General features: G+C 38.9%; 1 protein-coding gene and 1 pseudogene across 1 annotated transcript; both read right to left on the bottom strand.

The window, feature by feature from the left end:
• Positions 1-139,260: 139,260 nt before the first annotated feature.
• Positions 139,261-285,954, bottom strand: DMXL2 (Dmx like 2). Its single transcript, XM_061180318.1, has 44 exons — positions 285,809-285,954; positions 253,467-253,592; positions 250,603-250,674; positions 246,553-246,631; positions 245,594-245,729; positions 244,885-244,951; positions 230,247-230,425; positions 228,331-228,514; positions 225,471-225,645; positions 223,573-223,812; positions 222,753-223,024; positions 221,416-222,112; positions 220,958-221,079; positions 208,927-209,016; positions 206,443-206,560; positions 201,754-201,873; positions 198,281-198,508; positions 194,724-196,400; positions 191,615-191,725; positions 188,026-188,195; positions 182,785-182,882; positions 182,180-182,345; positions 180,585-180,849; positions 167,616-168,694; positions 167,016-167,207; positions 164,945-165,021; positions 162,900-163,030; positions 160,810-161,058; positions 157,711-157,889; positions 153,857-153,987; positions 153,279-153,364; positions 152,647-152,848; positions 151,665-151,782; positions 148,318-148,380; positions 146,787-146,873; positions 146,581-146,702; positions 145,298-145,436; positions 144,575-144,635; positions 144,314-144,441; positions 143,682-143,759; positions 142,790-142,881; positions 142,032-142,084; positions 140,447-140,664; positions 139,261-139,707 (listed from the first exon to the last, which is right to left on the bottom strand). The coding sequence occupies exons 1-44, from the start codon at positions 285,893-285,895 to the stop codon at positions 139,498-139,500; spliced, it is 9,174 nt and encodes a 3,057-aa protein (XP_061036301.1). The 5' UTR covers positions 285,896-285,954; the 3' UTR covers positions 139,261-139,497.
• LOC133085186 (HUWE1-associated protein modifying stress responses 1-like) lies at positions 213,212-213,755 on the bottom strand (annotated as a pseudogene).
• Positions 285,955-288,358: the final 2,404 nt, after the last annotated feature.

Genomic DNA, 288,358 nt, shown 5'->3' with positions numbered 1-288,358 from the left:
AAGTGGTACTAGGAAAACTGGTCAGCTCCATGGAAAAGAATAAAATTAGATTATTTTAGCACACCATATATAAAATAAATGCAAAACTGAATAAACACCTAAATGTAGGACCAGAAACCATAAAACCCCTAGAGGAAAATATACAACATTCTTCAACATAAATGATAGCAACAGTTTTAGGTTCAGTCTACTAAGGCAAATGAAACAAAAGCAAAAATAAACAAATGGGACTTCACTAAACTTAAAAGATTTTGCACAGCAAAGGAAACCAAAGACAAAATGAAAAGACAACCTGCTGAAGGAGAGACAATATTTGCACATGATAAGAGGTTAACACCAAAAAGATGACTAAGCAAGGGTTCATATCTAAACTACAGAAACAGCACATACAACTCAATATCAAAAAAACACCCAAAATCTTTTTTTTAAAAAAATGAGAAAACCTAAATAGACATTTTTCCAAGGAAAAAGTACAGATAGACAGCCAGAACTCACAAAGATGCTAAACATAGCTAATCGGCAGTAAAATGCAAATCAAAACTATGAGATATATCACCTCAGTCTTGTCAGAATGGCTGTCATCAAAAAGATCACAAATGACAAAGGTTAGTGAGGATGTGGAGAAAGGGAAACTCTTGTACACTCTTGATGTGAATGTGAATTAGTGCGGCTACTGTGGAAAGCAGAATGGAGGTTCCACAAAAAACTAAAAATAGAACTACCATAATATCCAGCAGTTTCACTCTTGGGTATATCAGAAGAAAACAAAAACACTATTTCAAAAAACTAACTGCACCCCAATGTTCATAACAGTGTTATTTGCCATAGCCAAGATATAGAGTCAAACTAAGTGTTCATCAATAGCTTAGCGGATAAACAAGATTTTTTTATGATGACTTCAGCAAAAAATGAAATTTTGCCATTTGCAAGAACATGGATGGACTTGGAGGGTATTATGCTTAGTAAAATAAGCCGCAGAGAAAACAAGCATGGTATGTTATGAGAAAACAAGCATGGTATGTTATCACTTACAAGTGGCATCTGAAAAATTGAATACAACAACAACAACAAAAAAACAGACTCACAGATTAAAAAACAGACTAGTGGTTACCAGCAGGGAGAGATAGGGTGGAGGAGCAAAATAGTAGTAGGAGATTTTGAGGTATAATCCACTATGTATAAAATCAATAATCTACAGTGGTGTACTGTATAGCATGGGGAATATAGCCACTCTTTTATAATAACTATAAATGGAGAAGAACCTAAACATTTATGAATCACTGTTGTACCTCTGAAACTAATATAATAATGTAAATTAACTATAGATCAATAAAATATAAAGTAAGAAACAATAAAGGGGAGACACAGATTATTAGATTGAAATCAATTAAATAAACACAAGTTTTGGAAATCAAGGAATTAAAACACAACATATAAGACACAACATTGGCATTTAAAGTGTACAATCTATTCATTTAAAAGAAATCATTTAAGTGGTAAAAAATGGTACCCATTCTCACAATTTTGGACATCTAGGATAAATTATTATCTACAAAAATATGTTACAAATATTCACTCAAAAAGAAAGAGAAAATTTGGATAAACCCATTTTAGTATACAAATTTAATATCAAAGTCTCTATGTAAAATTGATTTGAATAAGTTCTGTTAGCCACTGCTAGTTTCTTAGTGATGTAAAATCTTTTAAAGCATAAAAATCAGCCTTTCTACATTATTCCATTAGACATACATGGAAGTTAAAAGAAATGAGAAGAGAGAACAATCAACCAGGAAGGTGAATTTACTGAGAAACAGTCATTCTTTCTCCCTCCTCCTTTTCTTTTCCTCCTTTTCCAGGTCTCTTTCGGTTCCAATCAAGAGAAGTCTTGAGAGTTCTGAGAATATTTCTTTGAGGGCTTCAGATCACCATACCTACATCCTCTGACACAACTACACACATGGGAACAAAAATAAACATCTGCTATCTACTCATGTAGGAGGGATTCATGCAAAATTAACTCCTACATGGAGACCAACAGGTGAGCTTTCTACCTGTTCTTTATAATGTCCTTCCATTATAGTAAATCCCACACATTATGAGGCAGAAGTGGTTACGTGAGCTTTTCCTTGAAGTCAAAAATCTTGCATTCATTTCAAGCACCTGGTGATCATAGGGTACAGTCAGGGAAGGTGCCATCCCCCCTGGGGGTGGGGGGTGGCGGTGAATGGGCTCCCACACCCATGCACCGCCTGATGTACAGATTCTGGAGAAACGAAGGGCGATCACACCGCAGTCAGCCTGTCAGGCTGTCGGGCCACTGGGCAACCCGACCAGCCTGGAAGTGTCCCATCAGTTGCTGAAAGCAAAACTCTGTCCCCCCTGTGACGTCAGGCAATTTGGGCCAGAGAGTCAGAGGGTAATCAAATCAGAGAGTCAGAGGATAATCAGAGGTAATCAACTCCTCCTCTCTGCTCACCTCCTTGGGGTTACAGCAACCCCATCTCCAAACCCAAATCTGACCCTGGAGTGCCAAACTGGGAGTGGCAGGTGGGCTCTGCCGGTGCTTCAGCGCCCTCTGGAGGTTGTCTGCTCTAATGGCAACTCTCAGCCCTTCCTCCTCCTCCTTCCCTAGTCCTGGGGGCTGCCTTGGCCTCCTGCAGCTGCTGGCCTGATTTCATTCTTCTTTTTTCTCCAATTACAATGAAGTGTCTTACAGAGGTTTGGAATCTCTTGAAGAAGGAATATCTTTTAGTCAATACACCTTAACTGTGAGAAGTTGGTATCAAGAATGAACCTGAAATACTGTATTTTTCTCCTGATGATTCCAAGGAGATACAGGTCAAGTTTTCTAAAGCATAAGAAGAACCAAGGTAAATATGATATTCTGAGCCAGAGATGAAAAAGCAGTTTCTAGCACCCCTTCCTCATGTCATTTAACTGGGATTTAAATCAATCAACTGCCACTGGTTTTTAAATCACATGACCCAACTTTAAATCAATCAGCTGCTTCCCTGTAACTCACGTGACTTGGCTTTGAAGAGTAAGAAATGCAGAGGTATAAAAAGGATGTTCTGAACAACAAATGGAAAAACAACATTTTAGAAAGTTTTTTTCTTTTCGAATGGACCATTCATTGCCTACAGAATAAAGGATTCTCTTGTGGATTTCTTGAACTGTAAACACATACAATGTCTCCGTTGGCTTGATTGACTTAGATTTTGGGGTTTTTTTGTTGTTGTTGTTAACATATTTCTTGGAGTATAATTACTTTACCTTGTTGTGTTAGCTTCTGCTGTATAACAAAGTGAATCAACTATTCATATACATATATTCCCATATCCTCTCCCTCTTGTGTCTCCCTCTCACCTTCCCTAACCCACCCCTCTAGGTGGTCACAAAGCACTGAGCTGATCTCCCTGTGCTATATGCAGCTGCTTCCCACTAGCTATCTATTTCACCTTTGGTAGTGTATATATGTCCATGCCACTCTCTCACTTCATCCAAGCTTACCCTTCCCCTTCCCTGTGTCCTCAAGTCCATTCTCTACATCTACGTCTTTATTCCTCTTTAGTGACTCCTGCTAGGGATGGATACTTCCTTTTATGCTCAGGGAAATCCCCTAGTTTGAATATGATTTGAGTTTGATCCTGTGAAACCATCAGAACTTCCCACCAGAGATAAATGAGGAGATTCTGGCCTTTATTAGTATGCACGATGAACACGGGTGTCCTGGCTGTACTTGCCAACCCTCCTATTTTACCCACCTATTTTTATCCACCTTCCTCCCTGTGAGTACCTTTGACCAACCCTGAGCTCAGACTCCTGACCTATTCCAGTGACTTTGTCAGTCTTTCTTTAAAAATGGACAGGTAATAAAATGAATTGAACCTAGAAGCAGCAGCTCAGTAAGGGAAATAAAATCATCAGAAGTTATCTAATCACAGCCACAGCCATCCAGGGCTCTGTCTTATCTGCTGGGTCATAAGAATGGGACCTTCCTAAACTTGAAGGGCATCCAATCAAATAAGTAAAGGTGTTGCTCACCTCTGGCTCTTGGAGGGATTGCTAGGCAGTCTACCCAGTGTATACTAACTGCAAAACACTGTCATGGTTTTGAAACACCTATGATCCAGGAAAGCTTTTTGGGGTGCATGGGGAAGGTTTCTTTTTGACATCAAGCAAAAAATAAATCACCAAGCTCTTTGAGCACAGGGGTTCTTAAGAGGGAAGTAGAAGGAAGGAATTGGCAGAAAAGATGATCTCCAATGAAGTGAAGGACATTTTTCCAAAAGAGTAGAATTTAGTCTCAGTTTAAGGAGAACACTTTTAAATAGCTGCGACAGCTCCAAACTGCAGTTTAGGGAATGAGTGCTTCAAAAGAACAGTGCTTTAAAAGTCCTGGCAAGGCAGCAAGAGGATAAAGAGTTGGTTTTGCATAGTTTTGAACACAGGAGTAAAGAAGCAGAGGCATTTCTGACTAAAAGGCCCTGAGATCCTATGGCATCAATAGGTCAGTTGCAGGGGCAGGGGGTGTGGGGGGCGATATTTCTCTCTCAACATCTCCCAGGGCAGCCATCCCTCCCCACCCCACCCCCCACTCCCTTCACCCTTCCTCCCTCCACTGTTGGGTCCCCGGGGACAGCACTTCTTAAGCTGGAGTGCTCAGGCACCATCTCTGCAGTCTGGATTCTTCCTGGAGCCTGGCAAGTTCTGGGACAGGAAGGCAGGTCTGCAAGCCCGCTGCGGTGCAGTCGGACCTGGAGGCCTGGAGAGGAACTGGAGCCCTGAAGCCCACCCACGTCCGTGAAGCCGAGGGAGGAACACATCCTCCTCACAGTACTTCTCAGGGGTCAGTGTGCTCCCCACCCGACGGTGATCCATACTCACTTGAGGCAGCAAACACTGCCTCTAACTGGCCCACTCGATTCCGCCTTAAGGGTCCTCGCACATGTGTGATAGCGCAGGCCCCGGATCTCTTTAGTCAGCTGAGGCCAGTGCTGCCGGGATCCCTCCAGTCCCATCCCCCAGCCCCTCCCTCTGGGACTGTATCTAATAGAAGAAAGAGCACAGAGGAATTGGCTGAATCAAGGGACCTGGAAGCCTGGGTATGAGTTTGAAGACCGAGAACCTAAGGCGCAATTACATATTATTGGAAACTCTTGTGGGGTGTGTGGGGAGAGGTTAGGAGGCTGAGAGGCTGAGTCGACCTGGTGAGTCCAGCCCCAGGACACCACACAGCCCCGCCCCCTTTCCCTGCCATCAGACAAGGGTGCCGCAACTCCAGCTGGGACTCTGCACTTCCCCCTCCCTGATTCTCCAGAAGAGCAGGTGGCCCCCCTCTGAGGGCAGGGGCAAGACAAGGGACCAAGTCCCCCTGCACTAAGGCGCTACTGGAAGCTCTTCCTGAACAGCAATGCTGGCTTGGAGCGAACCCGTGCACCGCCAAAGCTGGTCTCATCCTGCAGCTGAGGGACGCAGGCTTTAAGTCAGCTGCCTTGGCTTTAAATCAATCAGTCCCCCCCAAGTCAGGTGACCCGACTTTAAATCACTGTGTGCCCCTCAAGCCTGCAACTTCAAAAGTTGGGAACTTCACTTTGATCCCAGCACCTCACACAGCTGAATGCACACTGTAGTCACCCCCAACCCTGGCTTAGAGGCAGGATATAAGGTAAGGGGATGGGCGTGCACACATGGTGATGAGGGTGTACTTCATGTACCAGAAGGTTCCGGGTACTCTGGGTACAGCAAGCAGTGCACGATACAGCAGCTCCCTGGCAAAGCTGGTGATGCACAGGGGGAGCAGGCACACCCAGGCATGCAGAGGCTCCAGGGCGGGAGCTGGGACACAGCCAGCCGGGAGGGTGTGAAAGCGGAGGATCTGAGCCTTCTTGAGAAAGGCAGACACAGAGGATGGATGAGAAACAAAGACCAGATGAAACATGGATTTGAAAAACACACCCTGCTCTTGAAATTGGGGTGTGGGGCACCCCGGATTTGAGTCTTCTTACTCCCCAGTAGCTAGTGCTTTGGCATTTGCCCAATTACTTATAAAATGTGACTGATAATATCTAACCCATAGAATACAGCCTTTGGAGTGGTTTGCGTGTTTATGTTTCTATAGGGGAATAAACTTTTCTACAAGAAAAATGTCTATTTTCTGAAATAAATTAAAACCCCTTTTTAAAAAGTACTATATCGGACTTCCCTGGTGGCGCAGTGGTTAAGAATCTGCCTGCCAAGGCAGAGGACATGGGCTCGAGTCCTGGTCAGGGAAGATCCCAAATGCCGCGGAGCAGCTAAGCCCATGCGCCACAACTACTGAGCCTGGAGGCCACAACTACTGAAGCCCGCGCGCCTAAAGCCGGTGCTCCACAACAAGCACAACAAGAGAATCCACCGCAATGAGAAGCCGCAACAAAGAGTAACCCCCGCTCACTGCAAGTAGAGAAAGCCCACACGCAGCAACGAAGACCCAACGCAGCCAAAAATAATTAAATTAATTATTTTTTTAAAAAAAACTACTATATCCTTCTTTACATCTTCTCTGGGAAGAACAGAGAGAAGGAGTGGGAGAGTGAGAAAGACCAATACTTAGTGCACATCCCTGATGCAGGTGCTCTGCTGGCTCAGATAGTTTTATCCCCACTTTACAAAGGAGGAAGTAAGCTCAGAGAGGTTTAGTAATTTTCCCAAAGCCAAACAGCTATTGAGTGGCAGAACCAGGATCTGAACCAAGTCTGTTACCTTCAAAGCCTAAGCCCTCATCACAACAAAACTCAATTAATATTGACATTTATCGAATTACATTGCAACCTGGGGAGTTCTTGGCACAGTCCTGAATAAGAGTGAGAAAGAAAGAAATAGCATTGTTCATCCAGTCAACCAAAATTTTTGAAGCAGCTGCTAGATGCCTGGCCCTGTTTGGAGTTCAGCAGTGATCAAGACAGGAAGAGTCCTGCTTTCATGAACCATGTAGTGGGGAGGAGAGACAGGTGCAACTTGGGTGAGGGATTTCACCTTGCTGGGCCTCTGTTTTCTCATCTGGAAAATGGGATGGGTGTTCCTCATTTTCTGGGATTGTCCAGCCCTCACATTCTCTGATTCCATAAGAAACATTTGTTTTCCTGTTTCTTTAAAATTCAATCAGGCCATGAGCTGTGATGAATGTCGTTAGCTGCTCCCCAAATCACTCTATTTCCACCCATTTCCTGTGATCAGGTCTTTCCCCCAACATGACTCACAATCAATCAAATCACAGAAGCTAAGGGGCACCCAGCAGAAGAATTCCAACCCTGGCTTCTCAGGAGCTCTGCGGTCTACCTGGCCAGGTAAACTTCACTCACCTGGCACAAGGTGGCCATCCCTGGTTTCACATCAACATGATCTCAGGCACAAACCTCCTTGTTTTTCCATTTTGTCTTTAAGTTACTTGCTGAAACAACTGCACAAATATGACGAAGATATAAAATCAGGCATCCTCTGCCCTCAGTGCCTACTAATAAATGATTTTCTGCCACTTTAATGATAAAGATACAACATTTCAGCATTCCGCTGCCCTTATTATTTTTCATTTTGTTGATATTTCTACTGAATACACCTTTCAATATTTTAACAATGGAACATGTATTTAGGTTGTTCCACACACAGCCTTTGGTGGTAAGGGTTTTGTTGTTATATTTCTATTATGTTTCCTTTAAAAATCATTATCCTGTTTAAATGGATTATGTCAATTTTATAGGCATTTATCATGATAAATCTCATATCATGATATGATATTGATGAAATTAATACATAGAGGGCAGTAGTACAAATTGATTGGAATTGAGCGCCTCCATTAGCACAGTTAAATATAAATATTATATATATATATATGCCAAATTACATGCTGAGTGAGAGTCTCCTACTCTTTTTCACTCTCTGCCCCTCAAGCCTGTGAGAAATGGAATATTTCTTGCCATATCAGTAAAAAAAGGATGTCACAGTCATCAGCACTTGCAGACCTCCAACGTGAGCCGGTGGGCCCTGAGGAACTCAAGATATGCAAATACAGAATGCTGGCCCCAGAGAGCTGAGGTGCATATCAAAGGAATGATTTCAGTGAGCCCAGACTCTTGCATCTTCCCATACAAAGAAAAACGCTACATTCCTCATCTTGGGAGAGCTGGTTTTCCTTAGTTAACAATCATTTCTGATGTTCCCCATTACCTGCGCCATTACCCTCCCCTGTCCCCTCCCCCCCGTACTTTAGCTCAGGGAGGAAGGAGCGCAGAGAGAATCAGCTGAACAAGGGGGCTGTGAGCCTGGGGATGCGTTTTCAGCCGCTTTCCCCGCAGTCAGGAGGAGGGGCGCTGACGCTCCAACCGGACCCTGCGCCTCCCTTTCCCCGTTTCCCCTCAGGACGCTCAGGCCGACCCACTCCCCACGCCCACCAGGCCCCGCGAGCCAGGCCGAGGGCAGGGGCGAGAGGAGGGACTGAAGTTCCCCGGGACCAGAACGCTGGGGGCCGCTCTTTCTGAACAGCAGCGGTGGGTGGCAGCGAACCCCTGCCCCTCAGAAGCTGGTCTTGCACTGACGCCCGGGCACCGGACCAGGAGGAGGGTCGGCACCCACTTAGCCAGCCCGCGGTCCCCAGGACTGTCACGGCTTCGGCCGCCGGGGCCCCTCCAGAGCTGGCCGCCTCAGTGAGGACGCCCTCCCCTCGGGCTCCGGGGCACTTCAGTGACGGCGGAGGGAAGGACCCCAAGCTGGGCGTTCCAGCTCTGCGGAAACGCGGGCTCCGTTCTGGGCGAGGAGGTGGGACCGCTCTGCCCCGAGGCCTTCTGGGAGGGAGGGCGGCGCCGGGGGAGGAGCCGCCTGGAGCCGCCAGGAGCCCTTCCGGGGGTCCTGGAGGGGCGGCCTGGCCTGGGGGCCCCGCCCACTGTGGCCGCAGCCCAGGCCTTTTCCCTGGAATCCTACACAAAAAAGAAGGATACACAGTCTATAGTAAATATTCACAAATGATTGTGGCTGCTATGCTTACTATTCTAATAAAGGTGTAAAATCCATAAAACACTTTAAGTTCAAAGTTAAATATGAATTTTTACCTTTCTAATTATCTCTCTGCTATTCCCAACTGTGGTTAATGAATCAGAGATTGTGGCATCACTAGTTAAAAATGAGCTTGAGAAAAAAATAGAACTCAGGCCCACCAGACCTACTGAATCACGATCTGCACTTTTACAATCTCCCCAGTGTACTTGTGTACCCATGAATAGTTGAAAGGTACATTTCTACCTCGACATGTCTTTTCTGTCTGAGAAATACACACATTTTATCCAGTTTGATGTAAATAAAACACTCAAAAATGCATATGCCTGTGTTGAAACCATCATTTTATCATTTCTTTTCCAGATAAGCATAGTCTCTACACTGGTTTTGTGGATCACATGCCATACTCTTTTCTTGTAGTTAGAAATAAGGTAGAGAAAGTTACTTTGTAAATATATATATATATATATATATATATTAGTGGATAATTGAAGACAGTCTTCTAAATTAAAACCAGTTCTCTTAACTTGCTGTTTTCTTCTTGGGTCACATTATGAACTCTTCCTGTGACCACATGGCATGTGTACTTTTGATTTCAGGGACTGCTGACATTCCAGGATGTGGCCATAGATTTCTCTCAAGAGGAGTGAGAATGCCTGGACCAAGATCAATGGGAATTGTACAGGGATGTGATGTTAGAGAAGTATAGGAACCTGCTCTCCTTGGGTGAGGATACCTTCCTTCCAGAATTCCTTATCCAACCACAGGGTTTAGAGTCCTTCATTTGTAGAATGTCTCCTGGAATCTTCTGCTTCCTACAATAGGGTTTCAGATTGCAACGTTTCAGGAAAGATTGGGAGTTTGTGGGTATAATTTATCTTATTCTTTTAAAATTGCAGCCTCCCTTTTAATATACTTTGTAACTGCTTGGGATGTGTCTATATGAACTGTGTACTATATGCTTCTGTTATAGTCCTTACAATATTTTATTGTCTTATTTTCTGTAACAATTTTCCATGGATTCTTTGGGCTTAAGGTATATTAAAAGGGAGACTGCGATTCTGGGACTTCCCTGGTGATGCAGTGGTTAGGAATTCACCTGCCAATGCAGGGGACAGGGGTTCGATCCCTGGTCCGGGAAGATCCCATGTGCCATGGAGCAACTAAGCCAGTGGGCCACAACTACTGAGCCTGCGCACCACAACTACTGAAGCCGGTGCACCTTGAGCCCGTGCGCCATTTATTTGTTGGAGAATAAAACCGCCTCTGAGTGATTAAAATTTAGACCAGCTAGTCAAAATGCTTTATCACCTGTTCTTCTAAAACACTGATCAACGGAACAAGTTTTACTAGGGATAACAGTGTGATTGTATTCTGGAGTTCATATGGGCAATATGGTTTATGACTTTGATGCTGGATCACGACATTTCAATGGTATAACTGCTATGAATTGTCTGTTTGTTCAACGATTAAAGTCTCACGTGATCTGAGTTCAGACTGGAGTCATCCTGGTTGGTTTCTGTCTATTGCAGATTTCTCCCAGTATGAAAGGACAAGAGCAATATGGCTTACTTTACAAAATGTCTTCAAACTAAATGATGATATAATCTACATTCAATTAATTTATACATACCCTACTGTAGAACAGGGTTTGTTACGGTGGCAGAGCCCGGTAATTAAGTAAGACTGAAACCTTTATCTGTGGTGGTTCAAGTTCTCTTCCTAAGAATATGTTTATAATCAACATTCTTTCACAAAGTACCCAATTTAATTCACCATAACATTCCTCATATTAACTAAATGGAGAATCCTAGGCTATATACAAATCCAGAAAGGGCCAAAAATCATCAGCCCCCATGGATTATTACAACCCATTGCTGAGGCATTCAAATTACTTATTAAAGAACCACCATGTCCATCAACATCATCAATTTATATATTATTGCCTCAATGCTAGCCTTAACCGTGGCTCTCACAACATGAATTCCTCTTCCCATATCTTATCCACTAATTAATATAAATGTAGGCATACTGTTTATATTAGCCATATCAAGCCTAGCCATTTATTCCATCCTCTGATCTGGATGAGCTTCAGATTCAAAATACTTACTCACTGGAGCTCTACGGACAGTAGCACAGACAATCTCATATGAAGTCTTGTTAGCAGTTATTCTATTCTCAGTCCTACTGATAAATGGATCATTTACACTTTCAACAGTATTTATTACACAAGAACACCTATGACTAATTTTCTCCTGACCCCTACCCAGAATTTGATTATCTCCGCAGTAGCAGAAATCCAATGAACCCCACTTGATTTAACAGAAGTAGAATCAAAACCTGTATATGTCTTCAATGTAGAAAATGTAGCAGGCCCATTCACCCCGTCCTTCCTAGAGAATATGTCAATTTCCTTATAATAAACATTTCCACAACATTCTATTTTTAGGAGCATTCGACAATCCCTAGGTGCCAGAATTATATACAGCCCAAGTCATCATTAAAACACATATAACAATCTCCTTTCTATGAATTCGAGCATCCTACCCACAATTTTGATATGATCAACGTATACATCTCTCATAAAAATTTTTTTACTACTAACATTAGCCCTATGTATATGAGAGTTTTCACTACCTGTCATCATACCAGGCAACCCACCACAAACTTAAGAAATACGTCTGACAAAAGAGTTACTTTGATAGAGTAAATGATAGAGGTTTAAATGCTCTTATTCCTGGAATTGAACTTATTCCTAAGAATTTTACATTCTGCATGCTACCACATTACACCACATGCTATATAGTAAGGCTCTCTAAGAAAGCTTCAAGGCCCATACCCCCAAAATATTGTTGTATATCCTTCCTGTGCTAATAAACTGTCATTGTTTTTACTATCATTCTACTGACCATTATCTCAGGAAATAAAATTTTAGTAAGAAGCTCACACTGGTTAATGGTATCCCCATTATCCATTCTAATAAAAAATATGAATGCATAAGCTATAGAAGCATCCAACCAATATTTTGTAAAACAATCCACCACATCAATACTACTTATATGGCTATTATAATTAATCTAATATACTCTGGTCAAAGAACACAATGAATTACAAAAATCTTTAATCCAGCAGCATCCACTATCATGACAATCTTCCTTGTCACAAAAGTAGGATTTTCCCCATTGCACTTCTGAGTGCCCAAAGTAACTCAAGACATTCCATGAACAGCAGGCCTGACGCTATCAACATGACAAAATTGCACCCCTATCAGTTTTATACCACATGTCACCATCCATCAACCTACACATGCTGTTAATCATAGTGATATTATAAATCATAGTTGGACGCTGAGGCAGACTTCGCCATACTCACCTGGAAAAAATTACAGCCTCCTCATCAATTGCCCATATAGGATGAATAACAGCTATTATCATGTATATTCCAAGTATAACAATCCTAAACATACTAATTTATATCATAACAACACTATCTTCTTCTTATTTATACCCAGATCATGTACTACAAGAGTATCATTATCACACACATGAGATAAAACACGATCCTTATCCTCACCATTATGGTGTCATTAGGAGGTCGCCCACCATTATCAGGGTTTTTACCCAAATGAATAATTATCCAAAAGGTAACAAAAATGACAACATCATTCTACCAACACTAATGGCCATCATAGCAGTCCTCAGCATATATTTCTACTTGCAGCTGACATACTCCACATCACTAACTATATTCCCTTCATTAAACAACACAAAAATACAACAATTTGAACATACAGAACAATAACCTTCCTATCATGGCTAATCATAATAGCCACACGATTACTACCCCAAACACCCATCCTATCAGTGCTGGATTAGGAATTTAGGTTAGTTTAGACCAAGAGCTTTCAAAACCCTAAACAAGTACAATTTACTTAATTTCTAAAAATAAGGACTGCAGGACTTTATCCTACATCAACTGAATGCAAAGCAAACATTGTAATTAAGCCAAATCCTTACAAGATTGATGAGTTTTAACCCCAGGAAATTTTAGTTAACAGGCAAATCATCTAGTCAACTGGCTTCAATCTACTTCTCCTGCCTTTGAGAAAGAAAAAAGAAGAAAAAAAAAAGGCAGAAAAATCACCGGCAGAATTGAAGCTGCTTCTCTCAAGTTACAATTCAATTTGTTGATTCACCACAGGGTTTGCCAGAAAGAGGGCTCAATCTCTGTCTTTAGATTTAGAGTCTAATGCTAACTCAGTCATTTTACCTCTGTTCATACACTGCTGATTATTTTAAACAAATCACAAAGATATCGGCATTTTATCTTTACTATTTGGTGCTTGAGCTGGAGTAGCAGGCAGCGCCTTAAGTATATTAATCCTCGCTGAGCTATGCTAACCTGGAGCGCTACTTGGAGATGCCCAAATCTGTAAGGTAGTCATAACAGTCCCTGCACTTGTAATAATTTTCTTTATAGTTGTACCCATTATGATTGCAGGCTTTGAAAACTGACTTGGGCCACTAATAACTCGGATACCAGAAGTAGCATTTCCCCAAATAAATCATATAAACTTTTGACTACTTCCCCCATCATTCTTACTCCTACTCATATCACCAATAGTAGAAGCTGGTTCTGGTACAAGTGGAACCGTATATTCAGCTCTAGCCTGCAATCTGGCCCATGAAGGAGCCTCTGTCGACCTAACCATTTTCTGCTTACATTTAGCAGGTGTCTCTTCAATTCTCGGTGCTATTACTTTTATTACTATAGTCTTTAATACAAAACATCAGTCATATCCCAATACCAAACACCAGTATTTGTTTAATCTTTCCCAACTATAGCCGTATTACTATCATTACCACTCTCAGTCTGAGCAGCCAGAATTGCCATACTGTTAAGAGACAGAAATCTAAACACTACTTTCTTTGACCCTGCAGGAGGAGACCGAATCCTATACCAACACCTATTTTGACTCTTTGGTCACCCTGAAGTCTGTATTCATGGCCTACCAGGGTTTGTTATAATCTCACATATCATTACATACTATTTAGGACAAAAAGTGCCTTTCAGCTATTTGGGAATAGTATGAGTCATGTCTACTGGCTTTTTAGGATTTCTCTTGTGGGCCCATCATATGTTTACCATAGGGATAGCTGTCGACTCAGGAGCATACTTTGCATCAGCTACCATAATTACCTCTGTCCCTACAGGAGTAAAAGTATCTAGCGGATTAGCAACTCTTTTTTAATTTTTTTTTTTCTTGGCTGCATTGGGTCTTTGTTGCTGCACGCGGGCTTTCTCTAGTTCCGGTGAGCTGTGGCTACTCTTCGTTGCGGTGCACGGCCTTTTCATTGCAGTGGCTTCTCTTGTTGCAGAGCACAGGCTCTAGGCGCGTGGGCTTCAGTAGTTGTGGCTTGCAGGCTCTAGAGAGCAGGCTCAGTAGTTGTGGCGCACGGGCTTTGTTGCTCCACGGCATGTGGGATCTTCCCAGACGAGGGCTCGAACCCGTGTCCCCTGCATTGGCAGGCGAATTCTTAACCACTGCGTCACCAAGGAAGTCCCTGATTAGCAACTCTTCAGGGAGGTAATATTATATGACCTCCCACTATATTATGAATTTTAGGCTTATTTTTCTTTTTACAGTAGGTGGTTTGACAGGAATCATCTTAGCCAACTCATCCCCGGACGTTGTCCTCCAGGATACATACTATGTAGTAGCACACTTCCATGACCTAATGTCCATGGGAGCAGTCTTCACTATTATAGGAGGCTTCCTACACTGATTCCCACTATTCTCAGGTTATACAGTTAACTCAGCATGAGCAATAATTCACTTCACAAGTATATTTGTAGTAGTAAATATGACTTCCTGCAGCACTTTCTTGGCCTCTCAGGGATGTCACTACATTGCTCTGAGTACCCTGATGCACACACAACATGAAATATTTTGTCTTTAGGCTCATTCATCTCAGTAGCAGCAGTAATGCTAATAACCTTCATACTTTGAAAAGCTTTTGCGTCCAAACGAGAAATCTCAGCAGTGGAAGCTGCTACTCCTAACCTAGAATGGTTACACGGATGCCCTCCACCGTATCCTATGTTTGAAGATCCTATGTAAATGTAAAATAAGGAAGGACTCAAGTCCTTTTCAACCAGTTTCAAGCCAACACCATATCAATTATGTCTTTCTCAATAAATGTGATAAAAGTAAAAAGTGATGTCACTTTGTCAAAGTTAAGTCATAGGCTAAAATCCTGTATATCACTAAGGCATATCAATTTCATCTAGGCTCTCAAGATGCAACATCGCCGATTATGGAAGAACTTTTACATTTTCATAATCACACATTAATAGTTATTTTTAGAATAAGTTCTCTAGTCCTCTATATCATTTCACTAATATTGACAACTAAACTAACTCATATACGTACAATAGATGCACAGGTAGAGAAAATTTGAATAATTTACCAGCCATTATTGTAATCTTAATTGCCCTATCATCATTGTGAATCCTTTACATGATACATGAAATCAATAACTCTTCCTAAACCATAAAAACTATGGGTCAGTAATGATACTGAAACTACAAATACACAGATTATGAAGATTTAAATGTTGACTCCTCTGTAATCCCCACATCAGAGCTAAAACCAGGAGAATAATGACTAATAGAAGTCAACAACCGAGTAGTATAGAGATAGTCATTGAATATTAGTTTCATCTGAAAAGGTTTTACACTCCTGAGCTGTTCCTTCTTAGGCCTAAAAAGAGCTGCTATCCCAGGACGCCTAAATTAAAGAATCTTAATACTGACAGGACCAGGCCTATGTTGTAGACAATGATCAGTAGAGGTCATTTTCCTGAGTTCAAAGACAGGACAGAGGGATATGGCTGAAACATGGGGTGAATCTGGAGCCCATGGGGATGCACTCTCCAAGCTCCAGGATAGGAATGGGGCCTCTAGGGTCCCAGGTCACCCACCACGCCCTCCCGAGCAGGATCTGGGCAACATTCCCTGTCAGTGATGAGGCAGCCCTAGCACTTGTCACGCCCCGATGTTGTGTCCTATGTGGGCCCCATGCTCTTGGGACCACACCCCACACTCTGCAGGTCCATGCTACAGGGTCCTTCATGCCTCAGGAATAGAGCCCACACAGCAAGCAGTTCCCTCCCCAACCAGCAGGAGGAGGGGAGGAGAGCAGGGGCACCAGGGGAGTCTCACTCAGACAACAACACCCCAGGGGTGCCAGCGGGGACAGTGATGATGCAGATGAGGCACAGACCAAGAGATGGGACCAGAGGACCCAAAAGGCAGCTGGTCAGGTCCTGGCTCATCTGCACCCCGGACACCTTTGTCCCTCATACAGCCCCTTCCTCATACACCCTCTCCTTAAATGCAGATTCTTCAGATGCAAACAGGCAGAGATTCAGACTGAAAGTCAGCTCTTCCAAAATGACCCGTCAGCAAACACTGCAGGATTCCACTCCATTGGGGGCCCTGGAGTCGACAACTCAGGGACCGATGTGGACATCGGTGCCAGGGGCAGTGGGAAGGGAAGGGGAGTGAGACTTTCATGGTTGTGGAATTTTGGTTTTGCAAGATGAAAAGTTCTAGGGATGGTGGTGATGGCTCCACGAGAAAGTGAATATATCTGATGCCTCAGAAACGTGCACTTAAAATGGTGATGATGGTAAAGGGTATGTGATGTGTGTTTTATTTCACTTAAAATAAATTCTTAAAATAATGTCTTGTTAATTGAGATTCCATTTCGACTCCCCTTCATCACAAATGTCGGAGGCCCAAACGCAGTCCCCCACCTTAGGGGACATCATAGTACCCTCACATGACACATGGGAGACCATTCTTAGGGGGGGTAGTCTGTGCTCACCTGACCTCTGTCCAGGGGGACCCAGGAAGTGGTGACCCCCATAGATTAGATATATGATATGCTATGATATTAATATGATACCACCAAGGGTTGTCACTCACCAGAACACAGAGCAGCAACCCACTCAAACATGCCTGACCTCATATGAATGTGACAAGATTAAGAGTAGAAAACGAACCACAGGATAATCAGGGCAACACTCTTCATTCAGATGTTGGAAATCTCAAAAGGGACAAGAAACTCTACAGGCAAAGAGCAGATATGGGGTCTCCCCGTACCTGTGATCCCGACCCATGCAGATGTGGTGAGACCCACACAGTCCCCATACCCTATACCTGGGGTCGCACATCCACACTCACCACAGTGACCCCACCTCCCCAGACCCTCCCACACCTGGGTCACATGTCCACAGTCCCAGGGTGACCCCACCTCCCCAGACCCCCCCACCTGGTGTCACACGTGCACAGTCTCCAGGGTGACCCCACCTCCCCAGACCCCCCCAACTGGGGTCACACGTGCACAGTCTCCAGGGTGACCCCACCTCCCCAGACCCCCCACACCTGGGATCACACGTGCACAGTCTCCAGGGTGACCCCACCTCCCCAGACACCCCACACCTGGGGTCACAGGTCCACACTCACCAGGTGACCCCACCTCCCCAGACACCCCACACCTGGGGCCACAGGTCCACACTCACCAGGTGACCCCACCTCCCCAGACCCTGCACCTGGGGTCACACGTCCCCTTGGTCAGGACACCATGGCTCTGCTGGTTGGTCCCCTAATGTGGAAACAAGCTGGGTCCCTGGGACCTCCTGGGATGCCAAAATAAGTGTAAGGTTGCTCTCCTCCCCCCACACTTGTCCCAGAGAAGTTCTCCTCTTCTCACTTTGGTTCTGTGTGATTTTGACTGTTTTTAAAGCTTTCATGCTAGAGTTGAACACACTACCTTGGTTCTGGCAGGCTCAGTCCTTTCTTGTCTCACTTACATGTTGAGAAAACTCACAGGACAGCAGGGCTGAAAGCCGAGGGGCAGCTCTGGACTCTGCTGGGTAGGGACGGTAGACTGGAAGGAGAGCTCAGCAGCAGCCTCACCTGTTACCCATCGGCCTTTTGCCCAATCTGCGTGCCCAGCAATCAATTCACCAGGTAAACCTGCCACCCTACTCACCATGCACTTGCTGGTAAATTGGAATTATTGCCAGGTAGCCCTCCTGAGGATTCTCCATGAGCCCCAGGGTAGGTGAACCTTGCAGGGATTAAGACTAAGGCCCCGACCATAGCACTGACCCTTGGGAGGACCAGGTAACCACACTCAGAAGAGAGGCTGTTACGTAGACAAGCCCAACTCAGCTCCAGACCCCAGACATCTAAGCACTGACATTCAGATGCAGGCACGGAGCTTCCCAGTACTGAGGCCAGGCCGGGTCTCTACCCAGGTCCCCATGGTCCTAGCGTACACAGAACATGGTCAGGTCTAAATCTTCTTATTATAGACAACACATGGTCAGCTCTAAACATAATCAGTAGACAGGACATGCAGAGGTCTAAATCTACCGTGTAGACAGAACTTGATCATGTTTAAACTAGCTTAGGGCTGATCTCATAGGAGGTACAGATCACACACATGGGTCTCTCATCTTTGGACACCCACATCAGGAAACTGAACAAAATCTTTGTCATTAAACATTTCAACAGGCAAAACAGAAATGTTCCCAATTTCTCTGGCCACCTGATGGTCAGGATCCACGGGTGAGCCACGAACTTCTTAGAGTGCAGCCCAGTCTGCTGCCAGAACAGACAAGAACTGGCCTGATTCCAGCCTCCCAGGCTTCTAGAAGGAGGCGGCCACCTTGGAAGCCCAGGCAGGAGAGTCCTGCATGGTCCGGGCCGGGAGATCTGGTCTGTCCATTCCGCTGGCCGATTCCGGTCGGGGCGCTCAGTGCCTCTGAGAGCCCTGCACTCAGGTCCTGCTTCCCTGCAGCGTGTGCGTGTGCGTGTGCGTGTGTGTGTGTGTGTGTGTGTGTAGAGGGGGCGGTGGCTGACGGCTCCCATGGCTCCCGTCCCGGGCACCGTGCTGTCTTCGAGGGGAGGCACGGGGAGAGGTAGGGACACAGAAGCCGTTGGAGAGGAGAACCTACCGCGGAACTCCTTGCACACTGGCTCGCCCCACCAGGGGATCCGCCTGTCCATCGTGGGCCCCATGCCACCCCCTATGCCCCCGCGCCCGAGGACAGGGTGCCCGCTCTTTCAAAAGCACAGGGTCTCACATGAAGGAGACCCAGTGGGGACTGTCACCCTCCCCCCCAACTCCTGATGCTGAGTTAGGGGAGAATGAACCCCCTTGACTGGGCGATGGGACCCTGTGAGGAAAGAGGTGGCTGGCCTATCCAAGTCGGGGCCTGGCTGAGAGATGGGAACACAGGAGCCACGTTCAGGGCCTGGAGGCCAGGCCAACAGGAGAGGCACCCCCAGCCTTGGCTGGGCTCTCCAACTGTGACATTGTAGCTTTAGGGGACCCGGGGCAGGTGACTAAATGTAATGGGGGTCTAAATTGGACCCTGAATGGGGCTTAAAGAAGGTGTGAAGGATGTTACTGAGACAGTGACAGTCATTGGAAGACAGACTCTGTGCCAGGACATCCTGCTCCATCCATTTAAATCCCTGAGATCAGTGACCTTTACGTGGCTATGCAGGATTGTTAGAGCAGGTGCGTGCGGACATATCTGGGGCACAATTCAGTCTGCAGCCAACTTGCAAGTAGTTCCAGCAAACACACAGTGTGCGCACAGGCAGGCACAGCACACACACAAACACATGCATGTGCACAGCACAAATATATTCACACACTAGCATATGAGCACACATGCACGCATATGCCCATGGACACACTAACGTGTGCAAGTGCACATACCTATGCACATTCACAGCATATGTATGCAAACAGGCACATGCACAAGCATAGCACACACACAGGGAATAAAGTGAATCCGTAAAGTATTAATTCCTGAACACAAGTGAAGCTGACATGTATTTTTCCCTTTTCTTAGCTTTGATGTTTTTCACAATAAAAAGTTTAAGAAAAAAGTTAATGGCAAATGACTTTTGATTCATAGGACTTTCTGACGTTATTCCACAAACATTAGGACATGAGAAATGAATGTAGATATTATATGTGTCCACTAATGGATGAATGGAGAAGCAAAACATGGTCCATCAATAAAAGGGAATGTTATTCAGCCCAAAAAGGAAAGCAATTCTGACACAGGCTGCAGCAGGGATGAACCTTGAGGGCATTATGCTCAGTGATGTAAGCTAGACACAAAAAAACAAACAGTGCTTGATCCACTCATACAAGGCCCCTAGAGCAGTTGGAAACATAGAGACAGAAAGTAGGATGTTGAGTGCCAGGGGCTGAGGGAGGGACAATGGGGAGTGAATGTTTAATGGGGACTGTTTCAATTTTGCAAGATGAAAAAGTTCTGGAGGACGATGGCGGTCAGGGTTGCACAACAGTGCGAATTACTTCATGACCCTGAAATGTGCACTTAAACATGGTTAAGATAGTAAATTTTAAGTTATGTGTATTTGACCACAATTTTTAAACTTTTTAAAAAACAACAGGAAATAGTCCATGAATACATCAAGATGCACAACTTCACTAATAACCCAGGGATTAAAGCCATAAGAAAAAAACTGTGCATACACCTAGCAGAATGGCAGACATGAAAGACATAGTATCAAATATCAGCAGGATGTGGAGCAATGGAAAGCCTGGTACGCAGCGGGGGGATGCAACCACTTCTGAAACAATCGGGCCTCAGATAGCGAAGTCCGTGCACACAGACCCACAGTGCTCCTCCCAGCTGAACACAAACCCACCAGCACTGCACCGGGACACACGGACATGGATTCCGCAGCCACAGGAGCCAAACCTGAAAGAACCTGAAGGCCATCACAAGCGGATGCAGAAATGAACCATGCACGCGCCTATGAAGGAATATTCCACAGCAATGGAGTACATTTTGTTTAAAGGTAGTAAAACTATAAAAATTATTCTTTTAAAAAACTATATTCACAAGATGAAAGAATCTCATGGACACAATGCTGAGCCATCAAGAGCAATAAAGCAGCCTGCATGGTACACCCACTTACTGACTTTGGAACTAGGCAAAGCTGGGCTGCGTTATTTAGGGATGCGTGCCTGGGCGTAAACTATGAGGACAAGTCACTGACACAAAATCAGGAGAACAACTACCTCACGGTGGGGAGGACGCTGTGACGAGGGAAGGGCACTCCTGGGTGTCCACTCATCACATTCTGTTTCTTGATCTTTATGATTATTCCTTACATGTATATAACCTAACCCTTAATATGTACTTACAGCTTATCATTTTGTTTATTAAAAAGGGGATCTCCCCAACAAAGTAGAAGGAGACCTGCTCCTCCCAGGGAAGAAGAGGAATAGTTTCTACCAGTGAAATCTCAATACCATGGCTGCTTCAACCATCAAGCCTGACAGCAACTCTCGTGAGAGGGGCACCGGGGCCACAACACTCAGAAGGAGGCTCTGGGACCTCAGTTCTTGGTCACTGCCTCTGAGGAGCCCACGGCACCTGGTCAAAGTTCTCAGTCATTCTGTTCATGACCCTTTTGCCTTGGTTGCTCCGGCACAGCTCGGCCAGCACCATCGCTGGGAGAGAAAGAAGAAACGTGCAGAAGAGGGAACCGGGCTTCAAGCTGACCCACCTCCTTCTACGGAGATGATGCCACAGTCCCTAAGAGAGGACAGCAAGGCCAAAGAATCCAGCCTCTGCCTGAGGCCTAGCCACACTAGCACCCCACGCTTCTGATGCCACAGGGAGAATTTCGCAAGGTGCCCTCAGACCACCTGGTTGGACACAATGGGGCTTTCAGACACGCAGGTCCTATCCGACCCCACACCTCTGCTGTCAGATTCTGGAGGTGGGCCTGGAAGCCTCCAGTTTTTCAATTTTGGTAATAGCTTTATTGAGATTGAATTTCTATACCACACAGTTAACCCATTTTAAGTATTAAGCTCAGTGGTGTTTTGCATATTCACAGAGTTGTGCAGCCACCAGCACAATGCATTTGACAACATTTCTATCATCTCCCCCAAACCCCACTCTTTAGAGGTCACCCCTCATTTCCCTCAGCCCCGGAATCCCCAATCCACTTTCTGTCTCTGTGGGCTTGCCTGTTCTGGATGTCTCATGTAAGTGGAATCCACTAATTCTCTTTTTGTGTCTGACTTCTCTCACTGAGCATCATGTTTTCGAGGTTCATCCATATCATAGCCTGCGTCAGTGCTTCACTCCTTTTCCATGGCTGAGTAACCCTTACCCTCTCTGCTTTTAACTCTAATTAATTGTGTCTCCCTGCCTGCACCACACAGGGCTGATGAGGATTTCACCTTCCGTCATTCTTGGGGTGTAAGCTGAACTTTTAACCAACACCAAGGGGTCCTGTGCAGAGGGTGAAAGCCCAGCCCCACATGGTGCACAGTTGCCCTGCGTGACCAGAGCCCAGGAGGAAGGGTGAGATTGGGCTGCCTGTTTACAGGACCAGCACCGTACGGTCTCATGTGAAACCAGCTCTCTTGTCAGCGTCTCGTGAGAGCTGTTCCCCACCGTGTCAAGCGGGCAAGACAGACTGGTCAGGGACCACGGTGCTGCCTTCAGTTCAGGCCCACTCATACTAACTGTCTATTTGGAAAGTGCTGAGGCTCCAGGGGAGGGTCCTTCCTGCTTCTTCCAGCTTCTTGGGGCTCCAGGCATCCCTGGGCTTATGGCTGCATGCCTCCCATCTCTGCCTTCATCTTCATGTGACTACCCCTCTGTGTCTGTGTCTCCGCTCATCTTATAAAGACTCAGTTACACAGGATTGGGACCACCCTAAGGCCCTTGTCTTACCTACTTACATGACCAGACCCTACTTCCAAATGAGGTCATGTCCTATGGCCCTGAGGTCAGGACATGGATGTCTCTTTCCCTGGGGGTACACAATCCCCCTTCACTCTGAGACAACAGATAATGTTGCCCAGAAAACAAGCAAGCCCCTTACCTAAGCCAGCCCATCGAAGAGGTCTGACCCTGCCTGGTTTCTTGAAAACTGACTGGGCAGGAGAGTGTGGCTCATGACCCGAGTGTGAAGGACACCAGGAAGCACCCGTGTGAGGCTCCCCTTCGCAGCTGCAGCACTGGACCAGCTGATGAGGTCCAGCAGGGCAACCCCGAGCTCCTTATAGGACTCGACCCACGTGGACTGGGGGAGACAGGCAGCAGTGAGTGCGTGTACGATGAAGTGAATGTGACGGGCCTGCAGTGAGCAGGTGAGCACATCTGTGTGTGTGACATCAAGCACAGGTAATGTGTCAGCAGTGAGCGCACATGTCTGAGAGATCAGGTGCGGTACACACACACGTGATCAGGTTCACGTGGCATCTTAGCGGGCAGGGCACCACAGGGCTGCAGTGCTGCCACGGGCTCGAGCCACCGACCCTGTCTGGTGTGGAGCATCCCTCTCCCACCACGTGCCCCAGCAGCTCCCACGTCCGCAACTGCGCAGTGGCTGCACCTGCGCAGAGTACTTCCCCTGGGCAAATACTTCTTGAAGAGGGTCACCTCCGTGGTGACGGCGACCTTCCTCTTCTGCTGCTTCAGCGGGGGCGCCCCCACCAGTGGCGGCTTGCACCAAGGCATCCGGCCGCAGAGGGCTGGTCCCTGCACCTGAGACCAAAGAGAAGGACTTGGGGGGCTGCGCTTTCTCCCACCAGGAGCCCCATTTCCAGGCGGGGCCAGCGCGGCCATGTCAGACACACAGGGCCGGACATTCTGGTTCATCTTCCCCAACACGGTGGGTGAAAATAGAGCCATGTGGGTCCTCAGACCACGTAGGACAAGGCGCGTGTCGAGGACCATCTCACCACTGTCGATTGGCCCGTTCAGTTTGCACTCCTGTGAAATGCTCTTCATGACCGGCTTTTCTCTACGTGAAAGCTGAAAAGAACTGCTTGTATTTAAAAAGTGACACATTTGTGTGAATTTGACGAGGGGTACGTGCAACCAAGCACACAGCTTGGTAGGAGGTTACTGCTATTCAGGGGGGACAGATACCTTAATGGTTTTAGTGCTTTTCTAAATGTGGGAAGAGGCAAGAATCCAGGTTCATAAAAATTTTCTCCTGAAAATATCAAACTCTCTGAGGGTCAGTTCTGCCAGTTTTCCCAAAGTACACAGTGCCTCATCCTGATCTCTGCCCTGAATTCCTTTCAGTGTGTCCTCTAAGTCCGTGATTGTGGTGGTTGATGACTTAATTCTTGTACAACTGAATGGTGGGCAACATTCTTTATGTTACAATCCCCCCTCTTTTGGTCTTAATTTTGACCAAGGTTTAGGAGGCGTTTCATGACCAATTTATCCCACGGCGCCTGGAATACTCATTCCCAGTTCAGGCGAGGATTTCCTTGATAGGCCACTCAATGTGCTGTTACTGGACTAGGCCCTGTTAACAGTAGCCCAAAGCCTCTGGGTCGCCTGTCGTACTAGTCTGTCATGGTCCAGGAAATGGTTCCCTCTTGTAGCGTTTTCCCATATCTAGAGTTATACTATTAAAATCACTGATCTTATAGAACTATGTATTTCACAATTGTTTTAGACACTGTCCTGTGCCTGCCCGCCCTTCCTGGGAAGGACCTGCTTGTGATTTTCTGAGCTGAGAATCTGACTCTGTTCTACTTTACACACAAGTTATTTCTGTATGGCTTTAAGATAGGCTGAATTTTGCAGGAATAGAACAATGATGTGATTCTATGAAAGCTTGTTCTCACAGTTATTCAGAACTTTACCAAGAATTCTCTGACATTTTGGAAAATCAAATCTCCTAGTAAAGTGGCTCAGAGTTTCTGAATTGCCAGTTAATGCACCAGGATTGTTGTCACCACAGTAATTCGAATTATATACAACAATGCCTATTTGTCCTCATTTAAAAACATTAAATATAAAGTTTGAAGTGAGTTGAATGTTACCTGCCTTTTCTTAAATCTAAATTGAAGAAAAATTTAAGCAAACATCTGATTACTTAGTGTAGTTGAAGCCAAGCATTCACCTATTAAATGATGTATTATTTCATTAAAATGTATTTATCTTTAATTCTCCTCTCTATTGTAACTATAGCTGCATACACACATATACATAATTATACTTAAATTGTATGTGTAGAGATTATCTCATCTCTGCCTCTGATTTCAGAAAGTGAGGGGAGCTTTACAAAGTACTTGGTATAAAAGGGGTGAGGGTCTGATGGGCTGACAGAACACCCATGACATAGCATTTCATTCCCTCTAAGGTACTAGAATCCAAAAGACAGACAATAAAAAGGAGAGAAATTGGAAACTTCAAACAGCGCTAGTGGGAATGTGAAATGGTGCCACCATTTTGGAAGACAGTCTGGCTTTCCTCGAAATGTCAAACATGGAGTCACTACAAGACCCAGCAATTCCACTCCTACATATAAACCCAAGAGAAAGGAAAACACACGTCCACACAAACACTTGTACATGCATGTTCATAGCAGCATGATTCACAACAGCCAAAATGTGGAAACCACCCAAATGACCATCAACAGGTAAACAGAGAACAGATACACACAATGTGCTCCATCCAAACAATAGAATATTACTCAGCCATGAAAAGGAGTGAAGCACTGACACTCACTACAGTGTTGACAATCCTCGAGAACACAATGCTCAGTGAGAGAAGCCAGACACAGAAGGACACTGTCTTAGTCTGCTTGGGCTGCCATAGCGAACTACCAGGCTGGGGGCTTCAACAACAGAAATGTATCTCCTACAGTTCTGGAAGACAGAAGTCTGAGATCATTGTGCCACTATGGTCAGGTTCTGGTGAGGCTCTCTTCTTGGTTGTATGTGGCATCTTCTCCCTGTGTCCTCACACGGAGAAGATGTGAGGGAGCTCTCTGAGGTCTCTTTTATAAGGACATTAATCCCCTAATAGGGGCTCCACCCTCATGACCTAATCACTTCCCAAAGGCACCACCTCCTAATAGCATCACCTTGGGGGTAAGGATTTCAACATGTGAATTTTGGAGGTACACAAACATTCAGCCAAGAACAACCACAAACTGACTCCATTTATATCAAATGTTCAGAACAGGCAAATCCACAGAGACAGGATGTGGGTTAGTGGGCTAAGGAGGGGGAGGGGGTCTCCTTTTTGGGGGATGAGAATGTTTTAGAACTGGATGGAGGTGGTGCTGGCATATGTGAATGTGAATATGATAAATACCACTGAGTTGTTCAATTTAATGGTAAATGGTGAATTTTATGTTGCATATATTTTAGTCACAACTAAAAAAAAATTATTCGACACATCAACAACTTGACATCTCAAGGAATTTCCATTTCTGCCAAGAGACCCTGTCTGCTTGCCCAGGTGATGCCTGGGACCCCGGGTGACCTCGTGGGGGACGTGGAGTGTAAATGAGGGCATGAACAACCCCTCACAGGGATGATCCAGAGGCAGACCCAGGGCTCGTCCCCAGTAGCACAGGACAGAATCCATTTGGATTTATCATCGCACTGTGAACAGCCCCATGGGGCCGGTGGCCGTGTACCGTCTGACTGCAGCCCTGGACACTGGGGCCGTGGCCCGATCTCCCTCGCCCCAAGGCTGGAACCTTCCAGGTGAAGCAAACGGCGCTGCAGTCAGTCCTCGGGAGCTGCTGGAACACGGGCACAGCCACAGAGTAAGGCCAGAGCACTCCCAGCTACCTGAAAACCCGCATATTAGAAACATGATTTTTCCGTAACGCACGGGGGGACCTGAAAGTGTGTTTTCTCAGGTAAACTGATAACACTGCCCCCTCCATGTGTGGACGCCGCCCTTACGGCAGCAGAATTGAACACTTACCCCTCCCCCACCAGAATTGACCTCCAAGGCCTCCTGGGGGTCCTCCCCAAACCCCGAGGATGTGTCCTGCATGAGGCTCCTGACACAATATACTCCCACTCAGGCCGGCCTGCAGAGGTCACGCAGAGGTCGGACCCCAAAGCAGCAGGACGGGACCCTGGACACAGACATGTCCACCCTGCACAGATTGGGTCCCTACGAACAAGTGTCATGTCACTTCTTAGGGCCACGTCACTGTCCCACTCGAGGTGCAAGTCCGCCCCACTGCCCGGCCCGCGTCCCTTTCTCTGGGGCACCTGCGGGACTCAAGCCCGCACCTTCCCCAGCCCTGCCTCCCCGCCATGTAAGGCTGTCAGCATAACTGATGCCATCCTGGGCTCGTCCTTCCGCTGACCCTACCCAGGACTATACTGTGTGGTCAATCACTTCTCTTCCCTCAAGGCGTTTCTAGTTAATAGAGGCTGTTTAATAATTATCAGGACCAGGTGGCCTCTATGCTTTGTTAGTCTCCAAACAAGGAAGACCTTCTCTGATGTGTTCCCGGCGCCCATGAGACCAGTTACCCATTCATGAACCTTGACTTAGGAATGTACATCCTGTTTCCAAGCACCGCCCCCCCCATGTTAACCATAAATTGTCCCAGTGACCCCTTGGCCATGCAGAGCGCGGCTGCACATGGTTCCGATCGTTGTCCACCACATCCCAATCCCACTCTGTGAGTAAATTACCCAATAATAAACTGATCCATTAATTACCTGGATCTGCCTGCCTCGGTTTTCAGTCTCACGATGCCCTGTCAGTTCGGTGGGCACTTCTCGTTCCCTCCATCCTCTAACACCTCACCTACTACTGTGGGTTCAATAGTGTCTCCCCCCAAATTTATATCCATTCTGACCCCAGAATCAGGCCTTATTTCTGAAACAAGGTGTCTGCAGATGTGGTTAAGATGAGGTCATGCTGCATTAGGGAGAGCCCTAAATCCAACAGCTGGTGTCCTTATAAGAAGAGGGAAATCTGGACACAGACACAGAGGAGAAGCCACGTGATGATAGAGGCAGAGGTGGGGGTGATGCAGCCCCAAGTCCAGGGACGCCAAGGATTTCTGGAAACCAGAGAAGCCGGGAGAGGCCAGGGCAGATTCCCTGAAGTTCCAGCAGGAACCAACTGCATCTTCATTTTGTATTTCCAGCGTCCAGAGCTGCGAGAGAGAAATCTCTGCTGTTGTGACTCCCCCGGCTTGTGGCATGTTGTCACGGTCGCCCCAGGATCCCCACACCTGCCAGATGATGAGACACGAGGCATCGGAGGAAAGAGCTCCTCGGTATCTGGACGAGCGTCTCTACACACACGTCTGGGTGCTGAAGATGGAGGACACGCAGCCGCCTCCCCACCTGAGCTGTGCCTCGGGCTGCCTTGCTGTCCCGCTCACTCCTGTCGTATGTCCAGTGGGTGACCAGCCTCTGTTGATGCAGGCGCCCCATCGCTGTCCTGCGACCTCCCCACACACATCCCACCCACAGGCCGTGCTCCGGCCCTGACCGCTCAGCAGCCTCAGCTTGGCTGCAATGACAGGTCAGGGGACCCGCTGGCCCCTCCCAGCCCAGGGGCAGTGCCCGAAGCAGGAGGCCCTGGGCAGCCGCCCTCCGTCCCTGACCAGGTGAGGCCTGGAGCAGGCACCTCGAGCTCCTCAGGGCCCTGGATGCAGTCCCACGTGCCACCAACCCCACACACTCCCCGGCAGGCTGGAGGCTCTGTGTCCCCAGGCACAAGGCACTTCTCGAAGGCGGCCCTGGGATGTGTCTTCAAACCGCTCCACATTTGGCCCAACCTGGCAGGGAGCCCGCGGCCAGCCGCCTTCGTAGGAGCAGACAGAGGGCATCCCTGAGGCCACCGTGCATCTGCCCCTAAGTGACCCCGCACGTAGCAGACCAGGCCGCCCGCCTCTGACCGCCGCGTCCCCCCGCCAGCTCCGCCCCGGCCCTCTAGAGACTCCTCACTCCCCGGAGGGCAGGGCTGACCGCCCCTCGGCCTCCCTCTCACCTCTGCCTGTCCGTCCATCCTCCCTGAGTCAGGACACCACTACCTCCATGAGGCTCCTGGATTCCGGCCTGGGGGACCCACACGCCCCCAAGAGCTGTGTCGACCACGAGGACTGTCACCTCAAGAGGCCCCGGAAGACGGACTCCCCGGGACCTCAGAATGGGACTTTGTGTGCAGATGGGCCACCGCAGAGCCGCCCGGGGTGAGACGAGGTCACTGACCTGTGTGCGGGGGTCCTCATGGGGGACATTTGGACCCAGACACACGGGAGAGAAGGCGATGTGACGGCAGAGACAGAGACGGGGCTGGGAGTGGCCTGGGACCGACTGACCCCAGAACCCGCGGAGGAGCGGGACCCCAGCACCTTGACCTTGGGCTCCAGGCCTGAGAGTAAGTGTCCCCTGTTCCCCCACCCCCCCGGTGTTCTGTGACCGGGCGGCAGGAATCCCACACCCGGCCTGCGGGGCGTGGTGCTGTGCTTGCTGACACCCAGGACCGTCACCGGCCGCCTCCACTCTGGGCATGACGTCCACTCCTCCTCGGGGAGGGATCCAGGGCCCAGGACCCCCGTCCCACACATCCCTGTCACGGCGACCTCCCCCCCTCACCCAGCCACCCCTGGGGCATCTCAGGCCCCAGAAAGGAGCCGCAGTGGCATGGTGACCTCGGCGAGTGGCCACAGGCCACCGCACCCATCCCCAGACCTGAGTGTGGCCATCTGAGAAGGGACCCACCAGACCCCCGACCCAGGACCCCCGTTTCACAGGGCAGGTCCTCTTGCCGAGTCTCTGGAGGGGGCTGTCGAGCAGGGTTGACTGAGGCCTGTGAACATGTGGGCCGGAGAGATCCTCCCCAGGAGCCCAGGCACAGTGAGCCCAGGACTTGTCCATCCCTCCCCTGCTGTACCCCACGGAGCGAGGATAAAGCCCCAGTGACCCCCAAGAAGAGACATGACACCCAGAGGACTAGACCATCCACAGACCGGGGACTGAGTGTCCACTTCATTTCCCCGGAGAGAACAATGTCTTCTCTGGGACCGGCAGACTGGCCCATGTGCCCACAAACACCCAGCTTCAGTGAACCAGCCAGACAGAAAACCCCTTCCAGGGTGTCCTGTGTTAATAGACCCAGCCTTCGGCGGAGGGAGGCCGGCCCGAGGGAGGATGGACGTGCTGCAACAACGGACACTCACTGGTCCTCGACACGCGCCTTGTCCTACGTGGTCTGAGGACCCACATGGCTCTATTTTCACCCACCGTGTTGGGGAAGATGAACCAGAATGTCCGGCCCTGTGTGTCTGACATGGCCGCGCTGGCCCCGCCTGGAAATGGGGCTCCTGGTGGGAGAAAGCGCAGCCCCCCAAGTCCTTCTCTTTGGTCTCAGGTGCAGGGACCAGCCCTCTGCGGCCGGATGCCTTGGTGCAAGCCGCCACTGGTGGGGGCGCCCCCGCTGAAGCAGCAGAAGAGGAAGGTCGCCGTCACCACGGAGGTGACCCTCTTCAAGAAGTATTTGCCCAGGGGAAGTACTCTGCGCAGGTGCAGCCACTGCGCAGTTGCGGACGTGGGAGCTGCTGGGGCACGTGGTGGGAGAGGGATGCTCCACACCAGACAGGGTCGGTGGCTCGAGCCCGTGGCAGCACTGCAGCCCTGTGGTGCCCTGCCCGCTAAGATGCCACGTGAACCTGATCACGTGTGTGTGTACCGCACCTGATCTCTCAGACATGTGCGCTCACTGCTGACACATTACCTGTGCTTGATGTCACACACACAGATGTGCTCACCTGCTCACTGCAGGCCCGTCACATTCACTTCATCGTACACGCACTCACTGCTGCCTGTCTCCCCCAGTCCACGTGGGTCGAGTCCTATAAGGAGCTCGGGGTTGCCCTGCTGGACCTCATCAGCTGGTCCAGTGCTGCAGCTGCGAAGGGGAGCCTCACACGGGTGCTTCCTGGTGTCCTTCACACTCGGGTCATGAGCCACACTCTCCTGCCCAGTCAGTTTTCAAGAAACCAGGCAGGGTCAGACCTCTTCGATGGGCTGGCTTAGGTAAGGGGCTTGCTTGTTTTCTGGGCAACATTATCTGTTGTCTCAGAGTGAAGGGGGATTGTGTACCCCCAGGGAAAGAGACATCCATGTCCTGACCTCAGGGCCATAGGACATGACCTCATTTGGAAGTAGGGTCTGGTCATGTAAGTAGGTAAGACAAGGGCCTTAGGGTGGTCCCAATCCTGTGTAACTGAGTCTTTATAAGATGAGCGGAGACACAGACACAGAGGGGTAGTCACATGAAGATGAAGGCAGAGATGGGAGGCATGCAGCCATAAGCCCAGGGATGCCTGGAGCCCCAAGAAGCTGGAAGAAGCAGGAAGGACCCTCCCCTGGAGCCTCAGCACTTTCCAAATAGACAGTTAGTATGAGTGGGCCTGAACTGAAGGCAGCACCGTGGTCCCTGACCAGTCTGTCTTGCCCGCTTGACACGGTGGGGAACAGCTCTCACGAGACGCTGACAAGAGAGCTGGTTTCACATGAGACCGTACGGTGCTGGTCCTGTAAACAGGCAGCCCAATCTCACCCTTCCTCCTGGGCTCTGGTCACGCAGGGCAACTGTGCACCATGTGGGGCTGGGCTTTCACCCTCTGCACAGGACCCCTTGGTGTTGGTTAAAAGTTCAGCTTACACCCCAAGAATGACGGAAGGTGAAATCCTCATCAGCCCTGTGTGGTGCAGGCAGGGAGACACAATTAATTAGAGTTAAAAGCAGAGAGGGTAAGGGTTACTCAGCCATGGAAAAGGAGTGAAGCACTGACGCAGGCTATGATATGGATGAACCTCGAAAACATGATGCTCAGTGAGAGAAGTCAGACACAAAAAGAGAATTAGTGGATTCCACTTACATGAGACATCCAGAACAGGCAAGCCCACAGAGACAGAAAGTGGATTGGGGATTCCGGGGCTGAGGGAAATGAGGGGTGACCTCTAAAGAGTGGGGTTTGGGGGAGATGATAGAAATGTTGTCAAATGCATTGTGCTGGTGGCTGCACAACTCTGTGAATATGCAAAACACCACTGAGCTTAATACTTAAAATGGGTTAACTGTGTGGTATAGAAATTCAATCTCAATAAAGCTATTACCAAAATTGAAAAACTGGAGGCTTCCAGGCCCACCTCCAGAATCTGACAGCAGAGGTGTGGGGTCGGATAGGACCTGCGTGTCTGAAAGCCCCATTGTGTCCAACCAGGTGGTCTGAGGGCACCTTGCGAAATTCTCCCTGTGGCATCAGAAGCGTGGGGTGCTAGTGTGGCTAGGCCTCAGGCAGAGGCTGGATTCTTTGGCCTTGCTGTCCTCTCTTAGGGACTGTGGCATCATCTCCGTAGAAGGAGGTGGGTCAGCTTGAAGCCCGGTTCCCTCTTCTGCACGTTTCTTCTTTCTCTCCCAGCGATGGTGCTGGCCGAGCTGTGCCGGAGCAACCAAGGCAAAAGGGTCATGAACAGAATGACTGAGAACTTTGACCAGGTGCCGTGGGCTCCTCAGAGGCAGTGACCAAGAACTGAGGTCCCAGAGCCTCCTTCTGAGTGTTGTGGCCCCGGTGCCCCTCTCACGAGAGTTGCTGTCAGGCTTGATGGTTGAAGCAGCCATGGTATTGAGATTTCACTGGTAGAAACTATTCCTCTTCTTCCCTGGGAGGAGCAGGTCTCCTTCTACTTTGTTGGGGAGATCCCCTTTTTAATAAACAAAATGATAAGCTGTAAGTACATATTAAGGGTTAGGTTATATACATGTAAGGAATAATCATAAAGATCAAGAAACAGAATGTGATGAGTGGACACCCAGGAGTGCCCTTCCCTCGTCACAGCGTCCTCCCCACCGTGAGGTAGTTGTTCTCCTGATTTTGTGTCAGTGACTTGTCCTCATAGTTTACGCCCAGGCACGCATCCCTAAATAACGCAGCCCAGCTTTGCCTAGTTCCAAAGTCAGTAAGTGGGTGTACCATGCAGGCTGCTTTATTGCTCTTGATGGCTCAGCATTGTGTCCATGAGATTCTTTCATCTTGTGAATATAGTTTTTTAAAAGAATAATTTTTATAGTTTTACTACCTTTAAACAAAATGTACTCCATTGCTGTGGAATATTCCTTCATAGGCGCGTGCATGGTTCATTTCTGCATCCGCTTGTGATGGCCTTCAGGTTCTTTCAGGTTTGGCTCCTGTGGCTGCGGAATCCATGTCCGTGTGTCCCGGTGCAGTGCTGGTGGGTTTGTGTTCAGCTGGGAGGAGCACTGTGGGTCTGTGTGCACGGACTTCGCTATCTGAGGCCCGATTGTTTCAGAAGTGGTTGCATCCCCCCGCTGCGTACCAGGCTTTCCATTGCTCCACATCCTGCTGATATTTGATACTATGTCTTTCATGTCTGCCATTCTGCTAGGTGTATGCACAGTTTTTTTCTTATGGCTTTAATCCCTGGGTTATTAGTGAAGTTGTGCATCTTGATGTATTCATGGACTATTTCCTGTTGTTTTTTAAAAAGTTTAAAAATTGTGGTCAAATACACATAACTTAAAATTTACTATCTTAACCATGTTTAAGTGCACATTTCAGGGTCATGAAGTAATTCGCACTGTTGTGCAACCCTGACCGCCATCGTCCTCCAGAACTTTTTCATCTTGCAAAATTGAAACAGTCCCCATTAAACATTCACTCCCCATTGTCCCTCCCTCAGCCCCTGGCACTCAACATCCTACTTTCTGTCTCTATGTTTCCAACTGCTCTAGGGGCCTTGTATGAGTGGATCAAGCACTGTTTGTTTTTTTGTGTCTAGCTTACATCACTGAGCATAATGCCCTCAAGGTTCATCCCTGCTGCAGCCTGTGTCAGAATTGCTTTCCTTTTTGGGCTGAATAACATTCCCTTTTATTGATGGACCATGTTTTGCTTCTCCATTCATCCATTAGTGGACACATATAATATCTACATTCATTTCTCATGTCCTAATGTTTGTGGAATAACGTCAGAAAGTCCTATGAATCAAAAGTCATTTGCCATTAACTTTTTTCTTAAACTTTTTATTGTGAAAAACATCAAAGCTAAGAAAAGGGAAAAATACATGTCAGCTTCACTTGTGTTCAGGAATTAATACTTTACGGATTCACTTTATTCCCTGTGTGTGTGCTATGCTTGTGCATGTGCCTGTTTGCATACATATGCTGTGAATGTGCATAGGTATGTGCACTTGCACACGTTAGTGTGTCCATGGGCATATGCGTGCATGTGTGCTCATATGCTAGTGTGTGAATATATTTGTGCTGTGCACATGCATGTGTTTGTGTGTGTGCTGTGCCTGCCTGTGCGCACACTGTGTGTTTGCTGGAACTACTTGCAAGTTGGCTGCAGACTGAATTGTGCCCCAGATATGTCCGCACGCACCTGCTCTAACAATCCTGCATAGCCACGTAAAGGTCACTGATCTCAGGGATTTAAATGGATGGAGCAGGATGTCCTGGCACAGAGTCTGTCTTCCAATGACTGTCACTGTCTCAGTAACATCCTTCACACCTTCTTTAAGCCCCATTCAGGGTCCAATTTAGACCCCCATTACATTTAGTCACCTGCCCCGGGTCCCCTAAAGCTACAATGTCACAGTTGGAGAGCCCAGCCAAGGCTGGGGGTGCCTCTCCTGTTGGCCTGGCCTCCAGGCCCTGAACGTGGCTCCTGTGTTCCCATCTCTCAGCCAGGCCCCGACTTGGATAGGCCAGCCACCTCTTTCCTCACAGGGTCCCATCGCCCAGTCAAGGGGGTTCATTCTCCCCTAACTCAGCATCAGGAGTTGGGGGGGAGGGTGACAGTCCCCACTGGGTCTCCTTCATGTGAGACCCTGTGCTTTTGAAAGAGCGGGCACCCTGTCCTCGGGCGCGGGGGCATAGGGGGTGGCATGGGGCCCACGATGGACAGGCGGATCCCCTGGTGGGGCGAGCCAGTGTGCAAGGAGTTCCGCGGTAGGTTCTCCTCTCCAACGGCTTCTGTGTCCCTACCTCTCCCCGTGCCTCCCCTCGAAGACAGCACGGTGCCCGGGACGGGAGCCATGGGAGCCGTCAGCCACCGCCCCCTCTACACACACACACACACACACACACGCACACGCACACGCACACGCTGCAGGGAAGCAGGACCTGAGTGCAGGGCTCTCAGAGGCACTGAGCGCCCCGACCGGAATCGGCCAGCGGAATGGACAGACCAGATCTCCCGGCCCGGACCATGCAGGACTCTCCTGCCTGGGCTTCCAAGGTGGCCGCCTCCTTCTAGAAGCCTGGGAGGCTGGAATCAGGCCAGTTCTTGTCTGTTCTGGCAGCAGACTGGGCTGCACTCTAAGAAGTTCGTGGCTCACCCGTGGATCCTGACCATCAGGTGGCCAGAGAAATTGGGAACATTTCTGTTTTGCCTGTTGAAATGTTTAATGACAAAGATTTTGTTCAGTTTCCTGATGTGGGTGTCCAAAGATGAGAGACCCATGTGTGTGATCTGTACCTCCTATGAGATCAGCCCTAAGCTAGTTTAAACATGATCAAGTTCTGTCTACACGGTAGATTTAGACCTCTGCATGTCCTGTCTACTGATTATGTTTAGAGCTGACCATGTGTTGTCTATAATAAGAAGATTTAGACCTGACCATGTTCTGTGTACGCTAGGACCATGGGGACCTGGGTAGAGACCCGGCCTGGCCTCAGTACTGGGAAGCTCCGTGCCTGCATCTGAATGTCAGTGCTTAGATGTCTGGGGTCTGGAGCTGAGTTGGGCTTGTCTACGTAACAGCCTCTCTTCTGAGTGTGGTTACCTGGTCCTCCCAAGGGTCAGTGCTATGGTCGGGGCCTTAGTCTTAATCCCTGCAAGGTTCACCTACCCTGGGGCTCATGGAGAATCCTCAGGAGGGCTACCTGGCAATAATTCCAATTTACCAGCAAGTGCATGGTGAGTAGGGTGGCAGGTTTACCTGGTGAATTGATTGCTGGGCACGCAGATTGGGCAAAAGGCCGATGGGTAACAGGTGAGGCTGCTGCTGAGCTCTCCTTCCAGTCTACCGTCCCTACCCAGCAGAGTCCAGAGCTGCCCCTCGGCTTTCAGCCCTGCTGTCCTGTGAGTTTTCTCAACATGTAAGTGAGACAAGAAAGGACTGAGCCTGCCAGAACCAAGGTAGTGTGTTCAACTCTAGCATGAAAGCTTTAAAAACAGTCAAAATCACACAGAACCAAAGTGAGAAGAGGAGAACTTCTCTGGGACAAGTGTGGGGGGAGGAGAGCAACCTTACACTTATTTTGGCATCCCAGGAGGTCCCAGGGACCCAGCTTGTTTCCACATTAGGGGACCAACCAGCAGAGCCATGGTGTCCTGACCAAGGGGACGTGTGACCCCAGGTGCAGGGTCTGGGGAGGTGGGGTCACCTGGTGAGTGTGGACCTGTGGCCCCAGGTGTGGGGTGTCTGGGGAGGTGGGGTCACCTGGTGAGTGTGGACCTGTGACCCCAGGTGTGGGGTGTCTGGGGAGGTGGGGTCACCCTGGAGACTGTGCACGTGTGATCCCAGGTGTGGGGGGTCTGGGGAGGTGGGGTCACCCTGGAGACTGTGCACGTGTGACCCCAGTTGGGGGGGTCTGGGGAGGTGGGGTCACCCTGGAGACTGTGCACGTGTGACACCAGGTGGGGGGGTCTGGGGAGGTGGGGTCACCCTGGGACTGTGGACATGTGACCCAGGTGTGGGAGGGTCTGGGGAGGTGGGGTCACTGTGGTGAGTGTGGATGTGCGACCCCAGGTATAGGGTATGGGGACTGTGTGGGTCTCACCACATCTGCATGGGTCGGGATCACAGGTACGGGGAGACCCCATATCTGCTCTTTGCCTGTAGAGTTTCTTGTCCCTTTTGAGATTTCCAACATCTGAATGAAGAGTGTTGCCCTGATTATCCTGTGGTTCGTTTTCTACTCTTAATCTTGTCACATTCATATGAGGTCAGGCATGTTTGAGTGGGTTGCTGCTCTGTGTTCTGGTGAGTGACAACCCTTGGTGGTATCATATTAATATCATAGCATATCATATATCTAATCTATGGGGGTCACCACTTCCTGGGTCCCCCTGGACAGAGGTCAGGTGAGCACAGACTACCCCCCCTAAGAATGGTCTCCCATGTGTCATGTGAGGGTACTATGATGTCCCCTAAGGTGGGGGACTGCGTTTGGGCCTCCGACATTTGTGATGAAGGGGAGTCGAAATGGAATCTCAATTAACAAGACATTATTTTAAGAATTTATTTTAAGTGAAATAAAACACACATCACATACCCTTTACCATCATCACCATTTTAAGTGCACGTTTCTGAGGCATCAGATATATTCACTTTCTCGTGGAGCCATCACCACCATCCCTAGAACTTTTCATCTTGCAAAACCAAAATTCCACAACCATGAAAGTCTCACTCCCCTTCCCTTCCCACTGCCCCTGGCACCGATGTCCACATCGGTCCCTGAGTTGTCGACTCCAGGGCCCCCAATGGAGTGGAATCCTGCAGTGTTTGCTGACGGGTCATTTTGGAAGAGCTGACTTTCAGTCTGAATCTCTGCCTGTTTGCATCTGAAGAATCTGCATTTAAGGAGAGGGTGTATGAGGAAGGGGCTGTATGAGGGACAAAGGTGTCCGGGGTGCAGATGAGCCAGGACCTGACCAGCTGCCTTTTGGGTCCTCTGGTCCCATCTCTTGGTCTGTGCCTCATCTGCATCATCACTGTCCCCGCTGGCACCCCTGGGGTGTTGTTGTCTGAGTGAGACTCCCCTGGTGCCCCTGCTCTCCTCCCCTCCTCCTGCTGGTTGGGGAGGGAACTGCTTGCTGTGTGGGCTCTATTCCTGAGGCATGAAGGACCCTGTAGCATGGACCTGCAGAGTGTGGGGTGTGGTCCCAAGAGCATGGGGCCCACATAGGACACAACATCGGGGCGTGACAAGTGCTAGGGCTGCCTCATCACTGACAGGGAATGTTGCCCAGATCCTGCTCGGGAGGGCGTGGTGGGTGACCTGGGACCCTAGAGGCCCCATTCCTATCCTGGAGCTTGGAGAGTGCATCCCCATGGGCTCCAGATTCACCCCATGTTTCAGCCATATCCCTCTGTCCTGTCTTTGAACTCAGGAAAATGACCTCTACTGATCATTGTCTACAACATAGGCCTGGTCCTGTCAGTATTAAGATTCTTTAATTTAGGCGTCCTGGGATAGCAGCTCTTTTTAGGCCTAAGAAGGAACAGCTCAGGAGTGTAAAACCTTTTCAGATGAAACTAATATTCAATGACTATCTCTATACTACTCGGTTGTTGACTTCTATTAGTCATTATTCTCCTGGTTTTAGCTCTGATGTGGGGATTACAGAGGAGTCAACATTTAAATCTTCATAATCTGTGTATTTGTAGTTTCAGTATCATTACTGACCCATAGTTTTTATGGTTTAGGAAGAGTTATTGATTTCATGTATCATGTAAAGGATTCACAATGATGATAGGGCAATTAAGATTACAATAATGGCTGGTAAATTATTCAAATTTTCTCTACCTGTGCATCTATTGTACGTATATGAGTTAGTTTAGTTGTCAATATTAGTGAAATGATATAGAGGACTAGAGAACTTATTCTAAAAATAACTATTAATGTGTGATTATGAAAATGTAAAAGTTCTTCCATAATCGGCGATGTTGCATCTTGAGAGCCTAGATGAAATTGATATGCCTTAGTGATATACAGGATTTTAGCCTATGACTTAACTTTGACAAAGTGACATCACTTTTTACTTTTATCACATTTATTGAGAAAGACATAATTGATATGGTGTTGGCTTGAAACTGGTTGAAAAGGACTTGAGTCCTTCCTTATTTTACATTTACATAGGATCTTCAAACATAGGATACGGTGGAGGGCATCCGTGTAACCATTCTAGGTTAGGAGTAGCAGCTTCCACTGCTGAGATTTCTCGTTTGGACGCAAAAGCTTTTCAAAGTATGAAGGTTATTAGCATTACTGCTGCTACTGAGATGAATGAGCCTAAAGACAAAATATTTCATGTTGTGTGTGCATCAGGGTACTCAGAGCAATGTAGTGACATCCCTGAGAGGCCAAGAAAGTGCTGCAGGAAGTCATATTTACTACTACAAATATACTTGTGAAGTGAATTATTGCTCATGCTGAGTTAACTGTATAACCTGAGAATAGTGGGAATCAGTGTAGGAAGCCTCCTATAATAGTGAAGACTGCTCCCATGGACATTAGGTCATGGAAGTGTGCTACTACATAGTATGTATCCTGGAGGACAACGTCCGGGGATGAGTTGGCTAAGATGATTCCTGTCAAACCACCTACTGTAAAAAGAAAAATAAGCCTAAAATTCATAATATAGTGGGAGGTCATATAATATTACCTCCCTGAAGAGTTGCTAATCAGGGACTTCCTTGGTGACGCAGTGGTTAAGAATTCGCCTGCCAATGCAGGGGACACGGGTTCGAGCCCTCGTCTGGGAAGATCCCACATGCCGTGGAGCAACAAAGCCCGTGCGCCACAACTACTGAGCCTGCTCTCTAGAGCCTGCAAGCCACAACTACTGAAGCCCACGCGCCTAGAGCCTGTGCTCTGCAACAAGAGAAGCCACTGCAATGAAAAGGCCGTGCACCGCAACGAAGAGTAGCCACAGCTCACCGGAACTAGAGAAAGCCCGCGTGCAGCAACAAAGACCCAATGCAGCCAAGAAAAAAAAAAATTAAAAAAGAGTTGCTAATCCGCTAGATACTTTTACTCCTGTAGGGACAGAGGTAATTATGGTAGCTGATGCAAAGTATGCTCCTGAGTCGACAGCTATCCCTATGGTAAACATATGATGGGCCCACAAGAGAAATCCTAAAAAGCCAGTAGACATGACTCATACTAGTCCCAAATAGCTGAAAGGCACTTTTTGTCCTAAATAGTATGTAATGATATGTGAGATTATAACAAACCCTGGTAGGCCATGAATACAGACTTCAGGGTGACCAAAGAGTCAAAATAGGTGTTGGTATAGGATTCGGTCTCCTCCTGCAGGGTCAAAGAAAGTAGTGTTTAGATTTCTGTCTCTTAACAGTATGGCAATTCTGGCTGCTCAGACTGAGAGTGGTAATGATAGTAATACGGCTATAGTTGGGAAAGATTAAACAAATACTGGTGTTTGGTATTGGGATATGACTGATGTTTTGTATTAAAGACTATAGTAATAAAAGTAATAGCACCGAGAATTGAAGAGACACCTGCTAAATGTAAGCAGAAAATGGTTAGGTCGACAGAGGCTCCTTCATGGGCCAGATTGCAGGCTAGAGCTGAATATACGGTTCCACTTGTACCAGAACCAGCTTCTACTATTGGTGATATGAGTAGGAGTAAGAATGATGGGGGAAGTAGTCAAAAGTTTATATGATTTATTTGGGGAAATGCTACTTCTGGTATCCGAGTTATTAGTGGCCCAAGTCAGTTTTCAAAGCCTGCAATCATAATGGGTACAACTATAAAGAAAATTATTACAAGTGCAGGGACTGTTATGACTACCTTACAGATTTGGGCATCTCCAAGTAGCGCTCCAGGTTAGCATAGCTCAGCGAGGATTAATATACTTAAGGCGCTGCCTGCTACTCCAGCTCAAGCACCAAATAGTAAAGATAAAATGCCGATATCTTTGTGATTTGTTTAAAATAATCAGCAGTGTATGAACAGAGGTAAAATGACTGAGTTAGCATTAGACTCTAAATCTAAAGACAGAGATTGAGCCCTCTTTCTGGCAAACCCTGTGGTGAATCAACAAATTGAATTGTAACTTGAGAGAAGCAGCTTCAATTCTGCCGGTGATTTTTCTGCCTTTTTTTTTTCTTCTTTTTTCTTTCTCAAAGGCAGGAGAAGTAGATTGAAGCCAGTTGACTAGATGATTTGCCTGTTAACTAAAATTTCCTGGGGTTAAAACTCATCAATCTCGTAAGGATTTGGCTTAATTACAATGTTTGCTTTGCATTCAGTTGATGTAGGATAAAGTCCTGCAGTCCTTATTTTTAGAAATTAAGTAAATTGTACTTGTTTAGGGTTTTGAAAGCTCTTGGTCTAAACTAACCTAAATTCCTAATCCAGCACTGATAGGATGGGTGTTTGGGGTAGTAATCGTGTGGCTATTATGATTAGCCATGATAGGAAGGTTATTGTTCTGTATGTTCAAATTGTTGTATTTTTGTGTTGTTTAATGAAGGGAATATAGTTAGTGATGTGGAGTATGTCAGCTGCAAGTAGAAATATATGCTGAGGACTGCTATGATGGCCATTAGTGTTGGTAGAATGATGTTGTCATTTTTGTTACCTTTTGGATAATTATTCATTTGGGTAAAAACCCTGATAATGGTGGGCGACCTCCTAATGACACCATAATGGTGAGGATAAGGATCGTGTTTTATCTCATGTGTGTGATAATGATACTCTTGTAGTACATGATCTGGGTATAAATAAGAAGAAGATAGTGTTGTTATGATATAAATTAGTATGTTTAGGATTGTTATACTTGGAATATACATGATAATAGCTGTTATTCATCCTATATGGGCAATTGATGAGGAGGCTGTAATTTTTTCCAGGTGAGTATGGCGAAGTCTGCCTCAGCGTCCAACTATGATTTATAATATCACTATGATTAACAGCATGTGTAGGTTGATGGATGGTGACATGTGGTATAAAACTGATAGGGGTGCAATTTTGTCATGTTGATAGCGTCAGGCCTGCTGTTCATGGAATGCCTTGAGTTACTTTGGGCACTCAGAAGTGCAATGGGGAAAATCCTACTTTTGTGACAAGGAAGATTGTCATGATAGTGGATGCTGCTGGATTAAAGATTTTTGTAATTCATTGTGTTCTTTGACCAGAGTATATTAGATTAATTATAATAGCCATATAAGTAGTATTGATGTGGTGGATTGTTTTACAAAATATTGGTTGGATGCTTCTATAGCTTATGCATTCATATTTTTTATTAGAATGGATAATGGGGATACCATTAACCAGTGTGAGCTTCTTACTAAAATTTTATTTCCTGAGATAATGGTCAGTAGAATGATAGTAAAAACAATGACAGTTTATTAGCACAGGAAGGATATACAACAATATTTTGGGGGTATGGGCCTTGAAGCTTTCTTAGAGAGCCTTACTATATAGCATGTGGTGTAATGTGGTAGCATGCAGAATGTAAAATTCTTAGGAATAAGTTCAATTCCAGGAATAAGAGCATTTAAACCTCTATCATTTACTCTATCAAAGTAACTCTTTTGTCAGACGTATTTCTTAAGTTTGTGGTGGGTTGCCTGGTATGATGACAGGTAGTGAAAACTCTCATATACATAGGGCTAATGTTAGTAGTAAAAAAATTTTTATGAGAGATGTATACATTGATCATATCAAAATTGTGGGTAGGATGCTCGAATTCATAGAAAGGAGACTGTTATATGTGTTTTAATGATGACTTGGGCTGTATATAATTCTGGCACGTAGGGATTGTCGAATGCTCCTAAAAATAGAATGTTGTGGAAATGTTTATTATAAGGAAATTGACATATTCTCTAGGAAGGACGGGGTGAATGGGCCTGCTACATTTTCTACATTGAAGACATATACAGGTTTTGATTCTACTTCTGTTAAATCAAGTGGGGTTCATTGGATTTCTGCTACTGCGGAGATAATCAAATTCTGGGTAGGGGTCAGGAGAAAATTAGTCATAGGTGTTCTTGTGTAATAAATACTGTTGAAAGTGTAAATGATCCATTTATCAGTAGGACTGAGAATAGAATAACTGCTAACAAGACTTCATATGAGATTGTCTGTGCTACTGTCCGTAGAGCTCCAGTGAGTAAGTATTTTGAATCTGAAGCTCATCCAGATCAGAGGATGGAATAAATGGCTAGGCTTGATATGGCTAATATAAACAGTATGCCTACATTTATATTAATTAGTGGATAAGATATGGGAAGAGGAATTCATGTTGTGAGAGCCACGGTTAAGGCTAGCATTGAGGCAATAATATATAAATTGATGATGTTGATGGACATGGTGGTTCTTTAATAAGTAATTTGAATGCCTCAGCAATGGGTTGTAATAATCCATGGGGGCTGATGATATTTGGCCCTTTCTGGATTTGTATATAGCCTAGGATTCTCCATTTAGTTAATATGAGGAATGCTATGGTGAATTAAATTGGGTAATTTGTGAAAGAATGTTGATTATAAACATATTGTTAGGAAGAGGACTTGAACCAGTGCAGATAAAGGTTTCAGTTTTACATAATTACCGGGCTCTGCCGCCGTAACAAACCCTGTTCTACAGTAGGGTATGTATAAATTAATTGAATGTAGATTATATCATCATTTAGTTTGAAGACATTTTGTAAAGTAAGCCGTATTTCTCTTGTCCTTTCCTACTGGGAGAAATCTATAATAGACAGAAACCAACCAGGATGACCCAGTCTGAATTCAGATCACGTGGGAGTTTAATCGTTGAACAAACAGACCATTAATAGCAGTTATACCATTGAAATGTCCTGATCCAGCATGAAGGTCATAAACCGTATTGTCATTATGAACTCTAGAATACGATTACACTGTTATGCCTAGTCTAACTTGTTCCGTTGATCAGTGTTTTAGAACAACAGGTGATAAAGCATTTTGACTAGCTGATCTAAATTTTAATCATTCAGAGGTGGTTTTATTCTCCAAAAAATAAATGGCGCATGGGCTCAAGGCACACTGGCTTCAGTAGTTGTGGCATGTAGGCTCAGTAGTTGCGGCCCACTGGTTTAGTTGCTCCGTGGCAGGTGGGATCTTCCTGGACCAGGGATCGAACCCGTGTCCCCTGCATTGGCAGGCGAATTCTTAACCACTGCGTCACCAGGGAAGTCCCAGAATCACAGTCTCCCTTTTAATATACCTTAAGCCCAAAGAATCCATGGAAAATTGTTACAGAAAATAAGACAAAAAAATATTGTAAGGACTATAACAGAAGCATATAGTACACAGTTCATATAGACACATCCCAAGCAGTTACAAAGTATATTAAAAGGGAGGCTGCAATTTTAAAAGAATAAGATAAATTATACCCACAAACTCCCAATCTTTTCTGAAACGTTGCAATCTGAAACCCTATTGTAGGAAGCAGAAGATTCCAGGAGACATTCTCCAAATGAAGGACTCTAAACCCTGTGGTTGGATAAGGAATTCTGGAAGGAAGGTATCCTCACCCAAGGAGAGCAGGTTCCTATACTTCTCTAACATCACATCCCTGTACAATTCCCATTGATCTTGGTCCAGGAATTCTCACTCCTCTTGAGAGAAATCAATGGCCACATCCTGGAATGTCAGCAGTCCCTGAAATTAAAAGTACACAGGCCATGTGGCCAAAGGAAGAGTTCATAATGTCACCCAAGAAGAAAACAGCAAGTTAAGAGAATTGGTTTTAATTTAGAAGACTGTCTTCAATTATCCACTATATATATATATATATATATATATATACACACATATATATATGTATATATATGTATATTTACAAAGTAACATTCTCTACCTTATTTCTAACTACAAGAAAAGAGTATGGCATGTGATTCACAAAACCTGTATAGAGACTATACTTATCTGGAAAAGAAATTACAAAATGATGGTTTCAACACAGGCATATGCATTTTTGAGTGTTTTATTTATGTCAAACTGGATAAAATGTGTGTATTTCTCAGACAGAAAAGACATTTCGAGGTAGAAATGTACCTTTCAACTACTCATGGGTACACAAGCACACTGGGGAGATTGCAAAAGTGCAGATTGTGATTCAGTAGGTCTGGTGGGCCTGAATTCCATTTTTTTAACAAGCTCATTTTTAACTAGTGATGCCACAGTCTCCGATTCATTAACCACAATTGTGAATAGCAGAGAGATAATAAGGAAAGGTAGAAATTCATATTTAACTTTGAACTTAAAGTGTTTTATGTATTTTACACGTTTAATAGAATAGTAAGCACAGCAGCAACAATCATTTTTGAATATTTACTATAGACTGTGTATCTTTCAAACTTTTTTGTGTAGGATTACAGAAAAAAGGCCTGGGCTGCGATCACAGTGGGCGGGGCCCCCAGTCGTGGCCACCCCTCCAGGACCCCCGACGGGGCCCTGCGCTCCTGGCGGCTCCCTCCCCCGGCGCCCCCCTCCCTCCCGGAAGGCCTCGGGGCAGAGCGGTCCCACCCCCTGCGCCAAGAACGGAGCCCGCGTTTCCGCAGAGCTGAAACTCCCGGCTCGGGGTCTCTTCCCTCCGCCGTCACGGAACTGCCCCGGAGCCCGAGGGGAGGGCGGCCTCACTGAGGCTGCCGGCTCTGGAGGGGCCCCAGCAGCCGAAGCCGCGACAGTCCTTGGGACCGCGGGCCGGGTAGGTGGGCGCAGACCCTCCACCTGGTCCAGTGCCTGGGTGGCAGAGCAAGACCAGCTTCTGAGGGGCAGGGGTTCGCTGCCACCCGCCGCTGCTGTTTAGAAAGAGCTGCCTCCAGCATCTGGTCCCGGGGAACTTTGGTCCCTCCTCTCGCCCCTGCCCTCGGCCGGGCTCGCTGGGCCTGGTGGGGGTGGGGAGGGGGTTGGCCTGAGCGTCCTGAGGGGAAACGGGGAAAGGGAGGCTCAGGGTCCGGCTGGAGCATCAGCGCCTCTCCTCTTGACTGCGGGAAAGCGGCTTAAAACTCATCCCTAGGCTCGCAGGCCCCTTATTCAGGCAAGTCCCTCTGAGCCCTTTCCTCCATGAGCTGAAGTACCAGGGGGGAGGGGACAGGGGAGGGGAATGGCGCAGGTAAGGGGGAACATCAAAAGTTGATTGTTAACTAAGGAAAACCGGATATGCCAAGTTAAGGAACTTAGCGCTTTTCTAAGTATGGGAAGATGCAAGAGTCTGGGCTCACTGAAATCATTCCTTTGATATGCACATCAGCTCTCTGGGGCCAGTATTCTGTATTTGCATATCCTGAGTTTCCTCAGGGCCCACCAGCTCACATTGGAGGTCTGCAAGTGCTGATGACTGTGACATCCTTTGTTTACTGATATGGCAAGAAATATTCCATTTCTCACAGGCTTGAGGGGCAGACAGTGAAAAAGAGTCGGAGAATCTCACTCAGCATTTACTTTGGTTTACATATAGATAATATTTATACTTAACTGTGCTAATAGAGGTTCTCAAGTCCAATCAACTTGTACTACTGCCCTCTATGTATTAATCTCATCAATATCATAAGATAAATGCCTATAGAATTGACTTAATCCATTTAAATAGGATAATGATTTTTAAAAGAAACATAATAGAAATATAACAACAAAACCTTTACCACTAAAGACTGGGTCTGGAACAACCTAAATAATGTTCCATTGTTAAAATATTGAAAGATGTATTCAATAGAAATATCAACAAAAATGACAAATAATAAGGGCAGCAGAATGTTGAAATGTTCTATCTTTATCATTAAAGTGGCAGAAAATCATTTATTAGTAGGCACTGGGGGCAGAAGATGCCTGATTTTATATCTTTGTGGTATTTGTGCAGTTGTTTCAACAAGTAACTTAAGACAAAATGGAAAAGCAAGGAGGTTTGTGCCTGAGATCATGTTGATGTCAAACCAGGGATACCCACCTTGTGCCAGGTGAGTTAAGTTTACCTGGCCAGGTAGACCGCAGAGCTCCTGAGAAGCCAGGGTTGGAATTTTTCTGCTGGGTGCCCCTTAGGTTCTGTGACTTGATTGATTGTGAGTCATGTTTCGGGAAAGACCTGATCACAGGAAAAGGGTGGGAATAGAGTGATTTGGGGAGCAGCTAACAACATTCATCACAGCTCATGGCCTGATTGAATTTTAAAGAAACAGGAAAACAAATGCTTCTTATGGAATCAGAGAATGTGAGGGCTGGACAATCCCAGAAAATGAGGAACACCCATCCCATTTTCCAGATGAGAAAACAGAGGCCCAGCAAGGTGAAATCCCTCACCCAAGTTGCACCCGTCTCTCCTCCCCACTACATGGTTCATGAAAGCAGGACTCTTCCTGTCTTGATCACTGCTGAACCCCAAAAAGGGCCAGGCATCTAGCAGCTGCTCCAAAAATTTTCGTTGACTGTAGGAACAATGCTATTTCTTTCTTTCTCACTCTTATTCAGGATTGTGCCAAGAACTCCCCAGGTTGCAATGTAATTCGATAAATGTCAATATTAATTGAGTTTTGTTGTGATGAGGACTTAGGCTTTGAAGGTAACAGACTTGGTTCAGATCTTGGTTCTGCCACTCAATAGCTGTTTGGCTTTGGGAAAATTACTAAACCTCTCTGAGCATATTTCCTCCTTTGTAAAGTGGGGATAAAACTATCTGAGCCAGCAGAGCACCTGCATCAGAGATGTGCACTAAATATTGGTCTTTCTCACTCTCCCACGCCATCTCTCTGTTCTTCCCAGAGAAGTTGTACAGAAGTATATAGTAGTTTTTCAAAAAAAAATGTATTTATTTATTTTTGGCTGCGTTGGGTCTTCGTTGCTACACACGGGCTTTCTCTAGTTGCGGCGAGCGGGGGCTACTCTTTGTTGCGGTGCGCGGGCTTCTCTTGCTGCTCTTGTTGTGGAGCACCGGCTCTAGGTGCGCGGGCTTCAGTAGGTGGCATGCAGGCTCAGTAGTTGTGGCGCATGGGCTTAGCTGCTCCGCGGCATGTGGGATCTTCCCGGACCAGGGCTCGAACCCATGTCCCCTGCCTTGGCAGGCAGATTCTTAACCACTGCGCCACCAGGGAAGTCCGATATAGCACTTTTTAAAAAGGGGTTTTAATTTATTTCACATAGTATACATTTTCTTGTAGAAAAGATTATGCCACTATAGAAACATAAACACGCAAAACCACTACAAATGCAGTATTCTATGGGTTAGATATTATCAGTCACATTTTATAAGTAATTGGACAAATGCCAAAGCACTAGGTACTGGGGAGTAAGAAGACTCAAATCTGGGGTGCCCCCCACCCCAATTTCAAGAACAGGGTGTGTTTTCCAAATCCATTTTTCATGTGGTCTTTGTTTCTCATCTATCCTCTGTGTCTGCCTTTCTCAAGAAGGCTCAGATCCTCCGCTTTCACACCCTCCCAGCTGGCTGTGCCCCAGCTCCCGCCCTGGAGCCTCTGCATGCCTGGGTGTGCCTGCTCCCCGTGTGCATCACCAGCTTTGCCAGGGAGCTGCTGTATCGTGCACTGCTTGCTGTACCCCAGAGTACCTAGACCCTTCTGGTACATGAAGTACACCCTCATCACCATGTGTGCACGCCCATCCCCTTACCTTATATCCTGCCTCTAAGCCAGGGTTGGGGGTGACTACAGTGTGCATTCAGCTATGTTAGGTGCTGGGATCAAAGTGAAGTTCCCAACTTTTGAAGTTGCAGGCTTGAGGGGCACACAGTGATTTAAAGTCGGGTCACCAGACTTAAAGCGGGGACTGATTGATTTAAAGCCAAGGCAGCTGACTTAAAGCCTGCGTCCCTCAGCTGCAGGACGAGACCAGCTTTGGCGGTGCACGGGTTCGCTCCAAGCCAGCACTGCTGTTCAGGAAGAGCTTCCAGTAGCGCCTTAGTGCAGGGGGACTTGGTCCCTTGTCTTGCCCCTGCCCTCAGAGGGGGGCCACCTGCTCTTCTGGAGGAGAATCAAGGAAGGGGAAGTGCAGAGTCCCCACTGGAGTTGCAGCAACCCTTGTCTGATGGCAGAGAAGGGGACTGGGCTGTGTGGTGCCCTGGGGCTGGACTCACCAGGTCGACTCAGCCTCTCAGCCTCCTAACCTCCCCCCATACACCCTACAAGAGTTTCCAATAATATGTAATTGCGCCTTAGGTTCTCGGTCTTCAAACTCATACCCAGGCTCCCAGGTCCCTTGATTCAGCCAATTCCTCTGTGCTCTTTCTTCTATTAGATACAGTCCCAGAGGGAGGGGCTGGGGATGGGACTGGAGGGATCCCAGCAGCACTGGCCTCAGCTGACTAAAGAGATCCGGGGCCTGCGCTATCACACATGTGCGAGGACCCTTAAGGCGGAATCGAGTGGGCCAGTTAGAGGCAGTGCTTGCTGCCTCAAGTGTGTATGGATCACCGTCGGGTGGGGAGCACACTGACCCCTGAGAAGTACTGTGAGGAGGATGTGTTCCTCCCTCGGCTTCAAGGACGTGGGTGGGCTTCAGAGCTCCAGTTCTCCTCCAGCCCTCCAGGTCTGAATGCACCCCAGCGGCCTTGCAGACCTGCCTTCCTGGCCCAGAACTTGCCAGCCTCCAGAATCCAGACTGCATAGATGGTGCCTGAGCGCTCCAGCTTAAGAAGTGCTGTCCCCGGGGACCCAACAGTGGAGGGACGAAGGATGAAGGGAGTAGGGGGGTGGGGTAGGGAGCAGTGGCTGCCCTGGGAGACTTTGAGAGAAATATATCCCCACACCCACCCCCAGCCCCTGCAACTGACCCACTGGTGCCATAGGATCTCAGTGCCTTTTAGTCAGAAATGCCTCTGCTTCTTTACTCCTGTGTTCAAAACTATGCAAAACCAACTCTTCATCCTCTTGCTGCCTTGCCAGGACTTTTAAAGCACTGTTCTTTTGAAGCACTCGTTCCCTAAACTGCAGTTTGGAGCTGTCGCAGCTATTTAAAAGTGTTCTCCTTAAACTGAGACTAAATCCTATTCTTTTGGGAAAACGGCCTTCACTTCATTGGAGATCGTCTTTTCTGCCCATTCCTTCCTTCTACTTCCCTCTTAAGAACCCCTGTGCTCAAAGAGCTTGGTGATTTATTTTTTGCTTGATGTCAAAAAGAAACCTTCCCCATGCACCCTAAAAAGCTTTCCTGGATCATAGTTGTTTCACAACCATGACAGTGTTTTGCAGTTAGTATACACTGGGTAGACTGCCTAGCAATCCCTCCAAGAGCCAGAGGTGAGCAACACCTTTACTTATTTGATTGGATGCCCTTCAAGTTTAGGAAGGTCCCATTCTTATGACCCAGCAGATAAGACAGAGCCCTGGATGGCTGTGGCTGTGATTAGATAACTTCTGATGATTTTATTTCCCTTACTGAGCTGCTGCTTCTAGGTTCAATTCATTTTATTACCTGTCCATTTTTAAAGAAAGACTGACAGAGTCACTGGAATAGGTCAGGAGTCTGAGCTCAGGGTTGGTCAAAGGTACTCACAGGGAGGAAGGTGGATAAAAATAGGTGGGTAAAATAGGAGGGTTGGCAAGTACAGCCAGGACACCCGTGTTCATCGTGCATACTAATAAAGGCCAGAATCTCCTCATTTATCTCTGGTGGGAAGTTCTGATGGTTTCACAGGATCAAACTCAAATCATATTCAAACTAGGGGATTTCCCTGAGCATAAAAGGAAGTATCCATCCCTAGCAGGAGTCGCTGCAGAGGAATAAAGACGCAGATGTAGAGTACGGACTTGAGGACACAGGGAGGGGGAAGGGTAAGCTGGGATGAAGTGAGAGAGTGGCATGGACATATATACACTACCAAAGGTGAAATAGATCGCTATTGGGAAGCAGCTGCATATAGCACAGGGAGATCAGCTCAGTGCTTTGTGACCAGCTAGAGGGGTGGGTTAGGGAAGGTGGGATGGAGACACAAGAGGGAGAGGATATGGGAATATATGTATACGAATAGTTGATTCACTTTGTTATACAGCAGAAGCTAACACAACAAGGTAAAGTAATTATACTCCAAGAAATATGTTAACAAGAACAACAAAAAAAACCCCAAAATCTAAGTCAATCAAGCCAATGGAGACATTGTATGTGTTTACAGTTCAAGAAATCCACAAGCGAATCCTTTATTCTGTAGGCAATGAATGGTCCATTCGAAAAGAAAAAAACTTTCTAAAATGTTGTTTTTCCATTTATTGTTCAGAACATCCTTTTTATACCTCTGCATTTCTTACTATACAAAGCCAAGTCACGTGAGTTACAGGGAAGCAGCTGATTGATTTAAAGTTGGGTCATGTGATTTAAAAACCAGTGGCAGTTGATTGATTTAAATCCCGGTCATATGACATGAGAAGGGGGTGCTAAAAACTGCTTTTTCATCTCTGGCTCAGAATATCATATTTACCTTGGTTTTTCTTATGATTTAGAAAACTTGAGCTGTCTCTCCTTGGAATCATCAGGAGAAAAATACAGTATTTCAGGTTCATTCTTGAAACCAACTTCTCACGGTTAAGGTGTATTGGCTAAAAGATCTTCCTTCTTCAAGAGATTCCAAACCTCTGTAAGACACTTCATTGTAATTGGAGAAAAAAGAAGAATGAATTCAGGCCAGCAGCTGCAGGAGGCCAAGGCAGCCCCCAGGATTAGGGAAGGAGGAGGAGGAAGGGCTGAGAGTTACCATTAGAGCAGACAACCTCCAGAGGGCGCTGAAGCACCGGCAGAGCCCACCTGCCACTCCCAGTTTGGCACTCCAGGGTCAGATTTGGGTTTGGAGATGGGGTTGCTGTAACCCCAAGGAGGTGAGCAGAGAGGAGGAGTTGATTACCGGTCTCCTCTGACTCTCTGGCCCAAATTGCCTGGCTTCACAGGGGGGGCAGAGTTTTGCTTTCAGCAACTGATGGGGCACTTCCAGGCTGGTCGGGTTGCCCAGTGGCCCGACAGCCTGACAGGCTGACTGTGGTGTGACCGCCCTTTGTTTCTCCAGAATCTCTATATCAGGAGGTGCATGGTTGCGGGAGCCCATTCACCGCCACCCGCCCCAAGGGGGATCGCACCCTCCCTGGCTGTACCCTATGATCACCAGGTACTTGAAATGACTGCAAGTTTTTTGACTCCAAGGAAAAGCCCACATAACCGCTTCTGCCTCATAATGTGTGGGATTTACTATAATGGAAGGACATATAAAGAACAGGTAGAAAGCTCACCTGTTGATCTCCATGTAGGAGTTAATTTTGCATGAATCCCTCCTACATGAGTAGATAGCAGATGTTTATTTTTGTTCCCATGTGTGTAGTTTTGTCAGAGGATGTAGGTATGGTGATCTGAAGCCCTCAAAGAAATATTCTCAGAACTCTCAAGACTTCTCTTGATTGGAACCGAAAGAGACCTGGAAAAGGAGGAAAAGAAAAGGAGGAGGGAGAAAGAATGACTGTTTCTCAGTAAATTCACCTTCCTGGTTGATTGTTCTGTCTTCTCATTTCTTTTAACTTCTATGTATGTGTAATGGAATAATGTAGAAAGGCTGATTTTTATGCTTTAAAAGATTTTACATCACAAAGAAACTAGAAGTGGCTAACAGAACTTATTCAAATCAATTTTACATAGAGACTTTGATATTAAATTTGTGTACTAAAATTGGTTAATCCAAATTTTCTCTTTCTTTTTGAGTGAATATTTGTAACATATTTTTGTAGATAATAATTTATCCTAGATATACAAAATTGTGAGAATGGGTACCATTTTTTACCACTTAAATGATTTCTTTTAAATGAATAGATTGTACACTTTAAATGCCAATGTTATGTCTTACATGTTGTTTTTTAATCCTTGATTTCCAAAACTTGTGTTTATTTAATTGATTTCTATCTAATAATCTGTCTCCCCTTTATTGTTTCTTACTTTATATTTTATAGATCTATAGTTAATTTACATTATTATATCAGTTTCAAAGGTACAACATAGTGATTCATAAATGTTTAAGTTCTTCTCCATTTATAGTTATTATAAAAGAGTGGCTATATTCCCCATGCTATACAGTACATCATTGTAGATTATTGATTTTATACATAGTGGGTTATACCTCAAAATCTCCCACAACTATTTTGTTCCTCCACCCTATCTCTCCCTGCTGGTAACCACTAGTCGGTTCTTTAATCTGTGAGTCTGTTTTTTTGTTGTTGTTGTATTCAATTTTTTAGATGCCACGTAAGTGATAACATACCATGCTTGTTTTCTCTGTGGCTTATTTTACTAAGCATAATACCCTCCAAGTCCATCCATGTTCTTGCAAATGACAAAATTTCATTTTTTGTTGAAGTCATCATAAAAAAATCTTTTTTATCCACTAACCTATTGATGAATACTTAGTTTGCCTCTGTATCTTGGCTATGGCAAATAACACTGTTATGAACATTGGTGTGTAGTTATTTTTTTGAAATAGTGTTTTTGTTTTCTTCTAATATATACCCAAGAGTGAAACTGCTGGATATTATGGTAGTTCTATTTTTAGTTTTTTGTGGAACCTCCATTCTGCTTTCCACAGTAGCTGCACTACTTCACATTCACATCAAGAGTGTACAAGAGTTTCCCTTTCTCCACATCCTCACTAACCTTTGTTATTTGTGATCTTTTTGATGACAGCCATTCTGACAAGACTGAGGTGATATATCTCATAGTTTTGATTTGCATTTTACTGCCGATTAGCTACATTTAGCATCTTTGTGAGTTCTGGCTATCTGTATTTTTTCCTTTGAAAAATGTCTATTTAGGTCTTCTCATTTTTTTAAGAAGGATTTTGGGTGTTTTTTTTGATATTGAGTTGTATGTGCTGTTTCTGTAGTTTAGATATTAACCCTTGCTTAGTCATCTTTTTGGTGTTAACCTCTTATCATGTGCAAATATTTTCTCTCCTTCAGCAGATTGTCCTTTCATTTCGTCTTTGGTTTCCTTTGCTGTGCAAAATCTTTTAAGTTTAGTGAAGTCCCATTTGTTTATTTTTGCTTTTGTTTCATTTGCCTTAGTAGACTGAACCTAAAACTGTTGCTATCATTTATGTTGAAGAATGTTCTATATTTTCCTCTAGGGGTTTTATGGTTTCTGGTGCTACATTTAGGTCTTTATTCAGTTTTGAGTTTCTTTTATATATGGTGTACTAAAATACTCTAATTTTATTCTTTTCCATGTAGCTGACCAGTTTTCCCAGTACCACTTATTGAAGAGACAGTTTTTTCTCCGTATTGCCTGCTTTGTCATCAATCAATTAAATATAAGTGTGTGGGCTTATTTCTGGGATCTCTATTCTATTCCAGTGATCTTTGTGTCTGTTTTTGCTCTGGTACGATTCTCTTTGATTACTGTCGCTTTGCAGTATAGTCTGAAGTCAAGGTGTGTGATGCCTCCAGCTCTGTTCTTTCTCAAGATTGTTTTGGCTATTTGGGGTCTTTGTGTTTCTATACAAATTTTAAAATTACTTTTTCAAGTTCTGTGCAAATGCTTTGGTATTCTGATAGGGATTGCATTAAATCTGTAGATTGTCTTTGGTAGTATGGTTATTTTAACAGTATTAATTCTTCCAGTCCATGCACATGCTATATTTTTCCATCTTTTTGTGTTGCCTTCAACTTCTTTCACCAATGGCTGATAGATTTCTGAGCACATGTCTTTTACCTGCTTAGGTGTGTTTATTCCTAGGTATCTTATTCTTTTTGATGTGATTGCATATGGTATAGTTTTCTTAATTTTTCTTTCTGACAGCTTTGAGTTTTGTTTTTTCTTCTTTTTCTAATTCCTTCATGTGTAATGTTAGGTTGTTTATTTGATATTTTTCTTGTTTCCTAAGAATAAGCTTGTATCACTATAACTTCCCCCCATGAACTGCATTGGCTGTGTCCCATAGATTTTGGATCATTGTGTGTTCATTTTCATTTGTCTCTGGGTATTTTTAGAATTCCTCTTTAATTTCTTCAGTGTTCCTTTCTTCCCCTTTTATTCCCTTCATCTGTGATGTGAGGACTATCTTTAATATTATGTTTGGATTTCTTTCAGTTTTGTGTGTGTGTGTGTGTATGTGTGTGTGTGAGATTATTTTAAGTTGCTGATCTCTTAATTTCAAATGGACATTAACAACCCTGCATTTTTACTCTCCTCCCCCACGATTACTGAATTTGACATTATATTTTACATCTACTTGTTTTGTGTGTCCCTTAACTTCGTATTGTGAATATAGATGATTTTATTACTGTTTTCTTTCATCCTTCCTACAAGCTGTGTACATGGTTGATTTACTACTTTTGTTGAATATTTGCTTAACCAATGAGGTTTTTCCTCTAGTAAGTTTCCTTTCCTAATTTTTATGCTTCAGTCATGGCCTTTTCTTTTTCACTTAGAAAAGCCCCTTTAAGATTTCTCATAAAGCTGGTTTGGCGATGCTGAACTCTTTTAGTTTTGCTTCTCTGTAAAACTTTAGATCTCTCCATCAAATCTGAAGGAGAGCCTTGCTGGGTAGAGTATTTTTGGTTATGGGCTTTTCCCTTTCATGACTTTAAATATACCATGCCACTCCCTTCTGGCATGCAGAGGTTATCCTGAAAAGTCAGCTGATAACTTTATGCAAGTTCCCATGTTTGCAACTTGTTGCTTTTCCTTTGCTCCTTTTAATAGTGTCTTTTTAATCTTTATTTTTTTTTTGCCATTTAAATTACAGTGAGTCTTGGTGTGGTCCTCTTTGGGTTGATCCTGTTTTGGCCTTACTGTGTTTACTGGACTTGGATGTCTATTTTCTTTCCCAGGTTATGGAAGTTTTCAGTTCTTATGTCTTCAGGTATGTTCTACACTGCTTTCTCTTCCCTTTTTGCTTCTGGGACCAGTATAATGCAAATATTAGTACACATGATGTTGTTTCACAAGTCTGTTCAACTTTCCTCATTTCTGTATTGTTTTACCATTCATCTTCAGTGATTACCAGTACTCTGTCCTTCAGTTTTCTGATTCATTCCTCTGTATCATTTAGTGTACAGTAGTTTTCTTTTAGTGTATTTTTCATTTCAGTTATTGTATTCCTCATCTCTGTTTTGTTGTTCTTTAATGGTCTAACTCTTTTTTTAAAACTTCTAACTTCTTGTTCTCGTCGTCCATTCTTCTCCTGAGTTCTTTGATCATCTTTACAGTCATTACCTTGAACTCTTTCTTGAGTAGATTGGCTATCTCCACTTCACTTAGATCTTCTTCTGAGTTCTTATCTTGTTCCTTCATTTGGATCGTGTTTCTGTGTCACCTCATTTTTCTTAACTTGCTGTTTTCATTGCTATGTATGTAGTAGGTTTGTTAAATTTCCTGTCCTTGGAGAAGTGGCCTTTTGTAGGAGATGTCCTACGTGTCCCACAGCCCATTCTCCCCTGGTCCCTAGAACTATGTGTTCTAGGTGTACCCCCTATGTGGGCTACTTGGGCTCTTCTATTGTGGTGGGCTGACTACTGTTGGTGGTCTGGTAGGCTTGGCTGCCCCCAGACTGCTTGTTTGCCAGGCTCTGCCTTGTATGGAGGCTGTCTGTGCTGCTTGGTGAGACTAAATCATAAGGCAGCTGGCTGCACAACTCTGGGGGACACCAAATCCAGTCCTGGTTCACTTATGGGTAGAACTGCAGTCCAGGTGATATCAGGGCTAGTGCCCAGTCACTGGTCCTGGGGCTATGCTGGCTACTGGGAGGAAGAGACAGGTTCTGAGTTCTGGCTGCAGGGCCCAGGAGTCGCAGAGTTGGTGTTGGATCACTGTTCCTGACACAGCTATCTGCAGGGTCTGGGGTATCCCTAATCTTGTGTTGGCATTCTGATGGGCAGGGTCAGGACCCAGCTGAGTCCATGGCTGCTTCTGGCCTGCAAGTGAGTGTTCTGGTCACACAGGCTGCTGGGCTGTGGTATTCCTGGAGCTGGTGTGTGCCTGTAGGTGTATGAGGCTGATCCCAATGCTAGAGCAGGTTTGCTGTTGGGTAGGTCCAAGCTGCATCCAGTCCCTGTGCAGTTATCACCTGCCGATGGTGAGGCTGACTCCAAGGCCAGAGTAGGCTCACTTGTCAGAGGGGCCAGGGCCTCTGGGGCTGGTGTTTGTCCACTGAGGTGTGGAGGCTGGTCCTGGGGCTTTTGGTGGCTGGGCCCATGTCCAGGGGCAGCTGTGCATTGAGAGGGTCTGAAGGCAGCCTGTTTGCTGGTGGGTGGGGCTATGCCCCTGCTCAGTTAGTTGCTTGGCCTGCAGCATCCTAGTACTTGTGTCTCTAGTCTGGTGGAAATGGGTAGGGCTAGGTCCTGAGGCTAAAAAGATAGAGGGAGGATTCTGAAATTATGCTTGCTGGTACCAGTGTCCACGAGGTAGAAGGAGCTCCCCCAAATGGCTGCTGCCAGTGTCTCTGTCCCTGAGGCTGTGCTGTAGTTGCCTCTTGCCTCTCTGGGAGACTCTCCGAGATCAGGACGTAGGTGTGACCCAGCATCCTTTCAAATGACTGCTTCTGTTCTGATTCTCGGATCATGTGGAATTTTGTGAGCATCTTTTAAGAGTGGAACTTCTATTTCCCACAACCCTCTGGCTCTCTGGAAAATAAGCACTACTGGTCTTCAAAGCCCAACTTTCTAGGAACTCTTCTTTCCAGAACAGGATCCCTGGGCTTGGGAGCCTGATGTTGGGTTCATACCCCTTGCTACCTGGGAGCACCTCTGAAATTGTAATTATTCTCCCATTTGTGGCCACCCACCTGGTGGTATGTGTCTTGACTATAATGAGATTTTGCCCTTCCTTCCTGTTTTGTCATGGTGCCTTCCTTATGTCTTTAGCTGTAAAATATCTTTTATGGTAGGTCCCGGCCTTTTTCATCAATTGCTGTTCTGTAATCAGTTGTGACTTTGGTGTGCCCATGAGAGGCAGGAAGCTCTGGGTCTTTGAATACTCATATCAGATAAAATAGACTTTAAAATAAAGAATGTTACAAGAGACAAGGAAGGACACTACATAATTATCAAGGGATCAATCCAAGAAGAAGATATAACAATTATAAATATATATGCACCCAACATATAAGCACCTCAATACATAAGGCAACTGCTAACAGCTATAAAAGAGGAAATTGACAGTAACACAATAATAGAGGGGGACTTTAATACCTCACTTACACCAATGGACAGATCATCCAAAATGGAAATAAATAAGGAAACAGAAGCTTTAAATGACACAATAGACGGGATAGATTTAATTGATATTTGTAGGACATTCCATCCAAAAACAGTAGATTACACTTTCTTCTCAAGTGCGCACAGAACATTCTCCTGGATAGATCACATCCTGGGTCACAAATCAAGCCTCAGTAAATTTAAGAAAATTGAAATCATATCAAACATCTTTTCTGACCAAAACACTATGAGATTAGAAATGAATTACAGGGAAAAAAGGTAAAAAACACAAACACATGGAGGGTAAAAAATAAGTTACTAAATAACCAAGAAATCACTGAAGAAATCAAAGAGGAAAACAAAAAATACCTAGAGACATATGGCAATGAAAACACGATGATCCAAAACCTATGGGATGGAGCAAAAGCAGTTCTAAGAGGGAAGTTTATAGCTCTACAAGCCTACCTCAAGAAACAAGAAAAATCTCAAATAAACAATCTAACCTTACACCTAAAGGAAGTAGAGAAAAAAGAACAAAATTTAAAAAACCCCAAATTTAGCAGAAGGAAAGAAATCATAAAAATCAGAACCGAAATAAATGAAATAGAAACAAAGAAAACAATAGCAAAGGTCAATAAAACTAAAAGCTGCTTCTTTGAGAAGATAAACAAAATTGATATACCATTAGCCAGACTCATCAAGAAAATTAGGGAGAGGACTCAAATCAATAAAGTTAAAAATGAAACAGGAGAAGTTACAACAGACACTGCAGAAATACAAAGCATGCTAAGAGACTGCTACAAGCAACTCTATGCCAATAAAATGGATAACCTGGAAGAAATGGACAAATTCTTAGAAAGGTATGACCTTCCAAAACTGAACCAGGAAGAAACAGAAAATATGAGCAGACCAATCATAAGTACTGAAATTGAAACTGTGATTAAGAATCTTCCAACAAGCAAAAGTCCAGGACCAGATGGCTTCACAGGTGAATTCTATCAAACATTTAGAGAAGAGCTAACACCCATCCTTCTCAAACTCTTCCAAAAAATTGCAGAGGAGGGAACACTCACAAACTCATTCTATGAGGCCACCATCACCCTGATACCAAAACCAGACAAAGATACTACAAAAAAAGAAAATTACAGACCAATACCACTGCTGAATATAGATGCAAAAATCCTCAACAAAATACTAGCAAACAGAATCCAACAACACATTAAAAGGATCATACACCATGATCAAGTGAGATTTATCCCAGGGATGCAAGGATTCTTCAATATACGCAAATCAATCAATGTGATACACCATATTAACAAATTGAAGAATAAAGACCATATGATCATCTCAATAGATGCAGAAAACGCTTTTGACAAAATTCAACACCCATTTATGATAAAAACTCTCCAGAAAGTGGAAATAGAGGGAACCTACCTCAACATAATAAAGGCCATATATGACAAACCCACAGCAAACATCATTCTCAATGCTGAAAAATGGAAAGCATTTCCTCTAAGATCAGGAACGAGACAAGGATGTCCATTCTCACCACTATTATTCAACATAGTTTTGGAAGTCCTAGCCACGGCAATCAGAAGAAAAAGAAATAAAAGGAATACAAATTGGAAAAGAAGAAGTAAAACTGTCACTGTTTGCAGATGACATGATACTATACATAGAGAATCCTAAAGATGCTACAAGAAAACTATTAGAGCTAATCAATGAATTTGGTAAAGTTGCAGGATACAAAATTAATGCACAGAAATCTATTGCATTCCTATATACTGATGATGAAAAATCCAAAAGAGAAATTAAGGAAACACTCCCATTTACCATTGCAACAAAAAGAATAAAATACCTTGGAATAAACCTACCTAGGGAGACAAAAGACCTCTATGCAGAAAACTATAAGACACTGATGAAAGAAATTAAAAATGATACCAACAGGTGGAGAGATATACCATGTCCTTGGACTGGAAGAATAAATATTGTGAAAATGACTGTACTACCCAAAGCAATCTACAGATTCAGTGTAATCCCTATCAAATCAACAATGGCATTTTTTACAGAACTAGAACAAAATATCTTAAAATTTGTATGGAGACAGAAAAGACCCCGAATATCCAAAGCAGTCTTGAGGGAAAAAAATGGACCTGGAGGAATCAGACTCCCTGACTTCAGACTATATTACAAAGCTACAGTAATCAAGACAATATGGTACTGGCACAAAAACAGAAACATAGATCAATGGAACAAGATAGAAAGCCCAGAGATAAACCCACACACCTATGGTCAACTAATCTATGACAAAGGAGGCAAAGATATACAATGGAGAAAAGACAGTCTCTTCAATAAGTGGTGCTGGGAAAACTGGACAGCTACATGTAAAAGAATGAAATTAGAACACTCCCTAACATGATACACAAAAATAAACTCAAAATGGATTCAAGACCTAAATGAAGACCTGACACTATAAAACTCTTAGAGGAAAACATAGGAAGAACAGTCTTTGACATCAATCACAGCAAGATCTTTTTTGATCCACCTCCTAGAGTAATGGAAATAAAAACAAAAATAAACAAATGGGACCTAATGAAACTTCAAAGCTTTTGCACAGCAAAGGAAACCATAAGCAAGACGAAGAGACAACCCTCAGAATGGGAGATAATATTTGCAAATGAATCAATGGACAAAGGATTAATCTCCAAAATATATAAACAGCTTATGCAGCTCAATATTAAGGATACAAACAACCCAATCCAAAAATGGGCAGAAGACCTAAATAGACATTTCTCCAAAGAAGACATACAGATGGCCAAGAAGTACATGAAAAGATGCTCAACATCACTAATTATTACAGAAATGCTAATCAAAACTACAATGAGGTATCATCTCACACCACTTAGAATGGGCATCATCAGAAAATCTACAAACAACAAATGCTGGAGAGGGTCCAGAGAAAAGGGAACCCTCTTGCATTGTTGGTGGGAATGTAAGTTGATACAGCCACTATGGAGAACAGTATGGAGGTTCCTTAAAAACCTAAAAATAGAATTACCATATGATCCAGCAATCCCACTACTGGGCATATACCCAGAGAAAACCATAATTCAAAAAGACATATGCACCCCAATGTTCACTGCAGCACTATTCACAATAGCCAGGTCATGGAAGCAACCTAAATGCCCATCGACAGACGAATGGATAAAGAAGATGTGGTACATATATACAATGGAATATTACTCAGCCATAAAAAGGGATGAAACTGAGTCATTTGTTGGGACGTGGATGGATCTAGAGACTGTCATACAGAGTGAAGTAAGTGAGAAAGAGAAAAACAAATATTGTATATTAACGCATGTATGTGGAACCTAGAAAAATGGTACAGATGAGCCGGTTTGCAGGGCAGAAGTTGAGACACAGATGTAGAGAACAAACGTATGGACACCAAGGGGGGAAAACTGTGGTGGAGTGGGGATGGTGGTGTGTTGCATTGGGCTATTGAGATTGACATGTATACACTGATGTGTATAAAATTGATGACTAATAAGAACCTGCAGTATAAACAAACAAAGAAACAAAAAAACAACTAATACTTAACTCTCTTTGGGTTATTTGTATGGAAATATGTTAATATAAAAGTTTCAGACATTACATGAAATTTCTTTAAAAAAAAGATTTAATTTGTGGGGGGCATAAATTATTTATTTATTTATTTATTTTTAACATCTTTATTGGACTATAATTGCTTTACAATGGTGTGTTAGTTTCTGCTTTATAACAAAGTGAATCAGCTATACATATACATATATCCCCATATCTCCTCCCTCTTGCGTCTCCCTCCCACCCTCCCGCGTCTCCCTCCCACCCTCCCTATCCCACCCCTCTAAGTGGTCACAAAGCACTGAGCTGATCTCACTGTGCTATGCAGCTGTTTCCTACTAGCTATCTATTTTACATTTGGTAGTATATATAAGTCCATGCCACTCTCACTTCGCCCCAGCTTACCCTTCCCCTCCCCATGTCCTCAAGTCCATTCTCTACGTTTGCGTCTTTATTCCTGTCCTGCCCCTAGGTTCTTCCCAACCATTTTTTTTTCTTTTTTTTTTAGATTCCATATATATCTGTTAGCATACAGTATTTCTTTTTCTGTTTCTGACTTTACTCTGTATGACAGACTCTAGGTCCATCCGCCTCACTACAAATAACTCAATTTCATTTCTTTTTATGGCTGAGTAATATTCCATTTTATATTGAAGATGTGCAACATCTTCTTTATCCATTCATCAGTTGATGGACACTTATGTTTCTTCCATGTCCTGGCTATTGCAAACAGAGCTGCAATAAACATTGTGGAACATGAGTCTTTTTGAATTACGGTTTTCTCCAGGTATATGCCCAGTAGTGGGATTGCTGTGTCATATGGTAGTTCTATTTTTAGTTTTTTAAGGAACCTCCATACTGTTCTCCATAGTGGTTGTATCAATTTATATTCCCACCAACCGTGCAAGAGGGTTCCCTTTTCTCCACACCTCTGCAGCATTTACTGTTTGTAGATTTTTTTGATGATGGCCATTCTTACCTGTGTGTGGTGATACCTCATTGTAATTTTGATTTGCATTTCCCTAATGATCAGTGATGTTGAGCATTCTTTCATGTGTTTGTTGGCAATCTGTATGTCTTCTTTGGAGAAATGTCTATTTAGGTCTTCTGCCCATTTTTGGATTGGGTTGTTTGTTTTTTTGATATTGAGCTGCATGGGCTGCTTGTAAACTTTGGAGATTAATCCTTTGTCAGTTGTTTCATTGGCAACTATTTTCTCCCATTCCGAGGCTTGTCTTTTCTTCTTGTTTACGTTTTCCTTTGCTGTGCAAAAGCTTTTAAGTCTCATTAGGTCCCATTTGTTTATTTTTGTTTTTATTTCCATTCCTCTAGGAGGTGGGTCAAAAAGGATCTTGCTGTGATTGATGTCATAGAGCGTTCTGTCTATGTTTTCCTCTAAGAGTTTTACAGTGTCTGGCCTTACATTTAGGTCTTTAATCCATTTTGAGTTTATTTTTGTGTATGGTGTTAGGGAGTCTTCTAATTTCATTCTTTTACCTGTAGCTGTCCAGTTTTCCCAGCACCACTTATTGAAGTGGCTGTGATTTCTCCATTGTATATTCTTGCCTCCTTTATCAAAAATAAGGTGACCATATGTGTATGGGTTTATCTCTGGGCTTTCTCTCCTGTTCCATTGATCTATATTTCTGTTTTTGTGCCAGTACCATACTCTCTTGATTACTGTAGCTTTGTAGTATAGTCTGAAGTCAGGGAGCCTGATTCCTCCAGTTCTGTTTTTCTTCTCAAGATTGCTTTGGCTGTTCAAGGACTTTTGTGTTTCCATACAAATTGTGACATTTTTTGTTCTAGTTCTCTGAAAAATGCCGTTGGTAGTTTGATAGGGATTGCATTGAATCTGTAGATTGCTTTGGGTAGTATAGTCATTTTCACAATGTTGATTCTTCCAATCCAAGAACATGGTATATGTCTGTATCTGTTTGTGTCATCTTTGATTTCTTTCATCAATGTCTCATAGTTTTCTAAATAAAAGTCTTTTTTCTCCTTAGGTAGGTTTATTCCCAGGTATTTTATTCTTTTTGTTGCAGTGGTAAATGGGCGTGTTTCCTTAATTTCTCTTTCAGAATTTTCATGTTTAGTGTATAGGAATGAAAGAGATATCTGTACGTTAATTTTGTATCCTGCAACCTTACCAAATTTATTGATTAACTCTAGTAGGTTTCAGATAGCATCTTTAGGATTCTCTATGAATAGTATCATGTCATCTGCAAACAGTGACAGCTTAACTTCTTCTTTTCCGATTTGGGTTCCTTTTATTTCTTTTTCTTCTCTGATTGCTGTAGCTAAAAATTCCAAAAGTGTGTTGAATAATAGTGGTGAGAGTGGGCAACGTTGTCTTGTTTCTGATCTTGGTGGAAATGGTTTCACTTTTTCACCATTGAGGACGATGTTGGCTGTGGGTTTGTCATATGTGGCCTTTATTATGTTGAGGAAAGTTCCCTCTATGCCTACTTTCTGGAGGGTTTTTATCATAAATGGGTGTTTAATATTGTGAAAGCATTTTCTTCATCTATTGAGATGATCATATCATTTTTATCCTTCAGTTTTTTAATATGGTGTATCACATTGATTTGCATGTATTGAAGAATCCTTGCATCCCTGGGATAAACCCCATTTGATCATGGTGTATGATCCTTTTAATGTTCTGTTGGATTCTGTTTGCTAGTATTTTGTTGAGGATTTTTGCATCTATGTTCATCAGTGATATTGGCCTGTAGTTTTCTTTCTTTGTGACATCTTTGTCTGGTTTTGCTATCAGGGAGATGGTAGTCTCATAGAATAACTTTGGGAGAGTTCCTCTCTCTGCTATATTTGCAAGAGTTTGAGAAGGATAGGTATTAACTCTTCTTTAAATGTTTGATAGAATTTGCCTGTGAAGCATCTGGTCCTGGGCTTTTGTTTGTTGGAAGATTTTTAATCACAGTCTCAATTTCAGTGCTTGGGATTGGTCTGTTTATAGTTTCTATTTCTTCCTGGTTCAGTTTTAGAAGGTTGTGCTTTTCTAAGAATTTTCCATTTCTTCCAAGTTGTCCATTTTATTGCAATGTTGCTTGCAGTAATCTCTCATGATCCTTTGTATTTCTGCAGTGTCAGTTGTTACTTCTCCTTTTTCATTTCTAATTCTGTTGATTTGAGTCTTCTCCCTTTTTTTCTTGATGAGTCTGACTAATAGTTTATCGATTTTGTTTATCTTCTCAAAGAACCAGCTTTTAATTTTTTTGATCTTTGCTGTTGTTTCATTCATTTCGTTTTCATTCATTTTTGATCTTTATGATTTCTTTCCTCTGCTGACTTTGGGGGTTTTTTTTTCTTTCTTTCTCTAATTGCTTTAGGTGCAAGGTTAGCTTGTTTATTTGAGATGTTTCTTGTTTCTTGAGGTAGGATTGTATTGCTATAAACTTCCCTCTTAGAACTGCTTTTGCTGCATCCCATAGGTTTTCGGTCGTCATGTTTTCATTGTCATTTGTCTCTAGGTATTTTTTAATTTCCTCTTTGATTTTTTCAGTGATCTCTTGGTTATTAAGTAGTGTATTGTTTAGCGTCCATGTGTTTGTATTTTTTTACAGATTTTTTCCTGTAATTGATATCTAGTCTGATAGCGTTGTGGTCGGAAAAGATACTTGATACAATTTCAATTTTCTTAAATTTACCAAGGCTTCATTTGTGACCCAAGGTATGATCTATCCTGGAGAATGTTCCACGAGCACTTGAGAAGAAAGTGTATTCTGTTGTTTTTGGATGGAATGTCCTATAAATATCAATTAAGTCCATCTCATTTAATGTATAATTTAAAGCTTGTGTTTCCTTATTTATTTTCATTTTGGATGATCTGTTCATTGGTGAAAGAGGGGGCTAAAGTCCCCTACTATGATTGTGTTACTGTCAATTTCCCCTTTTATGGCTGTTAGCATTTGCCTTATGTATTGAGGTGCTCCTATATTGGGTGCATAAATATGTACAATTGTTACATCTTCTTCTTGGATTGATCCCTTGATCATTATATAGTGTCCTTCTTTGTGTCCTGTAATAGTCTTTATTTTAAAGTCTTTTTTGTCTGATATGAGAATTGCTACTCTAGCTTTCTTTTGATTTCCATTTGCATAGAATATCTTATTCCATCCCCTCATTTTCATTCTGTATGTGTCCCTAGGTCTGAAGTGGGTCTCTTGTAGACTGCATATATATTGGTCGTGTTTTTGGATCCATCCAGCCAGTCTACATCTTTTGCTTGGAGCATTTAATCCATTTACATTTAAGGTAATTATTGATATGTATGTTCTTATTACCATTTTCTTAATTGTTTTGGGTTCCTTATTGTAGGTCTTTTCCTTCTCTTGTGTTTCCTGCCTAGAAAAGTTCCTTCTGCATTTGTTGTAAAGCTGGTTTGGTGGTGCTGAATTCTCTTAACTTTTGCTTGTCTGTAAAGGTTTTAATTTCTCTGTCGAATCTGAATGAGATTCTTGCTGTGTCGAGTAATCTTGATTGTAGCTCTTCCCCTTTCATTACTTTAAATATGTCCTGCCAGTCCCTCTGGCTTGCAGAGTTTCTGCTGAAAGATCAGCTGTTAACCTTATGGGGATTCTCTTGTATGTTATTTGTTGTTTTTCCCTTGTTGCTTTTAATATTTTTTCTTTGTATTTAATTTTTGATAGTTTGATTAGTATATGTTTTGGCGTGTTTTTCCTTGTGTTTATCTTGTATGGGACTCTCTGCACTTCCTGGACTTGATTAACGATTTCCTTTCCCATATTAGGGAAGTTTTCAACTATAATCTCTTCAAATATCTTCTCAGGCTCTTTCTTTTTCTCTTCTACTTCTAGGACCCCTATATTCGACTGTTGGTGCGTTTAGTGTTGTCCCAGAGGTGTCTCAGATTGTCCTCAATTCTTTTCATTCTTTTTTTTTATTCTGCTCTGCGGTAGTTATTTCCACTATTTTATCTTCCAGGTCATTCATCCATTCTTCTGCCTCAGTTATTCTGCTATTGTTTCCTTCTAGAGAATTTTTAATTCCATTTATTGTGTTGTTCATCATTGTTTGTTTGCTCTTTAGTTCTTCTAGTTCCTTGTTAAACGTGTCTTTTATATTCTCTATTCCAGTTCCAAGATTTGGGATCATCTTTACTATCATTACTCTGAATTTTTCTTCAGGTAGACTGCCTATTTCCTCTACATTTGTTTTGTCTGGTGGGTTTTTACCTTGCTCCTTCATCTGCTGTGTGTTTCTGTGTGTTCTCAGTTGGCTTTGGGAACTGTGTTTGGGGTCTCCTTTTTGCAGGCTGGATATTCGTAGTTCCCGTTGTTTTTGTTGTCTGCCCTCAGTGGCTAAGGTTGGTTCAGTGGGTTGTGTAGGCTTTCCAGTGGAGGGGACTGGTGCCTGTGTTCTGGTGGGTGTGTCTGGATATTGTCTTTCTGGTGTGCAGGTCTGCATCCGGTGGCGTCTTTTGGGGTGTCTGTGACCTTATTATGATTTTATGCAGCCTCTCTGCTAATGGGTGGGCCTGCATTCCTGTCTTGCTAGTTGTTTGGCATGGGATGTCCAGCACTGGATCTTGCTGGTCTTTGAGTGGAGCTGGGTCTTAGCGTTGAGATGGATATCTCTGGGAGAGATTTTGTTGTTTGATATTACAAGGTGCAGGAGGTCTCTGGTAGACCAATGTCCTGAACTCGGCTCTCCCACCTCAGAGGCACAGGCTTGACACCCGGCCGGAGCACCAAGACCCTGTCTGCCACACGGCTGGGGGTGAGAGCAAGATGTAGCTTTGGTACATCTCAAAGACCACCAATGGGATTCACTGACCATTTTCTCTCCAGAAGTGAAGAAAACAAAATTCAGTCTTCAGCTAGTCAGCTACTTTGGTAGCCAGCCTCCAAGATGGCCCTAATTATCCCCTAATTATCTCCCAGTCTTCATGCACCTGTGTGGCTCCTCGCACTTGAAAAGGGCTGACTGTTTAACTAATAAGACATTGTAGAAATGACAACGTGCAGCTTCCAAAGGTATAAAAGGCATTGCAGCTTCTGCTTTGGTTTCTGCTAGATCACTCATCCTGGGGTAAGCCAGCTGCCATGTCATGATGACACTCAAGCAGCCCTAAGGAGAGATCCATGTGGCAAGGAACTGAGACCTCTTACCTACAGCCATGTGAGTGAGTCATCTCAGAAGTCAAAAGATTTAATTTTATTTATTTATGGTTGCGTTGGGTCTTCGTTGCTGCACAGGGTTTCTCTAGTTTTGTCAAGCAGGGGCTACTCATCGTTGTGGTGCACGGGCTTCTCCTTGTGGTGGTTTCTTTTGTTGTGGAGTATGGGATCTAGGTTCATGGGCTTCAGTAGTTGTGTCATGCAGGCTCAATAATTGTTGCTTGCAGGCTCTAGAGCGCAGGCTCAGTAGTTGTGGCACACAGGTTTAGTTGCTCTGTGGCATGTGGGATCTTCCCAGACCAGGGATTGAACCCCTGTTCCCTGCATTGGCAGGCAAATTTTTACCCACTGTGCCACCAGGGAAGTCCAGTGTGCTCTTTTGTAAACCTAGTCTGTTTTCATTATTTTCTATCTTAACAATTCTATATTAAATTTAAAAAATAATACTGCTTTCTACCCCTCCTCTTTGAGGATTATATATGAAGAAGTATGTCTTATTTATTAATCTCAAATTTTCACCTTACTTTTAAGAAGTAATCACAATGTCAAGTATTTAATACCTTTCACTTCCACCTTGAAAGGCATGGATATTAAAGTGCTAATATAATTACCTTCCCTAGTCTATCTTTTTTACTTTTTGTTATATATAAAAAACAACTAAAAACATGCATGGCTTGTAAGGAAATGACAAATTTCAGAAAATTCATAATCTGAATACACTCTATACATAGCTTCTAGATAAAGACACAGAAAATTGCCAGATACTCAGAGGTCCCCTGGTCCCATTCTAGTGACTTCCCTTAAGGTTTAATATTGTTCTGGTATCTAACAAAAAGATCACTTTACCTGTATTTTGTATTTTATATAAATGTTATGGCACAGTAAAATCACTTTTGGATTGGGCTTTTTTATTTTATGTTGTTTGTGAATATGCCTTTATGGTTGCCTGTTGTTGTGATCATGCATTGCCACTGTTGCATAGGATTCCATACTGTAAATATTTAACTATTAATTAATTTATTCTAATGTGTATTACAATATGAGTGATTATCAGTTTGTGTTTATTGAGACTAGCACTGGTATATAAATTCAAGAACTTGAGCTTTGGTGGTGTGTGTATAAATTATTGTTCAGTATACATGTAGTAGTAAAATTTTCGAGTCATAGCTTTCATGTGTTTATCTTTTTAGATATTTCTAAATATTTTCAAAACATTTGTATGATTTTTCATCCTCAGCAGCAGTGAATGAGATTCAAGGATTATACACATTCTTGTCACACTTGATAATACCTGTCATTTTCATTTGAACTTTCTTGTTGGTGAGTGAAAATTCCAGGTATCACTTTTTTGCATTTAATTGACTACTAAGAAGCCAAGCATCTTTTGATATGTTTACTTAACAATCTATACTCTCTTTTTTGAAATATCTTTTGGTATATTTTCCCATTTTTGCTATTCCATTATCTTCTTATTGAAGACTTCTTTTTTTTTAACATCTGAAGACTTCTTATTTAGGAGTTCTTTATATATGCTTGATATGAGTTCTTCTCTCTTTCTGTCTCTCCTTCTCTTTCTTTATATGAGTGTCAGTTTTTAATGTTAATAACATCTAATTTGTTTTTTCCTCTTTATTTATTTATTTAGTCTTATTTCTATTTATGTAGTCTTCTTATCTGTAGCAGAACACATTATTTATTCTAAACCACAAATATATTTTCGTTTCTTCGATAAATCTAATTATTAAGCTTTACATTTAACTTTCTAAACTAAATATGTTGTATCATAGTGAGTACTAATTTTTCTATGACAGCTGAAAGGTTACATTTATTCAGAAAATGTTGTATTCAGTTTTCTTTTCATTTGTTCCTACTTCTCATTGTTTCACAGAGGTAAACATCACTTCATCCATGGATCTGACTTTTCTCTGATTTCTCATGGTCATTCTCACTAATTCGTCTTGCCTCCTGAAATCTTTAGCAATCCCATTATTCCACAGAAGCAAAAACCTTCCTTGGGCCTTTTTCCTCAGAAGATTGATTATTCCCACATTTTAAATGGGAGATTGCAATAAGTTAGGAGAAAATGCCACAAGGGTCTCTCATTTTTTTTTTTCACATCTTGTATCAGCCTCTGCTTGCACTCTCTGTTCAAAGATTTTTGTACAACACATTGATGGAAGATGCCAGTTGTTTCTCTCCTTGGGGCAAAAGGCAGATTAATTACCTGACAAATAAAATAAAGACAGTGTCTTGCTCTGTTCAAATGTTGGACAAGATTGCGTGCATCCCAATTTAAAAGTTTCAGGTGACTGAAGCTTAAGATTCCTAAGCTTTAATCCATACTTGCACCATGCACAGCACCCAACAGGACTGCTTTACATAACCCCATGAGACTTTTGTGTGCAGGTGGAACAGATAAAAATATAAAACTTTTGCTGTCTTTTTGTGTCATAAAAATGATTTTTTGTCTCATTTAAAATATTTTTTTCTAAAATCCAAAAACGTGTCATGCTAAAATATTGTTATTTCAAACATGGTAAAATCGAAGACCCTTCAAATTTCTTTCCAGTTTTGTTGATGATGGAATGCCGTCAGAGATATGACTTCATTAAACACAATAGGTAAGATTCCTTCATAGGCCTGATTGGGGAATATGAAAATAATCCCTGGAAAAATCTGGACATTCTCTAGTTCTCAAGTATTGGTTAAGATGGTAGTAAGGGCCCTTCATTTTCCTATATGTGAATGCAGATCAATTGTGAGAGGTGAGGAGAAGACAAGCAGCCTAAATATCCTTTATGTTTGTTTGTTGTACTACTAGTAGAAAGAGGAAGGGTCAACATTGTCACCATGGTTGATATAGCAAATAAGCTGCTTGAAAGTACACAGAAATGTACCTGCTTGTATTTTCTGTGCAGTTACCATCTCTTTTTTTGGTGTGCCCTGATACCTCCCTCAACTTATGTACCAACACCAGCAGCATTAAGCAGAAATCCAAAGAAATCTATTCTTTGGAATTATGAGGAAGGGAAGAGTCCAAAATTTTATAGCATGTTTTATAAAAGTATACACATCACCATCCTTATCTATGTGATGCCATGCATGGAGGGTCAGTAGGTTCAGGGGATTCTGGAAGCACCAAGGTCTGTGGGGTTAATCACAGCTGCATTCATGGGCAGTAAAAGAGAAGAGCCTTATCTTGGTCACTTTCTCAATGCTAGTAGCTACAAAAAGAAGAGGGCAGCAGACATTTTAAGGAGAAGAGCCAACATTAAATGAAATGTCCTAATTACTCTAGGCAACGTCTCATGGTAGCCTCCCATAACTCCTCAAATTCCTACATACTTGCACAAGGGATAGTGTAATATTACTGGAGCATGTGACTGCAGATTAACATTATTTTTGTTGAAAAAAGTAAAAATAGGTTCAAGTGATAGAGTTTGAAAAGGGTTCACAGTGCAAGGGAAACTACTGTAACAATGTGGACAGAACCCTTTGGATGGATTCATCATGTTTTGTGTTTTGTTTTGTTTTTTTTTTTGCTTCTTCAGAATCTGTAGTAGAGATTGGTGTGTTCCATGATGCATTCCCACTTCTTATAAGTTTTAGATGGAGTACCCCATTAGGAAGAAGTGCATGTAAGGAAGATTAGTGAGTCAAACTCCTCTGCCCTCTGTCAGCAGTGGGTGCAAAGGGATTTAGACCAAGTGCTTTCATCCTTTGATATCCAAAGTTTTCACTATATGAATGATGTTTTGTTTGTTTGCAAGTCAGGAGCCTTGGTCTCAATATCCCTGTTTAAAAAGTGTTATCACATGTCTGCCAGAAAGAATTGCTGATGATACTGGAAAAAAATTGAGAGTTATCCTTAACAATTAAGGGTTTTGCAGCAACATGGATGGACCTAGAGATTGTTATCCTGAGTGAAGCAAGTCAAACACAGAAAGACAGATATCATATGATATTGTTTATATGAGGGATCTAAAAAATAATAGGTACAAATGAACTTATTTACACAACAGAAATAGAGTCATGGATATAGAAAACAAACATGGTTACCAGGGGATAAGTGGGGAAGGGATAAATTGGGAGATTGGGACTGACATATACACACTACTATATATAAAATACATAAGTATTGATAAGGACCTGCTTTATAGCACAGGGAACTCTACTCAGTGGTCTGTACTGGCCTATATGGGAAAAGAATCTTCAAAAAAAAACAAGGGTTTGGAGATTATATACTAAATATAAATGTGTAAACCTTTAACATGAAAGGAAAAATCAATTAACTCTGTGGTCCCTGTTATGGTGAAAACATTTTGTACCTCTAATTTTAAAATTTTGAAACCCAGCTCCTATGTTGATGGTATTAGGAGGTGGGGCTTTTGGGAGGTGATTAGGTCATGAGGCCAGAGACCTCAAACATGGGATTAGTGACCTAATGAATGTAGCACACAGAAAATCTTATGCCCATTACTTGATTTCATTGCCGAGCGAGAAGACCCACATGATGAACTAGAAATTGGTCCCTCACCAGACACTAAATCAGCTGGCAACTTGTTCTTTTTTAAATTAATTAATTAATTAATTAATTAATTTTTTGGCTCCGTTGGGTCTTTGTTGCGGTGAGCGAGCTTCTCATTGGGTGGCTTCTCTTGTTGCGGAGCACAGGCTCTAGGCGTGCAGGTTTCAGTAGTTTTGGTACACGGGCTCAGTAGTTGGGGCCTGTGGGATCTAGAGCACAGGCTCAGTATTTGTGATGCACGGGGTTAGTTGTTCCATGGCATGTGGGATCTTCCCAGACCAGGGCTCGAACCCGTGTTCCCTGCATTGGTAGGTGGATTCTTAACCACTGCGCCACCAGGGAAGCCCGTGGTAACTTGTTCTTGAACTTTTCCACCTCAGCAATTATGAGAAAAATAATATTCTGTTGTTTATAAATTACCGAGTCTCGTATTTTGTTTTAGCAGTCAAAGAGGTGGCTGAGGAGAAATATCTGTGAGTTTGAAGATATATCAAGAGAAACCTTTAAATCTCAAAAGAAAAGAGAAAATGGGCAGGAAAGAAATCAACAGAACAGAGTAATCAATAATTGTGGAACAATGAAAAATGCTGTGACCTATATGTAATGGGTATAGCAGGAGGAGAATAAAGATGAGAAAGAACAGAAAATATTTTTTTTAAATGACTGAGAATCTCCCCAAATGAATGTCTGACACTAAAACCACAACATCCAAACTTAGAGGAACATATGAATAGTAAAAAAAACTGACCAATATCTCTCAGGAACATCAATGCAAAAATCCTCAACAAAATATTAACAAATCAAATCCAACAATATTTTGAGAGAATTTTATATCATGAATGAGAGGGACTAATCCCAGGTCTGGAAGGCTGGTTCAACATTCTAAAATCAAATAATTATATCCATCATATCAACACCCTAAAGACAATCATTAGCATATCAATAGATTCAGAAGACCTTTGAAAAAATCTAACACCCATTCTTCATAAAAACTCAGTTAAAGAAATAGACTGGAGCTTTCTCAAGTTGATAACAAAGTTCTACAGGAAACTTTTATCTTACATCATGATTAATGGTCAAAAACATGAAGCTCTCCCGCTAACTTCAGGTAAAAGCAAGGATGTCCCCTTTCATGACTCCTTTTCCATATTTTACTCCAAGTCCTTGCCAATGCAATAAGGCACGAAAATAAATAAAACAAATACAGATTGGGTAGAAAAAAATGAAAGCAGCCTAAATAAAATGTGGACCAATATACTTTATGGACACCTCACCAAGGAAAATAGACACTATGCATATAAGTATACAGAAGAATAATCCAGATTACATGCTGCCATGAAAAAGCAAATTAAACATACAATTACATACCACTATGTAACACTTAGAATGGCTAAAATGTGAACAATGACAAGAACAAATTCTGTAGGGGATGTGGAACAATAGGAAATGTCATTTGTTATTGGTGGAAATGAAAAATAATATAGCTACTTTGGTAGTCTGATTGACACTTGCTATAATATTGAACATTCCCTTACTGTACAATCCGGCAAGTGTTCTCATGGATATTTACTGAAAGTAGTTTAAAACATACTTCCAGTCGAAAACCTGCATATGGATATTTATAGCACCTAATTCAATATTGCCAAAATGTGAATGAAACTAAGGTGTCCTCCAATAGGTGAATGAAATGATATAGTATTAATATATTCTGGGAATGGGATAATATTGAGCACTAAAAAAGTAAGCTATCAAGCCATAAAAATAGATGGGAATTCTTATTTTCTTTTGAAATATAGGTGATTTTCTTTATTTTGTAATTTAAATTTTATTGGAGTATAGTTGATTTACAATGTTGTGTTCATTTCAGCTGCACAGCAAGTGATTCAGTTACACATATGCATATATTCATTCTTTTTCAGATTCTTTTCTGATAAAGGTATTCCCAGAATATTGAGTAGAGTTCCCTGTGCTATACAGTAGGTCCTTGTTGCTTATCTATGTAATATATAGTAGTATTCGTATGTTTACCCCAAGTTCCTGATTTATCCCTACCCCCCACCTTTCCCCGTTGGTAACCATAAGTTTGTTTTCCAAGTCTGTGAGTCTGCCTCTGTTTTGTAAGTTAGTTCATTTGTATCAATTTTTAGGTTCCACCTAGAAGTGATATCATAAAATATTTGTCTTACTCTGTCTGACTTACTTCACTTAGTACAATCATCTCTAGGTCCATCCATGTTACTGCAATTGGCATTATTTTCTTCTATTTTATGGCTGAGTCATATTCCATTATATATATGTATCACATATTCTTTACCTATATTCATATGTTGATGGACATTTTGGTTGCTTCCATGTCTTCGCTATTGTAAAGAGTGTTGCAGTGAACATTGGGGAAGATGTGTCTTTTCGATTTATGCTTTCCTCCAGATATGCGCACAGGAGTGAACTTGCTGGATCATCTGGTAGCTCTATTTTATTTCATTTCATTTCAATTTCATATTTTTGGAGTATAGTTGATTTACAATGTTGTGTTACTTTCTGCTGCACAGCAGAGTGAAGCAGTTATACATATATCCAATCCTTTTTGGATTCCTTTCCCATACAGGTCATTACAGAGTATTGAGTAGAGTTCCCTGTGCTATACAGTAGGCCCTTATTTGTTATCTCTTTTATATATAGTGGTGTGTATATGTCAATCCCAATTTCCAATTTATCCCTGCCGCCTCCCCTTACTCTGGTAACCTCCATTCTGTGCTCCATAGTGGCTGTTACCAATTGGCATTGCCACCAATAGCGTAGTATTGGTGGTGCAGTGGTTAAGAATCCGCCTGCCAGTGCAGGGGACACAGGTTCGAGCCCTGGCCTGGGAAGATCCCACATGTCGCAGAGCAACTAAGCCCGTGCGCCACAACTACTGAGTCTGTGCTCTAGAGCCCACGAGCCACAACTACTGAGCTCACGTGCCACAACTACTGAAGCCTGTATGCCTAGAGCCTGTGCTCTGCAAGAAGAGAAGCCACCGCAGAGAGAAGGCTGCATACCACAGCGATGAGCAGCCCCCGCTTGCTGCAACTAGAGAAAAGCTGCGCGCAGCAACGAAGACCCAACACAGCCAAAAAAAAAAAAAATAGTAAGTTTCTCTTTTTTCCACACCCTCTGAAGCATTTCTTGTTTGTAGACATTGTGATGATGGCCATTCTGAGTGATTCCAGGTGATACTTCTTTGTACATCTGATTTGCATTTGTCTAACATAAAGCAATGGTGAGCATCTTCATATGTGCTTTTTTTTTTTTCTGAACAGTGTGAGTAAAATTTACCCCTTGAAAAAGGGTTATTGAAAGGTTGCCTTGTTTTGAAGTCTATTTTGATTACCTACCCCAAGACATTTTTTGATGGCTGTTGTCATTTACAGCTCCACAGGCATTGTGAATATGAAGTGCCTATAAGGTCCAGTTTTAGAGTTGTTGTTATGGGAAACAGAAGGCGGCAGGATTTCTACTGTCCCTCTCTGGTTACTGACACAACCTTAGGTGTAGGGAAAGTCTTGTTCCTTGTTTTTAAATTAGAGTGGAATGTGCCTGACCAAACATGTAAGGGCTTCTGTCCCATTCCTTCTTCCCCCTTACCCTTCATCCCCCGAACAAATACAAACCCCTGCAAAATCACCTGTTGAGGGTGCTGTCTTGCAGAGTGGGATGACCCTAATGAAGGAGTCTGGAGGTCGGAACCCCAACACCAGGACATGTTGAGACCAGGTGATTTTCCAAATGTCATCCAGCCCAGAGAGTCCACCATCCTTTGGGTGTCAGAGGGTTGGTTTCGTAGTATGAGGGCACACTTAGATCTGGAGATTGTGATCCCATGCAGAGAGGACCAGGTACTACATGTTCAAGGGGGGCGAATTAGCTGGCATGTCCTCCCAAGGTCCTCAGGCCCACAACAGTCCAGCCTTGGGACCAAATTGGGTCTGTGTCCAGGGATGTGACACTAGCCTGTTCACTGCGACTAAACGAATTTAGTGATCATTTTTCTTTTCTGTAATTTAATTTTAAATTTATAATGGAGTATAGTTGATTTACCATGTTGTGTTCATTTTTGATATACACCAACATGATTCATTTATACAGAGACTACTATATATTCTTTTTAGAATTATTTTCCCATTGAGGTTACTACAGGGTGTTGAGAAGAGTTCCAAGTGCTCTACAGCAGGTCCATGTTGATTACAAGTTTTCTCTCTGTAAATATGTATATACTAACTCCAACCTCATGATTTATGCCTCCAACACACCTTTCCAGTTCGGTAAGCATAAGTTTGTGTTCTAAGTCTGGGACTGTTTCTGTGTTGTAAGATAGTACCTTTCTATCAATTTTTAGATTCCACCGGTAAGTAATATCATATGATATTTATCATTGTCTGATTTATGACACTTAGTATGAATGTATCTAGGTCCTTCCCAGTGGCTGCAAATGGCCTTATTTCATTCATTTCATGGCTGAGTAATATTCCATTGTACATATGTACCATAATTTCTTTATCCATTCTTCCTTGCAAGGACTTTTAGGTAGCATCCAAGTAGAGGCTCTTGTAAACAGGGCTGCATAAAGGTTGGAGTGCCTGGGTCCTGTCAATTTATGTTTTTTCCAAGATACAGCCCAGGAGTGGAAGCGCCATATGCTCTGAAGCTCTGTTTTTTAGATTTTTAAGGACTCACCATCCACTTCTCCAGAGTGGTTGTTAGCAATTTACATTCCCACCATCAGCTTGTCAGGGTTCCCTTTTCTCCACGCCCTGTCCTGCATTTCAGGTTTTACACTTTGTGAGGTTGGCCATTCTGACTGGTGCGAAGTGATACCTCTTTGTAGTATTGATTTGCATTGCCCACCTGTTTTGTTGGCCAAAAAGGGAGTAAGGGATTTTCCTGAATATATTAAGGAATAACGCATATGGCCTTTTTGGCCAACTGCATCATTGGCGATGTTCAGCAGCTTTGCATGTGCTTTAATGGCGAGTGCAAACTACCTCTTGAAATTCCTTTCCTGCACTTCTGCCTTGCTTACAAGACCTTTAGGAATACTTGGCTGAAGAAATGACTCCATTAGAGGTGTCAGTTACAACCCTGCATGTTTGTGAATTGCAGTGCCCCTGAGCACCAGTTTTCAACTTGTTGTTTAGGGAAGCAGCCACAAAGGGGCAGGATTTCTACAGACCCATTCCGGTTACTGGCGCACCTGAAGAATAGGGAAATTCTTCCAGATTAGGAAACTAGAGTGGCATATGCCTGTCCAAACATCTAGGGCTTGTGTCTCATTCCATCCCCCCATTCCCTTCTTCACCGGAAAATTCCAAGCTGTGCAAAACCGGCTGTTGAGTGTGCTGCCTTCCCAAAGTGGGGAGACTCTAAGGAAAGAAGCTGGAGGGGGGAACCCGAATACCAGGAGATTTGTAGATGAGGTGACTTTTCCAAACTCTTCCTGATCAGACAGTATAGCATCCTCTGGTTGTCCCATGCATGTTTTAGCTGTAGAAAGGTTCCCCTGCACCTGGAGATATGGGACCCATGGAATGGGGACCAGGCAGTATTACTCTAAAAGGGCTGCATTTGCTGTCCCATCCTCACCAAGCCTCTCAGACCCACGAATGTAGAGCCTAAGGTCCCATTCAGCTGTGTGTCTAGATGTAGTCAGTCCAGGTTGCATCGCAGCCCCTGAATAAATTTTGTAAGAATTTCTCTCTCCCTCACTGTCTTTCTTGTTTTGTTCTTGTTATTTAATTTTATAATGGGGTATAGCTGATTTTCAATGCTGTGTTTCTTGCTGCTCTACATCTATCCACTTGATTCACTTAAAGAGAGACAGCAATAAATTCTTTTACAGATTCTTACCAGTCTTATATATTCTTTTCTGGTGACAACAGTGTGCTGAGTCCAGTTCTTTGAGCTATACAGTAGGTCCTGTCGATTACGTATTTTGTTTAGGGAACCGTATCTATGCTAATTTCGACCTCCTGGTTTATGCCTCACCCCACCCCACCTTTCTTCTTTAGCAGACATAAGTGTGTTTTTTAAATGTGTGACTCTGTTTCTGTTTTATAATTTAGTTCATGTGTAGACATTTTTAGACACCATCTGTAAGTGATACCTTATGGTAAGTCTCTTTTTATGTCTGACTTATGTCACTTAGAATGATTGTACCTAAGTCTCCACGAGTTGCTGCAACTGGCCTTATATCATTGAATTAATGGCTGAGTAATATTCCATTGTACATAAGTACCACATCTTCTTTATCCATTTTTTCCTTCCAAGGACATGTAACTTGGACCCAAGTCGAGGCATTTCTAAACAGAGCAGCACAAAACGTAAGGGTGCCTGTGTCCTGTCGATTTTTAGTTTTCCCAAGATATACGCCCATGAGTGGAAGTGCCATATGCTCTGTAGCTCTGTTTTTTAGATCTTTTAGGAAACACAGTACTCTTCTCCAGAGTAGCCGTTGGCAATTTACATTCCCCCCAACAGCATAACAAGGCTCACTTTTCTTCACGCCCTGTCCTGCATGTGGTTTTTACACTTTTTGAGGATGGCCCTTCTGACAGATGCGAATGGATACCTCTTTGTAGTGTTGATTTGAAGTGCCTGCTTTTTTGATTGGGAAAAAGGGCGTGTGCTTTTTTCCTGAATATATTCAGGAAAAATGCATATGCCCTTTTTGGCCAAATTCATCATTGGCGAAATTCAGCCGCTTTTCATGTGATTTAATGCCGAGTCCGATCTACTTCTTGAAATCCCTTTCCTGAAATTCTGCCTTGCTTTCAACTCCTTTTCGATGACTTACCTCAAGACATTTTTCGAGGATAGGTATCATTAACAACCCTGCCGGTTTGTGAATTGCAGTGCCCCTGAGCTCCATTTTTCGACCTGCTTTCATGGGAACTGGCCACAAAACAGCAGGATTCCTTCAAGCCCTATTCTTGTTCTGGGGTCGAGATGAGGTTTTGGTAAATTCGTCTTCCTGATTAGAAATTAGAGTGAAATGTGCCTGTCCAAACACCTAGGGCTTATCTCTCATTGGTTCCAACCGTTCCCCTTCATTCTATGGACAACTTCCACACTGTTCGAAACAGGATGTTGAAGGTGGTGATTTCCCAAGTGGGGAGATTGTTAGGAAAGGCTGGTGGAGGGAACCTGAGCACAAAGAGATGAGAAGATGAGGCGCCTTCTCCAAACTCTTCCCGATCACATTCTGTACCATCCTCTGGGTTTCCCATGCATGTTTTAGCTGTAGGAAGGTTCCCCTGCATGTGGAGATTTGGGTCACATGGAATGGGGACCTGGGAGTAGTACTCTATAGGGGCTGCATTTGCTGACCCATCGTCACTAATCCTCTCAGGGCCATGAGTGTCCAGACTTAGGTGTCATCCAGCCTGGGTCTAGATGTGGTCAATCCAGGTTGCATCACAGCCCCTGAGCGAGTTTTGTTAAGATTTTCTCTGTCTTTCACAGTATGTGTTTTTTTTTTCTTTTTGTAATTTATTTTTATAATGAGGTTTAGCTGATTTTCTATGCTGTGTTTATGCCGCTTTACACCCACTTGATTCACTTACAGAGAGATATCAATACATAGGTTTTAAGATTCTTACTAGTCAGATATATTTTTCTGTGGTGAATAGGGTGCATTGTGTCCAGTTCATTGAGCAATGGGTAGGTCTTGTCTATTACATGTTTGGTTTATGGAACGGTATCTGTGCTAATTCCAAACTATTGTTTTATGCATCACCCCACCTCACCTTTCCCCTTAGGCAGCCATAAGTGTGTTTTCTAAATGTGTGACTCTGTTCTGTTTTGTAATTCAGTTCATGTGTACCGATTTTTAGATTCCCCCTATAAGTGATATCTGATGATAAGTTTCTTTTTCTGTGTGACTTATTTCACTTAGAGTCATCATACCTAAATCCACTCATCATGCTGCTACTAGCCTTATGACATTGATTTCATGGCTGAGTGATATTCCATTGTATATAACTACCACAACTTCTTTATCCATTTTTCGCTTTCCTGGGATATTGAAGGTGTACCGAAGTGGAGGTTCTTGGAAACAGAGCAGCCCTAAACTTTGGGGTGCCTGTGTCTTGTTGATTTTTAGGTTTCCCGATTTATACGCCCATGAGTGGAAGTGCCCTATGCTCTCTAAGCTGTGCTTATTACATGTTTCAGGACACACCGTACACTTCTCCAGAGTGGCTGTTGGCAATTTACATCCCGCCCATCAGCGTAGCAAGGCTCCCATGTCTCCATGGCCTGTCCTGCATTTCTGGTTTTTACACTTTTTTCAGCATGGCCCTTTTGACCGATGGCAAGCGAGACTTCTTTGTAGCGCTGATTTGCCTTTCCGGCTTGCCTGGTTGGCCAAAAAGGGCGTATGCGTTTTTTCCTGAATATATTCAGGAAAAAACGCATACGCCCTTTTTGGCCAACTGCATCATTGTCTAAGTTCTGCCGCTTTTCATGTGCTTTAAAGGCGAGTCCAGTCTACCTCTTGAAAAGTGTGTCCTGCAATTTTGCCTTGCCTTTAAATCCTTTTCATTTCCTTACGTCAATATATTTTTGGCCAATAGTTATTATTTATAATCCTGCAGGTTTGTGAATTGTAGTGCCCCTGAGCTTCATTTTTCAACTCGCTTTTTTGGGAACTGGCCACAAAACCGCAGGATTGCTTCAGGCCCTATTCTGGTTCCAGGGGGCAGGCTGAGCCTTTGGTTAATTCTTCTTCCTGATTGGAAATTAGAGTGACATGTGCCTGTCCAAACACCTAGAGCTAGTCTCTCATTGTTTCCCCCTCTTCCCGTTCGTCCTCCGGACAACTTGCAAACTGTACGAAACAGGAGGTTATAGGTGCTGATTCTGCAAGTGGGGATCTTGTTAGTAAAGAGGCTGGAGGGGTGAACCCGACTACCAGGAGATGAGGAGATGACGTGCCTTTTCCAAACTCTTTCCGATCAAACGGTGTACCATCTTCTGGGTGTCACAGGCATGTTTTAACTGTAGGAAGAGTCCCCAGCATGTAAGGAGAACACCGGGGATTTTTCCAAATCAGTGTCTCCCCGAACCCCAAACTGGGAAATTTTTAAGCTTCGGGTACATGTATGTTCATTAAGGCCATGGGCAGTAGGCAGAGTCCGAGCTTTAGATGATTGAAGTCTTCAGGGTCAGAAGCGCTCACCATCGGCCTACTTTAGGTTACATTTTATCTGTCGCTGATAGATGATGTAGATATAGATAGATATCTTTTCTTTTTCAGATCATTTCCCCTTAAATGTTATTACAAAATATTAAGTGTAGTTCCCTGTGCTCTACAGTAGTTCCTTGTTGATGATCTATTTTATACATAGCAGTGTGTATGTGTTAATCCCAAACTCTTAATTTATCCCTCCTCCAGCATTTCCCCTTTGGTAATAATAAGTTATAAGATTTTATACTTCTCAGAAATGGGGGAGCTGAAAGAGAGGTATCATTTTCAATGGAAAAACATTCAAAACTAGGTTGAAGCTTCAGCCAAGATTATTAGATGTACATCCTTGGAAAGAAATCCCTTCATTTCTCTAATGTTGACCTGAAAAGTAAGACAAACCCCTCCACTGAACTTGCTTATAATAAAGTGATGGAAATGTCAAATGGAAGTGTTAGAAACATGTTATTTTACACGAGCCTTATACACTGCTCTACGTTAATAACAGTTTGGCTCACACATCTGTTCATTGAAGTACAATGTTCTCAAATTCTGTCACTGATCCTCCAGAGTGGGCCCCAACAAGGGTCCCCCTGCCCAGTGTCACTGGAGCCAACAGAACGAGACTGAGTTTGGTTCAGAAGCAAAGGAAAACTTTATATTTTGATCAGAGAATGGAGAGGTGAGAGCGTGCGCTCCCCCGCGGGCTGTGGGCAGGGCTGCTGTGTAGGGATCCCGTCAGCGTCAGCGAGTGGGAGGGGGCGGAGCTCTCAAGGGCCAGGTTGGCTGGAGCTCAGGCTCTATGTCGCGGAGTCTGCATGGGGCCCGCGAGCTGAGGTGTCGGCCCAGCCATTTTGCACTAGGAAATCGGGTCTGAAGTGCCGGGTGTGAGGCCTCTGAATGCGGAACCCTAGGAGCAAGTGAAATTAGACAAAGCACAAAGGAAAAAAGGTTAGACTTTATTTTATTGCCTAGATTATATTTTTATCTCCCAGGAATTTTTAATGGGCTTTGCCGGTGACAAACCCCTCCTCTGCCTTTAGTCCCATTCCTCATTCTTGGGGCACTGAGGGTGCAGACCCCTCTTCTGTAAATGCTTCGTGATGAGTTGGGAGTCCTCATACCCAGGGGGAGGGGCAGAACTTATCCCCAGCAGCCTCCAGGTGAGGTTGATTGTCCCCAGGCCTCCTCCCTCACTGCTCGTCTGCCTGAGCACCAGCATGTGAAGTTTTATAGAGTCTAATGACTTTTAAGGGTCCAGGAAAGAGATGCCCAGAGACGCTAGGGTGGCCGGTTTTACCCCGGCCCCGCATTTGTTCAGCCACCTTAGGCTGACGGTTTCTGCCAGCCAAGACGCTCTGACTAGTAGTCTGCGCTTTCTTCAATTAGGCCACTGAATTAACTTAAAAACAGCACCAGGTGTCAGAGCCCTGCCTGGTCAACTCCCAGACAGTCCAGGGCCGGTGGTGATCCAGGACCATGACGGCCACTGAGTCAACGGACTTTTGAAGTAGCCAGGAGTCCAGCCGGTCTCATTGGCCGCTGTCACCGCGGTGGCTGTTGGCTTTTCTATGGTGACAGCGTTATATACGCTTCCCCCACCAAGCTTATTAGCTCCCCTGTGGGTAATTCCTGCAACCAGTAGTCTGCTCTTTTGGGGCACACTCTTGTTGTTTTCTGGAAGAGAAGCTCCAGGTCAAGTGATGGTCACACGAGTCGTCATGGGGGCCCGTTGCCCCAGGTTGTCTCACTGGAGGTTGGAGTTGCAGGGCCTCCTCACTCGAGGTCCGTGTGCCCACGGAGCGATCCCTGAAACTTCTGGGCAAGGTGGGTGGTTAGGATCACCAAGTGGGGTTCTTTTCCCTTAGGAGGGAGCTGGCCTTGCGGGCTGCTGATTTACAGGTTTTTAGATACCCCCAGTATCCTGGCTGGATGAGGCGGTGGGCCCAGCCCTTGATTACCATAGTTTCTCCTACCTGGAGGGCATTCTTGAGTTGTTCCATTTCAAGTGGTCCCAGGTTTACACTAATACTCCAAGGGCAATTCATCTTCTACGGGGAAGGTAAAAGTCAAAGGATTTAGCTAAATTTGCAAGGTCCAATGCAAGGGCCTGAATTAACTGCTCTTTCAATTCTTGAAAGGCTGCTTCTGGATTCTATTCAAAAGGATCATCATCTTTTCCTTTCAGTGTTTCATATAGAGGCCCAGCTATTAGACTGTAGTTAGGGACCCAGATGCAGCAAACCCCAGTCTCCCCAGGAACCCTTAAGCTGTCTTCTTGTTTTAGGAAGGGTAAGGCTGCAAATGGCTTCTTCCCTTTCCTGGGATGGGCTTCTCTGACCTTCTGTGAGAATGAAGCCCAGGCAAGTCACCTTAGTCTGTGATATTTGAGGCTTTTTTTGGACACCTTCTATCCTTTATTGTCTGGGTAGTTCAGAGACCTCCTTAGTAGGGCTGGCGATCAGAATGTCATCTGCATATTGAAGGAGCGTTCACTTCTCCAGAGGTAGATCTTTTAGGTCTTTAGCTAAAGTTTCCCCAAAGATGGTGGGGGAATTTTTGAACCCTGTGGTAGGATGGCCCAGCAGTATTCTTTTTGTTGTATGTTGAGTCCTGCCAGTCAAAAGGTAAACTTTCTTGTGACTCTGGGACTAATGGAATACAGAAGAAGGCATCTTTTAAGTCTAATACAGAATACCACGTCCTGGTGGATGGTAGAATGATGAGCAGTGTGTAGTAATTAGGAACTACTGGATGTATATCCTCGGTGGCTTCACTGACTGTCCTGACGTCCTTTACCAGGTACCCAGCAGCCCACGGGGCTCTCATGGGCAGGGCCCTCCCAGGATACAGAGCTCACCTGGGCAGGTACCCTGGCAGGGCTGGGCACGCAGGAACTGTGCACATAGCCCTCATTGCAGAGCACCCCCAGCTCACCTGTCAGTCAGAGCTGACCCAGAGCACCTCAGAGCAGGACTTGAACTAACAAACAGCAGCTCCGACAGGTCTGTGACCCTGGGCTTCACTCTGTGCGGCCTCACTCCACCTGGTCTTCCAGAGGCTTCCACTGCAGCCGGGGCACCAGGCCTCTGTCTCCACCCGCCACCCCTCCTCTCCCTTACTCATGGCTTCTTCTCATTAGGAGAAGGTCTTCTTGAAGTTGTCTCCCACTCATGGACCAGATAAAATGATTAGAAAACAAGCCAGAGCTGCTGTCCCTTGTCTATCCTGACCCTCAGGATGCCACACCTATTCCTTGGACCTGGCCAGTGCAACAGGGCCCATTTTCTCCAACTCTGCGCCCCTGATGGGCAAGGATTGGCTGACCTGCGCAGCCTCACTCAGCCGGCCAGCCCTCCCCAGGTGTACCCCTCCAGGCAGCAAGAGTGCCTGCAGCTGTGCCTGACGCCATATTCTCTGCCCCGTCAGCAGTCTTGGGGCTGGGCTGGTGGGAGGGAGTAGGGCCCACGGCTTTGTGGGATGCCCGGTGTGAGTGCGGCTCTGCTGGACTTTCTGCAGGAGTTCCCAGGCTGCTCCCTGCTAAGGAAGACGATGTGTCACCCATACCTGCCATTGGAATTTCTCCCCGGGCAGAGGTGAGGAAGCAAGAAAAAAAGCAGTGGGGGTCAGGACAGGAGGGGTAACTCAAGTACGGAAATGGAAATCTTCCAGAAGAGTGCCCGGGGCCACGACAATCCTGGCTGGCCTGAAGGCACCAACTCGGCCTGCGTACTGTCGCTGGTGTGGCTCCAAGCCCCTTCCTCTAGGCGTTAAAGTCTTTGTACATATTCAGGTGTTTTACCTGGGAAGGGTGGAAAAAGTTCAGGAGCAGCTGGCCTGGGGCTTAGCTCACGTTTACTTAGAGACGCCTCCTCACGGTCCCCCAGCTTTGCAATGAGGACGCTCCTTGTGGGGGTGCTGCTGGCTGCATGGGAGACAATTCCCCACCTCTGACCAACTTCAGAATTGTTTACCACTGGAGCAAGTGCCCTGATAGGGTTTTCATCTTCATATCTGGTGGGTTCTGTTTTTTTTTTTTCCTTTTTTTTCTCTTTTTTTGGTTCAAGGTAGGTTTTATTCCTTTTTTTTGTATTTATAGATATAAGCATAGAAATAATTCATTCATATAAATACGTCTATGGGAAGGGAAGAACTTTTTCTTTCTGTTTTATTATTTTTTAATTTCTAAATTTTATTTTATTTTTTTATACAGCAGGTTCTTATTAGTTATCTATTTTACACATATTAGTGTATATATGTCAATCCCAGTCTCCCAATTCATCCCACACCCCCAGCCACTTTCCCCCCTTGGTGTCCATACGTTTGTTCTCTACATCTGTGTCTCTATTTCTGCCCTGCAAACCGGTTCATCTATACCATTTTTCTCGGTTCCACATACATGCATTTATATAAGATATTTGTTTTTCTCTTCCTGAATTACTTCACTCTGTATGACAGTCTCTATATACATACACGTCTCTACAAATGACCCAATTTTGCTCCTTTTTATGGCTGAGTAATATTCCATTTGTATATACGTACCACATCTTCTTTATCCATTCGTCTGTCAATGGGCATTTAGGTTGCTTCCATGACCTGGCTATTGTGAATAGTGCTGCAGTGAACATTGCAGTGAATGTGTCTTTTTGAATTATGGTGTTCTCTGGGTATATGCGGGATTGCTGAGTCATATGGTAATTCTATTTTTAGTTTTTTAAGGAACCTCCATACTGTTCTCCATAGTGGCTGTATCAATTTACATTCCCACCAACAGTGCAAGAGGGTTCCCTTTTCTCCACACCTTCGCCAGCATTTGTTGTTTGTAGATTTTCTGATGATGCCCATTCTAACAGGTGTGAGGTGATACCTCATTTTAGTTTTGATTTGCATTTCTCTAATAATTAGTGATACTGAGCAGCTTTTCATGTGCTTCTTGGCCATCTGTATGTCTTCTTTGGAGAAATGTCTATTAAGGTCTGCCCATTTTGGGATAGGGTTTTTTTTTTTAATATTGAGCTGCATGAGCTGTTTATATATTTTGGAGTTAAATCCTTTGTCTGTTGATTCATTTGCAAATACTTTCTCCCATTCTGAGGGTTGTCTTTTCGTCTTGTTTATCTTTTCTTTTGCTGTGCAAAAGCTTTGAAGTTTCATTAGGTCCCATTTGTTTATTTTTGTTTTTATTTCCATTACTCTATGAGATGGATCAAAAAATATCTTGCTGTGATTTATGTCAAAAAGTGTTCTTCCTATGTTTTCCTCTAACAGTTTTATAGTGTCCAGTGTTACATTTAGGTCTCTAATCCATTTTGAGTTTATTTTTGTGTATGGTGTCAGGGAGTGTTCTAATTTCATTCTTTTACATGTAGCTGTCCAGTTTTCCCAGCACCACTTATTGAAGAGACTGTCTTTTCTCCATTGTATATCCATGCCTCTTTTGTCATAGATTAGCTGACCATAGGTGCATGGGTTTATCTCTGGGCTTTGTATCTTGTTCCATTGATCTATGTTTCTGTATTTGTGCCAGTACCATATTGTCTTGATTACTGTAGCTTTGTAGTATAGTCTGAAGTCAGGGAGTCTGATTCCTCCAGGTCCGTTTTTTTCCCTCAAGACTGCTTTGGCTATTTGAGGTCTTTTCTGTCTCCATACAAATTTTAAGATATTTTGTTCTAGTTCTGTAAAAAATGCCATTGTTGATTTGATAGGGATTACACTGAATCTGTAGATTGCTTTGGGTAGTACAGTCATTTTCACAATATTTATTCTTCCAGTCCAAGGACATGGTATATCTCTCCACCTGTTGGTATCATTTTTAATTTCTTTCATCAGTGTCTTATAGTTTTCTGCATAGAGGTCTTTTGTCTCCCTAGGTAGGTTTATTCCAAGGTATTTTATTCTTTTTGTTGCAGTGGTAAATGGGAGTGTTTCCTTAATTTGTCTTTCAGATTTTTCATCATTAGTATATAGGAATGCAATAGATTTCTGTGCATTAATTTTGTATCCTGCAACTTCACCAAATTCATTGATTAGCTCTAGTAGTTTTCTTGTAGCGTCTTTAGGATTCTCTATGTATAGTATCATGTCATCTGCAAACAGTGACAGTTTTACTTCTTCTTTTCCAATTTGTATTCCTTTTATTTCTTTTTCTTCTCTGATTGCTGCGGCTAGAACTTCCAAAACTATCTTGAATAATAGAGGTAAGAGTGGACATCCTTGTCTCGTTCCTGACCTTAGAGGAAATGCTTTCTGTTTCTCACCATTGAGAATGTCATTTGCTGTGGGTTTGTCATATATGGCCTTTATTATGTTGAGGTAGGTTCCCTCTATTTCCACTTTCTGGAGAGTTTTTATCATAAATGGGTGTTGAATTTTGTCAAAAGCGTTTTCTGCATCTATTGAGATGATCATATGGTCTTTATTCTTCAATTTGTTAATATGGTGTATCACATTGATTGATTTGCATATATTGAAGAATCCTTGCATCCCTGGGATAAATCTCACTTGATCATGGTGTATGATCCTTTTAATGTGTTGTTGGATTCTGTTTGCTAGTATTTCATTGAGGATTTTTGCATCTATATTCATCAGTGATATTGGTCTGTAATTTTCTTTTTTTGTAGTATCTTTGTCTGGTTTTGGTATCAGGGTGATGGTGGCCTCATAGAATGAGTTTGTGAGTGTTCCCTCCTCTGCAGTTTTTTGGAAGAGTTTGAGAAGGGTGGGTGTTAGCTCTTCTCTAAATGTTTGATAGAATTCACCTGAGAAGCCATCTGGTCCAGGACTTTTGTTTGTTGGAATATTTTTAATCACAGTTTCCATTTCATTACTTGTCAGTGGTCTGTTCATATTTTCTATTTCTTTCTGGTTCAGTCTTGGAAGGTTATACCTTTCTAGGAATTTGTCCATTTCTTCCAGGTTTTCCATTTCATTGGCATAGAGTTGCTTGTAGTAGTCTCTCATGATGCTTTGTATTTCTGCGGTGTCTGTTGTAACTTCTCCTTTTTCATTTTTAACTGTATTGATTTGAGTCCTCTCCCTCTTTTTCTTGATGAGTCTGGCTAATGGTTTATCAATATTGTTTATATTCTCAAAGAAGCAGCTTTTAGTTTTATTGACCTTTGCTATTGTTTTCTTTGTTTCTATTTCATTTATTTCTGCTCTGATTTTTATGATTTCTTTCCTTTTTTTCCTTTTTCCTAGCAGTCTTTCCTTTCAAAACTTTGGGGGTTTTTTTGTTCTTTTTTCTCTGGTTCCTTTAGGTGTAAGGTTAGATTGTTTATTTGAGATTTTTCTTTTTTCTTGAGGTAGGCTTGTAGAGCTATAAAATTCCCTCTTAGAACTGCTTTTGCTGCATCCCATAGGTTTTGGATCATCGTGTTTTCATTGTCATTTGTCTCTAGGTATTTTTTGATTTCCTCTTTGATTTCTTCAGTTATCTCTTGGTTATTTAGTAATGTATTGTTTAGCCTCCATGTGTTTGTGTTTTTTACGTTTTTTTCCCTGTAATTAATTTCTAATCTCATAGCGTTTTGGTCAGAAAAGATTCTTGATATGATGTCAACTTTCTTAAATTTACTGAGGCTTGATTTGTGAGCCAAGATGTGATCTATACTGGAGAATGTTCTGTGCGCACTTGAGAAGAAATGTTATCTCCTGGTTTTGGATGGAATGTCCTATAAATATCAATTAACTCTATCTGGTCTATTGTGTCTTTTAAAGCTTCTGTTTCCTTGTTTATTTTTCATTTTGGATGATCCGTCCATTGGTGTAAGTGACGTGTTAAATTCCCCCTCTATTATTGTGTTACTGTCGATTTCTTCATTTATAGATATTAGCAGTTGCCTTATGTATTGAGGTGTTCCTGTGTTGGGTGCATATATATTTATAATTGTTATATCTTCTTCTTGGATTGATCCCTTGATCATTATGTAGTGTCCTTCCTTGTCTATTGTAACATTCTTTATTTTAAAGTCTATTTAAATCTATTAAAATTTATCTATTTAAATCTAAGTCTATTTTTTTAATAATTCATTTATTTTATTTATTTTTGGCTGCGTTGGGTCTTCGTTGGTGTGCGTGGACCTTCTCTAGTTGTGGAGAGTGTGGGCTACTCTTCATTGCGGTGCGCATGCTTATTGTGGTGGCTTCCCTTGTTGCGGAGCACGGGCTCTAGGCTCAGGGGCTTCAGTAGTTGTGGCACACGGGCTTAGTTGCTCCGCGTCATGTGGGATCTTCCCGCACCAGGGCTCGAACCCATGTCTCCTGCATTGGCAGGCAGATTCGTAACCACTGCGCCACCAGGGGTTAAAATCTGATGAGTATTGCTACACCAGCTTTCTTTTGATTTCCATTTGCATGGAATATCTTTTTCCATCCCCTCACTTTCAGTCTGTATGTGTCCCTACGTCTGAAGTGGGTCTCTTGTAGACAGCATATATATGGGTCTTGTTTTTGTATCCATTCAGCAAGCCTGTGTCTTTTGATTGGAGCATGTAATCCATTCATGTTTAAGGTAATATCGATATGTATGTTCCTATTACCATTTTCTTAATTGCTATGGGTTTGTTTTTGTAGGTCCTTTTCCTCTCTTGTGTTTCCCACTTAGAGAAGCTCTTTTAGTATTTGTTGTAGAGCTGGTTTTGTGGTGCTGAACTCTCTTAGCTTTTGTTTGTCTGTAAAGCTTTTGATTTCTCCGTTGAATCTGAATGAGATCCTTGCCGGGTAGAGTACTCTTGGTGTAGGTTCTTCCCTTTCATCACTTTAAATATATAGTGCCAGTCCCTTCTGGCTTGTAGAGTTTCTGCTGAGAAATCAGCTGTTCCCTTGTCTTTTATTTGTCATTTTTCCCTTGTTTTCAATAATTTTTCGTTGTCTTTAATTTTTGTCAATTTGATTATTATGTGTCTCAGCATGTTTCTCCTTGGGCTTATCCTGCCTAGGACTCTCTGTGCTTCCTGGACTTTGGTGGCTATTTCCTTTCCCATGTTAGGGAAGTTTTCAAAAATAATCTCTTCAAATATTTTCTCGGGTCCTTTCTCTCTCTCTTCTCTTTCTGGGACCCCTATAATGCGAATGTTGTTGCATTTAATGTAGTTCCAGAGGTCTCTAGGGGTGTCATTTCTTTTCATTCTATTTTCTTTTTTCTGTTCTGTGGGTGTGAATTCCACCATTCTGTCTCCAGGTCACTTATCCGTTCTTCTGCCTCAGTTATTCTGCTATTGATTCCGTCTAGGGTATTTTTCATTTCAATTATTGTATTGTTCATCTCTGTTTGTTTATTCTTTAAATCTTCTAGGTGTTTCTTTTTTAATTCTTCTAGGTGTTTGTTAAACGTTTCTTGCATCTTCTCGATCTTTGCCCTCATTCTTTTTCCAAGGCCCTTGATCATTGTCAGTATCATTGTTCTGAATTCTGAAAGGTTCCCCTCTTTTGAATTTTTTGGTTGATTTTCGATCTCTGGATTTTTTTTGAGGGCACGTGTCATTTAGGGACCTGCAATTATTGTTAATATTAAGTGACCATTAGCACTGGGTTAAAGCGGCTGTTGTGGGAAACGGCCACAAGGTGGCAGCGTTTCTCCATTCCCAAATCTGGTTACTAGGGCAGTAGATCTTTCCTGGAAGTCGTGTTTCTAGGTTGTAAATTAGAATGGAATGTGTCAGGAAAAACCCCCGTAAGTTTATGTCTCAGTACTTCTTGTTCGTTGTTTTAATGTATTTTTTCTAATCAGGGTAATGATTAGAATATTATTTGTTCTAAGTGTACACAATCTGGTTCATTAGTACATTATATATATCTATTCAAGTACAGATCCTCTTCTCATGTAAATTAATACAGTGTTAAGTAGCCCTGCCTTGGTATATGGTCGGTCTTTTTGATATATGTATTTTATATGTATTGGTATAGGTATGGTAACCCTAATCTTAATTTATCCATTCCTCCCAGCTTTCCTTTTAGATAACCATAGTTTGTTTTCTAAGTCTGTGAGTGTCTTCTCTGTGGAAATAAGTTCATTTGTGTCAGTTGTTAGATAACACCTATAAGTGATATGATAAGATATTTGTCTTTTGCTTTCCGACTTACCTCATGTTCTGTGATTATCTCTAGGCCCATTTATGGTGCTGCAAAGAGCAGTGTTTCACTATTTTCAATGGTTAATATTCCATTGTGTACATGGATCACTTCTTCTTGTGCATTCATCTGTTGAGGGACATTTTGGTTGCTTCCATTTCTTGGCTACTGTGAATATCGATGCAGTGCAGCTTTGCCAGCCTGTGTCTTGTCAATTCTGGTCTTCTGAGGTGATAGGCCCAGCAGTGGGCCTGATGGATCGAATGATAGCTCAATTTTTACTTGGAAACGTAGCTCCTTTCTGTTCTCATTATTGGCTCTTACCCCTTTACATCTCACCAGCAGCTAGAAGGTACACAGTTCTCTAAAACCTCTTCAGCATATTTTTTGTAGACTTTTTGCTGATGGTCATTCGACTGGTGTGTGTTGAAACCATTTTGTAGATTAGATTTGCATGAGTCTAATAATTCCTGGTGTTGAGCTTTTAGCCATTTTCCTTTTTTAAATTTTAAAATAGTGAGTAAAACTTAATTTTTCATACAATTTTCTTGAAAAATTTGCACTGTTTTGAGTTTTTTTGGCCATTCCCTCCCTCAGGACATTTTTTGAGGGCAAGTGTCATTTACAGCCCTGAGTCCTTGTGAATATTAAGTGACCATTAGCTGTGGATTTAAAACCGCTCTTGCAGGAAACGGCCACAAGGCGGCAGCATTTCTACATTTACAACTCTGGGTACATGGGCAAGAGAGCCTTTCTGGAAATCGTGTTAGTAGGCTGCAAATTAGAGTGGAATGTGCCAAGTCAAACCCCCAACAGCTTATATCTCCTTACTTCTTGTTTGTTTTTTAAATTTAATTTTTATTTTTTATCAGAGCAAATTTGATACAATGTTGTGTTTTTTCTGGGTGTACAGAATCTGGTTCATTATATCTATGTATCTATCTATTCATCTTTGGATCCTTTCCCATGTAGGTTATTACAGAGTGTTGAGTAGACCTCTCTTGCTATTCCATAGGTCTTTGGTGATTATATGTTTCATATGCATTAGTATAGGTCTGTCAACCCCCATATCCTAATTTATCCATTCCTCACACCTTTCCATTTGGTTAAATGTAATTTTGTTTTCTTAATCTATGAGTGTCTTTCTCTAGGAAATAAGTTGATGGGTATCAATTTTTAGGTAACACCTATAAGTGATATCATAGGATATCTGTATTTCGGTTTTTTCCTTACTTCAAGTTGTGTGATTATCTCTAGATCCTTCTTTGTTGGTGAAAACGGCACTGTTTCATTCTTTTCCATGGTTAATTTTCCATTGTGTACATGGACCACTTCTTTGTGCATTCATTTGTTGATGGACATTTTGGTTGCTTCCAAGTCTTGGCTATGGTAAATATTGCTGCAGAGTAGGATTGTCAGCCTGTGTCTTTTTGATACTGGCCTTCTCAGGTGATGGCCCAGCAGTGGGCTAACCAGATCATATGGTAGCTCAATTTTTACCTTTAAACGCACGTCCATTTTGTTCTCACTACTGGCTGTTAGCATTTTACATCCCACCAGCAGGTAGAGGGTACACAGTTCTCTACAACCCCTTCAGAATTTATTGTTTGTAGACTTTTTTGCTAATGATCATTTTGACTGTTGTGAGGTGTACGTTTTTGAAGATTGGATTTTCATGTCTTTATTAATTTCTGATGTTGAGCATTTTCCCCTGCCCCTTTTTGGTTAAAGAACAAAAAAAGAAAAGAAAAAATATGAGTAAAATATGCCTCTTGAAATTGTGTTCTTGAAAGTTTGCCCTCTTTTGCATTTTTTGGTGTATTTTCAACCCCAGGATTTTTTTTGAGGGCAGGTGTCATTTACAGGCCTGCAATCATTGTGACTCTTAAGTGACCATTCGCACTGGGTTTAAAGCTGCTGTTGCAGGAAATGGCTAAAACGGTGCAGCATTTCTCCATTCCCAAATCTGCTTACTAGGACAACACAGCCTTCCTGGAAGCCTTGTTCCAAGGCTGTAAGTTAGAATGCAATGTGGAGAAAGAACCCTCATCATTTTTTGCCTCATTACTTCTTGTTCGTTTTTTTAATTTAATTTTCATTTTTTATCACAGCAAATTTGATTACAATGTTTTGTTTGTTCTAGGTATGCAAGATGTGGTTCTTTCACACATACACATATATTTTCTTCGGATCCTTCTCCCATGTAGGTTATGACACAATGTTGAGTAGTCTTCACTTGGTATTCCGTAGGCGTTTGGTGATTATGTATTTCACATGTGTTTGTATATCTCTGTTAACCCCAATATGGTAATGTATCCAATCCTCACACCTTTCCATTTGGTGAACCATAAGTTTTTTTAATGAATCTGTGGTTGCCTTTCTCTGTGGAAATATCTTCATTGGTATCAATTTTTAGGTAACACCTATAAGTGATATGATAGGATATGTGTCTTTCGCTTTCTGACTTACTTCAAGTTGTGTGATTGCCTCCAGACTCATCTATGATGCTGCAAACTGCATTGTTTCATTTTTTTTCCTTGGCTAACATTCCATCTGTGCATGTACCAGTTTTTCTTTTTCCATTCGTCTGTTGATGGACTTTTTGTTTGCTTCTATGTCTTGGCTATTGTGATACTGCTGCAGTGCAATTTTACCTGCCTGTGTCTTTGAAATTCTGCCTTGTTAGGTTAGAGGCCCAGAAGTGTGCCTGCTGGATCATATGGTAGCTCAATCTTTACCTTTTAAGGGGACCTCTATTCTGTTTTCATAAGTGGCTCTTAGCAGTTTACGTCCCACTTAATATTGAGGGTATGCTTTTCTCCACAACCCTTTCAGCATTTATTGTTTTTAGGTTGTTTTTGCTGATGGTCATTCTTACTGGTGTGAGCTGATACCTCTTTGTGGTGGATTTACATGCGTCTGATCATTCCTTATATTGAGGTTTTAGACATGTCCTTTTTTTTTTTTTAAAGAGTCAGTACAACTTACCTATTCAAATTGTTTTCTTGAAGTATGGGCCACATTTTGACTTTCTTTGGCCATTACTTCCCTCAAGACATTTTGAGGGCAGGTGTCATTTACAGCCCTGCAGTCCTTTTGAATTTGAAGTGACCAATAGCACAGGTTTTAAAGCTGCTGTTGCGGGTAACGGCCACAGGGCCTCAGCATTTCTACACTCCCCTCTCTGGTTACTAGGGAAATGGAACCTTCCTGGAAGTCGTGTTCTTCGGTTGTAAATTCGAGTGGAATGTGACCGGATAAACCTCCAAAGCTTATGTTTCCTTAATTATGTTTGTTTTTTATATTTAATTTATATTTTTTATTGGAGTAGTATTCCATTGTGTACATGGACCACTTCTTCTTTGTCCATTCATCTACTGATGGACATTTTGGTTGCATCTATGTCTTGGCTACTGTGAATATGGCTGCAGTGCAGCTTTGCCAGCCTGTGTATTGTTGATTCTGGTATTGTAAGGTGATCGGCCCAGCGGTGGGCCTGCTGGATCGAATGGTAGCTCAATTTTTACTTTTAAACGTAGCTCCTTTCTGTTCTCATTATTGGCATTTACCACTTTACATCTCACCAGCAGCTAGAGTGTACACACTACTCTACTAAATTCCCTTCAGCATTTATTGTTTGTAGACATGTCGCTGATGGTCATTTAACTGGTGTGAGTTGAAGCCTTTGTGTAGATTAAATTTGCATGAGTCTAATAATTCCTGATGTTGAGCTTTTATCCATTTTCCTTTTTGTTTTTTAAAAGAGTGTGTAAAATTTACCTTTTCGTACTATCTTCTTGAAAAAATTGCTCTCTTTTGAATTTTTTTGGCTGTTCCCTATCTCAGGACTTTTTTTGAAGACAGGTGTCCTTTACAGCTGTGAGTCCTTGTGAATATTAAGTGACCATTATCTGTTGGTTTAAAGCCACTCTTCCTGGAAATGGTCACAAATGGCAGCATTTCTACATCTCCAACTCTGGGTATTTGAGCAACAGAGCCTTCCTGGAAATTGTGTTAGTAGTGTGCCAATTAGTAATGGAATGTGCCAGGGCAAACCCCCAAGAGCTTATATCTCCTTACTTCTTGTTTCTTTTTTAAAAATAATTTTTTTTCTTATCAGAGCAAATTTGATAAAAGTGGTGTGTTTGTTCTACGTGTACAGAATCTGTTTCAGTGTATCTATGTTACATGTATTTATCTATGGATCTTTCCCACTTAGGTTATTACAGACTGTTGAATAGACTTCTCTGGGTTTTCCATAGGTCTTTGGTGATTATATATTTCATATGTATTAGTATCTGTCTGTTCACCCCCATATCCTATTTTAAGCATTCCTCACACCTTTCCATTTGGTTAAACATAATTTTGTTTTTTTAATCCGTGAGTGTCCTTCTCTTGAAAATAAGTTCATGGCTATCAATTTTTAGGTCACACCTATAAGTGATATCATAGGATATCTGTCTTTCAGTTTCTTTCTTCAAGTTGTGTGATTATCTCTAGGTCCTTCAATGGTGGTGCAAACAGCACTGTTTCATGCTTTTCCATAGCTAATATTCCATTGTCTACATAAACCACTTCTTTGTTCATTCATCTGTTGATGGACATTTTGGTTGCTTCCAAGTCTTGGCTATAGTAAATATTGCTGCAGTGTAGGATTGCCAGCCTGTGTCTTTTTGATCCTGGTCTTCTCATGTGATAGGCCCAGCAGTGGGCCTACCAGATCATTCGGTAGCTCAATTTGTACCTTTAAACGCACGTCCGTTCTGTTCTCACTACTGGCTGTTACCAGTTTACATCCCACCAGCAGCTACAGGGTACACAGTTCTCTAAAACCCCTTCAGCATTTATTGTTTGTAGACTTTTTGCTGATGATCATTCTGACGGTTGTGCCATGAACGTTTTTGTAGATTGGATTTGCATGTCTTTATTCATTTCTGATGTTGAGCATTTGTCCATGCCCTTTGATTGGTTAAAGAAAAAAAAAAAGAAAAGTAATAATGTGAGTGACATATGCCTTTTGAAATTGTCTTCTTGAAAGGTTGCCCTCTTTTGAATTTTTTGGTCGATTATGGTCCCCAAGATTTTTTTTAGGGCAGGTGTCATTTACAGACCTGCAATTATTGTGAATAGTAAGTGACCATTAGCACTGTGTTTAAAGCTGCTTTTGCAGGAAACAATCACAATGCTGCAGCATTTCTCCAATCCCAACTCTGGTTACTAGGTCAACAGTGCGTTCCTGAAAGTCCTGTTCCTAGCTTGTAAATTTGAATGGAATGTACCAGGAAAAACCCCCATAAGTTTATGTCTCATTATTTCTTGTTTGTTTTTTTAATTTAATTTTTGTTATCACAGCAAATTTGATTACAATGTTTTATTTGTTCTAGGTGTGCAAGATGTGGTTCTTTTACACATATACATATATCTATTCATCTTCGGATCCATTTGCCATGTAGGTTATGAAACAGCGTTGAGTAGTCTTCTCTTGGTGGTCCGTAGGTCTTTGATGATTATATATTTCACATGTGTTTGTTTATCTTTGTTAACCCAAATATCCTAATGTATCCAATCCTCACACCTTTCCATTTGGTTAACCATACATTTGTTTATTGAATCTGTGATTGCCTTTCTGTGTAGAAATATCTTCATTGGTATCAATTTTTAGGTAACGCCTATAATTGATATCATAGGCTATGTGTCCTTTGCTTTCTGACTTACTTCAAGTTGTGTGATTACCTCTAGACTCATCTATGGTGCTGCAAATGGCATTGTTTCACTTTTTTCCTTGGCTAATATTACATCTGTACAGGTACAAGTTGTTCTTTGTCCAATGATTGGTTGATGGACTTTTTGGCTGTTTCCACGTCTTGGCTATTGTAATACTGCTGCAGTGCTGTTTTTCCTGCCTGTGTCTTTCCATTTCTGTCTTCTTAGATTATAGGCCAAGGAGTGGGCCTGCGGGATCATATGGTATCTCAATGTTTACCTTTTAAAGGCAGCTCCATTCTATTTTCATTAGTGGCACTTACAAGTTTATGAGCCACTTAAAGTTGAGGGTATTCATTTCTCCACAACCCCTTCAGGATTTATTGTTTGTATTTTTTTGCTGATGGTCATTCTGACCGCTGTGATCTGATACCTTTTTGTGGTTGGATTTGCATATGTCTAATAATTCCTTATATTGAGCTTATAGCCATGTCCTTTTTTTTTTTTTAAAGAGTGAGTAGAGCTTACCTATTCAAATGGCTTCTTGAAGTCCGTGCCATATTTTGAATTTTTTTGGCCATTACCTCCCTCAACCCATTTTGTTGGCAGGTGTCATTTATAGACCTGTAGTCCTTGTGAATATGAAGTGATCTTTAGCACAGGTTTTAAAGCTGCTGTTGCGGCAAACGGCCACAGGGCAGCAGCATTTCTACATTCCCCACTCTGGTTACTAGAGAAACAGTACCTTCCTGGAAGTAGTGTTCCTTGGTTGTAAATTAGAGTGGATTGTGCCCGGATAAACCCCCAAAGCTTATGTGTCCTTACTTGTGGTTGTTTTTTATATTTAATTTATATTTTTTATCGGAGTAACATTCCTCTGGGTACATGGACCACTTCTTTCTGGATTCGTCTGTTGATGGACATTTTGGTTGTTCCAAGTCTTGGCTAGGTTAAATAGTGCTGCAGTGTAGTATTGTCAGCCTGTGTCTTTTTTGATTCTGGTCTTCTCAGGTGATAGGGCCAGTAGTGGGCCTACCAGATCATATGGTAGCTGAATTATTACCTTTAAACGCACCTCCTTTCTGTTCTCACTACTGGCTGTTACCAGTTGACATCCCACCAGCAGCTAGAGGGTACACAGTTCTCTAAAACGCCTTGAGCACTTATTGTTTAGAGATTTTTGCTTATGATCATTCTGACTGTTGTCAGGTAAAAGTTTTTGTAGATTGGATTGGCATGTCTTTATTAATTCCTGATGTTGAGCTTTTTCCATGGCCTTTTTTGTTAAACAAAAAAAAAAGAAAGAAAATAAAAAATATGCTGCTTGAAATTGTCTTCTTGAAAGGTTGCCCTCTTTTGAATTTTTTCGTCGATACTCGAACCCAGGATTTTTTTTGAGGGCAGGTGTCATTTACAGAGCTGCAATTCTTGTGACTATTAAGTGACTCTTAGCAGTGTGTTTAAAGCTGCTTTTGCAGGAAACAGTCACAAGGCTGTGGCATTTCTCCATTCCCACATCTGGTTACTAGGGCAGCAGAGCCTTCCTGGGTGTAATGTTCCAACTTGTAAATTAGAATGGAATGTGCCAGGAAAAACCCCCATAAGATTATGTCTCATTACTTCTTGTTGGTTTTCTTAATTTAATTTTTATTTGTTATCACAGCAAATTTTATTACAATGTTTTGTTTGTTCTAGGTGTGCAAGATGTGGTTCTTTTACACATATACATATATCTCTTCATCTTCAGATCCATTTCCCATGTGGATTATGACACAATGTTGAGTAGTCTTCTCTTGGTATTCCATAGGTCTTTGGTGCTTATATATTTCACATGTGTTGGTAGATCTCTCTTTACCCCAATATCCTAATTTATCCAATCCTCACACCTTTCCTTTTGGTTAACCATAAGTTTGTTGATTGACTCTTTGATTGCCTTTCTCTGTGGAAAAATCTTCATTGGTATCCATTTTTAGGTAACACCAATAAGTGATATCATAGGATATGTGTTCTTCGCTTTCTGACTTACTTCGAGTAGTGATTACCCCTAGACTCATCTATGGTGCTGCAAACGGCATTGTTCCCTTTTTTCCTCAGCTAATATTCCACCTGTACATGTACCAGTTCTTCTTTTCCATTGATCTGTTGATGGACTTTTTGGTAGCTTCCATGTCTTGGCTATTGCAATAATTCTGCTGTGCAGTTTTGCCTGCCTGTGTTTTTCTAATTCTGTTTTCTTAGGTCATAGGCCCAGGAGTGTGCCTGCTGAATCCTATGGTACCTCAATGTGTACCTGTTAAAGGCACCTCCATTCTGTTTTCATTAGTGGCTCTTACCAGTTTAGTCCCACTTAGAGATGAGGGTACGCATTTCTCCACAGCCCCTTCAACATTTATTGTTTGCATAATTTTTTTTTTTTTTTTTTTTTTTTTTTTACAAGCCTGGCTTTTAAGTATCGGGTTTTTTTTTTTTTTTTTTTTTTTTTTTTTTTTTTTTAATGCTATTCTTGTCTGCTTACATTCTTTTTATGTATGTATGTATGTATGTATGGCTGTGTTGGGTCTTCGTTTCTGTGCGAGGGCTTTCTCTAGTTGTGGCAAGCGGGGGCCACTCTTCATCGCGGTGCGCGGGCCTCTCACTATTGCGGCCTCTCTTGTTGCGGAGCACAGGCTCCAGACGCGCAGGCTCAGTAATTGTGGCTCACGGGCCAGCCGAGTTGCTCCGCGGCATGTGGGATCTTCCCAGACCAGGGCTCGAACCCGCGTCCCCTGCATTGGCAGGCAGACTCTCAACCACTGCGCCACCAGGGAAGCCCTGCATAATTTTTGATGATGGTCATTCTGACCGGTGTGAGCTGATATGTTTTTGTAGATTGGATTTGCATGTCGTTAATAATTCCTAATGTTGAGGATTTTTCCATGCCCTTTTTTTTGTTGTTAAAAAGAAAACAAAAAGTACGTGTAAAATATACCTCTTGGAATTCTCTTCTTGAAACCTTGCCCTCTTTTGAATTTTTTGCTCGATTTTTGACCCCATTATTTTTTTTTTGAGGATGTGTGTCACTTACAGGGTTGCAATTGTTGTTAATATGTAGTGAACATTAGCACTGGGTTGAAAGCTGCTGTTGTGGGAAACGGCCAAACGGCAGCAGCGTTTCTCCATTCCCAAATCTGGTTACTAGGGCAGCAGAGCTTTCCTGGAAGTCGTGTTCCTAGGTTGTAAATTAGAATGGAATGTTCCAGGAAAAAACCCCATAAGTTTATGTCTCAGTACATCTTCTTCATTGTTATAATTTAATTTTTTTAATCAGGGTAATGATTAGAATATTATTTGTTCTAGGTGTACACAATCTGGTTCATTTGTGCATTATATATATCTTCATGTACAGATCCCCTTCCCATGTAAATTAATACAGAGTATTCAGTAGACCTTCCTTGGTATATGGTCGGTCTTTTTGATATATGTATTTAATATGTATTGGTATACGTATGGCAACCCTAATCTTAATTTGTCCATTGCTCCCACCTTTCCTTTTAGATAACCATAGTTTGTTTTCTAAGTCTGTGAGTGTCTTTCTGTGTGGAAAAAAGTCCATTTGTGTTAGTTGTTAGATAACACCTAGAAGTGATATCATAAGGTATTTGTCTTTTGCTTTCCAACTTACCTCATGTTCTGTGATTATCTCTAGGATCCTCGATGGTGCTACAAAGAGCAGTGTTTCATTGTTTTCCACGGCTAATATTCCATTGTGTACATGGACCACTTCTTCTTTGTCCATTCATCTGTTGATGGACATTTTGGTTGCTTCCATGTCTTGGCTTTTGTTAATATTGCTGCAGTGCACCTTTCCCAGCCTGTGTCTTCTCGACTCTGGTCTTCTCAGGTGAAAGGCCCAGCAGCGGGCCTCCTAGATTGAATGACCCCTCAATTTTTACTTTGAAACGCAGTTCCTTTCTGTTCTCATTATTGGCTGTTACCACTTTACATCTCACCAGCAGCTAGAGAGTGCACAGTTCTCTAAATCCTCTTCAGCATTTATTGTTTGTAGACTTTTTGCTGATGGTCATTCGACTGGTGTGTGTTGAAAACTTTTCGTAGATTAGATTTGCATGAGTCTAATAATTCCTGGTGTTGACCTTTTATCCATTTTCCTTTTTTTTTTTTAAAGAGTATGTAAAACTTACCTCTCATACGATCTTCTTGAAAAATTTGCTCTCTTTTGAGTTTTCTTGGCCACTCCCTACCTCAGAACATTTTTTTGAGGGCAGGTGTCCTTTACAGTCCTGAGTCCTTGTGAATATTAAGTGACCATTAGCCGTGGTTTAAAGCCGCTCTTGCGGGAAACGGCCACAAGGCGGCAAAATTACTACATTTACAACTCAAGGTAGTTGGGCAACAGAGCCTTCCTGGAAATTGTGTTAGTAGGCTGTAAATTAGAGTGGAATGTGCCAAGGCAAACCCCCAACAGCTTATATCTCCTTACTTCTTGTTTGTTTTCTAAATTTAATTTTTATTTTTTATCAGAGCAAGTTTGATAAAAATGTGTATGTTCCAAGTGTACAGAATCTGGTTCATTATATCTATGTATCTATCTATTCATCTTTGGATCCTTTCCAATGTACGTTATTACAGAGTGTCGAGTGGACCTCTCTTGGTATTCCATAGGCCTTTGGTGATTATATGTTTCATATGTATTAGTGTAGGTCTGTCACCCCCATAGCCTAATTTATCCATTCCTCACACCTTTCCATTTGGTTAAACGTAATTTTGATTTCTTAATCCATGAGTGGCCTTTTCTTGGAAATAAGTTCATGGGTATCATTTTTTAGGTAACACCTATAAGTGATATCATAGGATATCTTTCTTTTGGTTTCTTTCTTACTTCAAGTTGTGTGATTATATCTAGGTCCTTCTATGGTGGTGCAAACAGCACTGTGTCATGCTTTTCCATGGCTAATATTCCATCTGTACACGTACCAGTTCTTTTTTGTCCATTCGTCTCTTGATGGACTTTTTGGTTGTTTCCATGTCTTGGCTATTGTAATACTGCTGCAGTGCAGTTTTGCCTGCCTGTGTCTTTCCATTTCTGTCTTCTTAGATTATAGGCCAAGGAGTGGGCCTGCGGGATCATATGGTATCTCAATGTTTACCTTTTAAAGGCAGCTCCATTCTGTTTTCATTAGTGGCAGGTACCAGGTTACAAGCCACTTAAAGTTGAGGGCATGCATTTCTTCACAACCTCTTCAGCATTTATTATTTTTATATTTTGCTGATGGTCATTCTGACCGGTGTGAGCTGATACCTTTTTGTGGTTGGATTTGCATATGTCTAATAATTCCTTATATTGAGCTTATAGCAATGTACTTTTTTTTTGTTTTTTTAAGAATGAGTACAGCTTACCTATTCAAATCGTTTCTTGGAGTATGTGCCATATTTTGAATTTTTTTGGCCATTACCTCCCTCAACACATTTCGTTGGCAGGTGTCATTTATAGCCCTGCAGTCCTTGTGAATATGAAGTGATCTTTAGCACAGGTTTTAAAGCTGCTGTTGCGGCAAACGGCCACAGGGCGGCAGTATTTCTACATTCCCCACTCTGGTTAGTAGGGAAACAGTACCTTCCTGGAAGTAGTGTTCCTTGGTTGTAAATTAGAGTGGATTGTGTCCGGATACACCCCCAAAGCTTATGTCTCCTTACTTGTGGTTGTTTTTTATATTTAATTTATATTTTTTATCGGAGTAATATTCCTTTGTGTACGTGGACCACTTCTTCTTTGTGGATTCATCTGTTGATGGACATTTTGGTTGTTCCAAGTCTTGGCTAGGTTAAATAGTGCTGCAGTGTAGTATTGTCATTCTGTGTCTTTTTGATTCTGGTCTTCTCAGGTGATAGGGCCAATAGTGGGCCTACCAGATCATATGGTAGCTCAATTTTTACCTTTAACGCACTTCCTTTCTGTTCTCACTACTGGCTGTTACCAGTTGACATCCCACCAGCAGCTAGAGGGTACACAGTTCTCTAAAACCCCTTGAGCATTTATTGTTTAGAGATTTTTGCTTATGATCATTCTGACTGTTGTCAGGTAAAAGTTTTTGTAGATTGGATTTGCATGTCTTTATTAATTCCTGATGTTGAGCTTTTTCCATGGCCTTTATTGTTAAACCAAAAAAAAAAATGTAAGTTAAATATGACTCTTGAAATTGTCTTCTTGAACGGTTGCGCTCTTTTGAATTTTTTCATTGATATTCGAACCCAGGGTTTTTTTTGAGGGCAGATTTCATTTACAGTGCTGCAATTCTTGTGAATATTAAGTGACCCTTAGCAGTGTGTCTAAGCTGCTTTTACAGGAAACGGTCACAAGGCTGTGGCATTTCTCCATTTCTCCCCTCCCCATGTCCTTAAGTCCATTCTCTACGTCTGCATCTTTATTCCTGTCCTGCCCCTAGGTTCTTAATAAACTTTTTTTTTTTTTAGATTCCATATATGTGTTAGCATATGGTATTTGTTTTTCTCTTTCTGATTACTTCACTCTGTATGACAGACTCTAGGTCCATCCACCCCACTACAGATAACTCAATTTCATTTCTTTTTATGGCTGAGTAATATTCCATTGTATATATGTGCCACATCTTCTTTCTCCGTTCATCTGTCGATGGACACTTAGGTTGCTTCCATGTCCTGGCTATTGTAAATAGAGCTGCAATGAACATTGTGGTACATGACTCTTTTTGAATTATGGTTTTCTCCGAGTATATGCCCAGTAGTGGGATTGCTGGGTCATACAGTAGTTCTATTTTTAGTTTTTTTTAAGGAACCTCCATACTGTTCTCCATAGTGGCTGTATCAATTTCCATTTCCACCAACAGTGCAAGAGGGTTCCCTTTTCTCCACACCATCTCCAGCATTTATTGTTTGTACATTTTTTCATGATCTCCATTCTGACTGGTATGAGGAGATACCTCGTAGTTTTGATTTGCATTTCTCTAATGGTCAGTGATGTTGAGCATCCATTCATGTTTTTGTTGGCAATCTGTATATCTTCTTTGGAGAAATGTCTATTTAGCTCTTCTGCCCATTTTTCGATTGGGTTGTTTGGTTTTTTGATATTGAGCAGCATGAGCTGCTTGTAAATTTTGGAGATTAATTCTTTGTCAGTTGCTTCATTGGCAAATATTTTATCCCATAGTGAGGGTTGTCTTTTCATCTTGTTTATGGTTTCCTTTGCTGTGCAAAAGCCTTTAAGTTTCATTAGGTCCCATTTGTTTATTTTTGTTTTTATTTCCATTTCTCTAGGAGGTGGGTCAAAAAGGATCTTGCTGTGATTTATGTCATAGAACGTTCTGCCTGTATTTTCCTCTAAGAGTTTTATAGCGTCCGGCCTTACATTTAGGTTCTTAATCAATTTTGAGTTTATTTTTGTGTATGGTGTTAGGGAGTGTTCTAATTTCTTTCTTTTACATGTACCTGTCCAGTTTTCCCAGCACAACTTATTGAAGAGGCTGTCTTTTCTCCATTGTATATTTTTGCCTCCTTTATCAAAAATAAGGTGACCATATGTGCGTGGGTTTATCTCTGGGCTTGCTATCCTGTTCCATTGATCTACATTTCTGTTTTTGTGCCAGTACCATACAGTCTTTTTTTTTTTTGTTTTTTCATCTCTCTTTTTTTTTTTAACATCTTTATTGGAGTATAATTGCTTTACAATGGTGTGTTAGCTTCTGCTTTATAACAAAGTGAATCAGTTATACATATACATATATTCCCATATCTCTTCCCTCTTGCATCTCCCTCGCTCCCACTCTCCCTATCCCACCCCTGTAAGTGGTCACAAAGCACCGAGATTATCTCCTTGTGCTACGTGGCTGCTTCCCACTAGCTATCTATTTTACGTTTGGTTGTGTATATATGTCCATGCCATTCTCTCACTTTCTCACAGCTTACCCTTCCACCTCCCCTTATCCTCAAGTCTATTCTCTAGTAGGCCTGTGTCTTTATTACCGTCCTGCCCCTAGGTTCTTCATGACCATTTTTTTTCCTTAGATTCCATATATATGTGTTAGCATACGGTATTTGTTTTTCTGTTTCTGACTTACTTCACTCGGTATGACAGTCTCTATGTCCATCCACCTCACTATAAATAACTCAATTTCATTTCTTTTTATGGCTGAGTAATATTCCACTGTATACATGTGCCACATCTTCTTTATCCATTCATCTGTTGATGGACACTTAGGTTGCTTCCATGTCCTGCCTATTGTAAATAGAGCTGCAGTGAACATTTTGGTACATGACTCTTTTTGAATTATGGTTTTCCAGGGTATATGCCCAGTAGTGGGATTGCTGGGTCATATGGTAGTTCTATTATTAGATTTTTAAGGAACCTCCTTACTGTTCTCCATAGTGGCTGTTTCAATTTACATTCCCACCAACAGTGCAAGAGGGTTCCCTTTTCTCCGCACCATCTCCAGCATTTATTGTTTGTAGATTTTTTGATGATGGCCATTCTGACCGGTGTGAGATGATATCTCATTGTCATTTTCATTTGCATTTCTCTAATGATTAATGATGTTGAGCATTCTTTCATGTGTTTGTTGGCACTCTGTATATCTTCTTTGGAGAAATGTGTATTTAGGTCTTCTGCCCATTTTTGGATTGGGTTTTCTTTTGTTTTTTGATATTAAGCTGCATGAGCTGCTTGTAAATTTTGGAGGTTAATCCTTTGTCAGTTGCTTCATTTGGAAATATTTTCTCCCATTCTGAGGGTTGTCTTTTCGTCTTGTTTACGGTTTCCTTTGCTGTGCAAAAGCTTTTAACTTTCATTAGGTCCCATTTGTTTATTTTTGTTTTTATTTCCATTTCTCTAGGAGGTGGGTCAAAAAGGATCTTCCTGTGATTTATCTCATAGAGTGTTCTGCCTATGTTTTCCTCTATGAGTTTGATGGTGTCTGGCCTTACATTTAGGTCCTTAATCCATTTTGAGTTTATTTTTGTGTATGGTGTTAGGGAGTGTTCTAATTTCATACTTTTACATATACCTGTCCAGTTTTCCCAGCACCACTTATGGAAGAGCCTGTCTTTACTCCACTCTATATTCTTGCCTCCTTTATCAAAGGTAAGGTGACCATATGTGTGTGGGTTTATCTCTGGGCTTTCTATCCTGTTCCATTGATCTATATTTCTGTTTTTGTGCCAGTACCACACTGTCCTGATTACTGTGGCTTTGTAGTATAGTCTGAAGTCAGGGAGCCTGATTCCTCCAGCTCAGTTTTTCTTTCTCTAGATTGCTTTGGCTATTCAGGGTCCTTTGTGTTTCCATACACATTGTGAAATTTTGTGTTCCAGTTCTGTGGAAAATGCCGTTGGTAGTTTGATAGGGATTGCATTGAATCTGTAGATTGCTTTGGGTAGTAGAGTCATTATTACAATGTCGATTCTTCTAATCCAAGAATATGGTATATCTCTCCATCTATTTGTATCATCTTTAATTTCTTTCAATCTATTTGTATCATCTTTAATTTCTTTCATTAGTGTCTTATAATTTTCTGCATACAGGTCTTTTGTCTCCTTAGGTAGGTTTATTCCTAGATATTTTATTCTTTTTGTTGCAGTGGTAAATGGGAGTGTTTTCTTAATTTCACTTTCAGATTTTTCATCATTAGTGTATAGGAATGCAAGAGATTTCAGTGCATTAATTTTGTATCCTGCTACTTTACCACATTCATTGGTTAGCTCTAGTAGTTTTCTGGTAGCATCTTTAGGATTCTCTATGTATAGTATCATGTCATCTGCAAAGAGTGACAGCTTTACTTATTCTTTTCCGATTTGGATTCCTTTTGTTTCTTTTTCTTCTCTGATTGCTGTGGCTGAAACTTCCAAAACTATGTTGAATAATAGTGGTGAGAGTGGGCAACCTTGTCTTGTTCCTGATCTTAGTGGAAATGGTTTCAGTTTTTCACCATTGAGGACGATGTTGGCTGTGGGTTTGTCATATATGGCTTTTATTATGTTGAGGAAAGTTCCCTCTATGCCTAGTTTCTGGAGGGTTTTTATCATAAATGGGTGTTGAATTTTGTCGAAAGCTTTCTCTGCATCTATTAAGATGATAGTATGGTTTTTCTCCTTCAATTTGTTAATATGTTGTATCACATTGATTGATTTGCATATATTGAAGAATCCTTGCATTCCTGGGATAAACCCCATTTGATCATGGTGTATGATCCTTTTAATGTGCTGTTGGATTCTGTTTGCTAGTATTTTGTTGAGGATTTTTGCATCTATATTCATCAGTGATATTGGCCTGTAGTTTTCTTTCTTTGTGACATCGTTGTCTGGTTTTGGTATCAGGGTGATGGTGGCCTTGTAGAATGAGTTTGGGAGTGTTCCTCCCTCTGCTATATTTTGGAAGAGTTTGAGAAGGATGGGCGTTAGCTCTTCTCTATATGTTTGATAGAATTCACCTGTGAAGCCATCTGGTCCTGGGCTTTTGTTTGTTGACGGATTTTTAATCACAATTTCAATTTCAGTACTTGTGATTGGTCTGTTCATATTTTCTATTTCTTCCCGGTTCAATCTCAGAATGTTGTGCTTTTCTAAGAATTTGTCCATTTCTTCCAGGTCGTCCATTTTATTGGCATACAGTTGCTTGTAGTAATCTCTCATGATGCTTTGTATTTCTACAGTGTCAGTTGTTACTTCTCCTTTTTCATTTCTAATTCTATTGATTTGAGTCTTTCCCTTTTTTTCTTGATGAGTCTGCCTAATGGTTTATCAATTTTGTTTACCTTCTCAAGGAGCTAGCTTTTAGTTTTATTGATCCTTGCTATCGTTTCCTTCATTTCTTTTTCATTTATTTCTGATCTGATCTTTATGATTTCTTTCCTTCTGCTAACTTTGGTGTCTTTTTGTTCTTCTTTCTCTAATTGTTTTAGGTGTAAGCTTAGGTTGTTTATTTGAGATGTTTCTTGTTTCTTAAGGTAGGATTGTATTGTTATAAAGTTCCCTCTTAGAACTGCTTTTGTTGCATCCCATAGGTTCTGGGTTATCGTGTTTTCATTGTCATTTGTTTCTAGGTATTTTTTGATTTCCTCTTTGATTTCTTCAGTGATCTCTTGGTTATTAAGTAGTGTATTGTTTAGCCTCCATGTGTTTGTATTTTTTACAGATTTTTTCCTGTAATTGATATCTAGTTTCATAACATTGTGGTCGGAAAAGATACTTGATATGATTTCAATTTTCTTAAATTTACCAAGGCTTGATTTGTGACCCAAGATATGATCTATGCTGGAGAATGTTCCATGAGCACTTGAGAAGAATGTGTATTTTGTTGTTTTTGCATGGAATGTCCTATAAATATCAATTAAGTCCATCTTGTTTAATGTATCATTTAAAGCTTGTGTTTTCTTATTTATTTTCATTTTGGATCATCTGTCCATTGGTGAATGTGGGCTGTTAAAGTCCCCTACTATGGTTGTGTTACTGTCAATTTCCCCTTTTATTGCTGTTAGTATTTGCCTTATGTATTGAGGTGCTCCTATGTTGGGTGCATAAATATTTACAATTGTTATATCTTCTTCTTGTATCGATCCCTTGATCATTATGTAGTGTCCTTCTTGGTCTCTTGTAATAGTCTTTATTTTAAAGTATTTTGTCCGATATGAGAATTGCTACTCCAGCTTTCTTTTGATTTCCATTTGCATGGAATATCTTTTTCCATCCTCTCACTTTCAGTCTGTATGTTTCCCTAGGTCTGAAGTGGGTCTCTTGTAGACAGCATATATATAGGTCTTGTTTTTGTATCCATTCAGCCAATCTATGTCTTTTGGTTGGGGCATTTAATCCATTTACATTTAAGGTAATTATTGATATGTATGTTCCTTTTACCATTTTCTTAATCGTTTTGATTTTGCTATTGTAGGTCTTTTCCTTCTCTTGTGTTTCCTGCCTATAGAAGTTCCTTTAGCATTTGTTGTAAAGCTGGTTTGGTGGTGCTGAATTCTCTTAGCGTTTGCTTGTCTGTAAAGGTTTTAATTTCTCCATCAAATCTGAATGAGGTCCTTGCTGGGTAGAGTAATCTTGGTTGTAGATTTTTGTCCTTCATCACTTTAAATATGTCCTGCCAGTCCCTCTGGCTTGCAGAGTTTCTGCTGAAAGCTCAGCTGTTAACCTTATGGGGATTCCCTTGTGTGTTATTTGTTGTTTTTCTCTTGCTTCCTTTAATATGTTTTCTGTATATTTAATTTTTGATAGTTTGATTAATATGTGTCTTGGCGTGTTTCTCCTTGGATTTATCCTGTATGGAACTCTCTGTGCTTCCTGGACTTGATTAACTATTTCCTTTCCCATATTAGGTAATTTTTCAACTATAATCTCTTCAAGTATTTTCTCAGTCCCTTTCTTTTTCTCTTCTTCTTCTGCGACCCCTATAATTCGAATGTTGGTGCGTTTTATGTTGTCCCAGAGGTCTCTGAGACTGTTCTTAGTTCTTTTCATTCTTTTTTCTTTATTCTGCTCTGCAGTAGTTATTTCCACTATTTTATCTTCCAGGTCACTTATCCGTTCTTCTGCCTCAGTTATTCTGCTACTGATTCCTTCTAGAGAATTTTAAATTTCATTTATTGTGTTGTTCATCATTGTTTGTTTGCTCTTTAGTTTTTCTAGGTCCTTGTTAAACGTTTCTTGTATTTTCTCCATTCTATTTCCAAGGTTTTGGACCATCGTTACTATCATTATTCTGAATTCTTTTTCAGGTAGACTGCCTATTTCCTCTACATTTGTTTGGTCTGGTGGGTTTTTACCTTGCTCCTTCATCTGCTGTGTGTTTCTCTGTCTTCTCATTTTCCTTCACTTACTTTGTTTGGTGTCTCCTTTTCACAGGCTGCAGGTTCGTAGTTCCCGTTGTTTTTGGTGTCTGCCCCCAGTGGCTAAGGTTGGTTCAGTGGGTTGTGTAGGCTTCCTGGTGGAGGGGACTTGTGCCTGTGTTCTGGTGGATGAGGCTGGATCTTGTCTTTCTGGTGGGCAGGACCGCATCTGGTGGTGTGTTTTGAGGTGTCTGTGACCTTACTATGATTTTAGGCAGCCTCTGTGCTAATGTGTGGGGTTGTGTTCCTGTTTTGCTAGTTGTTTGGCATAGGGTGTCCAGCACTGTAGCTTGCTGGTTGTTTAGTGGAGCTGGGTCTTAGCATTGAGACTGAGATCACTGGTAGAGCTTTCGCCATTTGATCTTATGTGGAGCTGGGAGGTCTCTGGTGGACCAGTGTTCTGAACTTGGCTCTCCCACCTCAGAGGCACAGACCTGACACCCGGCCAGAGCACCAAGACCCTGTCAGCCACATGGCTCAGTAGAAAAGGGAGAAAATAAGAAAGAAAGAAATAAAAAAATAAAATAAAGTTATTAAAATAGAAAATAATTATTAAAAATTAAAAAATTTTAAAGTAATAAAAAATAAAAGAAAAGAAGAGAGCAACCAAACCAGAAAACAAACCCACCAATGATAACAAGTGCTAAAAACTATACTAAAAATACAAAAGAAACCAAAAGAGAAAACCACCAAAAAAAAAATATTGGACAGACAGAACCCTAGGACAAATGGTAAAAGCAAAGCTATATAGACAGAATCACACAAAGAAGCATACACATACATACTCACAAAAAGAGGAAAAGCAAAAAAGTATATATATCATTGCTCCCAATGTCCACCACCTCAATTTCAGGATGATTCGTTGTCTATTCAGGTATTCCAAAGATGTGGGGTTCATCAAGTTTATTGTGGAGATTTAATCCACTGCTCCTGAGGCTGCTGGGAGAGATTTCCCTTTCTCTTCTTTGTTTGCACAGTTCCTGGGATTCAGCTTTGGATTTGGCCCCCACCTCTGCATGTAGGTTGCCTGAGGGCACCAGTTCTTCGCTCAGACAGGACAGGGTTAAAGTAGCAGCTGATTAGAGGGCTCTGGTTCACTCCCACCAGGGAGAGGGAAGGATATGGAATGCAGGGCAAGCCTGCGGAGGCAGAGGTCTGCCTGACATTGCAACAGCCTGAGGCATGCCTTGTGTTCTCCTCAGGAAGTTGTCCCTGGATCATGGGACCCTGGCAGTGGCAGGCTGCACAGGGTCCCGGGAGGGGAGGTGTGGATAGTGACTTGTGCTTGCACACAGGCTTCTTGGTGGCTGCAGCAGCAGCCTTAGCATTTCATGCCCATGTCTGGTATTTCCACACTGATAGCCGTGGCTTGTGCCCATCTCTGGAGCTCGTTTAGGCAGTGCTCTGAATCTCCTCTACTCGCACACCCCAAAACAATCGTCTCTTGCCTCTTAGGCAAGTCCAGATTTTTTCCCAGACTCCTTCCCAGCTAGCTGTGGTGCACTAGCCCCCTTCAGGCTGTGTTCATGCAGCCAACCCCAGTCCTCTCCCTGGGATCTGACCTCCAAAGCCCGAGCCTCAGCTCCCAGCCCCCACCCTTCCCGGCTCGTGGGTGAGCAGAGAAGCCTCTTGGGCTGGTGCGTGCTGGTTGACACCGATCTTCTGTACAGGAATCTCTCTGCTTTGCCCTCTGCACCTCTGTTGCTGCACTCTCCTCTGTCGCTCTGAAGCTTCCCCCCTTCCACCACCCCGTCTCTGCCAGTGAAGGGGCTTCATAGTCTGTGGAAACTTTTCCTCCTTCTAAATCCCCTCCCAGTGGTGCAGGTTCTGTCCCTATTCTTTTGTCTCTGTTTTTTCTTTTTTCTTTTGCCCTACCCAGGTTCATGGGGAGTTTCCTGCCTTTTGGGAAGTCTGAGGTCTTCTGCCAGCGTTCAGTAGGTGTTCTGTAGGCGTTGTTCCACATGTAGATGTATTTCTGATACATTTGTGGAGAGGAAGGTGATCTCCATGTCTTACTCTTCTGCCATCTTGAAGGTCTCTTGTTGGGGAGTTTTAAAATCACAGTTTCAATTTCATTAGTTGTGATTGGCCTGTTCATATTTTCTATTTCTTCCTGGTTCAGTCTTGGGAGTTTGTACCTTTCTAAGAATTTGTCAGTTTCTTCCAGGTTGTCCATTTTATTGACACATAGTTGCTTGTAGTAGTCTCTTATGATCCTTTGTATTTCTGTGGTGTCTGTTGGAACTTTTCCTTTTTCATTTTTTTTTTTAAGAGATTGGAGTTTATTTGTTTATTTTTGGCTGTGTTGGATCTTGGTATCTGTGCGAGGGCTTTCTCTAGTTGCGGCAAGCGGGGGCCACTCCTCATCGCGGTGCGTGGGCCTCTCACTGTTGCGGTCTCTCCTGTTGTGGAGCACAGGCTCCAGACATGCAGGCTCAGTAGTTGTGGCTCATGGGCCTAGTTGCTCCACGGCATGTGGGATCTTCCCAGACCAGGGCTCAAACCCGTGTCCCCTGCATTGGCAGGCAGATTCTCAACCACTGCGCCACCAGGGAAGCCCCTCCTTTTTCATTTTTAATTTTATTGATTTGAGCACTCTTCTTTTTCTTGGTGAGTCTGGCTAAAGTTTTATAAATTTTGTTTATCTTTTGAAAGAACAGGTTTTAGTTTCATTGATCTTTTCTATTGCTTTTTTTGTCTCTATTTTCTTTACTTCTGCTTTGATCTTTATGATTTCTTTCCTTCTACTAACTTTCGGTTTTATTTGTTCTTCTTTCTCTAGTTGCTTATGGTGTAAAGTTATGTTTTTTATTTGAGATTTTTCTTGTTCCCTGAGGTAAGATTTTATTGTTATAAACTTCCCTCTTAAAAGTGCTTTTGCTGTGTCCCATAGGTTTTGGATTGTTGTGATTTCATTTTCACTTGTCTCGGGTATTTTTTTATTTCCTCTTTGATTTCTTCAGTGATCCATTGGTTGTTCAGTAGCATATTGTTTAGTCTCCACGTGTTTGTGTTTTTTACAGTTTTTTTTTTCTTGCAGTTGATTTCTAATCTCATAGCATTGTGGTTGGAAAAGATGCTTGATATGATTTCCATTTTCTTAAATTTACCAAGACTTGCTTTGTGTCCCAGAATGTGATCAGTCTTGGAGAATGTTCCATATGCACCAAGAAGAATGTGTATTCTACTGCTTTTGGATGGATTGCTCTACAAATATCAATTCAGCCCATCTGGTCTAATGTGTCATTTAAGGCCTGTGTTTCCTTGTTTTTCTGTCTGGATGATCTGTCCATTGATGAAAGTGGGGTGTTAAAGTCCCCCCACTATTATTGTGTTACTGTCCATTTCACCTTTTATGGCTGTTAGTATTTGCCTTATGTATTGAGGTGCTCCTGTGTTGGATGCATGTATATTTACAATTGTATCTTCTTCTTGGATTGATCCCCTGATCATGATGTAGGGTCCTTCTTTGTCTCTTGTAACAGTCTTTATTTTAAAGTCTATTTTGTCTGATATGAGTATTGCTACTCCAGCTTTCTTTTGATTTCCATTTGCATGGAATACCTTCTTTCCATCCCCTCACTTTTAGTCTGTTTGTGTCCCTGGATCTGAAGTAGACAGCATATATACGGGTCTTGTTTTTGTATCCATTTCAGCCAGTCTGTGTCTTTTGGTTGAAGCATTTAATCCATTTATGTTTAAGGAAATTATCAGTATGTATGTTCTTATTGCCATTTTGTTAATTGTTTTGGATTTGTTTTTGCAGGCATTTTTTCTTCCCTTCCTATTTTGTTCTCTTCTTTTGTGATTTGTTGACTAACTTTAGTGTTTGGATTCCTTTTTCTTTTGTGTGTGTGTATCTATTGTTGATTTTTGGTTTGCAGTTACTATGAGGTTTTGATATAGCAATCTATATATATAAACAAGATTCTTTTAAGTTGCTGGTCTTTTTATTTTAAGTGCATTTCCAATATCCTGCATTTGTGCTCTCCTCTTCTTAAAATTGCTGGTTTTGATATCAGATTTGTGTGCAGATGATTTCCCACCTTTACTGTATGTTTGCCTTTACCAGAGAGCTTTTCCATTTGTAATTTTCTTGTTTTTAGTTGTGGCCTCTTCTTTTCCACCTAGAGAAGTTCCTTTAGCATTTGTTGGAAAGCTAGTCTGATGGTGCTGAAATCTCTTAGCTTTTGCTTCTATGAATGAGAGCCTTGCTGGGTAGAGTGTTTTTGGTTATAGTTTCTTTCCTTTCATCACTTTAAATATATTATGTCTCTCCATTCTGGCCTGCAGAGTTTCTGCTGAAAAATCAGCTGATAAACTTATGGGAGTTCTCTTGTATGTTGTCATTTTTCTCTTGTTGCTTTTAATATTTTTTCTTTTCTTTAATTTTTCTCAGTTTGATTACTATGTGTCTTGGCATGTTCTTCCTTGGATTTATCTTGCTTGGGACTCTGCACTTCCTGGACTTGGGTGACTGTTTCCTTCCCATATTAGGGAAATTTTCAACTATTATCTCATCAAATACTCTCTCAGGTCCTTTCTCTCTTCTTCTGGGACCCCTATAATGTGAATGCTGGTGAGTTTAATGTTGTCCCAGAGGTCTCTTAGATTATCCTCATTTCTTTCCATTCTTTTTTCCTTATTCTGTCCCTTGGCAGTTATTTCCAGCATTCTGTCTTTCAGTTCACTTATCCATTCTTCTGCCTCAGTTATTATGCTATTAATTACTTCTAGTGTATTTTTCATTTCAGTTATTGTATTGCTCATCTCTGTTTGTTTGTTCTTTAGTTCTTCTAGGTCTTTGTTAAACATTTCTTCTATCTTCTCGATCTGTGCCTCCATTCTTTTTCCAAGATCTTGGATCATCTTTACTATCATTACTCAGAATTCTTTTTCAGGTAGATGGCCTATCTCCACTTCACTTAGTTATTCTTCTGGGGTTTTATCTTGTTCCTTCATCTGGGACATATTCCTGTGCCATCTCATTTTGTCTAACTTTCTGTGATTGTGGTTTCTGTTCTGCAGGCTGTGGGGTTGTAGTTCTTCTTGTTTCTGCTGTCTGCCCCTTGGTGGATGAGGCTGTCTAAGAGGCTTCTGCAGGCTTCCTGGTGGGAGGGACTGGTACCTGCCCACTGGTGGGTGGAGCTAGGTCTTATCCCTCTGGTGGGAAGGGCTGTATCAGGGGGTGTGGTTTATTGGGCAGCTGTGTGCTCAGGAAAACTTTAAACAGCCTGTCTACTGATGGGTGGGGCTGTGTTCCTGCCTTGTTGCTTGTTTGGCCTGAGGTGTCCCAACACTGAGCCTACAGGCTGTTGGGTGGGGCCAGGTCTTGATGAGAAAATTGCACCCTCCCAAAGGGCTCACACCAATGAGTACACTCCAGAACTGCTGCCACCAGTGTCCTTGTCCCCACAGTGAGCCATAGCTATCCCCTGCATCCACAGGAGTCCCTCCAATACTAGCAGGTAGGTCTTGCCCAGTATCTTGTGAGGTCACCACTTTTTTTCCTGGGCCCTGGTGCACATGAAACCCTGTGTGCAAACTCCACGAGTGGGGTTTCTGTTTCCCTCAGTCCTGTGGGATTCTTGTGATCAAACCTCACTGGCCTTCAAAGACAGATTCTGTAGGGGCTTCTCCTCCCATTGCCAGAACCCAAGCTAGGGAGCCTGACATGGGGCTCAGAACATTCACTTCTGTGAGAGAACTTCTGCTGTATAATTGTTTTCCAGTATTGGGGTCACCCACCTGGCATGTATGGGGTTTGATTTTATTGCAATTGTGCCCCTCCTACCATCTTGTTGTGACTTCTTTGCCTTTGGATGTAGGGTATCCTTTTTGGTAGGTTACAGCATTTTTTGTTGTCAGTGGTTGTTCAGCAGTTAGTTATGATTTTGGTGTTTCCATAAGAAGTCGTGAGCTCACATCCTTCTATTCTGCCATCTTGTCTCCATCCTGTCCTCTCCATTACTATGTTGAATAAAAGTGGTGAGAGTGGCCATCCTTATCCTGTTCCTCATCTTAGAGGAGAAGCTTTCAGCTTTTCACCTTTGAGTATGATATTAGCTGTGGGCTTGTCATATATGGCCTTTATTTTTTGTTTTTTTATTGGTAGAATATAGTTTTCTATTGAAGTATATTTGATTTACAATATTGTGTTAGTTTCTGCTGTACAGCAAAGGGATTCACTTATACACACATACACACATATATATGTATACATATGTATATATACATATATATGTATGCATATATATATTCTTTTTCATATTCTTTTCCATTATGGCTTATTACAGGATATCGAATATAGTTTCCTGTGCTATACAATAGGATCTTGTTGTTTATCCATTCTATATATAATATTTTGCATCTGCTAATCCCAAACTCCCAGTCCTACCATCCCCCAGTTCCCCCTCCACCTTGGTAACCACAGTCTGTTCTCTGTGTGTCTGTTTCTGTTTCATAGATAAGTTCATTTGTGTCATATTTTAGATTTCAGATAAGTGATATCACATGGTATTTGTCTTTCTCTTTCTGACTAACTTTGCTTAGCATGATAATCTCTAGGTCCATCCATGTAGCTGCAAATGGCATTATTAGATTCTTTTTTATGGCTCACTAATATTCCATTGTGTGTGGATATAAATACATATATATATGTCACATCTTCTTTATCCATTCATCATTATTCATTATTGAGAAATAATGCTGCTATGAACATCGGGGTGCAAGTATCTTTTTGAATTATACTTTTGTCCTGATATATGCCTATGAGTGGGATTGCTGGATCATATGGCAACTATATTTTTAGTTTTTTGAGGAACCTCCATACTATTCTTTACAGTGGCTATACCAATTTACACTCCCACCCCGGTGTAGGAGGGTTCCCTTTTCTCCACACCCCCTCCAGCATTTTTAATGACTTTTTAAATGATGGCCATTCTGACAGGTGTGAGGTGGTACCTCACTGTAGTTTTGATTGCATTTCTCTAATAATTAGTAATGTTGATCATCTTTTCATGTGCCTATTGGCCATCAGTATATCTTCTTTGGAGAAATGTCTATTTAGGTCTTCTGCCCATGTTTTGATTGGGTTGTTCGTTTGTTTGTTTGTTGATATTAAGTTTTATGAGCTGTTTGTATATTTTGGAAATTAAACCCTTGTCAGTCGCATCATTTGCAAATATTTTCTCCCAGTTTTTATGTTGCCTTTTCATTTTGCTTATGGTCTCCTTTGCTGTGCAAAATCTTATAAGTTTGATTAGGTCCCATTTGTTTATTTTTGCTTTTATTTCTATTGTCTTTATAGACTGATCTAAGAAAACATTGATACCATTTATGTCAGAATGTTTTTCCTAAGTTCTCTTCTAGGAGTTTTATGCTCTCTTGCCTTATATTTAAGTCTTTAAGCCATTTTGAGTTTATTATTGTGTATGGTGTGAGGGTGTGTTCCAACTTCAATGATTTACATGCATCTGTCCAACTTTCCGAACACCACTTGCTGAAGAGACTGTCTTTTCCCCATTGTGTATTCCTGCTTCCTTTGTCGAAGTTTAATTGACCATCGGTGTGTGGGTTTATTTCTGGGCTCTCTATTCTGTTCCTTTGATCCATATGTCTGTTTTTATGCCAATACCATGATGTTTTGATTACTGTAGCTTTGTAGTATTGTCTGAAGTCTCAGAGGTTATGCCTCATGCTTTGTTCTTCTTCCCAGACTGCTTTGGCAAGTCTGGGTCTTATATGGTTCCATATAAATTTTAGGATTATTTGTTCTAGTTCTGTGGAAAATATCATGGGTAATGTGATAGGGATTGCATTAAATCTGTAGATTTCTTTGGGTAGTATGGCCATTTTAACAATATTAATTCTTCCAATCCAAGAGCATGGGATATTTTTTCATTTCTTTAAATCATCTTCAATTTCCTTTATCAATATTTTATAGTTCTCAGCATATAAATCTTCTACCTCCTTGGTCAGGCTTATTCCTGTGTTTTTTGTTTTTTGTTTTTTTTTTTTGGATGTGACTTTATTTCTTTTACTATTTTTTTTAAATTTTTTGCTGCATTGAGTCTTAGTTGCAGCATGCAAGATCTTTTGTTGCAGCGCATGGGCTCTTGTGGCACACGGGCTTCTCTCTAGTTGTGGCACATGGGCTCAGTAGGTGCAGCCCGTGGGCTCAGTTGCCCAATGGCACATGGGATTTTAGTTCCCTGACCAGGGATCAAACCCACGTCCCCTGCATTGGAAGGTGGTTTCTTAACCACTGGACCACCAGGGAAGTCCCTTGATGTGACTTTAAAAGGGATTGTTTTTTCACTTTCCCTTTCTGATATTTCATTGTTAGTGTAAATAAATGCAACCAATTTCTGTATGTTAATCTTGTATCCTGCTAAGTTGCTGAATTTGTTTTTATCAGTTCTAGTAGTTTTTGTATGGAGTCTCTAAGGTTTTCTGTGTTTAATATCATGTCATGCTATAATGACAATTCTTCCCTTCCAATTTGGATACTTTTTATTTCTTCTTCCTGTCTGATTACTGTGGCTAGGACTTCCAGTACTATGTTGAATAGAAGGGGTGAGAGTTGGCATCCTTTGTCTTCTTCCACAATTAGCAGGAAGGCTTTCAGCTCTTCACTGTTGAATATTATGTTGGCTCTGTGTTTGTCATAAATAGCTTTTATTATGTTGACAGATGTTCCCTCTATACCCACTTCGGTAAGAGTTTTTATCATGAGTGGATGTGAATTTTATCCAATGCTTTTTCTGCATCTATTGAGGTGATCATGTGATTTTTATCTTTTCTTTTGTTGATGTAGTGTATCACATTGATTTGCATGTGTTGAACCATCCTTGCAACCCTGGAATGAATCCAGCTTGATCATGGTATATGATCCTTTTTATGTGTCATTGGATTTGGTTTGCTAATATTTGTTGAGGATTTTTACATATATATTCACCAAAGATATTGGTCTGTAATTTTCTTTTTTGGTAGTGTCTTTGTCTGGTTTTGGTATCAGGGTGATGGTGGCTTCATAGAATGACTTTGGGAGTGTTCCCTCCTCTTCAGGCTTTTGGAAGAGTTTGAGAAGGATTGGTGTAAGTTCTTTGTATATTTGGTAGAATTCCCCAGTAAAGCCATCTGGTCCTGGACTTTTGTTTGCAGGGAGTTTTTTTGTTTGTTTGTTTAAATTACAGATTCTGTTTCACTTCTACTGATTGGTCTGTTCAAATTGTCTATTTCTTCTTGATTCAACTTTGGTGGGCTGTATGTTTCTAGAAACTTGTCCTTTTCTACTAGGTTGTCCAATTTGTTGGCATATAATTGTTCATAGTATTCTTTTATGGTTTTTTGTATTTCTGTGGTATTGGTTGTAATTTCTCCTCTGTCATTTCTTATTTTGTTTATTTGGGTCCTCTCTCTTCTACTTGATGAGCCTGGCCAGAGGTTTGTGGATATTGTTTAACCCTTTAAAAAACCAACTCTTGGTTTTTATTGATTTTTTAAATCTCTATCTTATTTATTTCTTCTCTGATCTTTATTATTTCCTTCCTTCTGCTGACTTTAGGTTTTTGTTTTGTTTTGTTTTTAATTAATTAATTTATTTATCTTTGGCTGTGTTGGGTCTTCGTTTCTGTGCGAGGGCTTTCTCTAGTTGCAGCTAGCGGGGGCCACTCTTCATCGCGGTGCGCGGGCCTCTCACTGTCGTGGTCTCTCCTGTTGTGGAGCACAGGCTCCAGACACGCAGGCTCAGTAGTTGTGGCTCACGGGCCCAGTTGCTCCACAGCATGTGGGACCCTCCCAGACCAGGGCTCAAACCCATGTCCCCTGCATTGGCAGGCGGACTCTCAACCACTGCACCACCAGGGAAGCCCTGACTTTAGGTTTTGACTGTTCTCTTTTTTCTAGTTCTTTTAGGTGGCAGGTTAGGTTGTTTGAGATTTTTCCCTTTTTTGAGGAAGGCCTGTATCTCTCTGAACTTCCCTCTTAGGGCTGCTTTTGCTGTATCCCATAGATTTTGTATGGTTGTGTTTTCATTGGCATTTGTCTCAAGGTATTTTTTAAATTTCCTCGTTGATTTCATCATTGGCCCATTGGTTTTTTAGTAGCATGTTGTTTCATCTCCATGTAATCTTTTTTTTTTCCTTCTTTTCCTTGTTTGATTTCTAGTTTCATGCTGTTTTGGTCAGAAAAGCTTGAAATAATTTCCTCTTAAATTTGTTGAGTCTTGTTTTGTGCCCTAGTATGTGGTCAGTCCTAGAGAATGTTCCATGTGCACTTGAAAAGAATGTGTATTCTGCTTTTATTGGATATAATGTGCTGAAAATATCAATTAAGTCTAACTGTTCTATTGTATCCTTTAAGATTTCTGTTGCCTTATTGATTTTTCTGTCTAGAAGATCTGTCCATTGATGTGAGTGGAGTGTTAAAGCCTCCTAATATTATTGTATTCCTGTCAATTTCTCCCTTTATATCTGTTAGTATTTGGGTGCTCCTATATTGGGTGCATATATATTAACAAGTGTAATATCCTCTTCTTGATCCTTTTATCATTATATAGTGTCCTTCTTTATCTTTCTTTGCGGCCTTTGTTTTTAACTCTGTCTTGTCTGATATGACCATTGCTACCCCACTTTCTTGTCATTTCCATTTGCATGAAATATCTTTTTTCCATACCCTCACTTTCAATCTATGTGTGTCCTTTGCCCTATAGTGGGTCTCTTGTAGGCAGCATACTGTAGGCTCTTATTTTATTATCCAATCTGCAACTCTATGTCTTTTGATTGGTGTATTTAGTCCATTGACATATAAGGTAATTCTTGATAAATATGTATTTATTGTCATCTTAAAACTTGTTTTCCAGTTGATTTTGTATTTTTTCTTTGTTCCCTTTTCTTTTTGATTTTCCTATTGTGGTTTGATGGTTTTCTTTTGTATTAGGCTTGAGTACCTTTCTTTTTGGTTTTTGTGAATCTGTTTTTGATTTGTGGTTACTCTGGTTTTCAAGTATATTAACCCATAACTCTATCTATTTGCTTTAGACTGGTAGTCATATAGACTCAAACACATTCTAAAAAAATCTGTATTTTCTTACTCTCCTCCCCCATATTTTATTATTTTGATATCCTTTTTATATCTTCATGTTTATCCTTTTGCTGTTCATTGTGGTTATCATCACTTTCACAAAAAAAATTTTTTTATCTGTGTACTGGCTCATTTAAGTGATTTACTTTCCAGTTGTGATTTGCTTTCTTATAGATTCTTGATTCATTTCTATTTAGAGAAAACATTTCAATATTTCTTTCAGGATAGGTTTAGTATTGCTGTACACTTTTAGTTTTTCTTGTCTGAGATTCTTTCTCTCTCCTTCTATTCTAAATGATAATCTTGCAGGGTAGAGTATCCTAGATTGCAGGTTTTTCCCTTCCAGGACTTTGAATATATCTTGCCACTCCCTTCTGGCCTGCAGTGGTTCTGTAGAGAAATAAGCTGATAGCCTTATGGGGGTTCCATTGTAATTAACTCTTTGTTTTTCTCTTACTGTCTTTAGAACTCTCTCTTTAACTTTTGCCATTTTAATTATGTCTTCATGTAGGTCTGTTTGGGTTCATCTTCTTTGGGACCCTCTGTGCTTCCTGTATCTGTATATATGTTTCCTTCTTTAGGTTTGGGAAGTTTTCAGCCATAATTTCTTCAAATACATTTTTGATCCCCTTTTATCTTTGTTCTCCTTCTGAGATCTCTATCATGCATAGATTGGCACACTTTCTGTTATCCCATAGGTCTCTTATTTTGCTTTCATTTTTTTAAATTTATCTTTATTTCTGCTGTTCTGATTGGTTGGTTTCTATTATTCTATCTTCCAGATTACTTATTTGTTCTTCTGCATTATTCAATCTGCTATTCATTGCTTTAGCTCAGCTTTCATCTCAGCAAATGAGTTTTCTTATTTTTCTTGTTAGTTCTTTATAGTTTCTAGTTCCTTTTTACAGTAATCTGCATTTCTATCAATAGCCTTTCTTAATTCCTTAAGTATTTTCTTTTTTTTTAATTTACTTTTTATTTTGGCCACACCACAAAGTTTGTGGGATCTCAGTTCCCCAACCAGGGATTGAACCTGGGCCATGGCAGTGAAAGTGCTGAATCCTAACCACTAGACCACCAGGGAACTCCCTCCTTAAGTATTTTCATTATCTCCTTTTTGAACTTGATGTCTATTAGACTGAAAATGTCTGTTTAATTGTTTGTTCTTTCACAGAAATTCTCTTGATCTTTTAATTGGGAATGGTTCCTCTGCTTCTTCATTTTGTATCTATTTCTCTGACTCTGTGAGTTTAGGAGAAAGTTATCTACTGTAGTCTTGAAGGGCTGTTTTTTGTGGGAGCATCCCTGTGTAGCCTGTGTGAGTTTAATATTTTTGGTGTGAGGGCTGTTTTTAGTATGGATGCCTGCCATGTTTTTCCTCAGTGTGTGCTGGCTGTTATCCCCTTGATAGGGGGTGAGACTGCTGTTGTGATGATCAGAGACTGCACTGGCTATTGAGCAGGGACTCCTCTTTCCTCTGTGGTTATCACAGTCCTGTTGGGAGCAGGGTCTGCTCCCTAGTTGTCTGCTCCCTAGTTGTTGGTTATCACAGTCCTGTTGGGAGCAGGGTCTGCTCCTGTTGGGAGCAGGATCTGCTCCCAGATCCATTTCTGAGCTGCGGTATAAGGTAGGTGGGATCACAGTGCTCATGCTGGGAGAGGAGTCACTGAGTGTTCCTCATATATGGGCTTTATTATGTTGAGGTTCATTTCCTCCATACCCACTATGTTGGGAGTTTTTATCATAAATGGATGTTGAATTTTGTTAAATGATTTTTCTGTATCTATTGAGATGATCATATGGTTTTTATCCTTTATTTTGTCAATGTGGTATATCACATTGACTGATTTGTGGATGTTGAACAATCCTTGCATTCCTGGAGTAGATCCTACCTGATCATGTTGTATGATCCTTTAATGTATTGTTGAATTCAGTTTGCTAATATTTTGTTGAGGATTTTTGCAAGTAAGTTCATTAGGGATATTGACCTTTTAATATCTTTTTAATTTTCTTTTTCTTTGACATCCTTGTCTGGTTTTGGTATCAGGGTAATAATGCTGGCCTCATAAAATGAGTTTGGAAGAGTTCTTTCTTCTTCGTTTTTTTGCAAGAGTTTAAGAAATTGCTATTAATTCTTCCTTGGATATTTGGTGGAATTCACCAGTGAAGCCATCTGGCCATGGGTTCTGGTTTGTTGTGAGGTTTTTGATAATTGATTCAACCTTGTTTCTAGTAATTGGTCTGTTCACATTTCCTATTTCATCATAATTCAGTCTTTGTAGGTTGAATGTTTCTAGGAATTTCTCCATTTCTTCTAGGCTGTCTAATTTTTCAACACTTAATTTTTCTTAGTGGTCTCTTTTGTTTCTTTGTAACTCTGTGGTATCAGTTGTAACTTCTCTTTTATTTCTGATTTTGAGACTTTTTTTTTTTCCCTGATGAGTCTAGCTTAAGTTTTGTTGTATTTTATTTATCTTTTGAAAGAGCCAGCTTTTAGTTTCATTGATCTTCTCTACTGTCTTTTTAGTCTCTATTTCATCTATTTCTCTTCTGATTATTTCCTTTCTTCTATTAACTTGAGGCTTCATTTGTTCTTTTTTTCTACTTTCTTAAGGTGTAAAGTTAGGTTGTTTATTTGAGATTTTTTTGTTTGTTTGCTTCTTGATGTAGGCATTTATTGCTATGAAATTCTTAGAAATGTTTTTGCTGTACCCCTTTTTTGTAGGTTGTCTTTTCATTTTCATTTGTCTCAAGGTATTTTTTGATTTCTAATTTCATTTCTTTGTTAGCCCTTGGTTGTTCAATAGCATGTTGTGTAATCTCCACATATTTGTGAATTTTCCAGTTTTCTTCTGTAATTTCTAGTTCCATACAATTGTGGTCAAAAAAAGATACATGTTATGACTTTAATTTTCTTAAATTTATTAAGACTTGTTTTGTAGCCTAACATAGGCTCTATCCTAGATAATGTTTCATGTGCATTTGAAAAAATGTGCATTCTGTTGCTTTGGGATGGAATTTTCTTTATATATCTGTAAGTCCATCTGGTTTAACATGTATTTTAAGGCTAATGTTTCCTTATTGATTTTCTGTCTAGATGATCTATCCATTGATGCAAGTAGGGTATTAAAATCCCCTACTATTATAGTATTGCTGTCTATTTCTCCCTTTAGTTCTGTTAATATTTGCTTTATATATTTAGGTACTCCTATGTTGGAGATTTATATATGTATACACACACACAAATGTTATATCCTCTTGTTTAATTAACTTGTTTATCATTATGCAGTGCCCCTTTGTCTCTTATTACAATCTTTATTTTAACATCTATTTTGTCTGATGTAAGTATAGCTATCCTAGCTTTCATTTGGTTTCCACTCGCATGGAATATCTTTTTCCATCCCTTTACTTTCAGTCTATGTGTGTCCTTATATCTGAAATGAGGCTCTTACAGGCAGAATATAGATGGTTTTTTGGTTTTTTATTCATTCAGTCACTCTGTGTCTTCCGAATGGAGACTTTAGGCCATTTACATTTAAAGTAATTATTTTTTAAATAATTTTTTTAGAAATATTTATTTGTTTGTCTGTTTATTTTTCTGCACCAGGTCTTAGTTGCGGCATGTGGGATCTTCGTTGCTGTGTGCGGGATCTTTAGTTGCAACATGTGAACTCTTAGTTGTGGCATGTAGGATCTAGTTTTCTGACCAGGGATTGAACCTGGGCTCCCTGCTTTGGGAGCATGGAGTCTTAGCCCCTGGACCACCAGGGAAGTCCTTAAAGTAATTATTGATAGGTAGGTACATATTGCCATTTTGTTCATTGTTTTCTGGCCATTTTGTATTTCCTCTGTTCACTTCTTCTTCTGTTGCTCTTTTCCTTTGTGCTTTGATGAATTCTGTAGTGATATGTTTAGATTCCTTTCTCTTTTGTGTATTTACTATAGGTTTTTTGCTTTTTGGTTACAATGAGGCTTACATATAACAACTAATATTTATAATAGTCTATTTTACACTGATAACAACTTAAGTTTGAATGTATTCTAAAGTTCTAGAGTTTCTTACTCTCTCCCACAACATTTTATATTTTTGATGTCACATTTTACATCTTTTTATCTTTGTATCCCTTAATTAATTATTTTAGTTATAGTTTTGCTACTTGTTTTTTTACCTTCAAGCTTTATAAGTGATCTTATATCTACCAGTTTTGCAATATTACTATATTCTGAATTTTACTATATATTAACATTTACCAGTGAGATTTATACTTTCATGTTACTAATTAGCACCATTTTCTTTCACCTTAAAGAAGTTCCTTCAACATTTCTTATAAGGCCAGTCTTTGGTGATGAGCTCCGTTAGCATTTGCTTATCTGGAAAACTCTTTATCTTTCCTTCAATTCTGAATGATAACTTCCAACCAAGAATACTCTACCCAGCAATGTTATTTCCTTCAGAACTTTGAATATATTCTGCCTCTCGCTTCTGGCCAGCAGAATTACTGCTGAAAAACCTTCTCTTAGTATTATGGGGGTTCCCTTGTATATAATAAGTTGTTTTTTCTCTTAATGCTTTTAAGATTCTCTTCTTGTATTTAGCTTTTGACATTTTAATTATAATGTGTCTTGTTGTATCTCTCTTTGGACTCATCTAATTTGGAAATTTCGGGCTTCCTGGATTGGATATCTGTTTCCTTCTTCAGGTTAGGGAAGTTTTCAGCTGTTATTTCTTCAAATAGGGTTTCTGCCCCTTTCTCTTTATTTGGGATCCCTATAATGCAAATGTTGATCTGCTGATGTTGTCCCATAAGCCATTTTCACTTTTTTTCCCATTTTTCTTTTTTGCTCTAATTGAGTGAGTTCAACTGTTCTGTTTGAGTTCATTGATCCTTTCTTCTGCTTTATCTAGTCTGCTATTGAACCCTTCTAGTGTATTTTTCAACTCAGTTATTGTATTATTCAGCTCTGTGACTTCTATTTGGTACTTTTTAATATTTTCTATGTTTGTATTTCTCACTGTGTTCATTTCATTCTTCTCCCGAGTTCAGTGAGCATCTTTATAACTGTTTTGAATTCTTTATCAGGTAAATCACTCATCTACATTTCATTAAGGACTTTTTCTGAGGTTTTATCTCATCCTTTCATTTGGAGCCTATTCCTCTGTTTCTCACTTTGCTTGACTCTCTGTGTTGGTTTCTATGCATTAAGTAAAACAGCCACCTCTTCTATTCTTGAAGGAGTAGCCTCATGTAGGAGATGAAAATTATGGTTCAACCCTGCCTAGCTCTTGGTGGTCTCTCAAACCACTGTGATTGTCCAAGTTGCCTATTTTATTTTTAGCGGTTCCCAGTAGCTGAGAGTGTGCCAAGAACTATCAGTGCCCCAAAGGGGAGAATCTCAGTCAGCACCTAGATTCAGGCTGATTGGAAGCCATACCCTCAGGTGATAAGTTGGGACAATAATAATGCCTCTCAGAGATCACTGTCCTTCAATGCCTGATATCCAGTGTCTTGAACCACTATTATATATTTTGTCTATTTTTCTTTTTAGTTGTTTCAAGCAAGAGGGTAAATCTAGAGCCTCTTACTGCTTTTACCTGACAGAGGAAGTTTTCTCCCTCCATTTGAAACCTCTCACTCCCTCTGAGCATTTAGGCTTAAAGTATCCTATCCTAGATGGGTAGCTTGGGGGCAGTTTTGCTTTAGGGACTCGGATAATAAAGTTTCTCACAAGCTTATTTCCTCTGGCTCTTCTTGCCAGTGTGCATACTCTGACCTCCGTTACTTCGGAGCAATAGGTGTGTATATATAGCTTAAGTTAAATCATCCACCATGAAGTCCAAAGATCTACCTAATAATATATGTCTACCATATGTGTCTGAGAGACTTCATATCTGTGAACAGGATTTAGATATCTGAATAGGATATCTGAATAGGATATCTGAATCTGTGAACAGGATTTAGATATCTGTAGAGCAATATTTACAATTCAATGTAGGGCTATGTGGGTGTGAACTCAGGAGTCAAACTAATTTGAATCCTTACACTACTGAGTTATACTTTTTAATTTCTCAACTGACTCTCAACTTTTTTTACCTATAAAATAGGGATTTTGAAATCTATTTATCTCTAACAATAGAAACCATACCTCATAGGTCTCTTTTGGGGGGTTAAGTGAGATAATCTATGTAAATTGCTTAGCCCAGGGCTAGTATGCAGTAAGTATTCAATAAATGATCACCACCATGCATCATCATTTTCCTGGAGGAAACAGCATCATAATTCCATCTCAATCTCATCCAGTACTTTCAGTGGAGCCTAAGTATGTACATATTCAAGGTATATAACATTGACTCATGCAAATTTAACTTTATATAAGTTATACCATCAGTCACAATAAAATTTTAATTACAGAAATAGTTTATAATGCTTATATAGTCACAAAGTAGAACTTCTGGTTTCAGCCCCAACTTGTAAAGAGCTTGGAAATCATCATTCCTGTCCTTACCATAAGAAAAAAACCTGAACAAAATGAAAATCAACAGTTTTTCTTAGCTCAACCAGAGAACTGAAATCACAGGGAAAACTGCCCCTCCAAAAACTGAAGAGACAGGCAAATAGAATCACAGCTTACTGGGAGCAGAAGCTGCTACAGCCAGTCACTGGTAGGAATACGGAGTAATTGACAAATTATTGGAGACTGAGTGTGGACCAGCTTGAGAGTTAAAAACCAATTTGGGGCCCAATCTTAGGGGACTTTTGTGGGTTTTACCCCCAGAAGTTCCACCAAGTTCTCAGTTCTCATGATAAGTAAAGAAACAAAAATAAGGGAATTCCCTAGTGGTCCAGTGGTTAGGACTCAATGCTTTCACTGCTGTGGCCCAGGTTCAATCCCTGGTCAGGGAACTCAGATCCCACAAGCCATGCAGTACAGAAAAAAAAAAAAAAAGAATTATACTGGACTTTTTTTTTCTTTCAGACACCATGCTAGCAAAAAGAGAGTGGTGTGAAATATTTAGTATTGAAAGGAAAAGAACACCAACCTATAATTCTGTACCCAATGAAATTAGCCTCTAAAACTAAAGAGGAAATGAAGACTTTCTCAGACAAGCCACAACTGTGGGAATCTTTCACTAGCAGGCCTGCCTTGCAAGAAATGTTGAGAGTTCTTCAAGAGATAGAAAATGATATGGGTCAGAAATTCAGATCTACATAAAGAATGGAAGAGAATTAGAGAAGAAGTAAATGAAGTTAAAATCTTATTTTTTATTCATAATTGATTTCCATATGCAACTGTTCAAGGTAATAATAGGGGCAATGTATTGAGATGATGGATAAGGGAAATGAATGACAGCAATGTTATAGGATGGCAGGGAGGAGCTGGGAACACTTATAATGTACCTGTACTACCTATGAAGCAGTATAATGTTATCTGAAAGTAACTTAAATTGGTTGTAAATGTATAAGGCAAACTCTAGAGCAGTCACTTAAACTCCTTTTATAGAAGTATAATAGATTTAGTAAGAAAAGATAAAGTTGAATCATAAAATTCTCAGCTAAAACCAGAGAAGGCAGAAAAAGAGGAAGATTTTTAAAAGTGCAGTAAAGAGAAAACAGTTATAGTTGTATTAATATATACCATGTTCATATTAATAATCACTTCAAATGTAAATGGTCTAAATACACCAGTAAAAGAGACAGTCAGCTAGGATTAAAAAAAACAAACAAAACCCAAGACCCAACACCTACTTTAAATCTAGACACAGATTAAAGTAAAGAAATGGAGAAAGATAAACTATGCTAACACAAATCAAAAGAAAACTAAAGTAGCTATATTAATTTCAGATAAAGCAGACTTTGTAACAAGTAAAATGATGAGGGATAAAAAGGAGCATTACATGATAAAGGAGTTAATTCTCCAAAAAGACATACAATCCTTAACATGTCTGCACCCAACAGCAGAGCATCAAAATACATGAGGCAAAAACTAATAGAAGTGCAAGGAGAAACTGATAAAGCAAATACTATAGTTGGAGACTTCAACACCCCTTTATCAGTAATTGACAGAAAATCAGTAAGGATATAATTGAACTTAACAGCACCATCAATCAACTGGATCTAATTGTTAGATGACACATTCTATAAATATCAACAGCAGAATACACATTCTCCTCAAGCTCATAAGGGATATTTACCAAGATAGACCCAAATTCTGGGCCATAAGGCATGCCTTAATAAATTTTAAAGTATAGAGATCATACAAAGTATGTTCTCAGGCCAAAACAGAATTAAACTAAAATCAATAACAGAAAGATAGATAGCTGGAAAGTTCTAAAATATTTGAAATTAAACAATACACTTTGAAATAACATGGGTTAAAAAAGCGTCAAGAGAAAGTTAAAAATATTTTCAACTAAATGAAATACAATCTATCAACTTGTGGGATGCAGCAAAAGCAGTACTTATGTGCATTCAGTATTATGAATTTTCTTATATTAGAAAAGAAGTTCTAAAATCAATTATCTAAGTTTCCACCTTAGGAAACTACAAAAAGAAGAGCAAGTCAAAAGTAGAAGAAAAGAAAGAAAAATTAGAGCATAAATTAATGAAATTTTATAAAAAGAAATCAATAGAGAAGAATAAACAAAACCAAATGCTGGTTCTTGGGAGAAGATCAATGAAATTGATAAACCTGTAGCCAGGCTAACCAACAAAATAAAAGAAAACACAAAGCAGTAATACTGGAAATGAAAGAGGTGTCATCACTACTGATCTTATGTACATTAGAAGGATAAAAAGGTTTGCATTTCTCTAATAATTAGTGATGTTGCACATCTTTTCATGTGCCTCTTGGCCATCTGTATGTCTTCTTTGGAGAAACGTCTGTTTAGGTCTTCCGCGCACTTGTTGATTTGGTTGGTTGTTTTTTTTTTTTTTTGATATTGAGCTGCATGAGCTGTTTGTATATTTTGGAGATTAATCCTTTGTCCATTGATTCGTTTGCAAATAGTTTCTCCCATTCTGAGGGTTGTCTTTTCGTCTTGTTTATGGTTTCCCTTGCTGTGCAAAAGCTTTTAAGTTTCATTAGGTCCCATTTGTTTATTTTTTATTTGCATTACTCTAGGAGGTGGGTCAAAAAAATCTTGCTGTGATTTATGTCAAAGAGTGTTCTTCCTAACCTAGAGACTGTCACACAGAGTGAAGTAAGTCAGAAAGAGAAAAACAAATATCGTATATTAATGCATATATGTGGAATCTAGAAAAATGGTACAGATGAACTGGTTTGCAAGGCATAAATAAAGACACAGATGTAGAGAACAAACGTATGGACACCAAGGGGGGAAGGGGAGGAGGGATGAATTGGGAGATTGGGATTGACATATACACTAATATGTATAACAGATAACTAATGAGAACCTGCTGTATAGCACAGGGAACTCTACTTCACTGTACAGTAGAAACTAACAAAACATTGTAAAACAACCATACCCCCCCAAAAAAAAGATAAAAAGGAATATTGTGAATAACCTATACTCACAAATTTCATAACTTAAATGAAATGGACCAATTCCTTAAAAGATATGATGTACCAAAACTCACAAAAGAAGAAACAAGTACCTTAATAGTACACAGGGGACTTTCATGGAAATGAGACTATTCTGTATGACTCTGTAATGGTGGATACATGATATTATACACTTGTCAAAACCCAGAGAACTGTACAACACCATGGGTGAAGCTTAATATAATTCACGGACTTTAGTTAATAATGCATCAATACTGGTTCATTAATTGTAACAAATATATCACACTAGTGCAAAATGTTAAGGGAAACTGGGGGGGGGGTAAATGGAAACTCTGTAGTATTGGCTCAATTTTTTTTGTAAACCTAAAATTGTTCTTATAAAGTCTATTAACTTTTAAAACCCTTACAAATTAGTGTGACACACGGCAGACTGCTATAAAACACACAAATTTAGCGTGACACATGGCAGACTGCTATAAAACAATAGCTCAAAGCAGTTGGCAGCTATCATAACGCCTTTGAATTTCAGCTTCAAAATTCTATTATCTTGGGGAGATCAAGATGGTGGAGTAGAAGAATGAGGAGCTCACCTCCCCCTCACAAACACATCAAAAATACATCTACATGTGGAACAATTATCACAGAATACCAACTGAAAGCTGGCAGAAGATCTATTATACAACCAAAGCTGCAAGAAATATCTCCATTTAACCGGGTAGCACAAAAGGAGAAAAGAAAAAAAAAAAAAAGGAAACGGGATGGAACCTGCATCCCTGGAATACAGCTGTGAAATAGGAAAGGTTCTCTCACCCTGGGAACCTCTTTCACAGCAGCTAGGTGATAAAACCTGGGCTTCAGCAGACAGACCTGGGGAGATGACTCAGTATGGCTGCATGGGGACAACCCGAAAGGCCTGGAGTATGGTCTGGGGCATCACAGGGGGTACACGCAGGCCAAAGCACAGGTCTGCCACAGGAGCCCTATTATCAGAGTGCAAAGGGGGGGGTATGGGTCTGCCACAGGAGACTCACTGTCAGCATGTTCATGGCGAAGCGCAGCTCCAGCCACAGGGGCTTTAGGAGTACATTTACGCCAGAGGTGGGTCTGACGTCCGAGCTGATTGTGAGCGCTCTGCAGAGGGGTCTGATCCAAGGGCAGTGGACTTTGTGGGCATGCACACCAAGTAGCGGGTGGCTTCACAGAGTCACACGTCCCAGTGGACAGCCCCTGGGGGGGAATATGCAGTTATGCTCCAATAAATTGGACAACCTAGAAGAAATGGACAGGTTTCTAGAAATATACAGCCTGCCAAAACTGAGTCATGAAGAAACAGAAAATTTAAACAGACCAATCACTAGAAGTGAAATAGAATCTGTTAAAAAAAAAAAAAAAAAAAAAACTCCCTGTAAACAAAAGTCCAGGAGCAGATGGCTTCAATGGAGAATTCCACTGATCATACAAAGAACTTATACTGATCCTTCTCAAACCCTTCCAAAAGATTGAAGAGGAGGGAATACTCCCAAAGTCATTCTGTGAAGCCACCATCACCCTGATACCAAAATCAGACAAAGACACTACCAAAAAAGAAAATTACAGGCCAATATCTTTGGTGATATAGATGCAGAAATCCTCAACAAAATATTAGCAAACCGAATCCAACAACACATATAAAGGATCATACACCATGATCAAGTTGGATTCATTCCAGGGTCACAAGGATGGTTCAACATATGCAAATCTATCAATGTGATACACCACATTAACAAAAGAAAAGACAAAACCACATGATCATCTCAATAGATGCAGAAAAAGCATTGGATAAAATTCAACATCCATCATTCATAATAAGAAAACTCTCATCAAAGTGGGTATAGAGGAAACATCTGACCACAATAAAAGCCATCTATGACAAAGCCACGGTCCACTAATACTTAACACTAATCCTAAGTGGTGAACTGTGGAAAGCTGAAAGACTTCCTGCTAATTCTGGAAGAAGATGAGGATACCCACTCTGACCACTTTTTTTTTTTTTAATTGGAGTGTAGTTGGTTTACAATGTTGTGTTAGTTTCAGGTGTGCAGCAAAGTGAATCAGTTATACATATACATACATCCACTCTTTTTTAGATTCTTTTCCCATATAGGCCATTACAGAGTACTGAGTAGAGTTCCCTGTGCTATACAGTAGGTCCTTGTTGGCTATATATTTTATATATAGTAGTGTGTGTATATACCAATCCCAACCTTCCAGTTTATCCCTACCACCCCACCTCCACCCCCTGGTAACCATAAGTTTGTTTCTACATCTGTAACTCTAGTTCTGTTTTGTAAATAAGTTCATTTGTACCCTTTTTTTAGATTCCACATATAAGCAGTATCATATGATGTCTTTCTCTGACTTCCTCAGTATGACAATCTCTAGGTCCATCCATGTTGCTGCAAATGGCATTATTTCATTCGTTTTTATGGCTGAGTAATATTCTATTGTATATATGTACCACATCTTTATCCATTCCTCTGTTGATGGACATTTAGGTTGCTTCCATGTCCTGGTTATTGTAAATAGTGCTGCAATGAACATTGGGGTGCATGTATATTTTCAAGTTATGGTTTTCTCCTGATATATGCCCAGGAGTGGGATTGCTAGATCATATAGTAGCTCTATTTTTAAAGGAACCTCCATATGGCTCTCCATAGTGGCTGTACCAGTTTACATTCCCACCAACAGTGTAGGAGGGTTCCCTTTACTCCACACTCTCTCCAGCATTTATTGTTTGTAGATTTTTTGATGATGGCCATTCTGACCAGTGTGAGGTGATACCTCACTGTAGTTTTGATTTGCATTTCTCTAATAATTAGTGATGTCGAGCATCTTTTCATGTGTTTGTTGGTCATCTGTATGTCTTCTTTGGTGAAATGTCTATTTAGGTCTTCCACCCATTTTTTGATTGGGTTGGGTTTTTTTGATATTGAGCTGCATGAGCTATTTGTATATTTTGGAGATTAATCCCTTGTCAGTTGCTTTGGTTGCAAATATTTTCTCCCATTTTGAGGGTTGTCTTTTCATTTTGTTTTTAAGTTTAATTAGGTCCCATTTATTATTTTTAAAATTTTAATTATTCTAGGAGGTGGATCAAAAAAGATCTTGCTGCAATTTATGTAAAAAACTGTTCTGCCTATAGTACTCTGAGTTTTATAGTGTCTAGCCTTACATTTAGGTCTTTAATCCATTTTGAGTTTATTTTTGTGTATGGTGTTAGGAAGTGTTCTAATTTCATTCTTTTACATGTAGTTGTCCAGTTTTCGTAGCACTGTTTATTGAAGAGACTGTCTTTTCTCCATTGTATATTCTTGCCTCCTTTGTCATAGATTAGGTGACCATAGGTGCGTGGATTTATCTCTGGCCTTTGTATCCTGCTCCGTTGATCTATATTTGTTTTTGTGCCAATACCACTCTGTTTTGGTTACTGTAGTTTTGTAGTATAGTCTGAAGTCAGGTAGCCTGATTCCTCCAGCTCCGTTTTTCTTTCTCAAGATTGCTTTGGCTATTCGGGGTCTTTTTGTGTTTCCATACAAATTGTAAAATTTTTTGTTCTAATTCAGTGAAAAATGCCAGTGGTAATTTGATAGGGATTGCATTGAATCTATAGATTGCTTTGGGTAGTAGAGTCATTTTCACAATACTGATTCTCCCAATCCAAGAACATGGGATATCTCTCCATCTGTTCGTGTCATCTTTGATTTCTATCATCAGTATCTTATAGTTTTCTGAGTACAGCTCTTTTCCCTTCTTAGGTAGGTTTATTCCTAGCTATTCTGTTCTTTTGGATGTGATGGTAAATGGGATTGTTTCCTTGATTTCTCTTTCTGATCTTTCATTGTTAGTGTATAGGAATGCAAGAGATTTCTGTGCATTAATTTTGTATCCTGCAACTTTACCGAATACACTGATGAGCTCTAGCAGTTTTCTGGTAGCATCTTTAGGATTTTCTATATATAGTATCATGTCATCTGCAAACAGTGACAGTTTTACTTCTTCTTTTCCGATTTGGATTCCTTTTATTTCTTTTTCTTCTCTGATTGCCGTGGCTAGGATTTCCAAAACTATGTTGAATAACCGTGGCAAGAGTGGACATCCTTGTCTTGTTCCTGATCTTGGAGGCAATGCTTTCAGTTTTTCACCATTGAGAATGATGTTAGCTGTGGGTTTGTCATACATGGCCTTTATTATGTTGAGGTAGTTTCCTTCTATGCTCACTTTCTGGAGAGTTTTTATAAATGGGTGTTGAATTTTGTCAAAAGCTCTTTCTGCATCTATTGAGATGATCATATGGTTTTTATTCTTCAATTTGTTGATGTGGTGAATCACACTGATTGATTTGCGAATACTGAAAAATACTTGCATCCCTGGGATAAATCCCACTTGATCATGACACTCTCACCACTTTTATTCAACAAAGTACTGGAAGTCCTAGCCACAGCAATCAGAAAAGAAAAATAAAAGGTATTCAAGTTGGAAGGGAAGAGGTAAAATTGTCATTATATGCAGATGATATGATACTCTAGGGTTTGTCTTTAGGGTTTTCTATATAAAGACTCCACACAAGATCTATTAGAATAAATAAATGAATCCAGCAAGGTAGCAGGATACAAGATTAATATACAGCAATCTGTTGCATTTCTTTACACTAACAATGAATTATTAGAGAGAAAGTAAAAAATAAAGGATTATTTTTTACTATTTTTTAAATTTTTTACTGATGTGTTAAAAATCACATCAAAAAAAAAAAAAATCTAGGAATAAACGTAACCGAGGAGACGAAAGACCTATAAGCTAAGAATTACAAAACATTGATAAAGGAAACTGAAGAAGATTCAAAGAAGTGGAAAAATGTCCCATGCTGTTGGATTAGAAGAATTAATATTGTTAAAAATGGCCATACTGGGCTTCCCTGGTGGCACAGTGGTTGAGAATCTGCCTGCCAATGCAGGGGACACAGGTTCGAGCCCTGGTCTGGGAAGATCCCACATGCCGCGGAGCAACTAGGCCCGTGAGCCACAATTGCTGAGCCTGCGCGTCTGGAGCCTGTGCTCTGCAACAAGAGAGGCCGCGATAGTGAGAGGCCTGTGCACCGCAATGAAGAGTGGCCCCCACTTGCCGCAACTAGAGAAAGCCCTCGCACAGAAACGAAGACCCAACACAGCCATAAATGAATGAATGAATGAATGAATGAATAAATAAATAAATTCTAAATATTTTATTAAAAAAAAGGCCATACTACCCAAAGAAATCTACAGATTCAATGCAATCCCTATCACATCATCCATGAAATTTTTTACAGAACTAGAACAAATAATCCTAAAATTTATATGGAACCATAAAAGACCCAGACTTGCCAAAGCAGTCTGGGAAGAAGAACAAAGCAGGAGGCATAACCCTCCCAGACTTCAGACAATATGACAAAGCTACAGTAATCAAAACACCATGGTATTGGCATAAAAGCAGACATATGGATCAATGGAACAGAAGTCCAGAAATAAATCCACACACCTAAGGTCAATTAATCTTCGACAAAGGAGACAAGAATATACAATGGAGAAAAGATAGTCTCTTCAGCAAGTGGTACTGAGAAAGCTGGACAACCGCATGTAAATCAATGAAGTTGGAACACACCCTCACAACGTACACAAAAATAAACCCAAAATGGCTTAAAGACTTAAAACAAGACATGACAGCATAAAAATCCTAGACGAGAACAAGGCAAAACATTCTCTGACATAAATCGTAGCAATATTTTCTTAGATTCGTCTCCAAAGGCAAAAGAAATAAAAGCAAAAATAACCAAATAGGACCTAATGAAACTTAAAAGCTTTTGCACAGCAAAGGAAACCATAGACAAAATGAAAAGACAACCTTCAGAATGGGAGAAAATATTTGCAAACGATGTGATCCACAAGGGATTAATTTCCATAATATACGAACAGCCCATACAACTGAATATCCAAAAAAAACCCAATCAAAAAATGGGCAGAAGACCTAAATAGACATTTCACCAAAGAAGACATACAGATGACCAACAAACACATGAGAAGATACTCAATATCACTAATTATTAGAGAAATGCAAATCAAAACCACATGAGGTATCAATTCACACCAGTTTGAATGGCCATCATTTAAAAATCTATGAACCTACTGTACATAGCACAGGGAACTCTACTCAGTACTCTGTAATGGCCTATGTGGGAAAAGAATCTAAAAAAGAGGGGATATATGTATATGTATAACTGATTCACTTTGCTGTACAGCAGAAACTAACACAATGTTGTAAATCAACTATACGCCAATCAAAATTAAAATCTATGAATAACAAATGCTGGAGAGGATGTGGAGAAAAGGGAACCTTCCTACACTGTTGGTGGGAATGTAAATTGGTGCAGCCACTATGGAGAACAGCATGGAGGTTCTTCAAAAAACTAAGAATAGATTTATCATATGATCTTGCAATCCCACTCCTGGGCATATATCCGGAAAAATGAAAACTCTAATTTGAAAAGATACATGCACCCCAATGTTCAAAGTAGCACTGTTTTCAACAGCCAAGACATGGAAGCAACCCTGCATGTCCATCAACAGATGAATGGATAAAGAAGGTGTGGTATATATACACAATGGAATACTACTCAGCCATTAAAAAGAATGAAATACTGCCATTTGCAGCAATGTGGAGAGACCTCAAGATTATCATACTAAGTAAGCCAGACAGAGAAAGACAAATATATGATATCATCATTTATATGTGGAATCTAAAAAAAATAATACAAATAAACTTATTTACAAAACAGAAACAGACCCACAGACATAGAAACAAGCTTACGGTTACCAAAGGGGAAAGGTGGCATGGGGGATAAATCAGGAGTATGGGATTAACAGATACCCACCACTATATATAAAACAGATAAACAACAGGATTTATTGTATATGACAGGGAACTATATTTAGTATCTTGTAATAACCTATAATGGGAAAGAATCAGAAAAAAAAATGTAACTGAAGCACTTTTCTGTACACCTGAAAGTAACACAATATTGTAAACCAACTACAGTTGTTTTTTAAAAAATTGTTATCTTGCAGATTCTAAATCAGCTGGTACTGTTTTAGTATAACACATACAATGATGGAGAGAATGCAACATATATAGATTACTGTATACAGAACTGTGGTAAGTGTCTGTATATGTTTACAATTTTTGTCTAACTTGTGTTCCTATGTATTCAGGCATCCTCCCTCCTCCTCTTTTCTTCACCATTCCACATAAGCACCATCCCCAGCTCAGCTCCTTCACCAGTGTGGGTGCCAAAATCCACTCTCAGTTCAATAAACAAGAAGGTACAGTGGAGTTAGTTCTTACCCAACTAAATCCCAACATTGCGTGCCTTCTGTCTGGTCACCGCTGTATCCCGTTTCCTAGAAGGGCTTCTGATATAGAAGGCACTCATAAATATTTGAGTAAATGAATGAACTGCCTAATACCTTAAGAATTCTCTCACAGTTAAGGATTTTATCAAAGTTAAAACGATCTCAACTGTTAAAAATATTATCAAAGAATGCCAGACCAAACTGAGGTAAAACTCTAACAAATAACATTTATTTTTCTTTTACATATGTATTTCACAGCCCAAACATCACATTGCCTTCAGAGAAAGGTGCTCTTATGCCATTATATTTTACTATATACTGCACAGGCATTAAACATTCTCATTAACGTGATGAGACAATTTGCTGGTAAACATTTAAACACAGACATTGGTTTCAATATTTCAAGAACATATTTTTGGTCATAACCAAGAAGTACATCAAAATATGACAACACTGGCTAATATTTTTCAAGCAAATAATATTTAACTCTGCATAGTTTATACAATAGGCTGTGGTAATAAATAATATCACCAATCTCATCAACTATTAACTGGCCACGAAAAGCCTAACATTCATTTTAATTATGATATGAAATGCTCTATTGGTATAGTTTCAACATAGCCTTAAAATGTTGTGGGTGTTTTAACCTTGAATACGTGAAAAGAAAAAGTACTAAACTGGACTAAAAAAGAAGTACTAACTTGGTATGTTTTGGTTAACTACCAATATGTCATGTCCACGTATTACATTCCTAACATGAAGGCAAATATTTAAATAGAAAAACTAGCAGTCCAAAAAATGTGAATGTGCAAATTGTGAGGAAAACATTGCATTTAAATTTGCACTCATTTGCAAATTACAGTACTAGATCAGTATAAACACTAACAGGAAAAATATTCAGCAGGAAAGAATGGGAACGACCTCTCACAGCAGAGAACTAGTCACTGTGCGCTGCTGCAAAGTGTGCTCACACGCGGCTTACAGTGTGTGTCTGGTGTCCTGGAGCTTCTAACTCCGTATGACTATTCTTCATTCAACAAAGGAGACTGCAGGCATGCTTCAATCAGTGGTAAGAATAGGAAGAAAAACCTGAAACAGCAACATTTTCTTCCTTGATTTGGTGTAAAGGTCCTTCTCATTATTATAACTAACTTACTTACTTATATGCTAACTAACTTCTAACCTCAAATGTTTTCTGAATCAGGTTTGCTAAATGCTGTAAAGAATAGCTACCCTTCATACAATACTAGGTTTTGTTTTATTTAAGTATGTCAGCATGATAAAAGGTACACATGCACAGTCATTCTACCAGCCCATATACGCAAAACTCAGCCTAAAACTCAAGCTTGGATCAGATTCAAATTCTACACAGAGATTCTCTGTATTGTTTTCAATGGGTTAACAACTGCTTGGAAAGCAGAAATGCCTAATAATTTCTGCAGTGTGTTTTTTAATTGAAATGTTTATAAAAATAAAGCCCCAAACTTTAAGTCTATAGAATGTCAAGAATGCTATGAGGGATGTTAAAAGCACTGGGCAAAACCCTCGTTTTCAGCGTCCCGTCTGCCCCACAGGAGAAGATCCGGTTGCCCTGGGTGATGTCGATCTGCATGACTCCAGCCCCAAGGTTTCTGAATATGGACTGTTTAGCATGTTCATTTTTAAATGAATGAAGTAGGCCATGGCCTGTCAACCTCCAAACCTAGTTTAAAGAAAAAGTGAAAACAAAAAGTGTAAGTCATTTAAAAAAGAGAGAAAGAGACGAAAAGATTTTTAAAACATGGCCTTCACCTCTGTTCTCCCAGCCCAACTGATCTCATTAAAGCCCAACTTTCCTGTCCACTACCTCTTTCCTAACAGTTTACCTAACTGGAAATAATACCATTCACAGGGCTCATTTACCATCCTTACACTTCCCTGTACCTTCTTTCAAATTCCTCTCTTCACATCCTCTTGTTTCATATTAACCATATATATCCCATCTCTAATTCAATTAAATATTTCAGTTAATTCAGTTAACTACATTCCTAACGCTAAGTTAGGCCCTGGGACAATATAAAAGAACAGTACCACCTTGCTTCTCTGGAGACCTCAACTGTACAAAACAGAGTCAGGTACTGGAGGCAGAGGTGGGAAGAGGGGAGGGGGATGATGTGAGAAACCAAACTCATGTCATCAAAAAATCGATGCATTAATTAAACTCATACACTTACTCAAACAGAGTTCTTTAAAGCTTTTTAATGACCTGAGAGTATACTGAGATTGATTATCTGGTTTTCTAGATCCTAACAATTTAGAAAGAACCACACAGAAGTAAGGGAGGAAGCAATATTTGCACGAAGAGGGCGGTGAGTTTTTTGGTTTGGTTCCCCCTCCCCAATCAATCTTGACAGCAGGTAAAGATAATATTTAGCACATTCCAACCTCTTGTACTGACTCACCTTTATGTTACCTTCTGCTGAACCTGTAGTAAAATATTCCTCACAGGGATCGAGAGCCAGCGCCTTAATTGCAGAGTCATGTGCCTGGAATGTGTGAATTAGCTGTCTCTGCCTGATGTCAAAAATGCAGATGTAGCCTTTCCTGCCTCCAGATATTAGGAGTTGCTGTTTTGGCGCGTACTGAAGTACCGTGGCACCATGATCATGGCATGTGAAACCTGAAGAAAAACATCAAGAGCCTTTCCCAAATGATGTCTACCTTAGCGCTTCTGGTAATATTTAAATGCACATTTAAGTAATATAGAAATTACTGTCACATTTTCCCTTCTAATTTCTATAATCATGATCAAAGTATTAAGATGGCAAGCAATGACAGAAAAAACATCTTATACATAATCTCAGTATGAAAACACACACCCATATACACAGAAAGTTTAAACTTTATGCCCAAACTAAGTTATACTGTCTCATAAGAATGTAGAAGCAAAAGTGCAGAGGAGAACAAGCTTCTCAATGATACTCAATGTCTTCATTAATACCCACCAATAACAAGTATTTACCCTTTCCCAGTTCCTGCCTATACATAAAACCTCATCAAAAGTTCTTCTCTATAGCACAGGGAACTATATTTAATATCCTGAGATAAACCATAATGGAAAAGAATATGAAAAAGAATATATGTATAACTGAATCACTTTGCTATAAAGCAGAAATTAACACAACATTGTAAATCAACTATACTTCAATAAAATGTTTTTTTTTTTAAGTCCTTCTCAGCTAAGTAATTGAAACTACACTAGTGTGAAAATTACCAGCCCCAAGTTAAGGAGTTAACCTTCCCAGGACTCTCTGCATTCTAATATGATTAACAACCTTCCCAGGACTCTGTGCATTGTAATGTGATTAACACCTTAAACTAATATGTGGCAAATGTTTAAGAGATATTAATAATTATTTGCCAAAAACAAAGAATATTGCAATCAAAACTGGGAAATAACTACACCTTTCAAAATACACGTCAGCATAGTAAAAGACTCAAATCTTTTTTTTTTTTTTTTTTTTTAACAAAGTCCGCCTAGCTATCTTTAACCCAAACTTACTAGAGCTTTGAGCACTCTTGGTGGTATTATGTGAAAGAGTGATCTTTAGGACAGCGATGTGGAAAACACTGTCTTAAAAGGAATAATGTTTAAACGGCATTATTCAGATTTCTAATCATAAGGCTGACTTTTACTTTACAGTCAGATTTAATTCTTTGAAATATGACCTCATTTCTGTTGAGCTCAAGGAATACTTTGCAACTGATTTCTTCAGCAGCCTTGTTAGTAGTGCCGCTCTCCATACCATATTTTCTGAATGGAATACAACACAAAGATTATTCTAGACTAGCTGGGTTTCTGTGACCATACATATTTACCTCAGCAAGGTAGCCAGAAATTCTAGTTAACTTTTAGAATTTTATTCACTCTATACATTTCTCCATTTTTAACCCGTGAATAAACACGCACTGGATTTACTGGTTAAAATAAAACCAGGAAAGCATTCTTCCACAGTGTACTGAAAATCAAAGACTTAGCTCACTTACCATGAATGAGGCTGTTTCCGGGTGATATCAATGTGTCCCAGAGGCATACATTTCTAATAAAGAAACAATAACAAAAATACATCATAAACAAATTGTTCTAAGTCATCACTGGGATAAACTGTGTCTTTACATCAAATATTTTTACTTATTGAATCTTATGTTGTTTTGTTCACTCACATTTATAAAGCAGTGATTCTCAACTAGGATGAGGGTAGAGTTTGGGACTGGGGATATATCTCTTCCAAGAGTTTATCCTTTTCAAACTACAGGGTCTGTCTCACATGGTCCCACCTAACTCTGCTCCATCTCATCCCCCGGCCCTATCTCTTTTCCATTATCACTCCACGGAAAATGAGACATGATTTCCTGAGTAGAAGAGATGCTTCTATATCCTTGGGGGTAAACACTGCAGGGAAATGAGAGGTGTTATTCATGGGCACATGTTGCCAATGAAAACAACCTGAGGCAAAGAAGATGTTGAGAATGATGGCTACAGAGCCTCAAAAACTTGACAGTATTAACAGCAATAAAAAAAATAGCTTTAACATAAAAATTCCACATACTTTTTAGTAGATTACCTTAGGAGTAATTTTGGTCTTTCTCTTTTTGGTAAGGAAAACTACTTGAAGAATTATGTAACAAAGTTTTTGTATTCCTGAGGTGGAAAAACCTGACTAAATAGAAATCCATACTTTCTAGCAAGAATACCTTTCTGCCTAAAATATGCTTATTTCTTTTTTGCATCTCTGTCAACCTACCTATTGTCATTGGACTGTCCAGATGTGGCAACTAGACTTGAAGAGGTAACAAATGCAAAGTCACTTGTGGCTTTACTGTGGCACTGCCAACTCTATGGGAACAAAGTGCAGCTGATGTTATCTCAAAATCCAGTAAAATGTGGTACAGTACACACACACAGCTCTGCTAATCATATACTACATGCACGAGCTAAGAACACTTTTTAAAATCTAGGATAAAAATAAGTGATAAGAGGATTAGCTGTCATCTGCATGTTACTTGGCTAATACCCAATAATTTTTTAAAACTGGAAGAGTTGGCAGAAACATGGAATTAAAGGTTATGTTTTTTAGATTATGTAACAAAGGAATAAAACACCAAGTACATGAACTTAACCTTCCAGCTTCACCGTGCCCCGACCCTCCAAGTGCAGACATGCTTGTCTGCATCACCACATGTTCTAACATGATTTGGATTAATGGATGAAGTGGCCTATTGGGATTGGTTATTTTATAATCTAATAAACATTCTGGAGCAAACTGGCATACATGGAACCTGTCTGGTTCTTAATACAGTACCTAAAACGAATCACTATAAAACTCTATCACTAAGAAGTCAGAGATTTCAAAACAGATAAAAGTTAATAAAAATATATCCTGAATAAGACCACACACAGAGAAGGCCTCTAAAAATTTCAAATATAATGGTCACCCTTCAAGCTGTGTAAAGCAAGTTTTTTGCGTTTTAGTCATTTCAGTCTAAAACTAGGGCAATGATGGTGCTGGGCCGTGGCTGCTGGACAGAGTGGTCCCTTTCCCAACAGATCCACCAATGGGATTCGCTGTCTGAAACAAACACTTCACAAACAAAGTGGCCTCCGTATGCGCTCTGCGAATGCTGAGTGATACTTACCATGTAAGGTTTGGGATTTGATGCAGTTTGGTTTACTTGCCAGATACTCAGAAAACCCTCTCCGTCTGCGACACCACACTGTGAGAATGGTGTAAATATTAAACACAGCTTCTGAGTAGCCATATCGAAGGTAAAATCATTTATGAAACGGAGAGTCACTCAGTCCCCACTTAACCAACATTCTGCCTATACCTATGCTCCTGCTGCTGTAGTTCTCAAGAAAGCCCAAGTACTGTAAATATCCTGCCACCTTTTATATGCTTTTCCATGCCTATTTCACTGTTTTCCTCCAAACTTCTGTAGCAGAACTTAGTAAGAAACTGGAAGGTTTCTCTTAGGTGCCTGACTCTGCACACAGGCACCATCAACACACTCAACAGAAACAGAATTCTTTACCCTCACAGAATATTTAGTATCTGTAAGTAGATGATTAATTAATCCACACAAAATTCTGTGGATTTATGCTTTTATTGAGAGCCAAGGGGCTATATAAACAGACACCATCAAACTGCCTGCTCAACTTAAATCCAGAGTGACTGAATTTGTTTTTAAGTGTAGTTTTACTAGCTATTTACTCATAAATATCTGCAATTCTTTTCAGACAAGTTTAGCAGTAACCCCCAGGAACTAACCTTGTTGCCTTGTGAATTGAAATATAATCTGGTAACTCTTGCATTGCCAGCTTGGCGGAAACAGACAAGCTGCTGAGGTCTTGTCCATTCAAACATTCGTACACTGCCATCCTGAGCACCTGTAAGATCTGAGATGCAAAAGCAAAAGCAAAAAATAAGAAACAAAGCTGAAGAAAGAGTTCCAACATTTCCCATTCTATAAGCCAACTTCAAAATGATAGAGATCACTTGCAGTCCTTTGATCACAAATAAAATACTTACAGTATTGATGGACTGGGTGTGAGGTCATTCTCTTAACATTATGTAGATTCCTTTTCATAAGCTTTAAAAGAAGGTAAAAATGAATTTCTTTTGCAACACAGAAGAAATAAGGAAGGATATGATTCAGGCCAACTCTAATTCTGATAACAGTTATTCTCTTACACTGGATTATTACTAAAATAAATAAACCCTGTTGTGGATTTTCTGACCCACTAAATATACGACACTTGTCTGAACAGGCTGGGAAAGCATAGTCACTTACTGGCGTGCCCTGCTCTGCGTGGACTGTGAGGATACCAAGCTGCTTCATCTAGTGATAAAGGGAACTCTCCTCCAAGTGCCCCTCCCTGAGGGCAATCAGGAGTATCTCCAGATTCTTCAGAGCAGAACATGAGAATGGGACCCCTTTAACTACAGTGACTAACAACAATGTTATTGATGCATTTTTCAAACACTTATAGTAGACACAAATCCCTCTCTATCTCTGCTTTACCACTTTGTGCCTCTGTTTGCTCATCTATAAAATGAAAACCACTTAGGGTTGTTATAAGAAAAAGCATGCACCTGACATAAAGAAATTCACAGCATGCTAGCTATCATTATTATGGTGTACTAACTGGTCACTGCCTCTGATCTTCAGCATCATTCCTATGTCAAAGTGATTTCAACCTATTTTTGAGCGAGTCCATATCCAGAAACCATACCTAATAGTAAATAACATACCACACTAGCTCCAATGCTAGTCTGTCCACTGCCCAGCCACGGCAGAGATGAAGATGGATGCACCTGACTCGCTGAATGGGATGTTGTACTGGCTTGATAAAGAGTTGTAGTGGAACCACGATAATCAATATCATCTGAACTGTGGAAAACATTCATGTGTTACTGTGACAGTTCCATTTTCTCAACACAAATTCCAATTACAGAGCTTTTTATCTATCTGAAGGACAGTCTTTATTTAAAAAAAAAAAGTATCAATATCCATAATAAAAACATAGGTACAAGTCCTAATCATCACCAATTTTAGTACTGGTTAACTTTTTCCCCTTAGGCAAAATATAAGTTTAGTCTAATGTCTGGGGGAATCTTATTGCTGCACAAATTAGAACAAATGTTTGTTTTGAAGTATTTAACACAGATTTTCTTTTTATCCTGTATAGAAAAAGACTGTATGTTCTCTTCAAGTACAGAGATCCCATTTATAAAATTCAAACATTTTAAAGAAATTTGAGTTAAAAGTTTTCTTAAACTTAGGTACTAATTATCACATTAAATGTTAAAGTAATTTTTATGATGGGCCATATCATATTACATGGTTACATCTACTCTGAAGTATGACTGAAACCTAGTTGTATTATATACTAACGAGGTAGAAACAGAAATGAAAGAGGCTATCATGGCACCACTCCCAGTACATAAAATTTCCGAGAGTCTGGAGAAAAGCAAGAGGGAGGGAAAACATGGAGGAGAAATCCCAAAATAGGAAAGCGTTACTGCACCCTTGGTACAGTGTCCATAGTTTTACTGAAAAGTAAAGTTGGCTACATTTTTATCTGAAAAAAAGGTATGCTTATAGAGAGATAATCAAGAAGAAACACTGAAAACTACTCAGTAAATGTGACTCATCAATCAGTCTAATTAATATATTGGTGTATTCTGCTTTTTATGGTAATTATCCAGATCAGCTGAATTTATTGAATATTGTGTAATTTCTGACATTTCTTTGGGGTTAAATGTCAAAGTGGCAGTTGTTAGCATGAGGCTCTGGTGTTGGGGATTATTCTGACTCAAACATTATGAATAATTCAGGGTCTAACGGAAGAAGCAGGAGTAATTTGTACACTGATGTAAGCAGAGACCTTTATTGGCAGCTAAACCAATTATGTTTGTCTCCTTACCAAAGAAATACATAGTTTTCAAGACAACTGAAATCAAGTGCATAACCACTTAATAGGTTCTTTTTGAAGAAGAATACATTTAAAATTGATTACATAAGGCAAGCAAACCTTTTGGATTCTCTGTCATATTCTTCTCCAATCCATATGTATGACTGACAGGCCAGTAGAGAAGTAATATCGAGTTCTTGTACATCATGCGTTGAAGCCAAAACAATTTCATTACAGTTTGCCTGTAAAGCAAACGCAAAGTCAATAATTTAAGCAATTTCACTAAAACAAAGTACTACATTCTTTATAATGACTAAAGATTTTACCTTATTAACAGAAAATGCCATGATCATATCTGACTCCTTATGAATGATTTTTGCCTTTCCTCCTGGATAGCCCAGATCTGCTTCAACCTACAAGACATTTGTCAGCAGTTTTAGTTGTTGCAGCACAGCTCCATACAGATATATGTACATCCCACAAAACTTAAAAGAAGGACAAGAAGAAAATGTAGCAGTAGCAGCAGCAGCAAGAACAAAGGTACCAGTAATTTTAGTGTGTTAAAAATTAGCTGTGGAATTAGCTTAGATTCTCTGATGCCCTGTAATCACCCCAATTACAAAAATTTCCATTGTGATTACAGGATATGAGTAACTGTCACAAAAGATAGCTAACATAATTTTCATTAGTATTTATAACAGTAATGTGTCTCTTATCTCTTCCAAAAGTGCACAAAGATACAGCAGTAAGAATGTGAGAGAAAAAGACACAATCAGAAAGACAAAGGAGGCACATAAGAAGTGAAATATTTTTAAATAAGGGTGATGAGATAGGAATAAGAAGTTGGATAGAAGAACAGTTAGAAAGTAATGAAGGAGGGCTTCCCTGGCGGCACAGTGGTTAAGAATCCACCTGCCAGGGGACACGGGTTCGAGCCCTGGTCTGGGAGGATCCCACATGCCGCGGAGCAACTAGGCCCCTGCGCCACAACTACTGAGCCTGCGCGTCTGGAGCCTGTGCTCCGCAACAAGAGAGGCCACGATAGTGAGAGGCCCGTGCACCGCAATGAAGAGTGGCCCCCACTTGCCACAACTAGAGAAAGCCCTCGCACAGAAACGAAGACCCAACACAGCCAAAAATAAATATTAAAAAAAAAATGCAATAAAATTAAAAAAAAAAAAAAAGCTAACTATTATTGTTATTAAAAAAAAAAAAAAGAATCCACCTGCCAATGCAGGGGACACAGGTTCAAGCCCCGGTCTGGGAAGATCCCACATGCCGTGGAGCAACTAAGCCCGTGTGCCACAACTACTAAGCCTGTGCTCTAGAGCCCGCAAGCCACAACTACTAAGCCCGCATGCTTAGGGCCCGTTCTCCGCAACAAGGGAAGCCACCACAATGAGAAGCCTGCACACCGCGACTAGAGAAAGCCCGCACGCAGCAACGAAGACCCAATGCAGCCATAAATAAATAAATTTTTTTTTTAATTAAAAAAAAAGAAAGTAATGAAGGAGATTGATGAGAGGAAGGTGTAATGCTTAGAGTTGAAGGTGATGGGGAGAAAAGAAGAGGCAGAATCAAGAAAGAGGCAAGAAAAAACAATCATGTTTAAGAACAGATGGGGAAAAGGGACAGAACTGAAGATGGAAAAGGAAGCAAGAAAGGGAAGAACCAATGGCAAGAAAGATCAAGCTGGACACAGTGGAGCTTCTCCTACCCTGTGCCAGTGAGGTGTGTGGGAGCAGTGAGCACTCTGACTAGTTAGCCAGCTGCGCAGGTCATGGTTAGTATCAGAGATGAGGGGTTAGCTCCTTGAATTTTAAAGAATGAGCTAAATTCGAGAGTGTGGAATACTACCTTGATGTGGCAATCTTCTGCTATGCAGTTTTGTTTGACCTGCTCCACATGTTCTTCTATAGACTAAACAACACCACACCGTCACAAACACAAAACACATGCATGAAACGGAATTATTAAAAAAATGAAAGTTTTCAAACTGAAATGGTTGCTTCATCACTTGATGGTAAAAATGAATTTGCAAGCTTTAAAATGAATTTAAAAGCACATCAAGAAAAAAATTAAACTGAGTAAAATGTGATGTCATCAGAAAAAACAACACAAAGCAAAACAGGCAAAATTAATGTATTACATATATAAAAGCAATTTCAAAATAAAAATTCATTATTTGTATGTCAGTTATGTAACTTGGAAGTTCTAACTTAAACTGTAATCTCTAAAAATAAAACCTACTTGTACAAGCAGATGCATCCTCTACTACATAGATTCCTAACCTATAGGGGTTTATTTCAAATAAATAAAAACTATTTTCTTCTAAACACAGATTAAAAGTACTGATAATTATTTCACTCTTACTCATAAGGAATATATCCATGAAGAGACAGTCAAGGATTAAAATTCACATCAACCATTACACTATACATAATCTTATGATTTTCTCCTTATAAGTAAATGTTTGATGAGATGAGGCATGGGAAAGAAATCACACAAATAACTTGCTTCTAGTTGATGACAGGGCCATTAGGAATGGCTATAATCAGAAGTAATATTTCTGCTGTGCTGTGGAAACCTCTGAAGGTTTGATCAGAGCAATACATTCCTACCAATACTTCCTGAAGTGCCTGCTTCTCTTTCAGCCAACAGGACCCAATTCTCCATGCCTTGTGCAACTGCTCAAGGGTTGCTGCAGCTGACACTGAAGGAATGGTAAACGTGTGCAAGGGCCAACTCAGCAAAAGCCAAACTGCAGAAGAACCTATTTGCCTTTAATCAAGTGGCTAAGTTTGCCACATTTATCCATTTCACTAAAAGTTGTTTTGTGGAATAGTCTCTAACATACTCAGTGAGTAAAAATACCTTCTTCTGAATATACCTAAAATTTCAGCATTTCTCTGAATTTTATTTTTATTAATTTTTAAAAATTAGCCAATTTTAGCATTCTTAGGATTATTTTGCCAGTTTTGCTAATTAATCAATTCACTGAATTTACCAAATTTATTGACCACCAATATCCTATTTAACAATCTAAAAAGATAAAACACTCTTATTAAATGGGTAGTTTTAATAAGTTCTGCATATTTCTGAACTAAGTGACCAATTTTACTTTGCCTCAAGAGCTTTCACATTGTTTTCATAATTTTTTTTCGTAAATGAAAACCATTTTTCAGCAGATATGTGCTATTCAATACAGTAGCCACTAAACACATATGGCTTTAAATTTAAATTAAACAAAATAAAAAATTCAGTTCCTCAGTCACACTACCCCACTTCAAGTGCTCAATAACCACATGTGGCTGGTGACTACTATACTGTACAGAACAGACATAAATTTCCATTATCAACAGAAAGTTCTATTGGACTGCATGCAACAAGATATTAATTTCATTCAATAATTTAAAATTCAAAGGTACAAAAGGGTACATGATAAAAATTCTTCCATCCAAACTCCCAGCCATGTACTTCCCTTCCTGGAGCCAACCAATGCTTACACGGCATTTTAAGAAATGTTCAATTTATCTCTGTCCCACCTCCCTGTACATGGAGAGCCTCTTCTGGTAGAAAAATAGAAAAGAACACACAGCTTGGGCTGCTGATCCCAAGAGCACAGAAATGGAGGGGCATAAAGAAGGGGAGGTAAGGGGCAGAATCGGGGAGAAACTTGGTTAAGGAAGAGGGAAACCAGAAAGGAGACAACAGATCCTCAAGAGCAAGACAAGAGTCTGAGGGTCCCAGCAACCTAGACCCAGTCTTTCCATAGCACTCTGAGGCTCTGACAATCCAATGAAACAAAATTGCTAGAAACCTTATGAATAATTAAAGCATATCACTGTGTTTAATAATTTGAAGAACTAACAACTCAGAAAATTGATCCTTCAATGAACTCTCTTTCTGTGAGTAACAGAGCCCTAAGTGAGCAAGTATCTTTTATCTTAAATCTATTTCTTAGATTTCTATATCTTATTTTATAGAACTCAGCATCACTATAGGAAATGCAGTAAACAATGGATTAAACAAAAGAGGAAACGAATTTGGCTCTGATTCCCCTAACAAAACCCTACATCAGTAATTTCAATACCATTGGGGTCTTTTGTTATCAAATAAGCTTATAAGACACAAAAGAATCTCTACAGTTCACTCCTCTAATTCCTCACTTAAGTACATAATTTTTAAATCTACAGAAAAAATAAATGACTGTTCACAGGACTGCCCACAATGACCATCCAGGTAAGTGGGTGAGTAGTGGAAAGAAAAGAACAAATCTGGTCGGTTCTGCTGCCCTAGGTATGGAGAACATTTGAGAAGCAGTTCTATATGCTACCTTGGGAAACTGAGCCACATAGACTGTCCCTCTCGGTTTTCACTTTTCTAAGTGAAATATAATTCATTTTTCTTTTCTCATAGTTTTTGTTGCCAAATCTTTAATCACATCTGACACTCTACTCTGAACACTACTCTCCAAACTGCTCATTACCTCATTAAATAGCCAAATGGACTGAAATGCTTATATATAAAACATCTGTGTACCCCTCATTTTATAATGAAGAGATCGTTTTAAGTTCTAAAGTGTCACTCTCTCAAATTCATGATTCTTCTTGAACCCTGTATGGCATTACATTATTAACTTATGTATAGCTTAAAAATCACCATGCAATGTAGAATCTCTGCCTCACTTTGTAAATGCAATCGATCTTCCTTCATCTCATATTTAGTGTTTCTGTAGTTTAATCTCTCTCACAAAATTATTCTACAGTTTATGCTGTTCATTTCTAAATGTTAAACAAATAAAAATGCTTTTAAAGGGTTATGCTGTATTTTCAATTAAATGATATTCAGAGAATCATAACATAGAGTATACTCATTTATATACTAAATTCCCCAAACCATCCCTCACAATGTTTATTACATGTAAAGGCCCAATGGCAAATATTATAAAGGACATACCAACTTTCACCTGATTATACAGGATTTATCGAAGGACCTATGTTGTTTCATTGTTATGAAATAAAAATTGTACGTTTTTATCTTAAAAAAAAATTCTCTGTAGTTTGATAAACTATTACCTATGATGTATGAAAGATAATGAGTTCCAACCAAAAGTAAATTTCAAATAAATCAAGCTGGCTTCATTAGAAATGTTAAAGAAAACAAACGAAAATTACAAGAGAGAGTATTTTTTCCTAAAATACCTCACTCTGCTTTCTTTTCTTAGTGAAAATATATCTAATAAATGTCTGTTGAAGTACTTCTTGTTTAACAAGGAAATGCCAAAGTCGTTTGACTGGAAGCGCAGAAGAATCCCGGGATCTAGTTTAAAAGAAAAAAATCAACATATCACACTATTTTAGTCTATATTTTAGTCTATAGAAAATGTTTCATTATTTGCAGATAATTTTTTTAAAACCTCCATTATTGCAAAGAAGATACAGCATTAAGCTCAACAAAATTTTATAATTTATAATTTCTTTCACTTTTAATTTTTAGTTCTACAAATCATTCCTTCATCTAGCAATTAATTCTCTAATTACAGATTCTCTAAATGGACAGGTTGGGCTGAGAGTCAATTGAATCTCATTATTCTCTTTTTAAATTATACTTTAGGTTGGTTCTGTTGGTTACAGCATATCACCAATGAATATAAATGAATATAAAGTCCCACATTTCATTTTTAACAGCCTAACAAGCCTAACAAGCTAAAAATCCTTGCTCTTTCAAGCTTATGAGCAATACTCTAAATCATGGCTGGCTGCCTCAAAAAAAGCATGCTGCTTATCAAAAGGGGCCTAGATGGACAGATAGAAGATCAAAACATCAATAAAAACCTTCCTGTGTTTACTATTAAATTACTGACAAAAGGTCAGTAGCACCTTGTTTGAATATGTAGATTGTTATCCCAAAACACTTCTGTTAAGAGTTCCTAAAATGATGACAAAAATAAAGGTTTTGTCCTGATTATAAAATTAGTATGTCTATTGAAGTATAGGTAATATGGGAAAAATAATTTTTTATCCAGATTTCTGATATTTTCCTTGGCATATACTGCTAGAAATAGGATTGCAAGTTCAAATTTATGAGTGTTTTGAAGGCTACTGGCATATTATTTTGCCAAACTGACTTCCAAAAAGGTTAAACCAAGCTACACTCTCATTACCATTGTAAGAGAATTCTTACTTGAATGGAGTATTTTCAGGTTCTAGCATTGCTTTATTTCGAAGAATAGCTGGTCCAGCTCCTACTGAAAGGTCAGTTGGATATGTGTTGACATAGTTGGGGGGAGGACCTTCAAATTGATCCATTTTCTCTTGCAAGATCTGCTCCCAATTCTCCAAGTTTTTAATCACAGCAATACCTAATGGTGATGTTACAGGCAACTCTAAAATGTAATAGAATATGATATTTTACTTTGATTAAAAATGTTGACCATCACCACATATTTACAAGATCCAAATTCTTAGAGCCAAAACTTCTGAAAATACAAATAAATCTGAAAATGTTACTCTAACACCATTTTGATATTTAATGCTTTGAACAAAACAGAAGACCAGCTTTCTAAAATGAGCTAAGAAAATGTTTAGCTTCTCCACGCTGGTTTCCTGGTTTTTCTTCCAACCTTCTAGGTAGTCAGTGATTCTTGCCATATGAATTAAAACCACAGACTGGAGCCTAAGATAAATAAGACCCCATAACATCTCCAATGCTGTATTTTTTTAGTACCAAGTGTTCTTTTATATGGATTTTGTAAAGAGAAACTTGATGATAATTTGTTGTATTTAATAACATTAATTTTCAAATTCCAAACTTACCAGAGAATTCCAATCCAGCAATGGGAAAGAAATTCTTGACATTGTGAAGTACTAGCTTAACCATTGTCAAATGTAGAAGAGCCCAGCTGTTCAAAGGGACAAAAAAAAAAAATCTCCTTAATTGAAAAATACAATCATGAGAATATAGTACTGATCCCTGTCAACTGTTCGGCCCAATCTCCCACCCAGAAAAAAAGCTGTTTTTTTCTAACAACTTACTATTAAAAAAGAGTACCTTTGTAGTCTCTGAAAATAAAAGATATGCAACAATGTATTACACTTGCACTATCTGAAATACCTAATGGAAAGAGATTTACCACACAGCTACATGGAATTTAATAGCATATCAATAAATTATGTATTTTTTCTCACTAAAAATGTTTGTGCCAGCTATTCTTTGAAACTGGAGGTGAAATACTCTACTATCTAGCAATGTACCTCAAAGGTACAGAATTCCTAACCTGAAAACATAGGTCAGTTCTTGTATAAATTCATGAGAGTAATGTTGTTTAAAACTAGTAACATCAGGTACTTCTACAAAAGAAAAGACAAAAAGAAAAGAGGAAAGCTTTATTTACCTATAGGAGTTAGGGTCTTGGTGTTCCTGTATCTGTGTATCTGAAAAAAAAGCATCATCTTCTTCTTCATCACTATGAATGCTTTCATCAGAATCATATATAACTCCACTATCAGACAAAGGGAGAAATGGCTGCAATAAAATGTGAAGTTATTTTTAAATGTATAATTGGGTTATTTTTATCCTAACTTAATATTGAACATTTTAAATGGTGTCAACCTAAACTAAAATTTTCTTTTGAAAATGATACTAGACCTAGGAAAGTCAGGAAAACCAGGTTAAAACTCTCAGATTCAATAAAATAATTGAGTAGCTAGATACGACACAAATATTTTTTAAAATCAATAGTCTTTTTCTCATATATCAGCAATAACTAGTTCAAAAACTCTGAAGAAAAAAGGTGCATTAAATAACATAATACCAAAGGAAAAACTTTATGAAAACTGAAAGAGCTACAGTGAAGGAAATTACAAATCCCTCTAAAAGCTAAATAAGGAGACTGAAACATGTAAAAACTATCATTCTTTAATTTACAGGTTTTAGGTAATTGCAATAAAAATCCCCATGGGGATTTCTTTTCCTTTTTTGAAACTTGATAATGATTGTAAAGTTCATAGGGAAGAAAAAAATAGGTAAGATTAGCTAAGAAATCTTTCTAAAGTGAAAGATACTATTTCTTAGTGGATATTAAAATAAGTAATTAAAATAAGTGCAGTCTAGCAATTGATCAGTGGAAAAATATAGTCCAAGAAGAGTATATAAATAAGAAATCAACATATGACAAATATAACATCTTTTAAGTCGTTGGGAGGAAAGGAAGGACAACTAGTGTAAGTGTGAGAACAGAAGATAAAGAGGGCACCCAAAGTCTGATCTTCACTTCATTTTAGATCAACAGGAGAGTTAGAAATTAAAAAAGAGAGTTAAAAGTTAAAAAGAATTAGGAGGAAGATGGGCTTCCCTGGTGGCGCAGTGGTTAAGAATCCGGGTTCAAGCCCTGGTCTGGGAAGATCCCACATGCCGTGGAGCAACTAAACCCATGTGCCACAACTACTGAGCCTGCACTCTAGAGCCTGCGAGCCACAACTACTAAGCCCGCGTGCCACAACTACTGAAGCCCACGCGCCTAGAGCCCGTGTTCCACAACAAGAGAAGCCACCGCAATGAGAAGCCCGTGCACCGCCACAAAGAGTAGCCATCACTTGCAGCAACTAGAGAAAAGCCTGCGCGCAGCAACAAAGACCCAACATAGCCTAAAATAAATAAATAAATTAATTAATTAAAAAAAAGAATGAGGTGGAAGAGAAGGTGGAGGAAACAAAGGAGGAGAAGATAACAAAAGTAAACATTTATCAGTGGAAAGGACTTTCTCTGCTTAAAAACAATGTAACAAATCATTTTTTAAAAGTATGGATAGACATGACTAACTTTTAAAAACTTCTGTATGTCAAAAACATAAAATTAAAAGGCAAATAAATCATTTTTTAAAAGTATGGATAGACATGACTAAATAAACTTTTTAAAACTTCTGTATGTCAAAAATATAAACAAAATTAAAAAGCAAAGAATCTGGAAGAGGTATCAAAAGTAAGATAAATTGTTAATATCCTTAATAAATAGTTCATTAAAAGTAAGGAAAAACATTACAATTCCAATAGATAATTTTGTTCAGAACATGAACAGTCAATTCTTCACAGTAGAAAACCTAGTGGCAATAGGTTCATTAACATTTTTTGATATCACTAATAGGAAATAAAAATTATTTAATCAAATTAACAAAAATGAAAAAGGAATACTTCATGAGGGTAAAGTCAGATGCGTGCTCACTATTCTCAAGAGAGTATAAATCAGTAATCTGAAGATATATATCAAAAGATATATATATATAAATACATATATATATATATATTTCAGATATATATCTGAAATAATCAGAATGTGAACAAGGCTTATCTAAAAAGATACTAATCTCAGCATTATTTATAAAAATGGAAAAATAAATACAGCAAATACTGATAGGCAAATGGTTATGTAAACTATAGTATACTCATCAAGCTGAATAGTTATTTGGTCATTAGAAATGATATGTACCTAGAAACAATGACAAACCCAGTAACAATGAGCACCCATATACCCACTTGTGGTTTCTAAATTATAATTTCCCACAAAAAGGAACCAGGTTCTTTGGAGGTTGTTCCCACTCTGGGGCAGGAAATATGCAAAATTAGCCTAGAATGACTTAAGCTAGAAAGAAAAGAAACTCAAAGACTATTGGAAGAGTTCTCAAAAAGATTCAGGAGCCAACTGGAAGAGGCTCTCATTGGCAAAGATGGGACAATCTGAACATCCATAAGAATAATAACTGTACTGGATTAAAATACATAAAATATGTTTAAATCCATAATATAACAAAACTAGTAACAAAGCAAAGCTCACTGCTTCCTCTGAAGGATGCTAGAGAATCAACTGATCACTTTGAAAACTGGCACAAAAAGCAAAGAATAAAGCACTTTTCCTGTCTTTCTCTTTCAAAATGTAATTCAGGATAACCAAATAGGATGATGGAAGGAAGTATTCCAGCAAATAAATGAAGACTAAATGAGAAGATATCATTATCATAATTTTAAAACTCCCCTAAATTTAAAATAATGGACTTGGGCAAAGATCATCAACTAACATCTCAAAAAGAGTTTCCTGATGGAAATACACAAAACCACCTATGAAGTAATCCTGTACTCCCCTTTCCCTATCCAACCAGAATGGAATCTGATAAAGCCTCTAAATTTAACTTTCACTTTACAGAAAAACAGGAATCAGGGGAACATGGTCAGAAGACCAAACATGGGGATGCCATCAGCAAAAGCCACTGAGAAATTTTAAAGGACAAATTTGGGGGCCAAAAATAGGGGGGTATAAATTTAACAAAGCGAGATGGAGGTAGAACCTATAGATTAAAAGAAACTTAAGAGGTATCAACCAATTGCAATGTGTGAATCTTATTTTGGACCCTGATTTAACAAACCAACTGTTCAAAAACATTTAAGGTATAATGGGGAAAAATGTGAACACTCTCTGGATACTTGATGATATTAAGGAATTGTGTGTGTGTATGTGTGGTGTGTGTGGTGTGTATGGTGTGTGTGGTGTGTGTGTGATAATGCTAGTGTGGTACTGGTTCAAAATCCTTCTTTTTAAAAAATAAATGGTGAAATATTTATGAATGGAATTTCATGATGTTTGGATTTGCTTCCAAACAATCTGGGGAGTGGGAAGAAGTATAAATGAAACACATGTAAAGAGGGAACACAGGTAAAGAAGGAAACCTATCAATAGAAGATGATGTGCTTGAAAAAACAAAGTGCAGAAAAGCACACACCCAACACGGTACAAAATGGGACTATGTTGGATCCAGTCACCATGAGTATTCTGATCCCCCGAGAAGTTTTCTCTGCTTTGGAGAAACAGAGATATGTCATGGGGCCTCATGAAACCCTCAAACACCCATCCATCTCCTTCTGCTCTAATTTCATGCTGACCAAGGGAACTACTGATAATCAGAAGAAGGGAAGTTAGATGGTAGATACAGGTATTCCAGTCCCGAGAAAAGGATGATGCTGATTATATGTTAATAAACTAACTTCTGGTTTATACCTAAGTCCCATATGATTTTAATTTGTCTGGTCCATTTCAAGTATCTGATCATTCCTGAATGATTATTCAGCTTCTGGAGTTGAGAGATTAATGTCTAAACTATGGTGATTCAACCCAGAAGCTGCCCTGTCATTCCTATGTGATGCAAACATGAGAGTTAATAAAACAGACACACATAAAGCTTGCATTCCTCACGCCCCTTACCTTTGCAACAAAATAATCCCACATACTGAGTTCAGGAGGAATAAACTTTTCTTTGTAAGATGGTCTTTCTGCAGGCACTGGTGGTGGGGTAGCATCCTTTACAGGTCTTCCAGGAACCAGCATTCGCATGTTAAACCTCCTGCGGTGTTTATCTATGTCTTCAGAAGGAACAGGAGGTGCTGAATAAAGATAGAAAAAAAACCCGGCCTTATTTTCCATTATTAATTCAAAGAGTTAACCTTTCTTTTCATCCTACTCTTGCCATGTTTTTAGTGTAGACTAAATTACTTACATCTGTGCTTCTAAACTTTTCTAGTTACTGCATCAGTTTTCCAACAATCATGGCAGAGATGCAGATGAGGATAGAGTATAAAAGATTAACTTGCAATGAAGCGGCCTATGTGCTATATAAAATAAGAATTCAAGCGATTCTATATACAGTGTATTAAATAAATGATATATTCAACAAATAGTACAGAGAGTGCTTGAGTGATTATTTCTGGCTATGTTGTTCAAGAAAGATTCACTGAATGAATATGTAGGATGTAAAGCACGCCTTAAAAGAAAAGCAGAAGCTCATTGTGAAAAGAGGAAGTTGACACCAGAAATGAATGACCAAAGGTTTGGCTAAATGAGGAGTAAACTTCTTTTGCTAGACAGGTGTCAGGGAGGGGAATAACAACGACAGTCTGGAGTTAGGGTGGGACAAGCCTGTGGATAGGAAGCTGGGAGCTCATCCTATGGGCAATTCTCATGAAAGTACCTTGAACTAGGCACATGATGAGGTATAGTCTGCAGGATCAATTAGAGAAGAAGGTGGAAGAATCTGACACAAGAAGGACCTGAACTAGTAATGGTGGGTGGTAAAGACCGAGAGGAAGTGTTAGATATGAGAAATACATAAAAGAAATATCAAAAGGATTCAGAACTAATTGGATATGAGAGAACCAGAAAGAAGTCAACCTGGTCCTCTTCTGAAGCTCCCCGTCGTAGAAAATGATAATTCTATCTCAAGTTCTCTTTGATGAATATGACCACTTTTCACTCTGTCCATCACTAGGCTAAACCACTTTTATCTTTTTTTAACTGAGGTGAAATTTATATAAAATTAACCATTTTAAAGCGTACAATTCAGTGGCATTTAGTACATTCACACTGTTGTGCAACCACCATCCCTATCTAGCTGCAAAGCATTCTCACTACCCCAAATGAAAACCCTATACCCATTAAGCAGTCACTCCCCATTCCTCCCTCCCTCTAGCCCACGGCAACCACCAGTATGCTTTCTGTCTCTATGGCTTTACCTATTCTGAATATTTCATATAAATGGAAGCATGCAATGTGTGACTTTTTGTGCCTGGCTTCTTTCACTCAGCATAATATTTTTGAGGTTCATGCTAGCTATATAGCATGTGTTAATTCTTCATTCTTGTTTACAGCTGAATCACACTCCATTGTACTTATATACCACATTTTGTTTATCCATTCACTCTTGATGGTAATCCACAATTATCTTTTAAGTGGGCTATTCCCAGAGCCTCCCACATGGGCTCCCTACTTTTATTCTTTCACAGTCTATTCTCCACATAGCAGTTAGAGTGGGTCTTTTGAAACCCTAAATCAGATTATGTCACTCCTCTGCTTAAAACCCTCCAGTAGTTTCCTATCTTTCTTTAGAAGAACAACGATAGTTTTACATGACCCATGAAACCCTCAATGACCTTGGCCCCAGTTACTTATCTTACCTCATCTCTGACCACACTCCCCTGGATCAGGATAGCCATTCTGGCCTCCACTGTAGTTCCTGGAAAAGGTCAAACTAGTCCTACCTCATGACTTTTGCACTCACTGCTCCGTCTGCCTGAAATGCTCTGGCCCCAGATATCAGCACGATCTGATTCCCAACTTCCTTGGAACTCTGCTCAAATGCTACCTAATCAGAAATGTGTCTTCTGATCACCCTAACTAAACTGTTCCCATCCCCTTTCCCTCATCATTCTCTGTCCACTCACTCTGTTTTATTTTTATCGTAGTTCTTCTCATACCTGAAATATTATCACTTGCTAATTTATTGTGTTTACCTCTACTGGATGTAAGCTTCATGAAGGTAAGGGATTTGTCTGTTTCGTTCACTCCCATACCCCAAAAGCCTGGCATAGAGCAGGTATAAGTAAATGCAAACATGAATACGTACTCAGAGGTTTAAGCATGATGATTTGATGAATGTATTACCTACCATGAAAAAATAATAGAAAACTCAGGAAGAAAAAAGAAGTGATTTGAGAGGAAAACTTTTAAATTTACAGTGGACTACAAGTAGGTAGGAAGATGGAGATTAAGAGTCATCCACATGCAACGGGAGTGGAGACAACGCAAGTTGATGAGATTGCCTACCTTACTCTGACTTATGTAGGAACCTATCCATCTGATGCGATCTTGGGCAGTAAAGACACAGGTTAGAACCTGTGCCATTTAAACTCTGTGCCACTAACTCCTCATCTGTAATATGACCATTTCTAAGGATGAATTAAGACAGACAATTTCTGTGTTTCAGCGCCAAGGTGTAAACCTTTCCCATGGCATCAGTCTATATCTTACCATCCTACCATCTTAAAAAGTGGGCTAAAAAATCTATTTTGGTCCATAAGAAAAAAAAGAGGACGGAAAATGGAATTTAAAAACCATGTGCATGATTGGAACAGCCTTCTTGTCTATGACCATAAACTTAATCTGAAGCCAACTACTGGTATACTCTGTAAAGATTATGAGGATTTATTTAAATCTTCTTTCTCTAATTAAAAACTATCCTTTTTCCATGAACTTATTCCTTAACATTGTCTCCTTGCTTACCATTACCTTTCCTTTTTCCTTTTTTATCCTCCTCAAATTTGTCCTGGTTTACCAAAAAATGTTAAACTGAAACTATATTCTTTATTCTAACATGAGTTTAGTTATTTATTACCCTAACAAGAGTGATTATACGTTAAACATCAGTGATTTTTCAAAATAAAAATTCTTAAAACATTAAAAAAAATCTTTTACTTTCACATTGGAAACTATTTACATTTACATACATTATTGGTATCAAATTTATCTTACCTGAAATATTTTCTGATTGTCTTTGAGGCTTCACAACAAGTTTTACACCTCCCCCAAAAACAGCAGCCCACATTCGATTGTTTAATGGGTGGGCTGCAAGTCGAAATAATTCATTGGAGGAATTTGTGGCAAGAGCATGTATCAATAAACTTAAGTACACAGCAACAACAGCTTCACACAACAAAATGTTCAATTTTGGCTGGTCTTCATCTTGGGCTGAACTCAAGAGATTCATAAGTGAACTCACACCTGTAAGGGTATATAATATTATAAGAAGTATATCAGCATAAAGCTCCAGAAGGAAAAGAAATCCAAATTTGCAGTTTAACCAAAATTATGTATCTATATTATACTATATATATAGTGTGAATACATACACATGGAGATATATATATATATCTCCATAATTTGAGCAACAAAATAAATGATAGGAATGGTTTATAAGCTATAGAATAAAATAAGAATCCATTCATCCCTACTGATATAACAAATGAGTGAATAAATAAACTAAAAGAAGAGAAGAGAAAGCTCTTCCTTACAGAACAATTTCAACTAACACATAGAAGGAAGGATAGAATTAGAAAATCACCATCTAGTAATCCCCACAGTAATATCTGATTCAGTCAGGAGTCATCACTGGATGCTATAATTAGTGGGTAAAAGTATGATATTTTACACAATCTCAAACATTCTCTTCAAAAGATACTTACTAATTGCAAAGGAAAAGAAAGTAACTTTACAAAGGAGAAATCTGGCAGAAACTACCATACAAAGTGATCAAAGTTAATGGCACCAGTAATGGGACCAAGTGGCATCATGTGCCTCTTGATATTTTACACTGAGAAGGGTACAATATCTCTTCATAACCTGAATCTAATATTAAGAAGACATCAGAAAAACCCAAATGGAGGGACATTCTAAAAAATAATTGGCTAGTACTCTTCAAAAGTGTCAATGTCATGAGAGACAAAGAAAGAACAAGGAATACACATTAGAGGAGATTCATGAGACAATACAACTAAATGTTACATGGAAGACCTTAGTGGGACAACAGGTGAAACTGTCAAAAAATCTATAGATTAGAGAGCAGTATTGTATCAATATTAAGATGCTGAATTTGATAACAGTGCTATGGTTATGTACAATAAGAGAATGTCTGTTTTTAGGAAAGATAAACTGATATATTTAGATGTAAAGGGGCATCATGTCTGCAACTTACCCGCAAATATTTCAGAAAAAAGTATATATTCACACAGACACACAATAAGTGAGTGAGAGAGGAGGAGTGAATAACAAAGCAAGTATGGTAAAATGTCACTGTTTGGGGAATCTGGGTGAAGGTTACACAAAAATTGTACCATTTTTGAAACTTTTGTTAAGTCTGAAATTATTTCAATAAAAAGTCAAACAGCAACAATATGTTTTGAGAAACTTATGCATAAATGAATTTTAAATACACACTTTGAGTCTGTCACTTCCTTCTACTGCCACTCTTCACAATGATCATTAACATGTAACCACAGAATTATAAAGCAAGTAGAGCAAAAATTAAATGACGTGGCAGACGAGGAAAGTATATTAAGAGAGTGGAGAAGGTTTGAAATAACTGATATGGAGAGTGAGAAAGAGCCAACCGGAGGAAGAGGACTGGCAGACACCATGATATATGTGCCACAGAATGGTCACTCCTGTCCTAACATACATCTACACTCTTGAGAATAACTGTATTCTGATGTATCTGTGAAAAAAAGCTCTGTGATACTGGCTCTCTAAGATTCTAATTCAGGATGTCTAAGGATAAGAAACATGACGTGCTCACCCTTGCGAAGGATGTTAAACCTTGCTTTTTTATGCTGGTCAACACAGCTGGTTTTTGAAGCCTTAACTTTCTGAGTCTTCAGACAACATTACAGTACTTAAGAATTCCTAATCCATGGCAGAAAACATCATCAAAAACAAACAAATAAAAAACTATTCACCAAATCCACAAACAACAACAATCAGGAAACCAGTTGGTAGCTTTGTAAAAAGGAGTTGCCAAATAGAAGATTAAAAAACAAACAAACAAAAAACACCACTCAAATTCTCACCAGGCCATTGAGCAGGAGAAGAACTTGGTGTTGCATGTTCTTCAATGCTTTCTGTCCTTAGCCTTCGACGATCACTTAAAAGAAGCCCTTGATAAGCCATTCCTGTAAACTGGTTCCCTTCTGTCTGACCGCTAAAACAAATAAGGTTCAGTTATTTATCGTCCTAATAGAGGTAACAAGCAATTATACCCTATACGTATTTATTTTAGATAACTGTAACAAAAACAAAACTCTTAAAACTGAGTTCACTGTTCTAATAAAAACTTATCTCAGAAAGTTCTTTAAATTAGTTACAAATATTTATCGATAGCTTTTTAAAACAAAATACCAAATTTTCTATTTAGGCAGATGACATTTAGTCATTAAAACCTTTTCCAAATGCCACCTAATACTTAAAAATCTTTTCTATATTCACTTATTTGTATTTTTTTTTAAGTCTGCTGTAAGGAGACTACTGTTGGTACTAAGATATATCAGAAAGTTTCAGGGCACTATTTTGTTGCATTTCTTAGTTCTGTAAAGTTGTGCAAGCTCAACTCTGAATTAAAACATCAACTAAGGGCTTCCCTGGTGGCGCAGTGGTTGAGAATCTGCCTGCTAATGCAGGGGACACGGGTTCGAGCCCTGGTCTGGGAAGATCCCACAAGCCGCGGAGCAACTGGGCCTGTGAGCCACAACTACTGAGCCTGCGCGTCTGGAGCCCGTGCTCCGCAACAAGAGAGGCCACGATAGTGAGAGGCCCGCGCACTGCGATGAAGAGTGGCCCCCGCTTGCCACAACTAGAGAAAGCCCTCGAGCAGAAAACGAAGACCCAACACAGCCAAAAATAAAATAAATAAATAAATTAAATAAAATAATTTATTAATTTAAAAATAAAAAACATCAACTAAAATCTGAAGAATCCTATTTTAGAAATACCTAGTCCTAAAGCCAAATGTGCCCAAATATTTACTTTCCTCATCTTTATGGAGTGGGGGAAGTACAAAAGACGAAAATAAATCTGACTCCCTGGAGAGTCAATCACAGCCTAAAAACTAGAAAATACACATTTAAACAAAATTTATTTGGATTCTCATCTGGCGCCATTTTAAGCAGTGACTGATATCAAACAAGTTGTCTTTGATCATTAAGATGACCACAGTCAACCAAACAAACTCTTTTTCACTTATTTACATTTCCAAGTTTTTGGAGTTACTTAGACATGGCCTTATTAGGCTAACATCAGAGAACAGGCCATTTTGAGAGAGTAATTCCCTATGCAATAAAAAATCTTCCCACTGAAACGGGCAGACATGATGCCCCTTTACATCTAAATAGAGGCTGCTGAATTTATAAGAAAAAAATCTAGACATACGTGTAATATAAATTTAATGTGATTCTATTTATATTACAAACTTTTCACTTATTAATATAATCCATTTAAATCTAGGTCATCTTTCCGAGTGATTCAATTTCTTACTACTTATACTGCCCTAGTCATTAAAATACAGAGTATACACGATGAAGGCAATTAGACATTTAACAAAAATTCAAACCATTACATCTATTGATATCACTTCTAAAGACATACAGAAATGGGTAAGTAAAATTGATTTTAATAATTCAATGTTAAGAATGTACTTTCTCATTTTTCAAAAGTTCTTCCTCTTTCAACTGAAAACCAAACAAACAGAAACTAATCTAATGCTAAAAGGAATAGTTCCTAAGGGGGAAAAAAATAAGAAAACTTCGTATCATAAATTACTTTGGATAGTGAACACTTCTTTTCTTGAAAACAAAAAAAAAGATGGTGATGATAATTTTCCTTTACTATTTGTCATTTTCTATATGTCTCTGTTGTTACTAGGTAATAGCTAAACTAAACAAATAATTATTTTATTTCTCATTCTCATCTATTAAAGTACACATGGCAGTCATACTTGAGGATTTTTCAGTCCCTAGGAAGCAGAACTTTAATACAACTCTGGAACAGTTTAATGCTTTTGCTGTATTAATACTATTTGGGTAATTTTTTTTTTTTTTTTTTTTTTTTTTTTTTTTTTTACCTGTAGCTATGACTGTCACATAATGCTTGGTAAATTGATGCAGAAAGTGATGCTGCTAGTGAATGAAGTGTGTGCACCTAAAACCAAAACAGCCACAATTACATTTTGTACTAACATTTCTACACAACAGTAGTATGTTAAAAATCAGAAAATACCCAGGAAACTAGCAATATCATAAATAAGACTAGGTCCTACATGAGACTACTAATTCTACCTTAAAGCTTCTAAAATAAAACTCATCCAATTCAATATCCATGCTCACAACAAAGCTAATTGATTCATATGCATCTTTATCAAATATTTATTACTGTGAGCCTGCCACTTAGCAGGCCCTAAGCAAAGTGCCAACGTTCACATTGCTGGGACTGTGTCCTAGCATGCTAATGAATAGCTTAAATAGTAATACTCAAAAAAAGCAGAACCAAAATAAGCAGAGAATTTTCAGAGCTTTTATTTAAAGTTGCCTTATGAAAACTTCTCCTTGATGAAACTAAAAACTTGATCTTATCAGTAAGAATGAATTAAATGTTTAGAAAGTATATCAATCACTGTCTGAAATGGTTAATTTTCCAGAAAGCAAGTAATCCACTTAGTACTTAGAAGTAATGCAGTCTTAGAATTTTAAATTTTTAAAGTTTAAAAATTATCAATATAATATAAAAACCACATCCTACAATGCCACACTGAATCAACATTTTGAGACTCACACAATCTTAAAATTTGAAGGGATCTTAGAAATAGTTTCATACTTTTTGAAAGCTTATCCAAATTTCTAGGAACTAGAAATGTTTACTTAGAGCTTATATGCATTGAATGCATTTTCTGCATTTCCATATTCACCTATCAAATAATTTAAGTAATCTCTGCTAAACTACTGATACAGATTAATTCATGCTATGGATTAGAAGTCTCTAATAGGATGATATGACCAGTAAACCTTGGGTCCTTCAGAAGAATGTACTACCAGAGGTTGAATGTACCTTTCAAACAAAAAGATTAAAAATAAAAATACTGGGGACCTGAAATGACATCAGCCAGTGGAATTGGAAAAAGCACAGTACAAATACACTTAGGCTAGCACAGTGGAAGTTTGATCATCTCTCCAGATCCTGCCACACTCCCTACTGTTTCTTAGAATCTATCCATTTTTAAGTTTTCAGCATAGGATATAGTTTTAATTTGGGGTAGTAACTCTGCCAAAACTCTAATTGCCCCAAACTATTCCACAGCCTCCAACAAAACACAATCATTAGGGAGACAGTAATGACGGTACTTTCTCTGGGACTATTTCTAATCAATCATGGTTCTCTCAAAGATACCCCCCTGCACTTATATTTTCATAATATCCTGGCATCTAAGCAAACAGTTATAAATATTTCTACTTAATGATTCATTTAAAGGAGATGGAGAATCCAAAGGAATATTTGGCAAGAATACTGTCTAGAAAATGAATTTTATTACCAAAAAAGTATTTGCCTGTCTTAAAGGAAGATAATAACTTTTCCACAAGTTAGAAGAAACTATTATATTAATTTCAGGTATACAGCACAGTGTATATTTTTATAGATTATCCTCCCCTTTAAAGTTATTACAAAATAATGGCTCTGTTTCCCTGAGCTGTACAATATATCCTTGTTGCTTGTCTATTTTACGCTTAGTAGTTTGTATCTCTTAATTCCCTACCCATACTGTGCCCCCCCCCAACACACACACTTTGGTAACCACTGGTTTGTTCTCTATGTCTGGGAGTCTGTTTCTGTTTTGTTATATACAGTCATTTGTTTCATTTTTTAGATTCCACATATAAGTGATAACATACCGCATTTTTCTTTCTGTCTGACTTACTTCACTTAGCTTAAACTCCATCCAAGCTGCGGCAAATGGGAGAATTTCAAGAATGCTTACTTTCAAATTACATTCATTGGACAAATGGTCTTGAACTAATCAGACTGAGAAGGTAGCAGATAACAGTACTGTAAAATATTTCTTCTAAGTTCAAATTGGAAGACAAGTATAACACATTTACCTTCTCAGTGTGTATAATACCAAATGATCATAAACTCTACATTACCTTCACATCTTCAATACTGGGATGAGGTGGTGTTTTCATCTGAACAATAGTATAAAGTATATCATGGATGTGATTATTTAAGTACAATACAGGATTAGCTATGACTGTTTTTGTTGAAGCAATACTTGCTGAAAGCAGAGGTAGGGTGGTAGGCAGTGGTAGTGGAGACTGGAGCTGCTTCACTGTAGTTTCCTGTGAGTGATAGGAGATTATTTTTTCCGTAGTTAAAATGAAGGACAAAAAAAGCAATTAATAGTTATATGATAAAAATACTGGCAGTAAACATCTGAGTAAAAGCAATATGTTAATGTGCTTGCTCACTTATTCTACAAAAATTGATTGTGTACCAGGTCCTATGCTTAGATGCAGAAGATGTAAAGATGAGTTTGACACAGCTGTGCTCTCAAGCTTTTAGCCTACTCCTAATTACCAAAACTTTTGTCTAAAAAGACCCATGCAGAGTGTAAATATGTGCCTCCTATGAATAGAGGAGCTAATCACATTAAGATTAACCAGTAAAAAGAGCTTTACAACTATAAATGAAAGAGTTATTGAAATTATTAAAATAACCAAGATTGAAAACAAAAGTAAAGTCAATACCTGCTGTGATTCTTGTAGCAAAAATTTGAGTTCCATCCTTACTGAGGCCAGACCACCACCTTGGGCCCCATGAAGGCTACAGTAACTAAGAAACACTCTGAGGAGATCTTGGTTCTTCTGCAACCACAACTTCCGTCTTTCTGCATGCTCTCGTTTAGCCTGTAGTCTCCGCCTTTCTATTTGGTGCCACTCATAGGAACCAATATCTGGTTTGTCCACCATTTCTTCCTGATCCAGAATATCACTCTCTACTTTGGAATACGTTTTACTGGCATATTCTCTAATAACTGATTCATGATTACATATCTCATGCAAGGCAGCAATTTCCTTTTCAAGCCAGTTATAGAGTTGAAATCTGAGTTTTCCACCATCTACTTCATAACCTGTAGCCAATGTTCTTAGTTCAGTCATAAGGATCTTTAAACAAGCTCTGAATTTTAGTTGTTCAGCAATCACATCAACTTCAGAATCACCTTCAAGGCAATCCTCTTTCTGAGGAGTCAATAACATATTAGGGTCTGGGGCTTCCTGATCTTCTTGTCTATCTTTTCCCCGGACATCTGCACTTTTCATTACTAAACCGACAGCATCTTCTTCCTCTTCTTCTAAGGCACTATCGTGCTCTTCACCCCAATCAAGAGTAAGAGATTCCTCTTCAACTTTTACTATTGGCTGACTCCAGTCAATCTGTGATGAAGTTATGTTTGACCAATCAATTCCAGAACTTCCATCACCATCACTCAGAGTTTTTGATTCTGAAGGTACATCATCCGTCTTTTTAAAAATGAAGTCAGGCTGATCTTTTTCTGAAGGTAAGGCCGACACTTTGGTAACTTTTGGAATTTTGGAGAGTACCTCCAAGGCTAAAACAGGACATCCAACTTTAAAATGAGCATTTGCTGTAGTAAAGAATAATTTTCTTTCTATGAGATTAATTTTATCAACAAAGTTCTTCTCCGTTTTGAGACCTAAGGTTGCCAAAGTTCCTTCAGGGGAGGCAAGGTTTCTTCGAATAAGCAAAGGATGAGTTCGAAGGTAGTTGTAGAAACTAAACACCACTGGGTTACAAGATTTGATAACTATAGAAATCAAACAGATACAATCACAAGGTATTATGTTAACTTGTAATTATATTACAAAAGAATAAAATGTCAGCATTTCCTCAAAATAAAAGACACTTAAATATTAAACTAGGATTAGTTAAACTATGATATACCCACAAAATACAGCTAAAATAAAAAGAATTTCCCTGTTTTGCTATGGAGTGATATCCAGAATATATTAAGTAAAAGAAGATGAAGAAAAGTATATATACTAAACTACCTTTTATCTAAGAAAGTAAAGAGGGAACACATACACACATTCACACACACACACACACACACGCACACTTGTATTTTTTTAAATGGAAGGAGAACACACAATTTTTTTTTTTCAATTGGTCTCCTAAAAAAGGGAGGCAAGAACAGGGTAGAGAGACGAGGAAAGAAGCTAGATTTCTCTGAAAATACCTTGATTTTATTGTTTCTATTTCAAAACCACTTCAACATTTTATATAATTCTAAAAGAAAATTAATTTTTAAAAATTCACAATAAAAGCAAAAGCAAAATTAAACAAATTATTCTTTCTATCAAGGTGGTAGCATAACCACAAGAGAGGAACTATAAAGTGACTTAAAAATAAGTAATTTAAAAAAAATAAGTAATTTGACTGAACATCCTTAGTGGGATATACTATCAAAACAAAAAGAACTGCAAAGAGGGAGACCTTCAAGATGGCGGAGGAGTAAGACGTGGAGATCACCTTCTTCCCCACAAATACATCAAAAATACATGTGCATGTGGAACAACTCCTACAGAACACCTACTGAACGGTGGCAGAAGACCTCAGACCTCCCAAAAGGCAAGAAACTCCCCACGTACCTGGGTAGGGCAAAAGAAAAAAGAAAAAACAGAGACAAAAGAATAGGGACGGGACCTGCACCAGTGGGAGGGAGCTGTGAAGGAGGAAAGGTTTCCACACACTAGGAAGCCCCTTCGTGGGCGGAGACTGTGGGTGGCGGAGGGGGGAGCTTCGGAGCCATGGAGGAGAGCACAGCAACAGGGGTGTGGAGGGCAAAGCGGAGAGATTCCCACACAGAGGATCGGTGCCGACCAGCACTCACCAGCCTGAGAGGCTTGTCTGCTCCCCCGCAGGGGCGGGTGGGGGCTGGGAGCTGAGGCTCGGGCTTCCGTCGGATCCCAGGGAGAGGACTGGGGTTGGCTGCATGAACACAGCCTGAAAGGGGCTACTGTGCCACAGCTAGCCGGGAGGGAGTCTGGGGAAAAGTCTGGAACTGCCTAAGAGTCAAGAGACCACTGTTTCAGCGTGCGCGAGGACGGGGGATTCAGAGCACCGCCTAAACGAGCTCCAGAGATGGGCACGAGCCGCGGCTATCAGCGTGGACACCAGAGACAGGCATGAGATGCTAATGCTGCTTCTGCAGCCACCAAGAAGCCTGTGTGCAAGCACAGGTCACTCTCCACACAACCCCGCCCGGGAGCCTGTGCAGCCCGCCACTGCCAGGGTCCCGTGATCCAGGGACAACTTCCCCGGGAGAACACATGGCGAGCCTCAGGCTGGTGCAACGTCACACTGGCCTCTGCCGCCGCAGTCTCGCCTCGCATTCTGTACCCCTCCCTCACCCTGGCCTGAGTGAGCCAGTACCCCCTAATCAGCTGCTACTTTAACCCCATCCTGTCTGAGGAAAGAACAGACACCCTCAGGCAACCTACACGCAGAGGCGGGGGCCAAATCCAAAGCTGAACCCCAGGAGCTGTGTGAACAAAGAAGAGAAAGGGAACTTTCTCCCAGCAGCCTCAGGAGCAGCAGATTATATCTCCACAATCAACTTGATGTACCCTGCATCTGTGGAATACCTGAACAGACAACGAATCATCCCAAAATTGAGATGGTGGATGTTGGGAGCAACTGTAGATTTGGGGTTTGCTTTCTGCATCTAATTTGTTCCTGGCTTTATGTTTATCTTAGTTTAGTATTTAGAGTTGATTATCACTGGTAGATTTGTTTATTGATTTGGTTGCTCTCATCCTCTTTTTTTTTCTTTTATATATATAGATATATATATTTTTTCCTTTTTCTCTTTTTGTGAGGTGTGTATGTGTATGCTTCTTTGTATGATTTTGTCTGTATAGCTTTGCTTTTACCATTTGTCCCAGGGTTCTGTCTATCCATTTTTTGTCTTTTGGGTTTTTTTAGTATAGTTTTTAGCACTTGCTATCATTGGTGGATTTGTTTTTTTGGTTTGCTTGCTCTATTCTTTCTTTCTTTATTATTACTTTTAAATTTTTTTAATAATTATTTTTTATTTTAATAACTTTATATTATTTTATTTTATTTTTCTTTCTTTGTTTCTTTTTTTCTCCCTTTTCTACTGAGCCGTGTGGGTGACAGGGTCTTCGTGCTCCGGCCAGGTGTCACGCCTATGCCTCTGACGTGGGAGAGCTGAGTTCAGGACACTGGTCCACCAGAGACCTCCCGGCTCCACGTAATATCAAATGCAAAAGCTCTTCCAGAGATCTCCATCTCAACGCTAAGACCCAGCTCCACTCAATGACCAGCAAGCTACAGTGCTCGACACCCTATGCCAAACAACTAGCAAGACAGGAACACAACCCCACCCATTAGCAGAGAGGCTGCCTAAAATCATAGTAAGGTCACAGACACACCAAAACACACCCAACGGACACAGTCCTGCCCACCAGAAAGACAAGATCCAGCCTCATCCACCAAAACACAGGCACGAGTCCCCTCCACCAAGAAGCCTACACAACCCACTGAACCAACCTTAGCCACTGGGGGCAGACACCAAAAACAACAGGAAGTATGAACCTGCAGCCTGAGAAAAGGAGACCTCAAACACAGTAAGTTAAGCAAAATGAGAAGACAAAGAAACACACAGCAGATGAAGGAGCCAGGTAAAAACCCACCAGACCAAACAAATGAAGATGAAATAGGCAGTCTACCTGGAAAAGAATTCAGAATAATGATAGTAAAGCTGATCTAAAATCTTGGAAATAGAATGGAGAAAAGACAAGAAATGTTTAACAAGGACCAAGAAGAACTAAAGAGCAAACAAACAATGATGAACAACACAATAAATGAAATTTAAAATTCTCTAGAAGGAATCAATAGCAGAATAACTGAGGCAGAAGAACGGATAAGTGACTTGGAAGATAAAATAGTGGAAATAACTACTGCAGAGCAGAATAAAGAAAAACGAATGAAAAGAATTGAGGACAGTCTCAGAGACCTCTGGGACAACATTAAACGCACCAACATTTGAATTATAGGGGTTCCAGAAGAAGAAGAGAAAAAGAAAGGGACTGAGAAAACATTTGAAGAGATTATAGTCGAAAACTTCCCTAATACGGGAAAGGAAATAGTCAAACAAGTCCAGGAAGCACAGAGAGTCCCATACGGGATAAATCCAAAGAGAAACATGCCAAGACACATATTAATCAAACTATCAAAAATTAAATACAAAGAAAAAATATTAAAAGCGGCAAGGAAAAAACAACAAATAACATACAAGGGAATCCCCATAAGGTTAACAGCTGATCTTTCAGCAGAAACTCTGCAAGGCAGAAGGGAGTGGCAGGACATATTTAAAGTGATGAAAGGGAAAAATCTACAACCAAGATTACTCTATCCAGCAAGGATCTCATGCAGATTCAATGGAGAAATTAAAACCTTTACGGACAAGCAAACGCTAAGAGAATTCAGCACCACCAAACCAGCTTTACAACAAATGCTAAAGGAACTTCTCTAAGCAGGAAACACAAGAGAAGGAAAAGACCTACAATAACAAACCAAAACAATTAAGAAAATGGGAATAGGAAAATACATATTGATAATTACCTTACATGTAAATGGATTAAATGCTCCCACCAAAAGACAAAGACTAGCTGAATGGATACAAAAACAAGACCCGTATACATGCTGTCAAAGAAAGACCCACTTCAGACCTAGGGACACATACAGACTGAAAGTGAGGGGATGGAAAAGATATTCCATGCAAATGGAAATTAAAAGAAAGCTGCAGTAGCAATTCTCATATCAGACAACATAGACTTTAAAACAAAGACTAATACAAGAGACAAAGAAGGACACTACATAATGATCAAGGGATCAATCCAAGAAGAAGATATAACAATTATAAATATTTATGCAACCAACATAGGAGCACCTCAATACATAAGGCAAATACTAACAGCCATAAAAGGGGAAATCGACAGTAACACAATCATAGTAGGGGACTTTAACACCCCACTTTCACCAATGGACAGATCATCCAAAATGAAAATAAATAAGGAAACACAAGCTTTAAACGATACATTAAACAAGATGGACTTAATTGATATTTATAGGACATTCCACCCAAAAACAACAGAATACACTTTCTTCTCAAGTGCTCATGGAACATTCTCCAGGATAGATCATATCCTGGGTCACAAATCAAGCCTTGGTAAATTTAAGAAAACTGAAATCATATCAAGTATCTTTTCCGACCACAATGTTATGAGACTAGATATCAATTACAGGAAAAAATCTGTAAAAAAATACAAACACATGGAGGCTAAACAATACACTACTTAATAACCAAGAGGTCACTGAAGAAATCAAAGAGGAAATCAAAAAATTTAATGAAAACTCGAGACCCAAAACCTATGGGATGCAGCAAAAGCAGTTCTAAGAGGGAAGTTTATAGCAATACAATCCTACCTTAAGAAACAAGAAACATCTAATATAAACAACCTAACCTTGCACCTAAAGCAATTAGAGAAAGAAGAACAAAAAACCCCCAAAGTTAGCAGAAGGAAAGAAATCATAAAGATCAAATCAGAAATAAATGAAAAAGAAATGAAGGAAACGATAGCAAAGATCAATAAAACTAAAAGCTGGTTCTTTGAGAAGATAAACAAAATTGATAAACCATTAGCCAGACTCATCAAGAAAAAAAGGAAGAAGACTCAAATCAATAGAATTAGAAATGAAAAAGGAGAAGTAACAACTGACACTGCAGAAATACAAAGGATCATGAGCGATTACTACAAGCAACTGTATGCCAATAAAATGGACAACCTGGAAGAAATGGACAAATTCTTAGAAATGCACAACCTTCCGAGACTTAACCAGGAAGAAACAGAAAATATGAACAGACCAATCACAAGCACTGAAATTGAAACTGTGATTAAAAATCTTCCAACAAACAAAAGCCCAGGGCCAGATGGCTTCACAGGCGAATTCTATCAAACATTTAGAGAAGAGCTAACACCTATCCTTCTCAAACTCTTCCAAGTTATAGCAGAGGGAGGAACACTCCCAAACTCACTCTACAAGGCCACCATCACCCTGATTCCAAAAGCAGACAAAGATGTCACAAAGAAAGAAAACTACAGACCAATATCACTGATGAACATAGATGCAAAAATCCTCAACAAAATACTAGCAAACAGAATCCAACAGCACATTAAAAGGATCATACACCATGATCAAATGGGGTTTATCCCAGGAATGCAAGGATTCTTCAATATACGCAAATCAATCAACGTGATACACCATATTAACAAATTGAAGGAGAAAAACCACATGATCATCTCAATAGATGCAGAGAAAGCTTTTGACAAAATTCAACACCCATTTATGATAAAAGCCCTGCAGAAAGTAGGCATAGAGGGAACTTTCCTCCACATAATAAAGGCCATATATGACAAACCCACAGCCAACATCGTCATCAATGGTGAAAAACTGAAACCATTTCCACTAAGACCAGGAACAAGACAAGGTTGCCCACTCTCACCACTATTATTCAACATAGTTTTGGAAGTTTTAGCCACAGCAATCAGAGAAGAAAAAGAAATAAAAGGAATCCAAATCGGAAAAGAAGAAGTAAAACTGTCACTGTTTGCAGATGACATGATACTATACATAGAGAATCCAAAAGATGCTACCAGAAAACTACTAGAGCTAATCAATGAATTTGGTAAAGTAGCAGGATACAAAATTAATGCACAGAAATCTCTTGCATTACTGTACACTAATGATGAAAAATCTGAAAGTGAAATTAAGAAAACACTCCCATTTACCACTGCAACAAAAAGAATAAAATATCTAGGAATAAACCTACCTAAGGAGACAAAAGACCTGTATGCAGAAAATTATAAGACATTTTTGAAAGAAATTAAAGATAATACAAATAGATGGAGAGATATACCATGTTCTTGGATTGGAAGAATCAACACTGTGAAAATGATTATACTACCCAAAGCAATCTACAGATTCAGTGCAATCCCTATCAAACTACCACTGGCATTTTTCACAGAACTAGAACAAAAAATGTCACAATTTGTATGGAAACACAAAAGACCCCGAATAGCCAAAGCAAACTTGAGAAGGAAAAACGGAGCTGGAGGAATCAGGCTCCCTGACTTCAGACTATACTACAAAGCTACAGTAATCAAGACTGTATGCTACTGGCACAAAAACAGAAATATACATCAATGGAACAGGATAGAAAGCCCAGAGATAAACCCACGCATATATGGTCACCTTATCTTTGATAAAGGAGGCAAGAATATACAATGGAGAAAGGACAGCCTCTTCAATAAGTGCTGCTGGGGAAACTGGACAGCTACATGTAAAAGAATGAAATTAGGACACTCCCTAACACCATACACAAAAATAAACTCAAAATGGATGAAAGACCTAAATGTAAGACTAGACACTATCAAACTCTTAGAGGAAAACATAGGCAGAACACTCTATGACATCAATCACAACAAGATCCTTTTTGACCCACCTCCTAGAGAAATGGAAATAAAAACAAAAATAAACAAATGGGACCTAATGAAAGTTAAAAGCTTTTGCACAGCAAAGGAAACCGTAAACAAGACGAAAAGACAACCCTCAGAATGGCAGAAAATATTTTCAAATGAAGCAACTGACAAAGGATTAATCTCCAAAGTTTACAGGCAGCTCATGCAGCTCAATATCAAAAAAACAAACAACCCAATCCAAAAATGGGCATAAGACCTAAATAGACATTTCTCCAAAGAAGATATACAGATTGCCAACAAACACATGAAAGAATGCTCAACATCATTAATCATTACAGAAATGCAAATCAAAACTACAGTGAGATATCATCTCAAACCAGTCAGGATGGCCATCATAAAAAAATCTACAAATAATAAATGCTGGAGATGGTGTGGAGAAAAGGGAACCCTCTTGCCCTGTTAGTGGGAATGTAAATTGATACAGCCACTATGGAGAACAGTATGGAGGTTCCTTAAAAACCTTAAAATAGAACTACCATATGACCCAGCAATCCCACTACTGGGCATATACCCTGAGAAAACCATAATTCAAAAAGAGTCATGTACCAAAATGTTCATTGCAGCTCTATTTACAATAGGCAGGACATGGAAGCAACCTAAGTGCCCATCGACAGATGAATGGATAAAGAAGATGTGGCACATATACACAATGGAATATTACTCAGCCATAGAAAGAAAGGAAACTGAGTTATCTGTAGTGAGGCGGATGGACCTAGAGTCCGTCATACAGAGTGAAGTAAGTCAGCAAGAGAAAAACAAATACCGTATGCTAACACATATATGTGGAATCTAAAAAAAAATGGTTATGAAGAACCCAGGGGCAGGATACGAATAAAGACGCAGACATAGAGAATGGACTTGAGGACACGGGGAGGGGGAAGGGGAAGCTGGGACTAAGTGAAAAAGTGGCATGGACTTATATATACACTACCAAATGTAAAATAGATAGCTAGTGGGAAGCAGCTGCATAGCACAGGGAGATCAGCTCAGTGCTTTGTGACCACCTAGAGGGGTGGGATAGGGAGGGTGGGAGGGAGACGCAAGAGGGAGGGGATATGGGGATATATGTATATGTACAGCTGATTCATTTTGTTATAAAGCAGAAATTAACACACCATTGTAAAGCAATTATACTCCAGTAAAGATGTTAAAAAAAAAAAGAACTGAAAAAAAAAAGCTTAAACTCTTCTCAGTAACCATGTTGTTATGAAAATATCTACATCATTATTCTGAAACTATTGTATGTATATAAAACAGCAAGTAACTATGTTAATGTCATAAGAATCCAAGCTTTTCATTATAAGACACAAATTTGAAATCTCAGAAGAAAGAACCCTATACTCTATATCTGAATTAGAAATGTGATACATGTGAACACATGTATCTCGGGTGGAGGGGTGGGGGGCGGTGGAATTTCCTAGCTTCATTCACTGAAATGGCCTAGAAACAATGACCAAACCACTAGCAGTGAGGATCCCTGTGCCCAGGCTGTGGTATCTAAATGTTACTCCCAACTAAAAGGAACCAGGATTCTTTGGAGGAATGGCCATTTCCAGGTCTTGGGCAGGAGATGCATAAGATAAGTCTGAAACATCTTGCCATAAACTATCAAAGAATAACGTCAAAGGCATTCAAGAACTTAAACAGGCTCCGATTGGTTTAAGATGAGATAATCTGAGCATCCATACTAATAACCTGCAATGGATTAAAACACAAATCTATCTAAATCTATGAGTTCAAAATAACCTTAAAAGGGCTTCCCTGGTGGCACAGCGGTTAAGAATCCGCCTGCCAATGCAGGGGACACGGGTTCGAGCCCTGGTCTGGGAAGATCCCACGGAGCAACGCCGCGGAGCAACTAAGCCCGTGCGCCAGAACTACTGAGCCTGCGCTCTAGAGCCCGCGAGCCACAACTACTGAAGCCCGTGCGCCTAGAGCCCATGCTCCGCAACAAGAGAAGCCACCGCAATGAGAAGCCTGCACACTGCAGTTAAAGAGTAGCTCCTGCTCACCGCAACTAGAGAAAGCCTGCACACAGCAACGAAGACCCAACACAGCCAAAAATAAATAAGTAAATAAATTTATTTTTTTTAAAAAACAAAAAAAAACCTTAAAAAGTAAAAGCTAATTGGTCACCTTTGTAGGATGCTAGGGAACCAAGCTATTATTTTGAAAATTGGTAAATAAAAAGAGGAAGAATCAAACATTTATGTTCCCTTTACTATGCATACTACTGGAATTCAGAGTAATCAAACCATTGCCAAGGGAGATTGTACTCTAGAGAAGCATTCCATCTCATAAAGGAAAAATAAAGTGACTATTTAGAATATTATCAGTTTACAAACACTAAAGAAATAAGGGATGTGGGCAGCAGTCATTGATAGCTGTTAATTCCTCAAAAAGCAAAATAAGCTAACATTATGAGTTCCCTGGTGGAAGTACTCCACCCAACTATGAAATATTTCCGCCAAAAAATCTGATAAAAGCCTCTAAAATCTTAATTACCAATTTATAGGAAATACAGAGAACACAGGGAGAAAAAACATTAAGTGAAACATCAGGGACACAACCAGCAAAATCCAAAACTCAAGAAACTACAGGACAAACAATCCGACTTCTTTAACAAATAAACTGGGGGAGGGGGAGAGGGGTAACTAAATATGGATCAAAACAGACATAAGAGGCACCTCAGCCAATCACAATATATAGGCATCATTTGGATCTTGATTCAAACAAATCAACTGTGTAAGATTTTATGAGAGAACCAGGGAAATCTGAACACTGAGTATTTAATTACTAATAAAATTGTTATGTGTTATAACAATGACATGTGTTATTGTTTTTTAAAGAGTCCTTATTTTTTAGAGATGCATGTTGCAATATTCACAGATGAAATGAACTGTTGGGTTTGCTTCAATATGAATCTATACAATATTAAGAATGGGAGGGTGTGGAAAGGATGGGAATATATGTATGACACGAGGTTGGTTATGAGTTGATAACTACTGAAACTGGATGATAGAGTCACAGACTTTCATTATATCATTCACTCTTTTATGCATACATAAAAATTTCCCCAGTAACAACCTTTTAAAAGTTAACCTGGAAAACATTAAGAAATAAACAGAATCTTCCTTCTGTAAAAATGTGTACATTTTATTAAAATTACCTGGGTAGCTCAGATATTTATTTTTCTTCTAAAGGTTTTATTTCCTTTCCTTTAAAAAAAATTTAAAATATTTACAGTAGTCCCTCCTTATCTGCAGTTTTGCTTTCCATGGATTCAGTTACCTGAGGTCAACTGAGGTCCAAAAATATTAAATGGAAAATTTCAGAAAAAAACAATTCATACGTTTTCAATTGCGAGTGGTTCTGAGTAGCATGACAAAAATCTCGCTCCATCCTGTCCAGAGTATTCCACCCATTAGTCATTTAGTAGCCACCTGGATTATCAGATCCACTGTCACGGCACCACAGTGCTTGTGTTCAAGTCACCCTCATTTTATAATACTTAATAACGGCCCCACGTGCAAGAGTAGTGATGCTGGCAGTTCATCTATGCCAAAGAGAAGCCGTAAGCGCTTCCTTTAAGTGAAAATTTGAAAGTTCTCTATTTAATAAGGAAAGTAAAAAATTTGTAAGCTGAGGGTACTAAGATCTATGGTCAGAATGAATCTTCTGTCCATGAAATTGTGGAGCAGGAAAAAGAAACTCATGCTAGTTTTTCTGTCACACCTCAAACTGCAAAAGTTATGGGCACAGTGCATGGTAAGTGCTTAGTTAAGATGGAAAAGGCAATAAATTTTTATAAGATTCTCAGTGAGAGAAACCACATCTTTCATTACAGTATATTGTTATAATTGTTCTATTTTATTTTATTATTAGTCACTGTTGTTAATCCCTTACTGTGCCTAATTTATAAATTAAACTTTATCATATATATATATTAAAAAAACATAGTTTATATAGGATTTGGTACTATCCACAATTTCAGTCATCCACTGGGAGTCTTGGAACATAATCCCTGTGGATAAAGGGGGACTACTGTATTAAAATATAATATTTCTTTTTTGTAAAGAAGAAAGTAAAAATTGAGCCTGAATCTCTTTATTCATGTAAGCTCTTTTAGTGTTTAAAAATAATATGTAATAAAAATAAAAGGCTAGAAAATTATAACTATGGAAAGTACAAAATGAAAAGTAAAAGCTTGTATCTCCCCACTCTTATTCCCAAAAGATAACCAGTGCCGGTAGTTTCTTGTGATCTGTTCCAAAAAACAAAAAATGGAGAGGGAGTGGGAACCAGACACAGTATGTGTGTGCACACACGTGTGTATATGTACGACATATATACATAAAGTGCAACAAGAACCATATTGTTCTATACCTTACTTTTTCACTTAATAATACAGCACATATTAGCACATCACTCTACCCCATTTTTAATAGCACATTGTTTCTATAGTATGGATATATTATAATTTATTTAACTATTCTATTGATGAATACTTAAAATGTTCCATTTTTAAAATTATTGCAAACAATGCTGCTAGATACCTTCCAATGCTTTTAAAAATCTAAATTATTTGGGATAACTAAAAGTAAAGAAAGTTTGCCACACAAGAATAAAGTTTTTGTAGGCCCATACACTAAACCAATATGTGTAACAGCCAAAATTTACACTTTTTTAGAAAACCGGCTATTATGATACATGGAAAGACCTGTGTAATGTGGAAGCATTCTGTATGCTTCAGTCTAATATATATGAAATTAGAATAGTATGGTAATCTTATATGCCTTGATATATAGCTATGAGAGTAAAAATGTGTGAAGTCTTCTTTTACTACTCAAATTATGATAACAAAATGCTAGATTCAATTATAGATAGTAAGTGACTAAACCTTTAGCCGCACAAGAAATTTTGATACTAATTTCTCAAAGTTGAAAAGTAAATCTGGTAATGATCGGTTGTGTGTGTGGGTGTGGGTGTGTGTGTATTATCTAAGTGAACATCAGTTCAGAAACCGTCTTCTTTTAAAAAAGAAAAAGAGAAATCCACAAAATGTTCTACCTTGATGTTCATCATCCTCCTTTGGTGTTTGTTCCAATAACGTGTCCAAGGCTCGGGCATAATCTTTCATTACCCAGTAGGCAAGACTACGTAAGAAAGGATCAGGATGTAATCTTTTGCAGTCGAATCCTGAGGCATCCTTTTGGCAACCCAAAATCTTCTGATTTAGGATGGATAGATAAGTGGATGAAGTCTCAAAATCAGATTCATATAAACGGGCAATTACCATGGCTAGCTGGATATCTTCCATTTTTTCAAGACATACCTATAAATTTAAATATTAAGAAATACTTATTTAATGATAATTATTTAGAGATATGAAATATCCCACTGATATCCTGAAGTTATCCACTATTTATATTCTCACAGTGGAGGGAAGAGGTCCAGAGGTTGAGACAGTGAAGGGTAGTTAAATACTTGCTTGAAAGGAGATTAAGGAATAGCAGGAAGATTAAGAAACTAGAACTTAGTAGCTTCCAGCCTAGAAAGATCATTTATAAAAAATGCATAAAACGAAGTATATCAACACCATCTCAGACTTAGATCAATTCAAATAACATTCATCTTTAAATTAAATACCACTTATGACATCTGAATTTATATACATCAGTTCCTCTTAATTTCCAAATATATTTCCATATAAACATAATTATTACTATTTTAAAAGAATCTTCTACTTACATAGCAAATAACTTAAGAAATAAAGCCACATACTCTATTCTTACTCTCTCTGAGTTTATATTCTAAAGTAGCTACTCATCTGAGAATCTGAGGTCATTCAGGCAACATGAGCATCTCTCACTCAATCAACATTTCTCTTCTTTGCCTGAGTATCTTCTAGGCTAAGCTTCCCATTTCAAAATTATAAATATTTGTTACTTTAAAAAATCATACATCTGAGATAATTTTGAAAATATGACTAATTCTAAACATAAAGTACTTTCACTTTGTTGGATATTTCCTATTTTTTCTATGATGTATTATTTCCGATTATGTTTTTCCTTCACCTGTTTGGATTATTCATTATAATAATAGGCATCCTAAAAGGAATATCTCATAAACAAACAGAAATATTTGTAATTACTCTCTTAATCAGCTACCAAGATTGTGTATCAAAAAATGCGAAGTTTTACCTCTTCCCATTCACCTTCCAATATCTAAGACTACATTTCAAAACAGTATAAACTGTAATCTCAGTTCCTTATCTATGAATTTCATTTAGAAGAAAAAGAACTTAAAATATCTGCCTGTCTACACGAAGTAAGGAGATTGTGACCTATACGTACTTAAATAGTTCAGAATCACAAGATGGTCAGGAAAAAGATATTCATAAACCATTTTTTCCATACACTTATACTTGAAATACATATACTTATCTTGAAATGCAATATTCTCTATATAAAATTTTTATGTTTCTACATGTATTTATTTATAATTCCATTATCACTGTGCCACTATTTAAGTTAGTAATCTCTGTAGTTATTCTCTACCCTCTATCCTTACAAACATATGACCAAACATTACAGTCTCCTCCATGATCTTCCCAGGTTTTCAAGCTCTTACAGGTATTTCATAGCATGTTTTCTTAGTTATACCTCAATGGCATCTTTCAATGAACCAGCTAACAAGAAAAAAGCAGCAGACTGTTCAAAGCGTTGTTTTCCAAGTAAAGAGAAAGCGTTTTTCAAAGCGGCTTTACGCCATCTATCTTCATTAAAGTTATGGCTGAAAAATGTTGTCATTTTTTCATCATGCTGTGACCTAGGAACCAGAGCACAAACATCAGTGGTTGAACCATATTTAAAATAGTTTTAATCCTTTACAGAATATATGAAAATAGAAAATGAAAATGAAAACCTCAAACATCCATCTAAAAGAAGAACAATAACAACTTTAGTGGTAGGTATTTGTTATTAAGCTTCTCTTCATTTCTTCTAATAAGGAGAAAACTCAAAATACCTTATGAATAGGAAGCAAGTGCACTCTTTACTTTCCAAAGTGCTTTTATCAACTTATTTTTAAAAATATCCCACTCTTTAGGTTAAGTTCAAATGATATTCTGCCTATTTGTTTTGCAGATAAAGGAATCAAGGCACAAAAAAGGAAACTGATTTATCTAAGTACTTTCAAAAGCATTATGTTTCTGAGTCACAGCACAATCTTCATTCCATTAAACCATATAAGTGTTGAGGAAATTTACCTAAACAGACCCCACACTACTGCTTTCTTCTTCATTGAAAGGTAGAATAATGCAGCATCCAAGGCATCATTGTTCCTTTGAAAAGAAGCTTTGGCAACCTAAACAGTCAATAAAAAATTATACTGAATTAACTAGTTGATAAACAAACTACAACAATTAATGCTTCCCTACTACTTCCATGGCTGACAGAAACTATGCAGATGGGAAGAGCTATTCCATCCACAATTGCCAGTAGCTTATAATACATGCTCCTAGAAACAACCCTTTGTATACCAGTAATTACAATAAAAATAATAACAGCAACTAGTATTTACTGACTACTTACCATGTACTAGACACCTTTCACTTATCTTACTGAATCACCACGATCCAAGAGGTACTATTATTATGCCCATTTTACACATGAGGCGACTGAGACACAAAGAGGTTAACTGAATTGCCTAAGGTCACACAGTAAGTAAGGGGTATAAAAGGGATTAGAACCCAGGTAGTAATAAAACTGTCTAACATAGGAAACAATAAAGAATGCAGAATATTTGATAGGTGAGACCTTTTCTTTCTTTTTTTCTGGCCGCGCTGCACAGCTTGCAGGAAGTTAGTTCCCCAACCAGGGATCGAACCTGGGCCCCCAGCAGTGGAAGCACAGAGTCCTAACCATGGACCACCAGGGAATTCCCAGTGAGAACTTTTCTTGAAAATTAGACATATTAAATTTCTTAATGTTTTGTAAAAGTTAAAATGCTGACTTCTATGGTACGTATATGTGATTTCACAATTTAAAGCTCTCTCAACTAATACTGATACAGACAACTGTAAATAAATATCAATTATACTCACGCACATGCATACACACACATTTTTAAAAATACAGACAGAAATAAATGTTTTAGTTTTTTTTCTTTAAACATAATTTTCCAGTATTTTCTTTTTTTTTAAATTAATTAATTAATTTATTTATTTTTGGCTGTGTTGGGTCTTCGTTTCTGTGCGAGGGCTTTCTCTAGTTGCGGCAAGCACGGGCCGCTCTTCATCGCGGTGCGCGGGCCTTTCACTGTCGCGGCCTCTCTTATTGCGGGGCACAGGCTCCAGACGCGCAGGCTCAGTAGTTGTGGCTCATGGGCCTAGTTGCTCCGCAGCATGTGGGATCTTCCCAGACCAGGGCTCGAACCCGTGTCCCCTGCATTGGCAGGCAGATTCTTAACCACTGTGCCACCAGGGAAGCCCTCCAGTATTTTTCAATCAAATTCTGACAGTTCTGAAGGACTGACACATTCTTTCTGGCATGTAATTAAAATACAGGTGGTTGAAGCTCCATTATTTTGAAGGGCTTTCAAATTTTAGTTCTTAGAAATTCCATGAGAAAAAGCCTTAATGAATACATAATTCCCCTTGTACCATAACTGATAACCTCCTTTGAGCCATATGACCAAAGTTGCTGAATTTATAAAGAACCAATCAACTCAATGTAAGTTTAAAAATTATTAAGCCAGTAACATTGTTGTACATAATCATATGGTTTTGAATACAGTACCATACAGACCACATATTTCTCAAAGATACTGACATAACCTCTGCAAATAACTAAGTTGAGAGGCATAACGATAAAAAACAATGGATGTTTTATTAATGAACACTGACTGATGGTAGAGCAGGAAGCTACCAAGGCATGGTAAAGAGGGGGAAAGACACCTAAAATCACATCACAAAAACGCTTTTATTCCTCTTCCCCTTTTCCAGTATTTTCTCTGCCTTCAATCATTTAGCTTAGTACTTCAATGTTTAATAATTTTTACAAGAATTTTTATTCATCTTCAGCTAATGAGTTTTTGGACTGGCCAAAAAGTTCCTTTGGTTTTTAAGTAAAAATAAAATATGCATTTTTCATTTTCACCAAGAACTTTATTGAACAACGTAGTCACCGTTTTGTTCCACTACCTTCTGCCAGTTTTCAAGCAACTTCATAATTCCATCTTCCCAAAACTTTTTATCTTTTTGAGCAAAGAACTGTTCCAGCTGCCTTTTACAGTCTTCCAGGGAATGGAAATTTCTTCCATTAAGAGAACTTTGTAAAGACCAAAATACACGGAAATCTGAAGGTGCAATGTCTGATGAATACAGCAGATCATTCAGAATTTCCCAGCCAAGCGGTAACAGTTTTTGCCTGGTCATCAAAGAAACATGTGGTCTTACGTTATCCTGATGGAAGATTATGTGTTTTCTGTTGACTAATTCCAGATGCTTTTTGTCAAGTGTTGCTTTCAGTTGGTCTAATTAGGAGCAGTACTTGTTGGGATTAATCATTTGGTTTTCCAGAAGGAGCTCATCATAGAGGACTCCCTTCCAATCCCACCATATACATAACATCACCTTCCTTGGATGAAGACCGGCCTTTGGTGTGGTTGGTGGTGGTTCATTTCGCTTGCCCCATGATCTCTTCTGTTCCACATTATTGTACAGTATCCACTTTTCATTACCCATCACAATTTGTTTTAGAAACGGAACGTTTTTGGTACCTTTCAGTAGAGAATCGCATGAGGAAGTACAGTCAGGAAGGTTTTTTTCGCTTAACTTACGTGGAACCCAAACATCAAAGCGATTAACATAACCAAGCTGGTGCAAATGATTTTCAACGCTTATTTGGACATTTTGAGTATGCCGGCTATCTCCCGCGTGGTATAACGTTGACTGTTTTCAGTTAATGTCTCGATTTGATCCCTGTCAACTTCAACTGGTCTACCCAACCGTGGAGCATCGTCCAGCTTCTCGAGAAATCTCCAGCACAAAACTTCGCAAACCACTTTTGACATGTTTGATCAGTCACAACGCCTTCTCCATACACTGCACAAATCTTCTTTTGTGTTTCAGTTGTGTTTTTACTTTTCTTGAAATAATAAAGCATAATATGCCAAAAGTGTTGCTTTTTTCCTTCTATCTTCAATATTAAAATGGCTACACAAAAATTCACCAATTTTGATAAGTTTTTTTTTTAAATGCATGCTGATATGACAGCTGTCACAATACAATCTAAAAATTTGTTTCGAATGAAGTTGAAGACAACTAAGTGCTACTAGAGCCATCCTACAGAAAAAAACGAATGAACCTTTTGGCCAACCCAATATAACATATATTTCAAGTGAGAAAATTTTACGTATCCTTTTGATTTAATTTTAAGAGATAAATTACTTGTGGAAATAAATCATATGTATATATCAGAAATACTCAATTATAATGACACAACACACTGATGACAAGAAACTGAAGAGACTTTGTAGGCAACATCTGAACATTTCAGATAAAATATGTCCTCCTCTTTTTCCACTGCTTTGGGATATGAAAAAAATTTAATGGGGACTTCCTGTTGGTCCAGTGGTTAGGACTCGGTGCTTTCACTGCCAAGGGCAAAGGTTCAATCCCTGGTCTGGGAACTAACTTAAGATCCCACAAGCCGTGTGGCATGGCCAAAAAAAAAAAAAAAAAAAAAAAAAATTAACGTAGATACTGTGTAATTTATATGCTATAACAATTAATTTCCCTGTACATCAGAAACTACATCTCTTGGTTGGTATGACAACAAATTCCTTCTTACATCTGCCTATTTTGAGAAGAGAAATACTTATATCTTATTGGCAGCCTTACATGTAGCAGGAAAATGACAGTTTTACACTTACATTTCAAACTGTGATGTGAGGACCATGAACACCAGAATCACAGGATGCTAATTCAGATGAAGATGCCACAGCCCTACCACCTCCAACCTACTAAATGAAAACTTCTGAGAGTGGAAGTGAGGGATGTGTGTTTCAAACAAGTTTGCCAGGTGATTCTTCAAACACTAAAATTTAGAAACTACTACTGTAGAGCAATAAATTCCTCTTGGGAGAAATGAATTCATACTCCACAAATGTAGTATCATTAATTGTACTTCTGAGAATTTCAATGGACTCCTAAAAGTAAACAAAATAATGACAATCCCACTCTCCTAATCACAACAGAGTAGAAAGGGCACAGACTAAATCTAACACTTTTAAATGATGGGAGTTTGGGTTGGTTACCCAACCTCTCTGAGTCGTAGTTCTATCAGGTGGAAAATCAAGATGGTAACATGCAGCCGATGAGAAGATTATATGAAATAATTTATGAAAAGCAACTAGAACCAAACCTGGTACACAAAAGGTGCTCAATAACGATTAGTTTCTGCAACACTAAAAGAATTTTCAGCTTCTACTAAAAAAATTTTAACAATTTTTTTTCTACTAGAAAACTGATTCCAAAAACCCATTTTAAAATTTATAGCATGAGGGGACTTCCCTGTTGGCGCAGTGGTTAAGAATCCGCCTGCCAATGCAGGGGACACAGGTTCAATCCCTTGTCCAGGAAAATCCCACATGCTGCAGAGCAACTAAGCCCATGGGCCACAACTACTGAGCCCACGTGCCACAACTACTGAAGCCCTAGCGCCTAGAGCCCGTGCTCTGCAACAAGAGAAGCCGCCGCAATGAGAAGCCTGCGCACCGCAACAAAGAGTAGCCCTCGCTTGCCGCAGCTGGAGAAAGCCCGCACACAGCAACCAAGACCCAATGTAGCAAAAAAAAAATTAATTAAGTTAAAAAAGAAATTTATAGTATGTGTCATTTGCTGCCATAGATATGTTCTTCAAGTGCACACAAATCAAAATTTGTTGAATGGTATTTTAAATGTGCACAGGAAGTTTGGTATTTATTAACCTAGCCATGCAGAGAATCTTTTATATAAAAAGAACGATTTGGGACTTCCCTGGCGGTCCAGTGGTTAAGACTCCACGCTTCTGTGTTTCCACTGCAGGGGGTGCGGGTTCCATCCTGGTTGGGGAACTATGATCCCGCAAGCCATGCAGTGCAGCATGCATAAATAAATAAATAAATAAATGAATAAATAAATAGAACTCTTTTTTCTATGTAATGTACATAACTGACATACAGTTTGTATTTTCTTAAACTAGGATGCACCTCAACTGATAGCAGAAAATATTTCTGTTCCATAAATATTATATACTTAGTATATATGACAAAAGACAATTGATATACTGCTTGGACATTTTATAAAGGTCAAGTTTCAGTTTTAAAGGTCCAAAAATTTTTATTTAAGAAGTTCTCAAGATCTCAAGATGTACATACTAATCCCTCACCACAGGTTTTCTGGAAGATAATATCTTTTATGCTTTAAGAAAAGACTTAACTTCAAAATCCAATGAAGTAAAGTTACCTTTTCAATGCATCTTCGAAGAGTGTTAATATTCCTGACCCACCAACCTATTCCCATAGCTCTTAACTCAGACCACTGAGGGTCCCCTCTCTGAATTGCCGGAATCATATTAATCAGCTCTTCCTCAGCCTCAGAATGAAAAGCCCAGGCAAAATGGCAAGTAGACACACCTAAATTAGAAATACAAAATAATAAGTTTCAGAACTATATCAAAACAAAAACAAAACCAATTTTTTACATAATCATGTATTTATTCACTCTGGAAAGAATTTTCAAGCTGAAAAAAAGTATCAAAAGATTTCATCATTCAGGATTTTATAGTATAAGCTTCTACATACAAGATCACTGACAGGATACACAAAACCAAAATCTTTCTGAAACGTATTCGCTGCAAGAATAGAGACACTAAAACTTAATCGCTGGAAAGAAAGATATTTGAATATCAAGCCATTCATATGTACGTACACACACCAAACTGATCAAGAGTAAAAGCTCTGGTCAAGTCAAAATATGTTGGTCCATGCATGTGGATGTTGTTTCACAGTGCCACTTGCTTGCAGACCATATCCTTCAGTACTGGATATGGAAAACTGCCCCATTCATCCCTCCGGCCAAGGAGCTACATATCACTTCAAAGCAAGCTTTAAACTTGATGAGAGTTCTGGGGAAGAATAGTCAGGAGGCACATTCCTCTGCCTTTAGTGCCTCAGTTAAAAAGAGTTTAAAGCGGCCTAATTACTGATGGCATATGGCAAACACTTTTATGCCCTGGTAAAAGACTGACAGGGATCTAGGCTGTATTTAGAGGCAACAAATAGGGTTTAGTGACACCCTCAGTGAGTCTGTTAACAGTTGAACAACTGATAACACTTTACTCCACTTAGAGCAGGTGAAGAAGAAACATGAGAGAAGTGAACCAAGGAGTGATGTTAGATAGTGGGAATGCCGCTGGGAAGAACCCCAAGGATCCCAGGAAAGAAGCCAGGCTAGTCGAATCAGCCATCTATTAGAATCCCTTTGGAAACAAAGAAATGCCTGAGGTCAATGACGGTCTGATAGTCACATTACAACACAGGACTCCCAACACTGTAAGGCTATCAATACTACCACATATAATTTTTTTCATTAACAACTACTATATAGATTTCCCATATAGTTTAAAGCTTTTCTAACAATTACTGCTTCCCAACAGTTCCTTTGGAAAGTATTAAAAAAACTATTAGGACCATTTTAAATAATAATCTTAAGTCTTTTAAATTCCTCATTGCTAACATTTATATACAACTGTGTTTGAAATCATATCACAAAATCAATGCAACAAGCCTTAACTGTCACTATAAATTTAGGGGGAAAATGGACAAAACTTAAAAACATCAATTTGTATTTTTTCAGAACCTAAAAAGCAGATTAATTCTCTCACTATTTAAATCTGATTCAAGAAATAATCACTGAATGAAATAACTATAAAAAAACTGACACTTTGCTTTAGAAATTGCTATTATAAGGCAATGCAAAATGTACACTTTTGCTGATATAAAAATTTTAATATAAAATAACAATATAAAGTATATTCTATACCCTTAAATGAAATTTGATTGATTACATTTTTGGTATGACTAAAAGGAAACAAAAATACACACAGGCATGTCAGAGGAATTTGATTCAGAAAGAAGATTAAGAGAGCAGTAACTCTATTTGGAAATCTAACTACTAGAAGTGAAAAAAGGTATTAGGAAGAAAAAAACCAGGGGCACCAGTAGGCACTTATTTTTATTTGCCTACCAATGGCAGGCTATTCTTTGCAATATATCTCTGTTCTTCTTAGCTTGTCTACTAGCTAAAGTTTTTCCCTGGACCATCACCTACAATAGCAGTCACTTTTCTCATCTCCAATGTTTTAACTGTATCAAAGGGAAAATGGAATTTGACAAAGCTTTAGAAATTTGAGGTGTTTTAGGTCTCCCTTGGCAATGTACACAATTGTCATTAAGTGAGTCAGTACCATATGATCATCATTTAAAACTAAAATTTAAAATTTTAAAACTAAAATTTGAGATACCATTTTTTAAACCTATTCCAAATGGCATAAATTGTTTTAAATGATAATATCAAGTGTTGCAATGAGTTGAGTTTTGGCATCATCAAACACTGGTTCTGGGAATGTAAATGAGCATGGTCTTTCTGAAAGTCACAATACTTATCAAGAGTTAAGAATTTTCAAGCCCTTTGATTCAGTAATTTCACTACTAGAAAACAAACATGAGGAAGTAATCAGATATATACATAAATATTTATATGCAAGGTTATAAGGTCATTCATTAACAGTGATAATTCAAATAGGAAAAAACCAGCAAAATTTGTATTTTTAGAAAAAAATAAAGGACTATATAGACGAATTATAGTTTAAAAACACAACAGAATATGACATATGTTTAGAATCATATTTTCAAAGAACATTTATTGAGGGTAAAGGGTAAGTACTGTGGGTAAGAGTAACAAACTATAAAGCCTGGTATTCCAGGTCCTACAGTACTAAAGCATATTTTATGGGGCTGTATCCAGGATGCTGGTTTCAAAAGGAACACAGCCCACTGCACTGGAATTCTCTATTAACAAATAGCCCTATATCTTGGCAGGTCACTTTAAACTCTATAGTTTTGATTTTTTTTTTTTTTTTTTTAAATTGAGGTTAATCTGAGTTGGAGAGAAACTTGCGGCTGTGTTTTCTTTTTTTTTTTTTAAACAAATTTTTTCTTTTAATTTTTATTTATTTGTTTCTTTATTTATGTCTTGTGTTGGGTCTTTGTTTCTGTGCGAGGGCTTTCTCTAGTTGCGGCAAGCGGGGGCCACTCTTCACCGCGGTGCGCGGGCCTCTCACTATTGTGGCCTCTCTTGTTGCAGAGCACAGGCTCCAGACGCGCAGGCTCAGCAATTGTGGCTCATGGGCCCAGCCGCTCCGCGGCATGTGGGATCCTCCCAGACCAGGGCTCGAACCCATGTCCCCTGCATTGGCAGGCAGATTCTCCACCACTGCGCCACCAGGGAAGCCCAGTTTTGATTTTTTAATCTATTAAGTTAGGGGGCTGATATAAACCTATATATCGCAAATCAGGGTATGTGGCAATGTGCTATAAGTATACAAATCTACTGGATTACTATACGGCAGATATTCCTGAAACATCAGCTTTACTTGTAAGTAAATAACTTAGAACATAATGCTTATATTAAAATAAACACAAATAATAATGCATAGGACAAAATTTACATAATTTTTAAAGAAAAGGTATCAGGCATCATAGAAATTCAGGGCCACTGTAGGTTACAACCTCAGGCATACCAAGTTTACTTAAACTACTATGACTTTAGTGACTGAAGTCTGAGAAACTGAGACAGATGAGCAAAAGTCACAGAATACAGATGAAAAATAACATAGAAAAAAGGTAAGTGGGTACCTTATCTTCCTGTGACAGGAAGATCTTAAGGCTAGTGATAGGTATGCATATGTTGACTTACTAATGCTTATACACAAATATGAATATACTAACCACTTCAGTACGAAATAAAAGTTGCACGAAGGTTCAAACAATACCTTGATGAAGTAGCTGTACTCGGTATAAAGGAGGCAGTGATGTCAAAAGGCAAGTGTGCAAGCGCATAGCTAGTAAGTACCGCAAACCACACTCATCTAATGTGTCTCTTCCTGAAAAGAGGAAATATGTTTAAGGAAAAAGGAATGCGACAAATCACAAACCAGTAAAAAGTTAGAAAATAAACATTAAATTTAATAATAATAATTTACACAAAAAATATATATTCTTGAGTGTATTCCTTTCTGAACACTTCAATATCTTTATTTATACAGCTTTACAAAAAGCGTATTTATATAATAAAACTGCCAAATGAAAAATAATTGGGTAAAATATAAGTACCTATTAGTACAGGTAATAATAGTACTTAGAGCTACTCATAATAAATGAAAAGGAAAGAAATCTTGAAATCCAATAAAAAATATATTAGCTACAGTAAGTTAGGTATAATTTTTTAAAATATTTCCTGTGCAAATTCAGATGAGATTTAAAAACAGGAATTACATAATAAAGTAAAATTATTTATTATATGATTAAATAGGTAATATTTTCCAGGTTGGTTAGCTCCAATGAAATACAGAAGATTCATTATTCAAAGATTTCAAATTTGACTCCCCAGGCTAGTGTTACCAAGTTAAGGCTGAACTCTAACCTTGATTCCACAAATTTACTCTTAGTCAAAAGTTGAGCAGAGGTATGAAAGCATGGCACGTTTACTCAAAATTATAGCCATTGTTGGATAAAAGAAACAGAAAAATACTAACAGCGCCTAGCCTGGTAACTGCCACTTAGGAAGTATTCAAGAGTATTGAATCAAATATTTTCTTGAAGAAAATAAAACGTTTTAAATTGTCAAAGTTCCACCTCTACTTCCCATCAGCTATATTTAGTCATCCACTCACTCATGTATTCATTCAACAAAGTAAGCATCCGCTACACTGAAGGCACAGTTTAGGTACTGGGGGTTTGGCAGGGAATAAGGCAAAGTCCCCACTCTCAGGGTGCTTACATCTTAGGAGACAGAGACAAACAATAAAGAAGTAATGTGTCTAGTGGAAATTAATGCTATTGAGAGAAATACAGCAGGACTGAGAGAAAGGGAGTGCTGGGGTAAGAGGGTTCTATTTGATATAATGAGGCCAGGGAAGAACTTTCCAATAAGATGACATTTCAGCAGAAATCTGAGGAGGTAAGGGAATGAGGCACGCCTAAATCTGGAAGACAAGTATTCTGTGCAGAGGAAACAATATGCGTAAAGACTCTGAGACAGGAATGTGCCTAGTGTGTTTGTGGGACAGCAAGGAAGACAATGCAGTAGAATGGAAGTGAGCACAGATCACAAAGAGCCTTGTAGATCACTGAAGGATTTGGCTTTTTGTTCTAAAGTGAGATGGGAAGCCACAGTGTTTGTTGAGCAGAGGAGAGATTTAATGTGATTTTGTTTTAAAATAATCACTAGTTCCTATGCGAAGAACAGACTGGGGTAACAAGAACGAAAGAGTTTAGTAGGAGACTTTGTCAATAACTAGGCAGGATGTGACGTGACTTGGACCAGAGTGGTAACAGGAGAGGTGATGAGAAATGACTGAAGTCTCCATACAGTAGAACTAATAGCATTTGCCAATGGACTGGATTAGGGCGGGAGAGAAAGCAGAGTCAGGAATACCTCTAAATTGTCTTACTTGAACAAATGGAAGAATTCATTTACTTAGAATCCATTTACTGAGATGGCAACTATTTAATCTCTGAGCTTCAGTTTCCTACCTGTGAAATGGAGACATTCATTCCTGCCTTATCTACCTAATGAAAATCCGCTGTGACCAGGAGGAACCATTTTTATATTGTCTAACTAAGGACACAGTTTTGTATCCGAAAATTTAAACTATTTTTCATGGATTATGATGTATCTATTTTCTTAATGTCTCAAGTAAAAACTCTAACATATATTAAGTTTGCAACAAAGGCTTAAGGCTGTTCTGGGGAGAATCTTGCTCAACTGCACACCACCTCAAAATGATTCAAATTTTTTTAAATTAATATGGTTAGAAAATAACTCATAGGCAAAATCCTCTAAAGGTCACTAGTTATTTTAATCTACAGAAAACCTTGGAGATACATTATAAAGGCATAAACCTATAAGAAGAGATATATTCCAGGTAGCTTTGAGGAACAGTCTTTTTCCCTCAAACTTGGAAATCTTGTGAAATAATTAAAAGAGTATAGGCTTGGAGGCAATGATTTACCCACATCTGAACCCCAGTTCTGCCATTTACTACCTATGTGATCTTATGTGTCACTTAATCTCCCTAAGGATCAGTGTCTTCATCTATAAAATTAAGTATAATAGTAGCTACCTACTAGAAGACTGTTGTAATAATTAAATACAATAAAGTACATGAAGCACCTGGCACATAGCAATTGTTCACTCCTCCACAATATTTACTGAATGAATGAATGATCAATCATTTTCGGTTTCCTTTGCTAATGTCATCATTTAGAATCAACACCATTACCTTCAACTATCTGCATAAAAAAGAATGAAATCTAGTTTCAGGAGGCAGCCAAAATTTTTCCGGTTACAGAATGAATTAAGCAAGACACATGTTACATTAAAATGTATGAAAACCTCTTTCTCAAGAGACTTTTTGGAGAAAATTAGGTAATTATAAAAATTATTTATACCTAGAAATGCGAAGATGAACAAGTTGAGCCCAGGAGGTCCTTACAAGCCTGGTGGTTCAATAGTAAAATTAACAAATGGGCCATTATTATCACTAAAATTAAAATAAAAATAAACCATAGGAATCAGTCTGTTCAGAAAAACAAAAGACTATATGTCCAAAATGATATGAAGGTTTCAGGGTAAAAATTCATGTGAGGATGCACACAGATATCACAAATACATAAAGTCACATGCACAAGTCATAGCCTACCCCAATCACCTTTCCTTTTACAACTAATCATATTATGTAATAGTAACTATCAACTAGAGAGGTCATTTCCCTGCAAGGTTTAAAGAAAGACTGCAATTTAATATGTGAGTCATTATATAGATAAATACAAACAGTTCTATTAATGATAACTTTATAAATTTTTAGTTAGAGTATTTACCTGAGTAACTCTTATCTCTGTTTTCATCAAGCTCAGTACTGGTGGTAGCCACTGTATCAGCCAAAGCCACAAGGAACATCTGCTCCAAACGGGTAAGGCCTGGTAGACTTGAGTGCATAAGATGACTTGAAAGTACCCTAGCATGTTCTTGGCCAAAGTAAGCTGGTCCATATTGAGAAAGATTTATTACTTTTGATTTGTTTTCTCTTTTTTCTGGCTCTAAGTCAATATCATCTGTTGTTATATCCTGGATTTGGAACAGCTCTGAATACTGATCCTCTGGTTGACTTTCCGTATGATCTTCATAGCTCCGTGGTATTTTTGTACTTTCTTCTGAAATTCTGTAGTTTGTATCTTGATCGGCAGCAAGCAATGCATATAACGGTAGTGGAGGAATAGAGTCTATCTCAGTATAATCTCGAGTACCATCTTTCCCTATGGTGACTGTATCCTTTGCTGTACTGCCACTTACACTAATGGTTCGAGAAAGATGTCGCTTAGTTCCTTCTCCAGCATCAGCATCTCTAACTATTGCAACTTCTCCTGCAATGCATTTTACTAAATGAGAGAGAATAGCTTTAGCCCTGCGAACTTTCCCTAAATCCATCAATTCTAACAGCTGGGTTGGATGATACTGTGGGAGAGTAGGGGAAAGTACATGTGCAGCCTCAAATAAGCCACCATCTTGAGCTACAGTTGGTGAACAAAAAATATCATCAGCAATAGCTGCTCCCTCAACAATACTTTTTCTTGACAACATATTAGACTTAAAGGCAGAATGATCTTGTATTGCTGTCTCTTCTGCATCAGGACCATCAGTGTCAACATCTCCAAATTTGACAGCATGCTTCCACTGTGCATATACATGCATTTCACAATCCATTCCTACCACCAATATCCCATCTCTTACCCAAGAGAGAGAAACAGGCAGTGAAGGTGTACCATCAACAGAAGACACTAAGTCTATAGATCTAAGAAGAACCCATCTTGACCTAACTCCTTGCTTGATACTTCCACCTAGTGGTAAAGTAATGACAGCTACTCCATCCTTACTATTGATTTGCTCAGTCACAATTCCTGAAAGCCGTCCATACATGAAGATATTAGCACCGACCCCTACTGTGAGAATGTGGGAGCCATCTTCTTTTGATACCCAGTCCAAATGTACTAAATGTTTAATATTCGGAATAAGATATCTATCCTTGCTCAAAAGTGCATCTGATTTGCTGTACACAAAGAGATTACTGTCGACACTGACCCTTGAATCAAGTACACTCCCAACTTTGACCAAATCATCAAGATGAATTGTTTGTTCTAAAACCCATTCTGACCCTCCTGTAGATTCACATTCAAATATGCAAACATGCATGGAAAATTCTTTAGAAACAAAACCATTGTGATGGATAGGTTGTTTGTAAGCCACTGCAAGGCGACCCGTGTATGAACAGCTAACAGCAACTGGTCTTCCCACAATGCTCACTGTACTGCTGTTATCTTCTCCTTCATCATTCATCAAGGGCCATCTCCTCCAATGATAGGTTTCCTTCTCATCACTTTTACATTGTAGATTGGTTTCCATACTACATTTCCAGAAGCGTACTTTATTGTCAGAACAAGTTGTAACCACTAAATAAGGTGCCAGGCACACTGGATAAATTGAAGAGGAACTCAGGTGGCCTTAAAAAAGAAAAAGCAGATTGTCATAATAATAGAAACACAAAATAATATGCTAATAATAAAATTCTAGAATGTGATTAATCCAAATCCACTATGAGCTTCTTCAGAGTAACTCTGCAGTCCCCTGCTAAACCAAATATTTCATTAAAATAAAACTCAAAAGCAATGAAACAAGTCAATGCTTAATCAATAAACCTGTCACCTGCTGTAATTTATATGTCTTTACCACACATGCCTCACTGGACTTTCATTCTATATCTTTTATCACTTTCATCATAAATACTTAAATAGTCATTAAAATTTGCCTTTCAAATTCCCCTAACTGGCCCTCAAATAATCCAGACACTAGATCTACCTGCACCACAAAATGTTTTCAGTCAGCTAAACAGACACTAGATCTCACCTTCTTCACGAGGTTTAATTCATGCTCTCCTAACACTGAACCAGAACCCTCATATTTATTCCTGACTGCCAAAGACTAACACTTCCCATCTACTGTCAACTATAACATGAGGGGAGGGACTTCCCTGGTGGCGCAGTGGTTGAGAATCCACCTGCCAATGCAGGGGACACGGGTTCGAGCCCTGGCCCTGGAAGATCCCACATGCCGAGGAGTAACTAAGCCCGTGCGCCACAACTACTGAGCTTGTGCTCTAGAGCCCGCGAGCTACAACTACTGAGCCCACATGCTGCAACTACTAAGACCCGTGCCTAGAGCCCATGCTCCGCAACAAGAGAAGCCACCGCAACGAGAAGCCCGCACACCACAGCAAAGAGTAGACCCCGCTCGCCACGACTAGAGAAAGCCCGCACGCAGCAACGAAGACCCAACGCAACCAAAAATAAATAAATTAAATAAATTAATTTTTAAAAAAAACAACTATAAGATGAGGGGTAATAGTGATTAAGATTGGGATCAGAAGGCCTGGATTCAAGTTCCATTCTATCAATACCTTCCTAACAGTGGGAAAGCCGCTTAAACATCTGAGCCTGTTCTATCTAAATAATAGGGATCATGTTACTACTTCCCTTGGAGTTTTACTGTCCAACAAGACATTTGAAAGCATTTTACAGAGTCCCTGCAAAATATAATTTATCATTATTAATTCCAATAAACTTATTTGAGTGTATCCTAAACTTTCCAAATACTTTGAAAGATTCAAAAGCTGACCTAAATCTGCACCAGCCACAAAAGCCCAGAGTAAACTCTTAATGTGGACTTTCCAACTCTGATTCCAAACCTGTCTTAGGGATGAGTAAGAGAACCTCATACTCAAAATCATTCACCAGTAATTAGAATAGTCTTGAACCTCCAATTCTGGTTCCCCAAAAACACTATTCGAGGAACTCCTCAATTCAAATTCCACAAATGACAGAACATTTTAAAATACAGATGCCAGTCCTGCTCTTTAAACTATTTTACCAACCTTGCTAATGTGAGTATCACTCTAGGCAAACCAAACTCTAATCCTGTATCCTATATTTTTCCCCCAAAGTATCTGCCAACTCTTGGTCAAACATACTTAATAATAGCAATAATGTGGATGAAAAGCCTTAATTAAAAAAAAAAAGCTTCAATAATTCACATATGACCATATTTTTCTTTGCAATTTCACTATCACAGTATTCCTATTTATAGGAAATCACAGCGTAGGCAAGAAACCTTGCATTAAAACGTTCACACTATTTTCTGCCAAGCTGATTACATTTATCACAGGAAATTATTTCTAAAATAGACATGTTTCTAAACAGAGGTATCATTAGTAGAAAACAAATCTTTATTTCAGTGTCAACTCTGCACATATTTCAGAAGAGTTCACCCATTTTATGCACTGAAGATTGCTCTGAGCTACAACTGTCCAGTCTTTAAGTTATGTTACCTGCTGAAGGCGTTGCTCTTATTACTTCAACTCCTACTGGGAGATCAAGAGGTTGGCTATATACCAGTCTAGAACTCAGAATCAGTTTACTAGCAGTTTGAAGGTTGGCAATTGATGAAGAATGTGGCATGGGGCTCACACTAGGAGAGGTTTCTGGAGAAGAGTCTACGTTCTTCTGTCCAGGGACTGAAAGTAGACTCTCTGATGAAACACCTTCTGAAGCTTTAGCTTTGAAAATAAATTATGAAATTATGAAATACATTAGTATCATCACTATATACATGAGCTAGAATAATATTTTGTGATGATTTAAGAAACATGGTTTCTTAAAAGTGCTCTGGAGACAAGATCAATTTTCAAACTTTTGCTCAGTTACCTTGATAGAATTTTTTTTTTTAACTATTTTATTCTTTCTTAGCATCACCAATTACATCACAGGGATATTGTCAGTGAAGAATCACAACACGTAAGATCTAGAAAAAAAACAAGTTCTCTAGCCCAGTGTTCTCAACCTTTAATACACATCAAAAGCTTGAGGAACTTTTAACATGAAGGTTCTCAGGCCTAACCACAGAAACACTGACTCAGTTGTTTTGGGGCAGATCCCATAAATCTGCATTAATAAGCAGCCAAGGTGTTTCTGAAACAGATGGGTCATAAATCAAACTTTGAGAAATAACAAGGTACTGCCTCACTTAATAGATGAAGAAATTTAAACTTGGAAAGCTTAATGATTTTCCTTAGGTCATAAAATTAGCTAGCGGTAAAGAAGACACTAAAATACCAGCCTACTAACCATCAAGTGCTGAAACAAGATAATAAACAAGATCTCAAGAACATACAAAAGTTCCAAACAAATTTAAGATAGTATTAGTTGAATGGTTTTGTAAGCATATTGACCTTGATCTCTGTCCAAAAAGTTTCCAGCTTTCACATTCAGGTGGAGTGTAAATCTCTAAGCAGATTTAGTTATCTGTGCTTCTGCTACATGTAAGAGATACTCTGCATCACATTTTTATTTGTATGTCCATCTCCCTCCTCCCATTAGACTATGAATTTATCAAGGGCAAGGATGAGGTCTTATTAGCTTTGTACATCCCAAGTAGCACCAGAATACGGAGAGATAATAATCAATCCCCTTTTGCTTCTGGTGGATTTTAAATATGTCAATCTCTTTTATAATGGCAGACCACTAAATAAGAAATGTGAAAACATTTTTTGTAAAATAGAATAAGACGACAAACTTGAATCAGTAGTCAGAAGACAGAAATACTACTCCTACTCTAAAACTAACTAGATATGTTGCCTTAAGCAAGGTACTTCATCATCTCTAGCTATTTTCTCACCTGCAAAATAAGGCTGAATTGAATCATTTCTCTTTCTACAAACCAGGCAATTTTCTAATGTATATATCTCATGCAAAGAAAGAAAATAAGAGCAGGGGAAAAAAGCAAAAGAAAGGCTTTAAAGCCAGAAGACCTAATTTTGAAACTCAGTCTGTGACAAACTAGATGTGTCATTTGGTCAAGTTACTTAATATTATTCCATTAGTAAACTGAGGGTAACATCTATCTCACATATATAAAGTAACTATCTCAGTGCCTGGTACCTAGAAGGTACTCCAAATGTTCCTTCCCCACCTAAATGTAAGTCTATCACTTCACCCTTTGCCAGGATTTTCAACACACTGCTAAATTCACGTATCAGCTTTAATGGCAATGTACACCATGTTAAATCTGCTGCACATTTTAGAACCAAAATATAGATGCTTTATGTCAAAGCTAAAGATAGCATATGATTTGTTTGCTTCTATTGTAATCTTACTGTTTTCGACCTTTTACTGCTGTCACAAACAGAGTAAGCAAGGCAACTCTACACTAGCCCAGACCTGAGGGGAACAGCAGTGGGATACTTCCTTCATAAGCGGCGGGACAGAAGGCATCACATGATTCCTATCCTACCACAAGGATCTGTTACTACCTCTATTAATCTCTTGAGAACCATTCCTGGCTCTGTGCCCAACTCTAGAAAATACTATATTCTCTGGTGGGTTAAGAATTCTCTTCCCGGTGGGTATTATGCTAAGTGAAATAAGTCAAGTGGAGAAAGACAAATACTGCATGGTTTCACTCATATGTGGAATCGTTTTTAAAAGTAGTAAGTGAACAAACAAAACAAAACAAAGACTAACACATAGATACAGAGAACAGATTGGTGGTTACCAGAGGGGAAAGGGGGTGGGAAAGGGCAAAATGGGTAAAGGGAGTCAACTCTATGGTGACAGATGGAAACTATACTTTTGGTGGTGAGCACACTGTAGTGTATATAGAAGTCAAATTAGAATGCTATACACATGAAACTTATATAATTTTATAAACCAATGTTACCTCAATTAAAAAAAAATAAAATAAAATTCTCTTCCTGACAAGCTTTTATCAATAGATCCCTCTACTCTTGCATTCCTGTGGAACAACATGTAACGCCAAGAATTAACTCCAAAGGCTTTGAAAATTTTTTTGGATTCCTCCTACCACAAGAAGATTAGCCTCAACTAGGCACAGGTAAAGGTTCTATTGAATCGTTTGGCTTTTCCAGTCCCAGTTCATGGCCCAGTTAGAACTGCTATTTACACAGTTTTGTGATAATGTGGATTACAAAGAGAACAAAAAACATATACATTATTATTTCTCTGTATTAAATGTTTAGCATGTATAAAATCATTAAAATTATATAACCATCAGAAATAATAAAATATTTTCAAAACTCTCAAATATTTTGGGTTAATCAGTTTAAAGTAGATTCAGTTTGATATGGCTAACTATGCATTTCTTCATTTAAACAAGTATCTCTCAAAAAGTAAGTTTGTTTTAAAAAGAAAGATTCATAATCAATTTCTGTACTTCATATTACAGATCTTCTAATTTGCTAAGACATCAATATGAATATGTATAACAAAAGCATGGCTGAAATAATTTTTTTAATCACTGCTGTATTTCCTAATATTCTACAAAACCAGTTCCCCTTTTGAACGTCAGATGCTCAATCACATTTTTCTAAATAGCAAATCTTCTTTTAGTGATGCTAAAGCTAATGTGTATGGTATCAGATGGCAGTGTGTATTAACCAACAAAAAAATACAATATTAATTCTATGGGCAAAACTGATTTATAGAGACATGGTATCTAGAACAGAGTCATAATAGGCATTTAATAAATATTAATTAAAAAGTAAATCAATCAAACTTCTTTTTTCAATATGTCTAATGTGCCCGTTGACTGGTTTTAGATTAACCTGTTTCATTAATGATTTATGGCCTTGTAATTAAAAGTTTGGCCTATACATACTTCAATTCAGCAACTCAATTTACATTTCACTGGATCTTCATTTTAAAGAATTAACCAACCTAAAGCATATCCAGTAAAATGAATTTATTTCATATCCTCTCTACATAAAACTGTAATATAATTACTTACCTAAACATGCCTGTACAGATTTAAGATGAAGGTGCCACATATGGAGAATAGAGCAATTATTGCTGTCCTTTTCAATTACTACTAGAAAGAACTTTTCTGAAAATGGTGGTGGTCGGTATCCTATTGTTAAAGGAAAAGAATATTTAAGTTAACATGTTTCTATAGGGTTAAGAGAAAGGCATTTTAAACAAAATCTCTTGATATGTACAGAAGTTGGGAGGAAAGGGAAGAATAGATGTATAGAAGCAGTTTTGTTTTTTTTGTATGTGACTATGAGACTAAACTATTTAATTTATTTTTATTTATTTATTTTTGCCTGTGTTGGGTCTTTGTTTCTGTGCGAGGGCTCTCTGCAGTTGCGGCAAGCGGGGGGCCACTCTTCATCGCGGTGCGCGGGCCTCTCACTATCGTGGCCTCTCTTGTTGCGGAGCACAAGCTCCAGACACGCAGGCTCAGTAGTTGTGGCTCACGGGCTTAGCTGCTCCACGGCATGTGGGATCCTCCCAGACCAGGGCTCGAACCCATGCCCCCTGCATTAGCAGGCAGACTCTCAACCACTGCGCCACCAGGGAAGCCCCTAGAAGCAGTTTTATATAACTTTTGTGCTAAAAGTTAGGTGGCTATCAAAGACTAACAGGGCTACAACAAAAGTACAAAAGTCAACATGAAGGGATACCTACTGGTCAAAGATGGGACAATTTGAGCATCAAAGAATAAAAATGAATACAATTTATTAAAACACACTGAGTTCATAAGAATACCAAAAGAGAGAGGGCACATAAGAAAAAAAGGAAAGGAAGGACAAGAGGACCAGAAGGAAGAACAGAAAGGAAGAGAGAAAGGAAGAGAAAGACACAGAGAGAGAATGCAAGAGCAAGAGAGGGAGAAAAAGAACAGGAGCAAGTCAGCCTCACTGGATGCCCCCTGAAGTAACTGGGGCACTAACTCCTTAATTGGAAAATTGGCAATTAAATGGAAAGAATGAAGTAAACATGTATCCTGCTTTTTCTATATGTAAAATAGCATTTTTTTAAAAAATTAATAGTCATGGGTGGAGGGCCAATGATGGTGGTGCAGGAGAGACTTTTTAGAAATTTTATGCATTTTTTATGAAAAGACATTATTTGTGAACATAATTTTCCCTACTGACAACTGCATTTTTCATATATGAAAACGAGATCTACAAAGGACAACAGAAACTTTCTTTAAAAATGAAAACCTATACATTATATGAAATCATGGGTGTGAAACTTTTGAAAATTGTGAAGCAGTATATAGAATTTAAAGACTCTTTCATTTGATAAAAAAGGAAGGAAGGAAGGGAGGGGTGGAGGGAGGGAGGAGGGAAGGAAGGAAGGAAGGAGAAAAAAGAGAAAAAAAATGAAAACCCATAATGGCAACTCATTGGCAATGAGCACTGCTAAAACTCAAATTGTGGCCTCTAAATACCATGCTCCATTGAAAGGAACAGTTTGGAGGGATGACTCCATTCTTGCAAAGGCTATCTACAAGATAAGCCTGGCATATCTTGCTGTGCCTGAAAGAAAGCAAACTATCAAAAATAATGAGGTTGTGTCAAAAGGACTCAGGACCAACTTGAAAGGGTCTTCACTAGCCTAATACAGGACAATGCAAGCATTAGAATTATGACTGCAAACTGACTGAAATATGCTAAGTACATAAAAATTCATGAGTGATATGAGTATATCTTTGTATTATTCTTCAGTAGTTTTTCTAAAATGGGTTCATAATGATTCACAAAATAAAAAGAAAGACAACAACAACAATAAATTCATCCGTAACGACTGGCAGCAACCTGGGCACAAACTCCTTTGAAATCATCAATTAAAGGGAAAGAACTAAGCAAAATCATCAATTAAAGGGAAAGAACTAAGCACTTACTCTCGCTTTCCTAAAAATAACTCTATTTCAAAATAGCCAAAAAGCTGCCATTGATAAGGGAAAGCTTTTCCTTACAAATGCTTTCCAGCTAATAAATAAATGAGAACTGATAAAACTAGAAAATCACACTTGTGCAATCCTTAATGAAATAATTGATTGGAAAGCAACAATATCAATGGAAGAAACCATGAGATAATAGATTGCTGGCAAATTTTACACTGGTGCCACCAGGTGAATTTTCTGAATCTTAGCATCACTAAAAACGAGACATCCTAACATCATGTTCTTTCTTATGACCTTCTATGATGAACAAAGCAACACCTAGGAAGTTGAACCTGGATCAAATCAAGTCTACAGAGGTAATTTGCACTTTACAGGAAAAATTTTAAATGAAGTAACTGGTCAGAGAAATTCCTATAAAATAACTTTCTCTAAAACAAGTCTGTGGCATGATAAGAGTATAAAGGGGGATTACTTTAGCTTAAAAGACTCTTAAAAAATGAAACACAGTGTGTGGACTCTATATGGATACGGATCCAAACAAATTAAGAACAAATAACCCTGACTTTTTTTGAGACAATTAAATGAAGTAAATATGGACTAGTTATTACAGAATTCTGAGAAATTTTGTTATTTTATCAATGTGATAACAGCACACATGTAAGAAAGTCATTTTTAGAAATGCATAAAGTACACAGGAGCAAAACAACATGATGGCTGAGTTTGCTTTAAAATATTTCAGGAAAAAAGGAAAAGAAAAGAAAATAGGGTAGATAAAGCAGGTGACAAAATCTTAAAATCATCAATCTAAGTTATGGGCATAGGAAGGTTCATTTAACTACGCACTCTACTTTTGTCTGTAACTGGCATTTTTCTTAATTAAAAGAGTAATTAATTTTTAACTAAAACTTAGAAAATACAAAATACAGCAGGGTCAGGGAAGAGGAGAAATACACATTTCAAGTCCCTTAAGAAAACAGCTATAAAATCAAGAGAAACTTTGTACAAAAACTAAAGGAAAGCCAAGAAAAGCATCAGGAAATCTTTTGGCCTGATTTCACAGTGACATAAAGAAATATCTGGGATTGACATATATACACTAATATGTATAAAATAGATAACTAATGAGAACCTGCTATATAGCCTAAGGAACTCTACTCAGTGCTCTGTGGTGACCTAAGTGGGAAGGAAATCCAAAAAAGAGGGGATATATGTATACATATAGCTGATTCACTTCGCTGTACAGCAGAAACTAACACAACATTGTAAAGCAACTATACCCCAACAAAAAGAAAAAAAAAAAAAGAAAAAGAAATATCAAGGGAATTCCCTGGCGGTCCAGTGGTTAGGACTTGGTGCTTTCACTGCCATGGGCCCAGGTTCGATCCCTGGTTGGGGAACTAAGATCCCACAAGCCAAAAAAAAAAAAAAAAAAAAAAAAAAAATATATATATATATATATATATATCTCTCTCTCAAAAGAGGGAAATAAAATAATATTTTTAAATGCAGGTCTTCCAATTTAAAATATTATTTAAAAAATACCAACCTTATATAAGCATTGTTTTCTAGTAGGTTGGCATGTATTCCCTGTCAGAAGTAGCATGATAATTGATAGTTAGATTTGCAGGAAAGCATATAAAAAAGTTTAACCCAAGTAAAGGTGGAATACTATGGAAAAGCACATTTTAAATCTATACAGTACTGTTATGCTATAGTGACAGTGAAATAAAACTGAACGTGACAACTGAATAACTTAAAAAGAAGAAAAGTTCTGATCTATGAAGAAAGATTCATGAAAGGGAAAAAATTATTAGTCTGAGGGGTGAAAAGATGTTTGAGCTAAGCCTCACAGAAGACAGAACTCATTCTGATTTTCCACTAAAGAAAACGAAATTAACGGTACAAATTCAGTAGAAATACCTTCCTTAAATGACTATACATAATTCTGTGATAAAAGCTATACTAAGAAAATTAAATATGTCCTTCTAGATACTTACAATCTATAACCAAATGAGATAAAGTATCTGGAAACCCTTTGTAAACTAAAAACTATTAATCACAGAAAATGAATTCTTAAAGTAGGACATGTCTTTCCTACCTTCAAACAGAAAGTATTCTACTCAGTATGTTCTATTTTCAAATTTCATTTTCAAATAGAACATAAAAGTTTTATAATTACAAAGTATAACTTCTAAAAGGAATATTTTAAGCTAAATAATAAAGTTTAAATATCATACGGTTTGTTCTTGAAAGGTCTTAGGAGAACTACTTTCTTTCACAAGAAGAAGAAAGAAATACAACCCTTCAGAGAGGAAAACTATGAGATGGTACCTTTAATTCCTGGTATACCATACAACATAATACCTAAGCGTACCTAAGCTTCCTGGTATACCATACAACATAATATCTTCCTCCTATATTTATCAATAATCTTTAGTAAACTTATATTAATTGGCTTCCTTAAGATACCAGAGGGATACTTACTACCAATCAAAATAATTTAATTGTGGAGTTGAACAACTAAAGTTAAGTTTTTAAACAATAAAACTAGGTTTCATAAATAACATTTCTTGGCAAAAGGCTATGTCACCAGAGAACCTGTCTTTCAAAATATAATTTTTACCCTCATGTGTTCTTCACCTACAAAAATGCATTTCTGATAGAACTGGTGTATTTGCCAAAAATCATGAGTGATGACTTTTGATATAAAGATCCACACTCAATGAAAGTTTGGAGGTTTTCTAAGATTAAGGTATAGAACTCAAGACTATTTTTTAAAAGTACCTTGTGATGGTTGAAAAAATATTTCTGTTTCCTTTTTCTCCATATCTTCCTTATGTGGTTTATATCCTCTAATGAAGTCTTCTTGAAACACATGAAGCAACTGTGTATTTGAGCCACACTACAAATATGAAAAAAGTACAGTTTTATCTTTGAAATTCTGTATCTTCCACCCACTACCTCCCCAAGAACCCTAATATAAAATAGAAGAAAAAAATCTCTCTAACAATTTCTATTCTTTATAGAATGACTAATTGGAATGGAAAAAGCAAGAGAAAAAAATCATTAGATAAATTACTTTCAAAGATGCTATAGTCAATAGCAGAACTGTGAAACTCTAGTAAAAACAAATCAACAGGTTTGCATCTCAAAAAAAAAAAAAAAAGTTAAGTAATCTAGGCCACTCTGAGTTCAAAAATATCAGGTCTCATGACTGGCTGGAGGTGGCCATGCAGACCATATTAAGCACACTACCATAGGTTCTTTTTCTAATTCTACTTGAGAACCAAAAAAAAAAAAAAACCAGAAAGGTCCTCAAAGTACTTCCAATAAGTCTGTCTAGTGGGAATTATGAAGGATCCTATAACAGCCAGTGGGAATGACACATCTCTGAAGAAATGTATTTACATTTAAGTAACTAAGATTTCTAAAAGAATAGATGAAACATCACAGTCAGCTGATGCTACAAAATCATGTTTGGGACCACACAGAGGAGAAGAGTAAAGATAATCACAAATAGCTACTTAGAATCACAAAAGTGAACTGAAATTCAAGGAAAGGCTAAATCCAGACTAAAGCTTATTATGGAAGTAGGTCAAGACAATTTGATGGCTGCCCCACAGATTTCAAGGAAGGCAAGCAGCTATGATAATCTTGGCACTGAATGGATAGGCTATAATCTTAGAGAATAAAGCAAATCAGCCTCCTTTCATAGTATTGATAGAAGGAAATAAAATGACTATGACATTAGGTTGACCCACAAAATTTTTATGAAAGTTATAAGGTATTTTTATGTCTCTCCATACAGAAACATAAAAAAATCCCTTCACAGTCATAGCATAAAAGGTCACCTCCCCCAGGGAAGAAGAATAAATGAAAGAAAAGGGAAGGGTGATGCTTTCATGGATACAGAAAGCATACAGCACATTGGAAACAAACATAGAATGATTTATAAGCCTAAGCCATTTATCAGTGCTTGCAGTTTACCAGCCCTTGTGATAAAGACAGCCACAAATGGAAAGGGAAAAATCTTCAATAAGTATGAAGTAAAAAGCAAAATGCTAGGTGAAAGAGGTCTGTAATAATATCCCATGGTACAGAGTAGAGAAGGGGCTACACTGGGGAAATGAATTTAACTCGCAGTTCATTAAAAATTAAGACATTTATGGGTTGAAGCTAATACACTCTTCTCCCATATCCCTATGGAGTGAAAAAAAGGAAATCACAAGTTAAGGGTTTCCTAGGAGGCGTTAGTAATTTGAGTCTGGCAGCCACATTTCTGTTGCCAAGAGCTGATGTGGTAATTTCTCTACATTGGTGGAAATTATTACATTTTCCCCAACAGAATGTGCAAGGCATCATAGAAAAATAATGACATAATACTATATTTGTTTTTAAATATGGTCGGCTCTTTCTTCATTCCTTTGTTTGAAAATAGTTGGTAACTTCCTCATCAAAGTAACCTTTTTTCATATTTGGAATGAATATATTACTTCTATCCCCTTCAGTCCATAAACATGATCCTGAAGAAACAAATATGAGGGCTATAATGGGATTTACAAACTCCCTGTAGAGGGAAGGGTTCTCCTTCTTTTCTAGGTAGGGGCTAGGAAAGAACAGTGCCTACACAAAAGACCTGTACTTAGAAAGTAAATGCATACTTTTATCCTACTTCTATCTTCATTTTAATGGATCTCATAAAAATATCTAATACTCAGCCTAACAAAGCAAACACTCTTAAAGCTGATGTCACCATCTACTGAGTTGAAATGAGTAACAATATAAAAAGAAAAACCACAAACTAAGCCTCTATGCAGCTGTACTGTATTTTCCTTCATGGCTTCCCTGACTGAATCAAATGACCTTTAAACAGGAAATAAGGCTACAGATACAATTCAACTGGAGAAGAAGAATTCGTAAATCATTGGAGATTTTCACTAAGGAAATCAAGAGAAGTTGGCTATATTTAGTATCAAACAAGAGAACTATTCTGAAATGAAATATAGTTGACTCTTGAACTGCACAGGTCCCCTTACATGGGAATTTTTTTCAGTAGTAATTATTACAGGACTACTCAATCTGCAGTTAACTGTATATGCAGATGCAGAACTGAGGATGCAGAAAGCAGTTATACGTGGATTTTCTATAGTGAGAAGGGTCAGTGTTCCTAACCCCCAAGTTGTTCAAGGTTCAACTGTGTATTTTATGCATATTAAGCACTCTGGGACAAAGTATGTTAGTATCACCAATTCACAAGCATGTTTTTACTTGGTTGGTTATTGCATTGAGTTCAATAATGCAGCCAGGTCGAGCAGTAGACTGTTGGCTCACAATATTAAACACTTCTCCAATAAGTTTCTGTGAAAAAAAAAAAAAGTTAATGATCAACAACATATGAATCTACTGTCAATATGACACAGCATCTCGGACATTAAAGGCCCTTCTAAATATTCACTGACTAACAAATGGCAATTTATACATTCAAAGAAATATTTCAACTTTCTTTACTCATTCTCATTTTAAAAATTAACTAAGGAAAAAAATCTATAGTGTTTACATAAACAGTATATAACTTCAAGGCATCTAGTTCTTTGAACATGTCTTCGTTTAGCAACCTTAATGCCCCATGAGAGATCTGGCTGAGGATCTAGCCCTATGCCTGTGTGTATGGTTTGCAGATCTGCAATGCCATTTAAAAGTACAACCCTGCCAGATCGAAGATAAGGGCAAAGGTTGAGAAGTGGGACTCTGTGTCTTGGGATGGGGATGTGTAAACTAAGAGGAAGCCTAACTTTGAATCCCCAAACCCCAAAACCTTTCTGCTGAAAAAAGCAGTTTTCCTTCTCCCTCCTTCCAAGCAGCCTTCTCTAGCATAAAAACTGAGATGCCCATTCTCCTCAGCAACACTTCCACTATTTACTACCTTCAGGCCACTAAGAGGAATAAGATCCCAGCTTAGCCTAGGAGTCTAAGTACAAGGTTGGCTATGGGAAAGCAGCATATACACCGGAGTTATAGGATCTTTCCAATTTGTATCAGCAGAATTCCAGAGTGCATGAATGGGAACAGATTTTAGGGTTATTAGACAAAGGAAGACAAAATATGTGCTTGGGTAGGGCTGAATTTGTTATGGGTATATTCACCCAAGATTCAGGATTTAAAATGTTAGCTCAGACACCTGGAAGTGGTGCCAACAGTCTGCTGGGTTTGTCCACTTGAAACCTGGACTCAACTGTGGCCTACAGTTGGTGAGATTAAAACACCGGAATTTCTCTAACACACCATGAATCTTTGCTACTTAAAGTGTGGTCACTAGACCAGCAGCAACAGCTTTTCATAAATGCAGACTCTCAGACCCCAAAGCTAATACATCTGCATTTTAACAAGCTCTCCAGATGATTCATGTGCATCCTGAAGTTTAAGAAGTACTGCTGCAGATCAATGGTTCTCAGCCTTGGGTGCACACTGAACAACCTGGGGAGCTTTAATAATCACTGATGTTTAGATCCCACTTTCATACATTGACGTACTGGTCTGGGGTACAATCTGATCATCAGGCATTTTACAAGCTCCTCAGCTGCTTCCAACATATAGCCGAGGCCGAGATGCCCTCACAGGAATACCTATTCCAGCTAAGGATGTGCCTTCCCTGCCCACAATTATTCTGCCAGCGCTATAACCAATGGACATACCGAATGCCTTATTCAACACTACAGGATCCCGCTCAACTTCACCCTCAATTTAAAGGGGGCACCAAAAGCTCAATAATCAAGATAAATAATATCTTAATGCAATATTTTTAAATAAAAATTAATGTAAAAAATCATAATGAACAAAATAGCAAAATTTTTTTTTTTTTAATATTTGTTTATTTATTTGGCTGCGTTGGGTCTTAGTTGCGGTATACAGGCTCTTCATTGCTCGCACTGGCTTCTCTCTAGTTGCAGTGGGCGAGCTCCAAAGCGCACGGGCTCAGTAGTTGTGGCGCGTGGGCTTACTTGCCCTGCAGCATGTGGGATCTTAGTTCCCCAACCAGGGGTCGAACCCGTGTCCCCTGCATTGGAAGGCAGATTCTTAACCACTACACCACCAGGGAAGTCCCGCAAAATCTTAAATACAGGATCCAGCAGTGTCTTGATGAGCCATACTGGAGCCTAAGGCAAAAGTAAAACTGCACAGACATGTTTTTATGCATTTTTTAATGGTTATTTTTTTTCCAGAACATTAAAGTGGTTGAAAAATATTTAAAAATTGAAAAGTAAGTGTATTAAAACTCACAATATTATTTTAAATTTAAGTTTATTTTTACCAAAAATAAGATAAATTATAATTTTACTTTTCTAGCTTTAAGAAAGCAAACATTTTTTTTTCATCTACTTCGATTATCTTGTTTTCAATATAGACAACTTCCTTGTTTGACCGTCTCTTGACCAAGTGACAATCTTAGGTTTTTTTTTTTTTAATTAACATTTTTATTGGAGTACAATTGCTTTACAATGGTGTGTTAGTTTCTGCTGTATAACAAAGTGAATCAGCTATAAGTATACATATAACCCCATATCTCCTCCCTCTTGCGTCTCCCTCCCACCCTCCTTATCCCACCCCTCTAGGTGGTCACAAAGCACCAAGCTGCTCTCCCTGTGCTATGCAGCTGCTTCCCACTAGCTATCTATTTTACATTTGGCAGTGTATATATGTCCATGCCACTCTCTCACTTCCTCCCAGCTTACCCTTCCCCCTCCCCATGTCCTCAAGTCCATTCTCTACATCTGCATCTTTATTCCTGTCCTGCCCCTAGGTTTTTCAGAACCTCTTTTTTTTTTTTTTTTAGATTCCATATATATGTGTTAGCATACGGTATTTGTTTTTCTCTTTCTGACTTACTTCACTCTGTATGACGGACTCTAGGTCCATACACCTCACTACAAATAACTCAATATCGTTTCTTTTTATGTCTGAGTAATATTCCATTGTATATATGTGCCACATCTTCTTTATCCATTCATCTGTCGATGGACACTTAGGTTGCTTCCATGTCCTGGCTATTGTAAATAGAGCTGCAATGAACATTGTGGTGCATGACTCTTTTTTTTTTTTAAGATGTTATAACAAGAGTGGCATTTATGTTTCTTAAAACTACCTTTTATAGTAGAGTATAATACAGAAGACACTTTAACAAGGAAATCAAAATGCTTAAGGAAAACACAACTCCATCAAATACTACCATGCACTAAAATTAATCTGACAAACTATGTACACTTCTAGTAATTTTTTTTCAAACTTAATGGTAAAAGATGTGAAACTCTGATTCAGTAGAAACAGATCAATCTCTATTTTGCCTGGGTTTCAAACTTTCTGACGGCATCAACTATTCCACTATATTAGAAACAGCAAGCAGTCTTAAGTACTGTGTCCACACATCATGGACTTTCTTGCAATAAAATGTTTTTGTGTTTTTAACTTATCGTAAACTATCTCACAATCAAGAGGGAAAAAAAAACACTTTATCCAACTCCATGTTCTGAATGGGGTTTTAGGTAAAGAATCAATGTTTGCCAAAGAGAACAAGAATCTCTGTAAGCATTAAAGCTTTGATGATATAGAAGCCCTTTGTATATATCCCAGTTTTTATTACCAGGTTACTTTATTTTAGATGACCTACACTATGGCTCATAAATGTGAACTTTTAACAGGACTCATGACCTAACTCACTAATTACTCTATCTGCTTAGTCACTTGCACAATCCATGTTTTCATCTTGGCTTCAACCAAGTCTTATTATTTTGTTGTTTTATTTTTACAGCAGTATTGAATGTCCTATAAGTACCTCTCCCAGTTCTATCTGGAAGCCTGTATAGAGAACAAGCAACAACAAACTTACTGACTATATACCCCAGCCTTCTCCAATAATACTTAAACCCCTCAGCCAAAATGCCTTTTTATGGCAGGTCTGGCCTGGGGAGATGGTGATGGACCTGTTCTCTAACAGTCCTGACTATCAAAGCAAGGCCCTACGGGACAACAGACATAAGGAAAGTCAATTTAATTTTTCTTACATCTGTCCACTCCCTCTTGGGCCATCAACGCTCACGTTCTATAGGCACACTCAATAACCTAAGGTATCAAAGGGAGTTCCCATGAGAACGAGCCCAACAGTTATCTGCCTTACTTGCCTGTCATTGACTAGGCTCTCCAGGTAAGTATAAATGCAATAAAATTCTTAAGACACAAGAACTTCCTCTTTGACTCAGAAGAGTAAGGAAACATGTACAACATAAGCGTGTAAAGCAATAAATTCTAATCAATGTTGCAAAAAATGCTGTTATGGTAACACCAATCAGCTCAAACTAACTTTCTAAAAACATTTTTTAGGATAGGCTGGCTAACACTCAAAAATTGCCCATATAAGTTCTTAGCTTACATTCTATTTAAACATTTCCAGAGCAAGTAGTAACTAGAACAGACAAAAAACATACAATATATCTGGACCTAAACCTAAATGTGAAATTGGGTCCACAGGCACACTCTTAACCATTTTCCCAAAGAAACATGTTTAAACGGCTTTACCATGCAGAGCTATGGCTATGGCTTCCCGGAAGGGTTGCAAATCAGTCTCTACAGATGAGCTAGTTTCCGTTGAAGTAGCTCGGTTAGGGGACACTACAGTCAGTCTTGGGGGAGCTCTAGAGTTTCGTGATGGAGGAACTTTTCCACACAGGAAGCTGGTCAAATCTTCTTTACGAATAGTTCTTCTGAGCTTTTTAACCCAAGCCAACACATCCTTATTGCGTCGCTGATAGCCAATCTGAATTCCAATGTCACAACTTCCCTGATGGGTATCCACGCTTTCTTTGTAGAGGCTGGTGACGGCGGTGGCTGCGTTTTGGAAGGGAATGGCCACGGCGGTGGCCGAGGTCTGGGACAGGTGTCACAGCTTCTGCTGCTTGTGCTCGGGCTGCGCGGCGGCCGCCGCCTCCTCCTGCAGCTCGGGGGGCAGCTGCTCGTCCTGCTCGTCCTCAGCCAGGCACTGCCGCTCGTGCTCCTGGATCTCGGCCTCGCCCTCCTCCTTCCACTCCTCCATCCTCCGCGACCTCCCGTGGCCTCGCAGCCGCCGCGGCCGCGTCCTCCTCAGGCGAGGCCCCGCAGGAGCTTGGTCGTCGAGCGGCCCGGCGGCGGGGCCCAGCGGCCTTCGGCAGCTCCTCGCAGCGGCCCAGGCCTTCTGCACCCCGACAGCCTGCGAGCCCCGCCCCGCCGCTCCGCGCTGCCCGGGATGACCCCTGCCCCGGTCCTCCCCACCCCCCGGCCCCTGCAGAAGGTTGCTGCGGACCGGATGAACGCCACCGCCTCTCGCCTCGCCGGCCTGATAGCGTCTACCGCCCTCCATGGCGCCGCGGCCTCCCTATGGCCGCCACCGCCTCAGACTGCCGACCGCTCCCCGTAGCCCTGCCTGCGCCACCGAGCCCACCCCCAAAGACTACATGACTTTTTGAATTATGGTTTTCTCAGGGTATATGCCCAGTAGTGGGATTGCTGGGTCGTATGGTAGTTCTTTAAATAGTTTTAATTTAACTTAAGCTTACTAAAACTTCTTTTTGCAGGGCAACATTGTGACTTATCTTTTTTTTTAAGTTCCCAAGTCTACTTCTAAATATGGATAAGACATCACTAATCATTAAAGAAATGCAAATCAAAACTACAATGAGGTATCACCTCACACGGATCAGAATGGCCATCATCAAAAATCTACAAACAATAAATGCTGGACAGGGTGTGGAGAAAAGGGAACTCTCTTGCACTGTTGGTGGCAATGTAAATTGATACAGCCACTATGGAGAACAGTATGGAGGTTCCTTTAAAAACTAAAAATAGAACTACCATACGACCCAGCAATCCCACTACTGGGCATGTACCCTGAGAAAACCAGACTTCAAAAAGAGTCAGGTACCACAATGTTCCTTGCAGCTCTATTTACAATAGCCAGGACATGGAAGTAACCTAAGTGTCCATCAACAGATGAATGGATAAAGAAGATGTGGCACATATATACAATGGAATATTACTCAGCCATAAAAAGAAATGAAATTGAGTTATTTGTAGTGAGTGGATGGACCTAGAGTCTGTCATACAGAGTGAAGTAAGTCAGAAAGAGAAAAACAAATACCATATGCTAATACAAAGATATGGAATCTAAAAAAAAAAATGGTTCTAATGAACCTAGGGACAGGACAGGAATAAAGACACAGACGTAGAGAATAGATTTGAGGACATGGCTAGGTGGAATGGTAAGCTGGGACGAAGCGATAGAGTGGCATGTACATATATACACTACCAAATGTAAAATAGATAGCTAGTGGGAAGAAGCTGCATAGCACAGGGAGATCAGCTCGGTGCTTTGTGTCCACCTAGAGGGGTGGGATAGGGAGGGTGGCAGGGAGACGCAAGAGGGAGGAGATATGGAGATATATGTATATGTATAGCTGATTCACTTTGTTATAAAGCAGAAACTAACACACCATTGTAAAGCAATTATACTCCAATAAAGGTGTTTAAAAAAATAATAATGTAAAATATTCACTACATGTTGAAATTCTATTTTGGATATATTGGATTAATGAAAATATGCTATAAAATTAATTTCACCATTTTCTTTTCACTTTTAAATGGTTGCTAGAAAACTTTTAAGTTACATGTATGGCTCACATTATATTTCTATGGTACACTGCTGTTCTAGAAGCATCAAGAGAAAGAGAGAGAGAGGGAGGGGTTACTAATCAAAGAATAAGAGTATTATAGGTATAAGACTTCTTATCAAAACACTGGAGGACACAAATAATGGTCTCTAAATTTCTGAGGGGAAAAAAAGTATCTTAAATCTAGAATTTAATATCCAGCCAAACTTATCAATTAAATATGAAGGGAAAGAGACTTCCCTCGTGGTCCAGCGGTTAAGACTCTGTGCTCCCAATGCAGGGAGCCCAGGTTCGATCCCTGCTCAGGGAACTAGATCCCACATGCTGCAACTAAGAGCCTGTATGCTGCAAAGAAGACCCGGGGCAGCCAAATAAATATTTTAAAAAATAAATATGAAGGTAAAATAAACACTTTTCCAGCCATGTTGGATTCAGAATGATTTCAGAATCCTTATCTACCAGGCAACCTTTCTTTTTAAAAAATTTACAATATTTGAGGAGGTACTCTATCGACAGTACAGGAGAGAGAGAAGCAGCTCATGGTCCAGGAAACAGTGGTGGAATTCTAGGTGTGAAACGGAGAGGGTGACACGTCTGCAGCATCCCGAAAAACACAGCTCAAATTAAAACACCAGATCAAAAGACCCTAAAAGGAATTCCTCCAAGAACAGAAAGAGGAAGATTTAACAGGCAGGACAATTAAGAAGCTGGGAGCTCTTAGCCCAGTGGGGAAGAAGACTTAGGTTTCTTTTTTTCCTCTCAACACGAAAAAAGAAGCCCAAGAAATTAGAAATGCCAAGAAAACAACTGAAAAATTAGAGAAGAAAGTTTTGATTCAAATACAAGACAAGCAAAACTGTGGCCTGATCACTTGATGGAATATAAGAGAGGTCATTTGACTTTAACCCTTTGGACTTTCTCCTTTGAGAGAATCTGTGACAAATCAGTGACAAATAGTTGAAATGATCACATTTACATAATTATAATTAGATGGTTACTAGTTTCAATTTTTATAATCAAAACATAAGACCTAATTTTAGTTATAGAATAGAACGTGCATGTCATAAAAGACATTGTAAAGGTAACGCTCCAGTTGGCAGAAGTCAAGTTGAGGGCAGGAGGAGGGAAGGGTGAGTGCAGGGGTGCAACTTTCCTCGTTTTACTTTGGGATGATAAGAGAGATACTGTGTAAAGAAGACGGAATGAAAATACAGGATTATGTATACATCACTTAAAAGTATAAAGGCAGCTAATAGAAAAACCACACACACTAATACAGCTAGCAAAACTCAGTGGAGAGAGAGAGACAAGTGGAATGTGAGTTGAATTCCCTGTCTATCAAAGAAGATGGAAATGACTTGATTTCCACTGCTGGTAAATTAAGAAACTGAAATCTAAGCATATCATTTAGAATTATGGTGGTAACTTATCAAAAGAATTAAAAACAAAAGGTTTAAAGGGGTTTCCAGTGAAGCGTGGGAGGTGATACAGAGTTTTTCTTTAATAACAGTACAGTACATGCTGTTTGAATTTTGAAACTGTGCACACATTTAAAAATGTTTTTGAAAATACATTTATAAAAAATTGATGTTAATAGGTATAAAGAAAGCCTTAATTAAAGAGTAATTCTTTCCTAAAAAAAAAAAAAAGAAAATAAGAACAGTTTCAAATCAAGAATCTAAGCTCCACCTGCTATATAAAATAAATAAAAAAAAAAAAGAAAAAAAAAAAAAAAGAATCTAAGCTCCTAGGACTTCTCTGGCAGTCCAGTGGTTAAGAGTCCACGCTTCCACCACAGGGGGCATGGGTTTGATCCCTGGTCCAGGAACTAAGATCCCACATGCTGCACGGCTCAGCCAAAAAAAAAAACCAGAACCTAAGCTCCTATCTCAAGAAACCTAGTAAATGAAAACCAAAAAAAATCAAGCGTAAGGAAGAAAATAATAAAGATAGGGCAAATACTAATGAAAATTAAAACAAAACCAAAGAGTTCAATGAAACAAATAGCTGGTTCTTTAAAAACATCAATAAATTAACAAACTTGCAGCTGAAAAGAAAAAAAGAGGGAAGATGCTAATAACCATATCATTAGCATGTGCCCCTCATGTAACACAAGAAGCGTACTTCACACACCTGAGGTATTTTTCCCCAAATCTCATAACTCCAGTCTAACCATGAGAAAAATAGCAGACAAACCCAAGTCGAGGGAAAATACTATAAAATATCTCACCGGTACTACTCAAAACTGTCAAGGTCATGAGAAAAAGCTGATGAAGATGAAGAAAACTTAGAAACTGTCCCAGATCAGAGAAGACTTAGGAGACATGACGACTAAATGCAATGTGGCTTTGTGGATGAGGTCCTGGAACATTAGTGGAAAAGGACATTTGTGGGAAAAAAATCAGTTAAGTCTTAATAATGTCTGGGGTTTAATTAATCATATCACACCAATAACGGTTTCTTAGTTGTGACAAATGTATTCTGGTAATATAAGATGTTAACAATAGGGGTATATGGGAACTCTGCGCTATATCTCCAACTTTTCTGTAAACCCAGAACTATTCTAAAATTAAAGATTTGTTTGAAAAATTAAGTCACTGAATTAATTATTGTTTTCAGAGTACAAAGAGAAAGAGAAAGATAGGCTTATTAACAGAGGCTGATGGTTTAATGTTAATAAAGATCAGGAGAAAAAAGAACTCCTAATTCCTACTTTGTCTCTGGTCTTCTATTTCAAGAATTTAGCTTGCAAAAGTAGAAAGGACCAAAAATTTTCTACAATGAATAAGTATTACTTCTTAACTTTAAAAAAAAATAATGAAAATGGAGGGTTTAAGAAAAAAGTACATTGGTAAGTACATTGGAGCAGAAGATCAAGATAAATTTTAAAATTCCAAGAATGTATCCAACTGCTCTAAATGAATTTATACTTTCCTGGAAAAAGTAATGCCCAGGTTATTGAGAAATTTTGCCAATGAGAACAATGAACCACAGAGGATGTTCTCTCTGAGAAGTCATGGGGATTGCCACAGCCAAAAGACTAAAAACAGGCAAAGGTTCCAATTTTCAAAAAGGAAAACAACATACTTCTGTAAGTCAGAATAAAGAGCCTGATGTCTATCTAGTACAACGTTTTAGTCATCAAGAGACATTAGGATACACACATTCAACCTACTATACATTAAAACAATCATCTCCTACAAATCTGACTTCCTTTTTTGACTGCAAAAGATATGGCAGACAGGGTGTATTTTACTTGAGTGAAGTACACCACAAGCTGCCTCATGCAAATCCTTGGGATAAGCTGGAGAAATATTCTAGACAATAAAAATGGAGAAAGATTTCAAATGTATACTGCTAGGTTCTTTCTTCAGTCCACTACTGTTTAACATTTCTGTAATTGACTTAGATGAAGATGGAGAACAACATTCATCAAATAGGCCGGTGATATAAGTCATAAGTCAAAGCAGTAACACAAGTAACAGAATCTGGATTCAAAAGGATACTGAAAGGATGTACTGTTGAGCTGAGCCTAGCAAGGTGAAATGTAATAGGGAAATAAGTGTATATTTGGGTCCCAAATTCAAATGCACAAATACAGAATGGCTTACTAGCAAAAAAAAAAGACTCTGTGATATTTAATTGAAAGTCAGCTCAATATGAATTACATACAAAGAATGTGGCGTGCCTGCCCAAACATAATAGTATCTACTGAGAGACGCCACAATACTGCTATATTCTAGTGATCCTACGATGCCCGGTGTATAGACAAACTGAAAGCTGCTCAGAAGAGTAACCAGGGTCACATATAAAACAGTTAGATAAATTTATAGGCAGAGGAGCAGCAGGTTTGGCCTGAGGAAAAAAATTGGGGGGTTCCAAGATAGGTGCCCCTCATGAGGTGCTATCACATGTAAGAAATCTTAGACTTATTCTAAATGGAACTAAAGCTAACAAGTAGAATTTAAGGATTACAAGTTTAATTTCAATATAATAGTGATGGTAATTCAAAGACAGAATAAGCTGCGTTTAGAGTTGAGCTTCCCTCCTTGGAGGCCAGATGACAAATTGGCAGGAATGTGGTAGAGACAAAGTATCAGATGGCTGGTTAGACTAGGGGACCTTTAAATCTTCCAACGCTATAATTTTAAAGATGCTACTTTTCTAGACTTTCTCTATGCCGAACTTGTGGCTCCAGTCCAATTACCACTGTTTCTGGAACAAGCCTTATTTATACACGTACTTTCCTGTATCCACTCAGGCTATTCTATCACTCAGCAAAGACCAAGGATTTGTCTTTCTGAATCTTATCAAAAATGAACTCAAATACTGTCCTTAATAAAAACTTCTATGCCTACCCTACTCTGATCTCTCTTGCCCCTGAATGATGAAATAGTGTTTGGCAGTTAATTACATACCAACTTCAGACACCTCTGCTTCTGTCTTAAACCGTTATTTAACCTTTTATAATAATTTCTCTCCTCTGCTAAATTTAAATTCCCTTAAAGGCAGACACTGTATTCTCTACACGTCTAGGGGTACATGGCAGACATTCAAAAACAGTCTTTGAGGGACTTCTCTGGTGGCGCAGTGGTTAAGAATCCGCCTGCCAATGAAGGGGACACAGGTTTGAGCCCTAGTCCGGGAAGATCCCACATGCCGCGAAGCAACTAAGCCCGTGCGCCACAACTACTGAGCCTGTGCTCTAGAGCCCACGAGCCACAACTACTGAGGGCTGTGTGCCTAGAGCCCATGCTCCGCAACAAGAGAAGCCACCGCAATGAGAAGCCTGTGCACCGCAACAAACAGTAGCCCCCGCTTGCCACAACTAGAGAAAGCCCATGCGCAGCAATGAAGACCCAATGCAGCCATAAGTAAATAAATAAATAAATAAAAATAAAAATTAAACAAAACAAAAACAGTCTTTGATTTTCAATATTGGAAACATTTTTTATTAGAACAGTTATTTTATTAAAAGGCACGTTTTTATAGGTAAATGGAAAGTTCACCATTCAAATCTGAATACTGACTAATATGCATGACATCCAGTTCAAATAGGTAACTACCTGAATGAGACATTGCCACCCACTGATAACATATTCTAACCAGAGGACTTTTAAAATAGTGAATCAAGCTCAGAAAAGTTCAAATTTTCCAACCTAAACATAGAGGTTGGTAGAGCTGCCTTAAAACCTTTCTTGAGCAAAAAAAAGATTAACAGAACCAAACTAAAGAGTGAAAAATGTCAAGAAAAATATCACATTTTAGAAAAAAAATCATATTTATTTCTTTAAATGTAAAACGTATTGATGTGTGATGTGATGTACAGACTGTAATTTTTTTTTTTTTTTGGCCGCGCTGTGTGGCTTGTGGGATCTTAGTTCCTCAACCAGGGATTGAACCTGGGCCACAGCAGTGAAAGCGCCAACAGACTGTAATTTTGATTCATGTAAATTGGAACACAAATTAAGAAAAAACAAACTAGTCACACAGAGCCCAGAACAGATGCTCACTCCCTAAACACCAACTAACAAATAAAAGTCCTAGACAAATTAAAAGAGAATTCCTTATTAGTCTAGATATATTAATAAAGATTAGGAAATACTTACTGAAGATTCTGGATCTGACAGTTCATCCAATAATTTCCTTGCATCTACCACAGCTTGGTAGAGTCTCAGATTTTTGCCATCAGAAGCAACAAAGCAAGCACTTGCAGAATTGCAATATGTGCCTGAGAAAGTAAACACTTCGCATTATAATATATAGTTTATTTTTATTACTGGCTGAAGTATGAGAAAAAAATATTCACACTTCTCTTTTTAGACATAACCATGGTCCAGAAACACAGATACAATTAATAGATATAAAATTATTAACCAAAAAAATTCAACAAATAGGTTATGAGAGGGAAAAGATGAAAAACAAAAGTCTAGAAACTCTAAACTTGTCTGATGCTTACATTCTGAATACTTATTAAAAATCTTCCTAATGACAAATATAAATCATTTTATATATAAATAACTGTCTTAAAGCTTTTATTAATTTCACTATTAAAACGAACACTTACCAAGACAGTAACTAGGAATAAGAGTTGGAAGCCAAGCAACATTAGAGAAGGCTGAAGTATGTAAAGAGTTAATTCGCGCCAACTCTGATACTCCTCCAGTGTATGACAAAGGTCCTATTGGGTCCACGCGCCACAGAATAAGTTCACTGTAGATGGCATTCGGGTCGTGAAATGTACGTGTTGCTGCATTTCTGAGAGGCTGTTTCGAGGAACCCTTTATGTGTCTTACAGGATCCATTAATCTACTTAATTTATTGTCTGAGTCCCACTGAAAATCCGATTCAGGAGTCAGCAGAGCATTATGATGAGATGATGTCAATAATAATGGTAAAACTGAATGACATGCCAGGTCATTGAGGTGAAATCTATGACCACAATATCTAAATTTGTGAGATACAGTTAGAACAGTGGTAAAGGCAGACTTATCAGCAAAAGTGACCGCCCATTGATTTAAAGAGCCATCTATGTGTTTAGAGACCATCATTACTGTGGGAGCTAAAATGTTCATATTTGTACTGTGTGGTCCAGAATGCAGCTGTGATCCATGAGGACTGCATTCAGCCATCATGTCTTCGTGTAACAGAGTGTGGTGAGAATCTTTTGTAGCATTTATACAGGCATACATCATGATATTTTTACTAAGAGAGCTTGCATCACCAGATGGAAATGCAACAGGAATCCGAGAAGAAAAAGAAACCTGAAAAACACAATTACATGATTCAGTGTAAGCAGTCTGCCTCCTCTCAAAGTCTTCTAAAAATACTTCCATTTTCAAAATGTCAAACCTCAGCTTCCTAGCAAAATATATCATTTTCGACCTCATTATGGTCTAATCCTTTTCCTCTATTTATATAGTATCATATCTCTATTCATCGCCTATGAGAAAACTGAAGAAATAGTTTCAAGTATTTGAAACTTGAAACTTGCCTGTACATCCAGATGACTACAACCATAAATCTAAACAAATATTGTTCAGAAAGATAACCAATAAAGATAGTAGATTTAATTAATAAAACTGAAGAAGTGGAAGGGACTCATCCTGAGTCACATTTTTAGGGTAGCTTAAGTTTATTCAAAATATTGTGAATTCCCAGAAAAAATGAATACACATACATTCAAGTACTCAGTATCACATTTCAAAGCCAAATTCATTTTACTTAAATTAATCAAGTTTATAAAATCTGTGGTCATTGACCCCCTTTGGTAGCAAGTTATTCTCTTCTCAGTTGCTTATCAAAAATAAAATCATTGAGTATTTCTGAAAACCTGCTAAATCTGAATAGCATCTGTTTTACTTTATTAAGAAATGTAAAAATTGCTTCATCATTAAAATATACCTGGACTTGTCTAAATATTCCAGGATTATATTCATCCAAATACTTTACATGCCACACTAGGAAGGTACCATCTACCGGGTGTATAGTAAAAAGCATGTCAGGATTCTTATTCCATTCAGTTAGCAGCATTTCGATCTTCTGATCAAGCAGGACTGTAGGCAGTGGCATTGGTACACTAGGTCGTGAACAGGTTCTAGGACTTCCCTCTCTTTCTCCATCTTCATGTTCTGATGATCCTGTACCTGCTTCAGATTCTCTATCCAGGGATAATTCTAAATCAGAAAATAAATTTATCAGTACATACTAACAGAAATACTATAGAAAATTCATTTACATACTAGACTATCAAATTCATTTACATACTAGACTATACTATAGAAATTCATTTACATACTAGACTATCAATAAATAGCATACTAACTTTAGAAATCATGAATCCCTTTTCCAACTTATGGCCAGGAAAAAAAAACAAGGAAGGAAACTATTTTCTGGTCTGAACTGAAAATTACTACATTTCTTAGTTTTAGATGAATCAAAATTTCATTCACACTATCACATTATCTTTATTATTACCATTATTAGCAAAACCTGTTCCCCCCCAAAAGCATGGCTTCCAAAGTAATATATTACTGAAAGCAATAGGTTATAACAAAGCAAAGTTAGATGGTAGATGGTCCATAGTAGATGGTCAGTAAAGACCTGTGGAATTAATGGAAAAGTGAAAAGGAAGGAGGGGAGGAAGGAAAGATTACAAACCAAAGGTGGTTTCACAAAAAGCTGTCAGCCTGTAAAAAAGAAAATCTGAACACAGGATACTAACCATGGTCTAGTTTCATACGTAAACCCCTCTCTCTTTCCTCCTGTGAACGTTCCTCATCTTCTCTATCTCCTTTGTCGTTTTCATGATCAACCTGCTTTTCAGAAAGTTTTCGTAATTGCTGCATAAATATTTCAGTAGATGATGTAAAATGAAATTCTTTGTTGTTTAACCAATGAACTACAAAGCCCCCATTTCCATCATCAATGTTAAATACAGTGCCAACCAAGACATTTGGAATATCTGTAGAATCAAAAAAGATAAAATTTCAATGTGAATTTCTAATGTCTTTTAAAATATTACATGTGCCTATAAAGACTAATTCCATTACACAGAAAATGTGATAAACAAAAAGTAAACATAACTCTAGCACGATTTGAAATTTTTAATTGAATTTAATGGTAAATGAACTAATGGCATAGACATATGGAATTAAACTACTAATTTAAAAACGAAACACACCAAATGCACAAACTTTTATTGAATCCTGGTTTGGGGATGAGGGAACAGAAAGACAAAACAGAAAGGCAAATCTAAAAGACATTTTTGAGATGACTGAAATTTAAATATGAACTGAATATCAGAGATTATGGAATTATTTATAATTTTCTTAGGTATGATAATGATATTGTGATTATGTAAGACAATTTCCTTATTCTTAGGAGATACTTGCTGAAGTATGTAAGGATGATATGCCATATGTGTAACTTACTTTGAAAACATTAAGAAAAAATTTCACTCACACACACCCCCACATATAAACATACATATGTGTCTATATACAGAGAGAATAAAGCAACTGGCAAAATGTTAGCAATTGTTGAATCAAAGTGTGTGAAATGAGTGTTCACTGTACTATTCTTCCAACTTTTCTGACTGTTTTAAACTTTCCTCAAAAGTCGGGGGGAAATAATGCCAAGAAAGAACACAGGAAGGCAAGCAAACTTCTAAGTATAGCAGATTTTCTCCATGTGGGGTAACTGAAACTCACGCTATAGATCAGTTCATGTAAAACAGTATAATTCAAAAAAAAAAAAAATCTCCTTAATCCCAAATCAAATTATAAATAATCCATTCAATAGAAAGAAAAAGAGACTGTGGGGGAAGCATCCAGATATCACTCTTTTGGAACTGTATTTGCTAAATACCATCATTATATAAATAAATATTTAAAAATAAAATCCTCTGCACCCTGAAGCAATAGACTTCCATTTCAATAAAACGTAACTATAACTTTATACAAATATAGTTCTTCCAGCAATGTAATATGGAACTAATAGGCCTTGTCATATGTTTTTCATGCAGAAAGAAAACAATGACCTTAAATAGAAGCTTTAAATATGCTCTTGCCAACAATGAACCTGCCTCAAAATACTTCTCAACGACATAGGAGGAAAAGAGCAAAAAGAAAACATCAAGGTTAGAAGAAAAACTATCTTTCCCGAAGTGTAGGACAAGAAAGTCTATGAGGGTACAAAACAAGATATGCTGAAATATAAGGAAAACTATGCAAAAATATACTTAGATAAACTTATAAAGAAGAGTTGAGAAGAAAGAATAATAGTGAAAATACAAAAGGGTGGGAAATCACACTAATTAACCAGGCTGCCACCACTTGTGTTCATCTCCAGGTTCAACTAAAGCTCTAATTACTTAGAAACTTTGCCATATTCTAGACAAACAATGGTGCTCAAAAATACTTATTTGAAGTTATTCCCTAAGGATCACATAGTCTCAATTTAAGAAATGGCACCTTATATTTCTGTTCCAATTAAGAAGTATTTTAAAAGGAAACATGGAGTATTAGCATAAAATTAGAAACACGTTATAAAAGTAGTCCCATTTTTCTATTTATTTATCTTACTTCAGCAGATAAGAAATAAAACTTTACTATCCTTTACCTGTGGCGGGATTGATGCTCGCTGCAATGTGAAAATGACACAGTGCATTTGCGTGATGGGAAATGTGTCTTTGAACTTCATGCGTTGCCATCTGGTCATGCATTAATTCAGTGCGAGTTACAAGAATGGAAGACTTCCTTTGTCCTTTTCTTAAATTTTTCAAATGGTGTATTGTCTAAAATAGAAAAATAATTACTAAATCCAAGTCTAGGAAGTCTAATAAGTGCTGATCAAAGTACTTTTGATTATTAAGGATTTTACAATTTTCCTCTCTGTAAAACCTGACCATCTTAAAGGAAACTTTAACTACAATAGAACAACTTAATATATTCTCCAATGGTCTTGCAAATTTTATAGTTCAAGGCACTAGGTGCTCAAAAACACTTATTAATATTATCTGCAGAAACCCCTATAAAGATTAGGAGTCCAAAGTCTAGTTTTTTCAGGATATCCCAGTACTGAGACGAAATTTACTAGTCATAAGGGTGTAAAAAAAAAAAATTCCAAATCTTCCTACGAGGAAGAATATTCCTCCCCAAAATTCTCACTTAGAACTAAATAGCCAGCTAAATAATCTAATATATAACCTCTATTATAAAGACAAAAAGAGGGTACAAAAATACAGAATAACAAGGGGAACCTTAACTTAGATAAGAGTAGCCAAGAAAGACCTCATGAAAGTGTTGACCTGTGGAATTTGTTCAAACTGAGATATGTGCCTATGATAAAAATTCTGTACTGGCATACTCCACCATCTGAACTATTCTGACACGGGACCATGTCAACTCTCAGCACAATCTTTTCTCCACACCATAACCCCACCACACAGTGATTCCTTATTCTGTCACTTAACAATACCATGCTTAATAATAATATACCATTCTTTTCCTTTGTTCCTTGCAATCAATTAAATAAAATGTGGCATCCACTCAGTTCTTTCTGCAGTAAAGTAAAACATCTGGTCCTTCCTTTCAATTCCGCAGCCCTTGTCCCTTTTCATGTGAAAAACAGTATCAGTTCTATGGTGTGTCCTCTGTCTCTGGTCTCCCTGCTTATTTCTTTGATTATATCTATCAAATTATTTTCACTCGATCTTTGACATTTATCATTATTTTAAATTAGATTGCCAAGGCTGTGCTATATTGGTCGCTTATCTTCTCCTAGGAACAAAATGTATAATTTAAGTATATATAGAATTATATAGACCTTGCAGTTAGGGGTTTTATAGGAAAGGACATTAGAAAGCAAAATAGCTCATTTTTCTACTAAAAACAATTTTAACATTACTAATTGACAACATTTTATTAAAAGGCAGCAAAAATGTGTCAAATCACTGATTACATATTATTATATTTTTGCTTTTATTTTATGTAGCAGTTAGTAATTCGATTTAACAAACACTTGAAAAGAAATATATTAGATAACATGAAGGATATAAAGATATCTAAAAGCCTTTAGTCTCCAAAAGCTCATATGTAATTTAAAGATAAAATGTTACACAAGTATACATAAATTATTGTAAACATCTAGTAAATAAAGTACTTTTTCCCACTAAATTTCAATCAATAGCAAAACATATTATAACTCTAACTGTTCTGACTTCTGCTTTAATTTCATTTATGCTTTAAATGTTGAAAAAAACTGTATAAATAGTACCCAATCACAGATAGCATCAGAGCAGGACTACTTTACATAAAACTTTAAAGGACCACATCCTTAGCCTATTAAACCCCCAAAATACTTCTGCTTGCCGAAACTGCAAAACCATTTTGGCTATGCAACCATTAAAGTGTTAATGTAAACGTGCAATGTAAAAGTATAATTAGTAATGTACAGAGATGTTTATAACACATTAAGTATAAAAAGCAAGTTATAAAACATTACTGCATAATATGATCTCAATCTTGTAAATAAAAAAAAATGTACAAACACACATAGTGGAATAGTTGGATTATAAACTCTACATTTTTTTTCTTTTTCCTAATCTAATTTTAGAATAAGCATATATTCTTTGTGTAATAAAGTCACATGAAAAATCAAGAAAATTAGCAATCTAGGTTTACTATAATAAATTTCTGGTAATTTTTAATAATGTGTTTATCTCATTTTATTCCCTAATCATAATGGGCACAACAGTTCATACTATATTATAAATAATATAATTTCTTAGAAAGCACTTTTGTTTTATATATTTAAAAACTAGAAAAATTATTTCACTTTCAAAATATTAAACCATGAAAACTGTGCAATTATATAAGTTCACTTAATATCTTAACACCTTTATTCTTTTTCATAATAGTCATTTTTAATTAGAAAAATAAATGTAAAATTTAATCCTCGTGAAACAGAAGCAAAATATTTTTATTTTTATCTGTTTATTTTTTTAAAGATTGCTGTGGTTTAGTTTATTTATTTATTTATGCATGCATGCATGCATGCATGCAGCGCCGCACAGCTTGTGGGATCTTACTTCCCTGACCAGGGATCGAACCCAGGCCCCAGCAGTGAAAGCACCGAGTCCTAACCACTGGACTGCCAGGGAATTCCCCACAAAATATTTTTAATTACAACCAATTTCAAAGACTTTTACATGTTTTATTAATCAAAGCTGCCTACTCCAATAGATTTTCACACTCAACATGCAAATTGAAAGAATTAAATTTATACTATTTATCTAGACTACATATCTGAGATCATTACTGTCTGTATCTGTCTTCTAAGTGATATAAAATAAGTGAGAATTCTTTGCCATTAATTTCGTCATTATGTGTACCATTCACCATCTGCAACTTAGCTTATGAATTCCCACCATACTCACATTATCTTCAAGATTCATTTACCATTTTAAATAATACAGTACCTCAAGAGCATGTTGTACTCTGTCTTTGTGTCTTCCAGCATGAGTAAGGTTGCTGGCAGTGCTGGAAGTGGTAGTCTCGCAAATCTGCTCACCCAAAAGACAGTCTTCTGGTAATACGGTTTCTGCCCATAGCCGGCAGACACCATCATGGCATGAAGTTAATAACACATTACAGACAGAACCTCTAATGATAAAGAGAAATGAACAAAAGTTACTATGAGTATCAATGACATGAAAAATTAAAGGCTATTAATATTTAGTTCTTCATCCTTAAAGATGACATTAATGCAAAACAGTATGATCTACGTGTAGTTATTTTTCCAATAATGATAATGGATTTCTACTGACTATTTCACACTCTTACCAAACCCCATTTATTACCTGCTCAGACCTGCAAGGTGGTAGGCTGGACATAGGGTGCAATCAGTTACCATAAAATAAGAACAACCTAACTGTCCCTGACACTCACCTTAATTCATTAAACTTATGTCTTGAACAGCTAAACTAAATGACAGTATAGTATGCTTCCAACTGCTTTAGAAATTACATTGTGTGGAGAAAGAGTATCAATGGAAGAGCTTGAAATCACGTACAGTACGGCTGTGAACATCATAAAAACTAGGAAATGGTCCTGACGAAGGAAACAGAAATTAATGCCAGATTATACATGTGCTGCTTGAAAACAAGGCTCTGGAGGATTAGTATCTCCTAAACAAAACAAACTAAACATCAAAAGAAAACCTACATTTCTGTCATTACAAATTGCAGAATGACCATAATAAAAGATCATTAATTATAATTAAACTACGTGGTTTATGGCAGTAGTTCCAGCATTTTGTTTTATCCTTCTTATAACCTAAACAGTTATAAATAGGTAAACAAATTTATTAATAATAAAACTGTAAGGAGACTATAACTTCAAACTATAAATCAATTTCTATTAAGTTAAGCAAAAATGTCACAGCATCAAGCAGCTGAAGTGGTTTAACCACTAATCGTGAAAAAAAAAACAAAAAACAAAAAAAATTTTCCCATTAAAAAAAATGCTTACACAGAATCTGACTCAGTCAAAGGTAAAGTGTTCTGCAAATGTTTTCCATAGATGCAAATAACTTAAACAGATTAAGCTAGAGTAACCTTTTATTTAGATTCCAAAAATGTATAAATTCCCCATGTTATCATTTACTGAGCACCTCCATAATAGGTGTGCTATATTTCCCATCAAGTGCAAACAGTGCTCAGATATATTTAGCAGATGAAATAACCCTTCCTAAGCAAGCATTTTTAGAACTGTATATATAATACAGGAATCGTTGGTATGGGCTGTTTTGTAGTTTGCTTAATCTTCTAAACACTTTTAAGAGATGCTGTAACAATGAAGAAAAACTTATAATAAATCCTTTGAGAAGTTTCTGTTGATAGCCCTAAGATAAGAAAAACTTGGCCACTTTATTCACTGTATGTATATGATATCCCTTCCCAGAATGCATATTACTGACAGTTTATTACTATGTTTTATTCTCCCTCAGTGTGTGCTTTCCTGTTACTTGCAAACGTCTCCTTCCTAGAATCTACTGCTGCTGCTGATACTGACAATACCAGCTAATGCTGCCCAGGCACACACAATGTGCAAAGGTCTGTATAAGCATTCACACGCACTCACACATTTCAGTCTCATACAACTCTCTGAGGTAGGTACTACTACTACCCCCATTCTACAGAGGCATGGAGAGCTTAAGAAATTTAGTCAAAAGCTCACGAAGCTGGTAACAACAGCAGAATCTGAAGTCCGGCAGTTGACGCCCAGAACCTCTGCTCTCCATTGCCACCACGTCAGTTAAAAGGACCTTTGTTTTCATTATTTTTATGAACATATAAGTAATACAAAATGAAGTTCTATGACACAGTTGTCTAACCTGGGCATATATTTGCTAGTTTTACGCCATGAAAAACCTGTCACAGCTCGCGGATGTGCCAAATAGACAAAGGAAAACTGGGTAGACGCCTGTCTCCTTTCCACTTCATGATGATCCGGAGGTATAATTGAAGACTTCCAACCAGTCATAGGGTACCACACTTTCAAAAGACAATCATCCTGTGAAAATATATAGGCCAATATAAAATTAATTTGTATCTACACATTTCAAAATTAAAGTGGTTTGAAGAAGCCTTAAAAATTAAGCTCTATTGGTGTCAGTTTATTTATCTCTTGTAAAAATAAAATAGTGTGTGTGTCAAAAAAAAAATTAAGCTATATATAAAAACTAAAATGTGACCTATATATAATACAAAACTAAACCTAAAATGATGCTTATTATTCTAAATAATACCACTCTTGAGAAATAAATGGTCAGTGTGCTCATTATCAATCTTCTCTACACAAAGGTGCTTTTCAAACAGAGATTGAAGCCAAATTCCCCCACTTCAATACACAAGGGTCACTGTAAAGAAAAGACTCTGGAACCAGATGCTAGCCTGGATAAGAAAGAAGCCATGTTATCTGTCACTGTTATCATCTCCTTTTTGAAGAGATCTAAAAGGATGAGACAAACCCTTTTTAAATATGAATTGCTTCTTACTCTAAGTCAGGACTCAGCAAACTCTTCCTGTAAAAGGCCAAGTTAAGTTAGGCTTTGTGGACCACACAGCCTGTGACACAGATTCTTCTTGGGTTGTTGTTTTTTTTTTTCTTAGAACCCTTCAAAAATGTAAAATCCATTCTTGGTTCATGGGCCATAGTGTTCTGATTCCTACTCTAAATGATGAGAGGGCATCTAGGCAGTTTTTGGGAACCACTTCTATGCCCACTTAAGAAATTTAAAGGTATAACAATAGGCACTGACTTTATCATTTTACTTAGTTCTAAGAATTTTGTTAAAGGCCTAAATAATTTTATCTTATTTAACAGGAACTATCTTTTATAGTGCTTCATCCTCTATGGTGAAAAGTACATGAAGGAAAATAAAAAATTGATAACATTTATGTAAAAATCTCAATCTCTAAAAAACAATGAAATTACGTATAGGTCCAAATATTTTCACCTGGACTAGACAAACACTTCTGTTTTTTTCCATCTTAGTATTCATTCTCAATCTATACTACATAATGTATGTTTCCACTAAGGTCTCATTTATTCGGATATTTGAATTACACAACAAATCTCTTTAAGTACTTATTCTGAGACAACCACTTAACAGTGCACTAGTTGCTTTCCCCCAAGTACTTTCTCCACCTTAGCATCATCTTCACCTTCCCAAATTTACGGCACAACCTATGGCAGTAGTTTCAGACTATGTACCACAAAAACCCTTGAGGTACCTGAGAGCCCTTAATGAGTCATAAAGGAAAGTCAGAGAGCCTCCACAAGCCGAGCAATCAAGCCCCTTTTCCCATTCCCGCCAGCTTCCCCCTCAAATGAAGCAGCCTCACCATTCTCATCTGTTACTACCTAAAACTCTAAAACCACACAGAATTAAACTAGAAATCAGTACAAGAAAGATAGCTAGAAAATTCCCAAATATTTATAAACTAAACAAAAACACTTCTAAATTACAAGACAAGTTTTTTTAAATTTATTTATTTTATTTTTGGCTGCACTGGGTCTTCGTTGCTGCACGCAGGCTTTTCTCTAGTTGAGGCGAGCAGGGGCTACTCTTCATTGCGGTGTGCGGGCTTCTCATTGTGGTGGCTTCTCTTGTTGTGGAGCACGGGCTCTAGGCGCGTGGGCTTCAGTAGCTGTGGCTCGAAGGCTCTAGAGCGCAGGCTCAGCAGCTGTGACACACGGGCTTAGTTGCTCCGTGGCATGTGGGATCTTCCCAGACCAGGGATCGAACCCATGTCCCCTGCATTGGCAGGTGATTACCAACCACTGCACCACCAGGGAAGCCTGGCAAATTTTAAAATATGTTGAACTGAATGAAAATGAAAGCAAAACATAAAAATTTGGGGGTTGCAGCTACATTAGTGCTTAGAAGGAAATGTATAGCTTTAAATGCTTACATCAGAAAAGAAGAAAGGTCTCAAATCAATGGTTTAAGCTTCTACCTGAAGCATCAAATAAGAGCAAAGAGAACTCATATTAAAGAGATATAAAGAAGAATAAAAACCAATGAAATAAAATACAAAAATTATAGAGAAATCAATGAATCCAAAAGCTATTTGTGAAAAGATCAATAAAATTGATAATCTATCTAGAAAGACCAAAAATATTTAGAGAGAAAACACAAATTACCATTATCAAGACTGAAAGATGGGACCTGGCTACAGATCCTACAATATGTTAAATCCCTCGAAAGACAATTTCAAAAAAAAATTGACAAAGGAAGAAATAGAAAACCTGAATAGCTCTACATCCATTAAAGATGCTGAATTCACAATTTCAAGTCTTCTCACCAGAAAACAAAACCCTAAAACTACAACTAAAATCTGAGACTCAGGTGGCTTTACTGATGAACTTTACCAAACATTTAAGGAAGAAATAACACCAATCCTTCACAAAGTGTTTCAGAAAATTGAGGAAAAGGTCTCATTGTATAAGGGCAGTATTATTACCGAGATACCAAAACCAAAGACATAAAAAAATTATGCAGGAATATCTTTCATGAACAAAGATGCAAACACCTTTAAACCTAATCCATCAGTATATTAAAAAAAATCAAATCATAACCAAGTGGAGTTTACCCCAGCAAAGTGAAGTGGGTTTAACACTGGAAAAATCAATAATTGCATTTCATCATAGTAACAGAATGAAAAAGAAAACCTACATAATTATCTCACTATATGCAGGAACAGCACTTGACAAAAGTAAACACTAATTCATGGGGGAAAACAACACTCTCAGCATATAGGAATAGGAAAAATAAAAGGGAACATATACAACATGATCAAGTTGAGTGACTCTACAATAAACCTACAACTTACATCATATATAATGGTGCAAGACAATGCTCTTCCCATAAAATTGGGAGCAATACAAGAACGTCTGCTCTCATCAATTCTACTCAACATTGTACCAGAGGTCCTAGTACTTGCAATATATTGGGTAAGGGAAAAAAATAAAAGGTATACAGATTAGAAAGGAAGAAGTAAAACTGTCTTCATTCACAAAATCCTAAGAAAACTACCCAAAAAGGCTGCTAGAACTGATAAGCAAGGTCATAAGACTAAGGATCAAAATTCAAAAATCAATTCCATTTCTGTATTTAGCAATAATTAGCAATGTAATTTCTGTAAATACCTTTTACATTAGGAAGATAAACTTAAATTGTGTACCCTGAAAACTATGAAACGCTGCTAAGAGAAAGAAAACCTAAATAAAAAGAGAAACGTACCACATTCGTAGATAAGAAGACCAAATGTGGGACTTCCATGGTGGCGCAGTGGTTAAGAATCCACCTGCCAATGCAGGGGACACGGGTCGATCCCTGGTCCGGGAAGATCCCACATGCTGTAAAGCAACTAAGCCCGTGCACCACAACTACTGAGCCTGCGTTCTAGAGCCCACGAGCCACAACTACTGAAGCCCATGCACCTAGAGCCCATGCTCTGCAACAAGAGAAGCCACCACAATGAGAAGCCGGCACACCGCAACGAAGAGTAGCCCCTGCTCGCTGCAACTAGAGAAAGCCCGCACACAGCAACAAAGACCCAAAGCAGCCAAAAATTAATTAATTAATTAGTTTTTTAAAAATAAAAAAAAAAAGACCAAATGTTACTAATGTACAATTCTTCCCAAATTGTTCTATAGAGATACAACGTAAATAAATAGCATCAAAATCACAGCAGGCTTTTTTGTAGAAACTGACAAAACCTGTATGGAAATCAAAGGACTGACACCACCAAAAATATTTTAAAAGAAAAGTACAAAGTTAGAGGAAACTACTTGTTTTTGGAACTAACTATAAAGCCACAATAATCAAGACACATATTATTAGCATAAGGGGATATATACACACACACACACACATATATATCACAATGGAACAAAACAAAGAGGCCAGGAACAGATCCACACATGTATGGAAAACTGATTTTCAACAAAGTTGTCTAGGAAATTCAATGGAGAATGGATTGCCTTTTTAAAATGCCACTGAAATATCTTGATATACCTTTGGGGAAAAACTGACTTCAAACCAAATGCAAAAAAACCACCTCAAAATGTAAAAGTCAGGGGCTTCCCTGATGGCGCAGTGGTTGAGAATCTGCCTGCCAGTGCAGGGGACACGGGTTCGAGCCCTGGTCTGGGAAGATCCCGCATGCCGCGGAGCAACTGGGCCCGTGAGCCACAATTACTGAGCCTGCGCGTCTGGAGCCTGTGCTCCGCAACAAGAGAGGCCGCGATAGTGAGAGGCCCGCGCACCGCGATGAGGAGTGGCCCCCGTTTGCCGCAACTGGGGAAAGCCCTCACACAGAAATGAAGACCCAACACAGCCAAAAAATAAATAAAAAATAAATAAATTTAAACAGCCCTGCCAATGACCCTAAAAAAAAAAAAAAAAAAATGTAAAAGTCAAAACTATAAAACCTCTAAAAGAAAACATAGTAAAATATCTTTGTGATTTCAAGGTAGACAAAGATTTTTTAAATCTAGACCACAAAAAGCACAAACCAATTTTTAATAATTGATGTTGGATTTCTTCAAAATTAAAAACTTCTGCACATCAAAAGACATTGTTTAAAAAAGTAAAAAGGCAAGTTACAGACTGGGAGGAAATATCTATAATACATTTATCTTTCAATTGTAGTAAATATACAAAGAACTCTTATAATTCTATAATAATGAGAAAACAAACCCAATTTTTTTAATGGGCAAAGGACAAATAAACACTTTACCAGAAAAAAAAAGTATACAGACAGGCAATAAGCATGTGCTCAACATCATTAGAAATCAGAGAAATACATATGAAAACCACAATAAGACACCACTACCCAGACTATTAGAATGGCTAATATTAAAAAGGCTGACAATGCCAAATTTTGGCAAGAAAGTGGAGCAACTGATATTATTCAATTGTTGGTGAGTATGCAAAATGGTACAACTTTGGAAAGCGCCTGGTACTTCTTTGTAACGTACCATGTGACCCAACAATTCCACTCATAGGTATTTTTTACCTATGAGAAGTGAAATGTTTATACAAAGACTTGCAAATGAATGGTCATAGTAGCTTTGTTCATTTTAGCCTAAAACTCCATACAACCTACATGTCCATCAACAGGTGAATGGATAAACAAATTATGATATATCCATATAAGAGAATACAACTCAAATAAAAAGAACAAATTACTGATGCACACAACATAGATGAATCACAAAACACTGTGCTAAGTGCAAGAACTCAGACACAATAGAGTATACTACACAATTTCATTTACATACAACTCTAGTGAAGACAAATCTAATCAATAGTGTTAGAAAGCAGAGCAGCTATTTATTATCTGGAACTAGGAATAGGAGTAAGGGTTAATTGGGAAGAAGTAAAAGGAAACCTTTTGAGATGATGTAAGTGTCCAATAACTAGATCGTGGTGGTGATTACATAGGTCTCTAAATTTGTCAAAATACACTGAACTGCACATTTAAAAAATAATTTCATTATATGTTAATTATACCTTTTAGGTTAATTACATATGATTTAATTATACCATATAAAGTTAATTATAAAAAAGACATAACAAGATTTATATAAAAGGATGTTCATTTTTAATGGCAATAGAAAAAAATTAGAACCACTAAATGTTCATTAATAGTTATCTGGTTAAGTTAAACCATGGTATACATTCATTCATATAATGGAAAATTATGTTGCGTTTAAAAAGAAAAGATATATCTGTATTGACACATCAATCTATGATACAATAAGTGAATAAATCAGCTTAAAGAATAGGTACACACACACACTTCTGTGTGGTTTACAAAGGCATCAAAAAGTCTAAAAGAATATACATTAAACAGAGAACAGTGGCCATTTTTTTTTTTACTGGGGGTATGGCTATTTGGCTGGAGATTTTCATTTTCTCTGCATGTTCCTCTTAATAATAAATACATATTATGTTAAAGAAGTAAAGATATTTCCATGTTAAAGGGGGAATAAAGGTCAATAAGCCAATCCTTAAATAACCAAAACACTAAATCTAGGTACAGAGACACGTTCTCAAGAGGAGGAAAAGCTTCAGGGAACATTCTGTAGCCAGCTGCTTCCCTTCCTGCCAAAATCACCCTCCTCAAAAATTCTTCTCACCTTTAGCCCTTAGAAAACCCAGTTTTTTTCTCAAAAGAGTAATCCTCTATTAAAGAAAAATGGTTTTAAAAAAAAACAAGGTATTTTAAGTTACATTCAAATTTTAAAAAATAGAAATTATAGAAAGTGTTCAGATATAAACTTCATAAACATGAACAGTATTTGTTTTTATTGAACAAATATAATGCTTTACAATTTTCAAAAGTTTCACACACATGATTTCATATAATCCCATAATAACCCCCTTTTTAAAATCCCCTACCCCTACATTGCCCTCTCCCGCTTCCCTCTCCCCACTGGTAACCACTAGTCTGTTCTCTGTATCTGTGAGTCTGCTTTTTTTGTTTTATTCACTAGTTTGTGGTATTTTTTAGATTCCACATATAAGTGATATCATACAGTATTTGTCTCTCTGACTTACTTCACTTAGTGTAATGTCCTCCAAGTCCACCCATGTTGCTGCAAATGGCAAAATTTCATTCTTTTTCATGGCTGAGTTGTATTTCATTGTGGGAATATACACACACATACCATGGAGGGCCCAAATCAATAAAATCAGAAATGAAAAAGGAGAAGTTATAACTGACACCACAGAAACACAAAGGATCATAAGAGACTACTACAAGCAAATATACACCAATAAAATGAACAACCTAGAAGAAATGGACAAATTCTTAGAAAGGTACACTCTCCCAAGACTGAACCAGGAAGAAATAGAAAATATGAACAGGCCAATTACCAGCAATGAAATTGAATCAGTAATTTTAAAACTCCCAACAAACAAAAGTCCAGGACCAGATGGCTTCCCTGGTGAATTCTAACAAACATTTAGAGAAGACTTAACACCTATGCTTCTGAAACTATTCCAAAACATTGCAGAGGAAGGAATACTGCTGAACTCATTCTATGAGGCCAGCATCACCCTGATACCAAAACCAGACAAAGATGTCACAAAGAAAGAAAACTACAGGCCAATATCACTGATGAACATAGATGCAAAAATCCTCAACAAAATACTAGCAAACAGAATCCAACAGCACATTAAAAGGATTATACACCATGATCAAGTGGGGTTTATCCCAGGAATGCAAGGATTCTTCAATATACGCAAATCAATCAACGTGATACATCATATTAACAAATTGAAGGAGAAAAACCATATGATCATCTCAATAGATGCAGAGAAAGCTTTCGACAAAATTCAACACCCATTTATGATAAAAGTCCTGCAGAAAGTAGGCATAGAGGGAACTTTCCTCAACATAATAAAGGCCGTATATGACAAACCCACAGCCAACATTGTCCTCAATGGTGAAAAACTGAAACCATTTCCACTAAGATCAGGAACAAGACAAGGTTGCCCACTCTCACCACTATTATTCAACATAGTTTTGGAAGTGTTAGCCACAGCAATCAGAGAAGAAAAAGAAATAAAAGGAATCCAAATCAGAAAAGAAGAAGTAAAGCTGTCACTGTTTGCAGATGACGTGATACTATACATAGAGAATCCAAAAGATGCTACCAGAAAACTACTAGAGCTAATCAATGAATTTGGTAAAGTAGCAGGATACAAAATTAATGCACAGAAATCTCTTGCATTCCTGTATACTAATGATGAAAAATCTGAAAGTGAAATTAAGAAAACACTCCCGTTTACCATTGCAACAAAAAGAATAAAATATCTAGGAATAAACCTACCTAAGGAGACAAAAGTCCTGTATGCAGAAAATTATAAGACACTGATGAAAGAAATTAAAGATGATACAAATAGATGGAGAGATATACTATGTTCTTGGATTGGAAGAACAACATTGTGAAAATGACTCTACTACCCAAAGCAATCTACAGATTCAATGCAATCCCTTTCAAACTACCAATGGCATTTTTCACAGAACTAGAACAAAAAATTTCACAATTTGTATGGAAACACAAAAGACCCCGAATAGCCAAAGCAATCTTGAGAAAGAAAAACGGAGCTGGAGGAATCAGGCTCCCTGACTTCAGACTATATTACAAAGCTACAGTAATCAAGACAGTTTGGTACTGGCACAAAAACAGAAATATAGATCAATGGAACAGGACAGAAAGCCCAGAGATAAGCCCACGCACATATGGTCACCTTATCTTTGATAAAGGAGGCAAGCAAATACAGTGGAGAAAAGACAGCCTCTTCAATAAGTGGTGCTGGGAAAATTGGACAGGTACATGTAAAAGTATGAAATTAGAACACTCCCTGACACCATACACAAAAATAAACTCAAAATGGATTAAAGACCTAAGTGTAAGGCCAGACACTATCAAACTCTTAGAGGAAAACATAGGCAGAACACTCTATGACATAAATCACAGCAAGATCCTTTTTGACCCAGGTCCTAGAGAAATGGAAATAAAAACACAAATAAACAAATGGGACCTAATGAAACTTAAAAGCTTTTGCACAGCAAAGGAAACCATAAACAAGACCAAAAGACAACCCTCAGAACGGGAGAAAATATTTGCAAATGAAGCAACTGACAAAGGATTAATCTCCAAGATTTACAAGCAGCTCATGCAGCTCAATAACAAAAAAACAAACAACCCAATCCAAAAATGGGCAGAAGACCTAAATAGACATTTCTCCAAAGAAGATATACAGATTGCCAACAGACACATGAAAGAATGTTCAACATCATTAATCATTAGAGAAATGCAAATCAAAACTACAATGAGGTATCATCTCACACCGGTCAGAATGGCCATCATCAAAAAATCTAGAAACAACAAATGCTGGAGAGGGTGTGGAGAAAAGGGAACACTCTTGCACTGTTGGTGGGAATGTAAATTGATACAGCCACTATGGAGAACAGTATGGAGGTTCCTTAAAAAACTAAAAATAGAACTACCATACGACCCAGCAATCCCACTACTGGGCACATACCCTGAGAAAACCATAATTCAGAAAGAGTCATGTGCCAAAATATTCATTGCAGCTCTGTTTACAATAGCCAGGACATGGAAGCAACCTAGGTGTCCATCATCGGATGAATGGATAAAGAAGATGTGGCACATATATACAATGGAATATTACTCAGCCATAAAAAGAAATGAAATGGAGGTGTTTGTAATGAGGTGGATGGAGTTAGAGTCTGTCATACAGAGTGAAGTAAGTCAGAAAGAGAAAAAGAAATACAGTATGCTAACACATATATATGGAATCTAAGGAAAAAAAAAAAAAGGTCATGAAGAACCTAGGGGAAAGACGGGAATAAAGACACAGACCTACTAGAGAATGGACTTGAGGATATGGGGAGGGGGAGGGGTGAGGTGTGACAGGGTGAGAGAGTGTCATGGACATATATACACTACCAAATGTAAAATAGATAGCTAGTGGGAAGCAGCCGCATAGCACAGGGAGATCAGCTCGGTGCTTTGTGACCACCTAGAGGGGTGGGATAGGGAGGGTGGGATAGGGAGGGTGGGAGGGAGGGAGATGCAAGAGGGAAGAGATATGGGAACATATGTATATGTATAACTGATTCACTTTGTTATAAAGCAGAAGCTAACACACCATTGTAAAGCAATTATACTTCAATAAAGATGTTTAAAAAAAAAAATAGAAATAATAGAAAAATAGAAATAGATCAAAATATACCTATTGGCCAAAAATGGGCGATTTGCCAGGTGAGAAGCTATAATTATATATGGCTATTTGGTGAATAAACAAGTTTTTATTTTATTTTATTTTTTAATTAAAAAAATTTTTTTGGCTGTGCCAAAAAAAAAAAAAAAAAAAGGCTAAACATCTAAAAAAGTTTGAGAAAAACTATTAAGTGTGCAATAGCATTACATCTTTAAAAATGTACATCCCTTAATATTTAAAAATACTTTATTACTAAAAATGCTAACCATCATCTGACAATGCAGGGTTGAAACAAACCTTCACTGTGTTAAAAAACACATTATCTGCAAAGCACAAAAAAGCAAAGCACAATAAAACCAGGTATACCTGTACAAAAATGGAAAAATTATTTGCCAAGCCTCACTTTAACACGGAGATCTCATAAATCCTAAATAAAATATTAGCAAAGCAAATCCAGCAAGGACAATACATTACAATCAAGTTGAGATTATTCCAGAAACACAAGATTTATTTAACACTTGAAAATAAGTCCAACATATTTCATCTTATTAAATAAGAAAATAATGATAATATCATTAGATGCAAAAAAAGTATTTGCTAAGATTCAACATCATTTGTGATTTAAAAAAGAAAAATCCTAGCAATCTACAAATAAGAAGGAAACTTCCTTTATCTGAAAAACAGTATCTATAGTAAACACCTACAGTAAATATCACACTTAATGGCGACACAGTGAAAGGCATCTTTTTGATACTGGGAACAAGGAAAAGATACCTACTCTCACCACCTTTACTCAACACTATACTGGAGGTCCTAGATACTGCAGAAAAAAAGAAGACACAAAACACTTAAGAGTTAGAAAAGATGAAATAAAACTGCCATTATTCACAAATAATAGAATTATGCACATAGAAAATTCAAAGGATCTACAGAGGACTTGTTAGAATTAATGAGTTTATTAAGATTGCTAGGTATAAACCCAATATACAAAAATTAATTGCATTTCTATATACCAGTAATAATTATAAAATGATACCATTCATATCATTTTCGACATCAAAAATATCAAATACCTAGGCATGAATCTAACAAAAGATATTTAGGACCTCTAGAAAAAATTATAAAACGTTACTGAAAGAAGTAAAAAGATCTAAATTAAAGACTATGTCATGTTCATAGATGAGAAGACTCAACTGTAAAGACGTCAATTCTCCCAAAACTGATCTACAGAGTCAATGAAATATCAATCAAAATCACAAGAGGTTTTCTGTTTGTTTTATAAAATTTATTATGCTCATTCTAAAATTTATATGGAACTACAAAGGGCCAAAAATAGATAGGATAATCTTAAAGAAGGAAAACAAGATGGGAAGACTTGCTCTACCAGATATCAAGACAATTTAAAAGCTATAGCAACAAAGGTGGCATTACTACAAGGAAAGACCAATGGACTAGAGAAAAGAATCCAGAAACAGAGCCACACTAGTATGGACATTTGATTTTGACAAAGGTGGCAATAAAGAGCAATGGAGAAACAAGAGGCTTTTCAACAAATTGTGCTGGACAACTGGATATCCATACAGAAAAAGTGAAACCTGACCTCTTCCTCAAACCATACCTAAAAACTACTCCACATAGGTTTTAGATCTAAATGTGGAAGACAAAAAATTAAATGGCCAGATTTTAGACCAGAGGTTCTGAGGTCTTCTGACCCAAGGCACCTGCAGATAGAATTCAAGATATAAAAAATATTTTTGATACCTCAACTGTATCCTCTCATGCCTTAGCATTTTAGTGAGGCAGTTCCAATTGACAGCATCTACATATCTTTGCCTGAGTTTTCCAGGAATTGTTTGTAAGTGCTGAGAATTAATGCTCTGCTCTCACCAGCCTTCAACCCATGTGTGTATGTGTGATGTGTCTGAAGAACAAGTGTGAGGAACATAATGTTGTGAGGACCACTAACTCCCAGAGTTAGCCAGAGATTTAATCTTGTTAATCACCTGCATAATACACTCTTTTTTAAGCACCTTCACTTCCCTGCCTCAAATCCAGTATATTTTTTTGTGAGCATTGCCCATATTAACTACTTGAACTCAAATCCTTGTCTGGGGGTCTGCTTCTTGAGAAACCAAGAAAACCAAGACCCAGAGTTACAATGAACTTGAGTAGGGGAAAAAAATTACTTCTCTATTTTTGTAACTGCTAATTGAAGGAAATGCTAAATTTGTTATGAATATAAACATACCAAAATGATGTTAGCAGTACTTGTGACTTTGTCTCTAACAGAAATCACAGATGTTTTAATATTACATGACAGCTGCTGCAGATACCTCCAAATATTTTTTACATTCCTCACTACATTGAAACCGTTATTTATTAGTTTACTGCTAAACCGCACATGATCGCAGTCTTTCTGCCTATAATGTTATACAGTCTTCCTGTCTATAATGTCATCAACTATTGAGCAACTAACTACCTCTGTGCCAAGTAATTATTCAACCACAAAACAGTTGAGTGTTCTACAACTAAAGATTAACTCAAAAAGCCTTGGGTGAATTCTGATGTTCTTGGAAAACCTATCCTTGCCTTGTAAAGTATAATATGGAAATTTTAATTCATACACAAGAACTAAATACAATTAAACTTTAACCTGTGATTTTTTAAATGTAATTTTTTCTTACTGAATACATTAACTAAAAAGTACATAATTGATATCATCACAAATTTATTTTTTAATATCTTGAAGGTATATTTCAATAACCATATGGTATCATTTTTATAAGTTCAAAACTATTCAAAAATAAAAATTATATTCTTTGGGAATTTACACCTGTGAAACTATTTTTTTTAAAAAAGCAATGAAATAAAACATAAAATTCAGGATTCCAGTTGCATAGGTGGGAGGGGAATGAGGAAATGCAAGAGGAAAATAGTAACCCATTAGTTTTATGTCCTTTGTCTCAACTGGGTAGTGGGTACCTACATGTGCATTTGTTTAATTATTATCTTATATATAAGTTTTATGTATGTTCATTTTATACTTAGGAAATATTATGTATTTAAAAAGGAGCATTCATAGAATCAGAAAAAATTCTTGAAAATCAAAAACGTGATAGCAGGAAAAAATTATTTCTAAGTTAAAGCTGAACACCCCACCCAGAATTTAAACAAAAAAAAAAAGAAGAGGGGATTAAAAAAAAGAAAATTAGAGGATCAGTATAGAAGGATCCACATCTGAATAAGGGGAGATCCAGAAAGAGAGAAAAGAGAACATGAAAGGAAGGAAATAACACAAAAGGAATAATATAAAATAATCCCCCTGAACTGAAGGACAAGAGTTTTCAGACTGAACAGGCGCATCAAATTGCCTGCACAAAAAAAGTCTTTATCCCTTAGAGATACATACTAAAATATTTATAGATGACTGACCCATACCACGATATCTTGAAATTTTAGAACATTGGGATAAGGGAAACATTCTTAAAACCTCTACAAGCTGGGAGAGCATGGTCATAATGGCACTATACCTCTCAAACAGCAACACTGGAAGCTGGAAGGCAACAGAAGCATGATTTTTAAAATTCTGAAGGAAAATTAGTTCCAACCAATGCTATGCCCAATCAAATAAAGCATAACAAAGAAGAAAGAACTGTTCAGACTTGCAAGGCCTCAAAAATGTTTTTTTCCCATTCATCTTTTCTCAGGAACCTACTGGAGGATATCTCCATCAAAACAAGGAAAGAAGATGATAAATGATGTGAAGAAACAGGGAATTTAACAAAGGAGATGGGCAAAGAGAATCTCCTGAGGTTGGTAAAAGAAAATCCTGATATGAGAGTTCTACTATTTTAGACTCAGAGAACAACTAAGCCAGATTGGAGCAAAGAGAACAGACATTTCCAGGATACCTCCTAGTGGGATTATACTGAGAGAAGATCCAAAGAATGTCAGAGGTGTGGGGGATGAATTAGGTATACAGAAAACTAAGCAAACAGTAAAACAAAGTAATTATTAACGCCAAAGTAATTATTCCATGAAAAATCTTTTACACACTCTTAATAATGTGAATAATAAATAATGATTTTCCCAAATATTATGAGATGCTTATATCAGAAAGACAGGAGGAAGGGAAGTGAATATGTGTATGTGCTAAGTGGAGATGAGGTTGGGACATCAGCTAGAGAACTAAAGTCTCAGCCTCCATAGTAGCAAGGCCAGAAATGATACATAAAACCAAAAGGAAAAAAAATAAAAAAATTTAAAAATGGGAGCATAATCAAGTTACTAAAGAATATGGAAAGAAATACTAAACTACGCAATTTTATGAATCACTGCCTCTAGGACACAGGAATTAAGAGTGAGAAGAAGGGAGTGCATCTTTTCATTGTAAATCTAGTAGTAATATTTTACTTTTCAAATTATGTACATATGCTATTTTTTACACCTAAAAATTAATTTTAAAAACCATAAATTTTCACAAGGGTCAAATAAGAATAAAAATAATAGCCATTATTTCCCAAACGCCAACTACTTATGGGAAACATAGCAGATCTTTTACAAAAACTATCACTATTCCTCAGGCCATCTTTGTAATGTAGGATTATCCTAATTTTACAGATGAAAAAACTGAAAATGAGAATGAACAAAGAACACTTTTGTTTTGTTTTTTCTGTTTATGTTTTGTTTGGTCCTTTACCTTTCCAGCAGTAGCAAAATATTCACCATCAGGGGACCACTCCATCAAATGTACAGATACTGAGGTTCTAAAAAAACAAAATTGAACGGTTAGCATTTTTAAAATCTGGAACACTATATATATAAATGGTCAAAATAAGATTTTCATAATATCATCAAAACAAGAGTGTTTTCACCTCTCTAAAAATAAATCTAAATATTTCACCTCCCTAAAAATACAAATTAATTCATTAAAGCTAATCCAAAGCTCACTTTGGGGAGCCAAAGAAGAATGCAATTAACATGCATAAATGATATCGCAACCTACATGCCCCACCAACACCCTACTGTAACATTTTGAAAACTGAGCTCATCATCTTCCCAGGCTAGTTGGATCCCTTCACATACTCCATATTGTTAATGGATCCCTTCACATAATCCTTCCACTTGAAAGAGTGTCTCAAAACTTTCACATCTTCCCTCTCCCTATCCCACCTATATCTCATGCATTAATGAATAATTCCTACATATCAACCTTCTCAACCCAAGTCCTGAGGTTATTAACTATGAAAATATTTTCATCCTTTTTTAAAACAATCAATTGTAGCACAGATTAAAGGATGATGTTATAATGGGTTTTGGTTAGAAAAAGTCTATTTTTCTAGGCTTCTAAGAACATATCTCAGGAAGCATTTTTTTAATTAATGAACATAACACAGTGAGACACTAACTTGCACTGCCAGATGCACTTCCAATCATTTAAAACAGGAGGAATTTTATTATCGATTTCTTCCTCCTCTTCCAGAATGTCACCTCCTGGAGGAGCCCACAACTGAATAGAATCAGTTGCTGTCAACAATCTGTTATCTGAAAATTAAAGAATGTTCAGATGAATAAGCAAGGATTATCTAGAGAAATAAATGCACATGTGGGCTTCTGCTTAGGTCTATAAACTATTCTGTGAAAAGTAAGCAATATTGTCTATGAAAAACACTTGTGGATTATATCCATTTAAAAGTGAGAATCCACTGACAAGAAAACTTGAGGGAAACTTGAGAACAAAAAAGAAAAGCCTCCTGACAAAGAGCTATTGTCTGTCAGGTAAAACTTTAAAAAAAAAAAATAACAACAGAAGTAGAATAACAAAACAAACCCCAAAAACCTCTGATATATACAACACAGAATATTCTCAGGATATAAGACATAACTAAAGATTAATGAAATTTGTTTTTCTACATGGACTATTAAAATTACCCTCATTAGTTGTGAATGTAAAAAGGGACAACAGCCATTATCATTAAAAGTTTCTAAACTTTCAATATTAAAGACAATAATTTCCCGAAATACAGATAACAAAATGAGATAGGGTTTTTCTGATCTTGTTTTATTTCTGATTTTATTTCTTAATAAAAACAGTAGGAGTAAAGTGCAGCACATTAATTAATGAAAGAAATCATCATTGTTTCTTGGAACAAAACATTCAAAAGTAGCGGGGGAAAGCACAGAACTAACAGTAAATTAAGCACTGTACAAAGCAGCGTATATGCAAAAGAAAAAAGTATACTCATTCACTAGCAAGAAGAGAATACTACTGATCATTTTCTTATTATGGGAGACTATATCACATTGTAATCACACACTTAAAACAAATATTAACTTTTCATAATTTCTAAAGATAATTGCTAAATACCTTGAGGGTCCCATGCTAAATTGTATGTCACGGAACTCAAAAAAAACTGCCCAGTTTTAAGCCACTGACACTTGAGTTGCTGAAACATAGAGAGAGAAAGAAAAAAGAGAAAGATATGTTTTCAAAGTAATATCCACAAGCACTACCATATTATCATTTTCTTCAACTGAAGACTATGATCTGAAACAAAGATGTAAATATTTCACTATTATTTTCAAAATACTGTTTTTAAAATAATTTCCAATGATTCCACTTACTATTCTACCATATCAGGCTGTTTGCCACGCCCAAACAAAGCATGTCTCCCAGGCTTCCTTCCATGTCTATAAACACAATCTTTTTTTTTTTTTTGGCTGCGCGGGGTCTTCATTGCGGCATGCGGGATCTTCAATGAGGCATGTAGGCTTCTTAGTTGCGGCATGCAAACTCTTAGTTGTGGCATGCACGCAGGATCTAGTTCCCCGACCAGGGATAGAACCCGGGCCCCCTGCACTGGGAGCGCAGAGTCTTCTCCACTGGACCACCAGGGGAGTCCCCTATAAACACATTCTTATTCTTAGCGTATCCCTTCCTCTCTTTTCCGCCTGCAAACTCCTATGGTTACATCAAGATCTAGCTAAATCATCACCTCTGCAGTGAAGCCTCTTCTGACATCCTGGCAGCACTCAGAGCACTTTTTACTTATATTCTACCATTATAACACTGGTCACACTGAATTATTTGTTTATATATCTGACTCTCCTATTACACTGCAACTCTTCAAGGGCAGGAATTATGCCATAATGAGCTTTGTGTATTCAGTGTTGTAATGACTGGTACACAGATGCTCAATAAATGTTTATAAAAACAAAGTAAATGCACATTAGAAAGAAGTACAAATTAACACAATCCTATGGAGTCAATGTCTAAAATAAAACTAGATATACCTTCCAAAAAGCCAACAAATTTGAACCATATAATATATAAAAGCCATAAACCTGACCTATATTTGAATAATTTCCATGCTATTTTCTTACTGTTTCCATTCTAAAGTGTAGAAAGATTTAAAATTTAAAAGTCACAGCTCTTTCCTATGAAATACAGTAAGTAAAAAAGTTTAGATATCTCTTTGCAGTAGACAAACATAAAATGTTCTTTTGTGAAAGTACAGTACAATGTAAAGCCATGTCAAGGCTTTTTATAGGCAAGTTATACAGTTATTGCTTGGCAAGTAATAATTTAATAAATGGCAATGCCCTCTCTTATTATAATACTTTTAAAATGTTTAACAATAAAATAATTTATTCAAGATTTCATGACTATCTAGAGGTGGAATTTTAAAATACAACTATAAAACCTGAATTTCAGCATCCAAAAGTAATTTTATATTTTTTAATCAGGGAAAAAATTATTTTCTAAACCCTATCACTGCTGACCCAACAACAGTCACAACAGTATTTTAAATACTGCTCAACAGAACTATTTTACAGTAATAATAAAATCATTCCTAAAACTAGAGCTATCCCTAATATTCTTTCCATTAGTGCTTCTCAGAGTGTAATCTGTGGACCAATTACATTGCAGAAATTTGGGGTGTGAGGTCTGGAATCTGATTTTTTTTTCCATTTTTTTTTTAATTTAATTTTTATTTTATACTGGAGTATAGTTATTTACAATGTTGTGTTAGTTTCGGGTGTACAACAAAGTGAATCAGTTAAACATATACATACATCTATTCTTTTTCAGATTTTTTTTCCATATAGGTTATTACAGAGTATTGAGTAGAGTTCCCTGTGCTATATAGTAGGTCCTTGTTGATTATCTACTTTATATATAGTAGCGTGTATATGTTAATCCCAAACTCCTCATTTATCCCTCCCACCTTTCCCCTTTGGTAACCATAAGTTTGTTTGCAAAGTCTGTAAATCTGTTTCTGTTTTGTAAATAAGTTCATTTGTATCATTTATTTATGGAATCTGAATTTTTTTCTATAAATTTATTTATTTTATTTATTTAGTTTTGGCTGCATTGGGTCTTCGTTACTGCACATAGTCTTTCTCTATTGTGGCGAGTCGGGGCTACTCTTCGTTGCGGTGTGAGGGCTTCTCATTGCGGTGGCTTCTCTTGTTGTGGAGCATGGGCTCTAGGCACGCAGGCTTCAGTAGTTGTGGCTCGTGGGCTCTAGAGCACAGGCTCGGTAGTTGTGGCACACAGGCTCTAGAGCGCAGGCTCAGTAGTTGTGGCGCACGGGCTTAGTTGCTCTGCGGCATGTGGGATCTTCCAGGATCAAGGCTCGAACCCATGTCCCCTGCATTGTCAGGCGGATTCTTAACCACTGTGCCTCCAGGGAAGCCCCTGAATTTTTAAATATGTACTCTTGATGACTCTTAAGTACTCTGAAAATTTAATATGCATTTCATAATATTATCATTGGGAAGAGACTATGATATAATTTGTACTTCTGGGGGGAAATGTAAAAAAAATATTCATATGCATACATTTAATGAAAAATATCAAAACCACTTATTTACTGCAGTTAAGAATACAATTTTTTTTTAAATTACTGGTAAATATGTCAAGAGGTGAAATCTTGGCGTTCAGATTTCACACTGGCAGTTTTAACTATTTGTGAGTGATGGTGGAGTTCTAATGCATGTAGTAATTTTAAAATTTAAAAATTTTTCTAACCATATTGGATTTTCTGAATATTAAGTAAGACAAAATATAATTCAGCACCCAGTGAGTTTACCTAACCTCCTAACTCCTTCATTCAAATATTTAGAAGTACCTGTTATGTTCCAGATACTGTTCTAGTACTTGAGATGCATCAGTGAACAAAAGAAACAAAGCTCCCTACCCTCATGGAGCTTACATTCTAAATAGTAATCTATAAATAAATAAAGAAGATAAGTGCTCTATTGAAAAAGGTTTTAAAATAGAAGGATAGGCGGGTTAGAAGGAAGGTGGGAGAACCAAGTGGCAATTTTTAAAAGGGTGTTCAAGGGACTTCCCTGGTGGTCCAGTGGTAAAGAATCCGCCTTCCAATGCAGGGGACGCAGATTCGATCCCTGGTAGGGGAACTAACATCCCACATGCCTCGGGGCAACTTAGCCCGCCTGCCTCAAAGAGAGAGCCCGCGTGCCGCAATCTACAGAGCCCGCCCGCTCACCCCAACTAGAGAGAGAAAACCCGTACACCACAACTAGAGAGAAGCCCTCACGCTGCAAATAGAGAGAAACCCGAGCAGACCACACACCATAAAGAAAAGATCCCGCATGCCTCAATAAAGATCCCGCGTGCCGCAACTAAGACCCAACACAGCCAAAAAAAAAATTAAGGAAAATAATTATTTTTTTTAAAAAAGGGAAGGGCGGTCAAGGCAATTGAGAAGGTATTACTCATTGAGAAGGTATTACTAAGCAAAAACTTAAAGGATCTGTAGGAACTGGCCCTGGAGCTATCTAGAGAAAGAAGGACATTCCAGACAAAAAAACAACCAATGCAAAGGCTCAAAGATGAGAGGGCGACTATCCAAAGAACAGTGAAAATGCCAGTGTGGCTGGAGTGACCAGAGAGGACAAAAATAGTAGATGAGTTCTGAGAGGTAATAAATGGGTGCAGGTGCGGGGGCAAGGCGAGGGTGGAGGAAGAAGGGCTGTAGTCCATTCTAAGGCTTTTTGGCTTTAAATGTGAGAGAAGTATGGAGCCATTAGAGTTCTTAGCAGAGAAGTGTCATGATCTACTCTGCTGAGAACAGAGAAAGGGCAAGGGGATAGATATTAGACAGGAGACTAGTCCAGTAATCTAGATAAGAAACCACAGGAGTTCACCTGGGGTAGATCCCAATTAACAAGGCAAATCTCAATAAGCAATATTCTAGGAAACTGATTTTCTAAAAGGCCTAGGGATATATTCCTAGTGAATGTAAAAGATCTTACCATAAAGCACCAGACTAACTTCGCACTGATATTCCAGACCACCTTCAGCACCAGCTCCTAAGGAGCTCTTTATTGCTGTCAACAGGATTCCAAATTCAAGTATAAAACTTTTCTAGTACCATTTAATACTTACACAATTTCTCTTATGAGAATTTATGCCCAAGGGCTCAAAAATACAAACAGCATTACCATATGAAGCTGCAACCTAAAAAAGAATGAACAGAGCATTAATATTTAAGGAAAAGAGAAAATAAAGGAAACTTCCTTTTCACAATAATGTATAAACTGATTACATACAATCCCAATACAGTATTTATGGTTTTTTCCCTTCCATAAATATAACTGGAAAAGTACTGGACTTAAGAATCTCTTCTCTTATCAAAAATTCAGCAGGCTTTATTTTCCATATCAAATACAAGGTTGACCTATTCAAAGAAATCATCCTTTCCTATAAAAATTTCATTTTTAAATACGGAAATAACTTTTATTAACGAAGACACATTTCAATGGTACATCTGTCAGAAACTTTACAATCCAGTGAAAATAATATAAAAACCATGAGAAGTAGAAAAAGACATCAAAGAGCAACAGGTTCTAAAAATATATCAAATAAAATGCCATTAACTATACCATCAAACAAAAAATACCAATTGGGAACACCATGTAGAAGGAGGAATAGAGAAAATGGACTAAGGAGAAACCAGAGAGACATCCACTGCAACTGGAGGAGAAACAGCTGATATAGACATCTCTAGTGGACTTAAGCTAGGGGTTTGGGGGCCAAGAGGACTTTGCTCCAGGTCACATACCTGATGAGAAGAAACACAAATTCCTCTGTTCCTAGGAGCTTACCAGAGCCTGTTTTCCAATAATTCCTTGAAAGCCAGTTCCCAGTTTATCCTCCTCTTGGCAAGAGGGAAACAACTACAGGGAACAGACCAAAAACCATCTCTTCTCACACCTCTAGGTCTATGGGTTAACCTATAAAGCTAAATTAGGTATACATGCTTTTAAGGCAAGCCGAAAAGGTCTACTGTGATTTCAGGGCACTCTAATGCAAAAGAAGTGATTTTATTTATTTATTTATTTATTTTTAGTATCTATAGTCACTCAGAGTGTATTTATTTATTTATTTATTTATTCATTTTTAAATATTTATTTATTTATTTTGGCTGTGCCAGGTCTTAGCTGCACCATGCAGGATCTTCGTTGAGGCATATTTAGTTGCGGCATGTAGGCTCCTTAGTTGCAGTATGCGGACTTCTTAGTTGCGGCACGCATGTGGGATCTAGTTCCCCGAACAGGGATCGAACCCAGAACCCCTGCATTGGGAGCGCAAAGTCTTACCCACTGGACCATCTGGGAAGTCCCCAAAAAAGTGATTTTAATTGTTATTTAATATCTAACTTTCTTTCCAAGAAAAAGCTTTTACTCCACAATGGTAGGGGGAGAGCTACTTAAAATGCCTGGCTATGGTAACACTTAGGTAAAAAGTGTTATGAATGATCACATTCAACATGTCAATGAATGAATGAACGAATGATTATAACTGGTTAATACAAAGTCATAAATTTGAAAGTAATCATCACAAGAACTGGGGATAAATGAAATAAAAGAAGATGGCAATAAAAGACAATGAATCAGAGATGTCACAATTTAGGCTTCTTTACCTTCAACCAGGTTAGAAAAAGTAAAAACATGGTTATGAAAACCAAGGGCTTCTATATTTAAAAAAAAATAAAAACAAAAACAAAAATTTTGCTCCCAGAGTATCTGTTTATTGTGATCATCACCAGCACATAAATAATTTTTTAAAATGCATCTCTGACAACTATCGTTAACAACTCTAAGCAGGTTTAAAGCTACCATGCTTGGAATAGGGAGATGAGCAATGAAAAATTAATGAGAGAAATCTGACACTCTGAGTGTTTTCTAAAGAGTAAGCAAACTTAGGGAGAACAACTGGGGAAAAAATTCAGAAAAGCAAGAAACAAGCATCAGAAAACACCAGAAAATTCAGTGTTTCAATACTATGTCAATTTTATCATTGGATTGTCATATAGTGGCACATTTACCCAAATATTAAAGCTTAATACAAACAGCAGGGTAGGACAGTAGAAATGATATAATATCACAATTTATTATTTGGCATAAATATGCATGATTACTACTTATTACCATGAATATTCCAATTTAACATATCCTTGATAAAATTTATTATTACTTAGTAAAGAACAATTTTTAGAACACTAAAACTGTTTAAATTATTACAATTATTACAGGAAAAATATCATTCTTATATTCCCATAGAAACATTTAACTCTGCTACACAACATTGGCCTTAATGAATTGCTAGAATATACAGCAAATATGCTATATTTACTTGACATATAATCAAAATTTGATGTATATTATGTGTGAAATTTTGGGGGAGAGGAACATATGATGAAACTTGAATTATTTTAAAATAAATCCTCTGTTTAGAGTCTGAGTGAATGAACTTTAACATTCTTCAAACAACAAATAAAGTTTCATTAAATTAACAGAAACTTTACAAAGCATCAGTTACATGACAAATATTATATTAGATGCTAACAACTTGCTACATTTCTTGATAAAAATTTGATGTTATTGTAATTTGGGAGAGATAAGGTATGCTAGATATAGAAGATAAAAGTTTACTTCCCTGCTACTGGCTTAATAGCTGCTAGAACTATCAACTGGCAGAGTATTAGTACACACAGGAATGTGAAGCCTACAAATCTTTTAAGACAGTATATACAGGTAGAACAATTAATTATCACTTATCAGCTTAATGGCTCTTTAAAATTTGTACACAACCTATCATTTTACCCACTCCTATTAACAGCCATCTAAGCAAGGTATAATACATAATTAGAAATTGTAGGCAAGCCTTGTATAAAAGCATAAGAATACTCTCTGAGATTGTTAAATACATTAAAAGATGACATTTAGTAAAGTAAATAAATCCCTTACTCTTCCATGTTGGTTAGAACACTCCACACAGCTGACTTGGATGTTTCCATGCTTAGCACCAGGAATGATCTGCACACATTCAAAGTCATTTGCCAAAATAACAATATCACAGCCCGATCCATATGCCTAAAAAGAAAAGTTTTACATTATGTAAGATATGTAATTTGTGAATTATTTTAGTTTATCTTAGTTTTTGCTGCTATTGCAAAGGATACTGTGACAAATTTTACAAAAATAGTTAATGTAAGAATATTAAAAATGTCAATTTCCAAATCAGAACATTAAAAGTCACACCAAAAACGTGGGGTGACGACACACCATGCATTATCATTCAACAACTGCTACTAACAGGAAAAGGGTTCTTCCAGGTCTTAAACACTATAGCCTCCATCCCTCATAAATCTTTCGGTTTAGAATTTCTCTCTGAAGCTCATCTCAGTAAACCCTAAAGAATAAAACCTCCATCTGAAAGTAATAAGGTCTTGAAGGCTGCAATTGCATTCCCAGGGTTCAGACCAGGCTTGAGGAAGATCAAGATAGAAATCAGATGCATTTTCCAACACAATTCCACATGGCTTAAAGAGCTAGTTAAATAGACATGAACCCCTGAGGCAGAATTACATGCACTAAGGCAAACACTAAACAAACTCAACTGCCGAAGTGAATCCATAATGAAGCCAGCCTGCCTGCCCCCTCCCCTCAACCTTACCAGGCAGGAGAGAAAGACAGAGAGAGAGAGGAAACCAAAGTGGTTACACACACACACACACACACACACACGCTAAACAAAATAAAAAATAAACTGATTTATATAAAATGTGACAAGTATTTGGTCTGGAAAATAAAATAAAACACAAAGTCAAGTTCCTGGAAAATTCCCTTGTTCAAAAGAACTATAATGAGCAAAACCACATATTCCTATTGCCACACTTCTTCTTGGTGTATGCTATTCCTGTTTTGCAACTTTGTGAATTTTATGATGACATAAGGGGCAGAGGGTGGGGACATTTTTCTTTTTCTTCCAAACTCAACTTATGATTAAATATTCAAAACAACCTAACAATGTAATTCCCAAATGAAAAAGCCCCATAAAAAGCAACATAAAGCTTATGAGGTGGTATTTTTTTCCCACTATTTCTACAGCCTTAAGCAATATGGTCATGTCCTACAAAATACAGATATCCAGTAGCCAGGGCTGACATGTGATGACAGCTAATCCAGTGAGGTCCACATACGGCTGGTAATGAAAGAGGGAACTGAAGATAAAGACCAGAGAGGAAGACAGACACTACTTCTACTGGTTACTGAAACTTCCAGTGTTGCCAAAATCCTGCTCTAACTACTATAAACTGTCTTCAACTCATGTGTCTGCATATACCAGAAAGTTCCCCAAATGAAAAACAAAGACAGAATTTTCAGCAAAGGAACTATGGGGGCAAAAAATCACTCCCAGGAGGAAATAACCACTTATACTCTCATAGACAAAGCAGATTTGCTATACTATGCATTCAAGAAAGGTAAACTGAATGGGAATCCTGAGTATAGGTAGAAGAAATATTTGTGTCACCATGCTAACCTTTACACTTACATTATCAAAATAACAAAAATAATCTTACCCTTAAACATTTCACAATTTCCAAAGTGCTTTATAGCATTATCTCAGCAAAGCAGATTGATGGTAAGAGCAAAACTTTACCTAGTTTGGAATCACCACACGCAGGGTTTTCAGTGTTGGTTCTGCAGTACTATGGGATCTTAAGCAAGTTACTTAAGCTCTCTGAGCATTTCCTTGTGGTAGAATGGAAGAAATAATACTTATTTCTTATGATAGAAAATCTATTTACATAGTGCTTAGCACACGTCACTCATTAAAGACACAAAACAGTGCACGGTGTCCCAAGTCTGGGCTAGCAACTGGGAATACAAAAACACAAGATGTGGTCCCAGTGAGTCTAATGGGGAGACAACCAAGTGAATCACAAATCACAACTAAATGACAAACTGCCCATGACAGAGAGAGAGATATCTATAAGTTACTGGCAAAGACAAAAGGTACTCAATGAACGTTAAATCGGGACTTCCCTGGTGGCGCAGTGGTTAAGAATCTGCCTGCCAATGCAGGGGACACGGGTTCGAGCCCTGGTGCGGGAAGATCCCACATGCTGCGGAGCAACTAAGCCCATGCATGCACCACAACTACTGAGCCTGCACTCTAGAGCCCGCGAGCCACAACTACTGAGCTCATGCACCTCAACTACTGAAGCCCACGTGCTGCAACTACTGAAGCCCATGAGCCTAGAGCCCGTGCTCTGCAACAAGAGAAGCCACCGCAATGAGAAGCCCGCGCACCGCAACCAAGAGTAGCCCCCGCTCGCCGTAACTAGAGAAAGCCCGCACGCAGCGACGAAGACCCAAAGCAGCAAAAAAATAAATAAATAAATAAAAGTTAAATCACTCCCCCTTTCATCTTTGCAACAAACCTGAGAGGAAGAGAGTATCATTATCATTACATAAAGAAAGATTCAAGTTCATTTATTTGCCCAAGATTATACAGTTAGTAAGTGGAAAATGTTCAAACTCAGGTCCTTACAATTCTTATGTTCTTTTCCCCTACATTACATGTCAAAGAGACATAAAATATTTCAGATAAGTACTAGCACACTTGCTTCTCTAAAGATGGGCCATCCCCAGCAACAGCTGCTCTAGACATAGGCTCTTACTGCTCAGTCACTGAAGAGGATTTTTACTCCTCCCTAGACAGCCATAATTGCCTGACCTTTGCCAGAGGACATGTACCATGCTCCTTAGAAGTAAGGAATCTTGCCATTTTTCTGAAATGCAATAGTTCTCAAACCTGGCTGCATCAAAATCACCTAGGGAACTTGTTAAACATACAGATTGCGTGGTCCCACCCCAGACTTACTAAATCAGAATCTTCATGGATAACAGAATTTGGCAATATCTATCAAAATTTTAAATACAATATACCCTTTGATTGACAAGCCCCTATTTTACTATAAGCATACTAGCAAAGCTTGCCAAAATATATAGAGAAGGACATTCACTGCCTCATTATTTTAAGCAGCAAAAACTGAAAATACTCATACCATCTATCAGTAGGGAAGTGGTTAAATAAGTTACTGAATATCCATCGAGTAGAATACTAGGCAGTTACCAAAAGTTTAGAGACCATTGGTCTAAAATGGTCTCAAATCCCTTATCAAACTAGTAATTACCATCATAACAGAACAATAATGTGTGGCACTAGCATCCTGTGGAACCACACCTAGGCAATACCTACTCTTTTATATAACATCCATGGTCATGGCTAGAACGGAACCCCGTAAACTACTGCACACAAAGCGCTGGAAAAGTACAGAAGTTGAATATTATTATTCTTCACCTTTCTCTAAAGAGTCTAAAATACATATAACCCCAAGTGTGCAAGAACAAGGGACTCATGATCAGTCAGTACTGAATCACATGCATTCTATAACTGAAGGCGCATAAGATTTTAATGATTTATATACATGTGTGTGTGTTTGTCTGGTTCCTACTACAGAGAGGTCCATCAGAGCAAGGACCATGTTCTTATTTACCACTGTAGTCCCAGTACCCAGCATGCGCGCAGCCCTCAATAGATACAGATATCTGTATAACAAATAAATGATTCAAAATCTTCCTAATTTCTGGCTCCAGAAGTCTATGTACCTGGAAACTTGGTCAAAGAACATGGAGCTCAGACAGTTGATACAAGCTAATAATTTGGCCAAGTTTATGATGGTAGCTATACAAGGAAAGAGAAGGATATTTTGGCTTATCTTCCAGTCTAACAGCATCATGGATTTAGAAGACCTACCAGAAGAGAATCTATCAAAGCCTTCCTTAATAATTTACCATTTATTGAATACCTTCTATGATCAGGCAGTCTGCTAGGGTCTTTATGAATATCATATCTTCACAGGCCCCCTTGTAAAGGTGGAGAAACTGAGGCCCAGAAAGGGTAAGTAACTCGCCCAAGTTCACAGAGTGAGGATTCATTTGCTTCATAGTAAAGCTCCTGCTCTTTCCATTGCATCACCCCAACTCCACAAAGATGTCTTATTAGCACTAAAAGGCCCATGTTCATATTTGTAATCTCAAGTACAATTTCCCACAGCATCTAGCTCAGAGTAAAGACCAGCAGCTGAGAAGGTTTATACAAAATCTATAATTACTCAAGAGATTTCCATTCTTTCAATTTTAGGTCAAAAGCAATTTGTTTCATTCCTCTTTTTCAGAATTCAGTTTTACAAGAGGAAAAATTTATAGTGCAGAAGGAAAAGCGGGCGCTCACTGAGACTACAAGCAAATACTAAAATGATCCCAGAGAGTACAGGATGTGGGCTCCTTTGTACTAGGTAAATAAATATCTCTGACTTGGCTGAGTATAAACTAACTACTCCACATGTGGTAGAGAGGCTACAGGATCACTACAGGGAAGCAGGAAAAAGGGCACTAAGCCCTTTCTGGAACAAATGAAATCCCTTAACCATGTTCTTCCCTTGGGTTCCTGGGAGAACCACCCCTATGCCATAGCACCATACACCAGTGTCCTGCACTAATAACAGTACTGATGTATATAAAATATTTCTCAAAGTCAAGGATATGGTATTGGCCCAAACGCAGAGATGAAGTCCAAGAAAAAAGGAAGAATCTTAGAAAAACATCCTTTCCTTCTATTCACATGGGAGTTTCTTTTATGGAAGGACTAAACTGTCCTTATGATGAAGAATTAATAGCTAGCTGACAATTTATAACTAAGAGATAATTGTGTAGCACAAGTTCTAAAGGCAAAGACATGCTTTAACCCTCACTTGTTTTAACCTTACTTTTGGAGACTGAATCCATCCTGTTAGGAAAGAGAAAACTAGTCTCTACTTTGAGCACTGAAACTAAGTTTCCAACCTGATTGAAGTTTTCAACCTGAGTCTAGTGGGTGTGAATCACAGATGGTCTCAGGAGGTCTTTGAAATCCTGGAAATTATATTTAAAGCCATGTGAATGTGCTGGTTTTCACTGGGTCCATAGATCTCATTAGTTTGTCTTAAAGAATCTCTTCCTTAGACAAAGTGTGTTATCCCAAAATTATTATATGGGAGCTAAAAACCTGAGTATTTGTTATTACCAAGATTCTATGTTTTTAATTGTGATATCCAAAATATCATTAGAAGAGTCCTGTCAATTAGCTGAGGCTGAAAAACAAGTGACCCTCTTCTTTTACCTTATTAAAATGTTACACTTAAAAAAAAGTTAAGTATTTTCTAAAGCCATAAAATCCTCTGAATTAACACACTATCGCGACAATAATAAAATACTGTTGCCTTCTCTAGAGGGTTCAATGTCATTCTGAACAATGATTAAGTGTAGGTGAATAGCCATAACACACTCAGTCTTCTCTAACCTCAGTTTTATATATACTAATTGCCTTGACTACATTATTTTCAAAAATTCAAATAAGTAATACTCATATCCCAAACACTGTTCTAATTTCTCAGATTTCCCTTAAGTCTTAGATAAATTAAAGAGTAAAGAAATTTTTTTTTTTTTTGGCTGCAACTTGCAGCTTATGGGATCTTAGTTTCCCTACAAGGGACTGAACCCAGGCCCTGAGCAGTGAAAGTGCCGAGTCCTAACCACTGGACCACCAGGGAATTCCCAATTTTTTAAAATTTATTTTTCCTATTTTTTTAAACATCTTTATTGGAGTATAATTGCTTTACAATGTTGTGTTAGTTTCTGCTGTATAACAAAGTTAATCAACTATACATATACATATATCCCCATATCCCCTCTCTGTTGCATCTCCCTCCCACCCTCCCTATCCCACCCCCCTAGATGGTCACAAGGCACCAAGCCGATCTCCCTAAGCTATGTAGCTGCTTCCCACTAGCTATCTGTTTTACATTTGGTAGTGTATATATGCTACTCTCTCACTTCGTCCCAGCTTACCCTTCCCCCTCCCCATGTCCTCAAGTCCATTCTCTACATCTGAGTTTTTATGCCTGTCTTGCCCCTAGGTTCATCAGAACCTTTTTTTTTTTAGATTCCATATATATGTGTTAGCATACGGTATTTGTTTTTCTCTTTCTGACTTACTTCACTCTGTATGACAGACTCTAGGTCCATCCACCTCACTACAAATAACTCAATTTTGTTTCTTTTTATGGCTGAGTAATAAATCTTACACAAACATGACCTTTCCTATAAGAATACAGAGTATGAATACATTATACTGGCATTTTCTATGGAGTAGTTGGATGCTTTAACATCCTGGTAGATACAGGGTCAAAGTTTGAGATCACTGACAACTGTTGACAGATGTGTCTAAATTTTAAAAAGAATAGCACTGATGAATCAAGAGGTACTAAGCATGTTGAAAGGTTTCACTGATCTAACAAGGTGTTATAGTCTAATTTAACAAGAATACTCTACCAAGAGTGTTACTGTTAAACTCCCACCTCTCCCTGAGAGTTTTGATTCATATAAATATAAGGCACATGTTATTAAAAGCTAGAAAAATAATTACAAGAAAGAGGTGCCATTTATTGAAAGCCTGCTGGGTACAAGTATTGTACTATGCATTCCACATCCCTAGTCTTTCTTTCAAGACTGCAGTAAACCTAGAAGTTGGTTATTAATCCCACTTTAACATAAAGAAATGGAAGTTCATATGATTTAATCAAAGTCCTAAGTCACAAGGCAAACACATACTGGCATGCAAATTTAGATCTTTTTACACTGTTTTATACACTTCAATAATGACCATCTTCTATCATATTGTTTTCTAGTGCTTAAATTTTTGTTCATCCTATTGGTTAATTACATAAATTCATTTAAATTCTTCATTTCTGCTGTGATTTCTGCTCTATAAACAAACAAAAAACTAAAGAGAATACAAGGTTGTCTGGGCTTTCATGATTACTTGGTTGTACCAAGTCACCTTAAGGAAATAGTCCTAAGAGGTCAGTGTTGGCCTATGAAAAAATTTTACAACCAAGAAAACAATGCACATATTAATAAAAATTTCCCAAGAAAACCCTTTCCCTCTCTTCATTTTAGTCACCTAGTTAAAACCCTAACTGCTTATGATACTCACAGAATTAAAAATTAACTTCTAAAATGGACAAATAGGTTTCCTTATTTAATGCTGAATGGATCCCTTATTAAGCTAGAACTTTCAAATAGTACTTATCCATTAAAGCTAAATAAACCACTTAAAGTGTTTTATTTTATGTTTTCAATGACAAAATATTCTTTTTTATAGAGAGAATAACACGTGTACTAAATTTTAAAACTATATAGGAAAATTAAGTCACCTTCTTAGCCTTGACTGTCCCCACTCATAGCCAAGAAGCAATAACTCAACAGTTACCTATGAACTCCTCCTGAAATGTTTAGTGTACATATAAGTGTATCTACATATAAATCTTTCTTTTTAACATAAAGGGATTATGCTATACACAATTCTGCAACTTCTTGTCCACTTAATTAACAATATATCTTGAAAACTTTCCAAATCCCACAGAAGGAATTACTTCATTCTTCTTAATAGTTGCATAGTATTCCATTTTGTGGCTTTGCCATAATTAATTTAGGTTGTTTCCAGTCTTTTACTATTGCAAAAAATGTTTCAATGAACATCTTCATGTATATGATACTATGCATATGTATGGAAATATACCCATAAAATAAATTCTAAGACATTACTCGCTGCGTCAGTGATTAGAATTAATAACTAAAGCAGACTGCACTTCAAAAAAAATCATACTCCCCAGATATAAAAAAGTACCTGTTTGTCCACTTCATCACTAATCCTGATCATTATCAAATGTTTTAATCTTTCTAATCCAACAAAACCTGGCATCTACTTGTTTTAATTTGTATTTTTATTAGGAACATCTTTTCATATATTTATCAGCCATTTATATTTCTTTCTCTTCAAACTGACTATTCATGTTACTGGTCCATTTCTTTTTCTGTTTTTTTTGCCACACAGCGCAGCTTGTGAGATCTTAGTTCCCCGACCAGGGATAGAACCTGGGCCCCTGACAGTGGAAGTAGGGAGTCCTAAGCACTGGACTGCCAGGGAACTCCCACTGGTCCATTTCTTAACTGGGTCTTTAGTCCTGTTGTTCTCAGTGATTTATAAGAGCTCTTCATAGAACTTATCCTTTGTCATACGTAGCTAACAAATTCTTTTTTTTTTTTAACAAAATGCCTGACCTGAAGATATATGAAGGTGCAAACATATCAAAGAAAACATTTTCTTAATTGAGATAGTATATTAATATAATACACAATTCCAATTTTTAAAATTTTATAAATAGATCATAAGAAGCCACTGACTATTTTAAAACCTAATTTATGGCTTACCAGGAAACCATAGATTTATGCATACAAAATACACATTCTGGACTTAATGAGAGTTCTCAAAATGAAATTTAAGTCTACAAAATGAGTACTTTTTTTTTTTTTTTTTGGCTGCGCTGGGTCTTGGTTGCAGCATGCGGAATCTTAGTTGTGGCATGCATGTGGGATCCAGTTCCCCGACCAGGTATCAAACCCTGGCCCCCTACATTGGGAGCACAGAGTCTTACCCACTGGACGACCAGGGAAGTCCCTATGAGTACTTATTATCAGCAATATATTCAATCAGCCTCATCTGTCTTCCTATAAGTTTCTACACCTGAAGTCAAATCCTTACCATTATCAATTACTGCCTACCACCACCCCCCAAAATAAATAAGCCTCCTGTCATTCAGATACAAGTCTAAACTACAGTTAGAAAAGGGCGAGAGGGTAGTATTTGAAAAGAAGCTCTTCCTTCCACACGACTAAGAACACATTTTACTGAGATGATTCAATCATTCTAACAGTTTGAAGTTCATTCAAGAATGCTGAATGAGCAAAATAAATGAGAAAGAAACTATATATTAAAATAAACAAGACAACAAACAAAAACTAAATATTATGCAAAAAGCTCAGACTAAGCCAAAGATGCGTGAAGCAATGTCGGAAATAATCTACTATGACTACTTGTGTGGTAACCAAAGGGACGGTTCCTCTTAGAAACAACCCACACCAGGAAATGCAAAATTAACAGACTACTTATAAGTAACAGTAGAAGAAAGCAAAGCTGCAAGCAGTATGCTAAGTGATACATAAGACAAAGATTAATAGCGTGTAAAAACAAAAATTTATGGCCAGAAAAAAGGAAGAGAAGAAAACTGAAGAAAATACTACATGTTTGTGATTAAGGGGTAAGAGACAAAATGATTTTTGTTTTAATTTCTTCCTAACAACCCCAGGGAAGCAACTGATCTGAAAGTAGAACTTTCTCTAATTAAAATTAAAACTTTAAATTTAAAAAAGAACTATTTTTAATATTAGTCAAAAGCTAGCCAATTTTGATAATTTACTAACAAGATGGACCTATAAAAAAACTTCTAAATACTAAGATAAAAAGAAACAGACACCTGTAGTCCAAACTAAGCCTATTTCTATACCCCTGAACCAAGAACAAACATATGTTTTTTTTAATTTACTGATACTAGTACCATCTGAAAGGAAAATGAGACCTTGAAAAGAAAAATATGCAATAATTAATTAATTAATTCTAATTAACCATTACAAAACCAGCTCTATCTCCAGCTTGCCTGCATTCTCATTAAAAGGTAGGTCTGGAAATAAAACCCAAAAATTATCTTCTCTTATAAATAACTATTTTATGTCAGTGCTAAGAATAAACCATTCAAAGTATTAATTATCAAAAATGTATAAAGGAAATCATAGTAATACTGGTAACAATAAGCCCCATGGACTGGCCAGCACGTATAAAAACTTAGAGTCACCTTTCGGCTTCAAATTTGTTCTTTAAAGCTTAGAGTATAAAATAATTTGCCTCATAGAGAATATTGAAGTAAAATACTACTTTTTAAAACTGCTACATCTAAAGAAATAAAATGAGATTTTTGGACGTTAAATTATTAGATATAGAGAAAATAAGTACCTAATATCTTGTTCCTTAATTTGTTCTTAATACATTTTCCATTTGAAAGTATTTTAAAGTTAATAGTATATTATGTAGCAATATTAATATGTAATGTTTATGACAACTTTCAATTATTTTGTAACTACTGGCCATTTCCAGAAAATCATTTAATCTAAATGTTGATATTTTGAGGGAGATGGTCCTGACAGTGTTCAAAAACATATTTCCCAAATAATATGATTAAACTATTAAATTGTAATTAAACTTCCAATCCTGCAATATGATGGAAAGAGTACATTCTTGAGAATCTAGAGGTGCTAACACTGACTATAACAATGGGCAAATCACAGTCTCTCTACAGATAATTCCTCAATCAGTCAAACGAAAGATTGTGACTAGATCACTTCTGAGACCCCTTTCAACTTTTAAACTGTGATTCTGTTAAGTGTACACAAATTTGCTTCAAAAAGTCTTGATAAAAAGATTAAATAATCCAGTGTACACTATTTTTACATAGAACCCCAGCTAAATGTTCTATATCTTGTGACTCTTTCCCCTACTCAAAGCTGACAGGAGGCAAGGATGGGTCCAGAATAATGACCAGTGGCTAATAGCTGAAAAAGATGAGCTATGCTGAAGTCTATTCTGGGGAATTTAAACCAGAAAACCCAGAGTTAGCAGGAAGAGTTGAGCTGAAAAGTCATACATATTCAGGGATAAGGCAGCCATTAAGAACCGTGTGCAGAGCTTCCCTGGTGGCGCAGTGGTTGGGAGTCTGCCTGCCAATGCAGGGAACACGGGTTCGAGCCCTGGTCTGGGAGGATCCCGCGTGCCGCGGAGCGACTAGGCCCGTGAGCCACAATTACTGAGCCTGCGCGTCTGGAGCCTGTGCTCCGCAACAAGAGAGGCCACGATAATGAGGCCCGTGCACCGCGATGAAGAGTGGCCCCCACTTGCCGCAGCTAGAGAAAGCCCTCGCACAGAAACGAAGACCCAACATAGCCATAAATAAATAAATAAATAAAATTAAAAAAAAAAAAAAGAACAGTGTGCAATTTGAAACTGAAATCACCAGTTTGAGAAGCAAATGGATCAGATATCTGAAAATAAGAAAGAACTCATAAGAAAACATGTATGCAAAATCTCTAAGAAAACGCGGTTTATTCTACCAGCTTTTTAGTTCTAATCACTCTGAAGCTCAGTTGCCCTTCCTTGATGATTCATTGTGTATACTGAAATAAACCTTGTTTTTACTTCAGTTCATCTGTCCCTTGCCCTGACTGGAACTGAAACTGGTATGAAGACTGGGAATATTCAGAGCAGGGCTTCAAGGAAAATATGGAATTGTCCATGATATTAGAGCAGCAGCAATGAGGACACTAGGATAGAAAGCTGGCAAAAAAAATATGTATAATAAAGTTACAGTTACTAAAGTAGTCATCTGTGATCCCGTGGGACCCAGAATATGTACTAGAGAAAGGCTTTTGGAGCACTAAATAGCCGAATGTACTTTTTTCAGCTTTGAAGAATGAACAGCAAAAAGCAATGAGCAAGAGTATGGTGCACCTGTCACTCTCATACACTATTGCAGTATAAAAACATGTGACTTTTCTGGAAGGCAATTTGGTAATATGAATTAAGAGACTGCAAAGAGATTTAAGTACTTTGATTCATTATGTCTATTTCTAGGACTCTATCCTGAGAAAACATTCAGATGTGCAAACAAACATTACAACTAGTACCAAGATGTTTACTGCAGCATTATTTACAGTAATAAAAAAAAAAAAAAAGGAAACAACCTAAACATCCCATAATAGAAAAATTATGGTTTATCACGTCAAGTGTATTGTCCATCAGACTCGCAGACGTTTCTAAGCGAAACTGCCCCACCCACAGCCTGGGCAGACAACGTGACCAACACTCACCACATACAACTGATTGCACCAGGGTGACACCTGATTCCAAAGGCCAAGAATTTAATACCAAAAGCTACAGGCTGGCCAGCAACCCATGATATGGCCTGGCTTAAAAAAGGTGAGCTGGGTCAGATTGCACTTTCTGGATATTCGAGGAAATACCAAGAAATGTAGCAGGTAGTAATAGGCAGTAAAGCCAAAAGGACTTTATGTACACAGAGGCCAGGGCGGTCCCTGGGGTCCTCATGCAAGCCAGTTTTAATGGATCCAACACAGGGAGAGGTTGAGATATTATGAGAGCCACACAGTTCAACACAGACAGAGTAACCAGTCCCACGAACCGACCAAGTTCCTGATATCTGAGGCCCAGTTGTACTACGTATGACTTGTGTTAGAAGATTCTTGGAAGAGTTGTCTTGTCGACTGAAAAAAATTACACAACCTAAACGTTGAGAATTATATTTTATTTGGCGGACTTTCTGAGGACTTCAAGGCCAGGAGGCAGCCTCTCAGGTAGTTCTGAGGGACTGCTCTGAAGAGGAAAGGGAGAAGCCAGGATACATAGGAGTTTTGCAACAAAGACCAGGTAGTCGCAACATGAAAAGATTACTGTTAACTAAAGAAAACCAGACATCTCAAGTTCATGAATTTAGCACTTTTCTACGTTTGGGAAGATGCAAGAGTCTGGGCTCATTGAAATCATTGCTTTGATATGCACCTTAGCTATCTAGGACCAGTATTCTTCCCCATCCTGAGTCCCCTCAGGGTGCACCTTTGGGAGTGGCTGCAGCGGCTGATGGCTTGACAGCAGGCAGCCCATTCACCTCTATCCTGTGCTCCTTCAGGGCTGGGGGTGGGGGGGCAGGAGGATAGTGGCTTGATGGCTGCAGCATCCTTTGTTTACTGATATGGCAGGCCACAGTTTTCCCTCACAGTCTTCTACTCCTCTTCTGTATTCTTATAATTCCCCATTGCTTAAGGTAATTTGTTTCTTGTACCATTTAAGTCTCAACAAATATTCACAGCGGGATGACTGTGGGGATTCAAGTCAACAAAAACGTCTACTGAGCAGTTAGCGTGGACCAGGCACACAGGGCAGAAAGTGATGGAAAACAGGCAGGGTCTCTACCACATGAAGTTTACATTTCGCCAGAGGACAGGGAGAGGTGGATGGTAAGTTTTTGTTTTTGTATTTTTTAATTTACAAAGAAGGCTTGAGAATCTCATTAAACATAGCAAACAAAAAACAACAACAACAACAAAATACATCTATATCCACTCCCTCACAAAACTCCATTAAGTCGATTTTTTTAAAAAGCTAGAGGTATACATAAAACAGACACCACAAAGAATAAACTAAAATGAACATGTGCATAACCACCACTTAAAAAAGGAAGACACTATTTCCAGCAACCCAAAAGACCGTGTGTCCCTTCAAAAGGACACTTCTCTCCCGCAAGCAAAGTAGCACTGCCCTGACTTTTTTGAGAAATCACTCCCTTGCTTTCCTTTGTAGTTTTTCTACTTCTGCATGCATGCCTAAATAACATGGTTTAGTTTTGCCGGCCCTCTGAACTTTGTGTACATGAAATCATACTGCATGTATTCTTTTATCTTGCTCTTTTCATGAACATTTGGTCAGAGGTTAATTCATGACACATATAGCTGTGATTCATTCATTTTCGTTACTTATTAATACTCCCTTGTATGTACCACAATGTATCCATTCTAATGTTCCTGGACTGTTTGCATATTATTAAAAACAATGCTGTTCTAAGAAACAAACACAGTGCTGCTCTGAACATTCTTGTAGAGATATCCTGCATATTATATGTTATTTCTCTAGAATATATATAGAGAAGAAGAACTGATAGATCATAGACAATATGTATCTTAAATTTTGGTATATAATGATAAAGCATTTTCCAAAGTAGCTGTATGAATTAATATTCCCACTAGCAGTGCATAAGGATTCCCATTTATGGATATTCTTGCCATCACCAGATATGTCAAATTAATCTTTTGCAAATGTGGTAGGTATGCAATGGTATTTCCTGATTTCAACTTGCATTTCTGATTACTATTAAGGAAGAGCCTCTTTTCATATGTTTGCTAGTCATCTAGACTTTCTCTTTTTGTGAAATGCCTGTTCAAGACTTTCATCCACTTCCTATTAAGTTCTCAGTTCTTTTCTTATTGATTTATAGATATTTTTATATTCTGGATACCAATCCTTTGTCAAATATATGTGATGCAATTATCTTTTCCAAGTCCATGGCCTGCATTTTCACTCTTCCTTATAATTAGATTCCAGTTATGCATTTTGGGCAGGAACATCATAGAAATATAGCCATGTTCTCACTGCATTTTACTAAGAGGCACATTTGTCTACTTGTCCCATCTCTGGTGATGTTAACTTCGATCAGTTGATAAAGGTGGTATCTGACAAGTTTCTCCTCTATAAAGCTATTATTTTTCCTTTGTAATTAATAAGCATTTTGTGGGAAGATATTTTGAGGTCTTATCTTGTTACTTATCAAACTTGTACCCACTAATATTAGCATCCATTGGATGATTCTTGCCTAATCAGTTATTACTATGATGGCTGCCAAATGATAATTTTCTTCTTTTTTTTGTTTTTTGGCCTCGCCATGCAGCTTGTGGGATGCTAGTTCCCCGACCAGGGATCAAACCTAGGCCCTGGGCAGTGAGAGCACAGAGTCCTAACCACTGGACCACCAGGGAAGTCCCCTCTTATTTTTTTTCAACTGAAGTATAGTTGAAGTGTAGTTGATTTACAATGTTGTGTTAGTTTCTGGTGTACAGCAAAGTGATTCAGTTATACATATATATATTCTTTTTCATATTCTTTTCCATTAAAGTTTATTACAAGATATTGACTATAGTTCCCTATGCTATATATAGTAGGACCCTGCTGTTTATCTGTTTTATATATAGTAGTGTGTATATATTAATCCCAAACTCCTAATTTATCCCTCCCCCTGAGTTTTCTTATTGATTTTTGTACTTTTTATATTAAAGATCATGAGTTCTTACCTCATTCAAAGGGTGATAATCCACTACTATCACTTATTTTCATATTCCAACTGTCCCAGACTTGGCCAGTAGGAACCCTTCAAGCTAGCCCTGTCTTCTTTTGACATGTTCTCGTCATTCTTTAACAATTCCTTACTTTCTGGCATAAGAGATTCCAGGCTTATCTAGGCTTATCATCCAACCTAGAATGAGCTGTTTCTCCAAGGAATGCTGTTTCTTTTTAGTGGAGAATGGTATTTAGAAAACAACATCTTGATGCTAGTTATGTTTCTGTTACTGGAGTACCAACTGTGTCTAGGCCCTCTCAGCTGACCAACTAGGAAACAGACGTGTGTGTGCGTGCACTTGAACACACATGCATATGTGTGTGTGTATGTAGACATCCACATACAGTTTCAACTCTCCATTGAAAGGTTTAAAAGCAATGACATCCAGGACAAGCATACATCCCCACCATATCTATACACCTCTATACCTATACATCATTGCTCTCTCCTTTTCTCACTCTCTAAATATATATATATACACAAACAGACTCACACATTATAAACACATAACATATACATATATGGATATACACACATACATATGAAGTCACACAGATGTCTCTGGTCTGATTATATCCACCACAGGATTCATTCTAGCCTTCCTACATTCCATATTTTGAACTCCCTTCTTCAATTATGAGAAACCTGATTCACATCATCAATTATTTATCTATAATTGTGGTATATTTGGTGTTTTGTTTAAGAAATATTTTGCAACCTGAAGGTCATGAATAAATTTTCTATACTGTCTTCTAAAATCTTTATTGTTCTGTCTTTCACACCTAGATCTGTAATCTACCTGGAGTTAATTTTTGTGTATGGGGTGAGCTAGAGGCCAAGTTTCATTTCTTTCCTATATAAATAAGAAAATGTCCCAGCACTAATGACTAAGAAGATCAACCATTCTATACTATTCTACCACGTCATCTTTGACATAAATCAAGCATCAGGTGGGACTTCCCTGGCAGTCCAGTGGTAATTAAGACTGTGCTTCCACTGCAGGGGGCATGGGTTCGAGCCTTGATCAGGGAACTGAGATCCCACATGCCACGCAGTGTGGCAAAAAAAAAAAAAATCAGGCATCAATAAATGTGTGAGTCTGTTTCTGGTGCTGTTTTGTTACTTTGGTATATTTGTTCTTAGACCACACTGCCTTAATGACTACAACTTCTACAAGTCTTCAGCTGGTAGAAGTCCTCTCATCTTAGTGTTCTTCAAGATAGCCTTATCTATTCTTGGCCCTATCTCTTTCCATAAAATTTAGCATCATTCTGTCAAATTGCACAAATCCTCTTTAAGTTTTTGACTGGGAACACATCAAAGCTATAAATTAGCTTGGAAAGAATTGATATCTTTATACTAGTCCATAAACATGGTATTTATCTCCCTTTATTTAGGTTTCTCAATAAAGTTTTATTAATTCTGCCCACAGAAACCTTCTACATGTATTATTAGACTTATTGCTGGTCCTTGATATTTTTTGATGATATGAAAAATGGTATCATAGCTTTGGTTCCAAGTAAGAATAACAATATGTCTCTCCCACTGAATGCAGCCATAAAACATGGACAGAATGCATGGAACAAATATTTTAAAACTCTGAAAAGTAAATGGTAGTAGATGAACGAGGTAAGAACAGAATTTGAAATCCACTGTATTAGCAGAGAGTTTAAACTTAGGACGAAACCAAAACACACACAAAAAAAGACCTCCAGGAGAAGCCATTTATTTTTGGTTCAAAAAGTAGGAAAAGAGACCCTTAATTTTCAAAGAGAGGGAGAGAAAATTCCCCATTTATCCTTTTTCTTTTCTTTTCTCCATTTTCTCACATCCCAGCCCCCAAGCAATCCCAGAGCTCCAATATAAAGAGCTATGATCCCAAGAGAGTGGGGGAAATCCCAGTTGCTTTTTTTTCTTTCTCTGTCCTACTGCTGCTTGGCACTGAACACAAATACCGTCACAGGAAGCACAGAGCAGGGTTAACTAAAGTCTCAACTTTCCAGCCAGAGAACCACCAAGGGGAGCCCTAGCAAAACAGAAAGTACCACAGAAATCACAAAAAGGGAAGAGCTCGGAAGAACAACCCAATAAACCTTTTTATAAACTCCTGGGTGCATCCCCGGGCAGCACATGCACAGATCATACCTAACACAGCAGAATAAACACCTTTGGGATCTGAACTACAGGAGATACCACTGCCCAGGTCTTATATTGGCTACCTGTGGCACGTACACAGGTTATATCCAACTAGCACTGCAAGGCCTTTGAAAATGGAACTCACACTGAAACTACAACCTATAGAAGGCTGGTCAGAACTTTTGGCATGAACCCAAATAAGCTGATTGCCTGCTAAAACAAAATATCAACATCCTCCATAGACTTTACACAAGACCTAGAGTTTCATAACACAATATTTTAAACAGTCCAGATAACAATGCAAAATTACTGAGCATACAAAGAGCTAAGAAAATCTCAACTCACATGGGAAAAGACAATCAACAGACACGGATTTTGAAATTAACACACAAACACGTTAAAGTGACTACTATAAAAATGCCATAGAAGTATGAATACACTCAGATCAGTAATCTAAGCTTCCACATTAATCAATTAGAAAAAGAAGAGAAAAACAAATTCAAAGCATGCAGAAGTCATGAAATAATAAAGATAAAAGGAGAAATCAAAGTGACAACAGGAAAACAATATATAATGTGAACAAAATAAAAATCTGGTTCTTTGAAAAAGTTCAATAAAACTTATAAACCTCTAGAAAGACACACAGAAAGAGAGAAGACATAAATTACCAACACCAAAGAAAAAAGAAAAATTGGGACTTCCCTGGTGGCGCGATGGTTAAGAATCCGTCTGCCAATGCAGGGGACATGGGTCCAAGCCCTGGTTCAGGAAGATCCCACATGCCGAGGAGCAACTAAGCCCGTGCGCCACAACTGAGCCTGTGCTCTAGAGCCTGCAAGCCACAACTACTGAGCATGTGCACCACAACTACTGAAGCCCACGCGCCTAGAGCCTGAGCTCCGCAACAAGAGAAGCCACAGCAATGAGAAGCCCGCGTGCTGCAACAAAGATCAGTCCCCGCTCACCGCAACTAGAGAAAGCCCGTGTGTAGCAACAAAGACCCAACGCAGCCAAAATTAATTAATTAATTAATGAAAAATAAAAAGATAACTTTAAAAAAATTTTTTTATTTTAAAAAATAAAAAACGAATAAAAGAAAATACCAGTACTAATCTTGCAAACATTAAAAAGATAATAAAATACTATAAACAACTTTATACACATAAATATGACAGTGAAATAGAAAAAAAAAAAAGACTAATTCCTCCAAAACCAGAAACTACAAAAACACACCCAAAATGAAATACGTTACCTTAATAGTCCTTTAATTGTTAAAGAAATTGAATGCGTAGATAAAACCCTAAAATTCTGTGCAACTGAAACTAATATTGTAAATCAACTACAGTTCAATTTCTTTAAAAAAGACCTTCTGAAACAGAAAAGTCAACACCCAGATGATTTCACTGGAAAATCCTACTAAAATTTACAAAATGACACCAATTCTACCTGATCCGTGACAGAAAATAGAAAAGGAAGGAATACTTACAAACTCATTTTATGAAACCAGCATTACAATTATACCAAAACCAAACAAAAGCAATATGAGGGGAAAAGATGATGGATCAAGAATGAACATAGATGCAAAAACACTCAACAGAATATTAGCAAATCAAATCTAGCCCTATATAAAAAGGATAATACACACCATAACCAAGTGGGGCTTATACCAGTAATACAAGGCTGATTTTATTTGCAAAAAATCAATCAATGTAATCTACCACACTAGCAGTTTAAAGAAGAAAAAAAATCACATGACCATATGAATGAAAATAAAACATTTGACAATATTCAAGATGACTTCATGATAAAAACTTCCAGCAAAAAAGGAATATAAGGACATTTTTTCAATCTTATAAAGGGCATACACAAAACAAAACAAAATCTAGGACTAGTCAGTGCAGTAAGTACAATAGAGCAAATTAGACATGACTTAAGATAGGATTAGCAGGACTTCCCTGGTGGTCCAGTGGTAAAGAATCTGCCTTCCAATGCAGGGAACATGGGTTCAATCCCTGGTTGGGAAACTAAGATCCCACATGCGTTGGGGCAACTAAGCCCCAGCGCCACAACTACTGAGCCTCAACTAGAGAGCCTGCATGCTGCAAACTACAGAGCCTACACACTCTGGAGCCCACGTGCCACAACTAAAGAGAGAAAACCCACAGGCCACAACTAGAGAAGCCCTGAGTCGCAACGAAAGATCCCACATGCCTCAACGAAGATCCTGAGTGCCACAACTAAGAGCAACTAAGACCCGAAGCAGCCAAACAAACAAAGGATTAGCAAATGGATTAGAAAAAACCAATTAGAATTCTAAAAAGGATGAAAAGAAAATACAGTAGAGAGGGTTTTAGACATAGAACTAAAGGGAGAAGGTCTAATATATATATATATATTTTTTGGTTGCATTGGGTCTTCGTTGCTGCGAGCAAGGGCTACTCTTCGTTGTGGTGCATGGGCTTCTCATTGCAGTGCTTCTCTTGTTGTAGAGCACGGGCTCTAGGCCCACAGGCTTCAGTAGTTGCAGCACGCAGGCTCTAGGGCATGTGGGCTTCAGTAATTGTGGTGCGGGGGCTCAGTAGTTGTGGTGCATGGGCTTAGTTGTTCCGTAGCAATGTGGGATCTTCCCGGACCAGGGCTCGAACCTGCGTCCCCTGCACTGGCAGGCGGATTCTCAACCACTGCGCCACCAGGGAAGTCCTAATATATTTAATATATTAGTCTCATGAGGTCAATGGGGCAGAGACAATATTTGAAGAGCTATTAGCTGAAATTTTTCCAGATTTGATGAAATACATCAACTCAGATTCAAAAATTTCAAAAGTCCCAAACAGGATTAAAAAAAAAAAAAAAGGACACCTAGACACAACACAGTAAAACACCAGAAAGACAAGAAAAACCTTACAAGCAGCTAGAGGGAAAAAAATTAAAATACAACTTCTAAAGAAGCAACAAGCTGGCAGCTGACTTCTCAACACAAACAGTGGAGGCAAGAAGATAAAGGAGTGATATCTTCAAGATGCTGAAAATACTGCCATCCTCAACCTATGCAACCTAAGCAAAAATGTCTTTCAAGAATGAAACACAAAAGGGACTTCCCCGGTGGCCCAGTGGTTAAGAATCCACCTTCCAATGCAGCGGACACTGGTTCGATCCCTGGTCGGGGAACTAAGATCCCACATGCCGTGGGGCAACTAAGCCTGCGTGCTCTAGAGCCCACACACCACAATTAGAGAGCAGACACACACACAATGGAATATTACTCAGCCATAAAAAAAAGAATGAAATAATGCCATTTGCAGCAACATGAATAGACCTAGAGATTATCATACTAAGTGATGTAAGACAGAGAGAGAAACACAAATATCACATGATATCACTTATATGTGGAATCTAAAAAAAAAAAAAAGATACAAATGAACTTATCTACAAAACAGAAATAGACTCACAGACACAGAAAACAAACTTACGGTTACCAAAGGGGGAAGGGGAGGCAGGGATGAAGTAGGAATTTTGAATTAACAGATAAAATAAACAAAAAGGACCTACTCTATAGCATAGGGAACTATATTCAGTATCTTGTAATAACCTATGATGGAAAAGAATCTGAAAAAGAATATACATATATGTATAACTGAATCACTTTGCTGTATACCTGAAACACTATAAATCAACTGTACTTCAATTTAAAAAAAATTTTTAATAAATAAAAATAATTTAAAAATAGCTTTGTGGTATGCAGGTAATGTAAGTCTTAAGAATATAATACATTCTTAAATGTATATATTAGAAAAAGAGGCTGGAATGTTTATCTCAACAAATTAAGAAGAAAACAGCAAAACTAATCCAAATAAAGCAGAAAGAAGGAAATAATAAATCAAGAATAAGAGTTAATGAAATAGAAAATAAATATATAACAGAAAGAACTAGTAAAGTTAGAAGTGGGTTATTTTAAAAGATTAATTAGGTTGATAAAGCTCTACTGAAGGAAAAGAGGAGCCACAAATAACTAATGATAGTAAAGAGAAAAGAAGCAATATAACAGATGCTGCAAACCTTAAAAAGATAGTAAGAGGTTGCTGTGAACAATTTTAAATTAATAAATTTGAATATCTACACAAAAGAATAAATTCTTACAAAAATAACTACCCAAAACTCATTCAGGAAAAAAATACAGATAAGCATTCTGAAATCAAATAAGCCTCCTCCATGAGGCCTCTGTCCCCTTTACCAAAATGGTAAGAGGGGTTATCTCTGGATTGTACAATTACAAATGATTTTATCTTTGTTCTACATTTTTCAAACTATCTACAAGGGCATGTGTTACTTTTTAAATTTTAAGGGGAGAAAAAAGAACTTGGAGCCTCAGGTTCCGGTCTTTGTTTTTTCTCTCTCATTGAAGTATAGTTGATTTACAATATTATGTTAGTTTCAGGTGTAGAGCGCTGTGATTCAGTATTTTAATGGAGTATAACCTATAATTATAGGTTATACTCCATTAAAAGTTATTACAAGATAATAGCTATGTGGGCTTCCCTGGTGGCGCAGTGGTTAAGACTCCGCCTGCCAATGCAGGGGACACGGGTTCAAGCCCTGGTCCGGGAAGATCCCACATGCCGCGGAGCAACTAAGCCCGTGCGCTACAACTACTGAGCCTGCACTCTAGAGCCCGCGAGCCACAACTGCTAAGCCCGCGCGCTACAACTACTGAAGCCCGTGCGCCTAGAGCCCGTGTTCCACAACAAGAGAAGCCACCGCAACGAGAAGCCTGCACACCGCAACAAAGAGTAGCTCCCGCTCGCCGCAACTAGAGAAAGCCCGCGCGCAGCAACAAAGACCCAATGCAGCCAAAAAATAAAAAATAAATAAATAATTTTTTTTTTTTAATCCTTGGGAAAAAAAAAAGATAATAGCTATGATTCCCTGTGTTTTACAATATATCCTTGTTGCTTACCTATTTTATATATAGTACTTTGTATCTCTTAATCCCATTCTTCTAATTTGCCCCTCCCTCCCTCCTTCCTTCCCTCTCCCCTTTGGTAACCACTAGTTTGTTTTCTATATCTGAGTCTGTTTCTGTTTTGCATATCATTTGTTTACATTAATTTTTAGATTCCACATATAAGTGATATACAGTATTTGTCTTTTTCTGACTTATTTCACTAAGCATAGTATTCTCTAGGTCCATCCACATTGCTACAAACGGCAGAATTTCATTCTTTTTTATGGTTGAGTACTATTCCATTGTGTATATACGTATCACATCTTCTTTATCCATTCATCTGTTGATGGACACCTGGGTTGCTTCCATATCTTAGCTATTATAAACAGTGCTGCTATAAACATTGGGGTGCAGGTGTCTTTTCAACTTAGTGTTTTCATTTTTTCTGCATGTATACTCAGAAGTGGAACTACTGGATCATATGGTAGTTCTATTTTTAGTTTTTTGAGGAACCTCCATACTGTTTTCCATAGTGGCTGCATCACCATTTACATTCCTACCAACAGTGTACAAGGGTTCCCTTTTCTCTACATACTCTCCAACATGTATTTGTAGACTTTTTGATGATAGCCATTCTGACAGGTGTGAGGTGATATCTTGTTGTTTTGATGTGCATTTCTCTGATAATTATCAATGTTGAGCATTTTTTTATGTGCCTGTTAGCCATCTGTATGTCTTCTTTGGAAAAAAAAAGTCTATTCAGGTCTTCTGCCTGTTTTTTTTTTATCGGGTTGTTTGTTTTTTTGATATTTTTTTTTTACCTATATATTTTGGAAATTATCCCCTTGTCAGTCATATCATTTGCAAATATTTTCCATTCCATAGGATGTCTTTTCATTTTGTTGATGATTTCCTTTGCTGTGCAAAAGCTTTTAAGCTTAATTAGGTCCCATTTGTTTATTGGTTCCAGTCTTAATTCTGCCACAGGGTCTGCTGTGTAGCTTTGATTAAATCCTTTAATTCCTAGATCTAAAATTCCTATACTAGATCTAAACTGTAAAACATTTCATTTCATATACCAATTTAACATACAAGATGTATATTAATCCTTCCATTTCAAAAAAATTTGTCGTTTCTATATATCAGCCACATGCAACTGGCACTATTAAATACTGCCAGAAAGAAGGGCTATTGTTCAACTACTTTACCAATTTAACTAGTTTATAGCTTAAAACAACATACACCAACAGTGTACAACAGTGCATATTTAATAGCTGGTTTGCCTTAGAGGGTATGCACAATGCCTAGGCCCTCAAATATTTTTTGAATCAAGGATGACCAGAAAGTTAGGCTAAACAAAATTCTACTAGGAAAAGGAAACTTTCCTTTTTACTTTCTATATTTCAACATTGTTTGAATTCTGAGTTTTTCACAATGTAGATATTACATTAATAATGTTAAAACAAAAAATTGAGTTCTTTATGGTTTTTGTTTGCTTTTTGGTTTTAATGGCCAAATTGGGCTTTTGATTACATAAAATTTTTCCAGCATAAAATGATAGCCATGTTTAAATGTTCCATTTGTCTATGTATTAGCATATTCTTCCTTTTTTTTTGGCCGCGCCCCACAGCTTTCCCCGACCAGGGATTGCACCCTCATCCTCAGCAGTGAAAGCACGGAGTCCTAACCACTGGACCACCAGGGAATTCCCAACATTCTTAAAATTACTTTCTAAAGAAAATCTTGCTTCTAATCAAGAATACTCCTTTGGCTGATTTCAGTTTACCCCCAGGTGGGGCAACCACCTCAATCATGTCTTTGTCAGGCTCCTCAATTTTCAATTCCAGGCCCAGCTCAGCTATTTTTTAAAACCTGTAACTCTTAAAATAAAAAATCTCTACAGTCCAGGTATTAGGTTAATCTCTAATTTTTTCTGTATTAAAGTCGTTCAAAAGCAAAATTGTGAAAATTTTAGAACTGCTTAATAGGCACATAATCTGTCAATTCCTCTCAATACATTAATATGCATCCTTAGATTAAACCAGACCAGCAAAGCTTTATACCTGGATTGTATTCTCTTAGCTCTCCTTGTCCCCATCCTATAAAATTCATTTATCTAAATATGGCATAATGCCATTGACCTATATCAAAAAGTATTGTCAAAAACAGCCTTATAAAAGTGGTCACCATATTTACTCTAAGGATGTTGAATATTACACTAAGCACCCTTTCCATTTATTAATTTATTGGGTACTATTTTGTACCCAATAAATTTTTGTTCTAGGTGCTAATGAAATAGCAGTAAAGGGTATTGAAGGTACTCAGGTCTTTTCTCTGAGTGAAAAAAGAAGTCATTTGAAAGTTTTGAATGAGAGACTAATAAGATCTGATTTATACAGTAACAGGATCATTCCACTATTATGTTGAAAATAAACTGAAGAAGTATAAGACTAAAGGCAGACAAGGTAAGGAGACCTGCTAAGAGCCTATTGCCATAATCTTGGAAAGAGATGATGGTGTCCTGGACCAGGGTGGTAGCAGCACAGGTGATAAGTGGACAGATTCTGGATGCATTTTGAAGGTATAGCCAACAGAAGTTGCCAACATTAGATCTGGGGTGTAAATGAAAGAAAACAGTGAAATATTCCAAGGGAACTGGGGAAAAAAAAAAAAAAAGGTAAGGTAGCCATTTACTGATTTAGAGAAGGCTGAAGGAAGAGAATGTTATGAGACAGCTATTAGACATTCAAAAGGGAGATGTCAAAGAAAAGCTGGATACAGAAATCTGAAATCAGGCTGAGAAGTAGTACTTAAGGGAAGTAAACGACAACCAGGAGAGCTAAGTAAAGAAACTATTTCAATGAGGAAGAAAAAGCAATTTTACAGGACAGAAAAGGAGAAACTGTTAGAGCAATGCCCCTGAGTAGATAAGAGGGGATGGGACCTGGGATATTAATTGGGGTTTCTCACAACTGCAGCAGTATTGACATTTTAGGCTGAGTAATTCTTCATTGTGGGAAGCTGTCTTGCACATAATAGGATGTTTATCAGGATCTCTGGCCTCTGCCCACTAGATGCTAGTCCTTCCCTACAACCTTGTCAACAATCAAAAATGTCTCCAGACACTGCCAAACGTCCCAGGGGACAAAATCACTCCCAATTTAAGATCATCGGTACCAATGGAGGAACTGGCCTTTCCTGGTAACACTGACAATTCATCCATATAAAAGATGCTATGGTTAGAGTACATGATAATAATTTGAATCTCCTTCTGATTAGATCCTCCTAAGTACAGATATAGTCAAGGCCAGAGAAGACATGAGGAAGGTGCCAGCATACAACAAAACCGAAGTCATTACTCCTAGGAAAATGTCAGCATTTTGTTATTGAAATGCAGCGACCATATAAGCTATGTGTGTCTTTGAACTTAGTCTAAGCCAAAACTTTTATGTTTTGGGGGAGGGGAGGTCCAATCTATGCCCCCTTGCATAATGCCCATATAGTTTCAGGTTTCCTGGGTTTCTTCTAAAATCACAAGAGGAAAACGTCATGACTTAGTATGAATTAAATTAAATATTATTCCTGAGTGGGCTCAATTTTTAGAGGAATAGCCCTAAAGGAACACATCTCCAAAGATAATCTAAGAGGATGATATTTATGCCTTTCAAATCACCCCACCAAATTATCGTGTAGTGTTTAAAGGAGTCTGGTTCTATTCAGTGACCCCTTTATACCTAGTGTCTTCTCCATCAAAGAGATATAAGCTAACCATATTTTTAGGTGTTTAGGATGGAGGGAAAGGGGAGCATTAAAGGAGCCCTTAGCAACCATGAAATGAGAAAGTTTGAGAATAAAAGCACAGTCAATTGGTTTCACGTATTATACATCAAGTGCCAGGGTTACATGAGCTATCTCTAAGAGAAAGAAAATACAGTCACACCACCTGTGAAAGTTGCACCTGCTTCCCTGCTTCCTCAATAACAAGTCCTATCCTGTTATATCATAAATTAGGGTTCCAGAGCAAAAATAAAATGAAAAAGGATTCTACAAACTCAAAAAGATTGAAAACCCTAAAACTTCTATTAAAATATTTGGTTTCCAAACTTGTTTAAAAAATAAGCCACAAGCTAGAAGAGCCTTACTGAATCTGAATTACAGATATTCTCTATTATTATTCCCTTTTAAACACTGCCTTGCTTTCTATCACTGAAGGAAATTAAATTGGTCAGGCATGACTTGTTTTTCCACTGCGCCATTACGGCTGTAACCCAACATCCTATACTCTTTTTGATGATTAAATAATGAGACTCTGATTTGTTCTAAAAGTTTCTCAAGATCCAAATTAAGATACTGATTATAATTTCTTCTTTTAATTGAAGTATTTACATACTTACAATGTTGTTAGTTTCAAGTGTACAGCAAAGTGATTCAGTTATACATATGTATGTATACATTCTTTTTCAGATTCTTTTCCATTATAGGTTATTACACGATATTGAGTATCGTTCCCTGTGCTCTACAGCAGGTCCTTGTTGTTTACTTATTTTATATATAGTCGTGTGTATGTTAATCCCAAACTCCTCATTTTTCTCCCCCCACCCCCACTATCCCCTTTGATAACCATAAGTTTGTTTTCTATGTCTGTGAGTCTATGTCTGTTTTGCAAATAAGTTCGTTTGTATCAATTTTTGAGATAATTTCTAAAGTCATCCTTCAAATACTCAAAAAGCTAAGAACAGAAAGTAAAGGAGTAAATCTATTTAGTGGGTGGATGAACACCATCACCCTGGCCCATCTCCCACTCCGCACTGTACTCTGACAGTACCATCTACCAGATACTGAGGATACAATCATAAACAAGAGACTCCTTCTCAACTGTGAGTCCGAAGAAGAACCACTACTTCACAAAGGCTCTGCATGGTTTAATCCCTGAGCCAGAAAGAAAGTCAGGCTCCCTGACTGTAAAGTCTGACCAACAATCTTGTACATACATACAAGTGGCGGGGCACAGAGACGCTAGACCCATATCCTCACCATAGTCACTTTATGTTTCTGGTCCATTTTCTCTTTTGCTCCTTGGAAATCTCTAGAGAGGTCTGTATAAATGCCATCCAAGGTCTGAATAGTTAAAGAGAACCTAATTTAAGAACCTCATTTTACAGATGAAAAACCTAAAAAGTTTCAGCGATTTGGCCAATGTCATATAAGTAGTTGGTCTCTGACTTCCCATTTCTGAGGAGGCATTATTTGGGGTTACACCAGAGTTTCAGGGTAGTTGCTAGGAGTCTTCTCACTCTAGAAGGCAGGCTAATTAACAATCTACCTAGGGACATAAGTAAAAACTTATAGAACCTCATATTCACCTACAGGCTGACACCAAACACAAGGCCACACACTCTAAAAGATATCAATTTAAATAAACAAGAAGCTACTCTCCAAGAATAAATGGGCCAATTTCTCTTGGGAAACAAGCCCGTTCTAAATTCTTCACATCTGTCTTTCCCTTTATTCTCAGCATAGGATGTCAATAGGTAAAGTCATTATACCTATTGATAACCAGCCAGTACAAAAGCATTTTTCTCTCCAACTCTCCAATTCCCCTGGCCAAAAGTGATCTCTTATTCCTTCTGAATTCCCACAAGAATTTAAGTGCCTCACAATACCACACAGCTGACCTGCTGTGGTTAAGTATATGTCTTAACTCCCCTAGTAGATAGATTACCAGTTTCCTAAACTTTTTTAATAAACTCCCTGAAATCCGGACTATTTTTTTGTTGTTCTTTTTATTATTTTTTTTAACTCCACAGAGCCACAGACATCCATGTGTTCAACAAACATTTGTAAATGTATAAACAAGCTGATTATTTTCAAAGTTCGGTGTTGCCATAATTCTAGGACTAGAATGTTATTATGCTACAGTAGAATTAAAATATATCTAAATGCCCAAAAAAAGAGTTAATATATGACATATATAACATGTAACATAACATTATCTTCTAACTTTTAAATGTTTTTTCATTCATTTCATTCACTACTAGAAAAAACAAAAACAACAAAAGTCAAGAATGTCAGAATACAAATATATTTTCCTAAAAAGCTAAGGGTAATGTTTGCAAATCGTATTTTTCAAAATTCTAACAGTATTCGCTACTTATTAAAGAAGCCCTGTGGGTTTTTTTTTAAGTCCTGTGTTTTGTTTTGTTTTTTTAATCACTTTTGTGAAGGAATAGTCACCCAATAATGTATCCTTTATATCACACCACTCCTTGGCTTTTGTTGTTCTTACCATCTAGAAATGCCTAATACTACTCTGTCTTTCCAAGTGTCAATCCTCCATGAAATCTTTTATCTTCCCAACTACATGTGATCTCTTTCATCTGACTTACACTGTAATTATGTACATCATTTTTTATCTCTGCCAGTATATTATAAGCCCCCTGAAAGTGGAAATGACTTACTAATTTTTGTAAACTTTTTTCATCAATGTGTTGAATTCATATCAGAATGGAGTAACATCAACTGCCCCTATATGTCTGAAAATATAGTCTGTACCCCTTGGGTGAAAAAAATACTTTAATTATATTAATAATCATCATGTACCATCACTATTTTAATTAATATTCTAATGCTTACAGAAAAGTAAAATAAAAAAACTAAGGACTATTTTCAGAAAGTAATAAACAACATAAATAAGGAGAAATTTAAACTATCTGTTGCATTAAGCCTTAAAACATCCACTTACCTGTAAGAAGGTAGTTGGAAATGTCTCGATGGCAAAATAAACTACAACAAAGCTCATACATCAACCTTGGACTACCTGGGACCTGACTTATTACAGGATAACAATATTTCCCAGAACTTAGATCTTACATTGAAAAGAACAGAATGATCAAAAGGTGATATTTATACGACTGTATTTATAAAATTACAATTGAGTGTTTTAAAAAACTCCTAACTGCCAAAACACAAGTGAAAACCATCACATGCTAGCACTAAAAGTGCTAGCACTAAAAGTACTCATCACTGGGTTTGTCCACTACCAACTGCATCACCATGTCAACACAGTAGAGATCGTGCCCTGACAACATAACCAAGCAGACATTCACTGCCCAGCCGATCACACCACCACCACCCACCACCTCCCATGAACAGTGCAATATATATATAACAGACTGTTTTTCAATTACAATGTCATGAACACTTCAAAATTCTTTTAGAACAATTCCTTTTCAAAAACTTTGCTTATAGACTCTGAAATAAATGATCTGCCCTATTTTGAAAAGGTCCTCAGGTTACCACTGGCTAGCTCCAAGACAGTCTTACCTTCTACACTGGCCATGTCTAGACCTTCCCCACATATACACACCCTTCAGAACAAGAACCCTGACAGGAAAGAAACATACTACAGAGAAAAGCCCACCAGATGAGAAGTCACAAGACCTCCATTCCAGTCCTGGCTGGGCCTCTTGTTAGTCATCTGACCCAGAAATAAAGTTTTTTCATCTGATTGCTATACAAATCAAATGGCACGCTCTACATAAAGGAGTTTTACATTTTTTTTTAATTTCATTTTTACTATACTAACACAGGCATTGAAATAATTGTTAGCTGATTCCTGAGTACTTGAAAACAGCTTGTTCTCATTTTTTTCAAGCAACTCTGTTCTTCATAGAGTCCAAAAGGTCATTTCTAGTTCAAGGCAAAATTATAACTGGATCAGTGCATTCAAAACTAAGATATTGGGACTTCCCTGGTGGTCCAGTGGGTAACACTCCATGCTCCCAATGCAGGGGGCCAGGGTTTGATCCCCGGTCGGGGAACTAGATCCCACATGCATGCCACAACTAAGAGTTCACATGCCGCAACTAAGACCAGGCACAACCAAAATAAATAAATAAATATTAAAAAAAAAAAACTAAGATATTAAAATGAGATGGTGTGCAACATAGGTGTGTAAATGCCAAAGGGCCAAAATAATCAGTGTCACAGGCAGGCATCCTAAACCAGGTAAATTTTGAGTCATTATTTGGGAAAACAAAAAGCAAGGATTCTCTTGTTGCAACATAAAAATGTAGGCTAGAGTGAGAAGACTGATATGTCTACAGCAGAGGGGCCAAGATGAGGAGTATATATAATCAAATGTAAAGTCAAAGATGGCAGAAGAATATGACAAATTTAAATTTCACACCACAGCTCTTAGAAACAACTACATATTCTTCAGCCAAGAATGACATGGTGAAACGCTATTTGAAGATTATTATACCAGCAGCTGTGTGGAGGATGAACTGAAGTGATCAGAGATGTCAGGAAACTAGTTTGGAAGTTTTTAATATTAAGTAATACAAATAAGGTTCTAAAATAAGCTGGTAACTAAGGACATGAAAAGGGGTAAATCTGGTAGTCACTGCAGAGAGTCAGCTAGATTTGGTGACAGGTTGAAAGAGGGAGGTGGAAAAGATTTGAAAATGATTCCAAGGACCTGGTCATGGGCGGCCTACAGCATAACCACACCTGTGCAGCACTAATGGTTCTGGCACTGGCTTTTCCAGGCTGCACCTGAACCTGTTTAGCCCTATATACCAGCCTCACAATGAGACACCACTCTACCTTAGATGGAAACAGAAAACTACCACGACCATAATAGCGTGGAGATAACCCATAAACCAAGATTCCAGATTCATTTCTTGATGGAGAAAGCCTGTTCTTCTAACCCTGGGGAACTTCCTCCCCACATACACAACTAGGGGAGAGGGAAATTTCTTCTCTCTATGCCCCCCAAATTGTCTACACACTTGAAGCCCAAGCTCAACACTATATGGATCTTTTAGGTCACAAGTACACAGAACACAGATAACACCATTGATAGGGATAGGTGTTAACAATATAAGTCAGGCAAATTATATTTTTTAAGGGTTCATTCTAAACTGGTACAAAGCCAAGTTGATTACATTTAAAATTAAAATGGCCAAAAAGCAATCTTATGGGGTTATTTCTAATGTATCACAATGATAGATAAATTCTGCTCCTGAACGCACTGTGCTACATAATGATTCTGCAGTTTTGCAGGAGCTTTTCTTATTTCTGCAGCTTTAAAAACATGCTACTGGAACGCAGACATCAGATCAGAGTGTTTCCCTTGTCTAAAAAGCATACCATTATGCTATTTCCAATTTCATCAAGGAGAATGGTTATTAATAACAATGTTTATTTAATCGAGGTCTAATTGTCTACAGTTCCTTCCGAGGAGGACCATGTCTAAATTTAACACAAAAAAGAAACTCATGTTAATCCATGGGAGTCTCTCTGTGGGTAAATGAAGCTCTAGAGCTTGGTTTGAATTGGCTATACGAACAACATTCCATTCTCAAAAGGATTAATCCATCCAAGCTCCGTGAGAAACATGTCTATTTCATCCAGATTTTTAAGAGGTTCTAACACATTATCGTTTACATACACTTTAATCTCACAAACAGGAAAAACAGTCATAAAATTTTCACATTGCCCTATCTTTAAAACAAACCAACCAGCCTACCTTGCAAACGGATTAAAATATTATCTAGGGAGGTTACCAAACCGTGATCTCGTGATAAGTAAGAGCTCTCCAGGCCACTGTCACTCTAATTATTCCATTCTAAATTTCTCGGAGGCAGAGAATGAATTTTTCCATTTTCTTGTTGGGATTAAGATTCTGCATATCAGAAGGTACGGAGGGCTGGGCTTAAAGCCACCTGCTCCAGCGGCTCCTCAATGCCCTAACACAACGGGCAGGGGGAGCCAGGCGCAGCATCGCCTCCACGGTCCAAGACGAGACAAGACCGAGTCTCTGCGCCTCCATGCCGAGAGCAGGTGCGAAACGGACGCAGGTGCGAAACGGACGCTCTGGGCGTTCAGCGGTTTCACCTTCCTCCACCGCAGACCCGGGGCCATCCTAGGAGAGGAACCGTCTGGTGCAGTCACCCCCGGGGCCCGTTTGCTGAGGGCGGACAGTGCGGTGGATTCCTAAACCTCTCCCCTGACTGGCAATTTCCTACAGCAGCCGCAGGAATCACAGTCCCACGGCCCGCCCCGCTAAATTGGGGTGCAAAGGGGACTCGGGTGGGGCCTACCAACACCTCGCAGCCTCCCGGGGAGCCGTGGGCCGGGGACAGGGGGTCTTGGCCCCCGCGTAGAGACCGCGGTCACTCCCCCTTGGGCTCCCGGACACCGCTCACCGTGAAGGGGACATCCTCGACGCTGCCCACGGAATAGCAGTTGTCTCCAGGGTTGACAGCTCCGGTGAGGACCTGATGCAGATGCATCTCCGGAGCCCCGGCTGGCCAGGCGAACGCACTAGAGACTCAACGAGCCCCGCTCCCGGCCCTCCTCCGCCCGCGAGAGCGCTTCCCGCTCCGCCTCCCTCGGGACCCACCCCGCCGCGGCTCGGGCTTAAGGCCTCGCCCCCCTTTTGCCTTCCCCCCGCCTGGTCCCAGCCATGGGAGCTCCTCGACTGCCGCCGCCGCCGCCGCCGCCGCCGCCGCCGCCGCCGCCGCCGCCGCCGCCCCTGCCGCCGCCCGGATCGCCGCTCGGCTGCGGAAGTGCCCGGATGCTCCCACTGCCTGCCGCACCGGCGCACAAATGCGGGAGGAGGACAAGGGTGCTTGTGAAGTGGGGGGAGCGGAGGGGGAGGGGCTGGGGAGCGCGCGGCCGGGCGCGTGCTGGAAGGGACGCTCCACCCGAGGGAGATGGGCGGCGCGCGCGTCCACCTTCGGGGCAGCGTCGGTCGACTGGAAGGGTAAACCCCTCCTTCCGCTGCTAAACCCTTAGCTCAGTCCTCCCCCGCCCCGCGTTTGCGCGTGCGCGCGCAGAGGTTTCCAGGGCAATTGCGCGCACCGCGCGGATCCTTGTCCCGGGATTGCGCGCGCAGAGGTGCGGGAATTCCCTTGGAGCCTCCAGGCTGAGGCCGCTGGGGGCGGTCGCGGGGGTGGCCGCAGGGCGGAGCGGAGGTCGCTCCGGGCCAAGCTGCAGTCCCACTCCGGAGACGCACAGCCAGTAGGCTTCGATGAGTCTTTAATCCATTACCAAGTATACTGCATGATGGTCAGTGCAGTTGACTTCAGGAGGACACCCGTCAGCGGAAAATTCACCTCGGGAAATCTTAGATCCCTTAGGGCTTTTTTCAAGTACAGTGCATAAGATATTTTACTTTATGTAAACAATAAAAACATCTTGCAACTGTGTAGAGAAGCCGTACTCCCCTAACAGCAGATTATTTTGTTCCCACCTTTTGTGACGGTTGTTCTAGACAGCGAAAGGGCCCCCTGGAATGAGTGACTCCTCTAGGCTCTTTTTTCATTCGCGATGTCATGGATTCTCGCAGAATCGCCGGATTTTTCCAGACTGCTAACCTTTGATACAAGGATCAGATCCCTGCTCCAGTTCAATTCGTCACAGGGCTTTGAGCCTACACTGTGTGTGATTAAGTCACTGGGGCAAGGAAGTAGAAGGGACTAAGTTACAACTATCTATAAAAACAGGCAGAACGCGAAAAGTGTTAAGATTGAGACACAAAAGTCTATGCACCACAGAAGAGGAAGAATACTTTTGACTAAAGGGATAGGTAAAGTGTTATGGAGAGGCTGATATAAACGCTGCATTCAAATAGAGAAAATAGCCTGAGCTAAGGCTTAGAAGTGTAAAATGACAGGATGTGTTAGAGGAACAACGATTAGATTAATGTTTAAGGCTGAAGATACATAGGGTGAGAAAAGGAATGGTAGTTAACAAGAGATGGATACAGCCAAGAGGTAGCTTGTGGCCAGCCTGAACATGTAGAGGCTTGAATGCTCCACTAAGAAGCTTAGATTTCATTCCCCGTGCAGTGTGTGGGGGGGGGGGGCAGGGAGGGGGAGGGGGGTCCATCAAATGCTTCTGAGCAGAAATGTATACACTCAGCTGCTTTAGGAAGGTGACTCCGCATCAGTGTGAAGAATATTTAGAAGAGTGGGGAAGATTGCAGGCAAAGACCTGGCAGAAGTTGGTAATCTGCTGAGTGGAAGAAGGAATCAAAGATAATTCCCAATGACCTAGGGCATTTTCATTTTCATTTAGTGGCATAATTGTTCCCCCAGTCACCCAAACTAGAAACCGCAGAGCCAATTTCAGTCCCATTCTCTCTGTTGTCCATATCCAAGGATCCCTTTTCGAGGTCCCTAGTTCATGCCCTTCATCATCCCTACTGCCCTTTACCTTCATTTAGACCTCATCATGTCTCATGTAATTACCCTAAAAGCCTCCTAACTGGTTTGACTGCCTTCCAACTCTGTGCTCTCCAATCCATCCACAGCTCTGCGGCCTGAGAAACCTTTTCAAGGGAAAAATTTCTCTGCTTAAAATCTCCACTCCCTACAGCTTCTGCCTAATCTTCCAGTTTTATCTCAGACTGTTCCCTCCCACCCACTACACTCCAGCCCCACAGAGCTATTTGCTGTCTCCAAGGCATACTGTGTTCTCTTAATCTTCCCAGTCTTTGCTCTTTGCTCTGTCTGAAATGCCCTCCTTGCCCTTGTTGATCTGACAAACCACAATTTAGTTTAAAAGTCACGTACTCAGTAAAACCTCTCTTGTCTAGCCCCAAACACCTTGAGGCTTCTTCCTCTTGAAACACACATATCACATAGCAATCTAAGTGTGGGTTTGTGTCTGTTTCTTCTACTAGAGTTGTAGATATTTCAAGTCAGGATCAGTATCTTATTTTCTCTGTGTCCCGGGTGCCTGAATCATAG

The sequence above is a fragment of the Eubalaena glacialis genome, chromosome 2, assembly GCF_028564815.1.
Source record: "Eubalaena glacialis isolate mEubGla1 chromosome 2, mEubGla1.1.hap2.+ XY, whole genome shotgun sequence".
NCBI lineage: Eukaryota > Metazoa > Chordata > Mammalia > Artiodactyla > Balaenidae > Eubalaena > Eubalaena glacialis.
The sequence above is the reverse complement of the archived record's forward strand: the minus strand, read 5'-3'. Positions and strand labels throughout refer to the sequence as shown.

Excerpts from the sequence above, each read along its gene's own strand:
- DMXL2 (XM_061180318.1), bottom strand. The coding sequence starts at position 285,895 with ATGCATCTGCATCAGGTCCTCACCGGAGCTGTCAACCCTGGAGACAAC. Across the intron at positions 245,730-246,552 it reads TTTAGCATGGGACCCTCAAG|ATAACAGATTGTTGACAGCA; the intron begins GTATTTAGCAAT and ends TTTAATTTTCAG. Across the intron at positions 201,874-206,442 it reads ATTTTTTCAACCATCACAAG|GATACCGACCACCACCATTT; the intron begins GTACTTTTAAAA and ends CTTTAACAATAG.